This window comes from Crotalus tigris, unplaced genomic scaffold (genome assembly GCF_016545835.1).
Source record: "Crotalus tigris isolate CLP2741 ecotype Arizona unplaced genomic scaffold, ASM1654583v1 scf7180000017607.2124824, whole genome shotgun sequence".
Taxonomy (NCBI): Eukaryota; Metazoa; Chordata; class Lepidosauria; order Squamata; family Viperidae; genus Crotalus; species Crotalus tigris.
The window spans coordinates 1889663-2124824 of NW_024096509.1; the positions used below are offsets into that span (position 1 = coordinate 1889663).

Below are 235162 nucleotides of genomic sequence, written 5' to 3' on the forward strand. Positions count from 1 at the left end.
ATAACCTGACTCTGCTAGCTGACTTAAGGCCCTGATAGGGACACTCAATGCTGGGGGTGCCTAAGGGGGTCAAAAGAAAGTCCCCACTCCCAGGTCGCCTGTTCTCTTGATTTTTTTTGTCTTTATTTAATCTTTCTTAATCTGAAATTCTTTCATATTATCTTATTATGCGGTAAGCCACCCAGAGTCATTGTTACAATGAGACGGGTAGCATATATATTTAATAAAGAAATGAAATAAATAAATAATTGCAGCAGAACTGGAGGAGGACCAAGAAGGACAATATAAAAGTGGTAGTCATGATTTCCAACCGAGGAACGTAGGAGAGATATCATAGAACTAAGGTCATCAAAATTTCATTATACGTCATCTAGACAAGAGTTCCCCAACCTTTCCAGCTGTGTGGACTGGGGGGGGGGAGAGAGGATGGTTCATTGTGAGTGGCGAGCAAGGATGGTTCATTGTGAGTATGCGCACAACTCCATTTGTGCAAGCACCGGGCAAGCATGCCCGCCGCTCATGCAACTGGAGTGCACATAGACACACTTGGACACTGCTTGCCCGCAGCTTCAGTAGCCCGAACAGCTCATGGCTGGTTGTAGGCCACGACCCGAGGTTGGTATCCAACCCTGACAACTTTTAAGACTTGCAGACTTCAGTATGGCTGGCTGGGGAATGCTGGGAACTTGAAGTCCACAAGTCTTAAATTTAAGTTGCCAAGGTTGGACACCTGTGCTCTAGACAATCTGAAATAAAAACTTTGGAGTGTCAACCAAGATTTGGAGGGAACTTAATGTTATGATCCTTTGCATTAAATGTTGGCATCTAGTGAAAGCCAGGAAGTGTGCGTTTTCCACAATAGTCCCTGCCCTGTGGAACATCTTCCCCTTGATATCTAACAGGATCCACTTTCTTAACCATAAAGAGGTAGTTTGACCCCAGGCACTATGATCGTAATAAATAAAAATAAATGATTGGAGATGGAATAATGGAGAAATCCCCTCAATTGAGGCTGCCCCCTGCAGCACTCCACATTACTAAAGGGCTACCTAATCCCACTTTTTTTTTTTTAAGTAACATGAAATATGTAGGCCAAAAGAAGTTTTATACTGCTCCAAATTCTTTCTTCCCCCAGAATGCTAATTATAATGCAGGCTGCTATAACAAGTTATGCTCCAGATGTATTGGAACTACAGCTTCCAAACACCCAGCCAGGATGGACAAGTTTGGACCCTCTCGACTTCAAAGTTAGCTTAAATGCCAAACCTTCTATACATTAATCGGGTTCTACAAAACTAGACATTTTATCAGTTGCTGCATACAAAGATTGGAGAAGCCAGTCCTTTATTTGCTAGTGACTCTGTTTCACTTATAGAACATGAGAAGTTGTCATTGGAGGATATTATTAGCCAAACACCCAAAAAGCAAGCAAGCAAGAATCTTTAAGTCAAAATCTGATAAGCATTGAGCTATTTTCTACAATACTCTTGCTTATAAACGACTGCTTCTTAGAATTTACATGAAATGAACTATGAAACATGGGATTCCATTCAATTTCTGATTTGGTTTACTTACCCTTATTTCTGAAAAGCAGTATAAAATGTGATGCCTGTTCCTTCCATTTAAATACTTGGTTACACCTATTAAATTCTTTTGTCCATTAAAATCCTCCATATATTGAAGTGAAAAATTTCTCTCCCCCCCCTCTCTCTCTCACACACACACACATACACACAGCCATATATGCAAAAATTGTATGCTAGGCTAGAGCTCACTGATAGAACATTTGCTTTTCATGGAAAAGGAATCAAGTTCAATCTCAATCTCAAACATCTCCAGGAAATTGAATGATGTTCAATTCTGGTCACGTCACAAACACATCCATGTTTCTGTGACAAGCTGATAGCAGCAATCTGCTATTGTCTTGTTGTGGGAGAGTTTTACCATGACTTAGGTTAGCTTCAAATAATATAATATAATATAATATAATATAATATAATAATAAAGTTGGAAGGGACCTTGGAGATCATTGAGTCCAACAATCTGCAAATCCAAGCTCTGGGATTTCTCAGTGGTCTTCTTCCAAGTACTAACCAGGCTCAGTCCTACTTAGCTTCCAAGACTACTGAAGTTAGGCATGGAAAACTTGTCCCAAACTTTGGATTGCTTCTATAGTTGGTCAGATGGAGCATAAATCAGCACACAACATCTTCTTGTTCTTTGCAATGCTTATAATGTAATGCATTCTGCACCAGTGGATTTTTTTCAATTGTAGTGTTTTGCCATTGTTGAAATTATATGTAGCAGAGAAACCAAAAACTTGTCACATTACTAAATATTTTCTTCTGCGACTCTTATTAATAATAAAATGTAATAAAAAATCACTTTCTGAATCTTTAAAGGTCTACGAAAGAAGTACTGTTAAAAACAAAACATTTTTCTTAATTGTTTGTGATATTTAGTTATAATCCATTTGGCTTAGGTAGAAAATTGATTTTCCATTTAACAGTGATGCCAATAAAACATAAATCAAATATATAAACCTGCTTTTAGATATATTTGCAAAAAAGGCCCGAAAGAGATAAGAACCAATAAACTAGTCACACAGTTGTATTTTTGTTGCATAAACCAATAGAATGCAAAGATTTTTACTGAGCAGATAAAGATGACCAAATCATAATGAAAGATCTTTCAACTTGTTGTCAATATCTTTTTCCTGTATGTCTTTCTCCATTGGCTCAATCTATTAATCTAGTTACGAATATTACCTGAAGACTGACTTTTAGTGCAGTTGCAGGTAATTAACCAAAAGGTTTGCAGACTGGCAAGATAGCTATAGGAAGCCTGGGCAGTCGTTTTTTTGCAGCCTTAGAAAGGGAGACAATAGTAAATAATTTCTGAAAAGTGATTGCTTGCCAAGAAAAGTGAAGGACTTTCAAGGCAGTCTCTGAAAATAAGGCATGATTGAATGGAAGGGGAAAAAAACCAAAGGGTTTGCAGACTGGCAATAAAAGATAGCTATAGGAAGGATCAGTTTATATATAAATTTTATTGACAATTTTCAGTACAGCGATAAAAAATAATACAAACTAAACTCAGAAAGTAATAAAGAATAAAAAGTGCCAAGAAAGTAAAAGAAAAAAAGTCAAAGAAAGAGTGAAATGAAGAAAGAATATGACACCTGATCTTACAAGTTTAGTAAAGTTACAAACAGATATCTATGTCTTCATCCCATATCCCATCCTTATCTATAAGCTGGGATGTTGGCGTTTCCTTTTCCTTGTATCTGTTCCATGAAAACATTATGAATATGGCACGAATGAGGCTAGCAGGAAGAAAAATGTCAAGAAATGTCCAAAAAATCCATTTCAAAGGGCCATTCTCATCAAGAACCATAAAGCAGGATCTCTACTATTTTTTTTTTTAAATCTTGTCACTAAACAAATTTACATTTGGCGAGTACCCCTGGAAGACTAAAAAATGTCAACATGACAGCTACAACCACTTGATTGAAGTCCCACTGCTTTTTTACATTGATATTCTGGACTGGGGCTTTGATCAGGCAGTCACAGTCACCATCTTGACTTTTTTGACCTCCTTCTCCCTAGGTTTACAACTTGTATTGTCCACTTTATGAACTCAAAACTCCACTCACTCAATCTGCATACACGCAGAAAATCATCTATTCAACTCAAAGTCTAGTTGATTAGACCAGGTTTACATTCCAGAAGAACTGAGATAGATAACCCATTGTGCACATTCCTCATTCTACCTTATTGTAGACCTACCTAATAGACTATCAAAGCTAAGCCAATCCTATCCTCCTACCTTTCATTCTGGTGCTTTTCCCCCAGAATGCCTCTGCCCCAGAACTTTGCAATAGCAGCAGTATTAAACATCCAAAATCTGGTTTCCTGCTGAATCTATTGCAACAAGAGTACCCATATAGTAATTTAATCCAAATTCTCAAGGGAGCAAAAGAAGGCCTAATTTGGGGCCAGGTGGGGTAGCTTGCCACGAATATCTTTGAATACATGCAAGGGCACCTATAACAGGGAAACACCAACTCGCCGGCTATATTCTGGTGACTTGTGTTGCAAGACTGCCTCGGTGCTCAGTTCATAATTCCCTGCATTTGTTCAGTAAAGTAAGTGGACCATGCGCGCTTAAATTTGCCAGGCGAGTGCAAGCACAATTTGGAACCAGTTTCTGACCTGGCCCACCGCTAACAGCTTTTACTATTCACCCGCAGGAGTGCGGTGGCCAAAACCAACCGCCCCACCAACCAACCGGAGAGGGAAAGCGGTAACGACATTTCTTCCCGGTCTCCTCCCAAGGGAACGGAAGAATGCCCTCCGCTCGGTAGATGGCGCTATGGGAGAGCTATGGCAGCGCTCTCTCCTCCGGCTGTGGACTTTCCTCTCCTCGGCACCGCATCATGCGGGCTTGGCCGGCCCCTCGCGAAGAGCCGGAACGCCGCTGCCGCTGCTACTCCCGCCACCAGACCCTGGAATCCCGCGGGGCTGCTATCGCCATGAGGCGCTGAAAGTGTCGGCCTTCAGGAAAGCCCAGAAGGCCGAATCCTCCGCCGCCGCCGCCGAGCAAGCGGACAAGCCGAGAGTCGAGCCTCGCCGCGCGCTCGTTCGCTCCCCCGCGGCCGTCTGAGACCATGTAAACGGAGACCGGCTTCAGCCCGAAGGCCGGCCCCGAAGAGCGGGGAGGGCGCCGGAGCTGCTGGCTCGGGAAGGCCCCGCCGTGCTCCGAAACGCGCGTGGGCTGGGGGGGGGAAGAATATGGCGGCGTCTAATCTCTTAAAGGTGAGAGGGAGCGAAGCGGGCACCCCCTCGCCCGACTTGGCCCGTCCGACCACTGGCTCCAGCCCCGGGGCTGGAGGAGCTCATGAGGGAAGGGAAGGGAGGGCCGTCAGGAAATGGAGGAGTGACGGAGGGAGCCCTAATAAGTGGGGCTGGAGGGACGTGGGGTTTGTATTCGTGACCGCGCTACCTTTAACTTCCGCGGTCCTGTGAAACTGAACAACATCCGTACAGTTTATTCATGCAATGCCCTCACCCATGAGCGGTAAGCCCCCCCCCTTTTTTTTAGCCAACCACGGCCGAACAAGGGGGACCGACCTAGAGATCCAGCCCATGTAGATGAGAAAGAGAGTGAGAGGCTGGGTTCATGTAACGCGCTAACCCGATATTGCCTGAATGGACTCAGTTGCATCACCATAAACCAACTAAGCTGACTGTGTTTGTGCACACCTTAATAACACAAATTATCCGGCCAGAATTTTACTTAGTATGTTGTGTACATTCAGCCCCTGTAATAATGGTTTATGGATGAGAGTGCTATCATTATTAGTCTTCCATCATATATATATATTAAAAACAGCTAATTCTCATGCCTCCTGTTGTCATCACCACAACTCAAAAGGTGGGTTGGGCTGAGGGAGAATGGCTGGCCCGAAGTGGTGAGGGGGGGGGGGGGAAGCATGGTTATGTTGAATGTGGCTGCTTGTGTGAATGCCAACATGAATGCCAATATTTTCTGAGGGGCTTTGATTGGTATCTCATGGATCAGATTTTTTTCTGCTTGGCTATCCTTAACTGCAGGTAGCTGACTGGGTGGAAATAAACTTTGTCTTATCACTTTACCAAAGAAATCCCCAAAGCCATTTGTTTCCATACTGCATTTAACCTGCCCTGAAAAGTGTGATGAAATAGTCCACTTGATAATGTGCTCTTATGTTTTAAATATTTTATACTTCCCATTAAGTAGTCGTAGAATAAAAGTATAGTAAAAGGAAAGAGAGGACATTTGTATGTGAATATACGCTTCAGAGAATTTAGAAATATACTTATTGAGGGTAAAGGTAAAGAGATTTCTAGTGCAGGTATTTTTTCTCAGTGTTGAGCATGGCTAGTAGCTTGAATTTAATGTTGATCTTCAGAATTGGAAATATAGTTGAAATCTTTTCTATCTGATATACTTTAACAAATCTTTACTTAATTTACTGTGTTTGTATATTTTGTTCAATGATTTGATAGTAATCTACTTTCATTAATTAGGCTTTTCTTGCTCATGAAACATTGAACATTTCATAAAAGAAAGCATACGCAATCACTTACATATATGCAAAATAAAAGTGGATATGAACTAAATGTTTTAAAATAACTATTAATAGATTAAAACTACATTATGCTTCTGTTTATTCTACATTATGCTACTATTTGCTTCATATAGCTCAGATTAGTCTGCACTTGAATTCACTGAGTAGTTCACACAATACTAAGGTTAAAATTTGGAGGGCTAGTTTATGGCTCAGAAATGGTGGCTGTAAGGAAGTACATTTGTTTTAAAATTATTCACTGACAACATTTTCAACATTAAAAAGAAATTTATATAAATGCTGAATGGGCAGAAATTGTGATTTCTAATGATTAGATAAATAGATTTATTTTAAAAATGAGCATAATCTCAAAAATAGGTAAAAAGCAGTAATAAGAAATAGTATATAATAATACTAAAGTCAAATGTTAAAATGGATCATACAAAAATACTTTTATTTTTTGAACCATACAGATATTTAAATATATATGAGATTAATCTGCCCATTGAAGGTTTGCCAACTAAAAATTCAATCAATGTTTTTCGATCAAGTTGTGCTGAGCATTGTAAAGAAACAACATGCATTCATATGGCTCTTATTATATTACTGTCCTGTTCATATTCTTCTAAATCTAATCTGATGGATGATGGATGTTCATAAAATGCATTAGTTTCTCAAAATTTCTAGTGTTTATGAATAGAATGGGTATGCTTGAAGATGCCAATCTTATGTCGCTTGGCCATCTGTGAAAATATTGCATGGTTCTGGCTTTTAATCTGGTGGGAGGAAAACCAAATGAATTTTGAGAATTTATCTTGATAATATTCCAGATTATCTGGAAACAGAAGTCTACCCATAGTTGCTTCTAGATTTCTGAGTGTCCTAATACTGGTTCGCTTAATAAAACTGTTAAAATGTTAATGTGTGCAAAGTAAAATTAATACCATTCTTGGCACGTATCCAGGGGTGGAAGAATCCTAAACCATCAATACACGTATATGCATAACAATGAAAGCAACATGAGTTCTTTTCTTATTGTGCCATATCTGTTATCGGACATTGGCGATCATGTTGGCGATCCTGTTTTTATTAGCAGCCACACGAAAAAGTGCTGCTGAGTTTTGTCCAAACCAGTCCCTTAGATTTTGAAGCCACTATGTTCTTCTTCTGCCTGGACCTCGTTTGCCTTCAATCTTTCCCTGGAGGATTAAATGGAGTATGCCGTATTTTTCTGGGTGTCGCGTCACATGTCCGAAATATTCTAATTTTCGTTTTTTAATTGTTTCGATGATTTTCCTTGGCTTTCCCAGGCGGCTTATCACCTCGTCATTTCTGATCTTGTCAGCCCAGCTTATACGTAACAGCCGCCTGTAAATCCACATTTCAAATGCTTCTAGTCTCTTCTGGTGGCCTTCTGTCAGAGACCAACTCTCTACTCCATAGTGTTAAGGTTCCTAGTACTAAAGTTCACACATCATGTCAGACTATGACTTACTTAACCATGGTTTTACAACACCTTACTATTGACATGATTTATACATGTGCTATGGCTTAATGGGATGCACTTTGCAGGAGAACTGTCTTTAGGTGCTCAAAAGAGTTTTAGGTGAGCAGGCCTCCCTGACATTGATTTTAACTTTCATGCATTAATTCCTCATGCATGGTGTTTCAAAATGGCCTACACTGTTATTAATAGTAGCTTTTAGAAAAAATAATGTTGAATTATCTGAATTTATAAATTTTGTTAGCTATACATAACTAAATCTAGATAAATACTTGTTATTATTATGAAGTGCCATTCTGTTCACTGAGAAGTAGATCAAAGACATATTTTGATCAGTTTTGTGATAAGACATGATCCCCTCCGAGGCAATATTTATTTTTACAGCTTTTTTTTAATATTGTCTTTTTGCAAGGGTTTTATTTTGTTTCTACAGTGAACAGCCTGATTTGTTGGATCAAACCAATAAATTTATCTACTGTGATTAGTGAAAAAAAGTTAGCTCAAAATTGAGTCTTCTTTCTGCAAGGAATCTCGAGTTCATCAGCCCCTTCCCCCCTTCCTCTTCAGTCTGTTGAAGATAGAGCATTAATCCCTGCTACCTTCCTGTCTCTACCTTCATCTCCTCCCCCTTCATATTTTCTCCACCAATTATCTTTTGTACCCTTCTTGAAGGGTACAAGGTGAAGGAAGCAAAGGTGTGTGTGTGTGTGTGTGTGTGTAATCATAGCATTGAGTTTGGTTGAAATTCCAGAGCACAAATTAAAACATAATATTCTTATGGCTAACATGCATTGGCTGCATTTTTATAAATATTTTTTTGGGGGAGAATAAAAGTGGAATCAACAGGCATATACTGCGATGTCTTTTTTTCCCTTTTGCACAAAGCCCATACAGGTGGTGCTACTGTAGTATCACTTGTCCCAGTTTCTTTGTTGCTGTATTATCTGTACCTCTTTGTTTCTTTGCTTTATTTGTGGGTCCAGGTGGTCCTGTAAATTAAACAGCTGTTGTACTCCTCCTACCCTCCAAGTTTTCTAACTTCCAAGATTTGAAAGGGAGAAGAAAGCAAGTAGAAACAAAGTTCTAAATTGGGCTGATATGAAGTCCTTGATTATAGCACCTCTTATCTTCTTGCAGTAGAGCTACACTACACTACAGTTGCCAAGTTTGCTCAGTTTGCTAAGGCATTATGAAATCTGTTTAATGTCTTAGGTGAACTCAGTCATTTTGGTTAGTAGACTTTGGTTTATAATTTAAGCATGTTTTACAAACTCATCCAATTGTGATTATTCAGTAAAATTGTATTAGGCCATATTGTTAGTGAGAAATGTTGAACTGATCACACTGTTGAAAGACCAGATTTGTAGTGCATATTGTAGTTTTATTCAATAATCTTTGGAATTATTTTTCATGTTCATTCATGCTCTAGGCTCATAGTATAATCTATTTCTAGAAGTACGTGCATCCTCGCTATAATGTAGTAAACTTTTTCTTGAGAGTTAAAAATTCAGGAGTATCAGTAAAGTTCTCAGGGATAATGACAGCATAACATGACTATATAAAGCAGTGGTTCTCAACCTGTGGGTCGGGACCCCATTTGGGGTCGAACGACCATTTCACGGGGGTCGCCAAACAATGCAGTCCGCCATTTTTTCCCCTTTTCCTTAGCTGTGCTACTCCCTTTTATTCTATTGGCTTTTGAATAGAATAGACTCTCTTGAATAGAGTCTAATTTTATTGGCTTTCAAAAGCCAATAGGAATTGTCCAGGCTGTCTCTGCCCTGCTGAGCCCGCCAAAAGTTCCATTCTGCAAACGGTGCTGCACCAGTTGAGTAGTCCTCGACTTACGACCGGTTGGGGGTCGTGGCATTAAAAAGGTTGAGAACCACTGATATAAAGGAAAGAACATAACATTTATAAAATCTTCCATTATATTAATTTAGCTAAATAGTAGTCTTAGTGTTTATATTGTCTGCAGGCAGTACTCAAAATATGGTAGCATTTCTACTTAAGCTTTGTGACAGTTTATGATTGATTATGTTCATTTCAACTATTGATATTTAATTACCAGTCATGAATCTTATTTATTAATGTCTCTTCTTGAAAAAGATTTCAAGTTGAGCAATGAGCTTCTATTCAGAATCAGGTATCGGCGAAATGCTCAAATCAAGCAAGGAAAGAAAGGCATTCTGAAATATGGTCTATAAAAGTACTTCATAAAGAGAATAGCGGAAATCTTGCCTACTAAGTTAGAAATCTTGTTGTGGGTAGTGTACAATGGAACAAGCTGGTAGAAAATTGTTATATAGGTACAGTATGTTTACCTGCATTTGCACAAAGAACCTAAGTCATGGGTTGCTTAACTGTAGTTTACTTAATAGTAAAATAATGGCTTCTGTAAAATATCTGCATAGGTAAAGGGGTTAGGCAATAAAACATTCTATCATTATAACCCCAGTCAAAAATGTTGAAGAAATAGGGGATTTGTTCTTCTACATTTTGTAAAATTAATTGATTTCATGAAGATACTCTGAGAGTCTTATCTTAGATGTTTGTTTGTTTATTTGTTAAATAGATTTCTATGGCTGCCCAACTCACACATGGTGATTCTAAACAGCATTAAGAAAGGAATAATTCATACACTGTGTGCAGTGCTGAATTTGAATGTTCCTAGTGGACTTTCTCTGTCACATTGAGGGAGTTACCATGATGCTAATAGGTTGTAGAGAGGTAGCATGATCATATGTTGCTTTTGAAGGAATATTTATGGGACAGAATTGGTAAAAGACCAAGAAGGATGATTGTATATGTAGAAGCAAACTTATAAATACAATAAGTGTAACTTGTCATTATTATATTTGAACATCTCACTTTGTATGTTCCTTTAATTATGAATTTTTCTTGACTCTTTTCTTAAACTGAAGGGTTTTTTTAAAAAAAAACTAATCCACAAAGAAAAACATGTAAAGAAAAACATGATAGGAGCAAAGAGGCAAGTCTATAATGAAATGATGATAATATTTGATATCACTGGTTATTTTTTGGCTAATAACATTCTATTTTTGAATCTAAAATTTCAATAAAATGGCAACATCTTACAGCAATTTTAATCTTTTCTGTCTTTGAGCAGCTCAGATATCACTATATAAACATTATTACTGTCAGCTATATAAAATGTATTTCCCTTTTCACCACATATTTTAATATGGAGATAGCAGTTTTTCAGAGAAATAGACTAGAATGAGAACAATGTGACATTAGGTCCCTTTGTGCTTATATGGATCCAAAATAATTTATTGCAAAACACTGCTGATATGTATGTTGGATTCATATAAAAATGGTAGATTCCTAGTGCTGTACTTTGTAGTATAGTATGTCCCCTGGATAATCCAATTTTACATAATTATTTAGGGGGGGAATCTTGAGCTATTCACTCAGAAGAAATGAGAAGTAATTTTCTTTCATGATATTTTTAAACAGTGGCACATTTAGCACATTTGAAATACGAAGCTGTTTATTGTTATTCATGTGTTTCATATATATATATATATATTTCTGCAAGGTATGCAAACAACATTTTATGTAATCATAGGATTTCACATGATAATCTGCTATAAATTATTTCAAGCTAGGTTGTCTAACATCAGTCTTGTTCTAGTTTCAATACTATACATGCTTGTTTGGAAATAAGTCCCATTGGGAAAGCTTCTGAATATTGCTGAGGTGTAATACACATTTCCATTGAACTAAACTCTTTTTTTTCCTCCTTTTAAAGAATAAAGGATCACTTCAGTTTGAAGACAAATGGGATTTTATGCGCCCAATTGTTCTAAAGCTTTTACGCCAGGAATCTGTTACTAAACAACAATGGTTTGATCTATTTTCGTAAGTAACTTCTGAAATATCTATTTCTTGGAATAGAAAAATATTTATTTTTTGTTCTGCAGTGTCTTATCAGAGCAGTTGTTCAAAGGAAGACTCTGTGATAGATTTCTCACGGGAATTTGTTTTAAATACTTCTGTGCTGACTGTTAAGGGCTGTTGAAGAACTTACATTTATAACCAAAGCAATTAAGATGAGGCATCATGTACTAAAAGAGATAATCTAAGAAAAAAAGACAGCCTATTAACATATAGGACATTAACTTTTGTATCTTTAGCTTCAATTGTCATAAAAACTATGCTTGGGTTTTTATCTGCAAATGAAAAATATGAGAATCTGATTACTTCTTTAATTGACCATTCAAGCACTAATAGTGAATTTACATATTCATTTATTTTAATATGTGTATTAAATTTCAGGAAGATAATAATGTTTTCTCCTTTCCCCCACCTCTAGTTATGATCAACATAGTATTGTTGGCATTTCATGTAGTTAGGTTTTTGGGATTGTGCATTTTTGATGCACACAAGCAAGCAATTTATTATACAACATGTAAAATAAATTATACAACATGTAAAATAAGTTCAGAAGTTATTTTAACTTGATTTGAATGTGCATGTTTTCTAGAGATGTCCATGGAGTTTGTCTGTGGGATGATAAAGGCCCAGCAAAAATACATCAGGCTTTGAAAGAAGATATCCTTGATTTTATTAAGCAAGCACAAGCGGTAAGTTAAACATAATTAGCAAGTATTTTTAACAATATATATATTTTTAGATTTTACATCCACATTTAAGAACTCAAACACATTCAGATGCTTCTTGACAGGATACTGTGTATTATCCACAAAAAATACTCAGTACTGTAACAAGTACAACTATAGTTTGGACTCAAACCAAATTAGTCACTGTAAAATCAGTATAGATGTTTGTCTTGATTAATCTGGGCTCAATTAAAATAACAGGAGTTAGGTATGGATAGTTTAGTCCGTATATATTTCATATATATCAATATGAAATTATACTATACATGTTTGCTTGAGTTTAAGCCTCCAAAATACAATTAAGACTAACCTCTGAACTGAACATTCTGATTGTGCTATATGAGTGTTTTGCCTGAGAAACTGTGTGCCTCTATTTTCTGAATAACTCTTGATAATGCTTCTATGTCAGTAACATCTCATTTTAAAACTCAAATATTACAGAACCACATTTTTATATTGTTTCTTCTTTATTTATATTCAGCAGCTCATTACACATTTTGATACCCCTTCTCAGTTCATTTATGTTACCTGTTTAGAAAGCAGTCTGTGAAAACATTAAATGTATGCATTTTGATTGGTTAAAACTATAATTTTCTATTCAGATGTACTGGGACTAAATACAGCTAAGCATCAAAAATTCTCAGAACATACCTCCAAGTAAGCATGCCTACTAACGTACCATTCACAGTTTTGAATACTTTTCAGATTATTGCTTCAGTGGCTTGATAACTTCTAAGACTTAGTCATAAGAAGCTGGCATCTTAAGCTCTCTTTCATCTTCTTGATATTTTTTTTTAGTAATTGTTTCCTTAATTTCAGGCACATTTTCTAAAAATATATGTCATATTAATATGTGTGTGTGTGTGTGTGTGTGTGTCTATGTGTGTAATATATTACACACACACACATATGATGAAGTTAAACCTCAATATCCAAAATGAAATGGGTGGGGGGTGTAATGTCTGTTTGTTCACAAAGTGGAAATTCTTTTAAAAATGTATTTGTATTTGCCCTTGTCTTGCTTTCAGAGAGTGCTGAGCCACCAAGATGATACTGCATTACTGAAAGCCTATATTGTAGAATGGCGTAAATTCTTCACACAATGTGATATCTTACCCAAGCCATTTTGTCAGTTAGAGATTACTCTCATGGGTAAACAAGGCAGCAATAAAAAATCCAATGTAGAAGACAGTATTGTACGGAAGGTAAGTGCTGGGTTTCGGTGTAGCCTTGTTTCATGATGAAGCAGAACAATGAAATGCTGTACCCCTCAGTCAGTAGGGGGAACTGATGAGATAGGACTAAAGAATATGCAGGGTTTGATTCATCCAGAATTCTTTTTCATGCAGATTTTTTTTTTTTAAAAAAAAGAAAAAGTAAATAGTAGGAGATGGGAAAAGTTAAGTCAGATGTAACAACCCTGAGGTTGCTACTGTTGGCTTACATAAAGACTGCGACTTATTTTTAGTGCTTTTGAATTTTATCTATGGCAAGGACAAATTACAAACAATGAGAGTCTTTACCTCCAGGGTAATTAAATACTAATTGTGCCCTCTGCTTATAAATGCAGACTCAATTTTGAATTATTGAACCATAGACCTCATAGCTATGGCACATTTTTTTAAAAAATATATATATATAGTTTTTTTATCTTCCCCTTCCCTGTTTTTTCTAACATCTTCTGAGGAAGACTTATACATAACTTGAATGCACATTGTTTTCTACCATTTTGATTAATTCCAGTAATAGTATTATTCAGCTATAGCAGTTATTTTCTGAAGAGTCCAGATAGCTCTAGTGATACTGCCATCTTTTAAAGTGTGGTCACACTGATTACCATTCTACTTTCCTTTCCACTGTCAAACATAGTTATTATTTCAGCATATATTGTAGGTAGTATTGATATTTACATGGTATGCTTGTTTGCATGTGCTTTATCAGTCACGTTGGTGACTGATAAAAATATATTGTAACGAAACATAAAGAATGAGGGAAAACTTTTGGTAGAAAGGTCTTTATGTAGTTTTATGCTGAGTTTCTTAAAATACATTTTTACTACCAGACTATTTTAATCATCAAGATAAACATTACTGTAATATGCTGATGTCAATATTTGTTACTGGTTGAGAGATAATCAAATTTATTTTAAATCTGCCAGATCCCTTAAATCTAAAAATAAAAAAAAGTTATGTTTTGTGTTTTAGAAATTGGTCCATTATATTTGCTATTTAATTATTATTGTATTTTTAGCTCATGCTAGATACCTGGAATGAGTCCATATTTTCAAACATAAAAACTCGTCTTCAAGACAGTGCAATGAAGTTGGTCCATGCTGAACGTTTAGGAGAAGCATTTGACTCTCAACTTGTCATTGGTGTTAGAGAATCTTATGGTATGTCTTGTTATGTAAGATATTATTACATTGTATATGAATATTATTGTAGCATTCTTCATTCTTCAGGTAGGCTTACACTAATAAAAAGATTGCTGACAAGTATACTTAACAGAAGAATAAGTATCTTTAATTTTATTAGAAATGCTTAGGAGTAATACGTATGTACAAATATACATATATGTCTGTGACACTGCATAATGATTTAAGTCATTGCAATAAAAACTTCACTAAATTCTTAAATTTCTTAAAACTACCATGCCAAGTTAGAACTTTAAGTCTCCATGCAAGTTTAAATGACCAGGAAACTGCAGGCTTTTTCACGTGCTTCAACTTTGTCTTTTCTCATCTGGTAAATAAGGGTTTACATCAAACACTTCAGTGGAAAAATTTTAAAAATTACCACATTATTGCTTTTTGCATAGGAAAAAGTTACAAAATGGATGTAAAAATAAATCAAAACCCATGGTCTAGGAATACGAATTAATTTAAGATAGTAGTTATGAATGTAATGTAGTCAGTCCAAAAATCTTCAATTTACCTTCTGACTTTAAAACATCAAGAACAGCCTCTCCAAAATAGATTTTATTATTTCCCAAATTGCTTGAGAGCTGTTTTGACAAGTAGTAATTTTATATTCAAATTATTATACCACTCCTGTTGTCATTGTCTTAAGAAGATTAAGTATATTTCTTACAGTCATAAGAATTGACTTAGCAATTACTTTAATTTGACATTTCTTGTTACAGTTAATCTGTGTTCCAATCCTGATGATAAACTCCAGATTTATCGGGATAATTTTGAAAAAGCATACCTAGATTCAACAGAGAGATTTTACAGAACTCAAGCCCCTTCGTATTTACAGCAAAATGGTGTACAGAATTATATGAAATATGTAAGTGAGAAGGTGTTCTTTTGAAGAAGTCTGTTGGTTAAATATTAATATTTTAAGGTATGATGTTCTGTTTCTGCACAGGCAGATGCTAAATTAAAGGAAGAAGAAAAAAGAGCACTACGGTATTTAGAAACAAGGCGTGAATGTAACTCTGTAGAGGCAGTAAGTACTCTTAATAATACCAAGAATTAATATGCTAAAAGATTTAGAATATTACACTATTTATACAAATCTGAAAATATTCAACCTTCTTTTTTTAAATATCTGATTGCATTAACATAGTAACATATATTGTATGCAATTAAAAGCAGAAATTCTATAAGGTCAGAGATAATTCTCTGTTGCAGAAGGTGACACAAGATAACTATTGCTATTTCCAAGTAGATTTTTCTGTTTCTGAAAATGTAAACATATAGTTGCTGTTTCATAACCATGAGCAAATTTGTGTTTGTGGTTCTTTGTTGAAAGGTAACCTTGTTCTTTTAAGAAAACAATGCTATACATTGATTGATTTGTAAATTTGAAAAAGTGTGACAATCATAATAAAGACTTATATACTACTAGTAAAATAAGCAACTTGCACTGATAATTGTTACCTAGTTGGGTAATGAATCATCTGCAAGAAAATAACCAAGTTCAGAGAGCACTAAGAATACTGTAGTATACTAAAGACATGCATGCATTTTGGAATATGGTATCCTCTCCCAGCATGGTGCATTCTGGGACATATGGGATATTAAATATATTAGGAAACTACCTGTTTTGTAAAAATCAGAAAGTATATTGTTCTGCTTGCTTGATCTGCTGACTTAGATACCAGAATTTTGATGCCACTTGTGTTGTCTTGCCAGCTAAGGCTTTCATAGTCTCCTTCAGATCTTGGAAACTTAAGAATCGTTATTTTATTTACCTATGCAGATATGTTATTAATAGTATTTTAATACTTCTCCATGGTCCTTGCCATTTTCCTCTTTAGATATTGTATACATCTTGGGTGGGAGAGGTTAGACCAGTGGTTCTCAATCTTTTTAATGCCACGACCCCCAACCGGTTGTAAGTCGAGGACTACTCAACCAGTCGTAAGTCGAGGACTACTCAACTGGTGCAGCACCGTTTGGAGAATGGGACTTTTGGCGGGCTCAGCAGGGCAGAGACAGCCTGGACAATTCCTATTGGCTTTTGAAAGCCAATAGAATTAGACTCTATTCAAGAGAGTCTATTCTATTGGCTTTCAAAAGCCAATAGAATAAAAGGGATTAGCACAGCTAACGAAAAGGGAAAAAAATGGCGGACTGCGTTGTTTGGCGACCCCCGTGAAATGGTCGTTCGACCCCAAATGGGGTCCCGACCCACAGGTTGAGAACCACTGGGTTAGACTCATTGTTTTGTAGTACAGCATGAATTTTCCCATTCCATGCAAATGTATTGAAACAATAGTATTCTGTGTACATTTGACCATTAACTTTTTTTTTCAGCTCATGGAGTGCTGTGTGAATGCTTTGGTGACCTCCTTTAAAGAGACAATTTTAGCTGAATGCCAAGGCATGATCAAACGCAATGAAACGGAAAGTAAGTGAAGCTTGAAAGTAAGAGAAATATGTTCCCTATAGATAGTTGGAGTAAAAATGGATTACTATTCTTTTATTATAAGAGACATAAGGAAAATACTACAGTACACTTAAAAGGTATTCTCTGCCCTATAACATTTTGGTTACATAAGTTAATTTATAATGCAATGCTATTTTCATTTTTGTCATTACTTATAATCTGCCCTTCTTCGAAGATGTTAGAACAGTTGATCTTTAAAATTGGTAGGTAAAATAGATAGGTCTGGTCTTATTAATGAAATAAGGATTCATTTGACTTGTTCAGTTGATACATCTCTTGTATCACATATATCCATTTAATGCAATTCTTGTCTAGTCTTGTTCTTGAACATGAGTTAACCTAATAACATCTGGGAACACAATTCCCTTCTATACTCTTTATTCTACTCTTATATATTTTTTCTCTTTAATTAAATATATTGGTTTCCTATCTTGAGCACACGGTAGATCCAGTGGCCTAAATGGCCTCTTCCAACTCTATAATTTTAATCAGCCTTTCAGGATTACAAAGAATTTGCTGTTTAAATATACAAGTATGTCTTTAAGCCCTAGGAATCCTATTAAGTTATGCATCTTTTTGTCCAAGGCTTGTCTTGAGGCTCTTTTCTCTATATTATTTTCCTTTTTTTAAAGAGAGTGAACCAACTATGAAGATAGGGAAAAGTGAATTAGAGAAACCAAATGTTTATGTTACAGTTCATAAATATACCCTATGATTACATAATGCATTCTAGGTAATAAGAAAATTGAACGCTGTTCCTGATTTCAAACAGTTACTAATAGTTCAAAGTGCATTTCTAGTTTCCAGAGTATAAGCATCTGACCTTAAAAATAAGTCTGGCTCCCTATCCTGACAGCAGTTGTTTGGCATTCATCCAGGGCTGAATATAGTAAGATATTATATCTTATGTAAATATATTGCTTTCAGCTCTCAAGGGGAATGAAACTTTATGGAAAGTGGCAACAAATTCAGCTTGGTGACCCAAATAGTCTTCTTGCATAGCTTTATAAAAGGCAACATGAAGTTGGTGCATAAAGCAGCATTTGCCACATAGTGTCTTCTCTCTCTGAAGCTTGTCTTGAATAGTAAGCCATTAAACATTCCTGTGAAGGTAATTGGATATAATAAACAGGGCTGTGCAAAGCAGTTGCACTAATGCTTTTCAGAGCAGTCCTTGAAGCATTAAAGCAGCCATATTCTTTGGAAGGCTCATGTACTTGCTTTTAAAGCTGTTTGTCCTGTCTGCATGTGTAGCTCTAACGACAAAGCATCTCATGTGAATGCACAAACTGCCAGAACAGACTTCAAAGCAGCTTGGAGAGGGTCTAATGCATTCTTTAAAATTATTTGCATAGCCCCAAATTATAAGCATAAACAGTTTAATCATGATTTGTCTTACATTTGCCTAGCATAAATACATAATAACAATCTGCCATACATTTGTTGAAAAAGCCAGCTCTTTGATATCTTCCTGTGAAGGACTTTTTTAGGATGGGCCAGCAGCTGTGTTTCTGGTTGCTGTCACTGACTCTCATACTAATTATTATATTGTTAGAATTAAACTGATTTATCCTTGAGAAACAATGCTGACTCCCAGTTTAATTATTTGTACTAAATCTTGGGTGACTTCAAGGACATATATAATTTTCTTGGTACAGAAGTAGTTTGCTACTGTGGTTTTCTGGACTTATTGCCTCCTTTCCCAAATATTAACTAGAACTGATTTTGCTTAGCTTTTCAACATAAATCAAGGTGAGATTGGTACTACCAATCAGGGCAATTCTCTGTTAACCAGAAAAAAACCCAGAAGTTAAACATTTGAATTCAATTTTCAAACCTCCAAAGTAATTTTCCTTCTTCTTAGCCCCCTTTCTGTAAATTCTCTTTATAAAAATAAAGTATAGTATTTTCAGCAAATAACATATCCCATTATATTTTATTATTGCACCCGGCTCCTAGATCTTGTCATTGGGCCTGATGGAATAGGCTGTTTTCCGGTTGCCGGTTTCTTATTAGCAATAATTGCTTTCTTGCATTTCTTGCTTGTGTAAATGTCATCGGATGTTTTCTCTTTGCCAAATTTGGGGTTTGGTGGAATGTCCCCCCTCTTTTTGCTTGCATGTTGCTGTCTTGAGAGTTCTTCTGTGTTGCCTGTTGATACGGGCATTGCGAGGTGGGGTGGGCGGGTTGTATTCACCAAACATGCTAATGAGGCTGTTTCTCCCCTTCTTGAGTACGATCTGGTAGTTGTTGCTCCCAGGCGTCTCCTCTCTTTATCTCCTATCTTTATACATTCCATCCTAGCTTTGACTAAATCGCCCTGGATGTTCTCTATACAACAATCAGGAGCATCAGCCTTCACTGCCCTCTCCCCTCCACTCTTGGTGCTCTCCCCTGTGCATCTTCATCGGGGCCACTCCACACTTCCTGTTGGCGCATTCGGGTCGGTACTACTGAATGGGGTGATTGAGTTGTTACAGGTAGTGGGGTTGGAATTTGGCAAAGAGAAAACATCCGATGACATTTACACAAGCAAGAAATGCAAGAAAGCAATTATTGCTAATAAGAAACCGGCAACCGGAAAACAGCCTATTCCATCAGGCCCAATGACAAGATCTAGGAGCCAGGTGCAGACCCTGGCCAATCTATAAAGAGGACTCTCCTACTGACCGGCATTTTGAGCCCTGATGATGTCAGCAGTTGCTGACGAAAGCTAGGCGTTTTATTGGTTTTATTGTAATTTTATTGACATTTTACTAAATTTTATTAAAATTTTTAGCACTCCCTGGTGCTCACATTTATTTGTTTGGTTTTAAATATGGATATACCCAGGGATCATATTTTTAGTGTAATTGTTAATATACATATACATATATACATATATACATATATACATATACATATACATATACATACATACATACATACATACATACATACATACATACATACATATTGCAGTAATGAAAGTTTTATGCTGGGAGCGGGGAGAGGAAATTGGTTCAAGGACAAGAGCATGATTTTCAAACCAAGCTCTGAGTTTAGTAGTCAGGAATTTCAGGAACCAGAAGCTTATAACAAGCTTGTTATTTAATTTCAAATCAAACTTCCTAGAATTTCTTTCAGTAGTTTGTCAAGCTCATTAGAAAGTTAGGATAACATGAAATTAACATTCTTAAAAGAGAAACTATTCTTTAAGTCAAATTCATTGCTAGGAACTTTTTATATAGCATTTTTGTCAACAGTGAACACCTTTATAAGGTGAATTGCTCATATTTGACAGTAAACCAGAGTAATATTAAAAAAAAGATAGACGGACAGATGAATTATTACTATGAATTGACCTGTGACTCTTCAATATGTTTTGTCTTCAGAATTACATTTAATGTTTTCTTTGATGGATAAAGTTCCTAATGGAATAGAGCCTATGTTAAAAGATTTAGAAGAGCATATTGTTAATGCTGGATTAGCAGATATGGTGGCAGCTGCTGAAACTATTACTACTGTAAGTGAGCATTTTCTATTTTTATCCCTTATCTCCTCTTGGAATGTTTGCTAGAAATACCAAGAATATTTGGCAAAATAAAATCTTATATTGCTGAAATTAATATGAAAAAATGAATGTTAAGGTCCACTAAATTAAGTAGGAAAGTACTACAACTTCTTTAAAAATTAGAATGCAAAATCATAAAGGACTCTTCATTCATAGTTTAGAAGCTAAACTATCTGAACGAGACACTCTGGCTTTTACCTCATACTGGAAAGCAGTATTTTATTTCTCTAGCTTGTTCTGAGAGCAACAAGCAAGAATCCTGGCTTTGAAACATTTTGTTCTATTTGTGATTTTTTAAACTATCACTTGAAAGCATCCTTGCTTGCAGAAGTAGCCAAGCTAACAATTGGAACATAGTCATTGAAGTGAAGATTGGACATAATGTAATGCCTTACAGTGCTCTCCGTTCCTTTGCTTAAATATTCCTACTGTGAAGCCAGTCAGTTGGCAGCTTCATCCAGTGATTCAACCAACATCAGAGTGTTGCCATCCATAAAGAGGGAGCAACCTAGTGATTTTTTTCACTGTTTGTTCTGATAAAACAATTATTATATCTGAATTAGCTACCGAAATAGAACATCAGATAGATAAATGTGGATTTATCTAATCAGGATATGAATCAGGACTTTTCTCCGAGAAATATATTTTTGTGGCAACTTCTTATGATTTTTTTCTGTTGATTAAAAGAGACAGGTCAAAAAGCCAATGAAGTAATCTAAGACCATTTATTCTATGTATCAAGACTAAACATTTTTATTTTTAATTTGCCATCATAGTTGCTTTATTCTGACAGAGCTGTTTAGCCAGAAATCTTCGCAGGTAGTGCAGCTAATTTAATGAAATTAAAATAAAAGTCTTCTGTGCTTCTCTCTATCCCCACAAATTTTGCTTAACAACAAGAGTCAACAAAAACTCTTTTAATGCTGTCGTGGTATCTTATTTTAAATATGTTTGGGTGTTCTGTTCTAAATCTGAATAGGTGGCAATTTGAATTGGGTAATCTGGTAGAGCAGTGATGGCGAACCTTTTAGAGACCGAGTGCCCAAACTGCAACCAAAAACCCACTTATGTATTGTCGGGTGCCAATTGGGCGTGGCCTATTGGGTGGGTGTGGCCCATGTGGTGGGTGTGGCTGCAGTGGTAACAGACTGGGTGGGACTAAAAAGTTCAATCAATCAATTCCAACTTTGCGAGATCTTTTTTTTCCCACGAGAAGTTAAAATTGATTGATTGATTGAACCTCTTTTTTTTGCACATGGTGGTGAAGGCCTAAAGCGAAAAAGTTTTATAAAACCCAGCTGAAGGCCTAGGACTGGGGCAATGGCGTGTATACCCACAGAGAGGGCTCTGCGTGCCACGTGTGCCATAGGTTCGCCACCACAGTGGTAGAGTGATCCTGGTTCATGCTGATGCCATGTGGAATCATGGTTAATGAAAACAAGAAAGTTGAAAACAAGTGGGAGAATGTCCCTATTGAGTTGGCAGCTAGTAACTTTTCTGTGATTTTCTGGAATATAAACTACACCACAAGAAGAGCATTTGAAAGCAGTTGAAAGAGGGAAGGAGTGGAAGGGAGGGAGATTTCAGTTGATTATGATTGTTTGCTACTTTTTTCTCTCACAGGTTTGGTATTTTATTCTTTGTTTTGGTTTTCAATTTTAGGATTCCGAAAAATATGTAGAACAATTGCTTACACTGTTTAATAGATTTAGCAAATTAGTTAAAGAAGCTTTTCAAGATGACCCAAGATTTCTTACTGCCAGAGATAAAGTAAGTTACCAGTTGGTTTTTGTTTCTTTTTTGATAATACGTGTTTATGTGCATTTGGTTTTTTAAAAGTGACATACAAATATTTTAAATAAGCAGTAGTCAAGATGTTTATGAAAGTCGTGTAATGCTAGTAAATTACTAGAAATTGGGCTTTCTGTAGAGATTTGAGTGTTAAGATAACTGCAAGATTTTATTTATATATTTGCATTGCTGTACTTATAATCTTGCTTTAATAATAAGATTCATCAGTATCTCCATGAAAATTTATTTATTTATTTATTTATGAGACTTATATACTGCTTTAAGTGCAAGCACTCTCTAAGCGGTGTATACCAGTAAGCAATGTATATATATATTTACATTGCCCCCAACAATCTGGGTCCTCATTTTACCTACCCCAGAAGGATGGAAGGCTGAGACAACCTTGAGCCGGTGAGATTTGAACCGCTGACCTGCTGAACACAGTTAGTTAAAGTGGCCTGCAGTACTGCACTCTAACTGCTGCGCCACCTCATTATTAATTAGAGAGTTCTCAAATAATCACAGGGTAGAACTAAAAATCGTAACACTTCAAATTTCACAAATAATGAGCAAATGCCTCCAGTATGACATAATACCCTATACTTGGAAGCAGTGGTGGGATTCAAATATGTGAACAACCGGTTCTCTGTGGATGCCACTTCCGGAAGTCCATTCTGGGCCTGGGCAACAAAAAATTAGCTACCAGTTCTGCCAAAGTGGTGTGAACCAGCTGAATCCCATCACTGCCCGGAAGTAACATTTTAAAAGATCTTGATAGGCTAGAGAAAATGTCTGAAAATAATAATGAAATGTAATGCCTCCTAATCTGGCAACAGTACTTAACAAAAATTATTTTGGAATATTAGTTGATTACAAACTAAATAAAAGTAGGGATACCTTCTAGGGATAAGACATGGCCAACCTTCCCCCAGCTGGGAAGTTAAGTAGACCTTGTTATACGTGGATGAGACACCATCAGGGAGTCCCACTGAGACATTTTTGCTAGGGAATCACAGAAATAATAGTTTCACTTTATACTTTACTCTATTTTACCTGGAAGATCTAGAAATATAAACAGATTCCAGCAGGATAACAAGATACAGAAAAATATCTGAATTTGTGGGCTAATTTGGCGTAGGAGCATCCTGCAGGCTTACATCCATGTCCCCTTCCTTTCTTCTGTATCCTTTCCCCCTTTCTCATGAGCAAAGGTTTGAAGCAGCAGTAACCTTCAAACTTCCCCCCAAAGTTGTGAATCTTAGGGACATTTTCTGTGCTTTGTCTATTTTCCCAATGTGATATGGGAATTTTGTTCTTAGAAGAGTGATTGTTTTAAAATTACATATTTTTGTTTTTAAGAATGTACTTTGGTATGAAAAAAGTAAATTGAATGCCTTATTTTTATTTTAGGCATATAAAGCAGTTGTAAATGATGCTACAATATTTAAACTTGAACTACCATTGAAACAGAAGGGGTAAGTAATCTGACTGAGTACTTGATAATAACAGAATTTATTTTTTGTTTATATTTTGAGTGAATAGTATTTTTCTTGTTTTCTGTAATGCTTAAATATATTTATTTTTAATCTGGGCAATCTCCAAACGTTGAAATAAAGTGCACAGAAGCATGCACATAGTACTAAACCTTAGATACCACTGTTGAATAGGTATACATATCTACAGCCAAAATCCATTATTGTTCTAGTTTAATGCCTCTCCAAACTCCATTAATGATAATGTTGGTGATAACTATTCATTTAAGATTGTTCAAAAAAGAAATGTTTCTAGATATTTTTGCTTATTCACTTGGAACTATGATTGTGCTTTTGAAGCACATTAAATTGGCAATAGTATAGAAAATGTCTTGACAATTCTTTCAGGATTTTACAAAATTTTAAGTTTTCATTTCTCATGCGTATTAAACTGCTTTTCTGTAGCTTCTCATATATATTTTATTTTTTTAATTATATGTAAAAAATAATATAGTTACTTTGAAATAAAAGAAATAAATGTAAAATGTGTAAAAATATTGATTGTTATTACATAAGGCATATCCCCTTATTTGTTCATAAAAGTATGAGTTTATATAATGGCATGAAACCACATTGGTGATTCTGTATAACTTTTGGCTATTTTTTTTCCTTAGTGTTGGATTGAAAACTCAACCAGAGTCGAAGTGCCCAGAGTTACTTGCAAATTATTGTGATATGTTATTAAGAAAAACACCACTAAGCAAAAAATTAACCTCTGAAGAAATTGAAGCAAAACTTAAAGAAGTGGTATGTTCTTTTTCTGTTTCTATTTTTTTTTATTTGAGAGAAATAAATGTGAAGATTAGGTAATGCCTTTCTGCTCTCAAAACTATCAGAACATTGCTCTGTTTCTCTAAATCTGAATTAATAGCAATGAGAGGTCAGTCATGATTAGAATGCAGTGACAGGTTGATTTAGTCTTTAAAATAGTTGCTGATGAAAGCAAGGTGTCATCCATAATATAGCTAATGGCTATATATCATTAATAATGCAGTCCTATACTTGAGCACTCAAAGGTTCTACTGAGTGTGTGATATTCCCCTAAGAAGTAACTTTATTTTTGTAATCTTCACTGGATTTAAATTAAACTTTCAATCCATTACTTGTTGCCAAAGTTTAGTTCAAAAGTAAATTTCTAAAGAAGTAATATTTCCTTGTTCTTGATATTGTTAACATTCTGAGGAAAAGGGAGAGAGGAAGCCTGCTATATCTAAAATTAAATTTTATCTTAGAATATTGCATGCTCCAGGTTGGAAAGATGCTTTAGCGAATAGCCATCTTTTAAAATTGATTTTTTAGAGAAACTATTTCAACAGATTTTATTTAAAGCTATGTTTTTTTTTAAATGTGATACAATAAAGTTTGTTATATTTGAATTTTTGGGAAATCATATCTTGATTTTTAATTAAAGGTGACTATCTGATCTTAATAGGAGATTGGTACTATGAAATTATTGGAGTTTCAGTATATTAACGTAAACTAATTTGCTCCTCAGAACATTTCCTATCACTGATTAGTGATGACAATCCTTATTGGGGGAAAGGATTAGCAACTGTGTTTCATTTTGGGACTGTTCATAAACAAACATTTTAAGCAGTGGATATTGTATATTGCCTTTTGAACACAAACATTTTTGCTCTTTAAAATATCTTTGTGATCAAAAAACAGTAATATGGATGTATCATTGTAAATGAAGTAATGATATATTTTGTTCCATGGTGATCAAATATGTTGATACATGTAGAAATTTTTTGAAGGGTGGAGTTAATACAGGAATATACCATTCGTGATAAAATGTATTCTGGAAATGCTGTTCTGCAATAGGAGTAAATACTAATAGCAATTATAAAAATATGTCTAATGCTTTTTAAAACAGCTATTGGTACTCAAGTATGTACAGAACAAAGATGTTTTTATGAGATACCACAAAGCTCATTTAACAAGGCGTCTTATATTGGATATATCAGCAGACAGTGAAATAGAAGAGAACATGGTTGAATGGTTGCGAGTAAGTTTATCAATCCTGCTATCTACTCTTTTCTTTAGAAAGCAGAGCTTTTAATTTAAAATCATACATACTATGAATTATTGAATTTTAAATTATCTATGGTCTAGTGTTTAGGTTAATATTAGCAAGTAGTTTATTCAAAAAATTTTAAAATAAGAATTGATCTTAGAACTTTGTATGTTAAGATCCTAATGATGATTTAACAAAGATTTATATAGACAAAATAGCTTAGTTGGTCCGTTGTTTGAATCCAGCCTCTGTTGCTTTTCTCCGATGCATAAATGTAGTGAAGCACTGAATAATTTATTTTCCAGTTGGTACATTTTATGTGGGAAATGAATTGTTCTTATGTTAGTATGTGGATATTGCTAGTTGTAATACTCAGAGCTGTACAAAACCATGCAGAGGGGCTTTTTAATGGTTCAAGTGGCGAGATTGAAGGGACACTTCACTTGCTTTGCAAAGTGTTTTTTGCATGTTAACTAATAGTGAACTAAAAAGATCACTAGTAAGTATTTACTATATTTAAATTATATAATTATTGATTCAATCCTCTCTCTATGCAGGAAGTAGGTATGCCAGCAGATTATGTAAATAAATTGGCAAGGATGTTTCAGGATATTAAGGTGTCTGAAGATCTTAACCAGGCCTTCAAGGAAATGCACAAAAATAATAAATTGGCCCTCCCAGGTACTTTTATACTTGTTTCTTTTTAAAATTCTCAGTGTTATAGAAATCCAATATTATTTATATTTGTTTATCCTGCTTTTTATCATTAAGAAATTCAAATTGAATAACTAATACAATAATACAAAATTGTGCATTCAGTTTCTTTGATTCTGTTTGATTCGTATATTGATAGTTTTAGTGTTACTTGGCTGAGCTTTCTGTTTGTTTTGTGTACAGCTGATTCTGTGAATATTAAAATTTTAAATGCTGGGGCTTGGTCCAGAAGTTCTGAAAAAGTTTTTGTATCACTGCCAACGGAATTAGAAGACCTTATCCCTGAGGTTGAAGAGTTTTACAAAAAGAACCACAGTGGCAGGAAGCTTCATTGGCATCATTTAATGTCCAATGGAATTGTAAGCATGCATGCATCACTTGCGTCCGTTCTGTATTTCTGTTTTGTTTCGGCACACTGAAAGTATGAGTGTATTTAAGCTTACTTGGTAATTTTTGGTCATTAACAGATAACTTTCAAGAATGAAGTTGGCCAGTATGACTTGGAGGTTACTACATTTCAATTGGCTGTGCTTTTTGCATGGAATCAAAGACCCCGAGAAAAAATTAGCTTTGAAAACCTCAAACTAGCGACCGAACTTCCAGATGCTGAGCTTAGGAGAACTTTGTGGGTAAGTCTTCAGCTCTTCAATCATATTATAATAGCATTACGGGAACATGCATACTAATGTGGGAAACAAAGCACAAGTCTTAACCTTTTCTACTTTTTATAAAATCTTTGAAATATGACTCACAGGAAGGAAAGATGGGAAGCTCATTATCTATTATATAAATTATTGCATTCTTAACTCAAATTTATAATTTACATTTTTCAAAGAAGCTACTATTTTGCTTGCTTCAGTTTGTTACTGCATGACAATTATGCTCAGAACTACTGCGTTGCTCTAAATGGGGCCTGACCAGAAAAGCAATATTAACTTCCTTTGATCTGAGCTCGTATGATTCTGTTATGCAGTCATGTTTAAACTTGAAGAATATTTAGGTTCTTTTTACATGATATTAAATCAGTTTCTCTCATCTTATACATGCACTTTCATTTTTCTATCTAAATGAAGAACTTTATATTTCTGCCTGTTCAATTCCATCCTGTACATTTAAGCCCATTGCACAAGCTTGGCTAGATGTTTTTTAATCTTTACTCTGTCTTCTAAAGCAGCCCTGCTCTCCAGCTTTGCATTGTCTATAAAAATGTTAGCCTAAGGCCCAGAACAGAACTCTCTAGTATTCTGCTCAAAGCTTCCCTCCAAGTTGAAGTTAATAAACATTCCTGGCATGGAATTATTCAATCAGTCATATGTCCATGTAAAATAGTGTCATCTAGCCATTGATTTGCCAATTGCCTTCTTCCTAGGATGGAGAGAGAATGACTGGTTCAAGATCATCCAGCTGGCTTTGTAGCTAAAACAGGTCTAGAACTCATGGTCTCTTGCCTGGTGCTTATCCACTACACCAAACTGGCTCTCAGCCCAAACTACCATTTCTGTGTTGTTACTTTCTGGTTACTTAGGTAGAAGCAATTGACAAATTCTTTTAAAAAAAAACCCTGAATACAGTATGTGCTGTTTTATTGCATTAGACTGTCTAAAGTACAAAAGAGTGCAAAACCTAATCTAGTATCATATCTTTAAAAGACTGCATGAGTAACAGTCTTGGTACACGAGATGCGCTGTTCAGCATTCAGGTTCTTGTACAGCATTGTAGAGATGTCAATCACAGTGTTTACATGTGCTTCATTGATTTTGAAAAAGCTTTTGATAAAATAAGACACAGCAAACTATTTGAAATCCTGAAACAAGGGGGACTAGATGACAAAGACATCCAAATAATAAAGAATCTGTTGTCAAGACTGCTAACATCGGATGTTCTTTCTTGCCATATATGAAGAAGCAAACGTGTTTTATTTAACCTGCATATCACTTCTAGAGTTAAAGCAGACAATGCTAGCAGTGAGTGGGAAAGTATGCTAGTTAACCATAACAATATTTCAGTATACCATTACCAAGGTCAGCTGTAACCGGAGAAGTAGGGGGGGACAGTTCACACTTCAAACTAATTGGAGAATATGATTGATGACTGTAAAATGAAGGAGTGAGTTATGCTTTGTTACAGGTGATTGGGGGTGGGAGGATTCAGTTTTTGAATTAGTTGTGTAGCTATGTAGCAATAAAAGGATTCTTTAAGATAAATAAGCCTCAAAGTTCTTTGAAAAGCTGCTTCTTTTCGGAACCATGACATCTGTATTGGCATCAGGTAGGAAATGTGAGACTAGGCCAAAAATACTCAGCTGATGCAGAAATAAGAAGAAGGGTCAGATAGGGATGTATTCTGTCTCTACTTTTGTTCAATATCTAGTCTGAGTCAATCTTCAACGAGGCACTGGAGAACATCGATGCTGGCATCAAAGTAAACGGTGTTTGGATCAACAACTTAAGGTATGCTGACGATATAGTTCTGCTTGCCAATAAGCATGAAGACCTCCAGCTCCTCATCAACAGAGTCACAGAAATATCTGAAAAATACGGCTTGAAGCTTAACACCTCAAAAACCAAGATCATGGTCGTAAGCAAACAACCAATAAATTCAGAAGGAATACCACTAGAAAAAGTTGAAAGGATCATGCACCTCAGTTCCAATTTACATGAAAGCTGGGACATGACCGTTGAAGTAAAAACAAGGATAGAAAAAGGTCTTCTGCAGTCACGACATAAGCCCAATTCTGAAAATCAGGCTTGTCAGATGTTATATTTTTTCTTTCCTGCTCTATGGAGTTGAGAGTTGGTCTCTGACAGAAGGCCACCTAAAGAGACTAGAAGCATTTGAAATGTGGATTTACAGGCAGCTGTTACGTATAAGCTGGGTTGACAAGATCAGAAATGAGGTGGTGATAAACGAAAATTGGAATATTTCGGACATGTGATGCTACACCCAGAAAAATATAGCATACTCCATTTAATCCTCCAGGGAAACATTGAAGGCAAACGAGGTCCAGGCAGAAGAAGAACATTGTGTCTTCAAAATCTAAGGAATTGGTTTGGACAAAACTCAGCAGCACTTTTTCATGCGGCTGCTGATAAAAACAGGATCGCCAACATGATCGCCAACATCCGATAATGGATATGGCAGAAGAAGAAGGAGGAGGAGGAGGAGTAACTTAATGTAACAATCTTTTTAAAGCATATTTAACAAGCTGATAAATATTTGAAACGTCCTACCAAAATGCTTTTAAAGTATCTATTTTATTAGCATATTCTCTAGATTCTTGAACAGTAGTTTTCCATATATTTTTCACTATATTTTTTCTCTAGATGTATCTAGAATTGAAATGGGATCTTTTGAATAAATAAAATATATATTTTGCCTTATTTAACATTTCTTTGCATTCTTATTCTTTAAAAAGCACTATTGCACTGATTCTGCATTCAGTTCAGATAGGGTATTCAGAATAATTTTCTTAAAGCTTGGATAAATGCATCTGTCACAAAATAGTTTTCCTAAAGTGTTTTTCATTTATATGTGAATAAAATAATATTTTGCTGATTCATTGCAATAATTAAATTATAGAACAAATTATAAGATGCTGCATTTATTCATATTCATATTGATAGACCAATATTGTTTTCATATCAGTTATAGCTTTATGAAATTATATGTTTTGTTATGTCTTTTTTGCTAATATATGCATTTTTACATTTGTATTTTTGATAAGTAGTCTAAATTGGCTTGCTGATATGAGGTTATTATCAGGTTACATTTCAGAATGATCAAATATAATATGTAAGGCTTTTCTTTAACATCTAATTAAGATAACTAAAATCAGTAGCTTTTGCTTATGAAATTAAAAGAATTTTGTCAATGAAGGCATGACAAAGTAACAATAGTTTCTCTATATTTGATCTGATTTTCATGGTCTCCCTCCCTCCCCCCCTCTCTCTCCCCCCCCCTAATTTACAGTCTCTTGTAGCATTTCCGAAGTTGAAACGTCAGGTTTTGCTGTATGAACCTCAAGTCAATTCACCCAAAGACTTTACAGAGGGAACTCTCTTCTCAGTGAACCAGGAGTTCAGCTTAATGTAAGAAGTGATAACTGGCTTACTCCCAAATGTTTTATAGATATCCAAGATAACTTAATATTTAATGGTTCAACTGCTCTTAAAGCTGAATTTTGAGATAATACCATATTAGAATTAAACTACAATTTTTTACAGTTTGAAATTGTAAGAGTTAAATATTTTGCTATATCTTTATTCAGCTTTAGAAATACAAATCTTTCCTGAAATTTTAGTTTGTTAAAACAATTACATTGACTGGAGATTGGAATTTAAATATTTTTTGAATTGTTTTAAATCAGGGGTTCTCAACCTTGGCAACTTTAAGACTTGTGGACTTCAACTCAGCTTTGCTGGCTGAGGAATTCTGGGAGTTGAAGTCCACAAGTCTTAAAGTTGCCAAGGTTGAGAACCCCTGTTTTAAATCAAACAACCAGATTTAAATTCTTTACAAGTTTTATTGAAATAAATTGCAACTATTTTCATTTATATAGTTCTTGCTATTGAAGGATCTTTGCAAACACATTTCTTTAGTAAAATGACTGAACATCTGTAAAGCAGAACTGTAAAACATATGGTTGTATAGTGTAAGTAACTCCATCTCCCTTGTAGTCATCACTTAAGTACTCCAATAATGCACTAAGTATTATCCTGTGGATTGCCTTCCCTGGACCATAATCTTCTGCTTCTGAGAAAGTTATTCTTAGCCTGCTAGAATTTTTAAAGTAGTACTGTAGATAAAAATTATTTGGAACAGCTTGCCTCCAGAAGCAGTAAATGCTCCAACACTGGAAGTTTTTAAGAAGAGACTGGACAGCCATTTGTCCGAAATGGTGTAGGGTTTCCTGCCCGAGCAGGGGGTTGGACTAGATGACCTCCAAGGTCCCTTCCAACTTTACTACTATTATAAACTATTATAATTGCAAGCTGGTTGTCAAGCACTTGAATTGTGTTCCTATGACTGCAGGGCTGCTGCAATGGCCAGAACCTTGAGAAAAAGTTATAAATCCCTTGGTTCAGTGCCATCATAACTTCAGACAATCTCTGTATGGATTATTGTTAACATATGAATGCCCAAAGAGATGAAATACTGTGCACAGTATAGTTTATATTAAATGACCATTCATGTAGCAGTAGTGGGGTTTTTTTATGTTTCTAAAGTAAAATAGCAGGACTCCTGAGTTCAGTTTGAATTCTGAAATTACATGGGTATGCAGAATTCTTGGTAACAATACAGAGCAATTCTTTTTGATACGTTTTTGCTTTTCAGTCTTTCTTTCCACTCTGGTATTTTTTGATAGTCTCATATCCAAGTACTAACCTGGCTTGGCTCTTTTAACTGCCAAGTTAAATAGTAATACAGAGATTGTGCAGAGAAGAGGCAGACTCAGTAAACAGGCTTAGTTGTTTCCATGCACATGTCACATTCTCTGCTGACACTAAGGACAATGTAGTCATTTGTGCAACCAGAATCGTTTTGTTTGAAGTTTGCTCATAAATTGTTGCTTATACTGTCTTGTGGAGACAGCCTTGTGCCTAGTTAGAGTGCTCATTAAAGATAAGCCAGATGGCATGGAATAATATAATTGAAGTACTAAGTACTAAATCCAGCAGTTCTCAACTTGAAGTTTATTTTTGTGATGAACTGTTTTTCAATTTTAGTTCTCTTTCATATATTCTATTGAGATTGTGTTGTAACAAAAGTTTTGTAGGCAATATGCAATATTTGCGATTAATTATAGCATTATGAAGAACATAGAATAATATGAGTAAAGCACTTTGAATAGTAAGCATTTGTAATATTGGTTATAGTATTAGAACACATTATTTTGTTAGTAAATATTAATTTTCTGTTGGTCTTCAGAGTGCTTTCAAATATAAAACAGTTAAATCTTTGTAAGTAAAATATTAACAAATCATGAAAAAGCATTAATTATTCAAGTAAATGGAAAAACAGGATTGCTTTCCTAAAAATCATTGGAAATTGTATATGGATATAATTCTCAGTGTCTCTATTCAGTTTCCATTTTCTGTAGTCCAATAGCTAGGTCTCTCAAATCTTCAAGACCTTCCCCCCATTAAGATTAACCTATGTGCATTTATTCTTGTTTTTTTTTTCCTTTTGGGTTTTTTTTTCCAGAAAAAATGCTAAAGTTCAAAAAAGAGGTAAAATAAACCTTATTGGTAGACTACAGTTAACAACAGAGAGAATGCGAGAAGAAGAGAATGAAGGGATAGTCCAGTTAAGAATATTACGAACCCAGGTATGTTAACTGATTGTAGGTTGTTGCTTTGTGTAATTCTGGAACCTAAGAGATACAATATGCAATTACAGTATGCTTTTCAAAAAATAGTATTTTGATGCTTGACAGCCCCCCTCCCCCTTCCTTCACAGTATATAAGTAGATGAAAAGTAGAATTGACACTATAGGCCAGGCATGTCAAACTCGTGATGTCGCACGACGTATCACGACTTTTTCCCCATTGCTGGCAATGGGGTGGGTGCAGTTTCAGCATGACGCATCCGGCCCGTGGGCCGGCAGTTTGACATGCCTGCTATAGGCTGTGGACATTCATACAATAACTGTCTGACTTTGTTGTCAGAAGGGCTCCACAAAGCAGGCAGGTGAAAAATAGTCTTTCTGCTAAGTTACAAGACATAAGCTGAAAACTGCCAACCTCAAGGAGAGAGTTTGCGCAGATTTCACTATATACAGTGCAGGAAAGAAAAAGTGGCAAGAAATCCAGGTTGAACTTTTAGTACTTCCACTTAAAAGTTCTTAGTTGATGGGTTCAACAATGAAGATGCCAGAGAACCATTTTCAAGATGCATTGCATGTCAAAATTTTACCAAGTTCTAGCAAATGTGCTTCATCATTACTAGGCACATACTATATGGATGACATTATAAAGGTGTTACTAACGAGTGCCTATTATAGAATCTGGTGGGGGGGGAACAGAGTGTAAAATATAAAGAAATATAAATTTGTAAATTGAAAAAACCTAAAATATAAGTTCCCTGGCTTTGAGGGGTATGTAGGTCTAGGAGAGGAATACATTGGTCATTTAGCAGATAGTCATTAGCCTGTAACCGGTAGCATTTAGTTGTGCAGTGCCATATTGAAATTCTAGATCACTTTGTATGTTGCAAACTATAACTTAGTAAATGTTTGCCTTCAGCCCTCCAAATGACAACTCTGAGTGCTCCACTTCTTTCTGCAACCCTTCTATCCCATTTTGCCCATATGTTGGATATAAATAATGCTATCCATACTTAACAGATTAACTAAACCGTCCCTCAGGTTGGCACCTTCTAGTTGTGTTAAGATTGCAGCCATCAGAATTCCAAGACAACATGGCTTAGTGAGTGCCAGATTGAAGAAGGATGTAAATGTAGAGGACAAGGAAAATAACCTTAACGGAAATACGCAGGCTGTGTTGCCTAATCCAAAGTGTTCACATGTATCTTTAACAAGGTCAATTCTTTATTTTCTGCATTCGAATAGCTAGTAAGACCAAACAAAAATTGTCTTCTATATGCACTCACAAGAATCCAGTGTTATATGAGCAATAGACTTGTATGATGTAAGATTGCATTTTTGGGTTATGCCATTTTCCTGCATGACTGATAACCATATTACTAAAAAATAACCATATGCAACCAGGCTGGTAAGTATATATATATATATATATAAAGGGGTTCCTTTATCTAAGCTGGTCAGACTTTCCCAGTTACTAAAATAAACTATTCTAGTTTACAGAAGACTAAGATAGTGAGCTAAACAGATGCTTGTGCAATTGTATATATGGTATCTCTTTCAACTTGTTCGCTGGATCCATTTTGCTTGTCTTGGACAAATACATCCAAAATGCAATTTTCCCTTTTTCTCCCCCTTCTTTAGGAGGCTATCATCCAAATAATGAAAATGCGGAAGAAAATTACTAATGCTCAGCTTCAGACTGAATTAGTAGAGATATTAAAAAATATGTTCTTGCCACAGAAGAAAATGATAAAAGAGCAAATTGAATGGCTTATAGAACACAAATATATCAGAAGAGATGAATCTGATATCAATACGTTTATATACATGGCGTAGCCTAAGGATTTACTGGAAAATGCCAAGAAATGTGCATTGGGAGTGGTTTGGGCAGAAAAAAAAATACAAGAAGACTGGGCTGTAAAAGGACTTGACCTGCATTACTTAAATTCCTGCCTTACCTTACCAGAGGACTTTATTTTGTCAGTCTCTCTCTCTTTTTTTCAGTTAGCATGATGGCGTTCCCCTCATCTTGTGCACATTTTTAACAGCATGCTGGTTTTGTGGGGAAACCACATTGATGGAGAGCCTATTGTGAGAATGTTAGGATTTGATTTGCACCTGGAAGATAACAAATCTGGGATTTTTATATTACAGAACTTGCACAAAGAAAAATTTTCAGATATTCATGCACTGAAAAATTTGTTAGTTTTCATTTTCACATAAAAAAGAGAGAAGCAAATAGATTAGATGTAGCACTTCATACTTTGTTTTTTGGAACAATTGCCTAAATATACTATCCTCCTTTCGATCTCTTCTCCATGTATAATATTTGAACAACACACAAATGTATCACATCTGTAGATACATATTTATCTGTTAGCTTAAAGAAACGTTTCAGTATGAAAATTGGATTGGAATACTGGGATACTAGTAATCCTAACAGGATATATTACATATGTCACATAGTTTGCTTCAATCTCCCCCTCCCCCCTTTATTTTTTTAAATATTCACTTCATTCATGGAAAGATCTGTTTGTAGTGGAAAAATATTAAATGTATTTGTTTATACATTTCATACTGGCATTCACTATTTTAGTATGCTTGCAGAAATGTAATGCATTAAACATAACCAGTACACAGTTCCCTCAAAATAGTAACATTTTGACAATCCTTATATATACCTTTCATTATTTATTTGAAAATAACTAAACTTATGTTTTACATGTAATTATACTCTGGGGGAAAAAGTGGAAGAAGGCATTTTTTTTTGTCCAATTTGACCAGATGACAGATTGATCAATAGCATAGGCTGTTGACTTACTCTACCAACAACAGTTATACCATAGCCCCATAAGCTTAGTGGGATGTATCAAACCCACCACTAGTTGAAGGCCCTTTTCTCTTTTCCTTTAAAAGTGAAGAAACACATACTAAGGCTGTGAAAAAAAGTTTACTATAAAGAGGGCAGAAAGAATACAGGATTTCAGATTAAAATAAAGTAGTAAAGGACTCCAAGCTTTTAGCTTCTCCAAATGATTTCCTATTGTGCCATATTGCTAGCACCTCTTTGCAAAACCATGTTTGACATTTTAGCAATGCATATGAGTTTTCTTATCATTCAGTTGTTACATTGGACTTTGGCTGATGATTGGTAGAAAAGTAAGATCCAGGCAAATGGATTTAGCAGGCTGCACTGTATTTTACATAACTGACAGTACCAGGAGTATAATCCAGTGGAAATGGATATCAGTTCAAGCTGTAAGATTTTCTTTTTCTGATTTCTCGACTGTACTCCCTTGTATACAATCTTCCCGAGTAAATTCTTAAGTATCCCCTCCCCCAAATTGGAAACTGATCTTTGAATTCTGCCTCAAAATCTTGCACTGATGTACACATGCAGATTATAACTACCAATTGCAATGAATGTCCCAGGGCTAGGTTGAGAGAACCCTAACATGATACAGTGGAGAATTGTAGACATTCATGGTTAAGAAAAAAGTAAGAAAATGAAGACAGGGTGCTGACCTGAAGTTTCATCTTCTGTATTTATGTGTATTTTTTATTACTTGTAGAACAGAGATTAATATTTTTTAAAGTGTTCACTGCAAACTTAACATAGGATTGTTAAAATTTCAATTTGAAAATGTGAATAAAAGTCAGAAAAAAGTTGTACATATTATCCAACATTCAATATATGTTAAAGGAAAGAGAAGTAAAATTGATTTACAGAAGTCTTTTGTACATGCTACAGGATTTCTAAAACTCTGCATTTGATTTGGAAATAAAGTTAGAAATGGGTAGAAAAAGACAAACTTTTTTTTAGAAAGTATGTACATATTTCTAAAATTATTTGGTAGAGTCCATTTGACTTTGTTTCCTGTTACTTCGGCTATGGAGGGAGCAGGCATGCGGCATTGAATATCCAATGAGCCCTAAACCTCATATTTAATGATGTCCAAATGCTAGCAATCTGAATTCCAGAATGATTTCATTTCTTAGCAGGATAAGTCTTTTAAAAGTTAAATTTTGTGTCTGACTTCTAACTTCCTTTAGGCTTAATGAATAGCTCTTCAGAATTACCTCTCTCTGAACTTCCTTTTGCCTCTTGGAAACAAAGATAACATACAGTGTAAGAGATCATTTTTTGAAGGGAAAATTGCTAGATACCCCAGTATATATGGAATCATTTTAGGAATACTCATGTGCCTGGATGTTGCTAATGAAAGACTTGTCCTTATTTACATTTAAAAAATTTGAGTATTCCTGTCTCAACTTTTATACCCATCTCATTCATAATTTAAATGGGTTTAAGGCCAGAAAATAGAATGAACAATACGCTATAAACATTGTTCAATACTTATGCACATTGGAATACATGCCATGTGAAACATGATTCAAAACGCACACCAGCAATTTTCTTACAGTTGCAGCATCACATTTAGCATTTCTGCTTGGACATTTTCAACAAGGCTAATTTGTTATGAAGGTAGATATGTATGACTTAAAAATATATGCAGAAGTGTGAAAACTTTCACATCTAAAAGTAAATGAATCAGTCATTGCAATATGGCACTTTTCAAGCTGATTTTTTTAGCTTTGGATTTTTTTTGTTCCCTCCAAAGACCTAGAATAAAGAGGTGCTGCTTCTAGGGGAAAAAATGTTGCCACAAGCATTGCCACTGTGGTTTGTATTAGGTTATATTCTAAATGTGAAAAAATATTCTATAAAAAATAATGTGAGTTGCATTGATTTTCATTATACTTACAAAATGTCACAACTAATGAGATTCATACTCTATTTTGAAGTCTTCCATTTTTTCTTAATCCCATTGATGTCTTTGTGTACTATCTATTCATTTATTGTTTTTCTTGGAGCATAGTGTAGTTAAATTTAAGTTTTAGTGGTGGTTCTTTCCCGTTTCCCCATTTTTTTTAAAAAAAAGATAACATGACCTGAGTAATCATAAACTTTGGATTTTATTTGCATTATGGTATCAGTTGTGAAAGGTACACATATAAAAATACACAGGGGAGAATTTTGATAGGTTCATGGACAAATTTTGGTATCTTGAGTGCAAAATTATTTTCATGGAACTAGTTGGAATGCTGTGTTTGTAAATTCAAGGTTCTATGTGTGAAATAAAACAGTACTCAAGAGCATTTTTGTTAATAGACTATATGTAGCCTGGAGTGCAGAACAAACTTGAGTTTCCAAGGTTGTAATATCTATCTACATATGGTAATTTACAGTTTGAATGTATGCCACTACATATGAGATAATGCTGTACAATTTTGACTGGTAGCAGTTTCTTCTTGTATGGCAGTCTGGCTGAACTATTTTGATGTACTGCTTAATTTTTGGATTTTATTTTTTAAGTTGTATAATTTATTTTCATGCAAATAAAATGTAATATAAAATATTCTAAAAATAATATCATGACTTTTTTTTTTAAGGATTTTTTTCATTTATAATTCTACTTCACATCAGTAACTATTAACCAAGATCTGAAAATAGCATCCTCATCTCTTTCCATGTTTTGTAGGATTGGGACCTACTTGATCAACACTTTAGTAACAATTTTGTTCACATGGCATGCTAAACCATGATTAAGTAAGCTGATTAACCTAACCTAATTTTCTAGGTTCACACTGAACCATAAATTAAGCAGATGTCCTGGATTTGTAAAGCATTTTACATTACACTATGGTTACCTAGTTTTTCTTTTAACAGTTCTTGAAAAACAACCGACATATAGAATAACTGAGTTTGCTAGAAGTAGGTGGAATACAAAATGTAGATTTTGAATCCCAGAAAGGGGACTATACCCTCAACAGACTTTCTTAAAATGTGCCTTTTCAGATGTGATACAACAGTTCTTTGTGAGAATTCAAGCGTCAGCTTCTTCCCAAGCTAATAGTAAACTTCTAAAATGGAAGATAATTTTCAGGGTATTTTGTAATATGGTGCCCAGCTAAACAGGTCAGCCCTACTTGGGTGGAATCCCATCTGGGAAATTAATATATTGAAAGAAAGTGGCAAATCCCTTCTGCATTATAGCTAACAACAACAATAAAAAAGAGCATGGATGGATAGTCAGCAAAGTTTCATTAAGGGTTACCAAAGATAGCAACATATCTATCTTATTTAAGTTAATAAACTTAACTTATAATCCTTCCCTTTACTTTTAACAATCTCTTTTCTTTAATTCCTTAAAATAATGTCCTAGAATTTGATTTCATTTTTTCTTCATTCCCTCTCCAAGATCCTTCATAACTTTAACAGATCTCTTGTAAATCCCAATTATTAAGACTCAACTGGTTTCATTTGTATATCCAGTATATCATCATCTTAGCATTCTTTTAACCTTTCATTTTAAATTCACCTTCAGATTAGTCATATTCTTCCAAGTCATATTTATACATTATTTAAAATGGCAAAAATTTTTAAAACTAATTTTCAAGTCCATTGTTCACAAATATCCTTCAATACATCCAATGTTAAAGAATTTTGCTCCATTCTGTGTTAGCAAGTAGAATTTAAGTGTTCTTCTCTTTTAACTGTAATATTTAGTTCCTTCCAGTTCCCTCTGGTGTCCAACCTTCACAATAGTTTCTTTTTTTTTTTTGTAGAATTCAAAAAAACATTTTTCCACAGGAAGAATTCTTATAATTATAATGCTTATAATTAAGTTGTGCTCCATCACTGGAGATTTTTAAGAATAGTTTGGACAGCCATTTGTTCAGAATAATAGGGTCTCCTGCTTAAGCAGAGGGTTGGACTAGAAGACCTCCAAGGTCCCTTCCAACTCTGTTATTCAAGCAGAGGCTAAAAAAAACCCTGACTGATCTATTTTCTCAGACTCTTGGACTTAAGTGAGGGAATTGTACTATCCAGTGTTTCTCAACCTTGACAATTTTAAGGCATGTGGACTTCAACTCCCAGAATTCCACAGCCAGCAGTGCTGGCTGTGGAATTCTGGGAGTTGAAGTTCACAAGACTTAAAGTTGTCAAGGTTGAGAAACACTGTCTATGCTGTACGACTGATTTATGTTTGATCATGATTTAAATCATCTTTGTTTTTATAATTTTTATTGTCTTTTTCTAATCTGGCTAAAATAATATTTATGCAAGTTCAAACCCTTTGTAAGCAATTCTTACATGAAGAATTGTTCTTTTATTACCCAATCCTCTTTTTATAACCTGTAATATGCAATGTGTGCAATGAGTTTAGGCAATCGAGTTTAAAACTGGTAAATTATATACTAGAGTGTAATGTGATAAAAATATGTAGAAAAAGAATGAACCTAGGGAAGTGTCCCTAACTGTTATCTCATTATTCTTTTGTTTCTAAAATCTGCGATATCCATGCTACTGTAAACATACTTGGTGAAGAGACCATAAGTAAATGATTAAAGCTGGAGCTCATTGTTTTAAGTGAAAGAACAGGGAACGTAATATAGATCCTCTACTAATTTCAGATTATGTGATTTTTATTAAATATACAAGTGTGTGTGTGTGTGTGTGTGTGTGAGAGAGAGAGAGAGAGAGAGAGAGATCTATATATGTGTGAGAGAGATTGTATGTTAAATTACTTGAGGATTCAAAATGATACTGCAGATTACATCACACTATGTCCTCATTTATTACATTTCCTGCATGATTTAATAGCCTCTACGTAGCTTCAGAATGTGATGTAAACTTCAGTGGTGCTGTTTTTATACTTATCCACCGGATTTCTGGATTTTCTTTAGATTTGAAAGATGTCAAATTTGGAGGGAGGAGGACAAGCAGACAAGTCATCTATAGAAGAAAAGCTGTTAAGACCACCACTGTCTCTGGTTGATGCTTATTCTGCTGGGTGAAAAGTCAGAGGAGAAACACCTTGCATTTAATAAATGTATATTCACAAATGCACATTCACAAAACGGACATCAATCAATCTCCATTATTTCTTTGGAGAAATATATTCTGCCTTTTTAATATTCCCAAATATTTCTTTCTCTGGATTCTTCCCACAATATGTTGTTCTGACAGGTTTGTGCTAATCCAAGGAGAGGTGCAGAATATTTTTACTTGTGCCTTTAAATCAAACTTGACTCTCTGCAGTTTCTTTGGCAAGGTTTCTTTTGGGAAGTGATTTGCCACTGTTTCTCACACTCAGAGAAAGGAATAAGCCCAAGGTCACACAACTGGATTTATATCTAAGGCAGGACTAGAGGCAGCACTTTTACTTAGCAATAGGGACAAGGAGTGAGATGGGGAGATCATCCCCATCCTATCCAGCATTGACCTACACATCAGAATTTCTTCAGAATCTGTTAGACTGGTGTTTTTCAAATTTGGCATCCTGGCTGGGGAATTCTGGGAGTTGATGACCATAAAGTCACCAAATTTGAAAGAAGCGGTGTTAGGCTTACACAATCCATATAGTCCAGCCATATTGTCTCTTGTAATCATAGAACTCTAATCTTTTATTTTTTCCCTGCACGGGTTTCTTCAATTTCCTACTTCTACAGTGGTCTGACGTCACCCACATCTCGCCGCTTTCCACAGGCTCGCTCTCTTCTACCGCCCGCCCTTTTCTCGCGCGCCTCCAATAATGACGCTTCTGGGTGACCGCGCCCACTTGTTTCTCAGGATCGTGGCTTCGAAGGGAGGGCGATTGGATGAAGACTGCCGTCCTTTCTGCCTTCCCGTTGGCCGGGCTCAGGGGCGTGGCGCTCGTGCTGGTGAAGGTGACGGCAGAGGTTCCAGTTGGTGAGGTGGTTGAAGTCGGCGCCGGGATGCAGTGCGGACGGCAGGTAGCGAAGCCCCTTCTGGTGAGTAGCGAGGAGACCCGGATACTCGGAGTCTTCTTTTCCCTCAGAGAAGCGTGTTTTGCTCGCGACAGGTTTGGGGCGGCCCCTCCTTCCCTCGTCGTTGACCGCCACGCCATCCTCCCTCTAACTCAAGGATCTTCAAACTTGACCCTTTTATGACTTGTGGACTTCAACTCCCAGAATTCCTCAGCCAAGCACGCTGGCTGAAGAATTCTGGGAAATGAAGTCCACAAGTCATAAAAAGGCTAAGTTTGAAGACCTCTGCAAGTCTAACTAAACCCTGCTGGCCGGAGGAAGAAGAGGTGTGGGTGGGTTCCTTACTGGACGCCTCCCTGCGCGGTATGTGAGGTGTGCAACCTCTGGACTCGTTTGTCTGCCGGAGGGATGGAAGCGGGTCTCTTGCATTTAGGAGCAGGGAATCCGCCAGCTTTCACGTTGATGGGAGCGCAAAGCAAAGCGTGACTTGCTTTGACAACGACAACGAAATAAATTCCTTGGACGAGGGCTTGGGACGAGGCGCGTCTCCAAACTTGATGTCTCTGCTGAACTGGTTGGCTGGTTGATTGGTTAAAATGCCACCAAAATGTTTTCAACACCTAGCGGGTCTCTCCATGATGATCTATCCCTCACCCGTACTTTCAAGCAAAGGGTCACTCTCTGAACTCATTGCCCTGTCCCTGAGTTTGACCACCTTGCGATGGTCACCCTCTTCTCTTTCCTTCCACCTTTCCCAGCCTGTTCCAGAGAAAGAAGGGGTTTGCATAATGGATCCAAAGTAAGATAATTTGAGCCTGATCATTTGGGTCTCAGGCAAAAACTTTGGGTAGATTTGTTCAATGATACATTGGTTTATTTATATATATTTTTGGTAGTCCACAGTATTCTCAGAAGTCTTCTCCAACACCAAAGTTCAACTGCATCAGTGCTTTTGTTGAAATGATTTATAAACTCAGATTTCAGAAGGAGGAGAAAATGTCTTCCACAGAGCAATTGGAATCCAAGACTGGTGATAATATTACTGGAAAAATATAAATGTTCCACAAAGTGACTGGTGGAAATAAGGAGGAAGGGAAGAGAACAAAGAGTCAATCTTTTGCTTCTTCCACAGTCTGTTTGGATTGACTGTGATGTTAGAGAGCAGAGATTTAGCATGCTTTAATTTTTTTTAATGGAACAGTTCTGTTTGAGGAAAGTGTGTGCAGCATGTAGTATTTTCTCTATGTTAGGAGAAGACTGAACTTGTTTCTTAGTTTTTGATTCAGCTGTTTAAAGAAAAATAAGATTGGCTTGAGGTGCTTTGTTAAATGATAAGTATATAGTGCTCATTGCTTCCATTCTTTCTGGTAATAGAAAAGGCAGTAATCTTATATGGTGGTCCCATATGCAAGGTATATTAATGAGACATGACACCTCCCCTTTTTGGTAAGAGGTGTTCTCTATTTGTTGTCTTGGTAGTTCTCGAAATTGCTGCTATTGTGGTTCTGTTTCTATATCTGGGATCATTTATGAATAGGACTCTTGTGTTATCATTTGTATGCAAACAGATAAAAATTAATCAGTAAACTCTTGGTGCTGAAATGTTTGCTATGGCAAAACAGTTCAAATAAACTAAGACACAGAACAAGACTTTAAGTTTTAAATAACAGAGAGTGACAATAGAATCAGGGGCTAAAATAAGCAGCACTCATCCATCTAGGATTCTAGGACATTTTTGCCATATTACAGCAATGATTGCTTAACTGATAAGAATCTGAGTTAAAATATTTGTATTTATGTGGCAATCCTACAGGTATCCATTTTAATATGTGAATAGGATGAAAACTTTTGGAATTTGTGATGCAGGGTTAGGAAAGCTCACACAGAGCCACGGAAGCTCACACACAAAAAGAACCTGTGAATAACAAGATTTGATCAATGGACAAGTACAAAATAAGTGCTAAATCCAGACAAAGGTATCAAGTTGGAAGAAATGGATGAAAGGTCAACAAGAAAAGATAGTGTATTAGGATATTGTAAGGAAAATAACAAAAACAGCATTCTTCCATTAAAATCAAGTTGAGAAGTCAAACTGCTATGCAAGGTCTGTTGAAACACACTGGATTCCTGACAATTAGCTGTGTAGCTCACAGGCCAAAAGAACCAATCAGAACTAAGAGGGCCTGAGTGGACATAGTGTGACATACCTAGAATTAGATATAACCTAGGAGATGGCAAAGCAGAGGTCAATAAAAGCTCTAGCCTTACAGAGGGTAAAGGAGGGGAAAATGAGCATCAGTAGCTGTGGGACAAGTAGTGTATACATTCATCATCTGCTTTACAGTCATTTTGGGCTACTTTACCCAAGTGTAGGAAATTTGAATGTATTAACAAATGACTTTTATTGTAACAAGTTTGTTCATGTTTCCTACTCTATATTCTCTGCCTCTTTGATGCCTGCTTTTGGATCTCTATGCATTTTGTATTACAGAGCATTATATATCTTTAACAACAACTGTGTAACAGTTACATATCACTGATTCAATAGCCCAATATCTTTCTTTTAGTTCAAAAAAGGCTGACAGTAGTATAGACTTGATCTTTCTGTTCTGCAAGTTATGCCATATTACAATAAATGCTGTAATCTCTTTTGCAGGCTTTAAGATTTTCAAGCCGAAGCTACTCAGCACAACGTAGTTTAAATGTGAGTATTGCTAAAATAATATCATGGAATAGTGGCTCCAAACTATACTTATTTTATAAAAACACAATGTTTCTGTATCTATTAGAAGTAATTAAAAAAACACATGCAAGAGCAGTATAGTTTTGTTCAGAATGCACTGCATGCATTTGTTTTCTATATAGAAATATAGCAAGCAACACTAAATTGTTACTTCGTGCAGTGCTAAAACTACATTGCTTTCTCAAACCTTTTGATACCAAAATAAGCCAAATGGTGTCCAGAATGCAACAGATGCTTTTGCAACTACAGGAAGTCTAGACTACTTATAATTTGACCCACATATATTGTCATAAAAAGTTTACTTTTTTCTTAATCCTTCACGCTATTAATACATTTAAATTATCATGCTTTTTGACCTCCTCGCAAAAGAGCAAAAGTGTCAGACCCTCAATGTGTTTCTTTCTTATGGTTTTATTTTCGGGTTCTGCCATTCTATTGGGGAGGACTGACCTGGGGGTCTTCTGCAATGTATTTCCTCTGCTTTGTTCTATCCTCTTTGAAGTATCTTACTTTGGGATGTGAAAGAAATATGCCTCCAGCATCTGCCTTATCTCCAGTCGAATGGGGAGAAGCCGCGGAGAAACCTGAAAGTCTTGAGAACAGCGCCTTATTGGTTCTTTCCCACAATAACAACACCTATGTATTGGTTCAATTCAAGCTGGCTGGATGGACATTTGGGGTGGGATTTGAAGGGGTTCTTTGAATGTAACATTTCATGTGGGAAATCCTCAGATCCTGCCTTACTCTCCTGCTATCAATACCTTCCAATAAAAGTTCCTGTTGAGACAATGCAAGTTTCAAGAGTTCTGCTTTCTTGGGAGAATTAATTGAGGCAGACAAAAAGGGAAGCTTTCTATTCTATGGTTTAAGTTGTTTAACAACTATAATTTTGCTGAGAAGTTAGTTGTTTGCATGTGAATAAATATACTGCTCAAAAAATAAAGGGAACACAAACGTATAGGATCCTATACGTTTGTGTTCCCTTTATTTTTGTGAGCAGTATAGATTTGTATTACTTCTATAGACAACAGTATGCACTGAATATTCTTAGAATCTAAAGCATTATTCTGAAATCACTTTTAGTTAAACTGATGTAATGCTTTTGCTTATCAGGAGGTAGTTATTGTAAGTGCTGTCCGGACACCAATAGGATCTTTCCAAGGTTCCCTTTTCCCACTGCCAGCCACTAACCTTGGCTCCATTGCAATTAAAGGAGCAATAGAAAAAGCAGGTATGTAAATAAGCTTTAGCCTTGCTTTATTCCCATTATTTAATCTTACTGATTTTTACCAGTGAAAATAATGGAGCTAGTTGAGATGGTGAAGTAGACAGTTTTGATTAGAGAAAGGACATTAATTAATTTAATATTGATTAGAAACCCGTTCTGTACTTATTGTGTGAAATAGAAAAAGTGAAATTATGATAATGGTAGAAACAATCAAAGTTGCAGGTAGTCCTTGACTTATAACCACAATTGACCCCACAGTTATGATCATAAGTTATGATAGTAGTTAGTGGGCTATCATGTGACTGTGCCTAATTTTATGACCTTTTTTGTGGTGGTTGTTAAGTGATTGCTAATCAGTAAGCAAAGCCATTCTTTACTATGGTACATTTTTTTGCCAGAAATAAATTCTGGTTTCTGGCAAAATCCTAAATCACGGTCATGTGGTCATTGTTGCAAACAATCATTAATGTGGGCTGATTGCCAAGCACCCAAAATGCAGTAATGTAACATCCTAGTGGGAGGAGGGGGCAACTGTCAAAACTTCAAGTTCAGGTTGCAAGTACCATTTTTGGAGTGCATTGCAACTTCAACTGGTCACTAAGTGACCAGTGGAAAGTCAAAGACTACCTGTAAACTATAACACAGTAAGGTCAATTTAAATTTATATTTATAATTCTTGTAGAAGAAAGTCAAAAGTAATTTCTTTATATTTCTTTTTTTTGTTTCCGCATTTTTGACTTTCTTTGCTCTTTGTTTTTCTTTCTCTCTTAATTATTAGTTCTTGTTTTTTCTTTAAAAATTCAATAAAATTATCCTTAAAAAATCTTTTACCAATAGCAATACCAAAGATAACAAGTTATAACCAGTGCTTTTTTTCTAAAAAAAAAAAAAAAAAAGGTGCCGGAACTCACACACGTCATACAACCCACTTTGCTTACCCTACAAGGTTCCATCCCAAAAAGGTGCCGGAACTCTGTTCTGGGCATTCTATGAGGAAAAAAAACCCTGGTTATAACTGTATATACTTTAGTATGTGCTCCTAGATTCCTTCCTTTCTCACTTTTTTTCCTGGATTATATAAAATAGTTGGTTTACTTGAAAGGGAAGAATTAGTCTTGACCTCCTTATGTTTATCTGAAAGGTAAGAAAGAAATATGAATGTCAATGCATTGAATTTTATAGTTTTGAACCAAGCTTTCTTAACAGAGCTTTAGGGAGCAGAAGACTTCTCTAGCTGCATTCAGGTGAATGCAGTTATACACATGATTAATATCTTTTAGAGGGAGTTTTTCTGGAAGCTTCCATCCTTGAATAGCTGAATTTTGCATATCCTGTTTCCTGAGGAAACACAGGTTACAGGTGTAGAGAGTTAATTTTGAATCTTTATTGGATTTATGTTACAAGGCTATCCCTTTCATAATTATAAATATTTCTCTGATTGTTATTAGGTATCCCTTCTCAAGAAGTGAAGGAAGTATACATGGGAAATGTTATCCAAGCCGGAGAAGGACAGGCTCCTGCAAGACAAGCAACCCTTGGCGCCGGTACTAAAAATCTTTTTATTATTTGATTTATATCTGAGATTTATTTCAATAAATAAAAACTTTTTAGATGCAGTTAAGTAGTTTTTAAATGTCAATTTGTATATCCTAAAAAAGGAGACGTTCTCGTGATATATTTGCATTTTGCTTGCAGTTTTTTTTATTATTGTCTTATTAGTTTATTTTTATTTGGCACAGGCTTACCAGTTTCTACTCCTTGCACAACTGTCAACAAAGTTTGTGCTTCTGGAATGAAATCTATTATGATGGCAGCCCAGAGTTTGATGTGTGGGAGTCAGGTAGGATATTGTATACTTTCAGGATTTGTGGATATACGAGGGCAATTTAAAAATAAACCTCCATTTGCTTATCAATGACAGACACTTGCAGATACAGAACTTTAATTAACATTACTTTTCGACACAATCGCCATTCAAATTGAGGCACTTGTCATAACGTCTTACAAGTTTTGAAATTCCTTAGTAGTAGTCGCTTGGCGCCAAATCTGGGCTATGGAGGGGTGATCAAAAACATCCCAACGGAACTGCTTCAAAAGTTCTTGAGTGCATCTAGTGGTGTGCGGGAGTATTATCGTGAAGCAACAACACACTGGAAGTGGTGCCATAGAAGATCCCGCCAAATGTACGTGAAGATGCCAAAGGAGTACTGCTAGTGAAGTTCATGGAGCGTGGTTCGACCATCAGTTCAGAAGTCTACTGTGAAACGTTAACAAAAACTCAGATGAGCCATCCATAACAAGCATCGGGGCATGCTGACTTCCGGTGTGGTGTTGGTTCACGATAATGCTCACCTGCACATTGCTAGACGCACCCAAGAACTTTTGAAGCAGCACCACCCCCCATAGCCCAGATTTGGTGCTGAGCGACTGCAACTAAGGAATTTCAAATCTTATAAGACGTTATGACAAGTGCCTCAATTTGAATGGTGACTACGTTGAAAAATAATGTAGTTTTCTAAAGGGTATAATAAAAGTTCTGTATCTGTGAGTGTCTGTCATTGATAGCCAAATGGAGGTTTATTTCCAAATTGCCCTTGTATATGAACTTTGAACTTCTTTATTTCAAAGTAAAAAATGCCACAATTCTTAGTCTACAAATGACCATTATTGGTTAAAAGTCTTGTGAGTGAGTTATTGAACTGGTACTTTGAATATTAAATGAAAAGTATGAACTGAAAGATTAGAAAAGTACTTCTACCCCTATGTTGGTGACTAAATTTTAAAAAATGTGTAATTTATCCTTTTTTGGAAAGGCTATTTTTATTACTAATTAAATAATGAAAAATATTTTAGCAATTCATAATTTACAAAAATTGACAACAATTTATGTACACTTTGATACTTTGTTGATAAATAACCATTTTATATGTTTAGGTGCTTTTTAGATTTTTTTCTGTTTATTTGGTACTTCTGTTTTTTATTTTGGTACACTGTTTTTGTATATTGTTTTATCTGTATTTCTTTTTTAAAAAATATTGCAGTAAAATAAAATAAGTCTTAGTGTTTTTTTACATGTATGCACGTATGCACACAGATAATTTTAATATATGTCTTCCAGTTTTTGCCTGCAAGGGGATACAAAACTTAAATCCTTCCTTGCACTTTATTTAGGTCCTTTTCAGTCTCAGCTCCCTCAAAATCTTCTGCATAAGGTTGAGGGACCTCTGGAGTAATTTGGAAGTGGCATATTCCCCCTTTCTGCTGTGTATTGGAAACATTTCTGGTGGTGGAAGTATGCCACTGGATTCAGTTCCAAGTATCTTTTTTCCACATTGTTACACCCATGCATATGTGTGTATGCATGTATGCTACTAAGCAGCTGTAAAATTTTCTGAACAGGATGTGATGGTAGCTGGTGGGATGGAAAGCATGTCAAATGTCCCCTATACAATGACCAGAGGAACAACCCCTTATGGAGGAGTAAAGCTTGAAGATTTGATTGTCAAAGATGGCTTGACAGATGTTTACAACAAGATCCACATGGTAAGCGCTAACGTCTTGCGACTATATTTCATTTTAAACTTTTAAATACTTTTGAATCTTTTTTTTTTAATAAAAACAAGTCACTATACTTTATTTGCAGGTAGTTTTTTCCAATCCTGCTGGCCCAGAGTATGGCTGGGCAGAACTGCATCTTATAGAATGGTACCTTGCCCAGAAAGCACCATGCACTATAAAAGCGAATTATATGAAGCATGGGATATATAAGTGATCTCTACACTGTACAAAGTGTATCTTATCTTTCCTACTTTTTTCATTGTCCCCAGGGTAGTTGTGCTGAGAATACTGCTAAGAAATTTTCTATATCACGGGAAGATCAAGATACTTATGCTATAAAGTCCTATACCCAAAGCAAGGAAGGTTGGAATTCTGGCATATTTGCAAAGGAAATTGTGCCTGTCACTGTTTCTCAGAAAGGTAGTATGGATTAATATACAATACCTTCTCCACACGTGGCATGCTTCATTTTCCGAATGTGAAATCCAATATAGTAGAGGTAGAATGGATAAAAGGACTTTAATTGTTTTTCTTAATGGCTTTTAAAATTATCTTCAATGCAGTTAATTGACTTATTTGACTGATCTCCAGCATTAATAAATATTTGAAGAATTATAAGTAAAACATAATTTAAATCAGAATTTTCTATTGATGATTTCAGTGCCTTGACTTAAATCAATCTACTCATATGCTAGCTAGAGCAGCGGTTCTCAACCTGTGGGTCGCATCCCCTTTGGGGGTCGAACGACCCTTTCATGGGTTGCCTAAGACCATCGGAAAACACATATTTCTGATGGCCTTAGGAACCAAGACACCGCTCCTCTATCCATCTCCGCACAGCTTCGAGCTGGGGGCCGTTGCAGCGCCGGATTTGTTTCCGTCAAGCATTCCTAAGGGGGGCTGCACTGCTTCGCGGCCCTTTCTGCGGAAGAGGCTGAACTAAGCTCTGCCGGCGCTGTCATCCTCTTGGCTCTCTCTCCCTCTCCCCGCTTGGGTGCTTCTCCAACCAGGCTGGGTGGAGCGGCCTTCCTGTTCCTGCTCCCCGGGCAGCTGGAGCCAGGCAGACCGGTGACCTTCGGAAGTGAGGCGAGGACAGGCAAGGCGCGCTAAGCCCCAGGTGCGGCGGGTGAGTGGGCGGCATTGGTGCGTGCTTGGAGTGCCCTTAGGGTTGGGGGTCACCACAACATGAGGAATTGTATTAAAGGGTTGCGGCATTAGGAAGGTTGAGAACCACTGAGCTAGAGCAATGGAAAGTGCAAGAAATGAGATGACGCAAAAGATCGTTCTATGTTCAGCTGTCCTTTGGAAAAATAAGAAAATTTTAAAACCCAGCAGGTCACTGACAGCAGTTTGCAGTGCTGGATTGGACTTTGAGGTCAACATTTCAAATCTTTTTTTACTAATCAGAATCTTACTTTAGGGAAACCAGACACAGAGGTTAAAGAAGATGAGGAATATAAGCGTGTTGACTTTAGTAAAGTTCCAAAATTGAAGGCAGTTTTCCAAAAAGAAAATGGTAAGTTTTGATATCCATTTTTAATGTGCTAAAATTTATTTCAGATTTGATTATTTGCATTTTAATTTTATATACCTGCATTTCTGATTGATTAATTATGTGCCGTCAGATCATTTTCAATTCAAAGCGAGCATAGAGATCGGGGTGGGCAATTAATTTTCCCAAGGGGCTACAGGCCACAGGCCACTGCCCATCTGGCCCACTGCCACTCCTGCACTGCTGCCCTGCTCTCCATTCATGTGGCTCCTAATCCCTGCCCCCAACAGCGGGCCAGATCAGGACTGCCTGCGGGCTGCAAAATGCCCAGGTCTGATACTGATAAATCTTCTCCATGATGGTCTATCCCTAACCAAGTCTCTTAATGGTGCACTCATCAGAACTGAAATTGAGTCCATATGAGGGTTCTTTGTTCTCCAAGGACTGGATACACCACAATGTAGCAAATAAAGCAGAATATTTTATTGCAACACACACCTTCCTCAACAACAGGCTCTAGGTCAGCGATGGCGAACCTTTTAGAGACTGAGTGCCCCAAAACCGCCCCCCCCCGCTCTTCTCCCCTGCCCACAGGGCTACCCACCACCTCCATGCTTGTTTAATTTAAGATTATGCCAGCTATGTTGGATTTAGGCTACTGTAGATTTTATGACCATCATTTGACACCGGGTAATGTAGGAATCAATAACACTATAAGATAGTGCTTCTCAATTTTTTCCTTTATTACTCAAAGCCACTTAACAGAAGGCCCTTATTTATACATCCCTGCTGTGATTGGATAATGGGTTTGTGTGTCGTTACCCAAAGAAAAACCACTTTTACCCAATTTTGGTTACAGGATCCAATCTGGGTTGGTCACCGGGACTAGAGGTTTTTTCTTCCGAGCTTTTGGACTTGTGCTGGATCCCCCATCATCTGGGAACTTCTCTCTAGCCAATTTTGTTTAATTTACCCAAATTTGGGAAGCACCATTGTAGAAGAATGCATTGTACTTAAATTGTTCTTCCTAGAAAATTGTTTTTCCCTAATGAATTTTTTTCAGGAACAGTCACAGCTGCCAATGCTAGTACGCTAAATGATGGAGCAGCTGCTTTGGTACTGATGACTTCAGAAGCAGCCAAAAGACTGAATGTGAAGCCATTGGCAAGAATAGTAGGTGAGGATTGTCCTTCCCTTTGGTGAAATTGTCGTATGTATATATTTCCCTGAGTAAGACTGATGGTGGATGACAGACTTCTTCTCATTTTGTTTTCTCTGTAGATTAGGTAGGACCCATTTTTGATCAAGCGCTTTCAACAAACTGGAATTTTGCCAAAAGCCAAAGTTAAAAAAAAAAAAAGAGGCTTTGGAACCTTTCAGTGCACTTTTCTCACATGGACTTTTTAAAGTATCTTTAAAGGCAGAGTTCTCCAACCTTTCTAGGCTTGCGACCCGGAGGAGAGAGCAGCTTCCAAATTACTGCATGCGTGGGCACGCACACAAACAGGGCCACGCCCACTGGTGCAGTACTAGCAGCCATGCTCGCACATGTGCTGGCGCCATGCGCAAACAGCCATGCACCCCCGCGGTGACTAGTACCCATTCACGCATGTCCAAATGGGCTGCACATACCCCCCACTAGTGTTTCTGTTTGAGCCCGCATGCATGAGCAAACGGCCGTGGGTGCTAGCGCGTGGGGGGGGGGAATGTGCACCCACATGTGTGCCCTGGCCAGCTATTTCTGCGGCCCACTGGCCAAGAGACCGTGGCCCGGTACCAGGCTGCGGCCCATAGATTGGGGACCTGTTTTAAGAAATGATCTCTGAAATTGTGCTCTTGATAGAGGAATCGTTGCCAGAATAAAATTCAATATTAAGAGTAATCAAAGCACATTTAACAAAATATTTTTTCTAATTCATGTTTCTGTTCTTGCAGGTTTTGCAGATGCTGCTGTTGATCCTATTGATTTTCCCATTGCACCAGCACATGCTGTTCCTAAGGTGACCATCTCTACCATTGTTCTACCTTCATTTAGTTGCTCATTTAATTCTGCGTTTAGTCTTCAGTGGAAATATTAATGGAATTTAAAATTAATTTCTCAAGTGGATTATCTGCTTAAGTTTAAAAACAAATCAAAATAATTAACTACTTTGTGTTGGTGGTTTGGCATTGAGTGAGCCATTGCATTTTAGTTCTGGTTAGTTTTGGAGAAATTAATGGCAGATTGTATTTGAACAACTGGAATAATAAATAATAATAAAATAATAAAGTTGCCATTGTTAAGTGAATCCTACACTGTTGTTATGCAAGACATCTTGTGGTCACCATTTTTGACCTGCTGGCTTCCCCATTGACTTTGCTTGTTGGAAGTCAGCAGTGAAGGTCACAAATGGAGCGATCATGGGGACTGTGGGATGCTGCCAAGTTGTAATGGCAAGCTGGTCACTGGCCCCTTGATTGTGATCAGATGACCACTGGGACACCTTGAGGACTGGTCATAAATGCCACTTGTTCAGTGCCATTGTAAGTTTGAATAGTTGCCGAATGAGCAGTTTTTAAGTGAGGGCCACCTGAATTCCCTTATTGTAATTGAACTATATCCTCACAGATTTTGGCAATTTTGCAAGAGTGAGGATTTCTTCCGACTACCTAGTTTTAAAAAGTAATGGATTTCAGCATAGATAGATGGTGTATAGCTCTATACCTCAGAGCTATGTTTATGTGGTTTTCAGCTTTTTTTTTTAAATGATTCTATTTTTCCCCTTGTAATTATCTTTCAGAATCTGTGTTTTTAGCTTCGAGGTTATGAGTTTTTGTTTCATCTTTTCTGCTTTTTACTTCTGTGTGGGTGTGTCCTGATCTGCTCATAAAATTCTGGTAGTACAGCAAATAATATAAATGTTATCTGTACATACATACCAATGGTATTTTTCCCTTCAGGTACTTGCTCAGGCAGGACTCAAAAAGGAAGATATTAATATGTGGGAAATCAATGAAGCATTCAGTGTTGTTGTCTTAGCTAACATAAAAATGCTAGACATTGATCCACAGAAGGTAAATATTCACGGAGGAGCAGTTTCTTTGGGACATCCAATTGGGTAAGTAAAAAAAATACATTAACTGGTGGTGGGAAATAACCGATCCCTGTATAAGTAGACCTTAACATACAACTGTAATTGACCCCAGTCATAAGTCATGCTAGTTGTTAAGTGGTTAACCACGTGAATGCATCTAATTTTGCAATCTTTTTTGTGGTGTTTTTTTAGCCAACGGGTGCTTTTTGGAAAAAAAAAACTTGAGGTAAATGTATTTCCAGCAAAAAAACTTCATAAATTGTGGTCAAGTGCCCAAAATATAATCACATGATTTATTTCACATTTTTGAACCGCCCATCTCCCTGAAGTCCCCTGCCTCTCTCAAAAGACTCTTTAATATAAGAGACCTCCACTGGGTTTGTATTGGGAGCCTTGCAATGTATTTGTATAAGTGACAATTAGCATGTCTTATACTGAATTTATCTCTGAGCAACATTTGAAGTACAACTCGTATTACATACTTGTTCTTAGCATATTGTAAAATGTTACACAACAAATATTCACAAACTTACTCAGATTTAAATATCTTTTAGAGATTAGGCAACCTGGTGCCTCCAAATGTTTCTACCACGAAATTGCATTTGCCCCCATCAGTAGTGACAATTAACTAGTAATTATGGGAGATGTAGTCCTGAAAGATTGGACAGTAGCAGGCTGCATATATCCTAAAATATTTCAAGGTGTATTGGAAAATAAAGTTCCCGATTGTGCTGAACTTAGTTGGGAAAACTAGTAGAATATTAAGAACATTGACCATTACTTGCTAGACTTTGTCTTTGAACTCAAAAGCAGTTGAATGATCTTTGTTGGAGAGCTATGACCTTCCAAAGATTTTTAGGCTGCATCTTTGATCTTAAGTCTTTGAACTTGCCGCTTGAGATGATAATAGGAATCTAGTAGCTGTAGGTTCTTCACTCCCGCTCTAGTGTATCTCGGCTTGGAACATGGTTGCAGTATACACGAGTTATCTGAGAATCATTGTTTTTTCAGACTATTCAGTACTGCGTTAGATAAAGCAGTAATCTCACCCAATACAAAGCGGTTTTATTTTAGGGCTCCTATGCCCTGTCATTCTACAACTCTGACTTAATAGCTTTAGCATAGTAATCTTTATTCCCCTCTCTCTATCTTTCCTTTTGACATACCTGCATCTCATTTTTTCCTCCTGGGGCCTAACATACATTGTTAAACACCTTTGTGAGAGAAAGGAGGTTGAACGGAATTAAACTCTTTGTGGGAAGTATATACTTAAACTGAATAAAAGCACCTGTTTACACACCATAAACTGAAAAAGCTAAGCAAAGACTGTATTCTGACTTGAAACTCTTTTCTTTTCTCTCTTTCAGGATGTCTGGTGCAAGAATAGTTGTTCACATGGCTCATGCCTTGAAGCAAGGAGAACATGGCCTTGCTGGGATTTGCAATGGTGGTGGTGGGGCATCTGCAATACTGATCCAAAAGTTATAGGTTCTGATCTCAAGCTCAAAGCCCAACTTATTCATAGCTGTTACAACCATGACTGGAACTGCAGTAGAGAGGATCATTTCAGTCTGCCACTGTTAAATGAAATTATGTCTTTTTATTATGTTTTAATGCAAAATGTTTTTTTTTATATCTTGGACAGTAAAACATGTTAATTATCACCCAACGCTGCAGATATCATAACTACTTTAGATACTTATCATACTTTATATTGTCCTGCTCTCATCACTGAATTGTAGGCATTCTTTTGCTCTTCTCCCTTAGCCTCCTAAAATGAAGGCAGTGGGTTGTGCCATATGTATTTTTGCCCAGAAAACTACTGCTTGTTTGGAGGAAGATAGTATAAAAGTAATACTGGATTATGTTTCCACAATTGGTAGAAACAAAACAAGAAGGGCTACTGAATAAATATTTACCATACAACAATAATGAATTGGTTTCTTATTCTGGCTCAGGGACTTAAGCCAATTACACCTTGTGTTATGTGAGTATCAAGTTTTTAAAAATTAGCATTTTGAAGTTAGAGTATAACTGAAAAATTGAAAAACAATCTTTGTCACTCTAAGTATTGCAGCTCTTCTGAAAGTTTACCTGTATGTACTTGCTTATAGTTGTAACTGAGAAAAGTAAAGGAAAACTTTTCAACTTGTAATAGCAAATCACATTCTAGAAAAATAATTCCAGATAGTTGGATGGCAATTGAATTATAAGCAAGAGTTAAAAGAGCAATTAAGATTTTATATCCATAGATGGCTTCTGTGCAGCACAGTTCCAATCTGATTTATATAGGATTGCCCATAAAAAAAACAGTGATGAACTGTTACTTAGCTACTTTGGTCATTCATCCTCATATATGTTTCAGTATAGCAAAAGAAAGCAGAAGCAGGGTTTCAATTTTTAACAGGTACAACAATATTCTTTTGGTTATGCAAACTTTGATAAGATTTTTTCAGTGAAAGATTAAAATTAGGTTGAAGACAGCATGCTGTCCACTGTGAGATATGAAACAGGTCTTTGTATTGCTACTCTAAAACCTCTTGAAAAATATTTTCATGTGTGGAAGTACACAGATTGAATTGTTAAACAGCTGGAACGCTATTTTTGAATTCTTGGTAGAGTCATTTTTAAATATCTGGTAGATGTTGATTATAAATAGCCAACTATCAGGCAAAATGAACCTGATCTATATTTAAAATATCCTTGTAGTTTCAATTGAATGCAAAGTTGTTACTGCTATTACCTTCTTGATATACTTGAGGCTAAAAAAGAGAGAACCTTAGTCTAATCCTTACAATTTAAAACCAGGGAAATGAGGATTTTACATTATATGAGAGACTGAGTAGAAAGATTCCTAAGAGGATTCCTTCTCCTGCAAGGACATAGGTGGAGGGTTGTGCAGCATGCGCCAAGATCTATACTTTGAGCAGTTCTGCTTTCCCATTCATGCTGTTCTAATTGTGTGGGATGCCCACTACTGCAAATGGTGTCACATCTTCAGGATATATATTTAAATATTCACTTGCTTAAACAAGTTAAGCAAGGTTTTATCAAAATTGAATCTGTATCCCTAAGGGCAAAAAACATATCCCTAAATAAATTATATTGTGCAAATGAGAAGTCTATTAAAATATCTATGTATAATAAGAGTTGAAAACTATTTATTATGATAGATTACAACTAAAGGGAAAAAAACAGACAAAAGAAAATAGGAAAGAGTTCTCAATACAAAATCAGCTAAGGCTTTCATTACAGTATATACTCATGGATAAGCTGAACCCAATTCTTGGGGTGTTTTTTTGGCACCTACTGTAAATTCTCAGATTATCTGCAAGTATATATAGTAAGTCTATTCATCCAAATCCAATTATATGAAGTTTGCTTTGATTAAACCATGTGGTTCAATCCTAGGCACACAATCTAAAAATACTCCACAATTCAGCGGACTTGGTTCTAGGCATCTTTAGGATAAGAGGTGTTTGACACCATGAAAACCTGCTAAAACAATTCTAGAAAAACATAGTCAACACCTGGTGTTAATAAAAGTAGCATTTTGTTCTTTTACAACTTGAAAATCTGTACAATAATTACATGACAAAATAAGCTACAAATTTAACATAGAACCTTTAAAGGCTCACTCAGAAAACATCCATTAAGTTCTTTAGATCCAGGGTGATTTTTGTTTCAGAAGTTGAATTTTAATGGATTATGCAATATAATCCTAAACTTGTTCTCTTTTCTCCATCGCGCTGAAGAACATCTGTGCTTGAATACAGCTGGCATTTATTCATCATAATGCAATGATAATAAAAATTTATCCACATCCATTTCTGCAGGAAAGGCAATTGGTAATTTCTTCTGCTGAAAAATAAAATATTTTATGGCCAATGAAGGTTCTTTAGTCTCTTTAGTTCTGCAGGACTTGACTCAGTATTAATTTATGGGTAAAATCTCCATAGAACAGATCATTTAAGCTCCCACCTACAATCCTGACTGATGCAAGAGTATCAAACTTTTTCTTCTGATAGTAAAACTGCCTCATGCCTCATTCTGTAAGATGTTTGCCAGGTAACACAGGGAGCCATTCTTAATAGGAGATAAACAGCAGGCTCCCTTACAGACGCTAAACTAGTTGCAGATTTTAAGATTTTAAGAATTAAGGTTTAGCCTTAAGCACTATTGTAAGTATCATAAACAGCAAGCCAGTTTAGTAAACAGCTGCTTCATACCAAGGGGTGATGGTATAGAATACTACCACTATAAGTAAACATTCTTGTGTCAAAATTATCATATTTTTTTTTACTTCTTTTAGGAAGGAGTTACTTTTAGTCCTGTCTTGGTCAAATCCTTATCCTGAAAATGGCCTATCTTAATGGATAGAAAAGAGGAAGGATGTATGCCATAAACAGTGACAAAGTCAAGAGGAGGATTTTCTTCCCCAAAGTACATGAATACAAGTAGGAATTACAGGGAAAATGTTTCTTGTCCACATGGTAGAATACACTGGGAAGGGATGGTCCTCAATATTGGCTGTTCAGGGATTAATTGAGCCAATTTGGTGCAATGGTTAAGGCACTGGGCTAGAAACCAGAACCCCATGAATTTTAATCCTGCCTTAAGCATGAAGCCAACTGGATGATCTTGGTCCAGTCCCACTCTCTCAGCCCTAGGAAGAAAGCAAGGGCAAACCACTTCTAAAATCTTGCGATGAAAACTATGACTCAAAGGCACTCAAGGGCAAAATGAGGGATTAGTTGCTATTCTTCTATACCAGTGGTTCACAACCTTTCTAATGCCGTGATCCCATAATACAGTTCCCCATGTTGTGGTGACCAAGTGGGTGTGGCCACCAATAAGAGGGAGTAGGTCAGCTAGGGAAAAGGGAAAAAAATGGCAGACAGCGTGGTTTGGCGACCCCCGTGAAATGGTCGTTCGACCCCAAATGGGGTCCCGACCCAAAGGTTGAGAACCACTGTTCTATACATAATTAATATAATAATAAGTTGGAAGGGACCTTGGAGGTCATCGAGTCTAACCCCCTGCTCAGACAGGAAACCCTACACCATTTCGGACAAATGGCTGCCCAGTCTCTTCTTAAAAACTTATAGAAATAATGTCATGCTGTTAAATAAAAAAAACCCTGCTTACCTTTATCTTTTTTTTTTTTATTGGCAATGCAAAGTTCTGAATATCCTTTTTACTGGGAGTCCTGGAATTCTTTTCACGATCAACTGAGTCTTCCTGCTTTCTTTTTTTAGCTGCACTTCTTAAAGACTTAAACTGTTGAGTATTGTCCTTCAGTGGAGTAGTTGTATTAGTCCTTGCAATAGCAGCGCGTGAAAGTATCATCAAAGTGTGGGCAGCCATGCTAACACTGTTTTCACTACCCGTTTCGCTTGCTGGGCTACAAGCCGGCAAATCAGGAGTAGCTGGAGGAACCATGATCCTTGGTGTTGTACTATCTTCACTATACCTTTTACAGGTTGGGGTCCTTATATCAAAGGTATCATCTGAATGTCTGTCACTAGTACCTGAAGGCGTCCGGGGTACTGGCAGTTCCCCATTTTCAGATAGCTTACTAGTGGGGCTATGCCTTTGAATATCATACAGCATTTCCACAGCTTGCTTAGTTAAAGGACTGGTCAAGCTGTTGACTTGACTGGGAGACTTTGTTTGTTCTTTTTTAGGATCCTTTGAGGGTAAAATGCCTGCATTTTTATTGCTGGCATTTGGTTGAAGCCCCTGTTTTTTAGTTACTTCCTGGGCTGAGGAACAATTCTTCTCATGATGAAGACTTTGTTGGCTGTTGGATAAGGCTGCCACCTCCTGGGTTTGGGGGACAATATTCCTTTCTAATTCATTCTCTTTATTTGCCGTCTGCTTTCTTAATATATCCGACGCTAGTCCTGGACCCGAACCTTTTTTCTCCAGTTGGCTTTCCTTTACAGCCAGATTTTTGCTAGTAATATCTGGCTTACATAAAATTCTTGGTAGAGTTCTTTCACGTTCCCTCTTGCTAGGTTGAGTTTTTGTTGATGAAAGCACAGTGTTAGAAGAGCTTTGACAGAGCTTAGAATTCTCATTCTTTTCTCTTTGTGATGCTTGGGTGGTATCAAAGCAAAGCACTCTTCTGTGACTGCCATTTTGTTTGAAACTTGGGCTTGTAGTATCAGCTGGCACAGTTTCTAGTTTCTTTTTCAAATCCACACCAATATTTTTGTCTGAGTTTCCAATTCTGAAAGAAAAAAATAGAATTTGACAATTTTGCATGAAATTTCTATTTTAATTATTTTTAGTATCTAAAACTACCACTTGGTGCTTAAATTGGTTTGATCTTAATCACCTCTAATAAATGGATTTAAGGATGATATAAAATGTTAACATTTTAAAAATGATTATTTTGCCTTACTGAAATGAAGAGAAGGATCCATAACAACATATTTTGTTTAGATGTCTACGGAGATTCTCAATCACCCAGGTTATGGTTGTCCCAAGAGTGCTTTTTCCAAAAGGTAACTGGAATTTTTTGTTTTTTTCCTTTGAAAACATTTTGCTTCTCATCCAAGAAGCTTTTTCAGTTCTGAAGTGAAACTTTTTCAAGGAAAAAAAATATCAAAGTCCAGTTGCCTTTTGAATAGCATCTTTGGGATATTTTGTTTAGGAATGTTATTTTTATTTATTATCCCTTTTAATTTTAAGTTTTACCTGTACGTATTTGTATTTGTAGCATGCACATAAAACCAGTTAGAACTGTCTCCTCAGAGTATGTGGCAACACTCATTGAAAATGATTGGCATGAAGAATATTAGCCTAAGCAATTACAGGTAATCTTTGGTTTATGCCCATTCATTTAGTGACTTTTCAATTACAGTGCTGCTGAAAAAATGGACGTACAATGAACTCTTGAAATTCTGGCCATTGTAGCAATCGGTCATGTGATTCTGGTCTGGGCACTCAGATGCCCAGCTTAAGATTACATCATGTAATCAACACTTGTGATCTTTTCTGACTGTTTCCCACAAGAGAGCTCAATGGGAAAGCCCACAGGGAAAGTCATAAATCGCTCCCACCCACAGCAATGCTTGCCCAATTCCAAATCAGTCAAATGAAGAAATACTGTATGAATTCACGTTTGTCAGTAACTCCCATGATTACATTCTGCAATTTTGTAAACTGAAACAATGGCTGCTGGTTAAAATGATACATTTCTCCATGTCCAGCAGTAATACAAACTAAGAATAACTGACCTTTGAATTCGAGAACCAGGATGTTGTACAGGTTCTGATCCACTGAGCCCTGGCTTTCCTAAATGATTAAGGGAAAATAAATAATTTTTACTAATAGCATTCAAGAAGCAATTAGTTTTACATTAAGTCACAAAATATTTTAGGATGCCTTTTTGAGTACAGAACCCACTTTTTATTTCTCAAGGCTTTTAAAAAATTGAAGTGCACATAAAAAAAAAATCACGTGAGAGAATAAATGAGACCTTACAGCTTTCCTAAATGATTCCCTCCTACTCTCCAACCTGACTGCTCTGAAGTAGTAAGAGAGAAGGGCTTCTTGCAGATTTGAAGATGTGGATGAAACTGTATGGGTTTCAAATAGGTTAATGCCGAACTAAAATAAGTACTTGGGAATATAGTTGCAAATAATGTATGTGGCATGGTATAAATACTCTAGAGTCAATTATATAATTCTCAACATTTGGGCAGTCATATTTCAGCACCCAGGGAATTTTGTCCTCGCACACACCGGTCATCACTGGCTGCCTTGAATGTTTTCCTGGTACAAAAACAGGAAATACATGAATGTTAAGTTCCACATATGCAGCACTTTTCTATGCTTTCGATAGTCAATCTTATAAATCCCAAACTGCCTTAAAGCATTGATTCAAGACTTCCTTGGACAGAGACGATAAACAGAGAAACGATATAGAACTGAGCATTAACTGCATTAGCCCAAACCTTTTGACAGCTTCCTTCAGTAATAGTAAAGAGCCTGAAAAGCATAGAAGACAAGATGGAAATTTCATAAATGGTTCAACGACTACAGGATGGAACAAAAGCTCCCCAGAACTATCACTTCACCTTCAGCAAGGTGAACTACTATAACCTTGTGCTGCCTATGCCCTCTGCTTACCTCCATTTGATTTACTTCTTGGTATCCTATGAGATTTTGGAGGAAGAGGAAGCTTAGGAACACCTCCACTGCTCAATGAAGTCTGGAATGGCATATGCAGAATCTTTAAAAAGTGAAAGGAACAGAAATTAGTTTTCTGAAAGTTTCTTTAGCTCAAAAAAATAAAAACAGTATTTTCCAAAGACAGCATTTACCTGCCGGGAAGGATCTGAGATAGCATTTCCATTTTGCCCCATTATAGATATAGGGATCATTCCTACCATTCCTTGCAATACAGGCTGTACCGGAGAAGCAATTATAATTGCGGACCCTAAAAAATTAAGGTATCCATGTGAACCATGCAATTTTACATTCCCCTGTCTCTCTCTCACTCTTCTATGTAAGTCAGTGAAAATACTGAAGACAAATATTGATAATTGAAGTTAAGTAAATTTAACCTAGTAACCTTAGAAGTTATATCTAAATAGGCTTTAAGCAGTCCAGAGAAAGAACAAACTGTGAGCAGCAAAAAATATAGTGCCAACTAAATAAACTAATTTTAGTTTTGATGCTACAGTGAAAGGTACAGCTTTTCAAAAAATAAATGAACAAGTATGTTTTTAATTCATTAAATTGGGTTCTCTTTATCTAGTTTTAGGATTTGGGTGGAAATTGTTTTAGGTCATACTTTTGCAGAAATATTAAAACTTTCAAATGAGTTCACAAACTTTTAACCAGTACTGTATTTATTATACCTCAGTTGTATTATATGCTTCTTAGTCAAAATATTGCATATTTAAATATAGGATCTATTAGAATTCTTAAAAATATTGGAAGAATGCTAAAGAAAACTATCAATTTGAAAACAATTGAGCACTATCTACCAAGAAATAGTAGAGATTAAAGGATTAGGCAATCATTTACATATTGTTATTGTACCTTATTCTATTAAATCAGGATATGACTTTCAGCTTAAGTTTAGTGGTTGCGAAAACAAAAAAAGTGAAGCCTTAGTGCTTGAATAGACTTCTCTTCTATATGAATCTTTCTATGTGAACATAGTACTGAGTCTTCATGGTCCTTGATTTTGACCAAGTCAGAATCTTAATTTACTCACCAAACTTTGATTTTTTTTTCTTTATTAAAAATCTAATGGACATTGGTGTCATCATGCTTAAAATTCCAGTTCAGCAATTGCCAATAAAACCAATTCGCTTACAGCAATTGGTGGCAACTCATCTACGATTTAATCACCATCATATAAATTTTGCCCATGTGATTTATTTTTTTATTATCAGTCTCTACAATTTTATTTGACTGTTATAAAGTACCTTCAACCAACACCACATTAAAATCCAACTGTTTTAAAACCCAAGCAAACATTTAGTTGTCCACAAATAATTACCCTGTGAAAAGTTTGGAGACATTGGTGGGTTCATGGCAAACAAACCGTTTGTCCTAGGAGGTGTCCGTAACTGTGGTGCCATTGGAACCTGTGATGTAAGAGACGTTGAATTGCCAGGAAACATGACTAAATTTGATGGAGTAACGTTAGTACTCAATGCTGTTGGCTCAGATATACAGGAGGTAATATAAACACTGTTGGAGCTGCCAAAAGATGTGCTTGTGGCTGGCATCAGTTGAATAAATTCTCCATTCTTGGAAACATTACTTGTGCCAGCAACTGAAAATACTGCACAGTCTTCGTTCTGTATGTTGAGTGAACTCACAACAGAATCTTGAGATCTGAGAACCAAAAGATTCTGTTCCATCAAAGCTGAATCTCCAGGCCTTTCAGACTCTTCGGCTGCTATAGACTTAGATGTTCCTGTCATCTTGGACGGTGATTTAGCTGGAGAAGATAATATTATAGTTGGTACATTCTCCCCCGTGATGCTGGAAACAGCATTGTTTAATTCAGTGTCTGATGAAATGAATGGATCATCGCTAATAATAATTTTTAAGGAAACAATATTAGAAGGATCTACACCAGTGCCTTGATTACTAGATGAAACACTCCCAGCAACTTTGTTTCCTGGACTTGATTCACCTGCTGGATCTGGAAGTGGAGAATGACACTCACTAGATGTAGTGGGATTGGCCTCAACAGTTGTTCCTGTAGGCCTCTCATTGTCAGGAGTTAAAAATAAGCACGCGGCATCTGCTTTTGTAGAAGATGATGGCTCTTGCAATTCTACCTGTGTTATTTCAGACTCCTCCAATTTCTGGTTTCCATATTTTAAGCAAGGCTCTGGGTCTGTAGCTGGATCATCCAAATTAAGGCTATTGGAAGTACCAACAACTTCAAGCTGGAGCTCTACTACATTTGGATTGGATGCTTCAACTACAAGTGTTGCAGCAGGTTCTGATTCCAATTTATCTGAGCCTTGACAATCAGAAGAACTAGGACTCTTTCGGTTTTGCTGGACAGATACAGGAAACACAGATGATTGGTCTGTTATCTGCTGTAAATTTTCAGCAATTTCTTGTGAATGGCTGCAATTTTCATTAAGTTTGTTCACAGTTTCACTTTCATCAGATTTCAAGGGAGCAAGCACCTTTGCATTTGTTTTTTCGGCTAGCATATAATTTGGCAAAGAACAACATTCAGTTCTATCGGATAAAGCTGTTTGTGAAGTATCCAACTGATTATAGGGCAAATCAAGTAAGTTCTGAACACCTTGACATAATACATCCTTATCAGTTTTATAATTTCTTGTGGTAGTTCCTTGTTCGTTATAAGAATCTACGATGTGCTCAGTACAAGGAAACTGATTTTGCCCAGATTCAAAGGTAGATTTCTGCTTGATTCTTTGGTCAGGTGTCTCCATTTCAATTGATTCACTTTGCCTTCTCACTTCAGAGCCTGAAGAAAATTCTCCAGACACTACAGTTTGTATCTTTAGATGCTGTTCTAAAGTCAAATCATTTTCACTGCAATCAATCTTTAGGACACATGCTTCTTTTGAATGATCATCTGTGTATGATAGACTCTCATGGGAATTATCATCTACAATATAAAAATACAACAAATTTAGAACAGATCTTCTGTATATTTTTGTCAGGATAATGTTTCTTAACAGTTATTTTCAGCCTTCTGTGTTCTGATTTTGAATGAAAGCTTGAACTAGAATCTCTAAAGGATAAGATGAATAATATGAAAAGGATAAAAAATATTCCTATCTTTTTCAAAGGACATATGATAAATCCGCATTGCTCATTCACTGAATGCATTTGAAATGTTGTGTGCAGTTATGTCACTGCATCTTTAAAAAAAGGATATAGTGGAGCTGAAGAAGGTTCTTTCTGTAAGAAAGTCCAAGAATTGGTAACAAATAATCGAGGTTACATAAACATGAATAAATATAGCAACTAGATATAATGCATACAAAACTATACATATGAAGCAAACAAGAACTCTCCTTTCTTTTGCCTCAAGACAAATCAGAAACAAATTTATTTATTTCTCCAATTATGGAAATACTGATATATTATCACTAAAGTCAACATTTTAGCAATGGCAGGCATTCTAAGCTGATTTATGGAGAAGAAAAAAGATATTAAAGAGAAGTTATCGGGCTGTCTAAAACAATCCTTGGGTTTTTAAAAGGAAGATAGAAACTTAATTTTAACTCAAATTTCAATTCATCAGTTTGCAGCCTGACTTCATATGGATTTGCAAAAAGGTAATTCTATGTATTTCAAAAAGAATTACTATCCTTTACATAGCAAAGACAAATTGAGCATATTATAGCCATTATGAAATCTTCTGAACCCACAGATAGTATTCAATTTTATAACAGGCATTACTCCAAACATCCATGATAGTAAGTCTTGAAATCAATAATAGTCTTATATGTCAAGGAAACCAGATACTGGATTTTAGAAGTGCTTACCAAGTTCCTTAGTGCCAATATAACTTTCAAGTGCTTCTAGGTTTTCTTCATCCATCAACATTGAATTATCTGTTCCATTCTGTGTAGGAATACCCTGAGAAACATTTCTACAATTCTTGGTTTTACCTATTTAAAATAAGAAAAAAAGTCTTAACTTCAACATAAGGTGGAAGAATCCAAATCAATTCCTTAACTACATTAAGGGTTTGGTTTTTGTCATCAACATCACACTTGAAACCATTCTTTAGAAATTATGTCAGGCCCAAAATAACAATATTTGTAGATGGTTTAATATAATCTATTTGATATCCTAACAACTCTAAGTTGAATATGAACTGAAATCCTAATGCAACTGTTTTGATGGGATGGAAACTCCTTGTTTGTATGACAGAAATGTCTGACCAACAGTAAAAAAATATCTTTTCAAGTATCCCCCAGTTATGTAATTTCTAGCAACATATGTTGGAATTCTAGAATTTGCAGTCAAAATACATTTGGAAAATGCAGAATGGGAAAAACTGAGAAAGTATGAGAATCTGCACTGGAACTGTGAAAACCTGTCATTCATAATCATATGACAGGAAAACTATAGTATCTTTTTAATGGAAGAGTTCAATCAGACTAGAAAGCTAAAGTTCTTGAGAGTATTTGTTTATATTTTCTGTTAAAATATGTGGACACAAAGGGTTGATTTAGTCAAAGTGCAAGTCTTTCATACACTCTTAATACTTTTCTTCTCAGTCCCACTGAGTTCAATGCAGTTGACTGGAAATAACTCACCATTGTAAAAACTCAAGATATTTAAAGTGAGGAATAATCCATACCAAAATCAAATATATCAAAGAGTCCTTGAAATGCTGGATCTGATTCTGTTTGCTCTAGAATCTCCTGGATGGCTTCTTCCGTCATGTGAATTTCACCTTGCTATGTGTAAAAATAATCAGATATCAGTTAAAACATATTAGTTTTCTCTATGTGAGCAAAAAATATCCTGAAAGCTAGATAGGTTATCAATCAAATTTTCAGATCCACAGGAGTACTGCTCTTTGTGGGCCTATCTTAATCAGAACTAAGAAAAGAAGAAAAAGTAGGCAGACAAATGCACAACCTGAAGCCTAGCAATTTATGTAGTTCTTTGAGCAAAGCCTTAATTTATCCATTATAAGACCTAAATATTGTATGTATTAAAATCAGACTCTTACCTGAAGACCAAGAAATTCATCAATCGAAGACTCTTGTATTGTTGGACCACTTTCTGCCTGTTTTACTGTCTGAGCCATATTGCCATCACTGGGAAAAATGTGTAAATATTTAGTATGATTCAGGAATAATCTAAGATTGAATAGTTTTTTTTTTAAATGAGATCTATTACCTGCCCAAGAACTTGTTAATATTTTCAGCTAGCTTCTCTTGAAGACATTTGTTGCTCAAAATTTTCTCTCTGGCATTTTCAATAATCATTTGCTAGGAAATAAATTTGAAATAGTCCAAGTTTATTTTCATAAGGCTTACAAAAGAAACATTAATCCCACCAGCACTCTTAATAATCTCTTCCCTCTGGTAGATTTATATTCCCATATACTGTATAATTTCTTAATTGGGGTATCAAATATAACATTTGTGCAATGATCAGCTAAATCTTAAAAAGTTAGAAATTGGTCCCAAAGTTATTAATTTTTCTATATACCTCTAAACTGTAGATGCAGTTCCTTAAAAAGAAAAAGACCCAAGACCATATTTGTATGCAGCAATTTGGATGATGAAAGCAACCTTGAAAACCCTCAACCATCTTCTGCCATAATTTTCTTGCCATATAGCTAATGGGGATTTATTCATCTTGGCCACAGCCTTGCATTTACACTCTTAAGGATTAAAAATATTTGCACGAAATGCTTTAGAAACCCTATCCCCAAAGAAAGAAATAGTAATTCATGGAAATATGGAAAGTTTTTAAAAGAGAAAAATCCCTGCACACCAAGACATATACAAAACTGGGATAATTATACCAAAAAGGGGAAGAAGGTAAAAAAGAGAAATATTAAGTTTGTTTTTAAAAAATATGGCTTACAGGAAGGTCACCATCAATAATTTCTAGTTGCTCACTTTCTTCTTCCATGGGAGAGCTTTCTTTTTCCACTACAGGAAACTCTCGTAAGCTACAATTAGACAACTGTGGTCCTGATGATGCAGTACTCCTTTTCTTCTGTGAGTCACTGAAATATTTTAAATATGAGATGGGAAGAACATATAATTAAGGCTAGAACTTCATGGCTCCTGCATTATCTTATCTATTCATGCTTCATATTTTGTTCAACATTAACATGTTTCAGAGGAATCAATGAATCCAGTGGAATTGTAATGGAATTAGATGCATAATTTGCAGTCCAAGAGGACAATGAAAGAAAGCAAAAGTGAGATGTAATGACTTGATCCAAATTCATAAACATGTCAGTGAAAATGTAAAATGAGATTAATATGAACCGAGAACCACATACCTTTTCTCATTTTTCACACCTTTCCTTATGCACAAGATCTAAATTCTGAATATGCAAGAGATACATACACTATAAATACTTAAGCTGGGAACTGTTACCTTTTTCTTTTTCCTGGAGACAATACACTTGAGTTAAACTTTCGCTCTTGGAGTGCAGAAACCAAAATGAGGGAATCACCTGCTTTAAAAAATGCAGTTAAGAACAAAATTATATTAAGCTTTGATTTGTTTAAGATGTTTAGGGTATCAATAATGAATCGTGATTGTCAGTACTAAGAAAATGAATGAGACACTGATTGGAAAAAAACATAGCACTCTCTTTTTGAATTTAATCCAAAGATGGGACTGTGAAAAACCTAAATAAGGAGAAAGCAACTATTTTGTGCCAGCTGAGGATACAGCAGTTTAATTTTCTATTGGAAAATGTAGGGCTAGAAGATGGTATTACAGGTTGAAGCTGTAGGAAAAAAGATAAAGAGAATGGAATTGTAAACCCTAGCTAGCTGGTAAAATAGAGCTAGACAGTTGCTGAAGATTATTAGCACAGTAGCATATAGGCCAGTAATCCTAAAACTAACTAACTAACTGTCTGTCTGTCTATCTATCTATCTATATTTATTTATTTCCTGGGATGTTGCCAATTATCTGAAATAGATGTGGGCCCAATGCAGAAAAGTATGTCTGAGATAAAGAGGAGAATGCAATAAAAGACCAAATAGTGGAAATAAAGATTTTTAAAAAGGTGCAATTTTCAGACAGAAAAATACAATTGACTGAGTAAAGAAAATGTTGGCTATTTCCTTTAGGCTTTTCCTTAATTTTATATAGCAATATTTAGATATTTTGAAACAGAAGGGAGCACATATAGTAAACTAAAATATGTCTACAATATGAACCCACAGGAAGCCCTGGTACATAAGGATGAACATATGTTATTTTCAACGGAAACAATTTTTATACTACCTATATTTAGTGGCAGAAAGGAAATTCTACACTGTAATGGTCACATGACTTTCTCAACAGTTTGCTTATCGTTTGTGTCCACTATTTGAGAAACGGTTCATTAAACTTACTGTTAATTTGGCTTTCCTGAATTTGGCCCTGATATGTAGAAGAAGGATTCAATCTTGTCTGAGCCAGACTTGAAGATATAATTGGTTTAAGAACAATCTGTGTGGCGGTCATTGCAGTGGATGTTAGTTGTTCTGGCTGATAAACTGCAGGTGATGATCCTAAATTAGAAGAGGCTGACTGTTGAAGACACTTCTGCTTTTTCATATCTGCAATTGCACTTCTAGTGCGACCTTTAAGTAAATGTTAAAAAAGGAACAAGGAAACTTTCATTATTTATTTGGTAAATTTATATGATCACCCATCTTATATACATGACTCTGAGCAAAAGTACAAAGTTTAAAATTGCATAAATCATTAAACAAACACAAATAATTAGATGCATCTAAATTAGATGCAAGATAATTTTAGGAGTCAACTAAGTTTTAGAGAGTCAGCTTTGGCATTGAAATAAAGGCTATTGTTTTTTATTCCTTCACTCATGTCTAATTTTGAGTCAGAAAGCATTTATTCTCCTGTTGGCAAATATAACTGGCATCAATGAATGCTATGCTGTCTTGATACATATTCAGGTTTAGGAATGTGTGCCACATTCTAGAATAATATAATCTAAAACTAATGAAAATTTACTGAATTAGTACATGGCATTTTTTTGGATTATTTCTAGATCTGATTCACAGGTGTATTTTCTGCTCCCACACCTTCTGATTATTATTGTGACAAGAAGTGGAGAAAGTATGTTTGGCTGCTTATTTATTCATTAAATTTGTATGTCAACACAATTTCCAAGGACTGCCTGTAGTAAACAGCAATAAAATATCTAAATATACAATATTAAAATATCCACAGTAAGAAAATAATGATACAGTAATGATATGGAGCCATAAAGACCTTAGGTACCTTTATCATGTCATTTAAATAGCTTAGATCATGTCAATTATCCTCAAATACTCTCAGGAAAAGCTGTTTTAATCAACTTTTGGAAAGCTAATAAGACGGGGCTTTATCTAACTTCCAGAGGGAGGGTTTTAGATACTATTATTGGGGGGGGGGAAAGCATGTTCAGGTCTTAACATTCCTCACCTCATGAATGTAGAAAACTAGAAAGCTTTTTCACAGAGAAATGGGAAGATACTGCATAGAGATGATCAAAAAAAAGCTAGGGAGACTGTGTTGGTAAATAAATGTCTAACATCTGGATCTTGTATACAATATCTATACTGTATAGTCCAATATAAAGCAGCTACACTATAGCATGCTTTATTAGAACAAAGTCTTAGTGAAAGTAATGAGACTGATTTCTAAGTTACTATGATTTAAATGTATGAAAGCCTTTTAATAGTAAACTCAAGCCATATAATATAGATTCAAATACATACTCCGTTGATGAGCAGAAAATCCACCTGAATTCTGCATGCTCCTGCAAAAATAGAATTGTTAGTTTCTGTTAAAATGCAGCATATAAGTATATAAATATTAAATGTAGAATATTTATGTGACAACCACATGTACAGAATTAAATGCAAAAAAAATAAGTTTCAGTAGACAGTTTTATTTTTTTATGCTATTTCACTATCTTATAACATAGGAAAATCAGTTCCTGACAGCAAGCACAATCCTGTGATCATGCACAATATTCAGATAGGAAAATGCTGAAACTGTGCAAAATTTACAACAATCTCACCAATATAGCCTTGTGCAAGAATGCCAAAATTGTACAATACTTAACAACTACATGAAAATTGTAAAAAATTGAAATTTTGAGTGATTTTATTGAAGTATATGAAATCTCATAAAGTGTGATCTTGCAAGATTACAGTACAATTATTTAAAATGAGACATTTATTTTTCAAGGGCTATAGGAATTACAATCCTGCAGGCATCAAACTATTGACTGATGACATACGGATCTTCTGCAGTTATCAAGATCTGTTTTTTTGTTTGACAATTATATACACATCTATCTCATGGATTTTTAAAAAATGACAGCAGTTAGACTATTGTAACTAAGATCATAATAATTTACTTAAATGACAATGTTTATTAATTTAATTTAGCAGCTTTATATACCATTCCAGATACTCAAACAAGTAGCTATTGAATGCAATAACAAATAATAAAAATAATCATTAATAAACAATATTAATAAAAATATTAATATACTGAACAATTATAACCTTGAATAAATATATATTCTTATACAAGTAAAATGCCTCTTGAATATATTGTATTCCCCTCAAAGTCCTGTTGAAATATTCAGGTTTTAATAATTTTTATGAATCCCAATAGCGTTGTTATTTTAGCATTTGGATATTATTTGATAAGATGATAATTTTATAAAATATAATGGATAGAATCCAATTACATTTTTTTTCCTGCTAATGGAGCCACATTTGTTAGTAGTGCAATTTCTCCTGTTCCCCACCACTGCGCTCTTAACAAGAACCACACTGGTTTCATTCAACAAATTAGGGCTGTCCATGGGACATCAATATGAAAGAGACTGCAGTATCAAGAAAGCATGTGAAAATTGAATTCTCAATAACAGGAATATAAGCAGAGCCAGATTTACAGACTATTTGCACTAAATTCAAATTACCTGATCTGAGAAAGTGTATAATCTAACTTCTTCCATAAAGATGACATCATTGCTGGAACGTCATTCGTTGCTTCTTTAAAAAAAATTATATATAATTTTGAAAAATATTTAAAGATATTACAAGTGGAAAATCTATGTATCAACTGTTACTCAACCAAGAAACTATATTTCTAATATCTAATTTATTTGATATTTGATCTTTATTTCAGTATTTTTCATTTAATGATGGCTATTGAGGCTCTTTTCCTTTCTGCTGCTTACAGTTCATCAATGTTATTTAATTTTATTTTTCTAATTGATATGCTTTTTTCTACTTCATAACTACAGGTAGTCCTTGACTTACAACCATTCATTTAACAACTGCCTTGCTTAGTAATGGAAATTCTGGTCCCAACTGTGGTCACAAGTCGAGAGCTACCTATATGTTTAAGTCATATTAAATTTATTTAAAAAGCATGATTTTAATGCTGCTTACAATTCAATAAATACAAACATTTAATTGTATAAGATCAATATTGTCTTAATATAATCAAAGCAAACCAATTCTAGCAATAAAATGTGGCATCTATTTCCCACCCTTTACCCACACCTACCTTTTGATTTCATTGCTATGTACTCATTCAATATGGTAATTAAGTTTTTTCCAAAGAGAGACTGAGAAGAGAAAGAACAATATTAAACTATATCATAAAACACTGCAAAAATGTCACTTCCCCAAAGAATTTAAAAACATCGAACTGCCCCTTGGGCAGGGCCTTGGTTCTTTCTGGGATGCAATGTGTCAAAGAGGGGTCAGCGGAAGACGGGCCACCCCATTGTTGCATGGTTCTTTGAGGACTGGCCTAGTTTTTGGTCTGCTGAATTCTTTTCATCTGTTTGTGATGGGCTGACTCTTGACTGCTCTTGACTGCTGACTCCTAAGGGCAGGTGTACTTGGTGGAGGCAGGAACTTGAGCATAGGGTACAGGTGCAAGTTGGAAAAATCTGATGGCCTTGGGGAATGGAGAGTTTGTTAACGGAAGCTTTGATGGGCAGGTATGTGTCAAGTAGCGACAGGCAGACGATATCAACCACACGAAGACGACCAGAAAATCAACTTCATATGAAAACTATACCCTATTATAACAGAATCTTGCAAATCTGATTGTGCTATCTCTCTTCTCCTTCCTATACTCTAAAGAATCAGAGGGCATTGTGAACTGCTTCAATATTATGTGCTTCCCAGGAATTAAAAGATCGTTTCAGCCCTCTCTGCCTAAGTAATGGTTCTTACATATTTGTGACAAAGTCTTCTCCTTTACTCTCTATACGTGATGTGGAAGAAATTTGGGGAAGGGCCACTTTCAGGGTTGGTTGATTCAATGGCAAGATTGTTCCTGTTTGCCAGCCCTCAATGTTCATCTCTGATGCTACGTCATTGGATTTTCACTGTCAACATACTGGCTTCTTCAAACAGCATCCCCTTAGAGATTTGTACAGCTCCCACCTTGCCCATCTGCAAGTGATCCCTAAAAACTTGACTTTTCCCCTAAGCCTTGGTTTATTGGGTTTGGATGTGCCCCTTTAAATTGGCAATGATGTGGAACAAAGTTGCTTTGTTCCCTCAGACAAGTGTTGTCTTTTATTTCTGTGAAGCCCCTCTGAGTAATTTTGGAGTTTGTTAGCCTAGATATTCAATAAATTAATAAATTAATTAAATATTAATTATTCCTGAAAGATTTAAGAGATTATAAAAAGAAATAATCTCTTTTAAAAATGCATGCTACTTACCAGTAAACAGGCTGGAACAAAGCCTTCCCCTGTACAGTGCTCTGCATATTCTTTTAAATCTGAACTTTCCAATATAAATGCTCTGCATGTGGCTAAAAGCTTTTCTTGTTGTAAATAACCTGAAAATAGAAGTATCATTATGAAAAGATAAAACATTTGTTAATGTCAAGGTATATGTGTTTGATTGTAAATAAAGATATATGATTGTATTCCCCATATTACTTCAAACATCTTTCTGTGTATGAATGTTATCAGTTTTTATTAGTTTTGTCTTTGTTTTCTTTTCCCCCTTCTTTCTACAAAGTATATGTTTAGGTAGGTTTTAATCTACTATTACTGTATTTTATATTTTGTAAATAATTTCAAATGCCTTAGTATAGGACAGTGATGGCGAATCTTTTAGAGACCGAGTACCCAAACTGTAACCCAAAACCCACTTATTTATCACCAGGTGGACGTGGCCCACTGGGTGGTTGTGGCTGTGCTGGTCATGGCAGACTGGGTAGGTGTGGCCAAGGTGGGCATGGTCACCTCGCTGTTGCTGTTGCTCGTGTGGAGGGATGCCTGTGGGGGCCGGGAAGGGTTGGGGGAGATCGAAGGGGGTCTCTGTCAGGTGGGGCGGTGGGCAGGAGGCTTGTCCTGCGGGGTGAGGCGAGGCAGGGCGGGGGTGCCATTGTCACAGGGCAAGGTGAGGCAGGGGCTGAGGTGACTGTGCCTGACACCACAACCTGCCGGCCCCTCAATCGGAGCACTCTGGGGCTCTACAACCCGCCACCAGCAGTTCAGAGAAGCCACCTCTGAGCTGGACTGCTGTCTGACAGCTGAGGAGGTGATGCAGTGGGTTGTGCCCAGGAAAAGAAGAGAATGCAAGGCCAGGAGGGATGGGACGGGGGGGAGGGAAACCAGCCGTACTGGGATGCATCTGGCCACGTGGGATCTTGGCAAATTAGCAGGCGGCTGGTTGAAAAGGGATTGTTGCCATCTCTGGGGCATGGCGCATGTGCCCACAAGAGGACTCTGAGTGCCGCCTCTGGCACGCATGCTGTAGGTTTGCCACCACTGGTATAGGAAGTGACATTCAATATACTTAATAATTTATGGTATGTTTTCAGAAATACTCTCCCTTTAAATGTAAACAAATCTACTATGCATTATTTAAGGTTGTGAAATTAAACAGAACACTTCACTTGATAGACGTGGATTCTGAATGATTCTGCATTTAACAGACGGTGACAACTATACAAAAACTTATAGTAACATTTGAATAAAGTTATACATGGATTATCTTTTGTACACATGCACAGTGTTATATTTTCTGAAAGATGTGTGTCATAGCATAAATTCTAATCTGTTAAAATATTATTTATAGCCTTTTTAAAATTATCTTTCTGCTGACAGTGGACTGCCAACAGTTACAGAAATACTACAAAAAGAAGCATAGCCCAATAAAACAACAAATGGATTCTACATAATTTAGCCATAAATTCAAAATCTTTGTGGTGGAGATATACTGCCTTAATTAGACAAAAGAAAACAAACAATATTGAACAATGCAAATGTCCCAAAATATAAAAAAATATTTCAGCTATTTAGCTGTCTCTATTCAACGTGAAACTTGCATCTACTATTTTATACACAGACTAATTCTTCAGACTAATTGCCTGCATATTGATTGTTGTATGGTGAAAGATCTTTGTCCTTTTTTCCTTCAAATAATAAAAAATAAGATTTCAAGAGGAGGGATGGAAAGGGATCTCATATCTTATTTTCTTTCCTATAGGAATACAAGAATAGCAACAGAGCTGTGCTCAATTATGCCAAAGCTTTAATTATTCCATCAAGAGCCTACCTCTAAGAGGCTTGCAAACAGGATATCTGTGCAAGAAATACTTTATTTTCACTTTCTGGAAAATGGGGATTTAAAGGCATCCAGTTTCTAATACAAGCAGTCGTCAACAGAAAGTTGCAAAAGGTGACCATATGACCCCAGGACACTGCAACTGTCATAAATATGAGCCAGTTGACATCTCTGCATTTTGATCATGTAACCATGATTCTGCAATGGTCATAAATGTGAAAAAAGGTGATAAGTCTTTTTTCAGTTCCATTGTAACTGAAATCGCGGACTACCTATACTGGAATCTTCTCCACAATACGTCCATATACAAATGAACATGTGAAAGTTAAGCCACAGGGGACTGCACAGCTCTAATATCTCACAATGAAAGTGATTTGGAACGGCATATTACAGGTAGTCCTCAACTTATGACCATAATGGAGCCCAAAATGTATGTTGCTAAGCAAGAAATTTGTAAAGTGAGTTTTCCCCATTTTACAACTTCTCTTACCACATTTATTAAGAGAATCAGTGCAGTGTTAAGTTAGTAGCATGGTTGTTAAGAGAATCTGGCTTCCCCATTGACTTTGCTTGTCAGAAGATTGCAAAAGATGATCACGTGACCTCAGGACACTGCAATTTTCATAAATATGAACCAGTTGTCAAGCATCCAAATGTAAATCACATGACCATGGGGATGCTGTAAGCATCATTAAGTGTGAAAAATGGTCATAAGTTATTTTTTTCAGTGGCGTTGTAACTTCAGTCACTAAATGAACTGTTGTTAAGTCGAGGACTACCTGTATATAAAGAAGAAGAACCAACTCCTCAAACTCAATATGGTTGGGCACCAAACGATGCAAAACCATGTCGGGCTTTAAGGACGAGTCAGGCTTGGCAAGGAAAACAGATCCACAGCCACGCCGGCTACTGGAAGACGGGGCTCCGGGGAAACAAGTTCGGGAGGGAGAAGAGCGCGAAACGTCAACCACCCTCGGAGCGATTCTGAGCAGACGGGCCGGGCGCCTCGGAAAAGTTCCCTGTCCTTTCTTTGAAGAAACGGCGGCGGGGTCTCTCTTACAATGGTCTGCCACTCCCACACCGGCGCTGCCCGTCTCCCCACGACACGCTGAACCCCGAATCAGCTCACTTTTCAGTCTAGACTCTAACCCGTTGGGCGAACTCAGGCCGCGGGGTCAGCATTGCGGTCCAGGGGGTCGTGCGAATCCATAAAACTGGGGGTTAACTGAATAAATCAACAATTCAGCTCCTGACGGGCTAGCCTACTGGATGAAGTAGGGTAAAATGAAAGGGAAGTGGGTCGCCTTCCTTTGGCCCCGGTCCCTCTCCGCGCTTACCTAGGACCAGACGGGCCACGTCAGACGGCAGTAACATGGTGAGGGAAAACGGGAACAGGATTCCGTCACCTCACCCGCCGGCGGGGCGAGAGCGACCGTGACCCACTTCCAGCAGGGCGACGGCTTCTCTCTCCCCCTCCCCGATTTCTCAACTCAGAAAGGCGCCCAAACCTCCCCTCCGAGAGCGAGCGCAGAAGCCCAAACCCGCCCCCTCGCTTCGAGACTTCCGAGCCGAGAGCCACAACAAACGCTTTTCCGCTTCCGGGTGGGAAAGGGGTGAAATGTTTCCCGCTTCTCCGTGGCTTTTTTTTTTTTTTAAAAAAACCTCCTTGAGGCCACGTGCGCGATGGGAGAGTTAAGAATGACCCGAGCGCGCGCCTGATGGGCCAGAGCGAACGGTGGCCGGAGTCGCACGAGACCCCGAACCCTCGCGGGTGACGTTCAGGTCCGCGCTTCGCTTTCCCGCGCGAACCTCCCTTGACAATTTTCGCGTTCCTCTTTTGCCGCCTACTCGGTTTCGTCTTTCTCTCTCTTCCCCCCCATATCTCTCCCTCTATTTCTCTTAATTTCTCTGTCTTTCCCTCTCTGTGTGTGTCTATCTCTCCCCCCCTCCCCTCAGGAGAATGAAAACAGTTTTCGTTTTTGTTTTCTCTCTCCTCAGACGAAGCAATAGCTCACTTTCTCTCCCCCAACCTAGCCTTCTCCACATCTTGTGGGAGTGCAACTCCCATCATCCCAGCCTGACAGGCACAGTCGTAAAAGGATGATTTGGAATTGTAATTCAGGATGACTTGGTGTAAAATGATTAAGGCTTCAGGCTAGAACTCTGGAAACCGTGAATTCTAGTCCAGCCTTAGCTGAGTGACCTTGAACTTGTCACTTTCTCAGCTTTAGGAAGATGGCAATAGCAAAACACTTCTGAAAAAAACATGCCAAGAAAACTACAGGGCTTGGAATTCCAACTACTCCTGGCTTGGAGAGCAGGATGAAACATGGCAATTTTAAATAGCTTCTGTATAAAGTGCTGAATTCCAGGGATTTAAGGTTAAATTATATATAGGGTGGCATGCTACATATTTGCTTAGAGTGCTAGGAAAAGAAGCATAAACAGGTGAAAAAACAAGAACAAATGACGACACATAAAAATGACACTCAAAATGTTTGATTAATAAAAAGCTTAATTCTTTTTATTAATCAAAGCAATAGGTATATGCTTTTCAGTGCCATCAATTTGTGCAGTCCTTTTGTTCAAGTCACTTGGCCCAAATTTGGCTTCTTCTGACCCTTGTCCATCTCTTCGATTTCAACAATCATTACAACCTAGAGTGACAGATTTGTAATATGACAAATCATGTTTGCTCACATTTATACAAATTGTACCATTATATATAAAAGAGGTTCTTAAGAATATATACAAATCTAAGGGTTTGTCTGTTGACCAGAATCTATCAAATAACCAGAAATAATCATTCCTAAGATAAAAATACTTTAAATATTTATTTTTTTAATTAATTTAATTATTTAACTTATATGAAATAGGTTATCATGATATAGGTGAAAATACTCTCCTGTTTGAAGAAAATCAACTTGGTGAAAAGATAGATGTATATTTTGAAAGCAATGCTTTTTGCTAGCTCAAAAATTTTAAATGGGTTAATTCAGTGAAGTTCTTACATTTTGTTGTTAACCTTACTGACATTTTACAAACTTAGGTTCATATTGGATGTGCACTCATAACAGATTGATTGAACCATGAATCTTGCAATTCATAATCTGTTGGCTTGCTGTCATCAGCTTGGAAGTGACAAAGCTATGGAAAGAAAGGTAAGCTTAATTCCTTTTCAGAAATATGATATTGCAGTAAGGGAATATTACATATTTTTTGTGTTTCTGTACAAATACAGAAGGAAATTGAGAAGTTCAAGCATCTTATCTGTGATCCAGAAACAGTTCAGCAGCTGGATCGGAATTCTGATTCCAAACACGGAAAACAGATAAACTGGGATACTGTATTTAGGTAAGGTATTTATTGTATATCACAACAAACAGTCCCCCCTCCCCGCCTTATATAAAGAAATAATAAAATAATAGAGTTGGAAGCAATTATTTAGACCACTTCTGCCAGAATTCAAAGATTATTAACAATGGTTTTAAAGCTTATCTTGATCCCAAAGAACTGTGTGCAGCATACAATAAAAGACAGAGAAATAAAACATCAAAATAAAAAGGAATAAAAACTTAAACAAAGTAAAATAGAAAAAAAAATTAAGATGGATGCCCTCAGTTGCAGTAGGTGGGTCTAAAAACACATGCACACATACACATTTCTCATTAAGGGAAATTTCCAACAGTTCCTCCCCAAATGAACAGATTAAGTGATTTAATTCTGTGGTAGGGTGGGAATCAGGTCTAACATCTGTAGGGACCCAGTGGGAAGGGGGAAAAGGCCTTCAGAGACCTGATAGGGGAGGAGAAGGCCTGTGGAGACCCAATTAGCAGGAAGTGGAGCATAGTGTTTCGGGAGAGCCTTCTCCATCCTGAGACCCTCATTCTTCACTTAATGATCTGCACCTTCATTTAATGGAATAATAGGGAGAACAGGAAGTGAGGGTTGTTAGGCCATTTTGCTTAACCACTCTCAAGACATGCAGTCATAATGGGCAGGCTCCATTATGGTCATATGTTAAGGCAGTGGTTCTCAACCTGTGGGTCGGGACCCCATTTGGGGTCGAACGACCATTTCATGGGGGTCGCCAAACCATGCTGTCCACCATTTTGTTCCCTTTTCCCTAGCTGTCCTACTCCCTCTTATTGGTGGCCACACCCACTTGGGGGTCACCACAACATGGGGAACTGTATTATGGGGTCACGGCATTAGAAAGGTTGAGAACCACTGTGTTAAGGGCTACCTGTATTCAGATTACTAGATCATCTCTCATTTTTCTTAGTCTCATTCCCTGGTTGCTTGAAACTTTATTACCAATGCTTTTTTTTTAACCAATACCATGTATAAAACTATACTTCACCCTGAAAAATGTAGTGCAATGTGGGTAAGACACTTTCTTAATTTATGATTAGTTATCAGGTGGATTTGTTATTTTGCCGAAGTGCAGGCAGTGGAGAATTACATGGCACTTTGATAATAAAGGAACTGGTAGTATTGGACAATAATGTATACTGAAATATGTGATTGAATTTTAGTTTAAATAGCTTATGTATCTATTGACAATACATTTTTATTGTTTTTGCAGGTTTTTGCAGAAATATATTCAGAAAGAGGTTGAGAGTGTCAGAGCAGCAAAATCAAATGCCTCTGCATCAAGTCAAGCAACACGTCAGAAAAAGATGAAACAGCTCAGTAGTTTGGTTAAGGATTTCATCATGTGTGCCAATAAAAGTGAGTGTCTTTTCTGTAAAAATACTTAAGACTTTAAAGAGTTGTGGTTGAGACAATATCTGTATAATAATAAATAATGGAGATTGTGTCAGTTGTAATAATTTATATTTGCTTGTATTTTACTTTAGACTGTTAATTGCCTTGTGTATTGTGTTGGTAGTAAGATGATGTATTGAAAATCCTGTGGATAAAAAGCTGGTGTAATAAATTAAATGAAAGAATTTAATTTATTGTTTGCCTTTTTGGCAGTTTGGGAGCTGCTCCACTTTTTTATGCTTGGCAAAATATAGTTTTGCAGGAAGATGGGTGGCAATAATTGGCAGGAATGTCATTTGTGATTATTATTAAAATAAAATTCAATTGGATTTTGCCTTCTGTATTCTCAGTTTGGAGAATTGGAATGTCTAGATTGCCATTTATTTGTTTTTAAGATAAAATATTAAGCATTTTAAAAATTCTAATGCAGTTAAATTATGAATCCAAAATTATACTGTATCTTTGCAAAGGTACAAGAGGTACAAAGGTTGCAAAACTATTGTTTTTATTTTATTTGGGTAATTTGAATAGATTTTGAACATGATATAGCTCCATTCCATAAAACATTATAAACCTAAATTATACATCTATAATTTATAATTATAAACCTACCATTATACATCTAAAAAACATGATTCCTTTAAGCTTTGCAGATATAGTGGATCTTTTCAGATTTAACTTATACATGGTACTATTTCTGTTTTGCTAAAAGTTCATATTTATCTTTTGTTTCTACACAGGAGCCCCCAGAATAAAATGTCAGGAGCTTCTGAATTATGTAATAGACACAATCAATGAGTCATCAAGATATGCTATTTATGGGGCCGATTGTAATAGCATATTACTTAAGGACATTCTGAAAGTGAGGAAATATTGGTGTGAAATATCACCACAACAGTGGTCAGGTTAGTAGATGTGACTCCTGTCTGATATTCACTGGACTTGTGCAAATGCTTAGGAGCAAGTGCCCCTGAACTCAAAACTGTTGACCTTCTGTGGTAGCCCAGAAAAAAAAAAGTGATAGTTTTATGTCATATCAAAAAAACCAGGACTGCGTCAATTAAAACAAGTCAGGATTATAGCAGTGCAAATAACTGTCATGGACTTGAATAGCATTTAGTGGAAAATAATGCCTGGAGCCTTCACAGGAAATAAGCAGTTGTCCCGAAGGTTATCAGGTGGTTGGCAGTTCTTGAACTTCCAATAATGCCATTTCTGCAGTTTTTTCAGATTTCATGTTTATTGGTGTAATTAGTGATCATAGATGCCAGAAGGGTAGGGGAAGCTGGGGTCCTCAAAATCCAAAGCTGAAGAAAAGAGTCCAGGTGCTCTTATCCCAATTAAGGCAATATGACTCTGACTTCCATAAAGTACAAGGGCAATTCGGAAATACACCTCTGTTTGAGTGTGTGCGAGAGATAGGCGGGGATAATGATGGCCGTCCTATGGTGCCGTGCGCAATAGTTCAGTAGACAGTGAGGAGTGGAAGGAGAAAGTTGTGTTGCGGTTGACTCGTTTGCTAGATCAATTGAAAATGAGCCCTGCCATAGAAAATCCCACCAAATGTGAAGTGCATGCAGTGATACGATTCTTGTGTGCAAATTAGCAGCTGCGATTCATCGCAAACTCTAATGTTTATGGACCAAACGTGATGAGTGAAGGTGTCGTACGTCAATGGTATTGCATGTTTAAAGATGGACGAACTGACATGCACGATGAGGCAAGAAGTGGCTGCCCATCTGTAGTCAGTGGTGAACAATGCGCTTCACAATGCTGTTACAGGGTGGCTTCATTCCCAGGCGGGAGATTTTTTTTGCAGAAGGAATTTCAAGCAATTCTGACATGAATAGCGGAAATGCATGTAAAATTTTTATTTATGTTGCCAATTATTTATAATCTCATTAATGAATTTGATTGTTCCTCTAGATCTCCAGAATCTGTACTTCAACTTATTTCTCAATCCTTCTGGAGATTTTAACAAAGTTTTGGTGGCTAGAATAATCTATACATTAACTAGAGGCCTCTGTTTCCAAACTGACAAGTTCAATTCAGATATTTTGAACTTCTTCTCAAAAGTTGTACATCGTGCAAGGTAAATAGCGTTTTCTTTTGCTGAGTCAAATTTGAATGTAAAATGACACCTTACAAAACATTTTTTGAATTTAATTTTCCATTAATCTGATAACTGCTCAGTTCATTTTAAGATTTAAATATTTTCTGTATCATACTGATTTCAGTTTTTGTAACTAGTTTACTTTCGTGTTTCTATTGTGGCCAAATTTAAAAGTTAGAAATTGAAATAAAATGTCTTTAAGGTCTACTTCTTCTCATGAATAATTGTAGTCTTGAGATCTGCTTGGTCTAATGAAGTAGTTTATTAAATGCTTCTTCTGAATTCAGGATGCACTATAATTTCTGTTTGATCTTTTCTGAAAAGTAGAATGTATTACATTTAGTCAGTTCTATAACCACAATCAACTGGCACCTTTCTTTTCATGACAATAAAGACTTTAGATAGCTATGGGATTATTTGAAACTGCTGATGTGTCACTAGCAGTTTTCAATAACTGCAATCTTTTCTAAAGTTTTATGATACTTATGACTCCTGGATTCTTATAATGCTGTCTTTACAGTAATAATTGTCAAGTGTGAGATATATGTTGCTATAGAGAAAGGGAAATAAATAAAATATATTGTAGTTCCAAGTTTAATCATAGATCCTATGGTTGGATTCTTCAGCATTTGATAAAAATATGCCTTTTTTGTATTGTAGGCAAGAAAGAAACCTTGCAGGCCTCGACCACATTTTTGCAGCCATTAATGTGTTTTTCCCCATTTATGGAATGAATTACCGCATGCAAGTTTGCAAAACAGGAGAAGAAATTCTATCAACTGTGCTTTTTATATGGGCTCAGTACAAACCAAACGATGCCTTGAAGGAACAGATCATTCAGTTTGTTCAGTTTCAGATTTGTATTCATCATCCAAATGGAGCTAAAACTCAGGAAGAAGGTACATAGAAAGCTTTGAAATATGGGTTGAATTCTCCAGGGTCTTATATACGTAATTTTTGTATGTTGGTATTGGAAAAGTATGGGAGGATTCTGGGTCAACTTGCTCAACTTGTATGGTGGACCTGGTTAATGTTTTGTACAGGAGATTATCAAGAAATCATCAGACTAAAATGGGAAAGTATTCTGGAAGAAGATAATGCAAATCATTTATACAGTGGTGGTCTGTCTGTCTAAGTCCCTGAAATTTTCTTGGGAAATTTTTGGAAGTGGCTTGCCATTGCCTACTTCCTAGGGCTGAGAGACAGTGACTGGCCGAAGGCCACCTGCCTGACTTCATGCCCAAGGCACGACTAGAACTCATGCTCTCCTATTCTTTAGCTTGATGCCTTAACCATTATATCGAATGGGCTCCCTGTATATCTCATCACCAGGAATACAGCTTGATCCAGAAATGATAGGAACTATCTTCATATGTTTTCATATGTCATAATTTTTCACAATATTGTTTGCTTAAGTGTTTAGGTTTTTGTTGATTGTTTTAATGGACATGTATATGTTGCTAATTAATAATGATCTTTAAATTCGTATCTTTTATAAAATTATTTTTTTCTAATTCTTGCACAAACAGGAGCATACAGCTCAGCAAAATGGCAAAATATTTTATACAACCTCTATGATCTGTTAGCTAATGAGGTAACGCTTATTAGCAGCCGAGGAAAATATTCTTCAGGCTCACGCCACATTGTTCTAAAGGACAACCTGGTTGAGTTAATGGCTGATTCTTGTCACCAGGTAAACTGTCACTGTACTTTCATATGGTTATTCTAACTTGGGTTTCTGTGTAACCTTTCAGAACACCACATCAGGGCAGTACAAGGGAGATCTGTCTGCTTGATCTTGCACAGTTTGGCAACCTTTTTTCTTAACTGATTAAAAAGAAAAGTCTTTCGAGAGTTCCAGGGGTGGTTGATGATATTGTGTTGTTATTGGGAGCTGACATTTTCAGCAATTTGTTAGCTTTGTGGAAGTTTTTAAGAGGTAAAATTGATTTTTTAAGCCTCATGGAAACTTAATAATACACAATTTATCTTTAGTTTACTGCAAAACCTACAGAAAATCATGAGAATTAAAATTGTCAGTATGATCTGAAGATATTCTAGCTAGAAGGACGAGGGGGGACATGACAGCAGTGTTCAAATATCTCAGGGGCTGCCACAAAGAAGAGGGAGTCAAGCTATTTTCCAAGGCGCCTGAAGGCAGAACAAGAAGCAACGGATGGAAACTAATCAAGGAGAGAAGCAACCTAGAACTAAGGAGAAACTTCCTGACAGTTGGAACAATTCACCAGTGGAACAACCTGCCTCCAGAAGTGGTGAATGCTCCAACACTGGATGTTTTTAAGAAGAGACTGGACAGCCATTTGTCTGAAATGGTATAGGGTTTCCTGCCTGAGCAGAGGGTTGGACAAGATGACCTCCAAGGTCCCTTCCAACTTTATTATTATTATTATTATGGATCATTGCACAGTCAGCCAGATGTTCAGACTGGATTTGGCATTTTGTCTACTATCGAGTCCTTACCCAGGACCTGGGATAGGCAGTTGTGGATGTTTGATGATATTACAGATATTGTCGCAAGATGGAAGCAGTTCCTAGTAAGGCCGCCTTTTGCAATTGACTAATAGCGAATTTGTCAATGCCAATGGTGTTCAAATGGTGCTCCAGTTGTTTTGGGATTGCACCCAAGGAGCCTATTACTATTGGTACTACCCTTGCTTGCTTTTGCCACAGTCTTTCTATTTCTATTTGTAGGTCTTTGTATTTTGTTATCTTCTCCAGTTCTTTCTCGTCTATTCTGCTGTCTCCAGGCACTGCCACGTCCACTATCCAGACTTTTTTGTCTTTCTTATTGACAATTGTTAAGTCTGGGGTGTTACGTTGCAAGTGCTTGTCTGTTTGAATTATTATTATTATTATTATTATTATTATTATTATTATTATTATTACTACTACTACTACTACTACTACTACTACTACTACTACTATAGATGGGGTTTACCTAGTGGCAATGGATAGCTCATTTTGTGATAATATTTTTTTTTGTACTGCACATCTGTTGTAAAATATGTAACAGTATTTTTATTTAATTCTTTACATGCCTTTTTTTTAAAACAAGGTGTTTACTGAAGACATCAAAGTCTTGGAAGTAACCCAGTCATATGCAGTTATTCCACAAGAAGCTGAAGATGGAGAAGGACCATCCAAACGTAGAAGAATTGAATTAGGATGGGAAGTGATTCAAGAACATTTGCAAAAATCACAGAATAGTTTTGATGTCATACCCTGGTAAATAAAAATGAAAGAAAAATAGTTTAGTTTATTTGTGTTTCCCCAAAAGTAAGACCTGCCCCATAAATAAGCCCTAGCTTGATTTTTGGGTGTGGGACTAATGCAAGGCCTTTCCGGAAGGCCTCTGCAGCCGAGGACCGAGCTATGGATTAAATCCATTGCTCGGTCCTCGGCTGCAGAGGCCTTCCGGAAAGGCCTCTGACTGCGAAATACAGGCCGGAGCTCCATTCTCAGCTGCAGAATGAAGCTATTCCTTCAGCTGCAGAAGAAGTGGGCCGGCTGGGCGAAGCTGTTGGTGCCATCACCACGAGGTGAGTGGAAAAGACAACCCCTGAAAATAAGACCTAGTGCCTCTTTTGGAGGCAAAAAAAAAAAGACTTATTTTGGGGAAACACACTATCTATTATTCATTTCCTCTTATGATCTTCGTTGTTTTGTTTTCAAGGCTGCAGATTACCACCAGATTAATATCCAAGTACCCAAGGAGTCTTCCTGACAATGAGTTCACTAATTTATTTAATATACTTTACCAATTATTACTTCAGCAACGTCGAGGAGAACGGACCCCTTATGTATTAAGATGTCTTAAAGCGGTTGCTCTATGTCAAAGCCAAAAAATAGATTTCAATATCACACAGAAGTTTGAACTGCAGCGAACATGGTCCAGAATTTGGTCTCTGGTAGATCGAAGTCTAAACCTTCGACAGACTGAAATGGAAAGCTTTGAATTGCTTGGAGTCCTATTTCAAAGCAATTTAATAACAACGGACAAGGAAATTTGGAGGATATTTGCAGGTTCTATATGCAAACCATCAAGGTAAAATGAAACTTATTCAATTATTAATTGTATGTTAATTGTAAAGGAGTAAACTCTTTTTTGTTTTGGCCAATGATGAAACATGAGAGATGTAATTCAAAATATGTAACATTATTAGATGGTCTGCCTTTGCACTACAAGCACTAGAAATTTCATTAAAATTTCTCAATTTTATATTTAGCAAATTGTTTTCAATCATTAGTTCTGTTTAGCATAAGTAGTAGTAGAATAAATACTGGCCTATATATCATTGGTATCCTAGTCCGAACTACCCTGAAGGGTTGACAGAACTACAAGAAAGCTATATTTCAAATAATGAATTACTGATTAGATAGGAAGGAACACATCCTGGGCTCACACAGTGTCATAGTATTTTTTTTTCGTGTTTTTTTAACCATTCTTGACTAAACAAAATGGCTGATTTCACTTATTTTACATAGCTACTAAGAAACTACATTTTAATTTGCCATATTCCTGATACATTAACTATAGTATGGCTTAGATTATATACTTTTTCTCTCCAGTCTTACATTTATTATCTGTAACCTCTGATTTGATCTCTTCTAGCCTAATTTCACCAGATACATGAACACTGTCTAGACTAGCAGAGTTGATGAGAAGTTTAACTATTATTTTTTATTTATTTATCAAATATTTTAATTAGATTTTACAAAGCCATTTAAAATTCTATTTACCATTCTAATTCTCATTGGTGAAATCTTAATTAAATTTGATGTGGTTTTGGCCATGATGAGAAGAATATTGGAGCCTGAATTCACATACTGGTGACATTATATGAATATTAAAGCTTTAAATCAAGTGCTTGTACTTATTGTTATTATTTGTTAGTTTTGCTGTAGAGTGTTTAGCATCAGCAATGACAGCTTTGGAAATACCAGAAGCTTTGAAAACTGGATCATTTCAGAATGATTGGGAAGGAAATGCAACTTATACACTAAAAGAACGAGTTGTGAAATGGCTTCTCTTCTGCTGTGTGGAGGAAGTTATGGAAGACAGCATGGAACTCCCTCCAGTTTTGTGCAGGTATGCCCAGGAAATCAAGCAACCTAAAAAGAATTAGTTGTTCATTGGAGGAAATCAAACTTCTCTGGGTTTGGTTGTTTTTAATTTCACTTTGGTAAGAGTTTAGACTAGAGTATTACTTTGCAGAAATTTCATAGTGGATTAGAATTTAAATCACTTTGCCTTAAAATGTTCTTAGTTTTAACAACTTGTAACAAGTAATTGGTTTGAAGTCAAGTTTATAAAAGTAATAACTTTTAGCAGAACAAACTTATCTCACAACAGTTTGCTTTCTATGTTGTTATGCAGTTGAATGGCATGTAAATACATAGTGTTTTATGAAGAATATATAATATTTTCCACTTTTAAGGAAGTATCCAAACATACCATACAGGAAAACCTTTATAAGTGCAAAATAAAAGTCCCGGGATTTAGTTTTCTTCTTTAGCTCTTGTGCTGCAAAATGTCACTCTAGTTCCACCCTATGCTAATCAGGAAAGAGTTGGCTCCTTCTACCTCCTCTCACTAGTTTTATTTTTACTTTTTTTAGTTCCATTTTCTTTTGGATTGGTGTTTTGTAAACTTTTAGCAATTTGTATCCTTTTTCTTTTCTTCTGTGTAACTGAAAAGCATACTGTATTGTATCATAGCCTACACAGATAAAAGGATCTAATGTATTTCAAATCTAAGAGGCTCCCAATAGTTTTGAAATGGTCACATGGACCTTTATTGCTCATAGAAAAAATGCAAATATGCTTTCTTTAGAAACCTGAAGTCCACATTTGTTGAGTGTAACCTTTTTCTGATTATCCAGGGGGAAAAAGGATACTTTTTAATTCAGTCTAACCTAATAGCATCTCATACCTGGATATACATTTGGCCACAGATCGGAATTGGGGAGAATGTTTCAGTCCAGGACCTTGTAAATGGAACTAAATCCCCCCCCCCTCAGTTCATCTTTAGTTATTTTCAGCTTTTAATAATATGATGGACATCATTTACTTAGGATTTTTTTCAGTAACTGCTTCCTTGAGTTCTTGTAATTTCCTGCTTCTATCATCCGTGATCTAGCCACCTTGTCTTCTTTTGACCTCTTTGTCGAACTTTTCCAAACATCATGGGCTTCTTGAATTACTCTTGCCTTCATATAATGTATAAAAATATTTTAACTTCACAGTTAGTGCTTTCAGTGAGTAGTTTAAACTCTCTTCATTCTAATAGCAGATGGATTATATGAAAATTATGTTCTATGAAAAATTTGACTGGGAGGTGATGTTCCAAGTACTAGGCGAGAGGGATAACAAACAAGTCAAACAAACAAATACTTCTACCAAATACTTGATGCATAGTGAAAAATTAGACATTCATATGCATCCTCTATTAATCTATTAACACTGCAGTATTTAAACATATAAAAATACTGGTATATTGCATCACAAAATAATTCTGTTTTTTTTTTCAGTGACTTTCCTAAGCTAGAATTGCAGAAAATCCTTGTAAGTCTGACTATGAAAAATTGTAGAGCGGCAATGGCATTTTTCAACAGTGCACCAAAATGGTATGTTTTTAAAAAATTAATGAAGATATTTTCGTAACTTGAAAATTATTTTAAATCTGAGTGTAGTTACAAAAAATTGAGTACCATTCTAGATTATTTGATAGCATGGGCTTATATGCACCATCATATAGTCTTGTGGAAATTATCTACTTCCTAAAAACTTTATGTATGTGTATCTTCTAATATCCAAAAGATATTCACAAAGAGTTTACATTGTCTTGCTTCATCAGAAGCATTTGATACCACGTGGTATTGTAGCTTTTGAAACAGTGTTTGAAATGAAATATTTACATGTAATTGTTTATATTAAATGCAAATAGATGCAGATGCAGACTTGGACAAATATGTATATTCTGTGTGTGTGTGTGCGCACATATGACTTGATTGAGAACATTTACTTTCTGATACTAATAGTTAATGTTTGCTCTGATAAAGGTGGAATAAAAAAGTTTTATCTTTTGTTGGACACTATATTTTTGTCCAAATATATTTGGAAAAGGTAAATTTAGTCATACTTAATATCTGTTTTTTCTTCTTTTGTTTGGTTCTGTTTTTGGCTCTAAAGACATCCTTTTAAGAATCTGGAATCGTTTTATTACATATAATACATGCATGAATACTGTTCTCATACACCAGGGGTGTCAAACTCAATTTCATTGAGGGCCACATCAGCATTGCAGTTGTCCTTGGGGGGGGGTAGGTGTGGCCAGGGGGGTGGCCTACTGGGTGGGTATGGCTGGAGTGGGTGTGGCCTACTGAGTGGCCGTGGTGAGCTCTACATCATTCGCGTCAAGGGTGCCTGTGGGGGCCTGGGCAGGAGTGGGACAGATCTGAGGGTCTCTGGCAGAAGGGGGTGGGACCAGGGGAAGCGCCAAGGCATGGTCCTTTGGAAGAGCCTGCCGAAACCCCTCCCCCGGAGCCCATCAAGCCGGATAGGTGAAGTAGGCGAGGGCTATTTGCTGGCCACTTCCAGGTGATGGTGCATTTCTTCATTCCTCACAAAGGGTGACACCTCCCCAGCATGCACCCAGGGGGCAGGGCCAATGCAGCAGGGGCCGGTCCATTGCTGTTTCCAGATGGCCTTGTGGAGCTAAGACTGAATGTATTTCAGCATAGATGGTCACCACAAAATTGTACATTGGCTCCTGGCCGGCCGGGGCCAAGGCAGGAGGGGCCATTCCCTCATTGTTTCCGGGATGGCTTCACGGGCCACATGAAACCACATCGCTGGCTGCATCCGGCCCCCGGGCCTTGTGTTTGACATGTCTGTCATACACAAATAGGTATCCCCAAAATGTTGGATATGATATAAATTTTATCTCTAAGTTGTTGCCCTTAAAATTCTGTTCTTCCTTTCCCTTTAGAGGATAGAGCTGTTTGTTTGTGTGTTTGTTAGAATTATCCTCTGCTTCTTTCCAGGAGCTTAAGACAGTTTATATGGGAATCTCTACTCTATCCCCTGTGAGATAGGTTGGACTGAAAGAGAGAATGGTGTCTTCTAGAGCCGCCCAGTGAATTTTCATGGCTGATGGTGGATCTGAACCTGGATTTCCCCAGTCAAACACTATGAATCATGTTTGCCCAAAATGTTGATCTTGCCCGGGCTGCATTGAGTGAAGAGAAGTTGTCTTGAGCTGCATATAAAATATAGTTAATATATATAACAAACTTCCTTTAGTTTTTCTATTTTTTATTTATTTTGTGGAGTCACATTACTAGTTGTTTAGGGCCTTATGTGTCCATGGGCCACATCTTGGACACGCCTACTTTAGACACTATCTCACACTGGTTCTCTCCTATTTAACTCCTCTCTGTTGTAGATACATTGCTATAAACCAGGATTTTTAAATATAGTGTGTCATACAGGCCATAGAGATCAGAATTTTGAACCCCAAAAGTTATTTTAGATTTAAATATAAAAGCCAGCCAACTATATTAGGGCTGAACATTATTTTTCAGCTTAGTGTCTTCTAAGCCACTGTTACTCTCTGGCCCTATATTTTTACCTTGGTCGTCTTCTTTGCATATACTTTGCACTCCTTTTTTTTTATAAAATACATGTAATCCTCAATTTACAACCACAGTTGAATTCTAATTTTCCATTGCTAGGCAAGATAGTTGTTAAGTGAGTTTTGCCATAGTTGTTAAGCGAATCACTGCAGTTGTTAAGTTAGTAACACAGTTGCAAAGTGATCTGTTTTCCCCATTAAACTTGCTTGTCAAAGGTTTGCAAACGGTGATCACATGACCCTGGGACACTGCGGCCATCATAAATACATGCCAGTTGCTAAGCGACTGAATTTTGATCACGTGACTATGGGGATGCTACAACAGTTATAAGTGTAAAAAATAGTCATAAGTCACTTTTTTCAGGGCCATTGTGACTTTGGTCAGTACATAAATAGTGGTCAGTCGTGGACTACCTGTATCTCCACAAACAATTTAAAATGAATTATTGAACTCTGATAATAAAGTTTAATGTGACTGAGTCATCCATTCCATAACTTGTTTAGGCCTGAATGAGTATAGTGAGCATTGAACTCTGCACAAATTTCATGTACCAACTTCAGAAATCATAGATCTCCTGTCTTTCTGGGTGGGAGGGGAGTTTAACCATTATTGGATGCTTATTAACAAGTGATAAATAAATGAAAATAAACTTTGTTTTATTAAGCATGGAACATACCCAAGAGAAAGAAGAAACCAATCTTTCAGAAATTGAAGCTTTTTATCTGCAGACAACTTTCAATGAAATCAATAGTTTTACAAATATGGCAGATGTATCAGAACACAAATCTTCTAGTTTCTACCTCATTGTCAATCAAAGGCTTGAAGGAACCTTAAAACACGATCTTCTGATGATGTCGGAGCAGCTACTTAGCAACGTTTCTCTTGAGGTAAGCCAGAAAGAAAATTGAGCTCTGTGTTCATTGTGATGGGGTTATTAAAGTCTGACTTGTTTCCTATATATTTATGAATAGTTTTAGGTCTTGGTAAAATTACTAAAATATATTATGGATAGACAGCTTTTTAGGCCAGGGATGGATATGACAATTTGAGAGCAAATCCACTTACAACTTGCTCTCAAATCAAAATGTTTGTGGACAAACCAGTCTCATCCAAATGTAGATGACTGACCAGTTGGAAAACTTTAGCTTACCAAAAATGCATATTAAACTCCAATGTGGGGTTGTTCATTTTTCAGACTATACCCGTGGAAATTCTGATGCGGTTTACCAGCCTCTTGACTGGTGTTCTTGGCTGCTATTGTTATGCTGGCATTCTTACAGAAGAAGAAGCACGTAAACTGGATTTTTTTCAAAAAGCTAAGGTAGAACGTTTTGATTTAAGTTAAAGTAATTGTTCCGAGTAGATATAAAGAAGCATTTATATGAGGATTAATCTCCAGAATTGATATAATCTCAAGAATCACATGAAGATGTCTGTAGTGTATGACCTCCTTCAGGTTTCATCCTCTTCAATTCATTTTCTAACTTCATTTTGGATAGTTTTTCTTCTCAGTCCTTTGTAGACTTCTGTTGATATGCTTCTTTTAAACTTCCAGATGGGGTAATGGTGGGAAAAGAAAAAGACAAGGAAGCAATAAATTTGCAAATAAGATCAAGGAAGCATTAAGCATTGGAGAAGCATTAAGATGGTGTCTGTGTTTTTATTGGCAGTCCTTGCTTAACAATGGTAATTGGGAGCGGAATTTCCATTGCTAGGCGATGCAGTCAAAAGTGCAATGTCACATGACTACATTGCTTAGTGACAACTATCCTGGGAGTCCCCGATGTTATTATTAAGCAGACCTCCTTGCAACATCCTGCCAACTTTCAAAGCACATTCAGTGGGGAAGTCGGCAGGAAATTGTAAGGCCCAGGAGGTTTGCCAGCAGTCTGGTAAGCAGGAAAGTAGCAGCTGCCAGGTAGGGGCAGGTGCATGAGTGGTCAGTATGGGAGGGGCTACTGCCGGGTCTGGAAAACTTACCAGTGCAACTTGCTGACTTCCCTGCATTGACTACTTGTGGGAAGCCAGCAATGAAGGTTGCAAATGGCATGGGATGCTGCAAATGTGAACAAATTGCCAAATGCCCAAATGAACATAGGGGCTTTGGGATCGCCAGAACTTTGGAGGACCAGTTGTAAGATTCATTCATTTGTTCGTTCATTCATTTATACATTCATTTATGCATTCATTTATTCAATGGCTTTATAACTTCAAACAGTCATTGAATGAGTAGTCATTAACTGAGGACTAGTTGTATTGTTTTGCAAAGTAATGGTGACCAAGGAAAAATCAGCTTAATTCCTTATTCGCTGCAGTAGTGAAACAATTTGATTTATGTTGTAGAAAAATTACTCAAGAATGCATGTTGTTGCATGTGTATACTGTACAAAAATTATTCAAGAATAAATATTTATTGCAAAATATAAGCATGAATAAAGTGCCTGTATGAAATACTGTCCCCAAAGTCTTGAGAGCTAAATTGTCTCCCGTCGTCCATGAATGGAATTTCATTCTCTTATAAAAGTTCTAACCACTTATCTGAAAGTGTTATGAAGACGTGGTGTGAAGAAGAGGAAATTAGGTTTTAGACACCTTAAGGAAATAGTGATTGGGTAAACCAGGCCTTTCCATGCATTCTCGGTGGCCTGAAATCTTATCTCCTAACAAAAATCATACTTCCAATTAATACATCCAGCACTCTCAGGAATGTAGACGCACATGCATTGAGTAATTATGCAAAAATCTAGTTCTCTGGAGAAGACTCTCATGTTGGAAAAGAAAGAAGAGGAAGACCAGTACAGGGTAGATAGATTCAATTACAGGGGTGATGATAATTTTATGGAGAAAACCCATCTACATGATCGCCCAAGAGTTGACATTGACTTGATAGCACATAATTAAATTAGCATAAGAACCTGATTCTTGCATTGTTTTTGCAAAGTGTTCAAAGAGCCAGTATTTTAAGAGGTAAAATATAAATTAATTCAGCTTACTCTTCTTTAAAAGCCCCTTGAGTACAAATTGAAAGTGCGGTGGCTTCACAGAGACATTGTAGTTTAGCCTTGTAATTTCACATGAAAAGAATTGACACATGAGTGAAAAAAGCTAAGAAATTTTTAATATTGGAGATGTTGAACTTGTTCCTTTGTTCTTTCCTTGACAAATCCTATCTGTAAATCAAAGCTTCTGGGGATTTAGCTTAACAGCATAGTATTTAAGTGGTGCTATATCCTTAATGAATCAGAAGAGCAAGGATTAGTAAATTTTTTATTTTGTCTAAGCCTTTGATAATGAGAAGGTTGAAATTAAATATTGTTTAATATTATTTCTGGGCTTCAACTTCACATATATATGTGGAAAAAAGTTGTCTACAATTTTATACTTGTCACAAAGCATCAGTTCTCATTAGCTACATAGGTAGTGATGATAATTAGTTGCATTTTCCAAGCTGGATGTGGAGATTCAGTTTCTGGATCTAGCTAATGAATATGGTCTAAGCAAATACATTTTTTGGCTTGCATAAATTTTATCCTTGTAGACTTTAACTTTTTATTTTGACAGATAATAATTGGACTTAGCACACAAATGAGAATTATAATACTGTCTAAGTAGATAGACCAACATTTGAGTTCATTATCAAAATATTCACTAATTGTAGATAAATGCAGTTTGAGGGTTGGACTTTTTCAATCTCTTTTTAGGGATTCTTTTGACAAATTAAGATATCTTGAGCAAAACATGCCACATCTTAATGCAGTTAATTTATTAACAGTTGTAACTGGTTCTGTTTGGCAATGGACATAGTGAATAAGGGCAATATACAGAATATCCATATATGTCTATATCTATATCTATGTATATTTAAGATGAAAACTCTTAAATCATTTCATTTTATTCCTTTACAGTTATGTTTTAATTATGTGGAGGAAAACATTTCTCAATCTAAAAACAAGCTAACTGAAGATTCTAGAATTGTTTCATTGAGGAATTTAATATTGCAGTCCACAAGTTGTTTATGCAACTGTAGCCAGGTGAGACTTTTGTTGGTCGTAGGGCAATCTGAGTGTGAGCAAAATTGAAATCTCTGTATTTATGCCTAATTACTAAGATATGTATTTTGCAGAAAAATATGGAGGTATTGTTTGATATAATATTGAAACTGATTTATTATTTTAGTATGTGCAATGAGATTTTTGCAAATTATTCCTTCAGTTACTGATTGTATAAGACCTAAAATGCCTAGGGGTGTTTTATTTCTTGTGAGGCTGAATCAGTCAGATTGACTTCAGTGAAATTTAGGCAGTACTGATTTGAAGAAAGGATATTGATTCTGAAATTGATCCTTGCTTCTCAGGTAGCAGTATATTTCAAATTTTATCATACAGCTTGAAAATTCCTTTTTAATAATACTTCCAGTCTTTCATTTAGTGTAATTTTACTTGGGTTGTTTGCATTTTACCTGAGCTATTTGCTTCTTGTTAAAAGCAATTTAATCAAGTTCTCTAATCTTGTCAGCATGGTACTGACCTTGCAGGAAAATGATGTTTCCCAAGATGCACGGGGAATTGATTACAGGTTACTGTAGATTATTTTACATTGCAAAAAGCCAAATACTTCATTTTATTCTTTTACAATTATTGTGTCTTCTGCTTTTATTTGTTTGGGTATTTAAATTTAGTAGCTGCCCAACTCCAGCAGATGCAGGACAATGTACAAAACTAAAAAAAGACAAACAGTATAGACAACCCTAGCTAAAATAAACTAATAATAGCAAACTCAACAAAATAAGGAACATTGAACAAATAATAAATACCAACCCTAGGTCTTCAATGCCAGGTTTTCAAAGCTTTCTGGAAGTCTAGGAGAGATGGTGATACTTATCTCTTCTTATTCTTCTTACTCTGTTTCAACAGAATAGTCCTAAAAAGAGTTTGTCTACCATCTTCTTGCATTTGTTAACATCCAAGTTGATGAATGATCTTGCAAATATCTGCAGACTTCTGGTGAGTAGATATGATGTGAGGTTTGTTTCCCTCCCAGAGACTGTATTTTTAAGATGAAGAATTCATTCTAGTCAGTGTTTGGAATTCATGCTGTGATTCCTTCATTTTCTTTAAACAAATGGAAAATAACCTTTCTCTGTCCTTTTCCACATCTTTCTCTTTACACTTACATCACTCTATTTGCAGACTTGTATACCTTTAACCGTGGTAGAGAGCAGCGGTACTTCATTGCTATAATTAATCTCTTTCAGTTAGATAAGCATCACGTGAGCAAACACAGATTTAAAGTTCATTCTGCTTGATAGAACAGTACTTAATGCAGAAGAGTAAATGCTGTAGACAATTTGAATGGCAATATCCAGTGTCTATATTCCTCTTAGGAACTGTACAACTGTGTTTCCTCTACTGCCACTTACTTGCTTCTCAAAATAAAAAAAAAAATAACTTATCTCTGGCAAATGGTATATTACCTAAGTACAGTCACAGTCTCACCTATGACTATTTTCTCAGTAACAGTAACTTCTATGAAGTAATTAAGTAATTGGTTACAAAATGTGTGGCACATAAAGGTTAATAATTTAAATCTTTATAAATAGTTTATTCTAGTTTTATATAAAGCACAATAAAAATTTCACTAATTTTCATATCATTATTAAGCTGTAGTCATATTGGTTTTATTGGCTTTAGGTATTAAAAGCAGGAAAACTGAACAGAGATTTTGTTCCTGTGTAAATTCCCCAGCCAAGGAAAGTCAACGTGAAAAATGTAGCTCCATTGCTTTGCTTAAATTGCTTAAGTTATCTTAATAATTACTAAATTCTAAATTGCCTTTCTTTGCAAACACCCCCATTTTATGGAAACTTTATTATAAATAGCCAACCAACATTCAAACATTAATGAACATATGGAAGTGAAGCTTCTATACTGTAGCAAGACTTTAACAAAAAGATGTTGTCTAGTTTTTATCTAGAGGTATTTGTAGGGAAGAGGTAAATAGATGTTATTCATAAAATTATATTTATTTAAATTTATTACATATTTATTATAATGTATTATTCTCATTATAAGAGAGATGGTATGAATAAATATCTTCTATTAGATGTTTTCTACTGGAAAGTCAAGTGAAGCTGGAGAAGTGGACTTAATGGAAGATTTTCCTGAAGAAAGTAGAATGGAAGAGGGAAACCAAACAGTCTTTGATCTATTTGATGATGAGAGTAGTGAAGTTGGTGAGGTGAATGAAGTTGGAGACTTACACACCTTGAAAGGTATAGTTAGTCTGTTTGATGTATATTTTTGTGTGATTGAATGCTTGTAGAAAAAATATGTTTAGGAAGTGAGGAATTGAAACAACTTCAAAAAATACACCAGAAATTACTGTGATACAATGATTTGTATGAGAATTTATAAAATAAAGGCTTTTGTAATGTCCATATAGTATTCACAAGATTAACAGCTGCTTCTTGGACCATGTTACTTCCTTAATGACCAAAGAGGAAGTAAGGTCATACAGAAAGTCCAGGTGCACTCACATGATTTTCTGCTCAGTGACTGAGTTGCTATTCCCAAATGTGGCCACTATGTGAGGAATACCTTTACTTGTGATTACTGCCTCTTTCAGAACTCAGTTTTGTGTGTCCTTTACCAACTGACACTTCGTTACAGAGCTTACTTTTAAAAAAGAGTACATGATCACCATTTTGGAATCTGTTCAGAGTCTTCTATTTTTTTCGGTTGGAGATTCTAAGGATGTTTTTTGTGATATGAGCAACCCTATAACTTTCGTACATTGAATTATAAGATAGGGCATAATAGGCAGTGAGAACTATCAGGCATCCACATCAAGGCAAGTATCTACATCAGGAGTATCAAACTGCCGGCCCGCAGTCCAGATGATCATAGCAAAACCGCACCTACCCCATTGTTGGCAATGGCAAAAAAGTTGTGATACGTCACGACATGCCACGTGACATTGCGAGTTTGACACATCTACATCTAGGATATGTAGACACAGAAGTGTAATTAGAGTGTCTAGACCACAGGTTGGCAACCTGCAGCTCCGGAGCCGCATGCGGCTCTTTGAGCCTTCCCCTGTGGCTCCCAGCCTCCTCTGCCTTTGCAGAGAAGAGACAGAGACAGAGAGAGGCAATTGCGCTTCCCTGCTTCCCTCTCTCTCTCTCTCTCTCTCTCTCTCTCTCTCTCTCTCTCTCTCTCTCTCTCTCTCTCTCTGTGTTTTGTGTGTGTGTGTTTTGTGTGTGTGTGTGTGTGTGTATATATGTGTAAAAGAGAGTGCACTCACATTGTTCTCCGAGGAGCTGAAAAGCTTACTGGGCGGAGCTCCTCCCTTTGCTGCGTCTCTGCAGGAAGCAGGAAGGGCAGGAGAGAGCTAGCTAGCCCAGCTAGGCTGACTTGGGAATTCTGGGAGTTGAAGTCCATGAGTCATAAAAGAGACGAGGTTGCCTACCCCTGAGATTGTTGGAGAACAACTTGAAGCTTGCCAGGTGAGCAGCAGATGGGGGGGGGGGAGAAAGAGAGAGAGAGAAAGAGAGAGAGAGAGGGAGGGGGAGAGAGAGAGGAAAGAGAGAGAAAGAAAGAGAGTGGGGGAAGAGGAGTGGCAGACCAAGGGCAGAGAGGGAGGGAGGGAGAGAGAGAGAGAGATCCTTTTGACATCTAAAATGAAGATAACACTGCATATATCCTTTTTTTACCTATGTGTGTATGTAATTTTATTCTCTTAAAGCATTCTCTCAGTGAGCATTGTTTTAATAGTATGGATATTCCCAAGAGTCATATTTTTACTTTTATTTTTAGTGTGTGTGTGTGTGTGTGTGTGTATATACACACACACACACATACACAAACTCTCTCTCTCTCTCTCTCTCTCTCACATACACACACACACACACGCACACACACACCTATAATAAAGATAAAAAAGGATATATGCAGTGTTATCTTCATTTTAGATATCAAAAGGGTTTTGCGGCTCCCGGTGTTTTGTTTTTGGTGGGAAACGGGTTCAAGTGGCTCTTTGAGTGTTTTGGGTTGCCTACCCCTGGTCTAGACCAAAGACTTGTTCTGTCATCCCATAGTTGAAGACCTTGTATATTTCATCCCATGGTTCAGTTGTGTTGTTTTGGAGATGCTTAGAAAAATTGCCATATGGCAGGTTTTGAAAAGACTGAGGGGATGACTTTGTTTTCCGTTTTAAAAAACCCTCAAAGCAGGGCAATGCTGCTTATCTAAATAAACAAGGTATATTGATAAACATTAATTCTCTGACTCTTTTAAACTTCTACAGGTTGATAATTCACATTATACTTTCCTCATGCCAATGTTATATTAATACATTTTGTAGTATTGTTATATTTTTACTTAATTTCATTTTATATGTATTAGCCAAGGTGTTAATTGACAGAAGGTAAGCAGAAAATAATATGCATTCTGATTAAGTGCAGTTGGTTATGGCTTCCTGACAGATAATTAAGTATAAGTTTTGAGAGCTGTCTTTTCATAGCTTTTATATGTTCATCACACAGGTGCCAAAAGTCCATTATCAGAAGACCATCTGTCTAAGCAGGATTTGCTTCTTCTTGATGTTTTGAAGTTCTTGTGTATAGCTACCACAGCAACCACAGTACAAACAGTTCCCTTTAGATGTTCCGAAATTTGGAGGAAACTTTTAGTGCTAATTGATGGAAATTCATTTGATTTTATCAAACCTTTACATTTACATGTGGTGAGTATAATGAAATACTATTTTGTTTTGACTTCTGTTTTTAATGCTATTGGAGTGTAACTTATTAACTTATTTTATTTCTACACCAGCCTTTGTTTCAGAGAGATTAAGAGTGACAAAAAGCTCACAAACAATAACATAGTCTTAAAACCATCACAATAAAATCAGCTAGGACTACCATGTAAATATCTGAGTTATTAGCTGTTTAGGATTTTATTGACTAATTTCAGCAGTTCACATTAAGCCTAGTAGTTCATGAGTGATAAGAGCAGCAGATTGAGGACCTGTTTATTTTGAAAATCAAGCAGCTCTGTTCCATTCTAGATGTAATTTCCAGAGGTACCAGTGTACAGTGCATTGTAGTTATCAAGAAGTTATTGGAATATGGATCATTGTACAGGGTTATAGCTGTATACTGTGATATCTGAGCATAGGTCTGTTTTGAAAAAACAAATGTTGACAACTGAAGGATTCTTTTTGCTGTACTATCAACCATATTTTTGTGTCAATCATATATTTTTGAATAATAATATACTTAAAAGTATATATAAATAAAAGTATATTTTAAGAAGAGATTGGACAACCATTTGTCTGAAATAGTATAGAGTTTCCCTTCCAACTCTCTTGTTCTGTTATAAAAATTATATCTTCAATATAAATTTGCTTACATACTAAATATAAATGCAATATAATTTTGTGCATTCACACAGTTGTACATAAACATTGATATTATGTCTTTAATTGTGGTTTCCACTAGTATTTAGTCTTGTTGAAGGAACTTCCCAGTGGAGAAAACCCCTTGCCAGAAGAATATGTTGTCTCTTTACTCAAGCTTCTACCGTAAGAAAATAATCTTGCTTAATAAAATTAATTCGCTATATTTATTTTGAGATTCAAATGTTTAGTTATTTCTTGTAGGGAGATATGTTCCTTTTATCGTTGGGATCAAGATGTTTGTGCAGCAATATTACATAACCTTCTTCCAATGGTTACTATTTTGGGAACCTTCAATAGAAATTCCGAAGATCTAAGAGAAGCCCGGTGTCAAATCTTAGCTGTTGTTGGAGCATTTTGGTAAGTTAAGTGTAAGTTCAGCTCCAGATTATTTGCTATTAGGGAAAGATTGAATGGAAGATCTTTCTGAAGGCTCGCTATGACATGTTTCATAAATATTTCACAATTCAACCATGTTAAGTAAGTTTCACTTGGTCTACAACTCCCTTTTATAGGGGAAGATGTTAGAGAAGGTGGTAAATTGACAATTACAGAGCATGAAGCATTTTTAATAGTAGTAAAGTAAGTGCAAGAACTATTAATTTTATTGTCTGGGATATTCTTTCATTTGTTTAAGTAAAATTAAGCGTAAATATGCTTACATATAATTATGTATAAGCATATTGATTTCGATCAAATTTAGGCCTAAATGTATGCATCCAATCTTCAGTATTTAAAAACAGTGAGACACCAATTCAGTTAAATGAATGTTACGTTGAGTTTCTATAAGAAATTTCCACTAATTTTACTGGCAGTTGTTCTGAAATACCTAGGATTTGCAATTTAAGTGTCTTCACTTAAGGACTTCATTATTTTGAAGACACAAAAGTAATTTATTTAATGCTATTCAAGCTGTAATACAGTGGTGGAAATAGATACCTTTTAATAAAATTGAACAAATAGTCCTTAGCAAAGCTTATGATTAGTACAGTTTAGTTTAACTTCTGAAATTTACAAACTAACAAAAATCCTTTGAAATGTTTAATAAAAAAACACAGTATATTTCAAAAATCCTAAAAACAATTTTGTATGTTTTGACTTGTTTTAAAGAATAGGTTATATTTTATTAAATGCTTTCTATTTCAGGCATTTAGCAAATGAAGGGAAATGTTCAATTCTTGTAAGAATTGCTTTAGTGAATTGTATGACAGCCTTCCTTCACGTAAGTAAAAATCCAGAAGCATTTAAGAACTACTATTATTGCTATTAAAGTACTACTTATTTAGATTTCTAAATCTATAAAAATACAATGAAGACAGTTCGTTTTTTCCTATTTTTTCCCCCCAGGCTGACCCTTATTTAGAATGGGCTGTGCTTACATTTAAAAGTGAAAATTTACCTGTGAGAGATGCTTTTCCTCAATTCCTTGCAGATAACAACTTTCAAGTTTGTACGATTGCAGCTAAGTCAGCAATCAGGTATACATGTACAGAGTCTTAAAATTACAGTTTGTCTCTAGTTTATTAAAATCAACACAATTAAAATTATTTATATTGCTACTTTATTAAAATTACTTAACAGTTCATCTCCTTTCAGAAATATATGACATGAAAATAAAGAACTAAGGAACCTGCTTAAACCATTTTTCTTTCAAATGCTTCATATTTGAAGATTTAGGATAGGACTGAATATACCTAGCACTATCTGCTCAGGAGGCAGAAAAAAATCTTGTTCTAATAAATAACACTATCAGAAATTTATGATGAATCTTTCTTCAGGAAGGTGGCAGTTTGATTTTGAAAGAGCTGCAGTAGTCTGTTATGTCTGTTTGTCTTTCAATTTGTGTTCATGTCTCTTAAGAAAAAGCTAGTTCCCTAAGCTAGAAAACAAGTTTAGCTAAACTCTTATTCTACAAGTTGATTACTTTTGGGAGGAAATTCAAGCTGATAAATTTTATTTTGTTAAAACATTATTTTAGAGAGAAAAAAACCCCATGAGAACAAAATGGAAACAACACAAATCTATTTTATTTTAGAAAAGAATATACTCTTTAATTCTAAATTTCCTTTCTCTCTGCTTGATCTTAAGTTTGTTCCAAGATGTGAAACTGAGGGATGCTACTGGTTTAGTGAAAGGTCTTCCTTTGAAATTCCAACAACGAGCTTTTGAGAATTTGTACATCAAAGTTCAAGAAGGAGCAAAAAATTTGGTAATAATTATTACTAAGCATGCATGAAGATTACAAGTGTGAGCATTTCCCTCACTTATTGATCCAAGAGCATCTATTTGAAAAGAGTTTGTGAGAACTGTATCCATGGCTCTTCTGTCTCATTTTTCCATCTGGTATTTGTTTGTTGGTTTTCTCTGCTTGTTCTGTGGTTTTGTGCCAATGTTCCCTGCCCAATCCTCCCCTTCTCTTACTTCTTACTCACTGTTCCTATTTCTTCCTGTGTTTTTCCTGCCAGCTTACTACCTTTCTTTTCCTTCTATCCCCCCAGTTCTTATCCCACCTTTTCCACCCACCTGTCTTTATCCACAGATGTACATGTTTTTGTTCCCCTCAAACACTTTCCCACGAGCCCCATTCCTCTCCCATACTACTTTCCAATCTGTTGTTGTCCTACTCATCCTCAATGCTATTTTTCACTATTTGTACCACCCTAAACTTCCCATGAGACCCCCTAGCTTATTCTTTTTTTTTCCCTTAGAAAGTCTCTTGAGAAAAGACACCTTTGTGGCATTAGCAGATAATTCAGATTTAAAGAACAGAAAACTAAATGCGAGAGAAGGAGGTGCATGGGAATAAAAGAACATTTTGTGCCATTTTTAAAATATTTTAAAAATATTTTGTATATTTTAGACTGATTATGTTTATCAAAATTTGATCCATCTTGGTAGAATCTCTTTGATCATTTGTTATACCTGTGTTGGAATGTTGTTTTAATAAAAAAACATAATTAAATCTATATGTGTAACTAAAAAAAAAATTTCTTTCACTTTGTGCTTTGTCAGTTGAAGGCATGTGATACAGGGAACCAAAAAAGCCATCCTGATGAAGAACATAACAGAAAAACAATCCTACTCATGTTAATAACTATGATTTTGTACAGCAGTCCTGTGTGTGAGAAACAAGCATTGTTTGCTATTTTCCAGTGTATTAAAAGGAATGGATTAGATCCTCAGCTTGTAAGGAAGGTAATTACTGAATTAAAGAAGATAAGTTCAACTACCTGCAGTAAATATTGTTCTACAGATTCCAAATAAATGAAAGTAGGAATCTTGTGGGTTTTTTTAAGGAAGGATATAAGCATATATATTTTTCCTGACCAGGATAGTCAGGGATTACATGGCCTTAATTGGCTTGGGGTTGCAAAGCTAAAACAAACAAAACCCCCAGCCCCCTGCACTTTTTCTGTTCATGATTCCAGTAGGGAATATAAACATATAATCGCTTACAATGGCCACATAATCAGAAGAATGGCACCACCTGTACCAGATTAACAGAGCTTTACCAGAATTTATGCATGTCTACAGTTGCTACCGTGGGGAAGAAGGCAATGCAGCATTTCAAGTGCTTCACAAAAATATAAAATTTCATACTATCTGAATCTGATTAAAGAGCGGCTTGAAGGTGGGCAGATTATGCTTCTGTCTTTACAGTAACACTGCAATGTATCATTATCACTGGGGGCAAGGGGGTACTTTTTTACAGCCAAAGACTTTGTGTATATGTCTGTGTGGGTGTGCATGTGTGCATACATCTTTATAAATATGCAGTAAATGAACATATGGATGGATAGATGGATACATAGATAGGTAGATAGCCCCGAGGACAGAGTTATTGATTTCTTACCCCTAATGTTTGTTCACTGAGCTGAATGGGAACACAAATACAATGAGAAGCATCAGTAACAATTTTAAGCATCTGACCCTTACCTTGTTGACACCATAATGCTGTGCTATTAATGGAATTATTTTTGACTATTGACAATCTTAACTTATTTTTCAAACACAGGTTTTAGAAAATATTTCTGGCTCTTTTGGCTATAAAAATACAGAAGATTTAATGAGCACTCATTTAGATTATCTTATATTTGAGTGGTTGAACTGTGATTACAGCCTGTCTGATTTTCCATATATTTTGCTAAACTGCTCTACTTTGGAAGAGTTTTACAGGTATGCTTCTAAATCATAGTTTCTCTTTGTAGATTGATTGCTGCAGCATTTATTAACTGATGTGTTGTGTTCTGAAAGAAGCTTAAATTCTGCTTTAGTACAAGGAAAATGTATTATTTAATTTTGGAAGTGATTTAATGCATTTAAAACAAGGTTAAGCATTCTTTTCCAGGGATGGAAAATAACATGTATTTTCATTGTCTAATTTGAACTGAGGATTAGAATAATGCTTTGAGGATTCAATTGTTGCATAACAGGGCTTTTATTTTTCAAATGTAATTTCATCACAATTCAAGGAGATTTTTTAATTACAGATCCTGTTATAAAATCTTGATTCCACAACTACTAATTAGAGATCAGTTTGAAGAGATAAAATCAATTGCCAGCCACATTAATACAGAAGAGCGCCACCTTCTGGCACAGTGCTTCCCCAAAATCCTTGTCAACATTCTTCCTTATTTTGCCTACCAAAACCATGAAGATATTGAATTCACACAAAAGAGCAATACAGCTTCTAGAGTCTATGACATGTTGAAAGATGAAAATTGCTTAGGAAAGCAGGTATCTTTAAAAATTAAATTTGATTTTTATAACCTGTAGTCTTAAATGAGAAGAATTTGAATGCTACATGATCCTGAATTTAAAGGCATCAATTTCTAAATATTTTTCAAATATTTTCAATTTTTGGGTAGAGGTGAATAATTTCCACATCAGAAATATCACTGAAATTCATAGCATTCATATTTAAAGTTATTTTCTTTATATATTTAATTTTAGTCTCATTTTTTATTATACTCCTTGACTTTTATTAGTAAACCATATGGATCCTTTGCTATTATTGTCATCAGCAGCCTAGGCTTATTCTTCGGTTTCCTTTTTTCATTCCTAAAATTAATACTGCACTTTATCAGTTTTAAAAAAACTGGATTTCATCCTAAGAATTTCTCCCCAGTCTAAGCAGCCAAAAGTATGGCTGTCCAATCTATTTGTATTTTAAAACAAATTTATAGAAAATATCCTATTCCAAAGGACATCTTGAAGAAATCTCATCATTATCCTTGGTAATCACTATCCCAGAAAATGTCAAGAAATGTACTGCCTATTTTTTTAAGCTTTTGTTTCAGCAAATCTTTCAATTTGTTTTTTATTTGGCTAGTCACAGGTAGTACTTCATTAAGTCCTGAGATTCTGTTTTCACATATTGCTTTGCTATTTAGTGCAGGCTCCATTTTAATATTTCCTAGTGCTTGAGTAACAAAGAAAAACATGTAGAAAAACAACAAATGTGGGTTGGGCTTTCCTCCTATTTTTCCTTTTTAAAGTACATTTTGAGTGGAGTAATTCCTTAATTTTCACACTAAACACTTTTTCAACTTGATTTCAGGGATTTTTTTTAAAAATTAGTTTGTGCATCAGGCAAAGTGTTTTTTCAAAAGAACATCTTTTTTTTCTGCTTTGCGGGAAAGTGTTGTAGCAAACAAAGAGGAAACTAAATAATTTGTATATTTTATTAAATATAAAACCAGGAGATTGAAAAGTCAGTAGACTCCATGTTAACTGTCTTTCAATGATTTAAAGCTATTCAACCTGTATTTTGTTTTTACAGCTGATAGATAGTTTATTTCATGGCAGCTTACCAGAAATTGTGGTAGAGGTGTTGATGATCCTACACGAGCCAGCCAATATCAAACCGGAAGAGAATTCTGACTTAATTAAGTTTACAGGGTACAGTTTTCCTTTCTCTGTTAATGTGTTGTATATTGTAATGTTAAGAGAAGTTTTCTTTATTTGTAAACTGATTGTCATGAGGATTGAAAGCAAAAGTAAAAGATAGTCCTCTTTTAACAACCATTTGTTAAATGGTCGCCTGCATTTACAACCACAGGGTGTTTCAACTTCTCCCACCCATCTATCTATCCCAGTGGTTCTCAACCTTTTTAATGCTGCAACCTCCAACCGGTCGTAAGTCGAGGACTACTCAACCGATCGTAAGTCGAGGACGACTCAACTGGTGCAGCACCGTTTGCAGAATGGGACTTTTGGCGGGCTCAGCAGGGCAGAGACAGCCTGGACAATTCCTATTGGCTTTTGAAAGCCAATAGAATTAGACTGTATTCAAGAGAGTCTATTCTATTGGCTTTCAAAAGCCAATAGAATAAAAGGGAGTAGCACAGCTAAGGAAAAGGGGAAAAAAATGGCAGACTGCTTTGTTTGGCGACCCCCGTGAAATGGTCGTTCGACCCCAAATGGGGTCCCGACCCACAGGTTGAGAACCACTGATCTATCCCTTTTGGCAGCCCTGTGCTCCACTGCCCCTTCCCTCCCTGTTACCCCCCCCCCATCCCTTTTCCGTCTTCTTCTCCTGGCTGCTGACAAAGCATGCCTGGCCGCACAAGGCCTTCCTGAATGCTCCCCAAGGGCTCATTAATTTCAATCCTATTTAAGGTTGTTAAGCAAGGACTACTTTTAAAAAGGAATGGTAGCTTGAAGTTTAGCTGCGAACTTTTTTCTCTCATGTCTGATATCGTGTGGGAAGGGGACACATTTAGAAACTGGAGATCTGTTTTGTAAAATATTACTGTGACAGTCATGATTTCATTTTGGACAACAAACATTACTGTACTTTTTAACATATACAAGAATATGTTTTTTTCAATCACACCTCAGTGCATTTCAAATTTATGTCTTCTGTGATACTTCAGCTGATGGAATCTACATTCAGGAATGTCTTTATTGGGACTGTTAGCTAGCCAAGCATATTTTAAAGCAGCTCTTTACCTGCCTGAGATTGAGTCCTTCAGTCATGTTTTTTTTTTCTTCTGTTCAATTGTGTTTCATTCTCAAACTGCCTGGACAAGTCCATGTAATTTTCATGGCATGGATTTTCAGAAGTGGTTTCTCATTGCCTCTGTCTTAGGGCTGAGAGGGAATGATTGGCTAAAGGCCAAAAATCATGTAGGTGACTTTGTGCTTGAGGCACATTATCTCCTGGTTTCTAGCCTGATGCCTTAACTACTATGCCAAACTGACTCTTTTTTCTATTATAAATGCATACTGATTATTTGAAAATAGTGAACTTCATGTCCTGATTAGATGAACTATAGTAAAGTAAATCCTATTCATAAATTAAAAATGTGTGCTGAAGTTACTCTAATATAGATTAATCTATTTTCTCCTATGAAAATAGAAGAATTCATTCTCATTGAATTCTGTTTACTGTCATTTGAACTATATTCTCTTCTTCAAGCATTTTTTAAAATGTGTGATCTTTTCAATTCTTTCAGAGATCTGGATCCTGCTCCAAATCCTCCTTATTTTCCATCATATATTATCCAAGCTACACTGGATTACATTAATAGATGTTATAAAACTAAGTTCAATGATATTATAGCAATCCTTTCTAAGAACCCTGTAAGTAATTGATACTCAGTTTTGTGTTATGGTCACACTATTTCTGTATAGTGGTTATGTCATTTTAAATTACTGTGACTATATAGATTATATTTGTTAATACTGGACATCCCTCTGAGCATGGAACTTACTATAAATGTGTAACATAGGCAGAAAAAATATACTAATTTCTACAAAATCAGGCTATGCTATTATATAACCTGTTAAATCCAATAAGTTATCACACTATTAAAATAATAAAATAGCAATGTTGCTTGTCTTCCAGAGATCCTGCATTCATGGTCTTGTATATAATCATTAAACTGAATATTAAGCAAATTAAAATTAAAGAAGATAAGAAATTTTAGTACATTATTTGTATATTGCTTGTTTGGACAAGCAGAATTAATACTGCTTTGCTTTGGTTTGATGTCCAAATTAAGTTAATAGGGATAATTATTTAATGATATAAGCAATAGCTCAAATATGTCAGAGTTCTTGTGATTTCAATAATTCTGGAAAGATAAGAGATGGTTGAAGCATATTCATATGATCAGTGATCTAATAAGTCATGTTTATTTAAGACTAAATACTTGAAATACATTGTATTTAAAGATTGATCAGATAATATTTTCTTTTTGTGTAGGAGTCATTCCACAAAATTTTATTTGCTGTATGGAAGCAGGTATCTGGAACAAGAAACAATTATAAAAAACATAGAATGCTTATGATATATCATTTTTTTGTGAATCTGCTATTGAAAGAAATAAAGACTGGCTTAGGTGGCACTTGGGCTTTTGTATTGCGGGATGTGATTTATTCTATGATTCACCACATCAGCAACAGGTATGGCCATTCTATGTTATTTTGTCTTTATGTAGATTCTATTCAATTCTATTTCATTCATTTGAAATGATTTTTATCCCGGTTAGTCCTCTAGTGCAGAGCTTTTTAATATGACTGGCATTTGATTTGGAGAGCATACTAAACAAGGTTTTCACCTTATTATGTTTGAGCTTAGACTAGCTAATCTCCTTGTCAAAATTAATTTTCTCAATTCTTGACATGAACCAGGAATTATGGTTTAAAGAAACACTAGTTGTTAAATAACATAGAGTGGGGGTTTTGTTGTTGTTGCTGTTGACCCAATTAGCAACTGATTAAAGCCTATTTGTTCATAGCCAAGACATAAAGAGAATGTTGTATAATCCCAAATTTTTGCTTCAATATTTAGCCCCTAGTGGATTGTGTTCCATTATTTTTATTTGAAAAGATATATCTAAGATCTTTGCCTTTGGTAAAAATATTTGTATATTTTGTCCTTATTATGGTCTGTTCTATAACTGAAGCAAAATCATTCTTGTGTGTTATTAGCTATTTTCTTGTGTTGCTCTTAGGCCAAATCCTTTGAGAGGAGTATCCCTCCGGAGCTTCTTGCTCTGTTGTGATCTTCTCAATCGTGTTTGTCACACAGCAGTACAGTATTGTCAGGATGCCCTAGCGAGTCACCTCCATGTTATCGTGGGTACACTAATACCAATAGTTGGAGAACAACCTGAAACTGAAGAAGAGGTATGTTTCTGGAGGAACCATTTACTAGGCATTTCATTAATCTAATTTTTGGAAAGCAATGTTGTATTATTAACTTTTCATCTAAAAAGTGCAACTGTTTTATTAAGTTTGTATTTCACTTTTTGAATGATACAGAAGCATGTCTGGTCATCTTTTTTTCTTTGAAAGTAAAATCCATATGTGTCATCAGAATTATAAAATTGAATCGTGATTTATGAAAAAATAGCTCAGGAACTGATTAAAAATTGTTTTAATTGTGTTGCAGTTATGAATGTTGAAATCATATTTGGTAATTTTATAATTTTTGGAAGGCTACAAATTTATGTTTGCTGTAATCATTACCAAAAATTATGGTAGCATCGCCTCTCGTACATGGAATTCTTATTTATCTGCACTCATGTTTGCTTGAATAAAATGAGCTGCCAAACTGAATCATATTGCATTGTTGAGAAATTGCAGCTATAATTTTTGTCTTCAAACAGACAGTGGGGATCTTTGGATGTTCTTTCTTTGTTTTGCACAATAATATGAAGAACAAGCTTTGTCTTTTTAAAACCTATTTTTTTGCTATGCTGTATCAACTGAAATATGAAGTAAAAATAGAAAAATATTTAGTCCCAGAACTGTTCGTAGAAAGGATGTTTTTATTCAGAAATAAGTCTGAATAAAATAAGTCTTTAGTAATATTTATTCCAGAAAACTATTCAGAATTGAAGGCTAAAAGGTTCAAGAACATCCTTGCTTTATAAGAGAAAAAGACACAAAAATCTGCCTGTGCACTTATCTATTATTTCCATAAAGCTAGTTTTGGTAGAAGTAAAATATGGACTGCTAATATAGCAATCATGTGGTTGAATTGTGTGTTAATTTAAAAAATGAAAATGTGGTTGATACAATTACTATAATTGTTGTTGTACTGCTATTTTATTTTTAGGTCTTGGGCTTACTGAAGTATCTAGTGATAGATAATCAGAACAATGAATATTTATACCAAGCAATCAAATTATTAGATCCATTTCCTGATCATCTTCGTTTTAAAGAACTACGGGCCACTCAACAAAAGATTAAATACAGCACTGGAAAATTTTCTCTTCTGGAGGTAATATCTTCAGGTTTTAAAAAATGGAATCCAAGGCAATGTTTCATATTGCTGATGATTTTCTTCATCCTATTTGAACTAATTTTTTTATTATTTGATTATTTATATCAAAGCTCTTACATCATAAAGTGATTACAATTGCATTATATATTAAAAATTAGATTTATATCTCAGATTTTGAGGATGTGTAATGCTTTGCAATAGTTCTTTATAGAAGATTAAATTATGAATTATAACTTCATTGTCAAATTTATGTTTGCAGGAAATTAACCATTTCTTATCAATAAATATCTCCGATTCGCTGTTTTTAACAAGACTGGAAGGTTTAAATGATCTGCACAAACAATTAGAAGATCATAAAGAACAAATAATGGAATTTATGAAAAAATTTCAGGGTATGGATTTTCTAATTCTGATATATCTTTATGTTTTGGTCCTTTCATTCTTTTTCTTTTGTTTTCAAAGATCTAAGAAATAATTCAAACATGTATGCTTTTTCTTACGTAAGCTTTACACATTCCTAACTGATTATTAGCATAATACTGGAAAATAATATCAGTATTTCCTAATGAGTTTGTGGGAAAGAATGATCTATCTATTGGTATCTATCTCAATGAATGCATTTCTTTAATCTTTAATTCTTCAATCTTTAATCTTATAAAACAAGTCTGCTTAAGTCAGACATGTCAAACTCACAATGTCACACGACGTCGCACAACGTATTGGGACGGTTTTGCCATTACCGGCAATGGGGTGGGCGCGGCTTCTGGATGACATGTCTGGCCCGCGGGCCTTCATTTTGATACCCCTGGCTTAAGTGATATTGGTAATCCTCAACTTAATTGGTCACTTAATAACTACTACTATTAAGCTAGTAGCTTATTTTTCTTGGATCTTTGTGAGCCTGTTAATTTTGTTATTTTTGCTTTATTCCAATACATAGCTGTTGATATTATTACATTTTATAGGTATTTTAATATAGAAGTTCTTCATTTAGTATTTATATTTTGCAATTGATTGTAAAATGCTATAGTATTACTGCTCTTGTTTGGACTCAGAAACAAATCATAACTTTTGATTTATTAGGGAAAATATGACTGTCAATGAGTCTGCTTATTCTTTTTTTAAATTTTATAAACTTTATTTATGTAAAAATATACAGGTAGCTGTCACTTAGTGACCACCATTGGGACTGACAACTCCATTGCTAGGTTCTACAATTGTTAAACAGAAAATCTTGTGACTATAACTACCTAAAATGAGGGCTACCTGTAAAACCTACCTAAAACATCTGCCAATCCATTACAAAATTAGAAGGTAGCGTTAACATAGATCAGGGGTCTTCAAACTTGGCCCTTTTATGACTTGTGGACTTCAACTCCCAGAATTCCTCAGCCAGCATGCCTGGCTAAGGAATTATGGGAGTTGAAGTCCACAACTCATAAAAGGGCCAAGTTTGAAGACCCCTGACATAGATAAAGAGAGTCTGCAATGTTATAGGCACTTTCCAGGACCTGAATCTTAATGAAATCACGAATCAACTTCTGAGTGGTTTACTCTGAAGCCAATATGAACTAGAGAAAGGGAGAAATTTATTTGCTTTGCTTTTTAATAGAAATTGATACCTATGATACTACAGATGCTTCTAATATACATTTCTTTTAAATGTTAGAAAATCCAAGGGACTGTATTATAGTAAAGCTGATGGCATATCTGTTACAACTTTCAAAAACAACTGTACATTCTACTGATACTATCTTGGGTAAGTCATCACTTGTTTAAATGGGTGAAGATTTTTAATAGCTTGCTTCATGTAGTTTCATTGTTTCTTATAGTGAATATGTGAAAAACGTAATTGCAAAGCAATACATGTTTGAGTAAATACTGTTTTTAATTGTATTAATATTGTATTTTTTAAAGTTACTTGATTTGTGGAGGTATTAAACTTTGGAAATTAATTGTCTCCCTAAATTGGGAAATATGGTTTTATATGCAAAAAAAGTAAGCTGCAAAAGCTTGGAGGAGTATATCTGTTTTAAAGCTTGGAGGGTTGTCTGGTTTACATCTTCGATTCTGCGTACTGTAATTTGCATTTTCTCCAGTGGATATCAACTGTCACTGGTCTGTACAGTTCAATTTGAAAGTAATGTAAAACTTGCTTCAATTTAGCTACTGAAAAAGTAAGTGATGGCACTGAAAGGAAAGCGAGTTGTCTAAGTTTGCATACAATTACATAATGTTGGCCATAAATATCCATTTCTATAGTTGTCAAAAGCACTACATCCATATAGTTTGCCTACCATAGAATGCTGAGTAATATTTTGAAAATGAAGGATATTAAATGACTGTACTGGATCAGGATTCCAAGTGGTCCACATTTACCAACCGCAATTGGGACCACCAACATGGTTGTTAAGTGAAGTGGTGACTAAATGAAACCACAGCTATGCTTATGAACTTTGCTTTACCGACCTGCGAAGGTTATAAATATGAGGATTGTTCATAAAGTTACTTTTTCATGACAGTCGTAAACAGTTGCTAAACGAGGACTCTCTGTGTAGAACATATACTCCAATGCATATAGAGGGCACTATTCAACTTCCTAATTAGGAAACAGTTGTCAAAAATATGTATACTAAATTCTGAAAATTATCTTCTGCTTCTCTTTTTTTTCTTGTTCTACATTCAATTAGTTGAAGTTCATCCAATACCTGCTGAGAATATAGCTTTTGCCAAATCCCCAGATTTTCTGTTATGTTTCTTAATTCATTGAACAGGAAGCTAACCAATAAAGTACATATAAAAAGAAAATGCACTTCTGTTAATATATGATACATGCATACATTGTAAGCACTATGCAGCTTCTTCCCTCAGATTCTGCCGAAAGTTGTCCTCCTTGCATATTGATTTCTTTTTGGTTTCAAGTAATATGCAAAACCCACCTTAATAATGTTAATGTTTATATTTGCAGAGGCCGTTGCAAGTTGTTTGGGAGAAATTGGTCCTATAAATTTTTCTACCATAGCATTGCAGCACAGTAAAAATGGATCTAATTCCAATACATGTGATCTGTTTGAAGACAGAGAACTTCAGTGGATCTTTGTAATATTAACTCTCATAAATAATTATTTAATAGATCAATGGTAAGTGTATAGTGAATATTCAACACAATATGAGTGTATTGTTGGTTTGGGGATATTTTTGTACGTGGGTAGTATTTAATTGTGAAAAAAGGCTTTTACTACTTTCAGTATTGAAGTTCGATCAGCTGCTGCTGCCAGTTTGAAAAACATTTTAGCTACCAAAACAGGACATACATTTTGTGAAATGTACAAAACCAAGACAGATACAATGCTGATATACTTGAATCCTTTCAGAACATCTAAGAAAAAGGTATTGTATTTTACATCATACAAAATTAAATGAATTGTAAATTTTCTTCCTCGATTAGAGACAACAACATAGATTAGGGGGCTAATTTTACCCATTTTCAACACAGGCCTCTAAACGTCCAGCTGTGTGCAACTTTTTTTCAGTTGGCTCCAATCCTTCCCATATTTTAGTTAATCTAGGGTAGGAAGATGAAAATCAGCTCCTCCTCTGAAACTTGAAAACTGTCTGTTCCATATGCAAACTTTAGGTCATTCTGTCCTCCAGTAAGAATAAGCTGTGCCTCCTTCAGCAAACCAGATGGCCAATTGTATCCAACATCCAGAATAGGATTCACTGTGTTTTTCTCAAGGCCCAGTGTTTATAAGGTAGACTCTTGACTCCAGGCTATTCTTGCCATCTTGTTGTTCCTTTTTCAACTCTCTTCCAAGCAGTAATAAGGGAAAGAAAGTTAAGCAGCTGTTAGTTGCCTTGTGGTCTTTGTGGCAATCATACAAATTGGATGTAACTGGAGAGGAGAAATGTATGGGCAATGAATGAAGAGAATTTTAGAATCAGGATTCTAACTTCAGAGCAGTAATCCAAATTAAAGCATTCTTTGCACTTGATTGTCCAACTTCTATTTGAGCACATTTCAATTTTGAAATCTGAGAAAAAAAAATATGGACACTAGTAAAAAGTGTTTTCTGTGCAGGGCAAGCTATTTATAAAATGGCTACCAAGGAAGAAAGTTGGAATCTCAAGTTGCAATTGTTGATCTTACAAAGCAAATAGAACACCTGTGTCAGAAAAGGAAACTTGCTCAGATGCAAGCACATAGAGTAGAGAACGTTTTATGCAATGTTTTGTGTTCTCATAGTGGTAGTGTGTGTGATATTGTGACAATGGGAGAGATAAATAATTAAAGGGGCATTAACTAAATTTTTTTTTTCTCACTTTTATTTCTAAACAATAATGATATTTAGCTCTTGGAGGTGCCTGGAAAGGTAAGAGAGACTCCTCCAGAAGATCTCGATCGTACAACCTTGTGGATTCCTCACAGTGAAAGTCATGAAATTTGGATTAAGACCTTGACTTGTGCATTATTGGATAGTGGAATGATAACAAGTGAAATCCTCCTGTTGCTGAAGCCTTTGTGTCAGGTAAATTAGATTGACAGGACTGCATGCTATAGTAAAGGTTTCACTTGTATTATTTTTAAGAGTGGTCTTGATAGGGGTAGGATGTAAACACTTGAATTAAAGAAATTAAAACAGTTCTTTCTATACTGCTTTTTCAGTGACCAGTTGTCAGCCTTGCAGAATAACCAAATAGGAATCACAACCAAATGAGCTAATTCTAATTTATTGTAAGGTTACATTTTGACAGAAACTTGCAAGTCTGAAAGGATAATGCCCCCCCCCATCTTTCTTACAGCCCATGGAACTAGGGAGGATGTCTTTTGTACCTCTTGCCCTGCCCTGTATTCAGTTGCAAGCTATCCTGTCTCTTAAGTGACCATTCTCCTCACTGCGTCTCTCTGACCAAACTCCCAAGTCCTTTCCCACATACCATTACACCAATATTTCATTTTATTTTCATAAGAAATATGCATTTCTTAGATACTCTGATTTTCAAAAATGAAAATGACTAGTGGCCAATAGGAGAAAATAAGTGGATTTTCAAAACCTTATTTTGCATTTGTTTTAGGTTCATGCTGATTTCTGTCAAACTGTCCTTCCTTATTTAATTCATGATATCCTCTTGCACGACTCAAATGAATCTGGACACAATCTTCTGTCTGCACAAATTCAAACCTTTTTCATGACCTGTTGCAAATACTCATCACCCAGTAGATCGTCCACGCCTGCAAATTTAGATTCAGGTATGAGACTGAGGCATCTCTTGTGCTAGAATCTGAGATAAACTATTGAAATATTTTGTTTTTGTGGTGCAGCAGTGGCTGTGTCAGCTACAAAATAGCTCCTGCCAACCTAGCAGTTCAAAAACAGACACATGCAAGTGGGAAAGTAACAGCATTCTATGCCCCCTTAGCATATAATCATGCTGGGCACATGACCAAAGAAGTATCTTCAGACAACGCTGGCTCTCTTGGCTAGGAAACAGATGAGCACCACTCCCTAGAGTCAGACATGATTGAGCAGAGGAACCTTTACCTTTAAACAACATAAAAGTGGCAGGCACACACAATTCTGGCAGGAGATTATTCCAGAGGGTAGGACTTGTTAACATATTCATATACATTGATAATGATCTAATTATTGGTAATTTTAATGCCTATTCTCCCATGAATACTTGAGGTTTAGACAGAGTTTTGTCTTTAGAACTTACTCCAAATTGGGCTGCCCTTGAAGACTATCTGGAAGCTACATTTCCAGTATTCAGCATTCCTAGGTTCATCCACATTACAGTCATACTGTGTGGATTATGGGACCAGGTTATTTGTGTGACTGTGTCTCTCCAAGGACATCTGCCTATCCCTCAAGATTGGATAAGGTAGTCATGTTCCAGATCCCTTTCCTTAAACTGTGCTATCTTAAGAGGCCTAGGAAACATGCAACAGAACCTCCCTATGCCCCATGGAACACCCTTCCTTTGAGATCTGGTAGGTCCCTATCCTTTTAATGCTCCAAAAAACACTTCAGATCTGATTTTCCCTCCAAGCACTGGCATAGGCATAGGGACGAGTGTGTTGTTTGCTGCATCACAAAGTTTAGCTGTGGTATCAGGTATTTCTTTTTGGGGTTTACTGCTTTTGTCTTATTGATTATATCTCTCTATCCAGAGGTTTAGGTTTAAGATGGGCTGCCATATAACTTTTTAAAATAAAAGGATTCATTTAATAAATTGAATGAAAGAAATTCAAAAGCACTTTGAAATTTAAAAGTAGCATTCCTTAGGAACATTTTTCAGGTTCTGCATGTTGTATTGTAGGAGTTATTTACTGTATGTAAAGCTATTGTTCATTAATGAATTGAATTACTGTGAAGATGTTCTTTAATATAGAGTCAGAAACTCTAGCTCATGGACATTTGGATAAAATATCTCGAAGAACAATGCTTGCTGTAGTTGACTACTTAAGACGGCAAAAAAAGTAGGTTGAATTGTTTTGTTGCCTATATTTTAATCTATTATTCTTTTATTCAGAAAAATAAGACGTTATTTTATAGAAATAGGAAGTTATATGGTAATAATTGAATCTACCAATTGAAAGTTATTCTATTCCAATTTCTACTATAGATTACATTAATCAATTTCTTTTTTATTCTGGCATTATTTTAATTTAAAGCAATAAGTATGGCAACATCATGATGAAAATAATGTAACTTAGATTTGTGCCTCCTTCAATTGGAAACAGTTGTAAAATGAGACTATTGTGTTTGTCTGATATTTTATCCAGGAATCCTTCCAGTACCATCTTTGATGACAGCTTCTGGCTGGAATTAAGCTATCTGCAAGTTGCCATGGTAGCTCAGTCTTGTTCAGCTCACTTCACAGCTTTGCTCTATGCAGAAATCTATGCAGACAAAATAGGCAGACAACAGGAAAGGTAGTGTTAATTGCAGTCTATTCACGTTTATGCTAAATCTGTGATACAACTTATACAAAAGTGCATGACTTACAGACATCTTTCACCTTGAAAAGAATAAACTAGACCTGTTTTTTGTAGTTAAAGTAATGTGCAATACTTCAGATTTGAAGAGTGAAAACTGTTTTGGAGTACTTGTTGACAGTTCTTTAATCAAATGGATCTTTTCTTGGAATCATACTGAAGCTGATTAGGGTAATCATGTAATCCTGGGAAAAGACAAAGTTGCTTGGAGAAACTGAATAGATCAGGTATGTCAAACTGCTGGCCTGCGGGCCGGATGTAGCACGCCGAAACCGCGCCCACCCCATTGCCGGCAATGGGGAAAAAGTTGCGATATGTCATGCAACGTCGCAAGTTTGACATGGCTGGAATAGATGCTTTGTAAGTGTCATGCATATCCAAAGCTGCTCTGTTTCTTTGAATCCAAAGGGTTGCAACTGCCTAATTTCTGGTGCTATTGGTTTGAATCATTGACAGTTTCAGCCTATGGAAAATACTATAAAGAGGCAAGTATGGCAAATAATTTGGTTCTTCCATTCAATATGATCAGGAAAACCATGAATTTCATCTGAACCAAGATTCCTCAGCTGTCCCTCTTATAATGTCAGAATCATTAATTAATTAAAAGGAGCTTTTGCCAAGAAAACAATTGTTTTAGTTCATAGATTTCACAAAAATATTTTCATTTCACTGATATTTCACAATTAAAAGAGATATATAGTATTGCTTTATTTGTTGTAATTCTAACAAGTGTAAAATACATTAAATACAACAATTCATTTGCAGACCTCACCTAATACATGAAGTAAATGGACATAATTATTAGTTATGATTTGTATTTTCTGAATGCCCAGACACAGTATCAATTCTACTTGGACATCAGTTTTCAATTCCTTTTCGGCAGGTCTGCTTCTAAAGCAACCAGGAAACTAACATTTGAAGAAGGAAGTCAGAATTCAACATTTACTTGTTTAAGTGAGAAGAGTAAAGAAGAAACTGGCATAAGTTTGCAGGTATAGAATTTATTGTACTGTACTTAAAAGTGGTCATTGAGGTCACTTAGAAAGGTTATTTTTAATGTGGTTTAATAAAAATAATGCATATAATTAGCAGTACTACATTGTGATGGCACTTATAGAGAAATAATTGTTATCTTTTAATGGTGGCAAGATCACTTCCATAAATTAGCAACCTTCCCCAGATATATTAGAGTTAATTCCAATTAATTCCAAACTATTACTGTCTCCTGTGTTCCAAAATCTAATTCACTTTAACAACAAACTACTTAGAATTGAGGTAAGATGTTACTCCCAATTATATTATTTGAGGCATAATTTGTAGGTTTCTCTAATATTTATTTCAAATTGTGGGATTCAAATAGATATTTTAGTACATTTAGAGAAATATTATACAGTGTTTCTCTGAACAGCAAACTCTTTGCAATAGCACAAACAACTTTTCAGACTCTTATCTGTTTAACAAGTAATTCACTAGATGATAGGATAGTTACTATTCAAGAAAAAAGTCCAAGAATACAAAGTGTTCTTTTTACCAGTCTTCTGAATATGAAATAATGAAGTTATTAGAGGCTTGTCCATATGCTAATAGTTTATAAAACAGTCAATTGCTAGTATTGTTTGTACTTGTTCAGTTGATTATTGTTTGTACTTGTTCAGTTGATTACCACAATATTTTTAAATAACAGGTTTTAAAATAGAGGTAGTCCTCGACTTACAACAGTTTGTTTAGTGACCATTCAAAGTTACCATGGCAGTGAAAAATGCAACTTATAACCATTTTTCAATATCACAACTTTTGCAGCATCTCCATGATCATATGATCAAAATTCAGATGCTTGGCAACTGGTTCATATTTATGATTGTTGCTGTGTCCCAAGGTCATGTGATCACCTTTTGTGACCTTCTGTCAAACAAAGTCAATGGGGAAGCCAGATTCACTTAGCAACCAGGTTACTAACTTATCAACTGCAGTGATTCACTTAACAATTGTGGCAAGAAAGGTAGTAAAATGGGGCAAAACTCACTTAACAAATGTCTCATTTAACAACAGAAATTTTAGGGTCACTTATAGTCGTAAGTCAAGGACTATATTCAAGACTTATTTGTCAGTTAGTTTCTTTTTCCCCTTAGGACCTTCTTATGGATATATACAGAAGCATAGGAGAGCCAGATAGTCTCTATGGCTGTGGTGGAGGAAAAATGCTGCAGCCATTGACCAGGTATTAATTATATTAGAAAATTAACTTTATTGTTTAAAAAAACTAGGAACTAGGGTTAAATGTTATTGTGTAATGTTATTTTACCAGGATAAGAACATATGAACACGAAGGAACATGGGGGAAAGCTCTGGTAACTTATGACCTTGAAATCAGCCTTCCACCATCAATTCGACAGACAGGATTGGTAGAGGTAATATAAACGCAAAGTTGTTGCTAAGTACTGCTAATGGTGTGTATTTTTGTATTTTGTTTTATAAAATGTGTTACAGTTTTGGTTTAGTCTTTTATGCTGCCTAGACTCATTTCTGTGAGATGGATGCCTTTACTGAATTGTTTAAATAAATAAATGTATATATGAAGGAAGCAAGTTAGCACTTTATTAATAATGCAATTCCATTAACTTAAAATAGTTGTTGTAAATTCTATGACCTATTTCATTGAAAAAGAAATCATTTAAAAATAATTACGTATATTGATCTTATAAATCTTAATATAATTAATGGTAAAAATAAGATATTTGCAACTAGTAAATATGCATTGTTTCTAATCTAGATTGGAAATGTTTTCATAAATCAGACTTCACATATTATTATATTAACATTAAGTTTCATTGATTAATAGGCTTTGCAGAATTATGGGCTATATGATACACTCTCCATCTACTTAAAAGGATTGGAACAGCAAAATGAAGAAAGCTCCATAGAATTACAGGAGATTCGTTACCAGGCAGCTTGGAGGAATATGCAGTGGGATCAGATCTCCTCAGTCAAGTAATGCAAATTATCCTGAATTTGTTTGTAATTTTTAGTGTGTGTGTGTGTGTGTGTGTGTGTGTGTGTGTGTGTGTATACATGTATATAGATATATTAAAATTACAATATATGAGAAACAGAGTCAATGGTTTTTGTCCATGATTGTCAGTTAGCAATCAACAATTGTTTATTTTTCAAGGCACCAAGTATTATGCGAAGAATTTCTAAAATTTGTGAAAAGGGTGGGAAGAAACGGTTGTAATTCTGAATCATGACTATAACAGAGAGTAACACCCATACTGGCATTCGGCTATTTCACTTGATTTTATCTTTGCTTGCAGTTCTTATTTAGTCAAATTGTATCTGGGAAATGTCTGTGGAGGTCTCACCTAAGAACATGTTTAGCCGTGTAAATTCTATGATTTAAAGCTCAATTCTGTTATGGGAAGCCTTATAGAACATGTTAACAACTATAGGAGTTTTTAGGTCTTAAAAAGATGATTATTGTAAAATTTAAGTCAAAAACTATGTTGCTTTTATTTTAAGAGATGAAATAGAGCAAAGAGGCTACCATGAATCACTGTATGATGCTCTACAATGTCTACGGGACAGAGATTTCTCTACTTTTTATGGAAGATTGAAATGTGCCAGGTAAGAAGCCAGCTTTAAAACTGTCATGTATATGTTGTTAACAAATAAAGTATTGGTGAATGTCACATTTTCTTATGTGTTGTAGTTTAAATTAGCCAATAAATGTGCATCATCAGCAGAATGTTCTTTCAGAAAATTTTTCAGTAATTTTAAAAAGTTAAACCTTTTGCTTACAGTGTGAATCATAAAGCAGTGGAAATCTTGATAGATAATACATTTGGAAAATCAGCAGTAAGGCATAAATCTTTATAAAGGTGTAAACTGACTTTAAAAAAAAGTTTTCCAGACTAGACAAAAATATTAGTGATTCTTCTGTATGCCACATCAATATCAGCTTATAATTTGCATGGTTTTATTCAATAACATGCAGTTTGGTATCTGTGTTCTTTTCAATTTTTTTTTGTAGTTAAATGAAATATTCTTCATAATTTCTGCTTAATGGCTTTTGAGTTGGTTTGCCTATAAACAGTGGATTATAATTATTTCTTCCTTTTATTTGTAGAATCAAAGAAGTAGAAGAACTACTGAAAGGCAGCCTTGAGTCTGTATATTCATTACTGCCTACGCTGTGTAGGCTACAGACAATTGGAGAGCTGGAATATGTAGGACAACTTTTCTCTGGGTATTACTATTTCTTTATACATTATTTTAGTCCTCTGAAAATTTTCAATGCTTTGACTGTGTAAAATCAAAGTCTCTTAAATGTGTGATGCTTTGTTGTATGCCTAAATAAAAATTTAAAAATATAAGTAGTATAGCAATACCACTTAGACTTATATACTGCTTCACAATGCTTTGCAGTCCTCTCTCTAAGCGGTTTACAGAGTCAGCCTATTGTCCCCAACAATCTGGGTCTTCATTTTATTGATGTCGGAAGGATAGAAGGCTGACTCAACCTTGAGCCGGTGAGAATCAAACTGCTGAACTGCTGGCAGAAGTAAACTGCAGGACTGCCCTTTAAGCACTGTGCCACCATGGCTCTTTATATTATACTTTTTGCTGAGTAATTTAATGAGCTCATTAAGTAGCATTTTTTGCCATTGGGCTGGACTCAAACACAGTCATTCTTAAAGTGAAATATTTAGTTCAATAATATAACTAGAAGTCTCATTGATTTCAGAGAGTCTGCTATAAACATAACTAAATCTGGAACCAGTCCATGACGGTAGCGGTGTAGAAATGTGATAAACAAAACCTAGGGTTTTTTAAAAAAAATATACCATACAGTACAGGTTAGTAAAGCCCTGGAGGCTTATTCTTCATTGATTTGCCTTCAAACGCCTAAGGGACTTGGCTCAAATCGTAAGACATTAACAATTAAAACACTTCTTTATTCCTGCTTGGTTCTTATGTACACTTCCAAACACAAGTATGCCTAAACCAGATTTCTGAGCAAAACATGAGTATGAATGTGAAAGGTATAATTAGTTTCCTACATTATACTTCTATATTAGATCTATAAATAAATAAATTCCCCAAATGATAAACTTATGGAGGATCTTGTATATTATTGTTCTCTATGACTGGCTAAATGTAAGCATTATGATCAGAAACACCATATCTTATTTGGAATATTGCTATTGCAATATACCAACACTTTCCAAGCATCCACAGGCTCTCTGCTTTCATCAAAATAAAAGCACCATTACAAGCACTACTCCTTTTAGGAGTATGTGCAGTACTGTGACACATGTAGGAAAGGAGTGGTGTTTGCACCCTCCTTCCCTCACTGACACTGCATTCTCAAAAAAATCTCCTGTCCTCGTGTATGTCCTCTCTCGCCATTGTTATTTATATATACATTAGAAATTCTTGCTAGAGTAGTAAAACAAGAAGAGCAGATTAAAGGATTTAAGATTAAGAAAGAAACATACAAACTTCAAGCTTATGCAGACAACTTAGCATTTATATTAGAAGACCCAGAACAATCAGGGCAGAAACTATTTGAAAGGACACCTTTTTCATGTATGGTGGACATGTAGAGAAGCACAGGTGTACTGGTGTATGGTCTGGGAATGGGCAGTACTAGGACTCATATACAAAGAATGCGTTTGGCCATGAAGTCATGGCCCCTCACGACCACATCTTACACAATAGGAGCAAGCATATTTTGCAGTAGGTAATACACTACTTTTATCTACCTTTTGGTTTCCGAGGCAAAGAGGGCAGCATGATGACTGTTATATTGCTAGGAATGCTGGCCTTTGTAGTCAGTCAGATCTAGAAATCTAATGATGATGCAGGTGATGCCACTGAGACAGTAATATGTGTTTTTTTAATGATTATATGTGATTAAATCAGGTTTTGCCACACCTCTTTTTTAAACTCTGAGACAGCAAAGCAAATTTTTTATTGAACCATCACATCCTCCACCTTTCTTTTAATTGCAGCCTATATGAACTCACTAATATAACAAGAGACTTGACGGTCCACTTCTAAATTACATCCATGTGTCCTTAAACTGACCTTGATCACCTTTTTCTGTTTCAATAATATATTAGAAAAATTATGACTCATAGCAAAGACCCTTCCTTCTTCACTGAGAGGAAGGGAATCATAATTTTTCTAATTGCTACAAATACCAGGCAGTTAGACTGCTTTTGTCTGGCAGCCAGACCTCAACAACTCTCTTGTCCCTTAGAGTTGGTTCAGTGTATTCCCACAGAAAGTAGCCCAACTTTGTTTCTTAAACTATTTTAATCCCTTGAGGGATCTTTGACCCATTGTAGACCCATCTGACCAAGAATGATATTTCAGCAAATAAAATGAGCAAGCACAGTACATTAAAGATGGTCTTAACATCTGAGTATTACCTCCTATTGGACATACACCCTTGGGAACTGAATTTGGCCTTCACAGTAAAGAGATAAGTTAAGATATAGACCAGAAGTGTATAGTTGTATATAAATATATTATATATAATTAATGTACAATATGGATGTCAGTCAAAGATGATTTACCATGTTCAATGTTTTTAATCCTTTTTTTTCTTTGTACTCAATAAAAACTTATAAAAAAAAACTCCTGTAAAAAAATAATTCACTCAATCCTGATAGTTTTTCATGTGCTTAGTAAAGATTTCATATAGAGATTTTAATTTCTCACCTGCCATTTACAACTTGATCCTAGGTTTTAAACTAAGGACTATTTGTGGCTAACATTTTATTAATGTTTAGTCAAAGCTTCTTAGTTTTATTCTTTGCTTTCAGGTCAGAAACTAATAGCCAGTTGCATAATTTGCATCTGAAGTGGCAGAAGCAGTCCCAACTTCTTCAGGATAGTGACTTTGCTTTCCAAGAGCCTATTATGGCTTTGCGTACAGTAATTCTCAAGATTCTTCTGGAGAAGGAAAATGAGAATGTCCAAACAGAATGCATTAAAAACATCCTCACTGAACATCTTGTGGAACTATCCAGATTGGCTCGAATGGCGAATAATTCACAAGTAAGAATCAACCGTAACTATTTCCCGAAATTTAATCCTATGCTTTTATTAACGTGCAAATATTGGATATATAAAGGATTTATCTTTAGGTTCTTCATAGAAACAGAGCTTGTCAGCTGGAAAACTAACAGCCTGGGTTCAAGACTTGACAGAGTGAAGTCCCGTTACTTGCCCAGCTCCTGGCCACCTAGCAGTTTGAAAGCATGCAAATGCAAGTAGATAAATAGGTACCACTTCAGTAATAGTGTTCCATGCACCTTGGCATATAGTCATGCTAGCCATATGACCTCGGAAATGTCTTCGGACAATGCTGGCTCCCTTGACTAAGACATGGATATGAGCACTGCCCCCTAGAGTCAGAACAACTGGATAGGGCAGGGGTAGGCAACCTTGGCTCTTTTATGACTCGTGGACTTCAACTCCCAGAATTCCTGAGCCAGCACAGCTGGTCCATGAGTCATAAAAGAGCCAAGGTTGCCTACCCCTGGGATAGGGGAAACCTTTACAGTCACTAGCATACTTTCAGAATGTTTTATTCCACAAAAAGTAGAAGCATAAATGTATCTTTATGCTAAAAATAAGAGGTATTGTAAATGAAATACATTGTTCTAGTAACCATAAGATTCTATTTTGGTGTTTGTTCATAAGTAATATCAGCGAATATCCTTCCATCATAAAGTGGATATCTCCCTCCCTCCTTTCCCCCCCCCTCTCTCTCCCTCCCTACCTACCTACCTACCTACCTACCTATTTACCTACCTAGCATCAAAATGTTTTCCTTTTTGTCCATGAAGGCATTATAGGCCTCGAAGCATGCACATATCTTCACTCAAAGCTTGGCACTGTTCATACAGTTGTTAATTTTCTACTCTGGATTAAACCATAAAAATAGTTGCCAAATTTAACTTTTTTATTAGAAAAAAACATTGTATAGGCAAAGGGCCTTAAATTCTGTGGTGCCTTGATTCTCTAAAATGGAAAGGAAACCACAAAGAGTTCTTTGTGTTTGTTTTCAGCTTCCAGAAAGAGCAATCTATGAAGTTAAACAGTACAGCCCAGCTAGACACGGAGTATCAGAATGGAAATTAGAAGAAGCTCAGGTGTTCTGGGCTAAAAAGGAAGAAAGCTTAGCACTGAGTATTCTAAAAGACATGATCAAGAAATTGGATGAAAATTGGTCTGAGGTAGTATGATTTATTTGACTGATGGGTTTGGTAGTAATAAAATTGTTTTAAATTCCTGCTTTGTTTTGAGAAATATGTGGTTCTATTAAATAAGAAGAGCAAAGTATTTTAAGAAAAAATGTCAAAGTGAAAAATAAAAGAGATGCTGGGAAAAAGAGTTACTTAATATTGTAGTAAAATATCTGATCTGCATTGTTCTTACTCCAAGGTTGAGAAAGACCCACATCTGAAATTAATTTACACAGAATGCTTGAGGTTATGTGGAAGTTGGTTAGCAGAGACCTTTTTAGAAAATCCTACCATCATTATGCAGAACTACTTGGAAAAGGTAAATGATTCGGAGAGAATCCTAGAACCTGTGCAAAATATTTGAAAATTAAATTTGGTTTACATTGTTCTATTTGTTTAATTGTTACTCTCTTTAATGGCCATATTTATCCTGTTTCTAACATCGCTCCAGGCAGTTAAAATTGCTGGGAATCACAGTGACGACAGCAGTGATGAGCTGAAGAGAGGAAAGATGAAGGCTTTTCTGTCTTTGGCTCGTTTTTCGGATACTGAGTACCAGAGAATTGAAGATCGTATGAAATCATCAGAATTTGAAAATAAGCAAGCTTTGCTGAAGAAAGCCAAATATGAAGTTGGCCTTATAAGGGAGCATAAATTTCAGACTAATAGGTAAATCTCACAGCTGAAACCAGCCACTGTTAGTAACTTGATTGAAGTTTCCAATAAGTGATCATGGACACCATGGCATTTTTCAAACACTTAAGATGGCATCCATGCCCAAGGGTTAAACAATGGTAATAAAATGGCCACCCTGTGAGATAGCTAAATCTATGTTCTCAAAGTATCTTTAAGATTTTAGTTGTTTAAAATTTTTAAGTACAACTTTTTTGTTCCTATTTTTGGGATGTTTTTACATGATATTGTCCATTCCTTTGAAAAGCTGCAAGTATGCAAGCCAACACTATTGCAATAAAAATGAAATTAAGATGGTCCTGGTCTTTTTATCTTGGAATTCTTTAATTTCACTGTATTATCCTGATATTTATGGGACAAGTAGTTTAACAATGAGTTTCTTGCAGGATAACTGTATAATTATCTTTTGTATAATTATTGGTATTTAATCAGAGGAGTTTTGGAATGGAGGTCTTATTTCTCATTTTGTACTGCTTAGATACACTGTGAAAGTTCAGAGGGAGCTGGAAATAGATGAATGTGAAATTCGTGCTCTGGGAGAAGATCGTAAGCGTTTCTTATGCAAAGCAGTTGAGAACTACATTATGTGTTTATTGAGTGGAGAGGAGCACGACATGTGGATCTTCCGCCTCTGTTCTCTCTGGCTTGAGAACGCTGGACTTTCTGAAGTCAATGACATGATTCAGGTTGGTCTTGCTGAAGTCTTATTTTTCTGTTTCATGTTGGGGTTGCTTCATATTGAGAACCAATTTGGTACAGTGGCTAGAAAGCAGGACACTTAGTGCTTGGCCTGCCTTAAGCAGGAAGCCTGTTGGTTGACTATGGGCCAGTCACTCACTCTCAGCCCTAGGAAGGAGACAATGGCAAACCACGTCCAAAAAAAGTCACTTCAGTGAGATGGCTGATGTAGAATGAGACAGACAGGCAGACAGACAGATGATAGATAGATAGATAGATAGATAGATAGATAGATAGATAGATAGATAGATAGATAGATAGATGATAGATAGGTGGGCGGGCGGACGTACGGACGGACAGATTCACTCACTCAAAAACTGCTGAGACTTGCCCAGGAATCAATGTTGACTCAAAGGTACATGCACCTACAAACACATATTTGAGGCTAAATTTAGGGCCAGCTGCTTTTATGTTGTGAATCTTTGATTTGGATCTAAGCCTTTATCATGTAAATCCAGCTTTTGTAAAAAGACCTATGCATGTTGATTTGGATTTTACACATTTTGTGCATATTTATGCTACCTGTACAGTTTCTCAAAATCAGAACAAATTTTATATTACATTATTTCATTATTGTTGTGGGTTTCAGTAGATAAACTATAGTTGATTAGTTTGAAGGATACTATCTTGTTTTTCTCCTACATAGAGAAATGATTAGAGCTAAAGCATTGCATTTGACACACTCTTTGTTTCTTCTCTCTCACTCTCATTATGTCTGCCTCACCTCATTAGCTTTTGTTCTTGGGATATGTGGCATGGCTATCTGAATTAATTAACATCAGCTTGCCATCTTAATAGTGTTTTTGACTGTTACTTTTTCAGGCTAGTATAAGAAAGTATCCAACTTGCATAAACATCTAATTATGTTTCATATTGATTCTTTTTTATACCAAGCACACCTTATCTTTTGTAGCTTTATTTGTTTTTTTACTTTTCAGTCTGGTCTGTGGGTTGCCTCTGTGGCAAAGGGAAAGAAAACACCCAGAGAGGCTTAGATATAAAAGAGATCTGCTAGTCTAGTTAGCCACGTAGTATTATATTTGCATGGCTTTCTTAGGAATATAGGTAGTCCTTGCTTAATGACCTTAATTACCAATTCCATTGCTAAATGAAACAGTATATGAATGTGCCAACTTACGACAGCAGTTCCAGTCGGGATCCTTAAGTAAAATATCACATGACTATTGACTTTGCTTATCAAAAGGAAATGCTGAAAATGATGATTATATGACCACAGGATGCTGCAACCCTCATAAATGCACGAGGGTTGCCAAGCACCTGAATTGCAATCTTGTGATCATAGGACACTGCAATAGTTATAGTGTGAAGGCAAGTCATAAATAATTGTTTTCAGTACTGTTGTAACTTTGAACAGTCACTAAAGGAATGGTTGTTAATCAAGGGCTATCAGTATATTCAATCCCAAGATCAGATTAATATAATCATTTTCTTTTGTTGAAAAGATAATGATACTTCCATATTTTAGTGATATTAATAGTAATGGATTATAGTCACTCTGTTCTGGCATTCATAAAGCTTATACAAACATCTTACACTGTTTAAAAACTGCCTGTGTTTAAATACTAAATGCACTTTCCTATTTTGCCTCTATTTTACATGCTCTTTTGCTGCACAACAGAAGGAGGCACAGAAAATCCCATCTTACAAATTCTTGCCATTAATGTACCAGCTGGCTGCTCGAATGGGAACCAGGATGAGTGGATTTCATGAAATTTTAAATAATGTAATTGACTTTCAATTGTCATGTACGGTATCTTCCTGATTTACAAATACAGAGTTTTTGTTTGAATTTTAAACAGGTAGGATAGGAGAACGGTATAATTTTTTTTTCTCAGAATGCATGTGGACTGTTGAGCTAATAGAATTCTTTCTACATTGCTTTAGATACTTTGACAATGCTAAAGGATTTCCTTGATTTATAATCGGGTCAAACAACCTTGTCAAGAAGTACTCACTATGACATATGTTACATATTAAATATTTTTGGTGCGGTGCGCCCAAAAAACTAGGTAGTCCTCAGTTTATGTCCACAGTTCAGAGTTCCAGTGGCACTGACAAAATGGACTTATGGTCGGTCCTTGAAGTTCTGTCTCTGTCATGGTGTCCCTGTGATCTTGTATCCCAAAGATCTTCTTCTGCCTATCATCCTTCCTGCCCTCTGTAGTACACACCTGTTTGTGGCATTCCCCTGACCTTGTGGCTTCTGCTGGCCCATCTGCAGCCTCCACTGGCCCTCCCCTGATTCTTCCCTTGTCCAAAAACCTATCTGTGGTACCCACACCCATTGTGACAACTGTACTCCCCACACTCCTTGCCTAGGACTCCCGCCTCTTCCCACTTAATATCCCATGCACCCTGGGGTTACGATGGCACCCAGGACCGCTGACGTTGTCTTTGCTAAGCTGTGTGTTCATATCATGTCGCACTTTATGACTGCATCACTTGGCAATGGCAATCCTGGTCCCCATTGTTGTAATATCCTGCAGACCCCTTATAAGTGGGATTAAAAACTAGCTTTCATTTAATGTAAATAAAGTGAAACTTATATTAAATTAATTAACTATAGCTAATATAAATCTTTAGGGAGGAGCCATATATAAGGGTTTCCAGGTCGATATGTATACTTCTGAGTTAAAGCACACATTGGACATTATTGTTGAAACTTTGATGCTTGTTTAATGTTCAGTTAGTATTTTATTTTAAATAATCAACTTTTTAAATATTTTACTTGAATAGCTTATAGCAAAAATTTCTCTCGACCATCCACATCACACTTTGTTTATAATTTTGGCATTGGCTAATGCCAACAAAGATGAATTCCTGGCCAAGCCAGAAGTGACTAAAAAAAGTGGACTAATAAAAAATGTGCCAAAGGAAACATCTCTTCTTGACAAGGTACTTAAATTTAACTGTATTTGCATTATTTCAGGTTGTAAAAAAAAGTTTTGTTAAAGGAATCATACAACGTTATCAACTTTGAAGATGAGGATAAAAAAAAATTTCTTCTGTAATGTATTCTGTTTCCTCATATCAGATTTATTTTAAGTTTTTGATTAATTTTATTTTTTGCATTTGAATTGTATTTCAAACTTCCTTTTTTAAAAAAAAAACTCATCCTGCAGGATCGAATGAAGGCTGCTAGCAGGATAATTAACATTGTAAAACGCAAAAAACCTGATATGGTGGTAAAGGTTGAAGCCCTTTGTGATGCTTATATTATTTTGGCAAACATGGATGCAACTCCCTGGAAAACCCACAGAAGTAGGTATTTGGAGAATTGGGGATTATTTGGATGCTTGGAATCAATTTATTCCTAGTTCAAACCCTATAGCAGGGGTAGGCAACCTTGGCTCTTTTATGACTCATGGACTTCAATTCCCAGAATTCCTGAGCCAGCATGGCTGGCTCAGAAATTCTGGGAGTTGAAGTCCACGAGTCATAAAAGAGACAAGGTTGCCTAACCCCTGGCCTATAGTAAAGGGGAGTGTTTTCTGTCAACAATGAATTTTACTTGGAGTATATTATATAGGAATGCTGTATGTTGTAAATATTTTTCCCAACTTGCCTAGTAGATGAGAGTTGATTGATTTGGCAGGGTATGAATCCAATAAATAAATAAATAAAGTTAATTAAAATAAATTGTTCAGTAGTTGCTAAGTAGAACCCCTGAAATAACTTTCAATAGTATCAGAAATGTATTCTGAACTTCTTCAAAGACTGTTCCCCAAGCATTGACTTTTCAGTATGTCAAGGAGTGCTGGCCTGATAAGTTATATTGATTCAATGAATAGCAAATATTTATTAATATGAGGCATGTATTGTTTATCCAGGAGGCATAAATATTCCTTCCGATCAACCTATAACTAAGTTAAAGAATCTAGAAGATGTTGCTGTACCTACCATGGAAATTAAGGTAACTCAATTTAAGTTAAATTTAAATCTCAGTGTGTTGCGGGTAGCAGAGAAATAAAAACATCCTTTACTGTTCAGTTGAACATTTCATTTAGGGAAGGGACAAATTGCAAGAAATATCTACATTTCATCTAAATTTCTGTGTGGTTTTAGGTGGATCCTAGTGGCAAATATGAACATTTGATTACAATAACATCATTCAAACCAGAATTTCACCTAGCAGGCGGGGTCAATCTGCCCAAAATAATAAATTGTGTTGGTTCAGATGGACAACAGAGAAGGCAGCTTGTGAAGGTGAGTTCTCTATTTCATTATGAAATATGAACAGGATTATAGATTTGGCACTTTTGTATGCTGCTGAGTTCTTCACATCAGAATAGGTATGATAAAATATTCAGTCACAAACCTACAATCAGTGGAAGTATACCTTCACTGTTAAGCTTATTTCTCATTTGAGGAACATTTTAGTATCGGAATGCATACATAGAAAAATTTGTTTCTTCTTCCAGTACCATTTTGAATTTGCACTATTGGGTCAGGACTCTACCATGGGAGCTTCTGTATATTTTTATTTCCTTGTATGAGAGTTTAGATAGTAACAGTTGGCATATGATATTGGTTGTGAGTGAAAAGTTTTTAAGCAATTTTATTATTATTTTTGCAACGCTTACCAAAATTTTTCCATACTTTTGGGCAATTCCAAAGAAAGAAGGTTCATTTGAAATTGCAGTTTCATTCTCATTCTCATTTAGAATGCAAAGGTTGTGGGGATGTGTGGAGACTTTTTTTTATAATAATTGCTGTCCTTAACACACTTACATGGATGCAGTTTCCATTTGCTTCTCTGAATGCATGTAGGATCAGGTTATATAATTCTGCCTTTATATTCATTCTGGAGACAATGTTATTCCTGTTGCTTTTTAAAAAATCTCTTAAAGGGGCGTGACGATCTGAGACAGGATGCTGTTATGCAACAGGTTTTCCAGATGTGCAACACTCTGCTACAGCAAGATGCTGACACCAGAAAGAGAAAACTGACCATTCGCAGATACAAGGCAAGTTTTGCATAAAAATTCTCTGCTGTGGCTATAATGTTGATGCCTTGAATGCCGGAGGAACCGCCCTGTAGAAGACCATTCGTTCATCTGCTGTTTCTCATTAATAGCTTCTAGAATAACTGGTGATGGCAGAATCTGGCCACCAGGCAAATGGGCTGCCAATCTTTCTCTTCCAACAGAATAAGTGTTTGCCTAGTTTCAAATGACAACCGCAAGGTAGTAGTAGTTTTCCACAGTCTGACACAGACCTTGCCCAGCCTCTGATGCTTGGGAACCCGTTGTGGATGTAGCCTGGGACTCTTCATTTATTCTCTTTCTATTTGGAGCAATAACCCAACTTCTCTAGATAGATTATAAAATGATTTTAAAAGATTTATAAAGAAAAAGTGATAAATGTAATACAAAAATAATGCAATTAACGCAATTTAAAATAGATGTAGTCCTCGACTGATATCCATTTGCTCAGTGACTGTTCAATGGCACTGAACAAATAGTAGTTACAACTGGTTATCAAAAGTTCCAACCATCCCAGCACATGGTTGGAATCCGAGTGGTTGACAACACATTCCCTCCTACAACTGGCTGCTATGTGCCCCATGATCTTATGATTGCCATTTATAACCTTCCCTGCTGGCTTCCTCTGAAAATCTTTGAGGAAACCAGCAGGAAAGGTCACAAGATGCTGGGGAAGTCTTCCCTCCTGTGGATCCCCATCCACACTCCGAGCTCATGCAGTGCCTCTCACACCACCCCCAGCCACCATGTGGTGCTTCTTAACACACCCTACCTGACCTGCATAGCACCTTTCACACATACCCTTGTGCACATTCCGTGATCTGCACCTCTTAAACACCCTCCCCAATCCTTGTGGTGCCTCTTATGCTCCTTCCCCAACCTTTGCAGTGACTCTTAGACATACCCTTGTACCCTCACCAACCTCACTCACATCCATGCCTTACCTTGCTCTTTGCTCATCTACCCATGGACCTGGGACTTGCAGCTTTCTATCAGCTTCCATACTGGCTTGGGCTGTGGGAAGCCAGCAGGAGGTTACCTCGCCTAATGACCACAGGATTTAGTTAACAACATCAACTGGGACTGCAGGGATTGTCATCACTAAGCCATGGGGTAATGCTTTATGACCGCATTGCTTAGTGATCAAAATTCCACTCCCAATTGCTCTTGTAAGACAAACACTACCTGTGTAACACAATTAAGAGCACAGAAAATATGAGTAATATATAACATTATATATTGTTTTATCTGAAGTAGCAAATCCACTTCTGAAATATATTATGTGCTTTACAGCTGACTCTTTCCCCTTATTGCAGACAAGCTCTAGAACAATCAACTTGTGCATGTCCTCTTTCCTTCCTTTTATCTTGAGAGTTTTCTTCTATCTTTCCAATGATAACCCCAATTCTGTGTTAATACGTTCTCTAGCACTTTCCTGATTAACCAGAGTTCACATAATTCAGAACAGATCTGCTTTGTCTACCTCTATAGGTTGTTCCTCTTTCTCAGAGAAGTGGCGTCTTAGAGTGGTGCACTGGCACAATTCCTTTGGGGGAATTCCTCATCAATACGGACAGCAGTGCTCACAAACGCTATAGACCACAAGACTACAGTAGCATAGACTGTCAAAGGAAAATGCTTGTAAGTCCGCCATATTAAATTATGCCAATTAACGCTTCTTCATTTGTAGAAACTGGTCATAAGAAAATAGATGGGGTAGTAGAAAAAATGGTTGTCTATGTGAGAGACAATCATTTTGTCGAACAGTGGTTCAGTATACACTCAGAAAAGTAATATGACCTCAAAGACTTTTACCATGTAATAGGAATTCAGTTTTTAAATCAGATTTAGCTAGTGGTACAGATGGGTCAAACTGTCAGGTATAATGAGATGATTACACATTGGCACAATGAAACCAATATGAAATCAACAAGAAGAAGAAGAAGAACATAGCACATTTGAAACCCTGATTGTGAGGAGAATTGTTTTCAAATGGGATTCCACCCCTGGAAAAAAATACTTTCTTTTGTAGTTACCTGCCTTGCCTCACTTTGTGAAGTATCTTGAAGAGGGCTTCAGATGATACTCTTATGAATTTAGAAGCCATTTTTAGCAGATGATCATTGCTTTTGATATCTCATTCCAAGATGTTTGGCAGTTAAAGCTAAAACAAGCACTTTGAGTTGACCCAGAAATGTCTCTCTGACAGTGCAGATAGGATCCTACTAATCAGTTCCCATTAACAGCCATGTGCTCTGAAATGTCTATACAGTTTTCAAAGGCAGGTAGCGCTACATATAATCTCTGCAATAATTCAGACAGCATTACCAGGTTGTAGGGCTATCCCGTCTTAATTGCAGAACTCTAGAACAGGGGTCCTCAATCCCTAGTCCGTGGACCGGCACTGACCACAGCATGCCAGAAATCGGTCATCGCAAACGAAGTCCCATTGGGATGCAGGCAGCACGTGAAGCCACGTTTCTTCAGGTCCATGGAAAAACCTCTCCACAGAACCGGTCCCTTCTTAATTCCATCTGCTGGTTTATTTATTATTTATTTACCTGTTTTAAAGGTTGTTTTGCTGTCCAAATCCTGCCAAATTTAGTACTTTATTCACCACATTATGATGTTTATAATGTTATCAGAATATCTAGTGCACATTTTCATATGCATTTATACCTTTTAGGAAAGAGACTTTATTTTCCTGCAAGACTAGTTGTATTTGAAATCATTTTTCATACCATCTCTATTCATACACAAAAGAAACTATACTCAGAGATAATAGGGGAAAAGAAATAAATATCTCTAAACTATTTGTGGTTCCCTTCAAAGGATGCACAAAAGAAAGATTTTGAAGAAAAATATACAGTTTTCATGGATATATGCCAGAATTTTCAACCTGTATTTCGCTATTTCTGTATGGAAAGATTTTTGGATCCAGCGGTGTGGTTTGAGAAAAGATTGGCATACACTCGAAGCGTTGCTACTTCATCTATAGGTATTATAAAATATAATGTTTTATCAAGCTTTTTATCATATTTACTATTAAATGAAGGAATTTTATTAATTTTTTATGAAAAGTTCTTTGCCATTGGAGTTGCTGTAGGCAAAGAGTAAGCAACCTAGAGATAACAGTAGGCTATAAATGGAGACAATATGTTGATGATGTAACTTTTGGGAGTTGATTCTTTTGAGACCTGGGCAAAGGCAAATTGTTTCTTTTTGTTCTTCAGAATTGGGGGGAGGGGGTATTAAACTAGCACTGGCAATTTTTAGATGGCAGAAGTGGCCCAATATTTATCAGAAGAGCAAGGGCCACAGTTGTAGGAAGGATGATGCAAAGGGCATAGGAGAGCATCACACAGATGCTGTGAGCCAGGGTTTTTTTCCCCTGTAGTTGTTTTTATCTAGGCGTTTGTTTGTTTGTTTGATTGATTGATTCCATCTCAGCAAACTATTCTTTTAACATATATAAAACCTACTTTGCAAGTGCACTGTCATTTTTACATATCTAAATGTTGGATATCACGCCACTAATAATTAGCAGTTGTGATTGGAAGAGCTTCTGGAAGCCAGATTAAGAAGGGCACATGGTGCAACACCACAAGTTGCCCATCCTTCCTTTTTTGATAATATTTGTTCCTTTCCCCTTCAAAATGGCAGGAAACTACACTTCTGATTTTTCAGATAGGATTCCAGAAACTCCAAAATGGGTTTGCAAACTGTTAACTCTTAACCACTTTGTGCTTTTTTTAAAATGGTGAACTCATTTTTGGTAAGCTGAGTATTTTAATAGATTGTGTAGATATTATCTTCCTATTTTTAGTGAGGTGTGTTATTCTGATTGCAAATGAAAAATAAACAATGCTTTGCTTTGTTAATTTTTTTATCCAGCAGTGTGGCTTGGGAAACAGTTGGCATAATTTTTGGATCAACAGTGGGGTTTGAGATAATACCTACTACGTATTTATTTTAACATAGATATTAGAAAACGTATTGAGACTATGTGTTTTAATATTTATGTTAAAACCACAGGTGCTTCTCAATATGTTTTCTAATATTTATGTTAAAATAAATGTATGTATTATTGATACAAAAGAATAATTATATGAAAATATTGGATATTCTGTGCCAGAGCTGCATACAGATCTGTATATTAGTTACTAGCTGTCTGCAGCTCTTTATTCCCCTTTGAAAAGATAGTTTTGAAAAACAGGGCATTATTGGAGCATGGAACTGATTTGCTAGATTATGGCAAGGGAAGGGAAGAAGCCCAACCTTTGTATTTGCAGTAGGCTTTCAAAAAATAAAGACTGGGTGCAGGTACATCTGGATTAACTTTGGATATTTCCATTTCAGTCGGCTACATACTCGGTCTAGGAGACAGGCATGTACAGAATATTCTGTTAGATGAAGAAAGTGCAGAACTCGTACACATTGATCTAGGTATGTACCAAACAAAGGAATCAAATGCTTAGATTTTGATGTAAGTCCCATTCAAGCATTATAAAGACAGGAGGGTTCATCATTCTGACTAACTCTGCCCTTATCAACCTCTTTCTCCTGTGTAATTGAATGGCTGTCTGAAGAGGAAAAGCCTCTCATATGAAATTGTGCATCATTGCTTGTACTAAGGCTTTTTGCCTGAAGGATGAAGATATCCCATGGACAATATTGATGTAAGAGGGGGGGGGGGCCTCTCAGTTTCTAAACATCCGCTTAGGGCTTTACCATTGATTGAGTCATGGAGAAAGGAACAGAGTAACATGATAAAAGAATGAAGTAAAAAAATACCATGAACTGCAGAAACATTGACTAGATTGGTTATATTCTTGCCCCTGTTTTTGAAAAGACACAAGTAGTACTCAATTTACAATGCCAGTTGGGGACAGAATTTCCATCCCTGAGCAGTGTAGTTGTAAAGCACAATTGCATTGTTTACTGACAGCAATCCTTGCACTCCTAGTTGCTGTTGTCAATTGAATCTCATAGTTATTAGATGAGGCAACTTCCTACCAGCTTCTCACATCCAAATCAGTGGGCAAGCTGACAGAAAGTTGTAAGACCCAGGGCGGCAGGGAAGGTAAGTGGCTGCTGCCAGGTGCAGAAAGACCCAAAGATGCCAGGGAGATGCCGTGTGGGTTGGGGAAGGGGCACGGGTGGCAGGGAGATGCAGCAAGGATCCAGGGGTGGGAATCCGGAGGGCCTGGGAGGGTGCGTGAATGTGGGAGCTTTGCCCCCTTGACTTGACCTTCCCTGAAAACCTCCCCATTGACTTTCTGGGGAAGCTGGTAGGAAAGGTCACAAACGGTGATCACGTGATCAAGGGGCAGTGCAATCAGTTGTAACTGCAAACCTGTTGCCAAGCACCCATATTGTGATCACATGTCCACAGGGATGCTGGGACACTGGAACTCAAAGACCAGTTATAACCAACAACATTACTTTGAATGATTGCTAAATGAATGGAGGACTCCCTGTAATTTAATAATCACTAAAGCAGTGATGGCGAATCTTTTAGAGACCGAGTGCCCAAACTGCAACCCAAAACCCACTTATGCATCATCGGGTGCTGGGTGGGTGTGGCCCATTGGGTGGGCGTGGCTATGGTGGTAACGGCAGACTGGGTGGGACTAAAAAGTTCAATCAATCAATTCCAACTTTGCAAGATCTTTTTTTTTTCTGCGAGAAGTTGAAATTGATTGATTGAACCTTTTTTTTTTTTTGCGCACGGCGGCAGAGGCCTAAAGCAAAAAGATTTTAGAAAACCCAGCTGAAGGCCTAGGACTGGGGCGAAGGCACATGTGCCCACAAAGAGGGCTCTGAATGCCGCCTCTGGCACCTGTGCCATAGGTTCGCCACCACTGCACTAAAGTATGTATTGTTACCTCATTGCTGCAATCAACTGTATTTCCTGCCTTTTAAAAATATATATTCTAATGCTGCATTGGTACACAAGGGTGTTTAATCCAGTGATCTTCGACTTCTGCTTTCTTTTCTCCACTAGGAGTTGCTTTTGAGCAGGGCAAAATCCTTCCTACTCCAGAGACTGTACCTTTTAGGCTAACAAGAGACGTAGTGGATGGCATGGGCATTGCTGGTGTTGAGGGGGTCTTCAGGAGGTATGTTACCCCTTTCAAAGCATTTTAGCATCATGTATGCCAGAATTTCTGTTTTTACAGTTTGGGAGATTGAGTTGGTAAGAACTGTTTTCATTTATAAAAATGTGACCTGCGTTGAGCCGATTGTAAACTTTATTACTACCTTGAAAATTACATTGTAATGTTTTCTATAAAAGTTAAAATAGAAACTGGCTTTGACATTATATTCTGTTTGGAAATCATTTAGATGCTGTGAAAAAACCATGAATGTTATGAGAAATTCTCAAGAAGCCCTTCTGACTATTGTAGAAGTAAGTATTTCTTGGCTAAATATAAAACATTGTAAGTCAGTGTTATATTAAATACTCTTTGGTGTGGTTTGGACTATTATACTCCCTATTTATTATTTTGCCTGCCAAAAGACAACTTAGTTGGTAAGTAGCTTAAAAATTCTGATTCCTCCTATCTCAATGAATATGGAAATGGAGGCAATATACAAATAGTGCATTATTACTGAAACATGCTAGTTATTTTGAATTCATGTTCCAATAAAGCAAACTTATAATATTAGACTGACATTCAGTCATTTTAACACAAAGTAAAAGAATAAAGCAGTAAGCCAACCTGGAAAGGCATTCAGAAAGCTCTTCATGTTGTATTGCTTTGGACCTGATAATACAAAGATATGGCAAACAGCAACATAGGCACAGACTCCAGGAAACAGGTAATAGTTTATAAATTTACTATGAATCATGTGGGAACTTTGAATTAAGTGCTAAGGGTCTGTCCATCCATCTAAATTGCTAGGCAATGGATAAGTTGAAGCACAAGGAGAGAGCAGTATTTGGGGGTATTGGGGATATAAGAACATGTGCAATGGCTTGCTGGATCAGACTTCTGCCCATCTAGTTCAGCAGTCTGTTCTTAACAGTAGCTACCCAACTGCCAACAAAGCCTACTAGTCACCAGCAAATGGCCTTCAAAGGCAGTCACATTGCCATCAAAGATGACAGCCCTTGATCACCATGACTCTAATAAAGTGGCACAACCTTTTTTTGAAACAAGCTATGCTGGTTGCCAGCAGCACATTTCAAAGTAACAACTTCTTAAGTGGAATTATGTGTTGTGTAGAAAAATATTTATCAATTGTTGGTTTGGGAGGGAGTTGCAGTCTCCTTTTCAGAACCCAGTTTCTGTACTCCCAAAATAAACAAAAAGTCCATGAACTTCACAGCCATAAGATCTTTGAATGAGCATTCTTCTTCCTGTCAGTCAACAGAATAAGAGCCAATAACAAAATATAACACTTGGGATTGCAGATTGATGTAACATTATCTCTATTTATTTGACTTGGCTATTTGGGGAAATCAGAGTTCAGCAGTTGAATTTATGGGTTGAGCAATTCTAAATTTGGCCTAGAATGCCCATTTATAAATTATGCTACACAGATAAAACTAATACATTGTTCTGAGAGATGGGCAGTGGAAAGCTCTTTTCAGAAACATAATTGTGTCTCCTTTGATATTTAGGTTCTTCTATATGACCCTCTGTTTGACTGGACCATGAATCCTTTGAAAGCTTTATATCTGCAGCAAAGGTCGGAAGATGAAGCTGATGTCAACTCCAATTTCAGTAGTGCTGATCAAGGATGTAACAAAAAATCAAAGTAAGGACAAATTTGTACTATTATTTTGTATTTTTGTATTTATTAGTATCTGTATGCTTCCTAAAACCCTTGTTTCCTTCTCAGTAATGAAAACCAGTTGTCCAACAAAGTGGCAGAGCGTGTCTTGATACGACTTCAGGAGAAACTTAAAGGAATGGAAGAAGGTACAGTACTCAGCGTGGCCGGCCAGGTGAACTTCCTCATACAGCAAGCCATGGACCCCAAAAATCTTAGCCGCCTCTTCCCAGGATGGAAACCATGGGTATGAAAATAACTATAAAGAATTTTCAGAAGCTGTTAGATAACTAAGTAAAATAGAATCTAAAAATATTATATGGAAACTGTTGAATCAAAAAGTATTACTGTATTGCGCTTATTCCAGTGTAATGAAAGCAATATCAGTGTTGTACTGTAAGCCCTGCCCCTTTTTTATACGTATTTATAAAGATCCTGTGGATGTCCCAGAAGGATTTGTCTTTTGCTTGGATTGGTATAACTAGGAACAGGGCTTCCTGGTCTTATTCCCCCAGACACGAATTTCAGGAAATTAACAATATTACAAATTGCTTTAACAGAAGTAAAATCTTTTTTCCATAAGCCCCACTCCTTGTTTGGTTTAAGAATATTACTATAGCATAGTAGTTCTTATTGCTGCTCTGCTTAAAATGATCAAACTGACATGAAGCCTGTTACTATAATATAGTCACCTTGCCTTTCTCCTAGACAAGACAAGAATGTACTCAAGATAAAAACATGCATTATCCATGCATGTTGATGATGCTGTGCATCCTGCTGTATGAATATTTAGGAATTTCTGATTTATAATAATATATAAAGTTGTAAGTTTGTTTATATATAATGTATGTGTGGTTCTGAAGGCATTTCAAAAGAAAAGTAAGAAATCAATAACATGTAGAATCAGAAATAACTGTATAGTGCTACATAGTGCATTTCTTTTCATTATTACTAAAGAGTGCAGTTCTTTGGCTTGACAAGCAAATTGGCATATCTATCCACTTTATGCTATAGTACCGGGCGGGGGGATTTCCCTTTTTTTTTTTTTTTTTTTTTTTTTACAAATAAACATGGATATAGATTTCTTACAAACAGAATAATTCCATTAAAAAAATTTAGTTTAAGCTAGCAAGAAATTCCTGTATTCGGCCAGTACAGTAATTTTGTTCTATATCATGGAAAGAGTAGCCTTATTCTACATTTCATTATTGATTAAATTTAGTTCAGTAATAAGCTAATCCTATTTGTTATAACTTGTATGTGCACTTTGAAACCTGGAAGAAGTTACTGAAGGAAGTTTATGAATTATATTGTAAACACTGTTATGGGCATATGCTTTTTTTTTTTTTTTTTTGAGAATTCATGCACTATGCATGTGGAAGTATTTTTTATTTGCTCTGCATTAGACTCTACTATTTGTGTATTGAAATACAGAGGTGCCCCAAAGTGCCTTTTTAAATGTACAATAACGCCAAATTCTTTTGAACATGCATTTTTCTTCATATCTACTTATTATAATTCATTTTTGCACAAAGCCATAGTGAACTATAGAACTGCAAGAATTTTGTCTACTTGCCTGTAAATTGATATGTGGAAATTGTATTCATATTGAGACTGACAAATGCGAAAGCTTTTTCAATAAACTCTTGAATGCTCAAATATTCCTGCTACTGATTTTTATTAATTTATTTAAATGCTTTTTATACATACATACATACATACATACATACATACATACATACATATATATATAGAAACATTTCAATGAAAAGCAATGTTTTTATAACTTTCATTGTTGCATGGGAAATTTTCTCAATTGTAAGGCAAACATAAGCATGCTGAATACATACATTCATACATGTGTACAATACAATACATTTTCTGAGAATCCATAGGAGTTTTATGCTACAGAATGGTAACCTGGTCATGAAATGAAATCAGATTAGAACGAGACTTTCAACCACATACTACGGTACTCCGTAAATTTTTATATTCATTTTGTCTACTTCTAACGTCAATCGGTGCCACCTTTAAACTGTAAATTTTGATAATTCGTTTCCCACTCCCCTATGAATGAGAAATGGTTCATTGACTTTGGAAACCCCGATCTTTTAATTAACATTCCAACTATGATTTCCCTGGTAATGGCTAAGCACAGAAATGCATGGTCACTCAGGTTATTTATAGATTGATGCTAAACCTCAGCAGGGAACTCTTTCTGCCCTTATGTGATTGTGTCATTTCCACATCCTTGCTCACTTATATATAATACCTTAGATTTGCCAAAATCAAAATAATTAAAAATTGAAAATAAATCTTGATGAATATCACAACAGGCAAGTCATCTATCACAAAATAAGCTCACTACAAAACTGAACAAATTTAATGTTCATTACATTTTATGTTAGGGCACATTAGCTTCACAAATGCATAGATTCCATCTTTTTATACCGTGTTTTTATTTTTTTGTCTTCTGGAGCTTTATGTTGATAACTGTTGTGACTACTGAACGTTCACTTGTCAGATAGATTATTTTTTCTTCTTCAAGTGAGATTGCATTATTTCTTGAATCTTGTTTGGTATCAATTCATAAATGTTATCTTGTTGAGTAAACCGGAAAGCTAAAGATAAACATATACATGAAGAATATTTATACAAGAAAACCAAATATTTTATAATAATACAAATATATTTTTAAACCATTTATAATGGAAAACTGAATTCAACGTATTTGTTCATAGATAATATTGCATGATAGTAACACAAAGTGTAACTCCCCTGCAAACCTAGAAGGCACTAAATTAGAAACATTAGTTTTCAATTCAGTTCAAATTTACCAAATTCAGATTCATCCTTGAATTATTAAATAATGTTGGATAGGTATAATCTTTTTTAAAGAGTTTATTTTCTACAATAACATACAAACTGGCACATTTGCATCTGCAGTATTATAATTTAGCTCTCTCAAATTGTATTCTATTGTCTATTTTTAGGGATGAGGTTACAGAACACTACACACTTCTTGACCTGTCTACCTATCGAGTCCTTACCAAGGACCTGGGATAGGCAGATGTAGATGTTTGATGGTATTACAGATATTGTTGCAGAATGGAAGCAGTTCCTAGTAAGGCCACCTTTTGCAATTGACTAATGGCAAATTTGTCAATGCAAATTGTGTTCAAGTGATGCTCCAGTTGTTTTGGGATTGCACCCAAGGCACCTATTACTATTGATACTACCCTTGCTTGCCTTTGTCTTTCTGTTTCTATTTGTAAGTCTTTGTATTTTGTTATCTTCTCCAGTCCTTTCTCGTCTATTCTGCTGTCTCCAGGCGCTGCCACGTCCACTATCCAGACTTTTTTGTCTTTCTTATTGTTAAGTCCTGGGTGTTATGTTGCAGGTGCTTGTCTGTTTGAATTCTGAAGTCCCAGAGCAGTTTAATTTTCTATGACTTTCTCTATTTTATGGTCCCACCAGTTCTTGCTTATAAGCAAATTATATTTCTTGCAGATCTTCCAATGCACCATTGTTGCTACTTTGTCATGCCGCTGCTTGTAGTCAGTCTGTACAATTTTCTTGCAGCAACTTACCAGGTGGTCCACTGTTTCTTCAGCTTCTTTGCATAGGCGGCACTTACTCTCTGTTGCTGTCTTCTCAATTTTGACTTTGTATGCATTTGTCCTTAAGGCTTGGTCTTGTGCAGCCAGAATTAGTCCCTCGTCTCTTTCTTCAATTTTCCTGCTCTTAGCCATTGCCAGGTCTTGTTATTATCTGCTTTCCCAGCTATTTTTTTAATGTACTGGCCATGTAGTGCTTTTGTCTTCCCATGCCTCTATTCTGTTCTTCATTTGGTCTTTCTTGTAGGCCAGTTTGGTCTCTCCAGTAGTCACTAAACCTTCCTGATATACTAATTTCATCATTATCCTTCAGATATTCTTCCAGAGCCATTTTTTCTTCTTCAACCATCTGACGTACTTGCAGCATTCCACACCCACCTATTTGCCTTGGTAGATAAAGTCTGTCAACATCACTGTGTGGATGAAGAGCATGATTCATTGTCATTATTTTTCTGGTCTTCCTATCCATTGCTTTTAGTTCTGCTTGAGTCCAGTCCACTATTCCAGCTGTGTATCTAATGACTGGAATTGCCCAGGTGTTGATTGCCTTCATGTTATTTCCTCCAATGAGTTTGGACTTTTAGCTCTTCTTCACTCTCTTCATATATTCACCTCTAATCTTTTTCTTGACTTCAGTGTGCTTGATGTTGTCAGCTTGAAGGATACCCAAATATTTGTAGTAATCTTCCTCATCCAGACTCTTAATGTTATTCTCGTGGGGCATCTTGATTCCTTCAGTTTTGACTATTTTTCCTTGTTTCATAGTAAGTGTGGGACATTTGTCCAAGTCAAACTCCATTGCAATATCTTGGCTATATATACGAACAGTGTTGAGCAGTGATTCTATTTCAGATGATGTTTTTCAAACAGCTTCAGATCATCCATGTAAAGGAAGTGGAATAGTCTGGCAGATGTTTTTGATATTTGATAGTCAGGTCCTGAGTTATTCAGTATTGTTGACAGAGGAAACACTGCAATAACAAATAGCGTGATAATGAATCTCCTTGAAATATTTCTCTTTTGATATTAACCTCTCACCATTGATCTGCAACTGTGTCTTCCATTGTGCCATCGATCTTTGCACAAATTTTCTGATGTTTCTACTAACTCCTGTTATTTCTAGGCACTTGATTATCCAGTCATGTGACAGAGAGTCAAATGCCTTTTTGTAGTCAATCCATGCCACATTCAGGTTGGTCTTCCTTTTCTTGCAGTTTTCCAAGATCATTTTGTCTGTTAGGAGTTGATCTTTTGTTCCTCTGCTATTGGGGCGGTTTCCTTTCTGCTCCAGTGAAAAGAGATTGTTTTCAACTAGATGCTGTTGTACTGCATCAGCTACCACATGTTAGCAATTGAAAGTTGTTGGTAAGCAGATAATTGGCCTGTAGTTGCCTGGTGTTGCCCCTTTTGCTGAATTTTTCATTATTAGGTAGGTTTTCCCAGCTGCTAGCCACTTTTCAATTTGGCAATGAGTGGGTATATAACAGTTAGAAGTTTCAACCAAAACCCATGCAGTTCATCTTCACCTGGTGCTGACCAATTTTTGATCTTCCTTACTCTTTTTTCTACCATTTTTCTTGTTATTACTATTTCTTTCATTTCAACTTCTGTTTTATTTGCATCCACCTTTTTTAACCAAACCGCATCCTTATTGTATTTCTTTGGGTTATCCCATATCTGCTTCCAGAACTGCACAGTTTCTTCCTTGTTAGGTACTGACTGATTCACTGCAGTTTCTCCATTGATGGATTGGTAGAAACGTTTCTGATTGGATTGAAATTGGAGGTTCTGCCTATAATTTGCAATTCGAGCTTCATATCTACTGATTTTCCTGGCTATAGCTGTTATTTGCTGCTTTATTATTTCCAGTGCTTCCTTAATCTTTCTTGTCTCTAAGTGGTATTTCTTGATTAGGTATTCTTTAGTCTTCTTGTTTTTCAGCTTCTTTTCTTTCATCTGTTCTAGCTTACTTGCATGTGACCTTAACTTGCTTATTTTCTAGTTTAACCTTCCATTTTTGTGGTGCACTGTTTGTTTTTCTTCTTTGTTGATTTTGCATCCCAAGTATTCAGTTATAACTGCAGCTGTGCTGTACATTAGTTGGTTTGCTTCTTGTGGTGAATTGGTGCTTATACTTGATATTGCAGTATTTGCCTCTTTTAATGCTTGAGCTAGCTGTTTCTTTGGAACAAGCTTTAATGCAGGCAGCCTTATTCTGTTGTTTTTGTGCTGTTCTAGATGCTCAGTTATTCTGTTTCAATTATTTTATTTCTTTAGTTAGAGGGCTTTGTTCTTCCTGAGGAAGAGGGGCCTGGTTTCCAAATGAGAACAGTTGTATATCTCTGCCAGATTCATTCACTGCTAACTCCCCCTGGTTTGCCTCTACATTCTGAATTACTTCTGGCAAGGCTTTGATTTCTTTGCCCTGAGTAAACCTTTGCAGTTCGTCCAGTTCTTTTTCTGTGAATACTTTATTTCGTATTATAAATCGGCGTTGACCTGCTAGTCTCTGTTCTGTTATTTCTGATTCTGGATGTTGTTCTTTCCAGAACTGGTGCATTCGTTTTAGATATCCTCTTCTTGTTGGATTTGATCTGTAATAACAGATCATTATTTCTTTGTTTTCAATCACTGTATTTGCGATGGGTAAACACCTTTTCTTCCAGTAGTTCTGCAGCTGCTGGCCCTGGTTGTTCGGCCAACAGTCCTGAGTATGTAACCCATTTTTCACCAGATATCCAAGAACTCCAACATCTAGCATGGACCTTGTTAACTCGGGCGACATCTGAGCCAATACGGCTTTCTGAAATTTACATCTCACCATATTTTTTATGAGAGAGACACTCTTTGTCTGACTCCTCTGATGAGACCTGTCCAGTATGGTTGAACATCTGGATAGCTCTCATCTTCCTCAGAGTACACAAGCCCCACAACCACATCAAGGTAGTGCCTTACTGGGGATGATCATCATCATCATCATTAATAATAATCATCATCATCTTGCAACATGTCATACTGTTGGAAATTTTAATTCTTACCAAACTGACTTCACATATTTGATTAGGCCTAGAAATTTGCTTCTCTAGAAATAATGAAAGACTCCAGTATTATATTTTTCTGCATTTGTAAAATCCACATATAGTTTAGATTAGAACCTCTTAAAGAAATATATTTGAAATTTTCACATAGCAAATCCCTCAAAATAAATTATAACTAACAGGAGTCCCCAACCCCCAGTTCATGGACTGGCACCGGAAACTGAGTCACGCAAACAAGGAAAGCCCCGTCTGCAGATCCAGACAGCATGTGAAGCCACGACCCCTCTCAGCCGCGGAAAAAACTCTCTATGGAACCGGTTCCTGGTGCCCAAAAGGTTGGGGGCCACTAATAACTAAGATCCAATTCATGTATTATATGATCAGCATGGCTACCAATGCAATTCCAATTCACACAATTTGTTTTAATTCACTGTTTACAGAATACGAATTAGTTATGCCATAATTTTTGTTAAATTAATAAACTAAATTAATTAAAATTTTAATTAACCAAAGAGTTGCCTCCATAACCTTAAACACCTAATTCTACAGAGAGGCATAAGAATTATGCATCTGTATGAGATTATAACACGAGCTGCTCTGTCACCGTCACGTGTCAACTGAGTCTCATGTGTTGCAAAAGTCTTAATTACCCATGCAGTTTACGATCCAATGCTCTTATTTTAAGATTAAAATTACATGAAGATTGACCAGCAAAAGTTTTACCTTGAAAACTTTCTGAAGTCTTGCTTGTTCCAACTTCTTTCCATAGTTTAACATATCTAGGTAAACAATAAGCACAGTGAATAAAATGGAACAGTAATAACCAAATTGCAATGCATACTTTAAAGCATCTCTCTCTCTCTCTCTCTCTCTCTCTCTCTCTCTCTCTCTTTCATACGTGTGCGGACACACACATATTTTTTAATCTCCCAACTTTTGCCAAATTGCAAAAACAACCAAGGTAAAACAATAAAAACAACAAGAGGTGCAAGAGATGTTACAGAAAAGCTTTTATTAAATAATTTCCTATATTACTGCTTTTCTCTCTCTCTCATATACTTTGTGATTTGATTGGTGTCTGCATCAGAGAGAAAGATAGAAGAGAGTAGATGTGACTTAATGACTTAGATTAACTTATTAATATAAATTGCCACTAGAGATCAAAAGCTAAAATTGATAATTTTAAAACAATAAGATTTAGAAAAGTAATGAAAGGTGAACTTTAAAACCATTACTCGTCATAATTCAATGCATTTGTCCACTTTAACATTTCATCTACTTCCCATTCCATCACTTGATCTATTCCTTCCTTCTCCAGGGACTTGATTAGCCCTTCTGTTGCTCTCTGAATTAAAACAATTGCCTCAGGATTCTCTGTTTTAACCTGCAGATTTTCTCCAAAATACCTAGAAAATAGAAATATGTATTTTCATTCTTAACAGTTACAGCAGTCGCATTGAATATTATTATTATAATTAAATTGATTTGCACCCATCTCTCAGTTTGAGGCAACTATATGTCCTTCTCCTCCCTTTCAAGGTAAGCAATATTTTTCAAAAGGCAGAAAAAGAGGAAGAAACAAAAATTAATAGAATTAGTTTGATAGATTAATAGAAATTAATAGAGCTGGTATGGTCTAGAGCAGTGCTTCTCAACGTTTGTGTGACGGCGACCCCCGTCACACAAACGTGCCGCTCATGTGCGGCGGCGGCCCCATGCGTGGCGCGGCGCTGCACGCATGCACGGCGGCGCCCCCATGTGCGGCGCACATGCGCGGCGGCGCTCCCCGAGGGGGAAAAATGGCGGATCGCCTTGTTTGGCGACCCCCGAGAAATGGTCGATCGACCCCAAATAGGGTCGCGACCCATAGGTTGAGAACCGCTAGTCTAGAGAACCAGGCTGAACTAGGGGTTAAGGCACTAGTTGGAAAGTGGGAGAGTTTGAGTTCAAGACTTGCCTTAGCCATTCACTTCCATCTGCCCAAAGGGACATAGAGTCATTTTAACTTTTTTCAACAAATACTGATTCCTTGCAACAAATTGTGGTGCCCAATTCTTTTTTATTGCCATTAGCATTTCTCAAAATTTCTACACTTTCTCCTCTATAGTAATAATTAATCTTTTGTCATTTATGGATAATTTTAATCCATTTTGCCTGGAAGCACAACTCTCTTGACTACAGTAAACTTCATATCCATATTTACTACATTATACAACCTAACATTTGTTGCAAATCATTTGTGTTTCAGCCAACAAAACAGCTTCATCTGCATAGAAAAATACACATTTCCAAATAAAATATCTCTAACATCATCCCAAGCAGTGCAAAAACATAAAACAACCAAGGTGACATTATATATCACTGGCTTACTCCTTATTCAATATTAAACCTATTTCCTAACCTTTCTGTTTATTTTCACATGTGCTTTCCTTCCCTCATATATTGTTCTTACTGCGTTTGATAATAATTTCCAAATAATTTCCAATTTGTACAAAACAAGGCTATTCATGTTTTATTTAACTCAACAAAGCTACGTGATAAATTTACTTTATCACACTCATATTTTTTCCAAAAACCTACAGAAGGCAAAACACTTTCCTGTACTTCCCTTGCTCAATATAAAACTTCTCATATTTTGCCCATTGTTATTTCTCACATCCTTTTTGATCAAAATTCTTCCAAATACCTTCACTGGCACATAATAAACTAATTCCCTTAGAGTTTTTGTATTAATTGTGGTGCTTTCCTTTGTAGAGCGTACAATGACCAGGCACAGGTGCAGTTTACACAGATACCTTACAAGTTGCACAATCATTTGGTAAGAAAATCAAATCTACATTTAATACTTCTTTTGCTATGTCATGGAGAGCACTGTTTCTCAAAGGTAGCAACTCTAAACACGGCTGGGTGGAATTCTGGAAATTGAACTCTACGCATCATAAAGTTGCCAAGTCAAATCAATGGGAAACCAGCAGGAAATCACAAGTGGTGGTAATACAAGGTCTTCACTTATTGACCCATGTAGTTCTTGCTAAATGATGGTAACCAGGACTACCTGAACTGCCAGCGCTAAGTGGCACAGCCATTTATTTATTTTCCATTTATGACTGTTGCTTAATGAAATTTTCAGTACCAATTAGCACTGTTAAGCTAAACTTGTTTGGGTAGTCCTCGACTAATAGCCACAATCGTGATCAAAATTTCTATTGTTAAGCAAGGCAATTGTTAAGTAAATCACACACAATTTTATAACCTTTTTTGCCATGGTTATTAAGTGAATCACTTGCAGTTGCTAATGACATGATTGTTAAGCAATTCTGCTTGACACTGACTCTGCTTGTCAGTGTCATATGACCCCAGGACACTGCAACTGGGACACTGCTACCATCATAAATACGTGCAAATTGGCAAGCACCCAAATTTTGATTACGTGACTGTGGGGATACTGTGACAGTTATAAGTGCAAGTACCAGTTGTAAGTCACTTTTTCCAGTGTTGTAACTCTGAACCATCGCTAAACAACAAAGTTGAAGACTACCTGTACAATGTATTCAGTTCCACTGTAGATGGCAAATAGTTTTTGTTTCTTTGAAACCATGTTAATAATAAAATATGCAAGTGTAGTTTTCTAACACATGGCTAATCAGCCTTGAAGAATTTAGTTTGCAAATTGATTAATGTTTTGATACATACTTGGTAGCAATTAATTCATTTATACAATATAATTCCTATACAATGCAATGCAAGGTGAAAAGTGAAGCACATGTACAACAACAATATCTATTATATATTCTGAGACTCATTAATTTAAAAAATTATTCTGAAAAAACTTGGCATATTAAATTATCAGGACTGATCGCTTGACAAGAAATTCAAATGGTTGCCCGGGGAAGCACGATTTTTAAGAACAACTATTGCACAAAGCACAATGTGACAGATGGACTGCAATGTTCTCTGCCATTAAAAAAGCCTGTGGCATATTCCAGTAAATGCATATCTATGTAATGGAAAATTCTCATTCTCTGGTTTCTTCCCTACCAAAGTCTATTGACTGATTCTGATTCTGCACCAGATCTCTGGCAGAAAGAACGTGTTCTTTGTTCAAGTCAGAATCACTATCTAGTACGTTCTCTCTGTGCTACTATGTAAATTAGGTGATACTGAACTTCATAACTCCTGGAGCTGCAACTGACAAGATATTATCTCAAAAGCCACAGAGTTTTGATGCCACCTGGCCTCTAATCTCTTAGAACACCGTGTTCACCTGTCGTGTTAAAGAACTGATGCTCTAAGTTAGAAATGCCCACAGCTACTCACAAAATACACACTTGGAAATATGTAATGACTTCAGGCTCTAAGGAAGGCAATATCAATTTTAAACACTCCACCCAAACTGTTTATTTGTGTATTAGAATTAATTTAGCCAGTTGACTGACAATCAAGGTATCTAAAGGAACCCCCCCAAAGCACTGGAGGGCACTATTGTATAAGAAGTGGTCCTTTTATGAAAGACCATGCTGACATGGAAGACAGTCTTCTAATGCTGATCCAAACCTACACTGTTTTCTTGTTCCATTTAGACATAAAAAAACAAACACGCTGTGTTTGGACCTGGAGAGCCACCACATTTGACTAACATAGTCTCTCCAAATTTTTGTTTATTTCAAAAAAATTTTAACTTATTTTAAAATTTTAACTTACAACTTTTTAAGTTATCTCAGAACATATCATATATGGTTGAGTTAGCTATTGTGGAAATACAATAGTTAAAATATTTTACATGTCCTCCAATGTGTTAGGATTACAGGTAGTCCTCAATTTACGGCCACAATTGGGACTGAAATCTTGGTTGATGAACAAATTGGTTGTTAGGCAAGAGGCCCACGTGACTGCATCACTCAATGACTGCAGTCCCAGCATTCCTGATTGGGCTCATTAAGTGATCTCCTGGGTTTTTAAATGGAGCAAAAGAGCTACCTGCTGAATTCAACTCCCCTCTGTTCACAGAAAGAAACTATTCCAGTGGGTTGCAGGAATGGAGCTCGGATTTTCAGGATCTGAGCTCTGTTTCTACACCCTGCCAAAGAAATTCGGCTCCGCTGAGTGTGCAGAAAGGAACTGCTCTAGCGGGCTGTAGAAACAGAGCTCGCATCTTCAGGATTGGAGCTCCTTTTCTGCACCCCAGCAGAGGAGTTCAACTCCCCTTGATAGACAGCTATTTTAGCCAGCCCCTAGAGACAAGACAGTCCTCTCAGCAGGCAGCAGTAATTTGTAACCTTCCCTGTTGGCTTCCCCACTGACTTTCTGGGGAAGCTAGCTGAGAAGACTTGCAAAGGGTCATCATGGGGTGCTTGGCAACCAGTCATAAACTTGAAGAGTTTGCCAAGCACCCAGAATACTATCATGTAACCATGGAGATGGGGGAGGGGCAGCTTTACAATGGCTTTATGTGAGTAAAATATCCTCTTTTTGAGGCTACTGTAACTTCGAACACTCATTAAATGACAAGTCATAAGTTGAGAACTACCCATATAACTTTAACTAGTTTGACTGAATTTGAATCGGGTTGGCATTAAGTAGAGGAAGGTTAACTTGGAGGGATGGTTTGCCTTAGTTCTGTTGGCCTATCTTTCAGATCACAATTTTTTGAACTTTTGCAAAAACCTGATGGATTTCCATAAGTAGAAGGGGGGGGAGTTCATTCAAACACCGCCAATATTCTACCACTAGAGCCTTGCTTCTTGATCAGGAATTATATATATATATATATATATATATATATATATATATATATATATATATATATATATACTAACAGGTTCCCTGGCCTGAAAAGTTTTACACTCCCCAATCCTGATGAATAAAAGCCAACAGAATTGGCAGAAATGGTTAACGTGATTTATGGCAAGCTATTTCCAGCTGATGGATAGCTCTAGCTTAATAATGATGGATTGCTATTGTATTAGCATAATATGGCTGAATGAATGATAATTAAAAACCATTAAGTTGATTATAAAATGAAAATTGACCAATCTCGTGTTCAGAATTTCAAGCTGCTGTAACTCACATTTTTTTCAGCCATTCAATTTTTCTTGCCTTTCTTCTTTTTACCATGTTCCGTTTCCTCTGTTGGGGAGAATGATGGAATTCCTGTATTTTGGTATTGTCTTTCGTTGTTAAAGAGTCCACACCCTTCCAATACTGAAATATATTGTTGAAAGCCATTTCACATTTATCAGAATTTTTTTTATCACTGGTCAAGGCTAAGTGCTTCTAAGATAACTGCTGTTCTGCCCCAGCTCCCCTCTCTCTTCCAATATGCTTTGTTTTTTTTTTAGGGCCCAGCTCAATTTTAACTGGTTGATGCTTGCAGAGACAGAGAAAATCTAGAGCCTGGCAATGGCTGCATTTGAATAGTCTGCTATGTCAAAAAGGTAGGTTGCTAAACAGACATTGATATTCCCTCTTCCATTCTACAATGTGCTTACAGTATTAGGTTAGCAACTCTTAACACTGCTTTGAGTCAGTAGTGAGTCTACATAAATAAAAGGAAATATGGTAAAGGTAAAGGTATCCCCTTTCCAGTTACGTTGGACACTAGGGGGTGGTGCTCATCTGTTTCTTAACCAAGGGAGCCAGTGTTGTCCGAAGACATTTCTGTGGTAATGTGGCCAGCATGACTATATGCTGAGGTCCGTGGAACGCTGTTACCTTCCCACTGAAATGGTACCTATTGGTCTAATTGCATTTGCATGCTTTTGAACTGCTAGGTGGGCAATAGCTGGAACCAGTAATAGGAGCTCACCCCATTCCATGGCACTTGGATCTCAAACCCGGGCTTCAACTTTCCAGCTGACAAGCTTAATGTCTTTAACCACTGAGCCATTTATACTAAGTTTAGCCAAACATTGTGGTTGATTGGAATTTGTTGGTTGGAATTTTCAGAAATGTTGACAAAATTTGCCTGTAAACTAAAAGTGGTAGTTTTGGGGATTCAGCTACCCTATGGAGATGTATTTTTATTTAACCTTTTACTTAAGATGCAAAAGTAGCCACAATTGCAAAGAAAAAAAAAAGAAGGCAATATTAGCTAATTATATTTCCTTTCAGAAATACCTGAAGCAAAATTGTAGGACGTGACAAGAACCTTTCTGTTTCCAATCAGGGTTCTCTGATATAAAACTTCTAAAAATATCCCTACATTCTAAGTGAACAGCATAATGCAGCCTTTTTAGTATAAGCAGTCCTCAAATTACAACCATAATTGAGCCCAAAGTTTCCATTCTTAAGCGAGTTTTGTCCCATTTTTTTTACTTTTCTTGTCAAAGTTGTTGAATCTGCAATGGTTAAGTTAGTAACATGGTTGTTAAGTGAATCTGGCTTTCCCATTGACTTTGCTTATCAGAAGGTCGCAAAAGGTGATCACGTGACCCCGGGACACTGCAACTGTCATAAATACATGCCGGCTGTCAAGCATCTGGATTTTGATCACCTGACCATGGGGAAGCTGCAACAGTTGTAGATATGATAAATGGTCATAAATCACTTTTTTGCAGTAACCTGTAACTTTGAACAGTCACTAGATCAGGGATAGGCAACCTTGGCTCTTTTATGACTCGTGAACTTTAACTCCCAGAATTCCTAAGCCAGCATGGCTGACTCAGGAATTCTGGGAGTTGAAGTCCACGAGTCATAAAAGAGCCAAGGTTGCTTACCCCCTGCACTAGATGGACAATTGTAATTCAAGGATTGCCTATAGTGATGTATACTTAACAAGATTAGCCTATAAAGATGTATACTTAATAAGATTAACCTAGCAATAGGTTGATTTGTAAATTACAAGCAAGCCCAACTTTTAAAATAAAATGCCTGACATTAACCTGTAACATTTCAGAAGACATGTGAGAAAAAAAAGAGTTGAAACAAAACATTAAGAAGGCAGAAACAGTAAAAAAGAATAGATAGGAAGGGTTGAGATGCAGTTGGTTGAATTAGGCCAAATAATTTATACAGTGAAGTAGAACTGGAGCAAGGATAGATGGAAGATAAATTTCCTGGTCCCAGAGCCGTATCACAGGTATTTTCCTCTTTATGAATTGTTGGGTAGTTGGTGATCCGTAATACAAAGTGGAGCAGTTCTACCACAGAACTTCTCTCAACACATATATCCCCTGAAATCTGGAAAGCTCAATAACCTTCCACAAACATGGAGAAAATACATAAAAGAAATAAATACCAACTCCTTGAAGCATTCTTTGAGAAGACTGGAAGATACCCCAATATCATTTTGCAGGTTTTGTCTATGCTTTAACAATAAGAAACAACAGCCACAACAAATCTTTGAAATGTGTCAAGTGGAAGGAAGTCGCCCATCACAACCTATGCAAACAATCTGTTTGGGGAGGGCAATATCAGAGGAACCAAGGGAGAAATTAAATTATTTATTGTCTTACTCTAATGGAAAGAAGTCTCCAGCCATTATTCTCGATGCGTTGATACCAGTCACTAGTACTTTCATTGACGCTCCCTTTCTGCAACTTTCTTGGATTTGGTTGGGTTGCCATCTTCGCATAGTCTTTGGGACTATTTGCACACAAATCCACAATAGGTCTATGAGTAAATATTTTATAATATATGCTGGGAGGAAACTTTTCCTGCAAGGAAATGTCCAATTTAAAAAGAAGTAAATGGAAAATATGTCCCGGTCACTGCAATTTGTTTTTACAGATCCTTAGGGATATTCTCTGTAAATGTCTATTTATTAACAGAACGAAAAAATTCTAAAATAGATCAGAAGCAAACTGGAATTATTTTTTCTTAAAATGCACTTTTGTGGACCCTGAGACAAATCATTCTAATATGAATTTGGAAGTTCTATTATTTGCACAAAGGGCAAAACAGCCATATGTTTGTTAAGCGTGAAGCAATCCTAAACTGTATAAATACGGAAGGAGGTAACTGACAACGCTGACTACAGTACTCTTAAACAAGTATTCCGACCTTCAAAATCTTTTCAATTCTCCCCCAGCAACACATATAACAAAATGGAAACGATTCTTATAATAACAGAAGCCCAATAAAAAAACCAAACATATAATAGCCAATAAAAACAAATGGCATTTTCTTGGTAGTCTGCACACAAGGAATTTGAATCTGTGCTGGAACCTGAATGAGATGGCTTTCTCCCTTCCCGTGAACTTCTCAACCACTTCAACTAGACCAGTACTGATAGCTCATGACCAAGTCTATGCCCCTTTACTAAGACATTGCAAGAATGTATAGTGTTTCAATGAATTCCAAAGCAGTTGGATGCTCAAAAAACACTATCTTGATTCTAAAAATGAAAGCCAGTTTGTTGCAATGGTTAAGGAAACCAAGAGACCAATTAAACTTATTTTAATTATTATTAAAATATAATTGTTAAATATATACTTACCCCGCCTAGTCTGAATTTAATATGAACTCCTGCTGCAGCATCTAAAAATTCTGCCTGTAATTATACAAGATTATATATGCATTAGCATGCAAAAGCTTTAAAAAGTTGATGCACTTCATTACTCTCTATATATATATCAGATAAAATAGTGATAGAATATTGACGCTTTCTAAAGCAAAACATTTTTATTATAAATAAAGAATAAAACAACTGACTTTAAGACCTCATTTTTTTAACAGGAAGGATGACCTTGCTTCATTTTGCATAACTCCTGAAAGCTGGCTTTAGGTTTTGAGACTGCCATTTATATTTCTCATTCTATAATAATTATTCTGAATCAATATTTGCAATCACAGAAAATCCTGACTTGGCTGTTGGTTACTCCAGGCAGAGAGTTCTGTCAGCAATCCAGTTGTGTGTGCAACTGAGCAGGTTTCCATATGGAAAGCCAGAACACTATCAGAGCACCCTTTAGGACAGGGCTGAGCAACTGTGGCCCTTTTACGGCCTGTGGACTTCAACTCCCAGAGTTGTTAAGCCAGCTGGCTCAGGAATTCTGGGAGTTGAAGTCTACAAGGTCGTAAAGGGGCCATAGTTGCCCACCCCTGCTTTAAGGTCTCCTTTCCACTTTCTTTTGACAAACTGGAAGTCTGCTTGTCAGTTAGAAGAGAAATCTGACACTGATACAGCTTTATACAGATAAAAAGAATGGACTATCAGGAGATCCAAGCAAGCCAAGTTCATTGTGCTTTTCCATGCAAAGCTGGAACCTTGTCTGAGTTCACTCCAGTCTTTTCACAGCAAGCCAAATATCAATTTGCCCAGGCTGAGATGAAGTGAGTGTTGGCAATGATTATGCTTTGCATATACAAATTTGAGAACTCCTGACGTAAATGGTCGTTAGCAGTAAAAAGAGAAAAAAAATAGGGTTAGCACATAGATATATAGTTTTTAAACATTTGCTACAAACTTTGATTATACCATGTTAAGCCATATTAAATGGCACACTGCTGTTAATGTTAGGCACACCATGGATCAATTATAAAAGTGTGAATGCTTAATACTTACCACTTCACTTTAGCCCTTACCTCTCTAGGTTCAATGTACTTCATAAGATGGCAAGGTTCCCCATACTGTTTAAAGCCTATAAGCTCTTTATAATATTCAAATACACCCATATCCTGGGGGGGTGAGGGAATAGATAAATGCAGACTAGTTATAAACACAAATATTACATTTGCTGTCACTTTGTGCACATAACATTTTATCCGGGTTTCTCCTGAAATAATTATTCATTCGTATTGTGCTGATTGTATCTTATGGGATGGCCATGGAGATTCTGAGTCCTCTTTCATTTGATTTATTTGCTTGCATGTTTATTCAATTTCTATAGACACTCATCTCAACCAGTAACTTTTGGCAGCTTACAGTTCTAAAACTATAAAAACAATAAAAAACATTTAAAATAATAGAAACTTCCAAAAATAAATGTATACAGCAGCCAAGATAATTAACCAATTAAGAGTACAGCCACAAATGGACCCTAAACACATTCAGAGCCCCAGGCTCGGGTACACAGCCAAATTTTAAAATCTTACAAAAAGATAGTAGGGGAGAATATTCCACAGTGCAGGGGCTACTCTGGAAAAAGCCTGTCTTCTAGTCCCCACCAACCGACCCTCTTTGGCTGATGGGATCTGCAGGATGCCCAATCTGCTGGATTGAATTGGATGGGGAGAGATTCTGGAAAAAGACAGTCCCTCAGGTAATCCTTCATGTGTTCAAAAAGAAGCTCAGGTATTAAAGAGAAGGTTGGAGTCAAGACTGTAGATCAGTGGTCCCCAAGCTTTCCAGCTCAGTGGACCGGCAGCGGAAGCAACGGGAGGACGGGATGGTTTCACACAAACAACCTAATCCCACACCATGCATACATGGAGTTTTACATGCTCACCCACTGTTTGCATGGCCAGGTTCCCAACAGGTTGCGAACCGGGGATTATGGACCCTTGTCGTAGATGACCCGTTCTGACTATAATTCGACTTATCTAAGCTTCAAATTCTCCAGATTAAATAGCGCTCTTTTTTATTTTTAAAATTCATCATTGGTTGCCATATCAGGAAAATGTGTCAATAGTAGCCATTGCTTGATTAACCATGATTTATTGAGTAAACCATAATTGCCTGGCTTCACACATTTTCTTAAACCATCAACCACAGATTACAAACCAAAACCACTTGGATCACATATCACACTCAGCAAAGAACTACAAACTCACACAATTGTTGATTATGATGTGTGAATACCTGAAGAAATGGAAAGGATAGAGGTTTTTTTATAGACATAAGGTGCTCCCATCTTCTGCATCTTCAAACTTTCAGCCACAAAAGGGAACAAGTGTGTAGATGCAATATGACATCTTGTCCCTTAAGAATGCAACAATCTTGGAACCCACAGGCTCCAATCCATCCAAAATGTGTAGACGTCTACACAAATACACCTGAAAAACTCAAAAAGCATGTTACTCTAGAAAAAGGGATGAAAGTGCAAGTATTGTTAACTTACCAGCCATCTTCTCCAGGTTTTTTGAATGACATGTGCTGCTTTATCCTTTTTCTCTTCTTTCTTATCACGGAACAACTCTATCACATTCTTTGGATTTATAATACGTTTTCCAGAATTTCTTAAAATAAAATTTTCATGATACCATTTATGCTCTATTATGAAATAATTATTTGCATAATAATGTTGGATTTTTCCTTATTTTAAAATTCCCCCTGTCAATATTACACAGCCCATGAAGTAGAGTTTGGTATTACATAATTTATATAGAACTCCAAATGACTTTTAAAAATGCAAATAAAAATATGCCAAAACCAAATCTGGATAAATGAAATAAAGACCACCCTGCTATAAAATCACAACTAGTAGCTTAAACATCAATCTCTCATACATTGTATTTGGGACATTGAATACAGATCTATAGAGACAACTTAAAAAATTTACACCAAGTACTAATTACTACCAATTAACTGACCATGCAGGAAGTAGGACCAGTGTACATAAAACCTAAAGGACTCCTAGAAGAGAGGAGTTGAGACCCACCACTTTTGAACTTACTGTCCTAAACTTCCTCAGCCACTACAGCAACCTCAACCTCAGCAATTTTAAGATGTGTAGACTTCAACTCCCAGAATTCCCCATGCTGGCTAGTGAATTTTGAGAGCTGAAGTCTACCTATTTTAAAATAGCTGAAGTTGAGAATTCTTTGCTTAAGGCAATTTGAAGTCTATGGCTGAAAGTGAGTGCAACTGGTGAAAACTGTATAATTTCCCATGACACTTAAGCAGGAAAAGATCAAACATTATAGTTTTAAAATAACCTATTACAATTAACAACAAAGAAAACTTCCCTTGATCCAAATACCCTTGGCTTTTTTCACTTGTATGAGATAGATCCAGCAATGTAAACAGTGCACCCCCTCAAAATTATACCATGCATCTCTCCACAGTAAACACCAAGATTGCCCCCCACCCCCACTAAAAGATGTAAATATACACTCCTGCTATGGTATAATTATAGTCTTACCCATAATTTTTCTTGTAGTCGTCCTGCATTGTAGTACTATGTTTGGTGCTGGAAAAAAAAATCAAAACTGTGGATTACTATGCTATTCATGACTTAGGAAAAAAAATTGGTGATAATTTCCATGGTTTGGTATTTTATAGTTTGAAGGGGGAATAGGTTTAGCTCTCATTCAGGACAAAAGAGAATATTGGTAGCTCAGAGTTGAACAGAGATCCTTGATGCTCTCTGAGTTTATTTTCTTGCAGACATTTCATTACCAAACTAGGTAACATCATCAGTGCTCTCCAAAAATCAACCAAGTTTGGAAAGAACCAAGGACCCAGCAAACTGTTTAGTCTATGGCAGTATTTATTAAAATGTGGTCCTATGAAAGGTCCTAGTCTCACAGAGGCCTATGTAATAAAAATGATTTGCCAACCTATGCTGAAAAATAATGCATTAAAATTCCATCAAACAATTGTGATATGTGGTAGCAGCAGCAAATCACCAATTTTAATTTTTAATACAGTAAATATTGATAAATATAACCCATACAAGGTTCCTCCATAATTTTTTAAAATGGGAAGGGAGTCCCAAGAGGAAAAAAGGTTAAGAAACTTGACCTATAGGTTCTTTGCAGTTTCCAACAAATTTCAGCAATTGCACTGTAAAAATTCTTTTTATCACATTTTTAGCTCTTATTCTGAAATGACATTGGCAATAAACTGGTACTTAACCAATACTTGTTTTATTGTGCTTCAGTTCATTGAGCTTTGCACCTTCAGCAGCAAAAAGATTATGCCTCATTGAAGGCTCAGATAATGATTTTTAGGTATATTCACATTATAGAATTTTCTAGGAATAAAGAATTTTTAAATTGTGCTATGTATATTGGGACAGAAGGTGTAGACCTGATACTAGTGTACATTTAAGAGACTGCAGTATAGTGTTAATGTTACTTTTATATGCGCAGGAAACCAAAACACTCATGTTCCTTGCTTTATTGTGATATCTGCTTTATTGCAGTAGTCTGGACCCAAACCCGCAATACTTCCCAGGTATGCTGTGGTTTAAAAAGAAGTGTGCAGTAATCTAGGGACGAATAAAAATGTTCACAGCATATTAAATGAATTTTAAGTGTTTAATCATTTAGAAAACAATGTAGAAAAGTGAAACTAAACCCCAGACATATCTCGATTATTAGATTATTCTTGCCATGAGCTGTACATAGACTGTCTTTGAAGACGGTTTTCAACTTTCCATTGGTTAAAATCAAATTTCATGCATATATTATGTTGTTATTAAGTCATTGCTATTAAGTACTATATTGCTGCCAACCTCGATTCATAATTCTGCTTTCAACCTTCAAGGCCCAGAACAAGCAGCTAACTCTGTTTTCCATACGAAGCAGGAACCAGATTAATTTCTCCCCCAGTTACACTTTACCAGAGTATGGTTTATTTTCTGAAAACCAGAAATCTAATGGATAAACATGAAAGACCAAGTAGGATCATCTTTGTTGCTGATGCCATCCTGAAATACTTTTTTGAGGTCTGTTTCATCTTCAGTGTTAGGAGTTGCATAATACACACCAGGAAAACAAACAAACAAACCCAAGCACCAAGTGTGCGAACACAATAGATTAAGCACTGTATAAAGCTGTTTGCGAGTTTGGCAGGTGAATTGATGGATATTTTAACCCATTTTTTTCCTAAACTTGGTAACTTTTAAGATGTGTGGACTTCAATTCCCAGAATTCCTCAGCCAGCTATGCTGGCTGAGGAATTCTGGAAGTTGAAGTCCGCATATCTTAATTTAGCCCGGTTTGAGAAAGACAGTTTTAACCCTCCCTGACTGCCACCCTGTCCCCGGGCCTCGCCTCCGCCGTCCCGATCCCTGCTTCCGATCCCGAAGCCTGCCTGATTAAGGTGGAACCGGCCCGGAGCCCAGTGGTGCTCTTCGATCTCCGGTGGAGGCGACTTTAAGCCGGTCGTGGAACGCTTTTCGGTTGCCACAGCAGCCACCTGGCAGGCCGGGGAAAGGAAGGCGGCTGGCCTCGGAGACCGACGCCGCAAAAGAGTCGGGCGTCTCTTTCTGCGTGGTTTTTGTCTTCAAAAGCGAATGCAATGCCCTCGGCCCTGTAGAAGCCCCTCTGTATGGGCTGTTTTGTATTCCTCCTGCAAAAATAGCTCATAAGCTACTTGCTCTCGGTGGAAAAGGGTTTTATTTTTCTTATCGGCAGTTTTTTGCTCTCTTTCTGTAGTAGTGCTTTTGTCTAGATCCCAACTGGAAGGGATCCAGACAATCCATTTCCTCCAAGAGCCCTCTGATATTTACAACCACCTTAGCCCAAAAGGCATTTATCGGTGAATAATTTTAATAAAGGTGATTTTTTTTTCTGGCAATGGATTTGTGTTTGTGTACATTGCTGCAAACGCTTGTGAACATATACAGAAGTCACACCTGCATTCTGAAAATGGGATCCCTAGCTAAAGACCTCGTGGAAAGCCAACTAGCAAGAGTAATTGTGGTGTAATAATTCTGGCAAATGACAGCCTTTAAAAATGGAAGCTCGTTGTATAGTCTTGATCGAAGCAGGGATAAATCAACAAAAGAGGAAAGATCAATTTGTAATGTATTGCTATAAAGATCTAAATACTTGGGACAGTTTTAATGAATGTAAAAATTTATTTCAATAATTCTGTTAATTAAAAACTGAAGAATCTAAAATCGCACATAATACAGTTACTCAAAATATATCTGAAAGTGTTATTTTCCTTAAAGATGGACTGATGTCTGTTCTGATGCTTCTGTACAAGAAATCCTCAACTTACAACAGTTCATTTATTGACCGTTCAAAGTTACAACGGTGCTGAAAAAAGTGACAAAGTTTTTCACATTTTAACAAACGTTGCAGCATCTCCATGGTCATGTGATCAAAATTAACATGCTTGGCACCTGACTCATATTTATTATGGTGACAATGTCCCGGGGTCATGTGATCCCCTTTTGCAACTTCCTGACAAGCAAAGTCAATGGGGGAACCAGATTCACTTAACAACCATGTTACTAAACAACTGCAGTGATACATTTAACAACTGTGGCAAGAAAGGTTGTAAAATGGAACAAAACTCACTTAACTAATGTCTTGCTTAATGACATAATTTATGGGCTCAATTGTGGTCGTAACTCAAGAATTACCTGTACTAGCCTATTGGTTAACATAGTTGGCTCATGGGAACTCATGCTGCTTTCATCAGTGCCCCAATTTAAAACCTTTTTTGAGGCAGTCGTTAAGTGAGCACTGCAGTTGCCACAGTTGTTAAATGAATGCCAAGCCAGTATTTCACTATGGGCCTGGTTTTGTCAAAAACATGAAGGAAATCCTTGTAAAAATGTGGTGATATGACTATGGGGCACTGCAAATGGCAATGAATACAACCCAGTTGCTGAGTTCCAGAAAGGCTGACATGACCACGTGTTGGGGGGGGCTGTTGAAACCCCAGATCTGGATTGTAGGTACCCCCCCAAACCTTGTAAGTCTATCAGAATTTAGAACAATCACTTAAGCAATGAGTTATAAATCAAGGATTACCTGTATGTAACATGATTCAAAATAATTATTTTAGTGGAGAAGACTTACCTTCTCTCACCAAATTAATTAATGAGATCTGCAGCCAAATAATGTTCATGTAATCTAGCAAAGAGGCATTCACACCTGCAAGGTTAAATGTAATTAAGTTGGGCTGTATTGTCACTGGTGCTCATCAAAATATTTACTATTTTAATAGCCTTGGCAACTTTAAAAAGACACTCCCCCTGAGTTAATTATGAGAATTATGCAGCCAAAAGTTTGACGTATTAAAGTGAAACCTGTTGTTGTTTTAGTATGGCCACTTTGTTTTTTTTAAGAGTTATTAATTTAAACAATGTCCAGGGGGCAGAACTGAACCAATACTATCTGGATCAATGACCCACATTCAAAGCAAACAGGAACTTCTTTTATTTGAGATAAGTAACCACTGAGCACAATTTGCTCTATTAAAAAGTATGGATATGTAACTCTGTACTTACCTTTCCGGAAGGTAAGCTCAAGTGAGCGCACACAAGTTACTCTTAAGAAATCAGTACCAAATTACAGTCTTACTGATTTTTTCCCCATGTGTATTTCCTGTGCAATACAATATGCCACAAAGCTTTTCTCATAAATCAGAAGTTGCTTTTTAGTTTTGACCAGATTGTATCTCTGTAAATCCTTTTTGATGGTAGAAAATTATTTGGCTCCTTTGAACCAACACGTAACTGCTGTGGTTGCTCACTTCCATTACCAAGCTTCCGAGGGATGGCAGATTCATGCAAGCTTTCATTTCCTGTTAATGGGAAAGAGGTCTAGCCACTGAGCAGCTTCAAAAGATGTTCCTATCCACTGCAGAGTGACCTAATTTATAGAGCCTGTTGGGCAACTTTTGGGTAGGTCTGTGTTTGGAAATCAAGATGCAACTTGCATACAGAACACTGAGACCCACAGACAATAACTCAGGAAGCTGTGATTTCACCTGCCTACCAAAGCTATTTGTAGAGAATGCAACTTTCATTTGCATGGCCTGCCAAACATGCTAATCAGGCTTTTCCGGGGAGTTGCAGCCCTAGCATACCTGGAAGCTAGCAGAATAGGGAAGATTAATTTGGATTTGAAATTCAGAGAGGGAATGGATAATCTGCCCATTTCTAATTGGGAGCTTTTGTGTATGTGCGCACATGTGTCATCAAGTTAGTCTTGACTCTTGGTGACTACATGGAGAAAGCCATACAGCTCCCACTGCCTTCTTCCCAGAGCCAGCTCCAAGTCACCCTCCAGCAGTGTTTCTCAACCTTCGCAACCTGTAAATGTGTGGGCTTCAACTCCTATAATTCCCCAGCCAGCCATGGGAGGTTCTGGAAGTTGAAGTCCATACATCTTCAAGCTGCCAAGGTTGAGAAACAATGTTGAGCCATACAATCTCTTAATTTTTACTCTTTAAAAATAACTCTACATTTGGCTCCCTACATTAAGAGCTAAAATCCTTCAAGCTTCGTACCAAGATGCTAAACAGCAGCTAAGACAGGGGTCTTCAAACTTGGCCCTTTTATGACTTGTGGACCTCAACTCCTAGAATTCTTCAGCCAGGCATGCTGAAGAATTCAGCTAGGGCCAAATTTGAAGACCCCTGAGCTAAGAGCTCTACAGAGTCCTTATGGTTATGTAGTTCTTTTAGAATAAATTCTTAACCTGGAAAGTTACATTTAACTCACTTTGAAGTGCTAAGCTACTTAACAGCAAGTCCTTCACAAAAATATCAAAACAATAGCCTTGATACAGGCAGCTAGGTAAAGTCAAGCCAAGACTTTTGTTTTAAAAAATAGTATAAAAGGAACCTCTCCGATTTATTCTTCCCTTAGCATTTTACAAGTCACTGGGGGAAGGTTGTGTTTTCTCAGGTAACATTGCAACAAGTTCAGCTTCCCAGTCTTGGTTTATCGGCATTAAAATTCCCTTTCTCTCCTACTTGTGATGAGCAGTGGTGATGGGGACTGAGTGTAATCCAACATCCGAGGACTCGAAGTTTGGAGTTACTGATTTAAATCAGCAGTCCCCAATCTTTTGGGGTCCATAGATAGGTAGCGGTGGCAGCAGTAGGGAATGGTTTCACACATACAACCTAATCCTGTTCATGGGCAAACAAAGCCCCGTGTGTTCACCCGTTTGCACTGCCTGGTTCCCAATGGGCCACGGACCAGTACTGTTCCATGGACCGGGGGTTGGGGACCCCTGATTTAAATCATAAATCTGGTCTACCTTAGACAGTTGTGGCAAGGATTGTAACATGGGTTATCTTGGACACTTGTAAGTCATCTGAATATGGCTTTCAAGTTAGCATAAATATTCACATAGTTCAGGAGATATAATTTCACCATACAGGTGGATCTTGTTTAGCAATCACAACTGGAACTGGCAATGTAGTTGTTAAGTAAAGCACATTAAACCACATTAAACCGCGTTCATGTGTATCATTGTTTTGTAAATATTTATCTGTGCTAGATTTTAGTGCTTTAACTGTCATTAAAAATCTTGCATCACTGTTGCAACACACACTTTGGCACTATTTACTTAAAGTTCTTCCCTAGAAGACGTTTTCCTGTGGCAATTGCAGTCCTGTCATCAAGCTGAGGTGTAAATTCTCGTATTTCAGGTTTACTGGCTTGGTGTTGAGCCAAAGGAAACTGAACAGCACATTATTAAAACAAAGTGTTCCCCCTTTTTCTATCTGAATCTTCTCTTTAACCATTATTCTTTACGCTTTTTCACTTTTTCATTTTCATCTTATATTTTTTTTCTGGTAAACCAGTGATATTACAAATACAGATCTTACGACAGCAAACATCATTAAAGGACTTCCTTCTGATTAAATTGGAGTTGTTGTGCTGTGGGATTAAAAAGTTGTTAGAAATTCATGCTCATGTTTTTTAGGCATTTTCATTATTTGCAACTTGACAGAATGTGGGAAGAAAATTACGTTAAAGGACTGTGACTCTGTACCTGCCCATCAACACAAGGTGGGAGTAAGGCAGTGAGAAGGCTGTGGCCAGGGAGTGAAGCTGAGATGATGAGGGGACTACATCAGCTGTCTATCATTATATATAGGGATATGGGGCCTCTAAAAGCCCATCAGCATCCTGATGGATCTTCAGGAGAAAGTTTCCATCTGCAAATTCTGCAACTTCTGAGGATAGCAAGGTAGCAGCCCACTGATTAATTCATAGAAAAGCCATTACAAGTAGGCCTTGACTTATGACTAGAGATGGGAAGGCCTGGAAAAAACTGGAAAAATTGAAAAAAAAAAGTTTTTCCAAATGGCTTTGGAAAAAAAGAGAAAAACATAAAAAAAACCCCATTCCCCTCCCAATATTTCTGGTTTTTTTCCCCCAGGCCTTCCCATCTCTACTTATGACCACAATTGATCTGAAATTTGAGACAGTTTTTAAGCGAGTTTTGCCCCATTTTACAACATTTCTTGTTACAGTTGTTAAATGCATCACTGCAGTTAAGTACTAACACAACTGTTAAATGAATTTGGTTTTCCCATTGACTTTGCTTGTCAGAAGGTTGCAGAATGTGATCACATGACCTTGGGATACAGCAACACTCACCAGTTGCCAAGCTTCTGAATGTTGACCACATAAACATGGGGATGCTGCAAAGGTTGTAACTGTGAAAAATGGTCATAAGTCACTTTTTTCAGTGCTGTTGTAACTTTGAACTATCACCTAAATGAACTATTGTAAGTTGAGGACTACCCTGTATTTCACTTTTTTTACTTAAAACACTAATACAGACCTCCATATTTTAGGCAATTCTGAATCTCTCCCAGTTGAGGACTACCTATATACTAAGAAATTGAAAAAAAAAAACCTATTCTAATGAACTAAAAGGTTAAAATGGGTTCTAAAGTGCAAGTAATCCTGTTCACTGAATTTTTCTGGTTTTATCTTATTCCCTTTTAATATATACGGTAAAAAAAAGCTGCTGTCATTTAACTACAACAGCTTGGAGAAATCAAGGACAGTCAGTTGTCTCTGTTCAACTGAATGCCAATGAACTCGAAAAAGTGAGCACTGAGATATGATTGGGCTTCGGACAACTGACTGTCAACACATGTGGTGAAGTGGGGGCACCATTCATGGGGGTACTCTAGATAGTGGCCATCTGGAGCTGCGGTGGATCACTTAGTGAGTCTCCAGGAAAATTAGTGTCAAAAAACACACTTTAGGAATCTCTGCCTAGGTGCTAGTACAGGTAGTCCACCGGGTTAAGAATGAGTTCCATTCCTAAGTCTGTCTTTAACTTGAATTTGTATGTAGGTCAGAACTTGTATTTATGAACAGACTATTACTGCCTATTACTGAAAACGGCAGACAGTGTTCTCCCTCCTTGAAACTGATGAATGGCTGAAGCTGTGCAATATTTTCATGAACCACTGAAAATGGATTGCATATTAAAAATGCATGGCTTCACTGGTTCATAAAAACATTGCACAACTTCAGCAGTTCATCAGGTCAAGGAAGGAGAATGGCATCCACCGTTCTTAGTGGTAGGCAACCCATGTGTAAGTATGACTTGTCCATAAGTCAGACGTTCTTAACCCAGGGACTGACTATAGAATACACTACACTAGGACATCTGAGGAATGAATGGGGGCTGAAGGATGGAGCCCCAAAGGGATATGCATCTCTAAAGTAGAACATTAGCAGCAGAAGCAACCAAGGGGAGGAGAAAATGCTGAGAAGATAGCAGGGACATCAAGTTGGAAATTTCTGATGGAAGAGAGAGAGAAGGTGATAAATAGCAGATTGGCCCTGCTCTGTCTGTACATTAGTTTGCCCCAAACCTGGAATCACCATAGTATTCCAGGGTCTGGTTCTGTCAAACCATGACTGATCCAAAAGAGTTCAGAAGACACTCTGGAATACAATGGTTTTGCTGGATTTAAAACAAAACATTTTCCCATTTTGTATATATTCCTATCTATAAATAGCTGATTTCTCTCTGTTTCCTGCATAATTCACCCACAATCATAAATCTACCAGAACATTCTTTTTTGTTTAATTTGAAGCAGATCATGAGATTAAAAAGAAGTCGGGGTCCTTTGAAAGAAGAAAAGGAATGTACTATGTCTAGTTAGATATATCAGGCCTTAGGCACAAACCTGGAACACTTTGAAAAAAACCGGTGAAGCTAGAGTAGTAGTTCAGCTTTCTGCCCTTTCTTAGCAATTGTTCTGAGATCTTCATGGTTTTCCTGAGAAACAAAAAACCAATGACTCATGCATTAGATAGGGACGGCCATTCTGTAGTTTGTATAAGCCAATGTGATTTGATTCATCCATTGCACTAATGAAACAAATGTTGAATACAATAATCCAAGAATCAAGTGTTATAGAAATGGCTAGTTTGTGCTATTATGGAAAAGAGAAAAAGTTGAGGTTTGATCTTAATGCTTCATTCTACTGCAACAGAGGAAGTTGGAAGTCAATGCCTTTTCTTTTTTCCCCCTCTTCTCCCCCCTCCCCACTTTTCTTTTCCTTTTCTCTCCCCACTGTGTCCTACTATTTGCTTTGTATTTTGTATTTTACTCTATAAATTAATAAAATGTTACAAATGATAAAAAAAGAAGAAGACTCAAGTGAGAGGTTGGATTCAAACAAGTAGCTTAATAGAATAACAGAGTCAGAAGGGTTCTTGGAGGTCTTCTAGTCCAACCTGAAGTTACCATTCCAGACAAGTAGCTGTCCAGTCTTTTCTTAAATGCCTCCAGTGATGGAACACCCACAACCTCTGAAGGCAAGCTGTTCCACTGGGTAATTGTTTTCACTGTTAGGAAATTTCTCCTTAGTTCTAGGTTGCTTTTCTCCTTGATTAGTTTCCATCCATTCAGTAAACCAAGCTTAACGTATATTACAAAGCTTAACTCGATTTACTGAAGTAATCCATTTTTTTTTGTGAACACACAAAACTCACTGAATTTTTCTCATGTGGCTGTGATGGTCAACAGTGCAATCACTGGTTGTTAGTCCATTTTTCGGCAGTGAATGGTCAGTGAATGAAACCACGTGAGCCACCATGCTCCATCCTGTAAGATGACAATGTTTAATACAGGTAATCCTTAACTTATGACCACAGAAATTCCATTACTAAGCAAGGTGGTTGTTAAGTGAACCACACCAAATTTTATGACCTTTTTGCCACAGTTGTTAAGTGAATCATCCCAGTTATTAAGTGAATCACACAGTTGTTAAGTGAATCCATTGACTTGCTTGTCGGAAACCACCTTGCAAAGTCACAAGTGGAGATAATGATCCCAGGACTCTGCAATTGTCAGAAATACGGGCTGGTTGCCAAGTCCCTAAATTTTGAGCATGTGACCATGGGAATATTGCAATAGTTGTAAATGTGAGGATCGGTCATAAGTCCCTTTTTTCAGTGCCATTGTAATTTTGAAGAGTTGCCAAATGAATGTTCCAAAAGTACTTTTCCAAAAGGCAACTGGACTTTCTTGTTTTTTTTCTTTGAAAATGTTTTGCTCCTCATCCAAGAAACTTCTTCAGTTTTCTTCTTGGATGACAAGTGAAATGTTTTCAGAGAAAAAAAATCAAGAAAGTCCAGTTGCTTTTTAGAAAAGCACCTTTGGGACAACCATGACCTGGATGACTGAGAATTCATTTGCTAAATGAATAGTTGTTATGTTGAAGATTGCATGTAGAAAGGGCCTGGAATGCACTTGCTGTGCCAGAACATACCAGACGCGTAGAGACAACTGGAAATATCTAGGTCCTATGCCATGTTGCAGTGTTAGTTCCACTCTTTTCATATTTATGTGTGAAACCAACTCTTCAATATGACTTGTTCCAGAGCAATAGTCAGTTGACTTTAAAACCATCAAGGAAGGGCTTTTCGTAATTTGGGGGAGCTAGCATGGAAACACGTCCAACTTCTCTCACATAATTTTGATCACTTAGAATACGGCTGTAATTGTCTTTTCATTGATATCTTCTTCTTCTTCTTGTGCCACATCCGTTATCGGACATTGGCGATCATGTTGGTGATCCTGTTTTTATCAGCAGCCACACGAAAAAGTGCTGCTGAGTTTTGTCCAAACCCTTAGATTTTGAAGCCACGATCTTCTTCTTCTGCCTGGACCTTGTTTGCCTTCAATCTTTCCCTGGAGGATTAAATGGACTATGCCGTATTTTTCTGGGTGTCGCATCAAATGTCCGAAATATTCTAACTTTCATTTTTTAATTGTTTTGATGATTTCCCTTGGCTTTCCCAGGTGGCTTATCACCTCCTCATTCTGATCTTGTCAACCCAGCTTATACATAACAGCCGCCTGTAAATCCACATTTCAAATGCTTCAAGTCTCTTCAGGTGGCCTTCTGTCAGAGACCAACTCTACTTCATAGAGCAGGATAGAAAAAATATAACATCTGACAAGCCTGATTTTCAATCTTAGGCTTTTGCTATGCAGTTTAGGAACAGTTCATCCCTGAAAAAAAAGAAAAGAACTAGGTTTTAGAAGAGTGAAAACAGCAATGTTAGGAATCTCTTTAGTGATTCCAGTGCTATCTTTCAAAGGTCACATTGTCTTTTATCTGGATCAGGAATTTTTCAACTGCAGTATTTAGAAATAAGTGTAGATAAATATGTCTTAGCATATTAATGTTACTAAGCTGCATACTACCTGTTTTGATATATTGCAGTTGTGATCTGCTCAGACGGAGTTTCATCTTCCTTTTTCTCATAGGAAAGATGAGAGAAGAAATTTAGACTCCTTCAACATTGTCTACAGCTAGACAATGTTATTTCACTCTTCTTTTCTGACAAAGATTTCCTGCCAAAGACCTTTTCTAGCAAAGACTTTGGCTCATCAGTTGACTCATGGTATATAATAGCTCCACAATGCCAGATCCTTATAGAAGTGCTCATGGTATTCAGAATTCTCCTTAAATAGAAGGTTGTCACCCAATAACAGGTATGGGAACTGACAGCCTGCAGCTGTTCCATCTAAACTCACGTAGTATTTATTCTATGGGGAAAGAAGGAGAAAGGAGGTCAACAGCATTAGCAAAATGTATTTTGATTCTGAACTATATTCTGACCATACTGTGGTCAAACCCCACTTCCTAGTAGGGCGGATGATGTTACCCAGTTTGGTAATGAAATGCTTTCAAGAAAACAACCAAGCTCAGAGAGCATAAGGGACCCCACAGTTCAACTCTGAGCTACAAATATTGTCTTCTATCGATTCTGACCACAATAATTACACAATTTTATCAGATATTTCTTTTCTGGACGTCTGGTACTTTTTGCCTAGGATTTCAAAGAAATACACAGGAAACATCCAGAAGCTCAATGAATTTTGCAAGCTTTCTTTCACATCATAGCGAGTAGCCTCCCTGGCCAAAGATTACATGTTTGGCTGACACACTGATCCAGATCCAGTAAGAAAAGGTGATTCAGAACATATATAGAAGTATCTGTTGACAACTACTTCAAGAAACTGCTTCTTTTCCTGGGCTCCAGCACAATCCCACAGGGGAAAAAAATTGATTTAATCATTCATTACATTTTGATCATTTGATCCATACTCAAATATGTTCCAAATTATCTTTGTGCCTTCAAATCTGGATCACTGCAACCTTATTCCTTTTATCTGCAAATTTGGAAGCCTACAGAAGCAGCTGTTGAAATATAACCCAAAGAAGCAAAGAGAATTCTTATGTACTCAGGGGAGTCTTCCGATTATGTGAGATGGGAAGGAGGTGGCTTGAGAACAGAACATGTCTTTTAAATGCACATCTTGGTTAATAATAAGATCAGTCAGGTAGTAAACACTACTAGTCATTGTTACCATTTTATATATTTTGGATTTTATAACATATATGAAATGAATGCATGGATGATTTCTTCTTCTGATAAGGAATCAAAACATAATCTGTATGGCAAAAAATGTTTCTTCTGCTTCATATGGACAGGAAGAAGTGACCCACAACAGATTTCTATGATAGGTGCAAATTTATTTATTTAGAAATTAATAAAAATAAATGCAAATTAAAAACAGATGAAGATGTGACAGTCAAGAATATTCAGCCAATTATACAACAGACAAGATATGATAGGCAGCACAATAAGGAGTTCTTATACGGCTGAACTGATTTTGAGTCAGGTTACAAATGGAACAATAGAAAAGATATTTGTTTTGTTTTTTTCATTATTGGATTTAGGGTAACTAAGAGAGATAGCATACCTTTAAAAAGGATCCCATCAGTCAATTTTCTCCTGAACCTTCCCCCTTTTTTTGAAGTAGAAATATTTTCTTATTCCAGCATCTGTTAGTTCAGGGAGAGCTGCATCAGCAAACACTGTTCCTCTTGGCTTTCCCTATCTCTAAAAAAATTACACTCAGGTTTGTTGTCCCAGACAAGTCCTGGAATTAACAGAAGTAAAGATAAAATGTGAGAGGGACATAAGCAGAACACAGGAAACTTAGAAGTCTATTATTTCAACTTTAACAGTTTATTTATTGAAGGCCATTGATGTTTTAAAGATAAAACAGACATTAGAAAGAAATATCTTTTTCAAGGATACTGTAATAGGTGAGCTCTCACAAGGTGAGTTAGATATGTATAGTCTTATGTGAAGCAGGAATTATTCTTCTCTGGAAAACACACCTTCCATTTTATTATTACATATTCAGAAGATTAACAACTGAACTTGGGAACAAGTTTTCCCAGTCTAAACCAGAAGAGCTTGTGCTGATCAGCTGTGAATCTACAGCAGAACCAAGCGTGATCTTTTTCAGCTTAAAAGTAATCTAGACTTTTGAGGAGGCTGGGAAGAAGACAATCAGATTGGTTTTAGAATAATTTAATACATCTTGAAATAGACACAACAAAAAGTGGAAAGGACATGAGGATGACCAAACTGAGAAAAAAGATATGGTTCACTCAGGAAATGATAATATACAATGCATGAAGAGTAAAGATTCAGGAGAAAGTGACATTGATATACAGTAGCAAAACAAAAATGTGAGTCCTATATTCCTGTTCAAGAGTACAAGCAAGGATGAGAAAAGGGTGGATTTCATTTAACAATACATTTTTTTCATGATTTTATCAAATACTTGAGTCCCAGCTGCAGCAAAATCATCTCTTCTTTTCACTTCTACCTTGAATTTCTTGGATGAAGGGTAGAACACATATGTGAGCCATACTATTACCTTGAATAAACCAGGGTGCAAAGCCTTTAGTTTAGGCTATATGTAGCTCAGTGTCTTTTCTTCTCAACTGTGCTGCTAAAGAGGCTTAAAAACTTACATGGCCATCTACCTTATACAAGATAACTCTAAGCAGCTGCCGTGATATTAAATCAAACTTGAATAAAGAAAATAAATCAACTGCACAACAGCACGACATATCCCCAACACAGCACCACAACATCATAAACAGTAGCCTCTTCATGCTCTTACATTTGCTAGGCTCGCTTCTATCATAGCCCAGATCCTGGATGAAGCATCAGGTCTTCTCAGCTCGCCAAAAGGCTAATAGTTTGTAGTACACAAATAATTTCCTACTACTTGAAAAAGCAACACATAAAGCTGAAATAAGAGCCTCAAGATAGCAAATCAGTGAAAAACACTCAAAAATAGTCCAATTCCTTCCCTAAACCAGGGAACAAATGGAAAATCCAGGTGGCACACACTTGAATGGCAGCAACATCTAATTCTAAGTATAGCCCTAGTCACCAAACTATTAAGATCCTTGAAACAGTCTAATATTTCTTCCTTTGATATTTTAATTTTGTAGCCAAAATTATCCTTCTTACAAATTTGTTAAAAATAATCTCCTGCTAACTACAGCATTCTACTTTATCTTTTAAAAAATACTCTTTCCCTTTTACCTTTGTTCTCCTGCACAGATAACTGATAGCTTGTTACACCACGCAAAGTTTCAAGGCTTGAATAGATGACATCCTAAGTTGGAAGCACTATATCTGCTGTGTCTATGGATCCACAGGTAGAGGACCGGGTGTGTCATTCATCTTTCAATGTTCAGCAGGCCAACCCACAACTCTAAGATAGAATTTCACATCAAGGAGACAAACGTAAAATCAACTGGTGAATCATTGATCAGATATGCTCTTATCCAAGATCTGACTTAAGCTTTCATGTGTTGTGATTGTAGTCATTGACATTCAAGATACTGGTTCAAGGAGTAAGGGAGCCAGTGTAATCTTATGGTTAAGGTTTTGGATGAGGATTGGGGTTCAAACTCTTTTTAAGAAATTGAAGCTTACATGAAAAACTTTGGATCATACTTTCTCAGGCCATCTTTCCTTACAAGGTTCTTGTTGTGGAGATAAAACGAAGACTTCAGCTCTTGGAGGGAAAGTGCAATGTAAGTTCAACCAGCAATTAAACGAATGTATGGAATAAGTATTTGCATACACATAAAGGCCAACTAGGATTTTTTTCTGCCACATATGTCCTTGAGGTATTTTATCTGAAGTGTTGTATTATAGCCAGAAAAATGCTTTAACTTCCTTCCTTCCTTCCTTCCTTCCTTCCTTCCTTCCTTCCTTCCTTCCTTCCTTCCTTCCTTCCTTCCTTCCTTCTCTCACTCAAAGAATGTTTCTGCTTTTTAAAAACATGTTTAATTTTAGTTTTATAATACATTTACAAAAAGAGAAACATGAAAAACACTGCAGAGTTAAAAAGATCTTACAAGGTAGTAATGTTGATTTTATTCTCTTTTCTGGACCCAATTCAGCTAAGAAGATGCCTTTGTGTATACTGTGCATTCCTCTTGTATCACTCATTGACTTGAGAATCAGAATTTAAACTGGATGGAAATCAAAGAATGGAAAGTATATGCAATTATATGCCTTTACAGTGAAAATGAATATACAGGTTTTAATGCCACTTAATTTTTGTCCTGTGTCTGGTGATGCAAATATTTGGAATACAGAAATATAGACTAGAGGCAAATCAAATTCAACAGGATATGGAAGAAGGTAATATTTCTTGCAAATGAGCTAGACAGTGCAGTAACAGTTGAATTCTTCAACCAACCTAACACCAAACTTATTGCTTGTAATTGAAGTGAATAAATTTTAGCTAGCTTATGTTATGGTCTAAAATGCTATGTTTATTTGCAGACTGGGTGTACCAATATAAAAGTTTCCCAATGTAAAATTTCCCCTTTCAAAATTAGAGTCCTGTCTCTGAACTTGAAAGGAGGAAATGTGACCAAACTTATGGCTCCTGAAATAATGTTTTTCTTAATATGAAAGAGACAGCATTACTTGAAAAATGTTGTGGCATATAGGACTATCCAATGGACTGAAATATTGTTATATTTTAGACATTAATAAGTGAGTACCAGTAGGCAATACTTTCTTTGCCAGTGAAAATATTAATCTGAAAATATTTTGCATCCTTCTTTCCCAAGGATTAATGGATAGATGTAATTATTATGGATAGTGTATTGAACCATGTAGTGTGCTATGGTCCATGGTTTCACAAAGAGTTGGACATGACATAGTGATTGAACAATAACAATAAACTATGGTTTGGGTATTTTGGCCAAATTTGGATGGGGCTTGTTGCATAACAAACCTGTGCTGAAAACCAATACTAGGAAATGCAGCAAAGTCCTAACTAATCTTCTAACAGATTTAATAAAACACTTCCCCAAATCTGAGATCTTCTAGACCAGGGATTCTCAACCTTGGCAACTTTAAGACTTGTGGACTTCAATTCCTTATGTGGGATAAACTGGACCTGAAAGAGGCAAAAGACTTAATGAGGTTCCAAACAGGGGCTGATGCATCAGAGTTTCTCTTTTTAAAGGAGAATTTAATTATGTAAGATTAAAAGATTTATTCTTACTAAGAGTCTGACTGTAAATATTCAAACTTACTAACTCTCAATTTGGATTTTTGGATGTATGCACTCATAAGTTAAAATCATAGATGTATTTAGTAGAATTGGGACCCAGCCAATCAACCTGTTATTCCTTGAAAATAACTATAATAAAATACTCTAAAAAAACAACTGTATGTTTGTATGTCAAATGTATCCACTATTACAACATTTAATGATAACACTTCATGTTGCAGAAGAATATTGAGGTTTCAGAATATTCTGGAACTCTGTTGGCTAATTCACTGTACACAAGGTTTAGAAAAAAGCAAAGCCTTCTCCGCTTAGATTATCTTCTTTGTAAAAGAATATTTTTTATAATTAACACCTTTTATAGACATGCTATAAAAATCATCAAACAAGAAAATAGCTTTCAGGTGGAGCTACATATCCTCCCACGCATTCAAAATTAGCATTCATCCCTTCATTAATATATAAAATATGGTCTTTCTTGTTTTACTGCTTCCACAAAAGGTCTAATTATGTATAAGCCATTAATAAGTGGGTGTACTACAGCTGTGTCACATTTGGCTGTTGGATGACATGCTAGGGATTGCATGCAAAAACATTGACAGAACCAAGACCAAGACCAAGAAGTCTGGTATAATTTTAACTTACAAATACAAACATACAATTAAAATATTTTTTCCTCTTAAATTTAACCATTTTCTTCTTTACCTACACATTTACAATGTAATGGTGACTTCTGGAGTAACAGGAGAGAAAGAGAAAAGAATGGAACAAGAGAAGGAGGAGGAGAAACAACTGTGTTTTACACATAACTGATAGAGCTACAAGTGGCTTCATTCTGGTGCCAGACTATTGCTGTTTTGGGAAATGCATGTCAAATCAGAATACATAAATAAAGTAAAATTGATAAATAAATAAGCAGTATTTCTTGGATTAGGAGACCCATCAAATGTTTGCTCTTACCAGGGAGCTTGACTCCCTCTTCTTTGTGGCAGCCCCTAAGATTTTGGAACACTGCTCTCATGTCCCCCCTCATCCTTCTCTTTGTTAAACTAGGCATACCCAATTCCAGCAGCCGTTCTTTATATATGTTTTAGCCTCCAGTCCCCTAATCATCTTTGTTGCTCTCCTCTGTACTGTTTCTAGAGTCTCAACATCTTTTTTACATCATGGTGACCAAAACTGGATGCAGTATTCCAAGTGTGGCCTTACCAAGGCATTGTAAAGTGCTCTGACTTCTTATTGAGATGTTCAAATTCTCAAGTTTTGAACTTTCTCATTCTTACCTTTCCAACTGAATTTTTTAAAAATGGATTCCACGCAAGAGCAGAAATGACCGTTGACATTAAATTGCCTGCAGAATATGGTGCAGGTAGCCTTCAATTTATGACCAATTTATTTATTTCTTTATAAAATTTATTGGCCGCCCATCTTACCATAGGCCAGAGTAACTCTGAGCAGCATACAATCATAAAATGGTTATACATATACACTAAAACATAAAAACATTAAAACCAAACATTAAAATCTAAGGACCTGTGGGGAGGGCAGGGGCTGAGTGTGTGGAGATGGGACCAACCACCTCCACCATTGAGCCCAAAATTTCTGCTGCTAAGCAAGACATCTGTTAAGTAACTTTTGTCCCATTTTATGAGACATGCCACAGTCGTTAAGTTAATCAATGCAGTTGTTAAGTTAGGAGCACGGTTGTTGTGAAAATCTGGTTTCCCACAATGACTTTGCTTCTCAAAAGGTCACAAACATGTGACCACATGACTCCAGGACACTGCAACCATCATAACTATGAGTCAGTTGCCAAGCTTCTGAATTTTGATCATGTGACACACACACACCATGCTGCAATGGTCATATGAAAAACAGTCATTACTTTTTTCAGCACAGTTGTAACTTTGAATCGTCACTAAAGGAATGGTTATAGGTCAAGGACTACCTGTAATCAATTTCCACATTGATCTTAAAATAAATGAGATTAAGATGAAATTAAATTATCTTTGGCTATGCTTCCCAGTATTTCCACATACAAAGTAAGGAATGCAGACAGAAATCAGATCAGCGGAGAGGAGCATTCATTATAATTTAATACCATTCACACAACACCTGCATATAAGAAAGTTGCCTGAATTGAGTACTATACACTTTGCTGCAAGTTATATTTTGCATTGCCAATACAGAAAAACAGCAATAATGTATCTGGAATGAATGGACAGACCTTATGGGTTGCAGTAAGAGAAATGGGACCTAACAGCATAGATCTGTATATCCTTTGCTACAGGGGAGGTATTTGAATGCTGTTCTTGATTTACGACCTCAGTTGGGACTAGAATTTTGACCGTAAGTAGTTGCAATCATAAGTCGAAGTACCCATGTGACTGAACCTGATTTTTTAAATTGTTTTTACACTAGCTGTTAAGCAAATCACACAGTTGTAAGTCTGAATAAATAGGTCTTAAACAAATCCATTTTGTTTAATCCATATGGGCCTTTCTTTGCCAGATATGGGCAAAAAGTCACAAATCTTGGCCATGTGACTGTGGGACACTGCAACCAGTCCTAAATGCCAGCCAGTTGCCAAAGGCCCAAAAGTCATGTTTTACAATGGCTGTAAGCTCCCTTTCCAAGGCCACGTAACTTTGATCTATCATTAAACAATTGATTGTAGGCCATGGATTATCTTTGTAAATTGTGTTTTGTAATGGATATTGCAGTTCCACAGCTACTGTTTATTATGTTGCTGGAATTTGTAAATGGGCTGGAGGGGTATTTGCATTCATGTGCTGTTTTTGAGCATAACGTCTGAGCACAACAGTGTATGGACAAGAGATTGAATTCTCAAAGCATTCATCAAACCGAGATCTTTCAAGGAACTTGTTTCATCTTGTGCATTCAGACTTTAAGTCTACTTCCTAGGCCCACAGGAGAAATCTGTTTTTCATGAAAATAAAGAAATCCACTTAGTAGAAAGACAACTTGTTTAGACTACAAGATTACATTGTCAATAGGACAAAGATAAACACTTTTGCATCTCTTACTAAACAAAGTTCTCCTATATTCAATTGGTTCCAACATCTTCAAATAAGTTGTACTACAACAGATGAACTATAGAAACAAGGGAGAACATAACAGGACTGGAATGGATTTGAACATCTTAAAATATTGAACATCAGTTAAGGTGCAATCTATAAATTACACTGAAGTTATGATTTAGAATCTGAACAAGTTAAAATATGATAAAATGGATGTAGAACTTGAACAGAGATGAAAAGATGCAGCAGTGTGAATTTCAGTTGAAGACCAATATATTTACTTTGATCACCATACTTCGAATTGGTATTATATGTTCTAATATTGGTATATTACTCCAGTCTTGATTGCTAAAATAAATGTTCTGAAAATGTAGTGAGCAGGTTTTTTTATACATGAAGGCAGCATTGTAAAGTCTAATACTGAAGAATAATTCATAGGAGAATGGGACACTTTTGAAGGTAATAATTGCATTACAAACATATTTTTATTCAATTTATCTAAACCATATATTTCTTCAAAATTCACTGAATTTTCTTTTATATATTGATAGCTGCAACAATTTTATATGCTTTCTATAATTTCTTCTTTGAAATAATGGCTAAATTGTGGAGCAGGCTTCAATGACTGAAATATTTGTCTATTCAGGTCCTTGGTGCTCTCTCAACTTAATTGTTTTCTTGCAGACTTTTCATTACCCAAACTAGATAACATCATCAGTGTTTTATAAGAAAACAACCAAACTCAGAAAGCTCTAAGGACCCCTTATTTCAACCCTGAGCTACAAATATTCTCCTTTATCGAATTACATCTTAATTTGGTTTATAACTTTTGGTACTGATCTAATGTATTGTTTACTCTTTAGAGTTTTGTACTATATTATCCAAGTATATTCCATTTAAAGTTTTATAGGGATAATTATAGGGAAAGGAACTTAGCAGAATAAGCTGTAGGCTTACTTTCTCAGAGGTTTTACCAGTGTATAAGGAGCAAAACGGAAAAGGCCAGCGCATAGCACAATTCAATATGGGCTAAAGGAGTGGTGTAAAGGGGAAGGCTTTGGATATATTAGTCACGATGTCAGTAGCTGGTCCAATCAAAAGATGTACAAAAGAGATAGTTTGCATCCATCAAAAAAAGGGACTGAGTTACTCGGCTATAAATTCACAGATTTTCTGGAGGGAAATTTAAACTAAACAGCGGGGACAGGGAGTTAATTGATACGGAACAACCCTGTCCCCGGCAATTTAAAAACTATAGGGCTATCAGTGCATGTAGCATAGATGTGTGTGTGGACAAGAATACCAACCTTGCTATCAATCAAAATGAAGCCTCTAATAGCGAGTGCCACATAAAGTGCACTAACCAAATAGGTGGTAAGACAATAGGGGAACTCAGGCACCACACAGGCTATGTAGAAAGGAAACACAGGGCCACCCACAAAGGACTCAAATGTTTATACACCAGTGCACAGAGTATGAACAGCAAACAGGGTGAACTAGAAATTCAGGTTAATGAGGGCAGATATGATATTGTTGCCATTACGGAAACATGGTGGGATGAAACTCACACATGGAACACACAGCTAGAGGGATTTAAATTATTTAAAAGAAACAGACCAAATAAAAGAGGAGGTGGAGTTGCTCTCTATATAAGAAATAACTACATCTCCACAGAAATAGAGTACAACAATGATAAAAACTGTCTTGAATGCATTTGGGTCAATATAAAAGGGGGGGGAAATGACATTGCCATAGGTGTATACTACAGACCACCCAACCAAACAGAGGAAATAGATGAACTTTTTGCCAGTCAGCTAACTAAGGTATGTAGGAAGCACATCACAATAGTAATGGGGGACTTTAACTACCCTGACATCAACTGGGAGACAAACTCCGCACCAAGTGGAAGATCAAACAGGTTCCTGGCAAACCTAGCAGACAACTTTGTCTCCCAAAAAGTAGAGAAGGGAACTAGGGGATTAGCCATCTTGGATCTAATTCTCACTAACAGAGATGAAATGATAGACGGTGTTGAAGCCATAGGAACCCTGGGAGGAAGTGATCATGCAATATTAGAATTCAACATTATAGAAGCACAACCAATAGAACACAGTCAAACTAGAGTCTTGGACTTCAAGAGAGCTAATTTCAATAAACTTAGAGAGGGCTTGGGAAGGATTCCATGGATGAGAATCCTCAAGGGGAAAACAACTCAAGAAGCTTGGGAAATTTTGAAAAATGAGATAATAAAAGCACAGTCTAGCACAATACCAACAAAGAGGAAAAACAACAGCTCTCAAAAGAAACCAGCATGGCTGCATAAAGAACTCTCTGACAAATTGAAAGATAAAAAGGACAAGTATAGAAAGTGGAAAGAGGGGAACATAACTAAGTCAGAATATCAGCAAATAGCCCGAGCCTGCAAAGATGAAGTGAAGAAAGCCAAGGCTCAAAATGAACTAAGGCTTGCGACCAAAGTCAAAAATAACAAAAAAAGCTTCTTTCAACATGTAAAAAACAAGAAAAAAGTGAAGGAAACGATTGGTCCATTAGTGGGTGGAAGTGGCAAGAAGGTGACAAACAACAGGGAGAAAGCAGAACTATTTAACTCGTGTTTTGCATCTGTCTTTACACAAAGGGAAAAAACAGACCAACCTATTAAAAATACTGCCATAAAAAACAAAACAGAAACACAAGTTAAGATAGGCAAGAAAATGGTTAGGGAGCACCTGTCCAGCCTAGATGAGTTCAAATCGCCAGGACCAGATGGATTACACCCCAGAGTTCTCAAGGAACTGGCAGATGTAATATCGGAGCCACTGAACTATATTTTTCAAAGATCCTGGAACACAGGGGAACTACCAGAGGACTGGAAAAGAGCTGATGTAGTTCCCATCCTCAAAAAAGGAAAAAAAATGGATCCAGGAAATTACAGACCTATCAGCCTGACCTCAATACCTGGGAAGATCCTGGAAAAGATAATCAAACAACGAATCAACGAACACCTAGAGGCAAACAAAGTCATTACTAAAAGCCAACATGGGTTTGTCAAAAATAGATCATGCCAGACAAATCTTATTGCATTCTTTGACCAAGTGACAAAATTAGTGGATCAGAGGAATGCTGTGGACATAATTTACTTGGACTTCAGTAAGGCATTTGATAAAGTAGATCACAACCTACTACTTGACAAGATAGAAAAATGTGGGGTAGACAGAACCACCACCAGATGGATCCGTAGCTGGCTGACCGGCCGTACTCAGCGAGTGGTCCTCAATGGAACTGCATCTATATGGAGGGAAGTGTGTAGTGGGGTGCCCCAGGGCTCTGTTCTGGGCCCAGTACTCTTCAACATCTTCATCAATGACTTGGATGAAGGGATAGATGGGGAACTCATCAAATTTGCAGACGACACCAAGCTGGCAGGAATAGCCAACACTCCAGAAGACAGGCTTCAGATACAGAAGGATCTGGACAGACTTGAACACTGGGCACTAACTAACAAAATGAAATTCAATGGTGAAAAAAGCAAGGTTCTACATTTAGGCAAGAAAAACCAAATGCACAAGTACAGCATAGGTGGCACCATGCTCAATAGTAGTAACTGTGAGAGGGACCTCGGAGTCCTAGTAGACAATCACTTAAATATGAGCCAGCAGTGTGCTGCAGCTGCCAAAAAGGCCAACACAGTGCTAGGCTGCATTAACAGAGGGATAGAATCAAGATCACGTGAAGTATTAATACCACTCTTCAATGCCTTGGTAAGGCCACACTTGGAATACTGCATCCAGTTTTGGTCACCACGATGTAAAAAAGATGTTGAGACTCTAGAAAGAGTACAGAGAAGAGCAACAAAGATGATTAGGGGACTGGAGGCTAAAACATATAAGGAACGGTTGCTAGAATTGGGTATGTCTAGTTTAACGAAGAGAAGGACAAGGGGGGACATGATAGCAGTATTCCAATATCTCAGGGGCTGCCATAAAGAAGAGGGAATTAAGCTATTTTCCAAAGCACCTGAAGGCAGGACAAGAAGCAACGGGTGGAAACTAATCAAGGAGAGAAGCAACCTAGAACTAAGGAGAAACTTCCTGACAGTGAGAACAATTAATCAGTGGAACAGCTTGCCTCCAGAAGCAGTAAATGCTCCAACACTGGAAGTTTTTAAGAAGAGACTGGACAGCCATTTGTCCGAAATGGTGTAGGGTTTCCTGCCCGAGCAGGGGGTTGGACTAGATGACCTCCAAGGTCCCTTCCAACTTTACTATTATTATTATTATTATTATTATTATTATTATTATTATTATTATTATTATTATTATTATTATTTGCACCTTTTTTTACATGTATTATACTTGTTTTTCTTCATATTAGAAATATTACATAAAGTCAAGAGAAGATGACATCTTGTAATAACAAAATAATTGACTCTAAACACTTGAATCCATTTTTGATGTCACAACTGTAAACAGGCCGTTCAGGCATGTCTGCCCTGAAAATTAAACATTTATTAAGCATTCAGAATTAAAGCAGAACACAAACAAGAAAACCACCTTGTGAGTCGGTCATAAATATAGTCCATTTATTTAAAATATTGGTAGTCAATATTAATAGCTTATTTCAAATAAAAAAAAAGGTTTCCCTGGTTATATCTAAATATGCTTGCATTGTAATAGACTGGCAAGGAATTCTGGGAGTTGTAGTGCCAGCACATTTGAAGACAAAAGGACTAGGGAAGGCTCACATAAAACATGGGTGGTCAACATAAGACAGAAGAACATCAAATTTCTGGGGACAAATTGCTAAACTATTTATAACTAAATGCTTAGTTTCAGACATCCAATATGCTGCCTGTTGCCTTGTTTTACAAACAAAATTCTATGAAACTGTAGAAGGAGCTTCTTATATAGTGCTCTTTAAACAGAGTGACATTTTTTCATACCTTGGACTTCTCTACTGCCACTCACTCTGAAATAGCCTTTCTGATAAGCAGTGGAGAGATGGTTTGGTAAATGCCACCCATCAAATCAGTCTTAAGGTCCAAAATTGTTTGAAAACCCCATGAAATTCATATATTTTTGAATTTGGGAGGTTTGGAACTATCTGGATCCTGTTCTCCAAACAAGGGAGAAAACTCACCAATCCTGGAGTTAAGACATTTCATCTGCTCCTCAGTTCCAGCCCTGTAACATTGCTCTAGCTGGACTTTGGAATGGGCGGTTCAGTTGCCATAGATTGACCTTCTCCGTCTGAACCTGGTTACTCTGCAATGGGATTGTACCTGCCCGTGCGAGCAAATAGCAAACAATTGTTTGCATTAATGAGATCAGGTTGCATTGAAGGAATTTTGCTCCTCAGTGGGATTACAGTTTTGTTCGTACAGGTAGAGTACTATTAAAACGCCTGGATACATAGAACAAAAATTCACCAGAAGTTAATACGGCCTGAAAATTAATCTCAAAACAAACAACTTATTTACAATGTACAAAGGAATGAAGTCATAAAGGCAAAGCACAAAAAGAAAATATTAAAGAACAGTTTTGTATGCGTGTAAACATACGCCTGTGCATGACTTTTTGACTGCACTCTGAGCTTGTCACATACAAGTGTTTTCAATTAAAAAGCTTCAATAAAGCTTTACAAGTTTCAAAGTCTTTTTCTAATGCAAAAAGCTGTACAGCTTCATTAGGCTATATGCGCAATTAATGCACAGATTTTTTAAAAAAATAATTCACATTTAAGGAACATATTTTTACATGAACAGATAATTAGAATCTTACTAGAATGGTTTCATTTACATGAATTAAAATATAAATATATACTGTAGAAGTACTTTCAAGTGTAACTGCCATACTAAACAAATATTTTAAAGTATACTGTACATTCTGTACATACACATACTTCTTTAACGAAGTATTAAGCATTTCAGAATAACCAATTTTGTACATCATATTAATAGGCTAATTTTAAAAATTAAAGTGGAAATTAGTGAACATGTAGTATTTTAAAATTTCACTGTTATGAATAAGAGAGTCTCTTGCAATAGCTTCAGCATGATTTGAAGCTTAAGGATAGTTACCTCATTGAAGTAGCTCCTTTCATTTTAATAGTTCTAATAAACACACACATTTTCCGATTCAAGGAATATATTCTCATATAGGATATTAAATATACACATATTCTGAATCTTCCCTTTTCCCCCTAACACGTAGAAGTTTTAGATTTGTTCAAACACAGAAAGGCTATGGATGTGTTGAATGCAAACATTCAATTGCTGATGAAAGCAGCCGTGTTATGATTATGTGCCAAAGTTAACTGGTACAAAGAGATCCTGCTCTGCAAAAGCAGGCAACCTCATTTAAGAACCAGTAGGACAATTCCTTTATTCTTTCCAGTGCCATTAGAGATTCAAATGTGGGGTGATTTTTTACCATTTAAAAACAAATTTTTGAGCCGATCATTGTAATGGCTAGGTTTACATAACTCTTAAGTTACAGATTATCTCACCATGGTTTAATTGAATAAACTACAATTGGTTGGATTTAAGCAACACGCAAAAAAGTACGCCGCAGTTTATAAGCCACAGTTACTGAGTTCATACGGTACCCTACCCTAAAACCAAATGTATTACATCTCCGCAGAGCTTCTATAACTGAGCATTCCCTAGATATGTGGATCCTAATTCCAGGGATATTTGTTAGAATTCTGGCAGTCTACATATTTGAGAAAAGCCAGCATTGTGGAAGACTAGATTAGTGCAATATGTTCATTTAGTATCTGAGTTCAAATTAGCGCATTTATAGAAAGCTAATCAAGTTTTCAGTCCCTACTCTTTTATAAGCTATCAACCAACAAGTCAGCAAGTAGGCAGTTGCTTTCTACATCTGTTGAGTTCCTCATAGTTCTGATTCTTTCTCATACTCATGCAGATAATATTCATCATCTGTGGTGGTATCAGAGTCTGAATCTGAAGAATATGCAGAGGCTTCTTCATGGAAATCAAAAGGTTCATTTGGGAACTGTTCTTCTGTAGCACTTGATTTCAACAGCTCCAACCCGTTTAAGGAACACACATCTTCCCTTTTAATGGACCTGAAGTTCTTTAAAAGACATGGATTCCACAACCGCCCTTCCGTGAGTGACCTCTTTATGTTATCTAAGAAAGCCTGCTGTTGTTCTTTTCCAAAAATACCAAATTCAATTGAGGGGTACATGATAGGTCGCGAACCAAAGTTCCTTTTATTCTCCTTGTATGTGTCCCAGTTCTCATTTTCATCACAGGACAACAGTTCAGAATAGGACTTAATTTTCCGATTATATCCAGACTGTGTCAGATTGTTTTTAGGGGGCAAATAATCATGGAGTTTTTGTGTATAGGAACATTCAGAAAAATGTCGTTCACGCTGGGTTTTGTTGGGATTTAGAACTGGCTTGGAACAGGATTGGTTTACATTTTTAAAGATGTCTGACTGCTCGTTATCTTGATAACCATCACATTCTGCTTTAGAAGTCAATTTTTGCAGTGGAGAAATATTTGTTTTTGAATTGTTTTTAATGTATGCATGTTTATCAGACAAAAGTGGAAAAGATGAAAGCTCACCAACATTACAGTGACCTTTTTTTTGAGGGCAAGCATCCATTCCTGCGGATTTGGAGAAAATGGGATGGCTGTTATTTTCTAAAACTTTGCTACCTGTCTGTAAATTGTTGTTTAGCACAGGCATAATTGATTTTGAAAATAGGATGGTAGAATTTTGGATGGTCTTCATATTTTTATCACTTTGCCCAGAATGTTCTCTTTTTTGGTTGCACAAGTTAGTCAAAGGCCTCCTATCTTCATTAGTTTGCAATTTCTTAGTTTCAACTTTACTCAGCCTTGGAATATCAAATTCACCAGGTAGAGAAACCTGATTCTGATTCTCATTCCCTGTTTGCTGGGAATCATTGGGTGAAATCAACATGGGATGATGGCTGCTTTTCTCTAATGAAAGTGCATCATTTTGTGAAAATATGCAACTTACGTGTGGTTTGGGACTTGAGCTTTTCCTATTAGAAAACTTTCGACTTGTTCTGCACATGGCTGCTAGTTTGTTTTTAACTGAAGGCCTATTTTTCCTTTTTTCTATGTCATTAACTTTATTTTTAAGGCTATCCAGGGCAAGCTTACTTTCAGGTAGTAAATGCTCTGGCAAGTCCTGGGTAGGACCTGATGGCTTACCTTTAGAGCTAAGGTTCTCATTGTCCACACAGACTCTTTCAGACCTCTGTAAATTTGTGCCAACTTTGCGGAGTGCAGGACTTTGAGGCATCTCCTGCTCTTCAGGCTTTGAACATTCTACCACATTCCCTTTTGGATGAATGACCACATTAGCTGAAAAAGCAGCATCCCCTGGCACCGTTAAATTCTGGGAAGCTGAATGCATCTTGCTTGTTGAAATGGATGTTTCACTTCTGACACTTTCATTTCTCGGTGGAAACCGATGTCCCCTTTCAGAAATAATGCGACATATATAACGAGCCCTTTCTTTGATTTCTGCAGCATTTCTAATTTTTTCTTTAGTGACATTTACTCGAGTGCCAACTTCTGGACATGCAGTGGGTTTTCCGTCCTGGATAACGTCAATTAAATTGGAAGGAGGAATGCTTGCTGATGCTTCAGCAGATGGCTGTCTATAGCCAGGACCCCCTTTATGACCATTTATTGCAGAAGAAACTGCAGAAATATCCCCCAAAGAGGTACTTTTGGAATTCAGTGAGTTAAGACGTAAGTTTTTATCAAGCTTTGAGGAGTCTGTCCATGGAGAAGAGCGCCTGCCAACATGCAGGTTGGACAAAATATTGGTGCTAACTGTTTCAACCTCTTTTCTGCTGGGTTTGGGGCCACCTGGAGAACCATCCACAGGTGGCCTATTGGAAATTGCAAGTCCCAGCTCTTCTGCTCCTGATACAGCTATTTCCTTTTTATTATTCATTGAACAATGTGCTGGAGAAACACCTGCTGTTTCCATAATGGGATTTGAAACTTGGAGAACTTTAATAGGATTGCCTATATTTTTTGAATCCTGTTGTATATCAGGAGCAGGTATTTTGTCAGGAGAAATAACTTTTTCTCCTTTTTCTAAGCTGGGTGGGAAAGCTACAGTTGTCATACCGACATGAACTTCATACTGCTTTTGAGGAGTCTGCGATTTTTCTGGGGACGCGGATGAATCTGCCTTTTTGGTATCTACTCGGAAGGCATTGCACAAAGCTTGTGAATGTTTCCGTGGTAAAGTATAATAAACCGAAATCAATTCATGGTATTTTACATTATCTTCATCTATGCTTACTGTCAATTTGCTGGTGGTTTTATATTGCTTTAAAGGATTTTCTGCCCCCGTTTCCTCGTTTTCAGAAGAAAGAAAAATTGCTTTCTCTGCATCAAGCATCTCATCTCTTTTTTTCCGTTTGCTGCCAATTATATTAGTACTCCCTGATGGGCAGTTAGGAGCTTGAATTAAATGCATGTGATACTTTTTAATTTGTTTATTTTTTTCTTCCACCATTTCTTTGGACAATATGTTTAAGGATGAGCAGGATGAGCTGAACAAAGAGCTTTTATCTCCCTTATTTGAATAAATATTCCCAAGTCTGCTTGGTACATGGGCTTCTAAGTTATCCTCCCCCATCCTCTTATTTCTGAAAGGGATCTTCCTTGTAGAGGGAGAGATGCGTTTTTTAAAGAGATCACTCCCATCAATACTAGCTGATTTTTGAAATAATGTCTTATGTGTTTTAGGAGATTTGAGAGGGCTGCTGCTGGGTGAGGCACTAATACTATTACTAGTTGAATATCTAATAAATCTATTTGGTTTATGGAGTGTTTCAGCATAAGAAACTGGGAAATCATTGTTTGGAAGTACTTTGGAGTCTTCAATGAAAACAGGGTTTAACATCTTGTCCGGGTTAAATGCTTTCAAAGTTTCCAACCGGTGCTCCTCTTGAGGGTTATTTTGAAGAATTGACAGCTTTGAAGGATTAGCAATAAGGTGTGGGGGACATGCTTGCTTTACACCGTTGCTTTCAGTACTGTTGACTTCATTTCTTTGGCCATTTTTACTGTGAATATTTGATAAACAAATGTTTTCAATGCGCCTTAAGGGATTTGCCTTGGCTTGCCTTTTTGAATTTAATATAAAAGGTGGATGGAGAGATCTGCTCATAGGAGGGGCAGCTTGAGAAGAGACTGTAGGAGGAGACATCTGAGATTCTGTTGGATTGTTTGTTTTTATTTGTCCAAATGCTTGAATTAATGTTGGCTTTTTTATGTCCATACTATCCACTTTATCTGACTGATCAGCACCAATCATCTCTTCCATGCCACTCATTTTTGAGCCCTTCTTGGTTTGAAAGGGTTTAACAGATGTCTTTGAAGGAACTTGACTATCCCCACTAAAATGACTTTGACTTGGTTCGACATATTCAGTTTGGTTCTCCAAAGCAGTTGAGACATAAGTTGCACCTTTTTGCATGCCTCTTGAATCCTTTACAAGCAATTTGTTAATTGCTCTTCCTTGATGGTCCCTACTCTTTGTGTATTCTGAAACATGGTCATGCATATGTTCATTATGCCATACGTCTCTTTTTTTTCCATAGTCACTTCGCCGCTCAATCAGCTGTTCAAAGTTTACATCAGGGACATGGTTAGCATCACTGAAATACTGATGATTATCACGTCTAAAAGGATACTCCTCTGTTCTTCCAAAAGGAAAATTGTTTGGGGACCGATTCATTTTACCATGAAATGATGGGTATCTGTAACATGGCTTTGAAACATTTTTCAATGGATGTAACATAAAATTCTCCCGACTGTTGAAACACAGAGGGTCTATTCGTCTCTCAGTGAATAAAGGATGGCTCTTATTTGGTATTACTTGTCTATAATTCATTTTTGACCTATAAAATTTATACCTTGTATTTTCCTCTGGAGAACAAGGATGGGAGTCCTCGAACGCTGAGTTAAATTCTATTAATGACTGTGTTCTACGAAGTCTGTCTGAATGTAGTGAATGCCTAGAAGACTGTGGTATATTCCATATAATAGATGAAAGAGGAATCCGTCTGGACTGATGCTGGAAATTGAATTTTGTGAAGTCCGTATTGCTTTCCGAATCGTGCTGTAAGCTACCAGTGGAAAACATGTCAGCAGACATCAAAGACGAGCGCCTTGTAAGGCAAGACAAAGAGTAACTTCTGCCCATTTTATTGTTGGACATGAAGTTCTTAGGACCAAATCCATTACTGTATGATCCTGATGGAAATGCCAACCTATCTTCTGAAGAATATCCAAGAGAACAAGCAGAATATCCTCTCTTTAAAAAAGAAGATCTTTCATCACACAAATCCCCATATGGGTATTTTTCTATGTGATGTTGCTTTGTATAGGTATCATAAAGCCTCCTTGGTGTGAAGAAACTTTTGTATTTATTTCTGGCTCCTAATGTCCTTGTTCTATCTGGGGAAAACAGGTTCTGGTCATTTCTCTGTACTTCTCCAAGGAAATTTGGTTGCACAACAGTGGAATGATGATGGATTTTTGGTGCTGTAGAGCCATAGTTAATTGGAGTTCTTGTATTCACAGTATCTTGAGATTGTTCTTGTGCCAGTTGGCTATCCAAACTGTCCAAAACTGGTGAATAGAGAAGAAGGAAGGAATTAATTTTATTTTTCAATATTGACATAGATAAATCAACCTGCGGTGAGTTATTGTTCTACACAGATAAAATCCCATATATATATTAATTATGATACTAACATAAGAACAGATATACTTAAAAGTTTTTGATACACAATGTTAGAGTCATTTATTAAATACACAATTTTTTTTGTCTAAATTATTCTATGAGACTTTTGTCATTTTTATTGAAATGCAATTTTCTTACAAGTTAAAACAGGTTAAAATCATAGAAAACATTACAAAATTAGTAAGTTAGATTGCATGAATGTTGTTCCATATGTTACTGATTTTTCTCTAATCTGAATTCAAAGCTAATATGCTTGGCCCATTCTGTTGAAAGCAGCTTGCAGAATTCATAACATCCATACAATATACTTGGATAAATGAATATACAATTGCTTGCTGACTGTTCCTTTGAGTTAAATATTAAATCTAATTCCATTTCAAGAACACTTTCTAACTGCCAAGAATGTGGAGAGAATAATTTGCAGAGTATTTTCACCTTGGGGATACAAGGTGTAATTATAATTTTTTGTGCTGCATGTGTTAGCCTGCTTTTACCATTCCTTAGTTCATTTAGGGAAAACAAGAATAACCTTTTTCATATCAATTATTTAACCAAGGTACAAAAATAAACACCTTAAGGGAGCAAAGTCTAACTCTCCTACAATGACTTGCTGTGGTCTCTGAAGCACCATCTAATCACACCACTGAAATTCAGCAACAACCTGACAATACTGTGCTTTTTATGTGCTTTTCGGTGCAAATTAAGATCAAGCCAGGCATCATTTCTCCATGAATGGGATTTTAAATGTTTATTTTATCCCTTATCTTCAAGTCCAAAATTGAAAAGAATGGGTTTATTCTGCGTCCTCTGGTGAGGTCATCTTATCCCTAGCCATAATGTCTATGGCAGTGTTTCTCCACCTAGGCACCTTAAGATATGTAGGCTTCACCCTCTAGAATTCCTCAGCTAGCCTTGGGGGGGGAGGGGCTTGAAGTCCATATATCTTAAAGTTGTTGAGATTGAGAAACACTGCTGTATGGGCTCAAAATCTGAAAAGATCAGCACCCAAGTAGACAGTATTTTTTTTGGTCTCTGCTCTGTGAGGAAAAATAGGAATATTTGAATATTTTAACGTGGAGAAAAAGATTAAAGAGAAACATCAGAAAGTTTAAGAGAGTCCTGGAATTTCTGGAGAGACTGTTATGGTTGCCCCCACATCATCTGAACTTCTCCACTTGCTTTTAGAGAGTGTGTTTCCTTCTTTACCTTGGTGGGTAGTGAGGATTACAAAAGTGCTGCAGAGAATGTACTACAGAAACTACACACAACGTTAAATAACAGGTAGATGAAGCTTTGAGGAAGCAGAGCCAGTTATCCCACTGGGATGGCAAGGAAAAAGATGAACTACATTTCAAGGGCTATCTTTTGTCCTCCACTGATTCAACCTTATAATTCAGTGTAGTCTTTTCAAACAACACTAATAGAACTACTGTATGTTGGTTGATGGTGGGTTGTTTGGTAGCCTTCCTGGACAATGAGACCCAATTAATGTCCCCATGCAGCAACAGTAGTACCAATGTAGCTAACCATACTCAAAATTTTTTATGAGTGTCAGTTCTTGTCTGAGTAGATTGCGTTAATACCTGAAGGTAAGCAGGATAGCTATAGATAAATTGGAAAGTAATAATCCCACTAATTCATTTATTACTCCACTCAGAGGATCTAAGTGAAACTACAGGGCAGTCTGCCCCAGGCTATTGTCCTATAGAGACATTTACTTCAACTCCCAGAATTCTTGGAAAGTGTTGCCAGTAGACTGACTGGAAGCTGAAGTTTAGCACATTCGGAAAGAACCAGCTTAGGCCACAGTAGTATTACAGGTGGTCCTTATTTAAAAATCACTTATTCAGCGATTGTTCTGAATAATAGTGCTGAATAACAAAGGGCAATTACAACTAGTCCTCACACTTAAGAGTCATAGTATCCCGGCAGTCATATGATCACAATCCAGGCACTCAACACCAGTGCACAATTATGTCACAGTATCCTGCAGCCATGTGATCACCATTTGCAACCTTCTTTGCAAGCTTCCTACAAATGAATGAGAAGCCAGCAGGAGGTCACAATTGTATAATAAGCATTATAACTATCACGTGACACCCTGGTTTAATGACCCACGCTTAACAATGGCAACTAGAAGTGCCAGATTTTCTGTTGCTAAATGCTATATTCACGTGACATTGCACTTGTTGACCAAGTCACTTAGTAGTAGATATCCCAGTCCCAATTACTATAGTTAATTGAGGACTACCTGTATATAAGAATGTTTTGTACAGTTTTACCACTTTCATACTCCGAGTTTGCAGGTCAATGCGTAGCAGGGATATGAATTTACCTTTTAAAAGCTCATTTTCCAGCTCCTCATTCCATGTTGACGTGCTGTCCATCACATGAGCGATGTTTGCATCAAGGCATTTATTTGTAGGTTCAGAGGGCAAAGAGGAGTTGCATGTCTGGGTCTATGAAGAAAACAGATGAAAAAAAAATTTTCAACCAAGCAAAGCTATTAAATACCTATCTCTTATTACAATTATCTTTTATGGTAATATTAATAGTACCCTGGCTAGAGGTAGCATTATTTCAATACTTATTCTATTTTTCAGATAAACTGCTTTAGTACACCTTAATTTAGCTCTAAACTCTTCAATTAAAGCAAATGATGCAAAAATTGACTACATCTGCAACAAATATGAGTAGAAATTTATAATTATGGTTTCTCTTAATTGCTGAAAAGCAATTTTCTGAATGAATAGGCATGCTCTTCTTGAATGGGAAAAAATCTTCTTGGATTTTTAAAATTAAATTAAAATATACAAATATCAATAATTTTTCTAAATAAATTCTTTCCTTATTTCTAGTACATAATTGAAAGAAAAATACCAATTCAGGTATATTGTAACACTGGGTCCAAGAACCAACAATATTTTGTTAACTGATTATAATCAAGAATCTTCATGGAATCTTGCTATATAGAACTTTGATCTTGTGGTTAAAGCACTATGAGAGAAAGCAGGAGACTGTGAGTACAAATCCAATCTTAGCCATAAAAGCCAGCTGGGTAACCTTGGGCCAGTCACTCTCTCATAGCACAACTCGCTTTACAAGGTTGTTGTTGTGGGGAAAATAGGAGGAAGGTATGTTGGATACGTTGAGTAGTTTGTAAAAATAATATAGGCAGGATACAAATAAATAAACAAGCAAGCAAGAAGCAAATAAGTATCGTATTCTTTAGCCTGATCAGGCTTAAAATAATAGATGGGTGGCTACAATATATGAGTTTAATTAATTAAAACCAGACCTGAGATAAAATATTGTGATGTGGAGTGATTTGGTTTAGCCATGCCTTCCTTCCTTCCTTCCTTCCTTCCTTCCTTCCTTCCTTCCTTCCTTCCTTCCTTCCTTCCTTCCTTCCTTCCTTCCTTCCTTCCTTCCCTCCCTCTCCTTTTATTATTTTTACAGATAACTCAAAGTGGTGAACACTTACACAATCTTTCTTCCTCCTCCTCCTTTCCCCCCTCAACAACTTTTGCTACATTTCAGTCTCCTACCCATGCTAACATTTTAAAGTCCCCCCATTTTTTAAAATTATTGATCTTCCCCCAAAGTCTTTTTTGTACAGATGATAGTATTCTAGTCAAATACACTACAAACCACACTGCACAATGACAACAGTATTAGAGGGATTTATCTTCAACTTCTAATCCCTGAGGCACAATTTCTCTGGATTAAAGGAGGGAATACACATCATAGTTATGTACATATGCAACATCTTCATCTGCTCTCAAAGCAACGTCTAGGTATCTTCCTTGCCATTACAGGCTACTTAAGTAATTAAATTTGCCCTGCTTTCCATTCTGTTTAGTCAGCAGAGTTTAGGACTCAAACTGCCCTGAACATGTCAATGTTCAGGAATTCTTCAGTGCCTGCACCTTACAGAAGACTTTAGCAGGCATAGCAAGAAGCAACAACGGTTGAAAGCCATCTCCCAGTTTCAACAAATACAATATTTTACTCATTTATTTAAAACACTAATACAGCCACTCATATTTCAGGCAACTCTGAGTGGCTCTCAAATCAACTATTAAAAGACATATAAAATCCCTCAAAACATTATAAAACCCAACCAATTTAAAACATAAAGTATTAAAAATTCAAAAACCTGGGGCCAATCCATGCTAACATGCCATCGTGTAATCTTTTCCCAATGCTGGAGGGAAAAGCCAGGTCTTTAAAAGTCTTACAAAAGGCCAAAAGGGTATAAAGCAGTGGTGGGATTCAGCTGGTTTGCACCACTTCAGCAGAACTGATAGCTAATTTTTTGTTGCCAAGGCCCAGAATGGACTTCTGGAAGTGGCATCCACACAGAGAACTGGTTGTTCACATATTTGAATCCCACCACTAGTATAAAGGTTGGCTAACTTCAAGGGGCAAGATGTTCCATAGGGCAGAATATAATTAAAAAATACTGGAATGTGCAGAAATGGATAGGTTAACGGTGAAAATTAAAGGAAAAGAAGAAATGGAATATTATATGACATGGGATTTATTTTACCAATGGTTAGTTGACAAAAACAGAGGTTAGAAAGGTGGAAATATGAGAATATGTGGCTTATATAAACAAGACTTTTAATGGATTAGCAAATAATTTGATTGTTACATAACTAATGTTAATGTGGGTAATACTATTTTTAATATTTTGATTGCTATTTCTTAGTATATGATTGTATCTTGATAAGATTATGGATGTGATGATTAGAATATCTTAATACTTGTATACCTAGACAACACACTGTTCAATATAGGAATGGAATTTTTTAAATAATAATAATAAATATATTTTTTAAAAAGGCTAGATATATTTTTTAAAAAATTAGTCATTGTATCATGAATATTATATGTTGGTGCCATAAGAAAACTCTTTTTGTACATCCTCTTTCTGCTGACATCACAACTTTTGGAATAGAAGATCTTAAGTTTGTGCATGAACTAATATTCACCACGGTATGTTAGTTCTAAACTTTAACCTTGTATTACATATTAAAAAGGGACTGGGAAATTGGATACAGAACTTATATTTTATTTTTAATTTTCTTTAAATGCTATCAATGAGAGTGAAATTCCTACAGGTAATTCTTGATTTAGAACCCTAACTGGAACCAGAATTTCCATTGCTAAGCAAGATGGTTGCTAAATGAATCATGCCCTATTTTATGACCTTCATTTTGCCTTGGTAAAGTGAATCACTGCAGTTGCTAAGTGAATCTCGCGATCATTAAACAAATTCAGCTTTCCCCATTGACTTTTCTTGTTGGAAGCCATCTGGGAAGGTTGCAAATGGTGATCACATGACCCCAGGATGCTGCAACCATTGTAAACACATGTTTGCTTGCCAAGCACCCGAATTTTGATCACATGACTGTAGGAATGCTGTAATAGTCCTAAGTGCAAGGATTGCTGTCAATCACTTTTTTCAATGCTGTTGTAACTTCAAATGGTCACTAAATGAATGCTTGTCAGTTGAAGACTACCTGTAACTACATCACTCAGCTGGGTTTCATAAAAGACAGGCACTGTACAATCAGTTTTTTTTTAATTTCATCTACTAAGAGCTATTCTGGTGTAGTGACTGATTGAATAGGATAAAGAATTCTGATCTTCACATAGCCATGAAACTCAGTGGGAATATTTAAACCCACGGAAAATATTTAAGTTTTCATCTAACTTACCACATGAAAAAGGATGAGGCAGACCACATTTATTCCACCCTTACCCCACAGAAGATACAAATGTAATAATAAAGTGTCTGCGCTCTGTACATTCAGAAACCAATAAGAACAATAATATGGCTCATACCCTTCCCACCAGGCATTAGAACCACCCATATTGTTACTTCCCAACTCAACGTCATCTTAGCTCAATGCTTGGGAGAAGAGCCAGATCTTCATGGCCTTCTGGAAAGCTAAAAGCATAGGTGGATGGGGAGCTGAATCTCAGATGGGACCTGTTTAAAAGATTTGGGGTGGCTATGAAGAACGCGTGAATCTGGGATCACACCAGATGGCAACGTTTGAGGAAAGGGACCTGGAGTATGCCCACTCTATGTGACCTAGTAGAATGGGCCAATACGAGCACTCCTTCCTGCTAATTTGGTCTCTTTCTTATCCTTTAAAGAAGTTTCAATAGGTTAAGGTCAAATTGGCAATGCTTTCCAATGTACTGTATTAAATGTGCAGTATTATCATGTCTTGATCATCACTAAGATTCTGAAAAACAAGGAAGCAAATATTAAATGAATAATATTGCTTCTAGTACTTGGATCATAAAACTGCTAAATGACTGACCGTTGCCATTTCTTCTGCTTTGAAGGATGTGTGGGCATCTGAAGTCATGTGGTCATATCTGTAAAGAAGAATTTGAAGCATTAATTTATCACTGCATGCATCAAGTCATGACAATCAGAATTGAAAACTATCTAATTGCCTGAATATCAAGAAACTTCACATTAAACCACCCTGATAAGAAAGTAAGATTCCATTGCAATCCTTAGCTTATCTTTTTGGAGTAAGTTTTATAATGCACAATGAGATATTAAAACAGGCATTTATAAAATTGAATTTCACATGAATTAAGAGTTTATTTTTCTTTTTCTTACTGGATTCATAGAAAACACTATTATGATTTGTTAAATAGCAATGCTTTATTAATTGAACATTAGTAGCTTAATTCATGCATGTAAGCCATAATACAACTTGATTTTGTTTAGCACTGTAGTCTATACATCTTAGCTATCACTGTAGCTATGTAAAGCTTCCTGCCATGGATATCATTATTTATTACATCTGTTTAATGATTCTGACATTTCTTAAGTCCAGAGGAATTTCAGGATATTTGCTAATGCCAACATACAAAAATCTCAACAACACTATTATGTTATAGCAGAGGTTCTCAACCGTGACAACTTTAAGACTTGTGGACTTCAGCTCCCAGAATTCCTCAGCCAGCTGGCTGAGGAATTCTGGGAGTTGAAGTCCACAAGTCTTAAAGTTGCCAAGGTTGAGAACCTGTGTTATAGTGTTATAGTGTATTGTTATAGTATTATAATAATTCATATTATATTATGAATTCACATTCTCTTCATTATGTCTTTATTCTAAAATGGAATAGGTTACTATGATGGTGACATGAAACAATTTTTAACATATTAAAAAGCAAACTATAATGCATTTATGCTGATTTGGAATAAAATAAATTATTACTACAATCTGGACTAGAATAATCCTGGTATAACCGTAATCTAAATTTTTGAAGAATATATATTATTCATATAGAATGATAGAGATGCTTACTTTAAATTCCTTCTGGATGCTGATCACATCTTTGTAACTGATTAATAATACATCTCTGTTCAAACTCTTTGTCTATCCAAAAATCCATGGCAACAAAGTTAACATGGATTTTACCATAGTTATGATGCATAATTATATTTAACCAAGAATAATTATTCCATCTGTGTATAGAAAAGTTATAGAAATATTACAAGCTAGGGATAGGTAAATAGCAGCCCTTGAGGAATGAGGCACAAAGTCCTTCAAATTCAAAACATTTCATATTTGAAACATTTGTAATGTTATTCTGACTGCTCTGGAAAAGTTTCAGGCTCCAAAACAGCAATAATTTAAGCTGGAAACACCTGTTTTTAATAGAAAACAGGTGCTTCAAACTAAAAGCATTTCTGGAATGACTGGAAGATTTCCAGTAACAGACAACCCATCCTGAACCTGCAACAATTGTGATGTTGAACCATTTCATGCTCAGGAAAAAAAAAACAGAGCATTTTGCATACATTCCTGTGTCCCTCTTTTGTGGCACTCACAGAGATTCTTTCTGAAAACAAAAGCAGTCCCTTGTCACGTGGACATAGAAAATACTATAGATGAAAACTGTATTGCAAGTCCTAAAATAGACATATCACATTTAAAATAAAACTTTCCCTAAAAGCCTTGAATTAGAAAGCAATTTTTGGGGCTCATCCACATTATAGCACTTATGAGGCCCACCCTCATTGCAATTTTTATCCAGGCTACCCTAATGGGAAGGCTAGCTAACAGGCAGGTAGCCAACAGGTAGGAATATGGATTTGCTGCACCACATTTAGCACAAATATATTCATGCCTCACTCAACAGGGTGCTAGAATTCCCAGAAAGCCTATAGACAACAGTGAAGTCTGCTGGATGTTACCATTTAAGGAGAATCTGGAAGGACACTAGGTGCCTCCTTTCCAATGGAAATTATGTGAATCCTTTTCTAAACAATACCTAAACATTGTGCAGTGGAAACTATCAAGCATTTCAAGATAATGCAACTTAGAAAGCCCTAAAATAATACTAATTTTTTTTAAGTTGGATTAATTAATTTCAAAAGGTCTTCAGCTAGATTGGGACTGTCTCACTACCTTCCTCTTTGGTTTTTATTCAGCAAAGTCTGCTTTTTGATATTTTAATCCTATAGAAATGGAATGATAAAAGTTTGGCAAGTCATGATATACAGCTCAAGAGGAGCAAAAGATGGTTATTTTGAGGTAAGTTTCGGGATCCATTTATTTATTAAGCACTCCCAGCAAACATTTTCCTGGTCTTTATATTTCTATTTTCTAGCTGGTTTTTTAATTCTTTCTAAAAGCACCTCATACTGATACTGGTACCTATCCACACAGACATATGTAGGATTGGCAGAATAAACTTTGACAGAGAAAAACAAACAAACAAACGCTGGCATGTATATCCAAAACACATGAAAGCTAAGTGTAAAACAACATGTTGCAGAATGGAATTTGAATACTCAGGGTTCCAGTCATTCTTTTTAATGTCTTCCACTTTTTTCAAGCATTATCCCTTTTTAACTTCCATAACGCAATTGGCAAGCCCAATTCCCAAAAATTGTTCCACACTACTTCTGATTTTCCCATCCTGCTAAATAGTTATTTAAACTTCTGCAAAATTTGGTGTTCTTACAATACAGGCAGTCCTTGATTTATGACCCCAATTGAACCCAAAATTTTTGTGGCTGAATGAGACATTAATTAAGCAAATTTTGCCCCATTTTACAAACCATTCTTCCCACAGTTAAGTGAATCACCGCAGTTGTTAAGTTAGTAACAACGTTGCTAAATGAATCTGGCTTCCCCATTGACTTTGCTTGTCTCAGAAGGTGATCACATGACCCTGGGACACTGCAACCGTCATAAATAGGAGTCAGTTGCCAAGCGTCTGAATTCTGATCATGTGTCCATGGGCATGCTGCAACACGTGTGAAAAACGGTCATAAGTCATTTTTTTCAATGCTGTTGTAACTTTGAACTGTCACTAAATGAACTGTTATAAGTCAATGACTATCTGTATACTTCTCTAAAGGAAATTATACACAAACCATAACTCTCCCCACTTAATGGGAAGTTACAAATATATACTTCCCCCACCCCCAGGAATACAGTTTGACTGTCTAATATGGTTTGCTCTCTAGACTCGTTTTTACAATCTTTGCTTTTTTGTTCGGAAACTAATACAAATCCTTGAAAATTTGCGAGTGGAATATAGATTAGATCCCTTTAACAGGGAGGTATTTGAGGCCGAGTAAATGATTCAACATTTAAACTTATTGCTTCTGTGGCTTTTCTGTAGATCAATAGTTAGAGATATTGATGGCCTCAGTTGGTATGAGTTGTGGCAAGCAAATTACAAATATTAAATATTAAAACTCTTGTGAACCTTTTTATAACTGCTTTTCAGAAACTACACTAAGAAGCTCTGCCTTAAATCACCCAGGCTGTCCAAATAATTCAGCTTCTTGCTTCCCCTGTGGTCAAGAAAATGTCCTTTTAGCCATTTCCCAGAGAGAGAAATTCATTTCTGAATTTTTACTCATCTCATGGCTATTAGAAGGCAGAAAAAAATCTTTAATTCCTCACAGTGGGAAGTTATACATTCCTAACATTAAAAATAATAAATCAATTATTAACTGGATATTAATTCAACATCTGGCTAATCCCAGTCAGTTTATCCAGGCAGAACACAGGTTAAATCCAATAAAACTGCTGGGATCTTTCAGACCTGTCAGGATAAGCAGCTGTGAAAATTGCTTATAACATGATTGCTTTTAATACTGTTTTACTTGGAGCTGTTGATCTATCCAAGCTGGTGAAATGAAATTAACAAGAGTAATGAATTTAATCTCATCCTGCAATCTTTAAGTCTATAGAAATGTTCATTGCCTAATTTTTCTTTCATGCATCTGCTAACTGTCGAGAGAGAGAGAGAGAGAGAGAGAGAGAGAGAGAGAGAGAGAGAGAGAGAGAGAGAGAGAGACCATACTCACAGAAGAGGGGGGAAATAACAACAATAGCATCTACACTGACATTGCCAGCACAACTATACTTGCCGTAAACATTATCAATATAAAGTTACTGGACTAATCTATTCTTTAATTTCACTAGCTATTTTAAAATGCATCAAGGAAATTAACTGGGAATGCTACCTTTTCCTGATGGCTCTTTACTTAAATACAAACCCAAATAAGAAAAACCAATAGATGCCATGGTTTTAGAGAGCATAAAGGATAAGGAACAGAATCAAGAAAGAAGTAAAACTGAGGGGAGAGAGAAATGTAACCAAACTAAACACAAAGGACACTCCTCCCCCCCTTCAGTGCCATCCGATGATTAATTTAATTTCATAGTAAACAAAGTGAAATGAAGCACATTGCTAAACGGAGCAAAGTAGGACAAGCGGGAGTTCTAGTTAAAATTCCCTGCAATCTGCAGACCATAGTTAGTTTTCGTCTGAAGGTGCACTTTCTCCCGCCCACCCTTCCGCGTTGAAAGGGGTTTTGCTTACCACGTCAACACTTTCCTTGCCAGTAACAGTTTGTCTTGCCACTCACATGGTTGTTTCTTTTTTCTTACTTGCACTTTGCCTTTCAAAGCGAAACCTTTCAGGGCTCTTTCGGTGGTTTGCAATTCACACTTTAAACCCCTCGCAACCCCTTCTTCGCCAGCGCCTCTTCGTCCTTCGGAAGCCAATTGTGTATTCACGGAAGCTCACTATTATGCTCCAGCAGCAAGTATAAACTGGCTTGCTGGCATGCTTGGGGTGTCTGAATGAATTTTCCCTCCCAGACTGCTTTGTCATTTATTTGTAATGTGCTCGCAGGCAGGGAAGAACAAGTTGAAAGGTCCAAGTGCCTGCAATATTTCTTTTTTTGCGGGGGAACACTGATGGACAGATAGAAAAACCCGGCTAGGTTTTTTACACCTGCAGATCTGTGGTTTCAGCCAAACATTTTACAGCTGCCCGTTTATTCCTAAGCTTCTCAGACAGAAAATCAAAAGCTTAAGTTTTCTTTTCATCCCTAAGATTCCCTTCATGTAAGATCTGTTTAAATGCAGCAGCCCTGGTACTCCTAGAAAATGGAGGAACCCTGCCCCAAAATAAGGTTCAGGACAGGTAGTCCTCGGCTTACAACCATTCGTTTAGTGACCGTTCGAAGTTACAACGGCACTGAAAAAAGTGACTTATGGTCATTTTTCATACTTAAAAGAGTTGCAGCATCCCTATGGTCACCAAATCAAAGTTCGGACGCTTGGCAACAGACTCATATTTATGACGGTTACAGTGTCCAGAGGTCATGTGATCACCTTTTGCGACTTTCTGATAAGCAAAGTCAATGGGGAAGCCAGGTTCACTTAACAAATGTGTTAGTAACTTCACAACTGCAGTGATTCACTTACCACCGGTGGCAAGAAAAGTCCTAAAATGGGGCAAAACTCACTTAACACTTAGCACCTGAAATTTTGGGGTCAACTGTGGTCATAAGTCAAGGAGTACCTGTACTTAAGTCAGTAAAATACATTCATCTTATGATGACCTCAAGAAATATGTTTCCAGCTCCCCAACCCTGAATTATTATACTGAGTTATTGACATCCAACAGACAAAAGTGCATGGCAAAAGATGGAGTAAGAAATGATTATGGACTTCGCCAAAGGCTTGAAGATGAGCTTCTACTTTCCAGGCACAAGTCTCAGGTTCAGCTTTCAGTCTGGCTTCTCTACAAGAAAGTAGCAGATAACAGGCAAAGGGCCAAGATCCCTGGAGAATTGGTCTCAGAGACCATTTTGAGTTAGATGGACAGGATGGATAGATTGGTATTGAGGGTTTCTGGAGTCAAGGCTACTAATGTTCCTCTCAGAATAAGAGAGTTGGAAGGACCCTGGAGGTCTTCTAATTCAACCCCCTGCTCAGGCAGGAAGCCCTATACCAGGGGTAGTCAACCTTGGCTCTTTTATGACTCGTGGACTTCAACTCCCAGAATTCCTGAGCCAGCTAAGCTGGCTCAGGAATTCTGGGAATTGAAGTCCACGAGTCATAAAAGAGCCAAGGTTGACTACCCCTGCTCTATACCTTTTCAGAAAAATGGTTGTCCAATCTCATCTTTAAAACGTCCAGTGATGGAGCACCCACAGCTTCTGAAACTTGTTTTACACAGGTACCACAGTGACATTCCACCAACAATTCACTGAGACGTTCCTGAGAACAGTTTCTCCTCTGACCAGGGCTGTATGTTTGAAAGAATGCAGGCTGCAGCAATCTCCGCCACTTCTATTAAAGCAAGAACCTTGGCATGAACTGCCTAGGGTCTTCCTTTCTGCCTAACTCACTGCAGCTCCCCTAATTCCCTCTTCCATTCATTTTGAATGAATGTGGCAGGAAATCTACCTTCCTCTGGGTTTAGTCTTCCTACTTTCAGAGAACATTACAGATTATTCCAGTAATGTGATGGATCAAGTGAGGGCTATCAGGAATCCTGTTTCCAATGCCAGAAGCCAGGAAACAGGTGCCAGTTTCCTACTCCCCAGGTTGATAGCAAAACAGAAACTACGATTGCTGTTCCTGAGTCAATCAATACCTAGGAAGTTTTTCAGCAGATCAAACAAACTAAAGACTCCCAGGCTTCAAGGCCTGTGCCACCCATCAATTACTTTAATAGCAAACTGAGGTCAGGAGAGCCAAAATAAGCACAACCCAAATGGCATTATTGAAGAAACAATAACAATTCAGTGGAATGCTAAGGCTCAGGGAAGTACAAAGCTTTTTTAAAAAAGACCTTTATGGGATAATGATGCCTTTGCTCCCAAATTAAACAGAAACCTATGAAGATTTACAATGCCCAGTACATTGCAGCAGAATAGTGAATATTTATCTTGGAACACACAGTATTTTCTTGAAGAAGGAATAGTGTATTTTCAAAATAAAAATAAGAATATAAAGATCTGTCATCATATTCATGTCCTTTCAGCCACATAAACTATCCTCATATTTTTTCAAAGCATAAAATAAGGCTACTTGGATGATTAATATCAGTACTAATGCAGAGCCCAGAAAACAGCTGATTTCCTTAGATTTGCTTTCACTGCGTGACCTCTGTCAAGGACTACAGGTAATCCTTGACTTATCACTATTTGTTTAGTAACCATTCAAAGTTATAATGCCATTGAAAAAGTGACTTACAACAACTTGTCATGCTCACAACATCCATATGGTCATGTAATAAAATTTTGAGCAATTGTCATAAATACATGCTAGTTGCCAATTGCAATGTCCTGGGATCATGTGATTGCCATTTGCAACCTTCCCAGCCAGCTTCCAACAAGCAAAGTCAATGGGGGAAGCTATGTTCACTTAACAATCATGTGATTCACATAATAATTGCAGTGATTTACTTAACATCCATGGTAAAAATGGTCATAAAATTGAGTATGACTTACTTAACAGTCACCATACCTAGCAACATAAATCTGGGTCCCAACTGTTGTTATTAAGTTGAGGACTACCTGTACTATGTAATCATGGATCTCTACCAGACATCTACTTTGACTTCTACCCTGGCTGTATCACATTGCAGAATTGCATGCTAAATAATCAAAACTGGCCACCATCATCCCAGATTGATCTGACACAGGCAAATTAAGATTTTCTACAAAGTGGAATTTGAAAGCCATTTCAAATTTATCTTATCTGCCCCTCCTCTAAGAATTATTTTCCTACCGGTTTTACCTAGAATTATACAATTAGAAAAGCCATTTAGGGCGAGGTCAACATTCTACTCAACCCAACAAACTAAATTAAGGTTTTCTAGACAAATGTCTATTTAGTCTCTACTAGAAACACATCTAGTGAAGCAGAACTCATCACCTCTCTGTAATTACCTCCATTATCAAATTGATCTGAATATTAGGATGTTTGCTTAATGTTCAACATGAATTTCCAACACCAGACAAACGATCAAGCAGAAAACAATACTCAAGCAAGGAACTACCAAGGAGAAAACCATATCCCCAACAACATTAGAAGGGCAAGCTTACCATATATGCAAACAAGAAGCAAAACCCACACTTACCGGCACTTACGATGCTACAAGCAAACAACCAAGCTCAGAAAGCACCAAGGATTTGCTTCCTATAATATATGATAATTTTTCTTATTGCAGAAAAGTTCTGAGTCCTTTCTAAAAGGTTTACACCCTTTAGAAAGGACTCACCCTCCCCTGCTTATAAGGAATTTTCTTTAAGAAATAAAACAGACTCATGTTAGCTGCCTTGGCCAATTAGAGGCAGAACAATGAAAAAAAAATCCCTCTAAGACAAAGTGGTAAAATAAGAAATTAAGAATAGTTTTTTTTCAGTTGTGCTATTTCTCCTTTATATGAAAAACAATCTAAAATCTACACTGCAGATTTTGCCTATTTATATATATTGGGGAAAATTTAAAACTTTAGAGATTGTTTACTATGCATGGTTTTTCTGCCGTCTTGGAAATAGCCATTTTAAAAACCAAACCAAACCAAACCCTTATGAAGAGAAATATTTACAACCTATTTCTAATTCAGCCTTCCTCAGTTTTACAGATTGTGGACTTCAGTGCCCAGAAATCTCAGGATGGCCAAAGCCATTTATTTCATTCAATTTTATATCCCTACGGAGCACAACACAAAATATGAACATCCAACATAGTTATTATTGCACCATTTGATTCATGACAGTATCAAGAGACCCTTTACACTGGCATCCTTATGATATTTCCTTTCAGAATCCTTTGCAAATAATCCTTCATTTGTGCCCCAACACTTTCATGGTACTCTCTTCTGAACTCTCTTTTGTAAGTGTTTTAAAACTAAAGTCCTGTTTGTCAGGGAGCAAATATTTAATGACAGGGAATCCAAGAATATCTTAGCTACCCTTCTATTTGAGGGCATCCTGTGCTATTATGAACTTGCCTCTCTCTCACACTTTTGGTAGATTGAAATGCATAAGCTTGTCTGCCACTTTCCCCAAAAGAAAAATTAAGAAAACAACAAAACAAAGCAAAACCCAACCCAGCACATGTTTTGTTTGCTCTGAAAGAGAATTGATAATACATAAGTTGGCAAGTGTAATGTGGTCATGGTGAATAAAATGAGATGGTTTGGGGCTGGTTCAAGAATTGCAACCGGTAGGTACAAAACACAGGATTAGAAGTAACACCCTCTTTTAGGACTGAATTTTGTGCAGTTTCAGTTAGAAGAATGAAAGTGGTTTAGAAACGCTATGTAAACAATATCAGCGAAATAAATAGAAGTCCCACTAATATACAGCCCAGAAACACTAGTAGTAATAACAACAACAATCAAAATAACCACTCACAGTCTAGGAGGTCCATTCTCTATTGACCCATTAATCCTCATGCCCATTTTAATACATTAATAGTGGGGTGCAGATCTTATTTCTCAGGATAAGTGATTCCACAGGAGGAATCTATAAGAGGAATTATCAAATAATAACAACATTTAACAACTTTATAGGGTCAGCTCTACCTTATTTTGACAGCTTTGTTCAGATTTTTTGTTTTCTGGGTATTCTCTTGCTGACTTCTTAGATAAAACTAGACACAGAGAACTTAGTGGCCAAGATTGCCTACTTTTGCATGTGTGTGTGTGTGTGTGTGTGTGTGTGTGTGTGTGTGTGTGTGTAATAACAGATCTGTTGAGATTCTGGTCACAAATCTGGGAACAAAAGTTTACATTTTCTTTGTATGCCAATCTCTCCAATTCATACGCACAATCTCAGTCAAGTTATTTGCTTTAGCAGGGAAATACTGCCATTATTTTCTGTCAACTCCACAGAAATGCAGCTTTTGTGCTAGCTTCTAGAACTTTCCATCCACACATTGTCTTGGTCATTGCACTTGCACACTCAGGAATTCCTCTACAGCTTTGAACTTGGACATGTGACAGAGTCCCTGCTCCGTTATGTGCTTGCCCATCAATAAGATCTAATGTTAAATACCCGCTCGAAGGTGCTAAATATGCCAACAAATTTTACCTAGTGACTTGAGAGAATATTTATGATGTAAACAAGCATCATATGTAATTCCTTCCCATCTCAAATGGTTCAAGTTTAAGCAATTAGATTATAAGATTATCTGCCCACCCAGGCTTTGAGTAATGAGTGTGCATTTCCATCTGGATTCCACGGTTGTCCTGTGTTAGATGAGAGGAAGATGAATCCCATCTTCATTTTATTTATCTCCATGATGGATTCCAGTACTGATTGCAGAATTTCATGTTTTTAAAGAGCTTCAACCTCATAAGAAGCAAAAAAGGCCCCTTCCAGGCTCTGTCCTCTTCAAAACAAATTCCACAGTATGGTAGACAAAATTATTCTTCCAAAAGATGTAAATCAGTGTTTCTCAACCTTGACAATTTTAAGGCATGGGGACTTCAACTCCCAGAATTCCACAGCCAGCAATGCTGGCTGTGGAATTCTGGGAGTTGAAGTCCACATGCCTTAAAATTGTCAAGGTTGAGAAACACTGATGTAAATAAAGCATGTTGTAATCAGTATAGTGGTAGCATTATTTATTTATGCATCACATGACACTCTGTGGGAATTGTTTCAGGCAAGGATTACATCATATGAGGCCTGATAAAGTACCTGTAATCAGTAAGTAACACCATCCCACACAACACAGGGGAAGTCCAATTTGCTGTAGCAGAGTGTTTCTCAAACTTGACAACTTTAAGATGCGTGAACTTCAACTCCCAGAGTTCCCCAACCAAGTTCACACATCATAAAGTAGCCAGATTTGAGAAATACTGCTCTAGAAAACACTCTGTCTCTGCACTGTATTGTTGTAATTGTTCAGTCGCTAAGTCTGCTCGATTCTTCATGACCCCATGGGCCATAGCACACCAGGCTCCCCTGTCCTCCCGTCTCCTGGAGTTTGCCCAAATTCATGTTCATTGCGTCAATGACGCTATCTAACCATCTCATCCTCTGCCATTCCCTTCTCCTTTTGCCTTCCATCTTTCCCAACATCAGGGACTTTTTCAAGGATTTCTCTCTTCTCATATGGTGGCCAAAATATTTGAACTTCAGCTTCACTATTGGTCCTTCCAAAGAACAGTCAGGTTTAATTTTCTTTAGGGTTGGCTGATTTGATCTCCTTGCAATCCAAGGGACTCTCAAGCGTTTTCCCTAACGCCACAATTCAAAAGCCTTCAGTTCTTTGGTGTTCAGCTTTCCTTATGGTCCAGCTCTTACAGCTGGAATTTCTGGCTATGTATAGAAGCTAAAGAAAAAGGAATAAATATTTTGTCAGGTGGGGCAGCAATGAATTTTTTTGCTGAAGGTTGGGAGATCGGGCCACAATAGGGGTGCTATTTTGGTTTATTGTTTGGAGGGATTTTGAAACGACTCTTTGCTTTTTAACTTTGTTACACCCATTGTAGTTCATAGGTTACATTTTCAGGTGTTTCAGGTCTCAATGTTGTAAGAAATTATACTTTCAGTTGTCAGCAATTCTGGTCTGGTGGGCTGCAGGGAACACAAGCCAAGTGTTCAGAAAACTGCAAGTTATCTATCCCTAACTTTAGGGTTATGGTAAAAATAAAGCAAAACTCATACCCAGAGCAAACTTGAAATGTCCATCAGAAATATACTGTAATTAGGCTTTTTAAAAAAATATCTTTGGGCATAATTGGAGCTTTGCTGGAACAGTCAAAATCACCATCTGCTTCAGGCTTTTGTTTCATTCACAATGGCACTAGAAAGCACACAAAAACAAAGTTTGAAAGCAATAGTGCCACCCTGTGGCTTGCACCCAACTCAGACACACAGCCTCCAAACACTGATGTTTCTCAATCTCAGCCATGTTAAAATGGGTGAGCTTCAATTTCCAGAATTCCCCCAGCCAAAACCAATTTTGCTAATAGCCTTCTTTAATAACTCTGAAAGAGCAAATTGTAAGGAGAGAAAACAACCCCCCACTCTTTATGACCTTTACAGATAAATTCTTTTCCTTGCTGTAAACCATCTTCTGAAAATCTGTTACAGAAACATTCCACTGCAATGCAAATATTTGCAATAAAACTGTAACACAAAATCCCTTGACTGCTGTGAGTGCTAAGATTTCATCAAGTTGTTTTCACCATCTCCCCCCTTTGTTTCTTTTCTCTAAAACATGCATCTTCTTCTGCATAATTCAGACTTTTTCAAACCATTTTCAAACCATTAATTGGCTAAATGTCAAAACATGTTTGACAATACAACCATGTAAATGCCGTGATTTATGTACAGTACTTGTCTCAGATAAGGATGGTATTTGTATGATGTCACCATGTACCTGTTGTCATTTTGACATTATCGTGATATACTGCAGATGCTGATTTGTCATCGCTACACACAACTCTGAAACTTGGAAAGAAGATCATACTAGCAATCTGAGTTCATATAAAGATTAAAAGTGCATCTTCTTAGGCATTAAAACCTGGCTGAAATAAGGAACTGTTCGGTGCTTATTGTATTGAACAGCCAGCTGGCACTGACAATTGAAGTTACAGGTAGGTCTCGATTAGTTAATGAATCTCATGAAATGGTTTGCATTATTTGAGTATGTACTATTCAAAGTGATATTGTTATGGAAAATATGGTAATTAGTTCCAGCCCAATGGAAATAAGCAGTGAAAATTTTTAAACATAATTTTTATGTGTTTGTTAATAAAAAGTTACAGTAAATGACTGTTTTGCCATTGCCGGCAATGGGGTGGGCACGGCTTCCTGATGATGCATCCGACCTGTGGGCTGACAGTTTGACACCCCTGATATAGATGGTCCATTTTAGCCTTGCTGTGACTACATTCATGTTGTTCAATTATATCAAATTTTTGCTCCAATGTAATAATGAGCCTCCTCTTTTTAAAACGTGTACTGTTTCCTCTAATAGAATTTTCTTTTTCTCCATTTTACAAACATGAAGATTAAAAACCTTAAAAACCCAACTGCAACTGCATATGCGTTAGCCTTATTTGCATACTCACTAGCTTCGCATTAACTGAATTTTGGCTCATGTTAAAAGCACCTGGTATCAATTTACAATTCACACTATATCAAATACTGCACTATTTGAACTTGCCCTAATTGTGACTTACCTGTACTTCAATCTCCCTGCCGATCTAAATTTTCTAGGCAGTCTCCAGACCCGAGAGAGAGCCTTTTCTCAAGGATAGCTTTAACATGTACTCTCAGGAGATTCCTCACCCCTTTTCTTCTTAGAGAGAAAGTGCTAGGATCTCTTCCGAATCAGAAGCTAAAGAGGGAAGCCGGATGGACTGTTGGCCAGATGAACTAGGTGACCATGAATGTAAGCAACCATGAACCTAAGCAACTTCAGAATGATTCAAATAATGGGGCACCGTGATGACAGCTACGGAGACAGAACAAAAAGAATCTGCTCTGTAGCGGTAAACATTGTGGCAGAAGAGGGCAGCCATAGACCTAGTCAAACCACAGCAGTGACTGGCACTATAGAAGACCAGTCTTAGCTTTAAACCTTCCACCACCTCTCCAACTCCAGACGGGTTCCTGTTGCTCCTGTTCCTTGCCTTTCGTTTGGACCAGCTCATGGAATTCTCAGAGGTTAGAAGCTTGAGAGTTCTCTCAGGAAGGTTATGACACAACAGTTAAGGTTTTCAAACTGTATTTGCCTAGTGTTCTTTCTGCATCAACTGCCACAGGTCAAAATGGCTATTCTTTTAAAGATAAAGGCAGAATTTCAGGAATATGGAAGAAGACATTTCCATGCCTGAATTGAGGCATGCAATGTATCTTCTCCCCAATAACTCTGGTAGGTCCCAAGAAATTGTGGGATTGCCCAGGAAGCAACTAACTTTGCTTTGGGATTCAGGTTTTCACTGAGGAATAAATAACTACCCTAATTTAGACACTGTGTTTAGTTCTAATTTATTTTGTTTATGCTTAAAGCATTATTCTCTTATTCTTATTTCTCTGAATAAGTAGAGCATTCTGTATAATTTTAGATTGGTTTCCAGAATATTTGTGCTATTATTATTTTTTAAGTAAAATTGAATTTGGAAGCAAAACTCTTCCCCAGCTTATTAATCATAGTGAACCAATGCTATCGTTCACTGTATTAAGTGAATCACGCAGCCATTAAGCAATTCTGGATTCCCCCATTGACTTTGCTTATTGGAAGCTAACTGGTAAGATTGCAAATGGTGATCAAAAAACCCCAGGATGCTGCAACCATTGTAAATACATGTCAGTTTCCAAGAACCCGAATTTTGATCGTGTGATTACCAGGATACTACAATGATTGTAAGGAGCACCAGTCGTAACTTTTTCATTGCTGTTGTAATTTTGGTCGGTTGTTAAATGGTTGTAAGTCAAGGACTATCTGTATTGAGCAGTGAGGTTAAAAGATGCAATTCAACAGTATCTGCAAGCACATAGATTCTCTGCCCAAAAGGCAGAGAGATCCCATTTTTTTCTTTCATGCAAAATAGCATTTTCATATTTGAGGACTTAATAAAAGAAGTTTGTATTATAAGCCATAAATTAATGAAACCACAAGTTACAAAAAAGCATGGCTTCAAGAATTATGGACTAATTTGTTTTTTTAAAAAAATCTTTCCATGTACTATGTTCATCTATTTCATTGTTCCCAGTCTCACAACCTCTATGAAAAACTTATATAGATATATTGTTTACAACTATCCATTCTAGCCATTGTCTATCCACTGCAGGATGAAGGTCTCTTCCACATGTTTCCAACCAATAAGGTCCCGAGCTTTCTTTTGCCAATTGGGCCCACACTGATGTCATTGATCCATCTTGTTTTAGGTCTCATTTGTGGATGCTTTTTATCAAGTGGGATCCATTCTATGACTGCCTTAGTCCACTGGCCATCAGTTCCTCTTGCTACGCTATTGTTTACAACTATGTTTAATATATGCACTCATATAAATTAAAGCTTTAGAAAAAAATCTAATAAAAGATCTATATGCAAGTTTTGCTGACAACTTGCAATTCAGAAGTGATAATTCCTCCGTGGCTTTTATACAGCCCACCATGTCTCCGTGGCTTTTATACAGCCCACCATTACTGAACAGCTATGCCATAACAGTTTGAGATAAAATGACTCAACTGTGTAGTAAAATACTTAGCTTGCATGCAAAAGACATCTGGATCCAAGAGGTAGCATCTGCAGATTTAGCTGGGAAGACCTGAAAGTCTGCAGATTTACTGCTATTGCTATATACTGTAGATAATATTGAGCATAATTAATGAGGTAGCTTCCTCTTGCCCTGAGTTAGATATGTGAAATACTATTGTACAGTCTTCAGTATTTCTGCCTCTTCCAATGAGGTAACTTAGAGTAATGGTGACAGCATAGAGGGCCTAAATAGCCATTTTGGTTATTACAGAATTTGCCCATCAAGTGTCCTTCAGATGTGTCAGAGAGAAGTTCAAAAACGTCCTGCTAGCCTGGTCATTGCAATGGAATTCTCTGAGTTGCAGTCCTAGATGTCAGGATAGAGAAAATTGATTGCTCTATGTCCTTAGACTTGTGAAAGTCCTTTTAAATATCTCACCAAAAGTACAGTGAAAGTATAGATAGTCCTTGACTTACTAAACAGGCACTTAGTGAATGTTTGAAGTTAGAATGGAGCAAAAAACAATAACAACCAGTACTTATAGCCCAGATTCAAAGTCCTGATGGCTGCCCCTGCTCAAGAGTTATGTGAGTCGCATTTGTGCAGCATCCCATGGGTCATGTGGCCATGATTTATGACATTTTTGCTGAAACCAGCATTTACTTCTGGTTTCCCACAAAAACTGCTCATTGTGGAACAATGGGTTTGCTTAATGACCGTAGCATTCATTTAACAACTGCCACAAAAAATATGTTGTAAAATTGGCTAAATGATCAGCATGATTACAACTGTAATTCCAGGCTCAATTGCAGTCAGAAGTTGAGGACTTCCTCTATTTTCAACATACATATTGCAGGTCCACTGGGAAAAAAACCCTCTTTGAATAAAGCCTCTTGCAGAACAAATATGAGGAAGCGGACCAAATAACAGAATGGATCTTCAAATGCCATAGGACATTTCTCGCTTACTGTGAAGAATTCTGCTGCTGCTGCTGCTTGTGAGGAGGCTTCAGGTGCTGTTTCTTGGATTTCTTGAAGGACGAGAACAGAGAAGCAAATGGTGTTCTCAGTCCTTCGAAGATGGAAGTGGATCCAGGCTTCTGGGCTGGTGGGATATCCAAAGTAGAGCCTTTTGTGTTTGCAGAATCTGAAAAAGAAAAACTATAATTTAATAAAAGAGGTGGTCGCGTATTTTACAAAACTATGATATCGTTCTGTTCAATTTCTATAGCTGCCCAACTCAAACAAGTGATACACTGATGTCGCCTAGTATGAAGGTTTTTAATAGGATGTCCCTAGTACAAGTAACCAAATAAAAAAAAAGTCCACAATCTTATAACAACACCTAAAGCTTATATGATTTTGTCCTTATTTTTGGAAATGTATGTATGTCTGTATATATGTATGTATGTGTGTATGTGTGTATGTATGTATTTGTCTGCCTTTATTATTTTTATAAATAACTCATGGCAACAAACATACCTAATACTTTTTCTTCCTCCTATTTTCTCCACAATAACAATCCTGTAAGGTGGATTGGACTGAGACAGAATGACTGGCCCAAAGTTATCCAACTGACTTTCATGCCTGAGGCACGATTAGAATTCATAGTCTCCTGCTTTCTGGTCTAGTACCTTAACCGCTGGAGTGAATTTACTATTGTTACTCAGTTCTGTGAAATATAAATGGAGCATCCATGGATACTTTGGTATGTGGGGTGTGTGTGGGGAATTGCCTGTGCCAATTTGCCCAAAGTCACTCCACTGCCAATTCCTATTAATATGGTGGTCCTAAAAAAGTTGCAATGGGTTAACATGGCCCACATAAAGGGTGAGAACTCCACCAAGGTGAAATAATAATAATAATAATAATAATAATAATAATAATAATAATAATAATAATAACAACTGAAGAACAAGAAGACCAAAGAATACCTAATCAAGAAATACCACTTAGAAACAAGGAAGATCAAGGAAGCACTGGAAATAATAAAGCAACAAATAACAGCTATAGCCAGTGTCAGAATCCAATTATATTTCATCTTTAATTATCAAACATAGAAACTCCCAATTCTGCCTTCTCTGGATTCTGCCATAAGAGGGAGAAAAGGGGGAGAGCAAAGGGGCTTCATGGCCCTCACTTCCTTCAGCACACTTCAAAGGACTGAATGTGTGTTTATTGTGGCCTCTAAGCTTTAACATATCAAAGAAGAGTAATTGCCTTTCATGTAGTTATCTGAAGTCTCCATCCAGACGGAAGAAGAAAGGGGATGGAATTGTGATACTTGAAACTATCACTGGAAGGGGGGTTGATTGGGTGGGACTACTGGGGAACCCCTTAAAACCTTGAATGGGAGAGCTTGAACCCCAAGTCCTGTCTAGCATGCCTGCAACCATTTTCTCTTAATAAAGGATTCCTGTTGGAAGAATTATTCCAAGAGTTCTGTCTTCTTAAGATGCAAAGTGGGGTGGGTCCTTACATTAGACAGGACTTGCAAAATTAATCCACCTGGAAGGTAGACCCTTGCCGGGGGATTTTGCAAAAATTTACCATGTCAGACAACGAAGCAAGAGAGGGAGAAAACTCCCTGGAAAGAGAGCCGCTGACCCAGTTGGAACCTTGCCAGATGTTTGGATCCGAGAGGCCAGATTTCTCAGAAGAAGAAGTGGTGGAGACACAGGACCACAAGCCTCGCTGGTCGATGGGCGTTGGAAAGAAAAGCGAGTGGGGAAAGGAATCAAGAAAAGTGACCCTGAGACGGGGAACCAAGCAACCAGAATGGAAGCAGGAGATGGAGAAATCCCTGCACGCAAGTGAAGAGGGAGGAAGCTGTATGCCGTACTCAGACTGGATCCTAGAGAGAGCTATTGACCTGATGAAGAGAACTCTCAGCTCCCTAGGAGAGGAGATTCCTGAGCCCTACGCCCGCCCCAGTTCCTGGAGCCACAAAGGGAGAGACACCGAGGGGGACGTGGAACCTGCAACCCCAGGGACATTTACTGATCCAGGAGCTCCCACCCCCTACCGGACCACAGATGGAAATCTGGACGGAAGACACTACCACCCACAATGGAGGCACCGATCCATTCCAAGACGTCCACCGTTGGAGGTGAAATTCAAAGGGGAGCCAACACGCTTGGGGTTTTTCCTAACCCAAGTCCTCAGCTACATGGAGGAATATGGGCAGGACATCCCCAGCGACAAAGCCCGCATCCGGATCGTGCAATCTGCCCTGGATGGACCAGCTGCAGATTGGGTGGTGAACCTGCATGACTCCAATGCCCCAGACCTCAGTAACTTCAACCGTTTCATGTCCTCGTTGAGAAGACGGTTTGAAGACCCCCTGGCTGATCGCAAAGCCCGTGAAAGAATAACAACGATGAGGCAGGGCAAACGCCCAGTGGCTGAGTATACACAAGAATTTCGAGCCATTGCCAGCAAACTGAATTGGCCAGAAGACATCCTCCTTGGCCGTTTCAAAGACGGACTAAACTATGATCTATATGATGCTTGCCTGCCCCGAGGAGACCCACATCGACTTGAGGAATGGTACGTCTTGGCAGAGGACGCAGAGATCGACATCTTGAAGAGGCATCGCCGAGGAAAACAATGGAGCCGCCCCCCGCCTGAGCTGACACACCAACCGGTGAAATCATCGGATACAGCCAAGAAGCAGATGGGGTTTTTCAAGTGCGGAAGAGAAGGGCATCGAGCTGTAGAATGCCGCTCAAAGGCCCCCCAGCACAACCCAGACAGATCCCCAATCAACAAACCCAGAGGGTATTCAGCTAAGCCAAAAGAAACAGCCATGAAAATGATGGAAATTGCAGAAAACCCCACCTCTGCTCACCAAGGGGAAAGAACTCAAGCCTACACCACAGGGACGGTGGATGCCTCAGATGACAGCTCGGAAGGCGAACCCCTGGTAAGTGGACGCATCACACCCATCTTCAAAACAGTGACTATATTAATCCCCCCCATGCCCGAAGCTGTGAAGTTGAAAGCCTTAATAGACTCTGGCTGCACCCGCTGCCTCATTAGCCCAACACTAGTGGGGAATCTGGGCATCCCATCCAGGAGACTGGAACAACCAATCTCATTTGGCCAGCTAGATGGATCCATAGCAGGGGGGTTGCCAGCTACCCTAGCCACTTTGCCAATACATCTCTCCCTGGGCAACCATGAAGAGGACTTAACATTTGTGGTGACCCCAGGTATGGAATGCCCAATGATTCTAGGGATGGAATGGTTGAAAAAATGGAACCCCTGGGTAAATTGGAGGACGACAGAAATCAAATTCCCGAAGGGGGACCCTATGGACTTAAAACCCCAAGGGAGGCTACCAGAATCAAGAATAGAAAAAGCATCCATAGGAGAGGAAAAAAGATTAACAGAAATACCAGAGGAATATAGGGACCTTGCTGAAGTCTTCAGTGAGGAGAGGGCGAATGAGCTTCCCCCCCACCGACCCACAGACTGTACCATTGAATTCAAGCCTGGGCAAAACTCCCGAAGCCCAGATTATACTCCATGAGCCCAAAGGAGACGGAGGAAATGGAAAGATTGATAAAAACAAACCTGGAGGGAGGTTTCATTGACCAGCTAGGCTAAAGTGGTCTGCCCCGGTCCTTTTAGAGAAGAAGGATGGCTTCTTTTACTTTTAGGCTTGGATTCTAGGGCCTGAACACATCGTGAAAGACAACCTATGCCCGCTGCCCCTCATAAAGACATGTCTGTCACACCTACGAAAGGGAAAATTTTTTCTAAACTATACTTAAGGGAGCTTACTAGCGCATGAACAGGAAGGGGATGAATGGAAGACCGCATTTAACTGCCCCATGGGGTGCTATCAATTCAAAGTCTTGCCATTTGGATTACAAGGGGGCCCTGCAGTCTTTATGCAATTAATCACTGACGTTCTAAGGGAGCACCTATTTAAGGGGGTCCTTGTTTACTTGGACGACATTCTTATCTTCACCGAAACAAAAGAGGAACATGTCAACCTAGTCAGAGCGGTTTTAAAGAAACTGCGAGCCGCCCACCTATATGCCAAACTCTCAAAATGCTAATTCCACCAGGAAAGGATAGACTACCTAGGTTATTGCATATCCCCCCAGGGCATTGAAATGGACCCAGAGAAGGTCAGAGCAGTATTAGATTGGGCCAACCCCGCCAAAAACCAAACAGGGAAAACACCGTACAAAGTTTCCTGGGCTTTGCAAATTTTTACCAGCCAATTCATCCCCTCATTTGCACAGATAGCCTTGCCCCTCAACACAATTCGTACTAAAACAGGGGAACATGCCTCAGTAAAACCTGATCCAGCCACTAACATGGCACTGAGTGCCTAAGCGCGTTTTGAGAACTAAAGAGACTTTTTTCTGCCGAACCAGTACTAAGGCACCCAGACATGGACAAGCCCTTCATAATACAGGCAGATGCAAGTGATGTGGCAGTGGGGCTGTGCTATTACAAGAAAATGATGATGCAGTATTGCAACCCTGTGCATATACATCCAAGAAACTCACGGAAACAGAACAGCGCTGTCCCGTATGGGAGAAGGAGGCTTATGGGATACGTTGGGCATTACTCACGTGGCGACAGTTCCTGGAAGGCAACAAAATCCCCTTCCAGGTGTGGACCGATCACAAAAATTTAGAAGCCCTGAAAACGTCCAGGAAACTCAATCCCAAACAAGCCTGCTGGTCCCAGCATTTTCACCAATTCCAATTTAAGCTCAAACATTTACCAGTAAGAAAGAACTTCCTGGCAGATGCACTATCTCGCATGCCCCAATATAACAGCGCACGAACCACAGACTCTAGACCAATAATGGCAGAATCACAACTGGCAGCGCCAGTAACCACAAGAACCCAAGCCAAAATAAAACCACAACTGGACATCCAAACTGGGATTGAATTCAGAAAAAGTTTGGAAACAGATGATTGGTTCCAGAAAAACAAACATGTGTGCACAATGAGAGACGGATTGCCTTGGGTAGGGGGAAAGTTATATATACCAACAACTCAAAGACTAACTTTCATGCAACTTTGCCATGACACAAAATCAGCAGGGCATTTTGGATTTGTAAAAACTTTACACTTAATTAAACGGCAATTTTGGTGGCCATCAATAAAAAGGGACATAGACAGTTATGTTGCCAGCTGCCCAACCTGTGCATCAGCAAAGAGGTTGCAAGGGAAATCGCCAGGGCTGTTACAACCAGTGGCAAGTCCCTCAGCCCCCTGGAGGGAAATAGCCATGGATTTTATAGTGGAATTGCCTGAAAGCAATGGGAATACTGTTTTCTGGACAGTCACGGACCTATTTTCCAAACAGGTGCACTTTATCCCTTGCCAAAAAATTCCCACTGCCAAGGCCTTAGCAAAACTTTTTATCCAGCACATTTACAGATTGCACGGGGCACCCCAACGCATCATCTCTGATAGGGGAGTGCAATTTACGTCTACATTTTGGAAGGAATTTTTAGCCCTCTTAGGGACCACTCAGGGACTGACATCTAGCCATCACCCTCAGACAGATGGACAAGCGGAACGCTGCCAGTCGGTACTTGAGCAATATTTGAGATGTTTTTTAAATTTCCAACAGAGTGATTGGACGGACTTACTTTTCCTTTAGCAGGAAAGTTGCCTACATAGCAGTTCCACTCCAGCACAGTCTACACTCCTTTTCAAATAGCCAACGGCCAAAGTTTCAACCCTATGCCAGAGTTAACCCCAAAAGAACCAACGATCCCTTCACTGAAAGAATGGATGGAAAGCCTACAAAACACCTGGCCAATAGTCAGAAAATCACTAGATGAAGCTAGGCGGGCATACAAAGCACAAGCCGATAAAAAAAGGGTTGAGCCTACACCCTTCAGTATAGGAGAAATGGTGTACTTATCTACAAATCCTAAAGTCCCTACAAGCCCTTGTGAAAACTTGGACCAAAATATATAGGCCTTTTCCAATTAAAATGATCATAAATCCAAAGTACAGTAGAATTAGCATTACCCAAAAACCTCAGCCTCAGGCAAATACACCCAATTTTCATTGCAGCGTGCTGAGAAGAGAGCATCAGTCACCTCTACGGCAAAAATCCCCCCCCCACCACCTCCAATCATGGTGGAGGGGGAACACAACTTCGAATAAAAAGAGATCCTTGACTCGAGCGATTCGTGGACACTCAGCTCCTAGTTGCCTGGAAACACCTCCCTGCCTCACAAAATGAGTGGGTCCATACACGTCACGTCAGAGCCCCGAAGCTTTTGAAGAAGTTTCACACAGAGTATCCTAACAAGCCTAACTAAATTTTTTACTTGTGTTTTCTTTCAGGTGGATCTCTCTTATTGTTAAGAGGGGCCGGATGTCAGAATCCAATTATATTTCATCTTTAATTATCAATCATAGAAACTCCCAATTCTGCCTTCTCTGGATTCTGCCATAAGAGGGAGAAAAGGGGGAGAGCATAGGGGCTTTATGGCCCTCACTTCCTTCAGCACACTTCAAAGGACTGAATGTGTGTTTATTGTGGCCTCTAAGCTTTAACATATCAAAGAAGAGTAATTGCCTTCATGTAGTTATCTGAAGTCTCCATCCAGACGGAAGAAAGAAGAAAGGGAAACTATCACTGGAAGGGGGGTTGAGTGGGTGGGACTACTGGGGAACCCCTTAAAACCTTGAATGGGGGAGCTTGAACCCCAAGTCCTGTCTAGCATGCCTGCAACCATTTTCTCTTAATAAAGGATTCCTGTTGGAAGAGCTATTCCAAGAGTTCTGTCTTCTTAAGATGCAAAGTGGGGTGGGTCCTTACAAATATATTAAGAAATGGTCTCCAATATTTTGTGTAAGTATCAAATAATTTTGGGAGAAAATGCTCTGTGAATATTCATTGAATATCTAAGAATATTCAGAAACTGAATTAAGAAACTGATATAAATTGATATAACAATTCAAACTACTATGCTTCTGTTCAGTTGTTTTCAACTTGCTGTGACCTAATGGACATAAAAAGACACCAAGATTGTCATTAACTGCATCTTTGAGTCCTTGTAAGCTTATACATGCAGTTGATAGCATTTAGCATCTAGCCACTCTGTCTTTTCTATCACAATTCAAGAACACATTTTTTTTCTTCATTCAACCCTTCTAGTAGTCTAGCATTCAAACGAGTTACAAAGTATGACTTTGACAATACATAATGTTGTCAATGTCGTTGATGTCCAAACTATTTTATTTATGTAAACTTTATTCTTAATATTGAGCATTTATTTAGTATCCAGTAGAAGAGGGACAGGAAAAATTGCAATGGACTTTCTCATCCTTCATTTTCTATTTGAGATGTAATCAAATGAAAATTATGGCAGAGCTTCAGCAATAAGTATGATACAATACCACTGCATTTGTTCTACATGGCCAAAGCAAGATCAGTGTCTAACAGACAGGCAGGCAGATAGGTAGGTAGTAAGGTAGTATTGTAATGATGTTTCAGAGGAAAAGGATAGTTTTATGTCTAGTTTTTATATACATACGTACATACATACATACATACATACATACATACATACATACATACATACTTGTAATGATGTTTCAGAGGAAAAGGATATTTGTGTGTACCAGACACAAATCCTATGGCAGGCATAATGTCCTGCAATACTGCATCCATGCTTGATTTGTTTTCCAAACCTCCTGCTTGTCTATAAATAACTTATGATGCCGGGATGATATATTCTCTGACTTTGGGTGACGTAGTGCAATCTCAGCTTTGTAGAATGCAAGTGCACTGTTTTACAGATGAAAGCACAAGAATTGTTTGCTCTTTATGGCAGAGATCAAAGGAATAGTTTAATACTGAAACAGAGACCTTCAGACCTCAATTCATTAAACAAATTTGTTTTTTTATTCTCAACTCCTGCTGTATTTGTTTTACAGCAGAATATGTGACACTTTAGGTTTATATAATTTAATTTTGATATAAATGTTGCTATTGTCTGCTAAGTCATTGCCTCTTAAATTTTTGTTTTTAAATCTTTATATCCTATAAATTAAAGAACCATGTCTGTGCTTAAAGGTAAAAGTAATATATGTCCTTGAGACGACTGTGATATATATGCTTCAAATGTTCTTGGGACATATGTGTATATATTAAGTTGTAAGCTATCTAGGACCAAGATTGCTGCCTCTCTTTGAACATTGATAGATTGAACTAAGTCTCAAGATGATTCCAATGTCAAACCACAATATAAATTCAATTAATAGGACAAAGAGAACATTTTCTATGGCATTATTATGGTATAAAAATATTCACTTAAAAATAGTTCCTGTATCTGCTGTTTTATTTTTCTGTTGCTGCTTTCTATAGTTTTTTCTTCCAAAGATGTGAATTATCACAATCCATCAGGCATCACAATGGATTGCATGTGCTGTGTAAATGCTATGAAATCCATTACATTTGGTTTTGTTCTCATTGAGGGCAATTGATTGATTATGTATCATCAGGTTGTCTTTGACTCCTTGCAACTATATGCTTTTTCTCCAATTAGTCAGTATTATCCTCTGAAAAGTGTTGAGACTCTTTTCTGCACTGCTGAGCTTTGTCCCATTGTCATATTGAGTTGTGTATGTGTGTGTGTGTGTGTGTGTGTGTTTGCGTATGTATATATAAATATATATAAGAAAATAAAAGCCCTAGGTATGCTTAAAATAAACTAAATGTAGCAGAAAGAAAGAACAATTAACAGAGAAAAGATAAAAGATCCATATAATATCTATTGGTATCAGTATAAAATTAACCCAATCCTTAAACTAATCTTTAATCTAGACCATATAAAAACTTATCACCTCATCTTCTCATTTTTAGAATATAAAAACTTCAAAAATAGGTAACATGTATTGTGGGATCTATCCCTTAACATCAGAGAATAGGTTTCTTTTCAATTACCCTCTGTGCTGTGCCATGGACTGATCAAATTTTAATGATCTGTTCCATACATAATGCTAAACCAACATTTGATTCAAAATCAAATTTTAAAAGCTAAGAAATGTGCTTCATTTTTTCCCCAAGTAATCCACTCCAGATATTTTTCTCCTCTAGCAATTCCCCTTCAAAAGTGAATTTTTGCTTGCAATTTTCATTGGCCTTCTTTCAATCGCTGCGTGGTATATTAAGTCACAAGCTCATGCACCATCATTTTAATGTTGTTATGTATGGCTCATTAACAAGCATTTGTGCCTTGCTGTGCTCTTTGAACCCCAAACAGCAACAAATGTTGGTTTGTCACAGTTCTGGAAATCCAAATGACAGGATAAGATGCAATTGGAATGGATAAAAACCGAGTAATGCTGTTTTAGCTGTGTGTGCAGTGCAAAGAGAGGCCAGTTTTGTAGCAGAACAAAATTGTTCCCAGAAAGCAAAAGCAAAGATAAAATGCCTTGCTAGTGTCATTCAGAATCAGAGAACAGCTCTGTGGCCAAAATTTTATTCTATGATTTCTGGCAGCTTAATGCAAATTGGTTTGTTGAAGGCTGACTCTTGGTCACACACATCAAGAAACTAAAATCTGTTGCCTTCTCCAGCATGATGACTGAAGAATCCACCAATGGGTTATTTCAGTCCTCCTGCCCAATCAGACCAATTTGTCAAGTTGTCATGCCTCCTCATTATCTGGGACTTCCCAGTTTTCATCTTGGTCTTTTGCCCATGACGACGTGATAACTTGACTCTCAGTTTGTTTGGAGCAGGTCAGACTAGATGTTATTAATTCATTGGTGGATTCTTTTTGTGATTGGGATAAATTAGTGGAGGTCATTACCTTCCCTTAAAAATCTGATTCCTTTTCCCCTCCCTTCAGGGCTAGAGTTGCACTCCTCTCCAGGACTAGGGTGGTGGTGGTTTTCCTTTCCCTGAATTCAGCAGTTTGCTGAAATATTCCAAACCTTAACTGATAGAAGTGGGGGGAGTTTCCCTTCATTGTAGTGAGGGGGGATTGAGTTTCTCACATTTCCCTAGCAAGCGCGTGCGTTTTCTGGCTGGTGACTGCCATTTTGAAGCCTCGTGGCTTCTTCTCTGATCGGGCCCAGTCAGGGATTCTTATAGCGGCCGCCATTTTGAAACCATGGAGCACATTTTTGCCGAAGTTTCCTTCTGGCCGAAGCACAGCTGTTTGAATTGTTTAGAGCAAAGCAACAGGGGGAATTTTGTCAGGCATTTTTGCTTACCTTCTGGCTGACGCTGAAGAGGAGGAAGCCTCGTTTTATAGCGGTGAGCTGTTTCGCGCCTAACAGGCTCGATTTCCCAAACCAATCTATTTGTTACAGAAAAGCCTAAAAAACTTGCCTTTTCACCCTTTGGGTACTATTTGCCTATCTTAAGAGCCTCAACTCTCCTCCTTCTCCTTCCCCCTCCCTTCTTCATGGAGCTCAGGGCATCCGCCATTTTAAAGCCTATTTCCACAGAGAAATGCCCATTCACACCCAGGCCAGGATGCCATTTTGTGATTGTTTAAACAACTTGCTGCTGTTATATAGGATTGTTCTACATAGTTCCACTGGTATAATTACATATATTTTGCATATGCCTTTGCATTAATTGCATTAACTTGTCCTTTTGCTTAAGTGTTTCAGAAATTATCATTCCTGTTGAGGAACTCTATTATCAACAAGAGTGTGGAATCAGCAGAAGCAACGGTCCTTCAGGCCTTGCTCGCCATATTGCCTATATCTGCCGCTCTGCATCTAGTGGTTGCTTCAAGATCCTGACCATCGCCACTATTGTGGGATACGTGTGATTTCGTCACCAACTTGATCTCAGGTCCATTGCCGGGTGACAAGCGCTTCAGCGCCAAGCGTGAGTTCAGGTTAGTCAGGGGCCAACTCACACTAATCCACGTGAAGTCAGTCCCTCTTCAGGGGGGTTTCTGACGTCCCTTGCAGAACGAGTCAGTCCCAGAGTTACCTCTGGGTTGCATCTCGACTGATATGGCAGAAACCACTGAGTCACAACCTTTGGACATTGACAACACCCCCGTCCAAGTTGAGCTGGCACCCGAGGCGCCTGGAGGTAAGACCAAAGCCAAATCGAAGTACGGCAGGAAGGCTGGCAAGGCAAGCAATAAGCAGGCCGACCGTACACACAGAGCCCTGGAGAAGCAATTCTCCCAGGCCCAATACTTGTCTTCTGAAAGAGGTAATACACTGTCAACCTCCACACCACCTGACATGGGAGCGCCCCTACCATCCACATCGAGAGCTTGGTCACCTGAGAATGTGCATCAGCAGGTCTCGACTCAGATCTTTGGTCAGGGAGGACCACCTTTGTTTGGGGAGGACCGTCAACAGCACCCACCGCTGCTATCTCACCATCTGTTGCAGGGTTACGGCCTCCGCTAGAGCAGTACTTCTCCGACCAGCTCCAAGTGTGGATATCGCAGGCTGTGTTCCAAGCCATGGCGTCAGCGGGTCAACAGCAGGCGTCTCCCATTCTGGGGCCTTCTTCTGCACCGACCACCTCCGCATGTCTTCCACTGGATCGGTCAGGTATGGTTTCTCCATCCCATTCTCCCAAATCCATCTCTTCCAATGTTTCAGATTATGAGGGAGGTAAGGACGGTTGGTCGGATTGTGAGGAACCTACCCATGAATCTCAGCCCATGGCGGAACTCTTTAACGCTTCGCTATTTCCTTCATTGCTGCGTAGAGCCTGTATAGCGGGCAAGCTTTCCTCACAACCTGTCCCAACCCCTCAACCTCCCTCTGATCAGGATACTAATCCCCTGTTTGCCGTGCCTGTAGAACATCTACAAATTCCCTGTCCCCTTTTATTCCTCAAAAATATTCAGGGACAGTGGGAGTCACCAGCTGCTCAGCTGACCCAGGGAACAGATGAGCGCAAGATAGTGGACGTGGCTAAGAAGTTGGCGGATTTATTGGAGGTACCAAAAGTGGATGAGTCACTGGCTCCACTTTTTTCAACTGCTAGTCTCCCAGCAGATGTCTCCGACGCCCTTAAGGTGGGAGATAAAAAATCTGAAATGGCCTTACGCAAGGTCCATTTGGCATCTGCATGGGCTGCAAAGGTGGCAACTTCCACTTCCTTGTTTGCCAGGATTTCAATTACCTGGCTTCATCAGTTGCAGGACAGGATTCCATTGGAAGAGGCCAGAATCCATCAGGATCTAACCAAGCTAATAGCCACATCCGAGTACATGGCAGATGTTTCCCTGTATTCGGCCAAGCACTCAGCCCAAGTAATGGCCTCCAGTATAGTCGCTAGGAGGCTTCTATGGCTCAAAAACTGGAGGGCTGACAGCAAACATAAGTGGCATGCGGCCACTGCCCCCTTCACAGGCGACAGATTGTTTGGGAGGCCCTAACGCCATATCTCATCGAAAAACTAAAGGTTATTTGTCATTTGGCAAGGAGAACTAACAGACATTTCCTCCCTTACAATCGCAGACAGTCCTTTCGGACTGGGACCGCGACGGTGTAGGCACAACCATACCGACCCCCAGCCCCCAAGAATGAGCGCTTCTTTGACAGGGCAAACTATAGGGACGGAAACCGGTTCCAACCCCAAAACAAAAGTTCCTTTCGCGGCAGAGGGGGCCACCCCTTCCGTCGCACCAAGTGACTCACAGGGGACTCCCCCCATTGGCAGCTGACTTACTCTCTTTATCCGCCAATGGGAAAACACGACCACAGACTCCTGGGTTCTGCACACCATAAGAGAGGGCCTATCCCTGGAGTTCAAATCCAGGCCAGTAGATCATTTCATGTCTTGCCCAGCCATGAGAAACTCAGTAAAAAGAGGGCTCATGGAAGTCGCCATCCAACACCTACTCACCATCAAGGCTATAGAGGAGGTCCCCCTGAATCAGGCGGGACGGGGGTATTACTCCATTCTATTTGTGGTCCCAAAAGCTTCAGGGGGATGGAGGGCAATCCTCGATCTCAAGGGACTGAACCTCCACCTGTAATACCGGAGGTTCAAAATGCAGACGTTACACTCCATCTTATCCACATAAGAAGGGGAGATCTGTTGACTTCAATAGATCTAACGGAGGCTTACCTGCACATCCCCATCCTCCCGGACCATCGCAGGTATCTGCAATTCTGCTACCTCAACCGACACTTTCAATACAGGGCTCTACCATTCAGCCTATCCTCAGCACCCAGAGTCTTTACCAAGATCCTGGCAGTGTTGGCAGCTCATTTAAGGTTAGTCCCTGTTCGGGTCCAGTGCTATCTGGACGACATCCTGATCCAGTCCCTGTCAGTTTCAACCGCCTACTCGGATTTGACCCTCACAATAAGAACCCTACAGAACCACGGATTCTTGATAAATTTCAAAAAGAGCCAACTGACTCCTTCTACCCGCCTGTTACATCTGGGCGCGGTGATAGACACAGAAGCTTGTCACACGTGCCTATCAGAGGAGAGGCGCAGGAGCATCAGAGACCTGGCACTCAGGGTGCGCAGAAGCAGGACTGTATCATTGGCCACACTTTCTCAACTCCTGGGGAAGTTAATATCATGTATAGCCATAGTGCCGTGGGCCAGGTTACACGCACGGGACCTTCAGTGGTTCCTGCTCCCGTACCAGAGACAGCACACCAGTACATCCAACTAGTTGGTGCGCGTTCCTCATCAGGTGTGTCACTCTCTCAGCTGGTGGACGTCATCGGCCATTCACAAGGGGACTCTATTCAAAGAGCCCAATCGAGTCAGGGTGACCACGGACGCAAGTCTCTTCGGTTAGTGTGCACATCTCCAATCCCAGATGGCTCAGGGTCGGTGGTCACAGGCAGACCTCAGGCACAGCATAAATTGGTTGGAGCTCAGAGCGATCCACTTAGCCCTCAAACACTTCCACACAGTAGTCAGGGGGCAACATGTGCTGGTCCTCTCGGACAACGTGGCTGCAAAAGCTCATGTAAATCGACAAGGGGGCACCCGGTCCAAGTCCCTCATGACAGAGGTTCGAGCATTGAGCTCCTGGGCAGAGAAACATCTGCTCTCTATCGGGGCCGAGCATATCTTGGGAGAGGCAAATCTGCAGGCAGATTTCCTCAGCAGGTCGATAGTGGACCATTCGGAATGGATGTTATATCCAGATATCTTCGAGGAGATCTCGAACAGGTATGGTCATCCGATAGTGGACCTGTTCGCCTTGCCGGGGAACACCCAGCTGCCCAGATTCTTTTCTTGGTTCCCCTCCCGGGGACAAGAGGGGGTGGATGCCCTGCACAGCCGGTGGCCGTGAGGCCTGTTGTACGCCTTTCCCCCACTGCCTCTACTTCCAGCAGTTATCAGGAAGATCCTGGAGGAACAGGCGGAAGTGATCTTTATAGCTCCCCACTGGCCCAGGAGACAATAGTTCACAGATCTGGTGAGTCTCTCATTCTCAGCCCCTTGGAGGATTCCAGACAACCGGGTATGTTTGACGCAGGGGGCTCTTCAGCATCCAGACCCCCAATGGCTTCAATTGACCGCCTGGCACTTGAACACCTCACCCTGACCAGGGGTTCATATTTGGCGGAGGTGATCGATATGATCCAGGCAGCCAGGAGATCGGCGACTAACCATATTTACGACCATACGTGGAAGAGTTTCGGTCGCTGGTGTGACAGGAATCACGTGAGTCTGTCACAGGTAACCATTCCTAGGATACTAGAATATTTGATGGTGGGCATCAAGAAGGGGTTGGCGCCCAACACTATCAGCAGACAGTTAGCGGCACTTTCCTCTGTGCTCTTGTGGGACTCCTCCGAGTCCTTATCAAGGCACCCGACTGTACGGTCCTTCCTCAAGGGAGTCACTAATAGTAGATCTCCCGTGGTTCATAGATATCCTTCTTGGAACTTACCTCAGGTTCTTCAGGCACTAACTTCACCTCCCTTTGAACCACTTAAATCGTGTTCCTTACGACATTTGTCACTCAAAGTCTCCTTCCTGATTGCAATTACTTCAGCTAGGCGCATTTCGGAATTGGCTGCCTTGTTGGTCAGGAAGGACCTGTGCACGTTTCATGAAGACAGGGTGGTTCTCCGGTTAGACCCCTCCTTTATTCCAAAAATAAATACAGTATTCCATAGAGCACAAGAGGTCATTCTTCCAGATTTCTGTCTTCATCTGTCACATGAATTGGAACGGCAATGGCACACTCTTGACGTAAGGAGAGCCTTACAACATTATATCAAGCGCACGGTGCCTTTCTGTAAATCTGAAGCCCTGTTTGTGTTCTTTGAGCCTTCTTCAATGGGTCAAAAGGTGTCAGCTTCCACCATGGTAGGTGGATCAGGGCCTGTATTGCAAGCGCCTATGTTTCTCTTGCCTTGCCTGTTCCTCCTCATGTGATGGCTCACTCCACCTGCAGTGCTGCTACAACTGTGGCGTGGGCAACCCAGGCGCCCATTGAGGACATTTGCAGGGCGGTGACATGGTCTTCGCCATCACCTTTCATTAGACATTACCGTTTAGACCAGTGGTTCTCAACCTTTCTAATGCCGCGACCCCATAATACAGTTCCCCATGTTGTGGTGACCCCCAACCACTTATACATCACCGGGTGCCAGGGGCGTGGCCAAAGAAAAGGGGGAAAAATGGCAGACAACCTTGCTTGGCGACCCCCGTGAAATGGTCGTTCGACCCCAAATGGGGTCCCGACCCACAGGTTGAGAACCACTGGTTTAGACAAATTTGCGTTGGCTGAGGGCGCTTTTGGTAGGCGTATTTTACAAAAAGTAGTCACACTATCTGGGGGTCCAGCCCCAACTGACTCCCACCCTTACGGACTCCGGAAGCTTTGGTACGTCCCATTGGTGGATTCTTCAGTCATCATGCTGGAGAAGGAGCGTTGGCTTACCTGAACTCCTGTTCTCAGCATGATGATGAAGAATCCACGCCCTCCATTTTAGAAGTCAGTCAGGTCCGGGTTGGACACTTGTTATTGTAGGTTTTTTTCCTAATACCTGCTTGAGAGTCATCACATCGAACTGTTGTCATTGGCTACGCCGTCGATGAAAACTGGGAAGTCCCAGATAATGAGGAGGCGTGACAACTTGACAACTTGGTCTGATTGGGCAGGAGGACTGAAATAACCCATTGGTGGATTCTTCATCATCATGCTGAGAACAGGCGTTCAGGTAAGCCAACGCTCTTTCTGAGCTCTTATCATAGGGTTTTATTATTTACTGAAACCCAAATTTAACCAGTTTTTTATAAACATGGACTTGTGTTTGTTTCTTTTTAAAGATCCCTTGGCTAAATTGTACTGCAAGAACTTCTGTTTCAAATTTTATAAAAAAAACAAAATGCTATTAAACATGAATAGCAATGGTTAACTAGTTCCTGTGTCTCCAGTGGTTATTTAGAACATCACAGAGTACAAAAGAATGGGAGACTTTATATATATATATGTTAACAGCCCAGCTGAATAAAATAAAAGCTAATTAACCCCAAATAAGCTTTCCTAGAGACGCAGAAACTGCTTCCTTTATAGATGAAATTGGTGTCCTCTGTTTTGCAATATTAAATTTTAACACCATCTGCACCTTGAAAATGATGCTAATATCTTGCACAGTTGGAAATACTTGTTAATGAATGCTTCGAATATAAGTTCTAAGGGATAGATGTCATTCCATAAATTGAGTTACCTTGTAAACAAAATGTGGTGAGGAAAATTGTGCTTTTATTATATGCTGCTATAGCAATTTCATTTCCAAAATATATTCTACTGCTATATACTTACATAGGGTAACAATATTTGCAGACTGTTTGACCTTTCCTTTCTGCCTGAAGACAGCTTTTCGTGGAGCTAAATAAATACATTGTAGTCCTGCATCACCCTGTTGATCAAATCAGTGGATAACAGCAACAACTATTCAAGATCGTATTATGTAGGCCATGCAAGGTCCTTACATCCTAAAATATTTTAAGTTGGATATATTAGATTTTTAGTGATGTAAGTATAATAACAACAAATATTTCTAGTTGTTTTCCCTGTTCAGTTCAGTATAGAAGATACTTGGAATATCTTGATACTTCTAGTTCAGCAGTCCCCAACCTTTGCGGCTTGGTGGCCTGGCGGGGGAGAGGGAGGGGAACCGGGCCATGGTTCAATATTTTTCAAATATAGAAAAAGCTATATACAAATATTTAAAATATTCCAAGTTTTTCTGTTTTTCTGAATGCAGGACAATTTTGCATTTTCCTCACCTCTTGGCCTTTGGTGTGGCTTGGGCAATGCCCGAAATCCCTACCTAATCTGCCAGTAATGGTTCTTGCTGCTGCTCCCAATGATTGTTTGATAGTTGTTTTACATTAAAAGAACTGTTCTCTGGATCCATTCTGATTGACTGGTCTATTTTTGATTTGCTGCTGCTTCCCTCACTTATTTGCAATCCCCACTTTTCTGAAAGACACTCCAGCTTCTGCTTTCTGTTGGTGGACTTAGTAGAAAGAGGCCCTTTAAGAAATCAACAACAAAGGCTGCAGAACAGTAACAGCTGAGGAAGACATAAAAAAGGGAGTAGATACTTGAAAGAACAGGTGGCTTTGTAGAAATAATTGGCTGTCAATTTAATTTTCCTAATCCATTCTAGATATCCTATTGTGGTTAAAACCTTGATGAAGGAACTCTTCAGAAAGCTCAACTGTACTGAAGCAGTAGGCATGAGCTTAAATGGACTCCAGAAGATGATAGAGGACAGGAAGGCCTGGAGAAACGTTGTCCATGGGGTCGCGATGGGTCGGATACGACTTTGCAACTAACAACAACAACAATTTAACTAGGAGCTGACTAAGAGAGATGCTGCTCATGGTGGAGACAGAGATACCTGGATGCATTTATGTGTTGGTGCACATAAGAGGCATATACATATTCATGTATTCTCTTATCCAGCAACCAGCAGTACATCCATTGTAGCTCAAACAAGTTGCCCTACTCTGCAAAATCTTTTTCCTAATAATATCTGAAAAGGATGGTGGAAGAATACGGAGCAAAAAACAAGTTAACCTTGTTATTTCTCTTGCTGGAAAATGAAAATGTTCACAGGGCTTTTAAATTTTGCCCTGGCATTTATACTATTTATAATATATCTCTATCTCTATATATCTCTCTCTATATAATACTATTCACGAACATTCTACAGAATAGGCAGAGAAGGAAGCATAAATGATCAAGTCTTCACATTTTCTCTGCTTTTATTGGTTTTGTGTAAAGGAGGGATCTTTTTTTTAAAAAAAATGGTTTATCCATGATTTAGGAAAAGGTTCATCACTCCCTTTTGCTTGAAACCTTGTGGTCAGAGTGTCATTGCCCTAGTTATGGGGACTAAAATATAAACCCTTTCATTAAACATTCAGGCTTACCAGCTCTCCTCATTTCTTCTTTAAGATCCTAAAAGTCTATTTAAGGCAACCATCCAGAGAAGGAAAGGCTCTCTTGTTCTCTATATAATTTGAACCCTGCAAAGGAAACGGATGCATGAATCAATCATACTTCCTCTCCTGCTGTTTTTGGTGGAATATACAAAGCTTATCCATACAGGAGTTGGAGAAAAATTTAGAAACGAGATTTAAATTTCTTGTTTCCTCCTCCTGAGTTTTTTTTTAATTTTAGCTGTACAGTTGATACTGAAAAATTTAAAAAAGCCCCCGATGTGCTAAAGCTGTCACCCTTCTCTTCTGGCACTATAAAGAATGTTTGTGCATCCTCTCCCACCAAATCATCTTCTCTTCCCCCCCCCCCACTTCTTGTTTGTAAATATTTTATTTTTATTTATCCACAGACTCGAAGTGATCTGCTATTTCCTAGGGAGTATTAAAGAGTAGAATTAATCTATTTTATTGTTGGAACTGCTATAAGAGATGGGATTTAGGTTTGGGGCTTGTTATTGGGTTTTTGGGGATGTCTCAGGTTAGAATTACTGTCATGTAAGAAATAGCCTTATGACTGACTGACAGTGCAATATCTGAGAAAGGATACAGACTCTCATAATAATGTGACACTTCATGAGCAGTTTGACTGCTTTCATTACCTGGATTTATACCTCAATTTCCATATGAGAGCTGCTAGTAGTAGAAAAACTGTCAAGATCCAGCCTGTGTGGCTGTTTCTAATAGGAGTACTACTTTAAGTATTTTAATTGCAATCAAACTTTGTAACTTTTTTCAAGAAAGAGAATTTTCAAGTTCTAATTTAAAAATATTCAGATGGATCGCAAGCAACTGTGTCTTGAATAGGCACTACATTTTACTTATACAAACACATACCTGAATACACACACATCCACACAAAAATGGTCATATTGATAGATAGGCACCATTTTACTTATACCAGGGGTTTGGGTCAATAGTGTTTTTCATTGGTAATATATAAGTTTGGGTCTGAAAAAGGTTGATTTTCTAAAATTTATGGAATCTATAGTATGTTTAAAACTGAATATTAGTGTTCCACATTTTTGTTATGATTTCATCCTTAAATTATCAGTAAAAGATCAACCTGCCATGTTGCATAGATTATACTTATCTATAGATTTATAAAGATGGAGGAGTTTTACTATGAAAGAAAGGCTCATATGATACACTGAATCAGAGTTTCAAAGTTTTTTCTCTTGCTGTCATAGATCAACATATAATGATAACAAACTGTGATCTAAAATATTTAAAAAGAAAAATGAAGCTAATATTTTCTAATGTAAGGCAATATAGCAATGCTTTACTATACCCATGCTTTCCTTATTGTGATCATAGTTGAGCAGTATTTTACCATCCTTTTTCAGATTTCTGAAGATTTATCGCTAATAAAAATGTGTTCCCCTCCACAGTACAATTGAGGGGATTAACAAAGAGAAGTAATTTCATTCAGAATATTATGTATGGCATAATGGATAATTTAGTAGCATATAAAATGTTGATTCAGCAAACCCAAAACCATTCCCCGTGCAAAGACAGTTTAGTCCTGGAAGGAAGGTTTGTTATACATTTTTTTTACAACTCTTGATGGCAAGACATTAGGCCTGACAAGAGAAGAATTATTCTGTACAATACAAGGCAGAGAAAATATTGCATAAATATTTAGGGATAAAGAGCTATCCCAAAGGCCAATGTTAACAATGGTGGATGTTCCTGCTCATCCTTCTGTATGTTTGATCTAGGATTCATTGCTTGATCTCATATAAGGCCCTCTCCAACCTTATTGTTATTGATGATTGAAACAAGAATTCACAGTAAGATAATTCAGAGGTTGTATTTTTTTCTCCCACAAGTAATTGAATTTATTGACAAGGATTAACTGTGATAGTAATCTCTTTCTCAAAATTAGTTTTAGCCAGTATTTTAATCGGCAAATCCTCAAAGTTCCAGCTTGCATTGGAAATGTAGTGAGGGACAAAAAGCATGCCATTAAGTTGGAATGAATTGCCTTCTCATTTTTTTCATTATTTATAGGCACTAATTTGTGTCCCTAACAACATTATGCTCAATATTTTGGTCTGGAAGAGTATACTTCAGAGGAACATAATGGTTCCTGTGGTGGTCATTGCAAATTTTAATTATTGTATTAGAATTTTTTTCTTGTTATTTCCCAGTATTACAGGATTGGATTACAGTTCTTTAGTACCTAAATATCTTGTTCAACATTTCTGTTGGTTCCCATTTGTAAAGGAGATCAGCCATTCTGTTGAAAATTTGATCACTTTTACTAGACTTAATTTTTCTTTTGTCTTCCCTACAATAATTGCCTTAAGAATTGTAGGCCTTGTTAGAAACTAACTTGTATCAAATAAAGGATACAGATAAAGTAGTACAGATACCAATTACTTGCTAACACTGAAGGGTAGAATTCATTTTTGATCAAGATAAGGGAGTTAGAAGACAACCTTGTTTAGGTTTTCTTAACAATAGAAATTGGACCTCCATTTGACATCAAATTTCCATGTATGTATTGTCATGGAGTATTAAGATTAATCTTAATGAAGCATCCATCCATAGATGTGTTTAATAATTTTTCCACAGTCTCTTCCTAGAGATCAAATAATATCTTCAGATCTATAAGGATAGCATAAAGCAGGGCTTTTCAATTAGTGGTACGGGTACCACCTATGGTACATTGGCACCTGGCAGGTGGTACGCGACCATCCTAGAG

At 37.1% G+C, this 235162-nt stretch overlaps 6 protein-coding genes across 26 annotated transcripts; 3 read left to right on the forward strand and 3 right to left on the reverse strand.

Moving 5' to 3' along the window:
- Positions 1-4793: 4793 nt before the first annotated feature.
- On the forward strand, positions 4794-38518 carry CUL5 (cullin 5). 2 transcript variants are annotated; one of them, XM_039322256.1, is made up of 19 exons: positions 4794-4817; positions 11392-11501; positions 12127-12226; positions 13291-13467; positions 14513-14654; positions 15404-15549; positions 15631-15711; positions 17025-17118; positions 20532-20662; positions 22373-22480; positions 23912-23976; positions 24648-24780; positions 25910-26041; positions 26608-26731; positions 26948-27123; positions 27232-27393; positions 30734-30852; positions 32969-33092; positions 34731-38518. In XM_039322256.1, the coding sequence occupies exons 1-19, from the start codon at positions 4794-4796 to the stop codon at positions 34923-34925; spliced, it is 2343 nt and encodes a 780-aa protein (XP_039178190.1). In that variant the 3' UTR covers positions 34926-38518. The 2 variants fall into 2 exon arrangements, with proteins under 2 accessions (XP_039178190.1, XP_039178198.1); XM_039322264.1 differs by lacking the exon at positions 4794-4817 and adding an exon at positions 12865-12919 and having other exon boundaries at positions 11475-11501.
- Positions 38519-41751: 3233 nt separating this feature from the next.
- On the forward strand, positions 41752-55909 carry ACAT1 (acetyl-CoA acetyltransferase 1). Its single transcript, XM_039322327.1, has 12 exons — positions 41752-41909; positions 44542-44589; positions 45742-45859; positions 47305-47400; positions 47596-47696; positions 49256-49399; positions 49684-49834; positions 50835-50930; positions 51970-52083; positions 52842-52906; positions 53847-54004; positions 55348-55909. The coding sequence occupies exons 1-12, from the start codon at positions 41757-41759 to the stop codon at positions 55466-55468; spliced, it is 1365 nt and encodes a 454-aa protein (XP_039178261.1). The 5' UTR covers positions 41752-41756; the 3' UTR covers positions 55469-55909.
- On the reverse strand, positions 55604-77333 carry LOC120298498 (protein NPAT). 4 transcript variants are annotated; one of them, XM_039322312.1, is made up of 18 exons: positions 77127-77333; positions 73932-74050; positions 72755-72815; positions 72162-72234; positions 70942-70982; positions 69565-69795; positions 68591-68672; positions 68066-68210; positions 67370-67461; positions 67200-67287; positions 66822-66921; positions 65998-66123; positions 63507-65111; positions 62317-62432; positions 62123-62225; positions 61228-61285; positions 59129-60215; positions 55604-57838 (listed from the first exon to the last, which is right to left on the reverse strand). In XM_039322312.1, exons 1-18 carry the CDS (start codon positions 77161-77163, stop codon positions 57764-57766), a joined length of 4239 nt encoding a protein of 1412 aa, XP_039178246.1. In that variant the 5' UTR covers positions 77164-77333; the 3' UTR covers positions 55604-57763. The 4 variants fall into 4 exon arrangements, with proteins under 4 accessions (XP_039178246.1, XP_039178238.1, XP_039178231.1 ...); XM_039322304.1 differs by having other exon boundaries at positions 55604-57841; positions 68591-68669; positions 77127-77332; XM_039322297.1 differs by having other exon boundaries at positions 55604-57841; positions 77127-77332.
- Positions 77334-77427: 94 nt separating this feature from the next.
- Positions 77428-141561, forward strand: ATM (ATM serine/threonine kinase). 3 transcript variants are annotated; one of them, XM_039322278.1, is made up of 63 exons: positions 77439-77571; positions 78839-78950; positions 79031-79143; positions 80378-80523; positions 81300-81464; positions 82486-82651; positions 83333-83571; positions 84202-84365; positions 85749-85918; positions 86367-86738; positions 87588-87782; positions 89224-89319; positions 91994-92216; positions 92525-92650; positions 95235-95360; positions 96243-96332; positions 97432-97600; positions 99872-100071; positions 100829-100911; positions 100990-101145; positions 101932-102007; positions 102133-102263; positions 102874-102994; positions 103798-103980; positions 104801-104961; positions 105276-105522; positions 106568-106686; positions 108246-108372; positions 108998-109197; positions 109749-109923; positions 110858-111022; positions 111285-111417; positions 112695-112784; positions 113994-114165; positions 114274-114415; positions 115378-115554; positions 116102-116276; positions 117419-117506; positions 117813-117962; positions 118909-119017; positions 120155-120243; positions 120331-120433; positions 120865-121013; positions 121542-121646; positions 122149-122268; positions 124856-125090; positions 126107-126274; positions 126483-126602; positions 126735-126952; positions 127455-127662; positions 129354-129458; positions 130472-130630; positions 130858-130996; positions 131566-131648; positions 131801-131941; positions 132586-132702; positions 134212-134361; positions 135553-135718; positions 137080-137166; positions 138728-138842; positions 139069-139132; positions 140351-140487; positions 140572-141561. In XM_039322278.1, the coding sequence occupies exons 2-63, from the start codon at positions 78879-78881 to the stop codon at positions 140753-140755; spliced, it is 9174 nt and encodes a 3057-aa protein (XP_039178212.1). In that variant the 5' UTR covers positions 77439-77571; positions 78839-78878; the 3' UTR covers positions 140756-141561. The 3 variants fall into 3 exon arrangements, 2 of the variants coding, with proteins under 2 accessions (XP_039178219.1, XP_039178212.1); XR_005554093.1 differs by lacking the exons at positions 120155-120243; positions 120331-120433; positions 120865-121013; ... (18 more) ...; positions 140351-140487; positions 140572-141561 and adding an exon at positions 118434-118510 and having other exon boundaries at positions 77428-77571; XM_039322285.1 differs by lacking the exons at positions 118909-119017; positions 120155-120243; positions 120331-120433; ... (19 more) ...; positions 140351-140487; positions 140572-141561 and adding an exon at positions 118434-118813 and having other exon boundaries at positions 77428-77571.
- Positions 141562-141829: 268 nt separating this feature from the next.
- Positions 141830-164989, reverse strand: CUNH11orf65 (chromosome unknown C11orf65 homolog). Of its 6 annotated transcripts, XM_039322341.1 has the most exons (11): positions 164233-164803; positions 163802-163876; positions 160180-160227; positions 159157-159274; positions 157682-157774; positions 156594-156647; positions 155611-155811; positions 153225-153358; positions 148393-148563; positions 147881-147936; positions 141830-143123 (listed from the first exon to the last, which is right to left on the reverse strand). In XM_039322341.1, exons 3-11 carry the CDS (start codon positions 160206-160208, stop codon positions 143032-143034), a joined length of 948 nt encoding a protein of 315 aa, XP_039178275.1. In that variant the 5' UTR covers positions 160209-160227; positions 163802-163876; positions 164233-164803; the 3' UTR covers positions 141830-143031. The 6 variants fall into 6 exon arrangements, with proteins under 6 accessions (XP_039178275.1, XP_039178286.1, XP_039178263.1 ...); XM_039322352.1 differs by lacking the exon at positions 163802-163876 and having other exon boundaries at positions 153225-153283; positions 164233-164989; XM_039322329.1 differs by lacking the exon at positions 163802-163876 and having other exon boundaries at positions 164233-164802.
- A 6093-nt stretch (positions 164990-171082) lies between these two features.
- On the reverse strand, positions 171083-211094 carry EXPH5 (exophilin 5). Of its 10 annotated transcripts, XR_005554135.1 has the most exons (10): positions 202362-202625; positions 197813-197870; positions 193807-193930; positions 184828-191356; positions 175476-176533; positions 175048-175129; positions 174652-174823; positions 173000-173179; positions 171434-171778; positions 171083-171238 (listed from the first exon to the last, which is right to left on the reverse strand). XR_005554135.1 is itself a non-coding variant. In XM_039322444.1 (4 exons), exons 2-4 carry the CDS (start codon positions 197858-197860, stop codon positions 186585-186587), a joined length of 4944 nt encoding a protein of 1647 aa, XP_039178378.1. In that variant the 5' UTR covers positions 197861-197870; positions 210990-211094; the 3' UTR covers positions 184249-186584. The 10 variants fall into 10 exon arrangements, 4 of the variants coding, with proteins under 4 accessions (XP_039178378.1, XP_039178369.1, XP_039178324.1 ...); XR_005554136.1 differs by lacking the exon at positions 175048-175129 and having other exon boundaries at positions 176480-176533; XR_005554133.1 differs by having other exon boundaries at positions 175048-176533.
- Positions 211095-235162: the final 24068 nt, after the last annotated feature.

What these genes read in the sequence shown, in the direction of transcription:
- CUL5 (XM_039322256.1), top strand. Translation starts at nt 4,794, where the DNA reads ATGGCGGCGTCTAATCTCTTAAAG. An exon ending in AATGTAACTCTGTAGAGGCA is followed by an intron (nt 15,712 to 17,024) that starts GTAAGTACTCTT and finishes TTTTTTTTTCAG; the next exon opens with CTCATGGAGTGCTGTGTGAA. An exon ending in ATTTAATGTCCAATGGAATT is followed by an intron (nt 27,124 to 27,231) that starts GTAAGCATGCAT and finishes GGTCATTAACAG; the next exon opens with ATAACTTTCAAGAATGAAGT.
- ACAT1 (XM_039322327.1), top strand. Translation starts at nt 41,757, where the DNA reads ATGAAGACTGCCGTCCTTTCTGCCTTCCCGTTGGCCGGGCTCAGGGGC. An exon ending in CAGCACAACGTAGTTTAAAT is followed by an intron (nt 44,590 to 45,741) that starts GTGAGTATTGCT and finishes TTTGCTTATCAG; the next exon opens with GAGGTAGTTATTGTAAGTGC. An exon ending in TGTCACTGTTTCTCAGAAAG is followed by an intron (nt 49,835 to 50,834) that starts GTAGTATGGATT and finishes ATCTTACTTTAG; the next exon opens with GGAAACCAGACACAGAGGTT.
- LOC120298498 (XM_039322297.1), bottom strand. Translation starts at nt 77,163, where the DNA reads ATGTTACTGCCGTCTGACGTGGCCCGTCTGGTCCTAG. An exon ending in CTTTGATATATTTGATTTTG is followed by an intron (nt 66,124 to 66,821) that starts GTATGGATTATT and finishes TATTTTAAATAG; the next exon opens with GTAAAACCAAGAATTGTAGA. An exon ending in TATTGGCACTAAGGAACTTG is followed by an intron (nt 65,112 to 65,997) that starts GTAAGCACTTCT and finishes TTTATATTGTAG; the next exon opens with ATGATAATTCCCATGAGAGT.
- ATM (XM_039322278.1), top strand. Translation starts at nt 78,879, where the DNA reads ATGAATCTTGCAATTCATAATCTGTTGGCTTGCTGTCATCAGCTTGGA. An exon ending in ATGCTGCAGCCATTGACCAG is followed by an intron (nt 120,244 to 120,330) that starts GTATTAATTATA and finishes TTATTTTACCAG; the next exon opens with GATAAGAACATATGAACACG. An exon ending in CCCTTCTGACTATTGTAGAA is followed by an intron (nt 139,133 to 140,350) that starts GTAAGTATTTCT and finishes TTTGATATTTAG; the next exon opens with GTTCTTCTATATGACCCTCT.
- CUNH11orf65 (XM_039322341.1), bottom strand. Translation starts at nt 160,208, where the DNA reads ATGCAGGACGACTACAAGAAAAATTATGG. An exon ending in GGAGACTTCTTTCCATTAGA is followed by an intron (nt 153,359 to 155,610) that starts GTAAGACAATAA and finishes AATATATTTCAG; the next exon opens with TATTGGAAGGGTGTGGACTC. An exon ending in ATTGAATGGCTGAAAAAAAT is followed by an intron (nt 148,564 to 153,224) that starts GTGAGTTACAGC and finishes TCTATTTTCTAG; the next exon opens with GTATTTTGGAGAAAATCTGC.
- EXPH5 (XM_039322444.1), bottom strand. Translation starts at nt 197,860, where the DNA reads ATGACTTCAGATGCCCACACATCCTTCAAAGCAGAAGAAATGGCAACG. An exon ending in AAGCAGAAGAAATGGCAACG is followed by an intron (nt 193,931 to 197,812) that starts GTCAGTCATTTA and finishes TTTTCTTCATAG; the next exon opens with ACCCAGACATGCAACTCCTC. An exon ending in GGAAAATGAGCTTTTAAAAG is followed by an intron (nt 191,357 to 193,806) that starts GTAAATTCATAT and finishes TCTATTCACCAG; the next exon opens with TTTTGGACAGTTTGGATAGC.